The sequence below is a fragment of the Ahaetulla prasina genome, chromosome 14, assembly GCF_028640845.1.
Source record: "Ahaetulla prasina isolate Xishuangbanna chromosome 14, ASM2864084v1, whole genome shotgun sequence".
Lineage (NCBI taxonomy): Eukaryota > Metazoa > Chordata > Lepidosauria > Squamata > Colubridae > Ahaetulla > Ahaetulla prasina.
Window position 1 is genome coordinate 6012601 of NC_080552.1, and position 286758 is coordinate 6299358.

General features: G+C 43.8%; 8 protein-coding genes across 18 annotated transcripts; 4 read left to right on the forward strand and 4 right to left on the reverse strand.

The window, feature by feature from the left end:
• The first annotated feature begins 1321 nt into the window (after positions 1-1321).
• Positions 1322-44997, forward strand: MEIOB (meiosis specific with OB-fold). Its single transcript, XM_058157462.1, has 15 exons — positions 1322-1371; positions 1575-1665; positions 12336-12413; positions 17032-17089; positions 19805-19936; positions 21597-21669; positions 25632-25818; positions 36287-36387; positions 38242-38294; positions 38392-38487; positions 38890-38994; positions 41601-41754; positions 42119-42311; positions 43103-43189; positions 44479-44997. The coding sequence occupies exons 3-15, from the start codon at positions 12345-12347 to the stop codon at positions 44584-44586; spliced, it is 1416 nt and encodes a 471-aa protein (XP_058013445.1). The 5' UTR covers positions 1322-1371; positions 1575-1665; positions 12336-12344; the 3' UTR covers positions 44587-44997.
• Positions 44998-45136: 139 nt separating this feature from the next.
• Positions 45137-49891, reverse strand: FAHD1 (fumarylacetoacetate hydrolase domain containing 1). Of its 2 annotated transcripts, none has more exons than XM_058157465.1 (2): positions 49760-49891; positions 45137-46719 (listed from the first exon to the last, which is right to left on the reverse strand). In XM_058157465.1, exon 2 carries the CDS (start codon positions 46613-46615, stop codon positions 45944-45946), a length of 672 nt encoding a protein of 223 aa, XP_058013448.1. In that variant the 5' UTR covers positions 46616-46719; positions 49760-49891; the 3' UTR covers positions 45137-45943. The 2 variants fall into 2 exon arrangements, with proteins under 2 accessions (XP_058013448.1, XP_058013449.1); XM_058157466.1 differs by lacking the exon at positions 49760-49891 and adding an exon at positions 48887-49045.
• A 28-nt stretch (positions 49892-49919) lies between these two features.
• Positions 49920-79818, forward strand: HAGH (hydroxyacylglutathione hydrolase). Of its 2 annotated transcripts, none has more exons than XM_058157463.1 (9): positions 49920-50080; positions 66101-66282; positions 67224-67288; positions 70296-70413; positions 74008-74116; positions 74759-74862; positions 76148-76249; positions 77803-77882; positions 78655-79818. In XM_058157463.1, the coding sequence occupies exons 1-9, from the start codon at positions 50011-50013 to the stop codon at positions 78752-78754; spliced, it is 930 nt and encodes a 309-aa protein (XP_058013446.1). In that variant the 5' UTR covers positions 49920-50010; the 3' UTR covers positions 78755-79818. The 2 variants fall into 2 exon arrangements, with proteins under 2 accessions (XP_058013446.1, XP_058013447.1); XM_058157464.1 differs by lacking the exon at positions 49920-50080 and adding an exon at positions 50185-50337.
• Positions 79819-90383: 10565 nt separating this feature from the next.
• Positions 90384-112057, forward strand: LOC131185161 (hydroxyacylglutathione hydrolase-like protein). 5 transcript variants are annotated; one of them, XM_058157386.1, is made up of 10 exons: positions 90727-91140; positions 94015-94151; positions 95029-95093; positions 97336-97453; positions 100846-100954; positions 102635-102738; positions 105624-105725; positions 109505-109584; positions 110970-111162; positions 111659-112057. In XM_058157386.1, exons 2-9 carry the CDS (start codon positions 94047-94049, stop codon positions 111130-111132), a joined length of 846 nt encoding a protein of 281 aa, XP_058013369.1. In that variant the 5' UTR covers positions 90727-91140; positions 94015-94046; the 3' UTR covers positions 111133-111162; positions 111659-112057. The 5 variants fall into 5 exon arrangements, with proteins under 5 accessions (XP_058013366.1, XP_058013365.1, XP_058013369.1 ...); XM_058157383.1 differs by lacking the exons at positions 90727-91140; positions 105624-105725 and adding an exon at positions 90384-90477; XM_058157382.1 differs by lacking the exon at positions 105624-105725 and having other exon boundaries at positions 90726-91140.
• Positions 112058-113534: 1477 nt separating this feature from the next.
• CIAO3 (cytosolic iron-sulfur assembly component 3) lies at positions 113535-130138 on the reverse strand. 2 transcript variants are annotated; one of them, XR_009152097.1, is made up of 12 exons: positions 129979-130138; positions 127425-127517; positions 126655-126798; positions 125937-126066; positions 124158-124292; positions 122619-122737; positions 120751-120880; positions 119863-119935; positions 118518-118655; positions 116083-116240; positions 114272-114755; positions 113535-114155 (listed from the first exon to the last, which is right to left on the reverse strand). XR_009152097.1 is itself a non-coding variant. In XM_058157381.1 (11 exons), the coding sequence occupies exons 1-11, from the start codon at positions 130048-130050 to the stop codon at positions 114517-114519; spliced, it is 1431 nt and encodes a 476-aa protein (XP_058013364.1). In that variant the 5' UTR covers positions 130051-130138; the 3' UTR covers positions 113535-114516. The 2 variants fall into 2 exon arrangements, 1 of the variants encoding a protein (XP_058013364.1); XM_058157381.1 differs by having other exon boundaries at positions 113535-114755.
• A 4196-nt stretch (positions 130139-134334) lies between these two features.
• Positions 134335-216545, reverse strand: ABAT (4-aminobutyrate aminotransferase). 2 transcript variants are annotated; one of them, XM_058157293.1, is made up of 16 exons: positions 216422-216545; positions 183201-183334; positions 171631-171728; positions 169302-169331; positions 167807-167924; positions 164661-164710; positions 162328-162408; positions 161439-161531; positions 157707-157769; positions 152298-152361; positions 149843-149991; positions 146508-146645; positions 145301-145468; positions 141834-141980; positions 139582-139693; positions 134335-137251 (listed from the first exon to the last, which is right to left on the reverse strand). In XM_058157293.1, the coding sequence occupies exons 2-16, from the start codon at positions 183268-183270 to the stop codon at positions 137130-137132; spliced, it is 1503 nt and encodes a 500-aa protein (XP_058013276.1). In that variant the 5' UTR covers positions 183271-183334; positions 216422-216545; the 3' UTR covers positions 134335-137129. The 2 variants fall into 2 exon arrangements, with proteins under 2 accessions (XP_058013276.1, XP_058013275.1); XM_058157292.1 differs by lacking the exon at positions 216422-216545 and adding an exon at positions 205527-205735.
• Positions 216546-227502: 10957 nt separating this feature from the next.
• Positions 227503-251750, reverse strand: METTL22 (methyltransferase 22, Kin17 lysine). Of its 3 annotated transcripts, XM_058157294.1 has the most exons (12): positions 251663-251750; positions 248235-248292; positions 246882-247034; positions 245128-245490; positions 243334-243374; positions 243109-243253; positions 240880-240951; positions 238027-238080; positions 236339-236419; positions 235254-235356; positions 232805-232973; positions 227506-227816 (listed from the first exon to the last, which is right to left on the reverse strand). In XM_058157294.1, the coding sequence occupies exons 3-12, from the start codon at positions 246985-246987 to the stop codon at positions 227751-227753; spliced, it is 1200 nt and encodes a 399-aa protein (XP_058013277.1). In that variant the 5' UTR covers positions 246988-247034; positions 248235-248292; positions 251663-251750; the 3' UTR covers positions 227506-227750. The 3 variants fall into 3 exon arrangements, with proteins under 3 accessions (XP_058013278.1, XP_058013279.1, XP_058013277.1); XM_058157296.1 differs by lacking the exon at positions 245128-245490 and having other exon boundaries at positions 227504-227816; XM_058157295.1 differs by lacking the exons at positions 243109-243253; positions 243334-243374 and having other exon boundaries at positions 227503-227816.
• An 8665-nt stretch (positions 251751-260415) lies between these two features.
• Positions 260416-273413, forward strand: TMEM114 (transmembrane protein 114). Its single transcript, XM_058157297.1, has 4 exons — positions 260416-260599; positions 262042-262122; positions 270811-270948; positions 272680-273413. The coding sequence occupies exons 1-4, from the start codon at positions 260416-260418 to the stop codon at positions 272910-272912; spliced, it is 636 nt and encodes a 211-aa protein (XP_058013280.1). The 3' UTR covers positions 272913-273413.
• Positions 273414-286758: the final 13345 nt, after the last annotated feature.

The following is a 286758-nucleotide window of genomic DNA, read 5'->3' on the forward strand; positions in this document are numbered from 1 at the left end:
CTCTGGTTAACCCTTGCTACCTTGTAACAGCTAAGGCGAAGCGCCCATCGATGAGAGTGATGTTGAGTTGGCCATGCCCACATGGTCACATGTCCACTGAGCCACGCCTATCTAGCTGGTCATCAGGGCAGAAACTGGTTGTTAAATTATTTGAATCCCACCACTGGTAACAACCATTAAGCAGTGGAACAGTTTGTTTCCAAGATTCGATTGTGCTCCATTGTTGAGATTTTCAAGAAAAAATTGGGCAACCATCTGTCTGAGATGGTAGGAGGAGCCCTTCCTTGGGCAGGGAGTTGATCTAAAATCGCTTCCCGCCCTTGGATGTCATGATTCTCTCTGTGCTTTGTGACACAATTAAGGTGCTTCTCCGTTGTTCATGAACAGACAACTTCTCACCATGAAATGCAGAGGCCAAAAGGCCACCAAAGGAGCCAGCCACTGGCCACTCCTAGTCCCAAGTGAGCTGCCCTCCTTGTGTAGGTATAGAAAATGGCCATTGTTTACCTGGTTGCCGAGGGAACGAGGTTGTCATTTGCCCTGAAAAGCCACTAGCCAGTGCACAGCTGCCCATTCTCCCTTCGTGCAGTGAAAGTGCAAGCAACTCGTTGGTCATGGCTGTTAGAAGGCTTTTCAGAGTAAGTGTGGCCATCTCAGCCGCCAAGAAACTGGCAGTAGAGGGCAGGGATGAAATGTAAAATTTGTTACTACCGGTTCTGTGGGCGTGGCTTGGTGGTGGTGGGGTAATGTGACTTGATGGGTGTGGCCAACTTTTTTTTTTTTTTTTACTATTAAAAGCATTTTTTCAAAAAAAAAATGCTTTTAAAAGCCTGTGATGATCAGGCAACTCCGCTGGGATCGGCAGAGGAAAAAAAGTTTTTAAAAGGTTTGGACGATCCCAGCGGAGTTGCCTGATCGCCAGAACCCTTTAAAAACATTTTTTCTACAACCTCTTCCGCCGAAGAGCTTGTAGAAAACATACTTTTAAAGGGTTCTGATGATCAGGCAACTCAGCTGGGATCGCCAGAGGGAAAAAAATGTTTTTAAAGGGTTCTGACGATCCCAGTTGAGCCGCGCGATGATCAGAGGCTTTTTTTTTACTTTTAAAAGCAAGAAGAAAAATGCTTTTAAAAGTAAAAAAAAAAAAAACTCTGCTGGGTGGGGCAGGAATTTTTGCTACCAGTTCTCTGAACCACCAGATTGGGCGATCTGCTCCGAACCGGGAGCCTTTTACCCCTGGCAGAGAGGGAAATCATGCTTCTCAATTCTTCTGACTGACTCATGTCTATTTTTCTTCACAGAACATCTGGAAAAACACCTTTTCTGTTGTCTGAAAAGCAACATTGAAGACCTTCCTGTGCCTCCTGAAAGGTACCACCCACTTCTTCTTAAACCCCAGGCATGGTGGGACAACATTGTGGGACTGCAGAGTCTGTAAGAGCCTCTCCACAAAATGGCTTCCTGTCCAGAAGGGGCTTCGGGCAAAAAGATGGGCAGGCTGACTGGCCAGGCTGAGAAAGGAAAGGCTCAGCTAGATGGATGTTCTTTGAATGTCACCTTCTTCTTTTGGTCAGGACTGATGAGGCACAGGAACCGGATGACCAGCAGGGAGAATTGGAGAAACATCTTCATGTGTCTGATGGAGGCACATCTTCTATTCCAGGGGTAAGGATGCTTCTGCAACATGGGCAGTGGGTGTTCATGCTTCAAAACCGGGTGGGGGAAGGAAGGAATTCCCACTTGGGGGGAACCTGGCCAGCCTAGAAAACTGAAGAAGAGTTCCTTGGATTCATGGGAAACCCTTGATGGCTTGGAAGGGAAAATCCTGGGAAATACTAAGGAAGAGCCAGTTTGAGCCTCTTCCTCATTTCCCATGATTTGCTGTCTCTTTGCCCTTTGTAATGCAGCCCTTCCCTCATGGGGAAGATAAACTTTCCACCACATGGAGAGGACTTTGAATGAATGCCTTCATTGAACGATTGTCACTTGCAAGTTGTGATGGGTGCTCCTGCCACCGCCCGGAGTCCCAGGAAGGAAGATGTCCGGCCGCCTCTCATTTTAAGGAGGTTAGTGTTCTCAGATGAGGAATTCTGAAGCCCTAATGAGAAGGGCTAGAAGAAAGGTTTGCAGAGGGGAGTATTTACAAGAAAGGGAGTATTTACAAGAATACAACAAAATACCTTATGCCACCAGACTTGAAATCTTGAGTTTAGAAAACTTAGAACTCCGCCGCCTCCGACAGGACCTGTGTTTAACACACAGAATCATCTATTGCAATGTCCTTCCTGTTGAAGACTAATTCAGCTTCAATCGCAACAATACAAGAGCAAACAATAGATTTAAACTTAATATAAACCGCTCCAATCTTGCTTGCAGAAAATATGACTTCTGTAACAGAGTTATTAATACTTGGAACACACTACCTGACTCTGTGGTCTCTTCTCAAAATCCCCAAAGCTTTAACTAAAAACTGTCTACTATTGACCTCACCCCATTCCTAAGAGGTCCGTAAGGGGCGTGCATAAGAGCACCAGCGTGCCTACCGTTCCTGTCCTATTGTTTCCTTTCATTATATCCAATTAATATAGTTATTACATACTTATATATATGCTTCTATATTAATAATTACTTTCATGCTTATGCTTATATATACTGTTGTGACAAAATAAATAAATAAATAAATAAATAAATAAATAAATAAATAAATAAATAAATAAATAAAACCTTTGCCAGACCTATACCTGATTACTGCTCACCTGCCTGGAACCCTCACTGTATTTCAGACATTTAAGCAAAAGTGGTGCGGGGTGTATGTTTCCAGGTACCTTCCTTTAAGACCTGCTAAAAAGCTCTTTTCCCATTAAAACGTAGACGTTCCCTTGATCCCAATGTTCCTCCGTTTTGCTTTCTTTTTATAACTGGAAGACAGATAGAAATCTAAAGAAATCCATCCAAGAAAAGGAATTTCCCACCCGACTCTGCAGGCACTCTGCTTGGCCTGAGAGACGGGACGGATGGTTGCTGCCAATGATTAAATTCTCCATTTAATGCAGGCTGAAACAGGGTCTTCTCTTTCCCTACCCATCCTAGCCCCGTGCCCCCAAACGGTCTCCTGATCAAAGCCGCTGGACTGACTATTACACTCCCCCCCCCGCCCGATCCGCCCCCCCGCCCACCCTTCTGAAAGGGAGCCAGGAAATGAAGGGCCTTTTCAATCCCAAAAAGTTTCCCAGCTTGAAACTCCACTGCCTGTCAAATGCAATGATATGCCTGGTCTTCTTTTCCACTGTATTGAATTCCCTCCCCTCCCACCTTCTCGAAAGGGAAGATGGGGGAGGTGGGCAGGAAATCTATAGGAAAAAAAAAACCTAAAATGAAACTTTTAACACTGAGCATCATAAAGAAATGGATGGAAAGCCCTACCAGATGGAACAGCAAGAAGGTAAAAGGCATGCGGAAGGCCCACAGTACGAAGCAATCCAAGCAAAAAAACAAACACATATCAGCCAAACCCTCACCCTGTTCTCAAATTTCTGGAGCACTGATGAATTATCTTTATGAATAAATTCACAATTCCAGAAGCAACAGACCTGCATGCTGATCAGAGGGGGAAATGTCCTTTTTCCCCTGCACGCTGTGGAACAAAGCAATTTTTTTTTTAAAAAAAAGGTGCCAAAATGTATTTGAAAACCCATTTCTATTCCTTGCTCCTTCTTACCACCGGTCTCTTCCAATTCCGGAACTTCCAGCAAGCCGGGATTGATAACAGACTGGATTCAAAGATGAATGTGATCCACAAAAGTGATTAGAAAAGGAAATGTGTGAATTTAATGAAAGATGCTGACCAAATAATATGATAATAATATGAGCCAGCAGTGTGCGGCGACAGCCAAAAAAGCCGATGCAATCCTAAATTGCATTAACAGAGGGATACAATCAAGATCAAGTGAGGTACTAATACCTCTCTATAAAGCCTTAGTAAGACCACACCTAGAGTACTGCACCCAGTTTTGGTCACCACACTATAAAAAAGATGTTGAGACTCTACAAAGAGTGCAGAGAAGAGCAACCAGGATGATTAGGGGACTGGAAGCTAAAACATATGCATAACGGTTAACTGGGCCTGGCTAGTCTAGTGAAGAGAAGGACCAGGGGACAACAGGATAGCAGTCTCCCAATATTTGAGGGGCTGCCTCAGAGAGGAGGAAGGGGGTCAAGCTGTTTTCCAAAGCACCCGAAGGCCAGACAAGGAATAATGGATGGAAACTGACCAAGGAGAGATTCAACCTGGAAATAAGGAGAAATTTTCTGACAGTGAGAGCAATCAACCAATGGACCAGACATCGCCTTTGGAAGTTGTGGGAGCTTCATCACTGGAGGCTTTCAAGAAGAGATTGGACTGCCATCTGTCAGAAATGGTGTAGGGTCTCCTGTTTGAGCGGGGGGTTGGGCTAGATGACCTACAAGGTCCCTTACAACTCTGTTAATCTGTTAAACCGCAAGATAGTTATTTCCTTATTTTCCAGAACATAAAACCTTCCAGAGATTGCTGTCTTGCAATCTCCTCACGAGGAGCAACTATCTGGAGTAAGTTATCTCAGGTCTTCTCCTTTCCTTGTCTACTTGATGGTTCTTCATCCCACTGTAGTCCTTGGCTGCAATTTAGATGAAGCCATCTCCAATCCACCATTTTTTTCCCCCATGGGAAGGTGGAATTTAAATCAGACGGATAAATGAATTTAGGCAGTGATGCTCCATCACTCCTGGATTCCGATCGCTGCCTGATTTTTTTTTTTTATTTCTTTTTGTCACAACAGTATACACAAACAATTGTCATAGATAAAACAACATATCTTGAAGAAATATATATATATAAGTAAAAAAATATGCAATAACTATATTAATTTGATATAATGAAGAGAACAATAGGACAGGAACGGTAGGCACTTTTGTGCTCTTATGCACGCCCCTTATTTGGGTGTATAATCCCTGGCAAAGCATTCTGAAACTTGATCTAGACAAAAAAAAACCCATTTCTGTACTACTTGTAGATGAACACCAATCCAACAGATCTGTGCTTGATTTTTTTTTCCCCCAGAGGGAAAGAAAAAAGTTATTCAGATCAGGGGTCTTCAACCTTGGCAACTTTAAACCTGGTGGACTTCAACTCCCAGAATTCCCCAGCCAGCTTTGCTGGCTGGGGGATTCTGGGGGTTGAAGTCCACCAGGCTTAAAGTTGCCAAGGTTGGAGACCCCGATTCAGATAACCATATGATTCATCCTTTCTTTTTACCTCTGCCTCCTCTTTTTGAATAAGCTTTTTCATGATAATTCAATCCATGTTAGTGTCAGGAAACAAAAAAAAAACAAACCATGAAAACTATACACTAGATGCAGCCAAAACTAGGTAATAGACAGAAAAAGAAAAAAAAAACACATCCGGAAGAATGTCATATGCCAGTAATTTGATCCGTGCCTTTTCTTCTCTTCTGCTTCTTGTTTGAATGGAGGCGGTGAGTTGAAAACAAATGCAGGAAACTTGAATCTCCCTTGTATGGACTCTTCCGACAAAAGATGAAAATTTGCTCTAATTGGAAGAGATTTCCAAGGCCAGATAGCATCATCTTCCAGTCTGTTTTTGCTATCTGGTTGGAAGAGAACTCTAGAAGTAAATGGGCTTGTGTAGCTCTGCTACGGATGAGGGAAAACAGATTTTCAGAGTAAAGCAATATATAGAGTTGTTGGGTTTTTTTTTTTTTCAAACGAAGCACTAAAATGTTTCCGCATTACACAGTTTGGAGCCGTTGCGTTCTTTCTTCCTTTTTCCTTCTGCGCAGACCCAAAATTCAAAGCTTTTGGCATCGTTGCATACAGAACTTGAAGGAACAATGTAACTTAACAATTCTGCTTGCTTTTGACCACTGTGTGCTGTTTTTGGTCATTGCACTTTAGAAGAGTTTAGGTATCATCTTCTTCTTCTTCTTTTAATCACCCTTGCAGGGTGGAGTCTGGGCTACTGAATAGAGCAGAGCGTTTACTGGCCGGACGCCCTTCCTGTTGCCAATGCGAAATTTTATTCAGCAGATAAATTCTCATTGTGCCCAGAGAGAGAAATATCTGCCTCTACCTAGGATCAAACTCACAGCCTCCTGACTGGGGGGCATGAGCCCCACCTCTAGACCCCCACACCAGAGGTGAAATGCTCCCGGTTCGGACCGGATCGTGTGATCCGGTAGTGATTGTGGCCGCTGGTTCGGCGATCCAGTAGCGATGGCGGTGCGAAGCTCCGCCCACCCACCCAGGTGTCATTACTTCCTGGTTTTAACCAGGTGTTTTTTACCTTCTGCGCATGCGCAGAAGGTTTTGAGCGTGCATGTGACACATGGGCGCGAGCAAGCAAAGTGAGCAGGCACACGCAGCACGTGCACTTCCGAACCAGTAAGTAGATTTCACCCCTGTTCCACACCACTTAGGTATCTACATGTATAGCCACCTAAAATGATCAGAGGTTAAGGAACCCTCGTATGAGGAAGGGTTACAGTTGGGGGTATCTGCTTGGAATGAAGGAAGATGAAGACGATGATGATACACACTTCGATCGTTGCAAACTTTTTATCATGCCTTACTTTTACTCCATGGTTTTTTTTCTACTTCCCAGTATAACTTGTCTAACCTAGTGCAACTTATAAAGAACGGTTGCCGGAATTAGATATGTCTAGTTTAATGAAAAGAAGGACTAATGTCAGGCCTGGAAGCCATCTTTTGCGTTGATTCTTCAGGCCTGCCACATTTACTACTGTGGGAAACTGGGAGGGGGGATTGTACGGAGCCAGGGCAGGGTAATATGTAGTCAGAATAACATTCCTTTCTCAGAGAGTCAAGGCCATCTTGCCCTGCACCTGAAAGGATGTGACTGGGAGGCATCTCCAGTTGGGATGGTGCTTTGATTGGGCCATGTGATGGACTTGTGAGTGCAGGGGAAGGAACCTGGACTTTCCTTTGGGTGGGGGAAACCTGGAAGATTTCAGATTCGGGTTTCCCCAGATGTGCCAATATGACATCGCTCATAAAATGGAACGTTGAAGAACTTCAAGCCTCAGAGTCTTTTTTTGTTGGCGGTGTTACTTGGAACCCTGACAGGTGACATGATAGCAGTCTTCCAATATCTGAGGGGCTGTCACAGAGAGGAGGGGTTCAAGCTGTTCTCCAAAGCACCAGAAGGCAGGAAAAGAAGCAATGGATGGGAGCTAATCAAAGAGAGAAGCAATCTAGAACCAAGGAGAAATTTCCTGACAGTTAGAACCATTAATCAGTGGAACTGCTTGCCTCCAGAAGTTGTGAATGCTCTAACACTGGAAGTTTTTAAGAAGAGGTTGGATAACCATTTGTCTGAAATGGTATAGGGTATCTTGCTTGAGCAAGGGGTTGGACTAGAAGACCTCCAAGGTCCCTTCCAGCTCTGTTATTCTATTATTCTGTTAACCTCCAACAGTCCTAGGATTGCTTGGTAGTCTCTCAACCAAGCACTTAGCGGTTTTTATACAGAATTTTATTTTATTGTTAAGAAAAGTGCTTAATTATTCAACAGCTTTTCTTGTCCAGAGTACATGTTGTCTTAAAATAGTTTAATAGAACAAGTCTTCGAGTGCTTCTTTAGCTAAAAAGTATGCTGTTTTCAAAATCTTATTACTGCACTGTGTTTAAGTAGAAATCAATAAAAAAATTGTAAAAACTACATCCAAATCAAATCATTTCATTTTCTCCATCTCAGACCATACACAAGAAAAGGACTAGCAATATAATGAATAAAAAAAGAATAATAAAAATTATGAGAACACTCTAAAACAGTTAACAATTAGCAATTCATAATAAGGAGGAGGAATTGGATGGCCTCTAACAATTATAGCCATTGATAAAATTTTGCAACTTTCTTAGAGGTTTCGGAAGAGGGATTTCCCTCACAGTAATAACCTTGCTAAGCAATTTGAACCTGGTTCTCAACATTTTCCAATACACCTGTCACTAAATGTCCTACAAGAGATTTACTAAGGGGTAATAGCCATGGAACACAGCAGAACTTACAATAATGCTCAGAGAATGACTCCTGATGCAGCAATGAAAAATAATCCATTTAATGCACAACCAAGTAGTCTTTATTTTCTCGATTGTTGCTCCTGATTGTGTTTGCTTCAAATTTGTTAAGATTACACTGAATCATTTATAACGTTGTCTTCAGCTTGATCTGAAGGTGGGCAAAGTTTAAGGAGTCCCAACAACAAGGACCTCTTGCAGGGGTGAAATCTACTTACCTTCCTTACCACTTCGGAAGTGCACATGTCACTCTTGCGCACGCATCACATGTGCGCGCAGACCTGCGCATGCGCAAAACCTTCTGCGCATACGCAGAAGGTAAAAAACCACATTATTTCCTGGTTAAAACCAGGAAGTAATGACACCTGGGTGGGTGGGCAGAGCTTTGCTCCGCCATTGCTACCGGATCGCTGAACCACTGGCCACGATCGCTACCAGATCGCCAGATCCGGTCAGAACCGGGAGCATTTCACCCCTGACCTCTTGCTACTTTTCAATAAATTATATGAAAACATTAGACTTGGTGTACAATGGATAACAGAATTGGCAGGGACCTCGGAGGTCTTCTAGTCCAAGCCCTTGCTCAAGCATTAGAGACCCAATACCATTTCAGACAGGTAGCTGTCCAGTCTCTTCTTAAAAGCCTCCAGTGTTTGAGCACCCACAAATTCTGAAGGCAACTCATTCCACTGATTAATTGTTCTAACTCCCCCTATTCTAATCTAATTAAGGCAGTAAAACAAGCATTCGTTTTAGGCTACTTTTTCAATGTAATCAACAATGCTTATAGAACACACTTCATTTCCAATTTTTTTGGTTTTTTTTTTCCAGGTGTGGTTTGTCATTGCCTCTTTCCAAAGCTGGGTGGGGTGCATGCTGTGAGTTAAAGTCCACCCATCTTAAAGTGGCCAAAGTTGAGAAATACTGCACGAATCCAGGGGTGAAATCCAGCAGGTTCTGACAGGTTCTGGAGAACTGGTAGTGGACCCCCCTCCTCTTTGTGGCAGCCTCTAAAATATTGGCAAATACCACCTCTGGCTGGCCCCAGAGTGGGGTGGGAATGAAGATTTTGCAATATCATTCTCCCAGGAGTGAGGAGGGAATTGTGATTTTTGCAGTATCCTTCCCCTGGAATGGGGTGGGAATGGAGATTTTGCAGTATCCTTCCCCTGCCATGCCCAAGCCACGCCCACCAAGCCATACCACACTCACCAAGCCACGCCCACAGAATCGGTAGTAAAAAAATTCGAATTTCACCACTGCACTAAACTATGTACCAATCTGAGTGGAAAACCCCAGCCACTAAAAGCAGTTCAAAGGCAGAGGAAAAACTATGTTACCCCCATCTTGGTCACAACGTTTATGGACAGATTGAAAAGCCAGGAGCTTGGATGTATAAACAGAGGCATAGAATCAAAATCACGTAAAATATTTAGTACCGCTTTATAAAGCCTAGTAAGATCACACCTGGGATACAATTTTTGGTCACCACACTACAAAAAAGATGTTGAGACTTTGGGAGTTCAGAGAAGAGCGACTGATGATCAAAGGCCTGGAGACTAAAACATATGAAGAACGGCTGCAGAAATTGGGTTTGGCTAGTCTACAGAAAAGAAGAATCAGGGGGGACATGATATTGATATATTGATCATCAATTGTGTTGTAAATGTTGTACCTTGATGAACGTATCTTTTCTTTTATGTACACTGAGAGCATATGCACCAAGACAAATTCCTTGTGTGTCCAATCACACTTGGCCAATAAAATTCTATTCTATTCTATTCTATTCTATTAAAGTATTCCAATATTTTAGAGGCTGCCACAAAGAGGAGGGGAGTCGATTTATTTTCCAAAGGACCAGAAGGCAAGACAAGAAACAATGGATGTCAGACCAATTCTTGAATACAGTTCATCTGTCTGGAACCCACACTGGTAGTGTAGTGTATTCCAAGCATTAACAACTCTGTTACTGAAATCATATTTTCTGCAGTCAAGATTGGAGCGGTTTATATTAAGTTTAAATCTATTGTTTGCTCTTGTATTGTTGCGATTGAAGCTGAAGTAGTCTTCAACAGGAAGGACATTGTAATAGATGATTCTATGAGTTAAACTCAGGTCCTGTCAAAGGCGGCGGAGTTCTAAATTTTCTAAACCCAGGATTTCAAGTCTGGTGGCATAAGGTATTTTGCTGTATTCAAAGGAGTGAATTCATTCATTCTATTCTGTGCTGGGAAACCAAATTGCAATCTGAGCATCTCTTTTAAACCTGGACAGCCACTTGTTGTCTAAAATGGTAGAGGGTCTCCTGCTTGAGCAGAGGGATGGACTAGAAGACCTCCAAAGTCCCTTCCAGCTCTGCTCTGCTGAAGCCACGGCTGCTCTCAACGTTAGTTATTACCACTGTTATCTATCCAATTTTTTGCAACCCGAAGAGGGTCGCACTTGTACCCTTAGTGGGAGCACAATACGTTGTCCCACGTTTAGGGTTTGGCACGCTTGTGCGAACCCACCGAAATTCCTTCCACAAAAGTTCTGAATTCGAATCTCTCGAGAGCAAGCAACGACAAGGAATCGTATTCCAGCAAAGGCTGAGCCATTCTAAACACCGCAACCGGCAGGGGGCGTCGTCGCAACTGCCCGCGGGGCACTTAAAAAAAGTCCGGGAGCAAAAAGAAGGCGCGCCTGCGCGGTGCTTCGGCCTGCCGCGCCTGCGCACGGAGAGGCACGCCTGGTCTTTTTTTCCCGCCTTTTGCCGGTTGTGCTGAGGAGACTGGCGCTGTGAGGGCGGCTTGTCGGTTCGCGCGTTCCTTGGCTTTTTAAAGGAACTGTTTAAAAAAAAATAAAACAATGTCTTCTTTACGCACGTTATTCACACACCCCCATATTTCTCCATCAGCTGCGTTTGGACTGCAAAGATAAACAAGCCTTTTTCTGTTTTTCTAACTCTGGGAATTGGACAAATGCGTCCGTGTTTTGTGAGCGGGTATTGGCGTCACTCGCCCTCCTGCCCCCAAACCATGGCGGTTCTCAAGAACACCTGAGGCCAGTGGTGGCTTGTGGCCTCCTTTTCAGCCAAATGAAAATGGGGAGACAATTCTCCCCAAATTCCCAGCTCTCCTTCGGCATGCAGGCTGGGGATTCTGGGTCCTCTAGTCCTTACACTTTTGGGGGGGGCTGAATTAAAGAAAGTAAAATAAAATACAGAGCTGCCCCACACGCACTTGCCATACTGGCCATTTTACATTTACTCTATTTGAGCTAGGTTATACCATAACTCATACATAGTAATGGTAAAAATATTTACGGAGAGAATTATATAGAAATAGTTTCCTCATAAAGCCCCACAATTGTGCCTGACAAGGATGCCTCTTTTTTTTATTATGCTGGGGTGTTTTTTTCTATACTGATCAGTTTTTAAAAGGTTCTGAGTAGCCTACAAATAGAATTTAAAAACTTCCCAAACTGCAATAAACAAGCAACTTTCTGGCCATTGGCATACCCATATGTATATCCTGTTTATGCCAACCAAAACACAACAGTACGAAACTTCAAACTGTAAAGCGTGGCAATAAAACTTGCAACAAAAAATAAAATTAAATCAATATAATTGAAAGGGTTTTGTTCCTGTGTGGAATTTACCTCAATCCCCAAAAGATTTCTCCTTCGAAGCGCAAGCATAACGGCATTTAAAAATACGTTTCAAATGTACGCCACGCATTTTCCTATTTTTTGACAGCGACAGTTGTACTAAGTCATTTGCCCTTGGCACAATGTATTGTCTGAACTTCACATGAATGTGACGGGTAAACTATGGTTTGTGTGACGGATTTGGTTCAGATATATGTCAGACTAAGTCTTGTTTGATCCATGTAAATTAGTTTGCTTCAATTATTATGTAAAGCCATACATCACGTACAAATCACAACATATCATGTCAATATGCTAATTCCATATGAAGTAAGTCATGGACTAGATCACTACGTCTTCTTCAACAACCCATGGTTAAAACAATTCATGACTTTACAAGATGGATAAATAAAACTATAAATCCGTTTATTGGGAGCCTGAATTGTGTTTTTTTCCTCCGCCCATGCAGTTCCATATATCTAAATCTTAATATCTATCAGTGTCAAGAACTGTTCCTAAAAACAAGAGCTTTAGGAATACTTAAATACATTAAATAATATAAATAATTGACATCCGTTTTTAAAAGTACATTCTGACTTATCTTTCTCCAATTTCAGGTAAAAAGAATGGCGTATTCCGTTTCGTCACAAAATATTGTAGCCATTTCCGATCTGCATCCAAGCCTTGCTCATCCTGTAGGTCTAAGTACCATAACAATATTTTGTTCTCCGATGAAATTGTATATACGTGTATTCTGTTATAACATTATCTAATTGTTCATAGTATTGGCAGAATTATTAGAGACAAAATATTCCTATGTCTCAGAAAATGAAAACTGATATTTCTGGCAAAAGAGAATGGATATTACAATCAATTAGGATGATTGGACTAAGTTAAATTATGGAGTTTTATGTAGGATGGCTGGGTTTGCTCTCCATGTTTAACTCCCATCCTTGGTTAATAAAAGGGCAATTAATACATACTTGAAATAAATTATAAAATGGCTGAATGTGATAGCCTGAGTTTCCACAACATCAAAAAAATTTCTATGCCATTTTAGACTAGTGAATGTCAATAATGACCTTTCTCAAATCAGTCAGTTTAGCCACCTCAGCAAGTTTTGTCAATTTCACCAACCCTCCATAGTGGGTAATGTCAAATCTTTCCATATGTGTGCATACAATAGTCTTGTTGCAATAATCATAGACTGAAATAATTTTCCATGACTATTTCTAATTGCATCCACCAGCTTCATACTTGAAGTACATTCTAGATTTCTCTGGCATCATGTACCAACAATATATCATTTTATAAAAATTATCTTTAATATCAAAATGTAAATGACCACATTTTCCAATTGAGCCATCTGTATATTATAACCAAAATTCTTAGCCCATTTTGTCATACATTTTAACCTGTTGTTTCATTTTAAATTTCAATAAAAGTTCATATATTTTAGTAATCACATGTTCCTAATATGTATGAAATTGCACTTCAAATTCTGTCTTACTTTGCTTCATACCATAAGTCTTTTAATCCATTTTAAATCTTTCTAATAACTGTAAATGGAAAAACCATTGATAACTATATCCTGCCACTAGTTTCTATCTTGACTTAATTTTATAGTTCCCTTTGGTGATTCTGCAATGATTCTAGTGTGTTAACCATTTGTCTTTGTCTTTTGTTTCTCTTGCTGGTGGATGCAATTAGAAACAATAGAAATGTATTTTTGAGCATAGCCTGAATTTACATCTATTCCATATTTCTCAGTATGGCTTGTAAACCTCATAAAATGGTTTTTTTGTTTTGTTTTTTATTTGCATTTATATCCCGCCCTTCTCCGAAGACTCAGGGCAGCTTACACTATGTCAAGCAATAGTCTTCATCCATTTGTATATTATATACAAAGTCAACTTATTGCCCCCAACAATCTGGGTCCTCATTTTACCTACCTTATAAAGGATGGAAGGCTGAAAAAAAAGCTATTTAATAATGCCCAAATACTTTACTTTTTTCTCAATCTTAAAATCATTCTTCCAACAGTTCTATTTGATATTCTATTTTTATATTGTTAATATCTTCATCTTCCAATTATCAATCTTAAAATTTACTAACAAATCAAATCATTTAATTTTCCTGTTAATGTCTCTAATGGATCCTCCAAACACTATAGCTAGGTCATTGACAAATACAATTACAAATTTGTTCTGTTACCTGAATAACTAAAGTGCACAAGTGTGGAGACAGCAAACATCTTTGTCTTCTCCTTTTTTGAATCTCACATTTTTATTTTTATTTTTTGTTGATTCTCCATTAACAATTATTTGGGTTTTTTATGAGGTAAAAATCAATCTTATGTACTTAATAAAATTATCTTCAAAAAATACCTTCCAGAACTCTAATGAAGAAAATTCAGTTAAAACAATCAAAGATGTTAGTTGCACCTAAGAAAATCAGTGCAGTTTACTTTTCATTATGTTGATCCAAATATCCAATATATCCAATATTCAATATATTTCTAATATTATCTTGTAATTTTTCTTTAGATAAAAACTCACATTGATCTTCATGAATAAAGTCCTATAAAATTATTTTCGACCATTCATCCAAAATCATTTTAAACAACTTATAGTCCTGATTCAATAAAGATATTGGTTGATAATTTCTTGTTAAAGTCAGGTCCTGGGATTCTTTATATATGAACACTATATTTGCTTCTTTTCAAGTGTCAGGAATCTTTCTATTCTGTAAAATAAATATCCATTGTTTGTTGTTAAGTTTGTAAAATTTAATCCTTAAAACATAATAAGTCAGCAGACCATCTGGGCCAGATGCCTTTCTGATTTTAGTCTTTTTAATAATTTTACAAACTTCGCTTATTCTTAAAGGTACATTCAAAATTACTGATTCTCTATAATCTTTGGTAAATTATGTTTATATAAATAATCATAGAATAATAGTGGTGAAACACTTCCAGCGTATTTGCATTATCTGTTGTTACGAAGTTTCCTTCTTGTAACATTAGTATCACTTCCTTTTGTTTTTCTTTGTACAGCTCATATGCCAACCATTTCCCTGGTTTATTTGTAAACTCAAAATTTCATTGTTTTGCATAAATCATCTTTATTTTCGTCTCACTGTTAACATAGATAATTGCTTCTGTAGAAAGGAAGTAATTGTCCTGTCTGAGGACTATTTAAACTTTTCGCTTTTTATGGAACCCCAAATCACTTGTGTGGTATGCATACTATCAGCACAAACCCTTTGTTGATTTAACACAAAATCAGATTAGCAATTTCCTCCTAGCAGAAATTAAAGGATATTATTCAGCCATAGTTTTTATAAAGTTAATTTTTTATTTTTATCCCATCTTTACTGTGTTTATAAATAATTCAAGGTAGCGAGCATAACTAATACTCCTTCCTTTTTATATTTTTCCTACAACAACAACAACCCTGTGAAGTGGGTTGGGCTGAGAGAGAGTTATTGGCCCAAAGTTGCCTAGCTGACTTTCATGCCTAAGGCGGAACTAGAATTCACAGTTTCCTGGTTTCCAGCCTGGGTTGCTAGCAGATTGTAATCACAGAAACATTTCCAAAGTTTTAACTCATGGGTCAGCTATATTTGTTCAGAAGGGTTTATTTATTTTACAGCAATGAGAAGAGATTAAGTATTAGAAAAAGAACTGAGCCAGAACCTAGTTTTTTTGTCATTTGACTTGGTAAACAATTCTTGCTTTCGGTCTATAAAAAATTGATTTATTTAATGACAGGCATTAAGAGATTCATCTTTTAGGAAGTTAGTAGCAAATATTTAGATAGGGATATGTGTAAGTGTATGTGTTTCCTTAAAAGTAAACAACCAGCTCCAGAAAACTACATTGTAAAGGATTACTTCAAAGAAACAATATATAATTGGGTCACTAAGTCACTGTTTTAAATTATGCAAATATTGTATCCAATACTCTAAATAAAGTTACTTGAAGACAGAAAAGAAAAATAACAAAGAGTTGTTTGGCAAATGGACACATAAGTTTTTTCTTTTCCCCTTGATTAGCTGAACAGTGTGGCTACAATCCCAATTGTACACATTTGGGAATCATTCACTCAAAATTAAAGATATATACAAAAGATTTAGGAATAGATCTCATGCTTTTAATTTTGAATTATGGGATTTTTCTTGCTTAAAAGAGACTAAATAATTTTGTAAAGATAAAATTTAAGAAGTCTTTGAAGTAAATACTGTTGTAAGTCCTAAGGCATTAAATGACATTTTGGATTCCAGGAACCAGTTCTTTTATTATCAGTAGAATTATGCACAGGATATGTTGCCATCTAATTAAATTACTGTGAGTAGGAAACCAAAAATATTTTGAATGTAGATTAATAAAATATGTTTTAAAAAGCAAACTTTGGGATATTTTGAGGAAATTATATTTTATTACACAAATACTCTGAATGAACTCATCCAGATAAATGAAGGAATTGTTTTCTTGCCCCATCTAGTGACTAAAATGATCACAGAAATTTAAGAGACCGTTTTTCAGTACTTGTTAATTGTGTTTACCAGTGCTGGAAATTAAGTGAAATAAAATTATTGATTGTTTGAAATCTTTGAAACGTTTTATTTCCATGACATACTTGTAACATACTGCATATATTTACTTAAATGAATCCTTCTGCAGCTGGACAACAAAGTAAAAATTGATTAAATAACTGAAGCTCATAATAGCTTTAACTCTTAAATGAAAATAGGAATGTTGTTCCTGTAATTTGGATATTCATCTGTTCACACATGCATGCTTAGAAGCTGCTTTTACTTAGAAAGTTATGGGGTTTTTTGGTTGATTTACATATGCTTGAATATAATAGGAAGTTGGTCTTGAAATAATCCATTCTTGAGAGCTCATGGAGGCAAAATAAAACGTGAGTTATATTAAACATGTGAAGAATTAGGACCACCCACCATTACTTCCTGGAATGTACAAAAAACTACAAGCCTTTATTAAGTGGACACAGTTCCCCTCCTAATTAGTGCCATCATTTCTGTTATTCATTCACTACCATTAAAAGGGTTCCTTACATTACTATTTCTTATTATTCGTAATAATAATATCCCTTATTATTTCTCACACTTTTTGTATATTGCAAGAATGACTTCTGTTAATAAATTAATGTTTCTGTCAAGTATGTTAAAATAGTTAAAACATGTTTTTAATTAATGAAGGAATATAGAGAGTCTGTGAAAAGAAATCCATCCTGTACATCTGTATTTGATGTATATATTCTGCAATCTCTTTTTTTTCCCCCTTAGAGTATAATTGGTGTGGTGATTGGGAAAACAGATGCTAAAGGCTTTCCAGACAGAAAAAGTAAAGTGCTTTTTAAGTATCTTATTCTCAGTTTCCCAGGCTCTATCTCAATGTCTTGGCTAATTAAAAAAATATCTGGTGCAATCTTTTCTTACAAACTATGTTGAAATGACAATAGCTATTTCACAGGTACACTTTGCATGAGTTATATAAGATCATGAGAAGTGATAGTACCATTCTATAGCAATAGCACTTAGACTTCTATACCGCTTCACACATCTCAGTGCTTTACAGCCCTCTCTAAGCAGTTTACAAAGTCAGCCTATTGCCCGTAACAATCTGAGTCCTCATTTTAGTGACCTCAGAAGGATGGAAGGCTGAGTCAACCCTGAGCCGCTCAGGATTGAATTGCTGGCAATCAGAAGCCTGCAATACTGCATTCTAACAGGAAGGAAGGAAAGAAGGAAGGAAGGAAGGGTACTTAGACTTATATACCGCTCCACAGTAGATTACAGCCCTCTCTAAGCAGTTTAAAGAATCAGCATATTGCACCTAACTATCTGGGTACTCATTTTACCGATCTTGGAAGGATGGAAGGCTGAGTCAACCTTGAGCTAGTCAAGATTGAACTGCTGGCAGCTGGCAATCAGCAGAAGTAGCCTGAAGCAGTAGTGGGTTTCAATTTTCTTCACTACCGGTTCGCTAATGGGAGCGTGCAGGTGTGTGCATGGGCTTAGCAAGCGCATGGCACTTCTGCACATTCGCAGAGCATTTTTCATGATGTCCGGGCAGGTGGGTGGAGCCTCCCACCGCCGCCTCTACCTGTTCTCCCGATCCAGGGCAAACCAGTAGCAACCCACCACTGGCCTGAAGTACTGCATTCTAACCACTGTGCCACCACAGCTCTGCCTATACTATACTAATGAGGCCACACTTGGAATACTGCGTCCAATTCTGGTCACCAAGATTCAAAACAAGATGCTGAGGTCCTAGGAAGAATTCAGAGAAGAGCAGCAAAGATGATGAGTCTAAAGGCTAAACTATACAATGAAATGTGAAAGGAGTTAGATAGGTGTAGCCTAACAAAGAAGGATTAGGGATAACATGGTCACTGTCTTCTGGTACACGAGGGGCTGCTACAGAAAGGTAGGGGTCGACTTTTTTTTTTTGTCACAACAGTATACACAAACAATTGTCATAGATAAAACAACATGTATTGAAGAAAATATATAAGTAAAAATCTGCATCAATAATATTAATTTGATATAATGAAGGGAACAATAGGACCTCTTATGCACGCCCCTTATAGTCCTCTTAGGAATGGGGTGAGGTCAATAGTGGACAGTTTTTGGTTGAATAATTTTGAGTAGAGACTATGGAGTCAGGTAGTGAGTTCCAAGCATTAACAACTCTGTTACAGAAGTCATATTTTCTGCAATCAAGTTTGAAGCGGTTGACATTTAGCTTGAATCTATTTTTTGCTCTTGTAATATTATTCTCCGAAGCCCCTGAAAATAGGACAAGAATCAAGGGGTGGAAATCTGTCAGAAGCAGATCCAACCCAGAAATGGTGAGAAATTTCCTCGACAGTGAGAGCAATTAATCAGTGGAACGGCCTGTCTATCAGAGTTGTTGTGAGTGCTCCATTGCTGGAGGTTCTCAAGAAAAGATTGGACAATTTGTCTGAGATGGAATAATGTCTCCTGCCTTGGGCAAGGGGTTGGACTAGAAGATCTCCAAGGTCCTTTCCAACCCTATGGATTCTACTGTATTCAACTGGTGATAAGAAGTTAAGGGGAGCAAGTTTCCCCCATATCTGTCATTTTTGTTGATGTGCCTCTCAGTACTCTTAAGGATACGTACCTGTTCCTTAATAATAATAATAGTTATTAATGAATGAATAACTTAACTAAATAAATAGTTAAGTTCATTTTTGAAGCAATGAACCTAAAGCAAAACATTTTATTCATTATAAGATTCAATACTAACGTTCACACTAGTTTCTTTTCCTAAACTTTTTCTTGTCATTCCAGAGAAAGTTTAAAAATTATGGTGACCTCTAGTGGAATGAATGAGATTGCTCTGCAATATTTGCATTGTAATTCCTCGTCCATCAACATTTATAGTACAGGTAGTCCTCAGCTTATAACAGTTCGCTTAGTGACGGTTCAAAGTTACAACAGTACTGAAAAAAGTGACTTATGACCATTTTTCACTCTTATGACCATTGCAGCATTCCCATGGTCATGTGATTTACATTCAAACGTCTGGCAATTGACTCATATTTACTTTTGCAACCTTTTGACAAGCAAATTCAATAGGAAAACCAGATTCCCTTAACACGTGTGTTACTAATGTAACAGCGGCAGTGATTCACTTAACCAATGTGGCAAGAAAAGTCGTAAAATGGAGCAAAGCTCACTGAATAAATTTCTCATTTGGCAACATACATTTTGGGCTCAATTGTGGTTGTACATTGAGGACTACTTATGTAGCATTTCTTCTTTGCTGCTGCTACTTGTATCTTAATTTCCCTGTTTCCTGATATTCTATGTATTTATATATAGCAGAATGGGCCTCTGAAACTGAAGTGCTGACAGTTCACACAAACAACCAGTGTCTGCTACAGATGTCAGGCCCCAGAACCAAAACCATTATTCATAGCATGGTTTAAGTTTTGTAATAACAGACAAAAAATATTCTATATATTATATTATGTGTCTCACACCAAATTCAAATTTTAAATAGCGTTCTTAAATATACCCCTCTCTGCAGATATTGGATCAGAACGATATACTTTTTGTTTCACTGTTCGTGATTCCCCGTCATGGTTCATAAATGTAAATTCCTGGGGAAGAGAGGACTATATTAAATCACTTTCAGAAACCTTTAGACTTGGTGATTGTGGTAAGCTGGAATTTATTCTGAACATATTTCGATATGTTTTTCTCTTTCCTTAAATCAATATAATGTGGCTGAGATCTTAGGGTGTTTTTCTTCAAGAAATTACAGACCTATTTATCTGAAATCATATTTTTTTTCAGTTAGACTAATTGAAAGAAGTTATATTCACATATTCTGATTAGTGAAGTTGTCATGAAGACATATCAACTTAGAACTTAATTTCCCATATTCCTTCTTAGATCTTTGTACTATGTTTTTACTCTTCTAAAAGGTTTCATAAGTATAAACGTAATTGGAGTCATCCCCTACCGTGATTGTGGGAATAGTCTAGAAATTCCCATTGACACAATAAATACATGCATACATGGTATTGATTATATGTTGCACAGCCTTTCTTTCATTTAATTATTTTCACTAGAATAAATGAATCTTTAAAATATCCCCAGTGCTTCTCAATAAAATTTTATCATATAAGCCTGGAGACTTAAAATATAATTTAGTATTATTATTTTTTATTATTTCTGGTAATTATTTTATGTGTATTTTAAGTTCACTGCCAGCGCTTCCTAATTTTCTATACAGTCAAATAAAAGCTATTCCACACCTAGTTTACCTTCGCTGGTCACAAAAACCTAAACCAGGCTAGATCTAGTTAATACCTGAATTCTACAACAGAATCCCAGAGCTGTAGGCTAGACTGAAATAATTTTTTTTAAAAAAGAAAATGACAAATGAATCACATCCTTGTTGTGGCTAAGAAAACTGCATGGATGTGGTTCCTGTAGTCATCAGGAGTTAAGCCTGGTCCCAGAGCATCTTTATTATTTTTCTCTCTCTTCCATTTGAATAATTAAACCAGGAGAAATAAACTTAATGCAGAAAAAAAAAGCCATTTTCTCAAGTGTAGGCAGATATTTGAGGATGGGGTTGTTCGAAGATATCTCTCCTTACCAAATTATATTTGTGCTGGAATTAATAGAAGGGGAAATTAAAAATTATTACCCCAACCTGAATTATTTTAGCTGTTCAAGGATCAGACAGAGAGAACCTTTATTAATGTTGCTGTCCTAATACTAATAATATTTTTCAATATTGTTGACAGCTGATATGAGCCTAAGGAAAGCACGGGCAGGGCTGCCCCATATTGCAGAGGCTCCATATTGGGTGAAGAGTAGATAAAAGCCACAGATCACCCATTCCTGATTTAAATGGTATAATCTGTGCAAGGTTACTGGTGGACAGAAATTAGTAAAGTAAATCTAAATTTTAAGTATTTCTAAAAAAAACCATGTATAATTAAAAATCCTTTTTTGTATATTATTTTGTATTCCAAGGTAAAAAGATATTATGCAGCATGTATCTGCATATCATTAAAGGTATAGCATCTTTCCAGGATAAGACAGTGCCTTCTGCATGTGCAGTGAAATCTTGGAAAAAAGATATGTTTGATTTAAGGTTTTGGGGTGTTTCAGGGAGGGGATATATATGCCAGATGTTATGAGGTGGTGCACAGCCTACTTCTTTTATTTTCTTTTAGGAACAATTTTGTTTGGATTGAAAATAATTCACTCTGTAGATTCTGCTTATATGGCAAACCCTAGGACTGGTTTGTAGGTATATCGGTCCACTTGTAAACTGTCGTTTGATTTTTTTAAAATCACAGTCATAATTGAAAATCCTCTAGTACAGACAAAAGAGGTAGAAAAAGAAGAAAAGTTCAACCCTACCACAACAAGGTAAATAAAAAAATACAATCCATGTGGTTGGAATAGATAAATTATTGTGATCAGAAGATGCAGAGGATTATGAATGCACAATTATACAGTAGTCCTCGATTTACAACCGTTCGTTTAGTGACCATTCAAAATTACAATGGCACTGGAAAAAGTGACTTATGACCGTTTTTCACACTTATGTCCTTTGCAGCATTTCCCATGGTCTCATGATCAAAATGCAGAGGATTGGCAATCGATTCATATTTATGACAGTTGCAGTATCATGTGATCAGCTTTTGCGACTTTCTGACAAGCAAAGCCAATGGGGAAGCCAAATTCGCTTAACAACCATGTGACTAACTTAACAAATACAATGCTTTACTTAACAAATGAGGCAAGAAAAGTCGCAAAACTCACTTAACAAATATTTCACTTAGCAACATACGTTTTGGGCTCAGTTGAGGTCGTTACTCTAGGACTACCTGTATACAAGCTAGGGAAAATATTCTAGACAAATATTGCACATATCAAAACAGGCACAATGTACAGTATGATTATTTTGGCTTCTGGTTTATTGGAGTAATTTTTTATTTTTTTTTTCATATTTATATACCGCCCTATCTCCCGAAGGACTCGGGGCGGTTAACAGGAACTTAAAAAACATATAAATACATAAATACAACATAAAAACAATTAAAAAACTTATTCTAAAAGCCCAATAGTTAAAATTATGATTAAAAATATAAAACTAAAACCCAATTTAAAACCCATAAATTTAAAATCTAACTCAGTCCCGCACAAATAAATAAGTGTGTTTTAAGCTCGCGGCGGAAGGTCCGAAGGTCCAGAAGCTGACGAAGTCCTGTGGGCAGTTCGTTCCAGAGGGTGGGAGCCCCCACAGAGAAGGCCCTTCCCCTGGGCGTCGCCAGACGACATTGCCTCGCTGACGGCACCCTGAGGAGTCCCTCTCTATGAGAGCGCACGGGTCGGTGAGAGGTATTCGGTCGCAGTAGGCGGTCCCGTAAGTAACCCGGCCCTATGCCATGGAGCGCTTTAAAGGTGGTCACCAAAACCTTGAAGCGCACCCGGAAGGCCACAGGTAGCCAGTGCAGGCTGCGCAGGATAGGTGCGCGGGAGCCACGAGGGCTCTCTATCACCCGCAGCAGCCGCATTCTGACTAACTGCAGCCTCCGGATGCCCTTCAAGGGGAGCCCCATGTAGAGAGCATTGCAGTAATCCAGGCGAGACGTCACGAGTGCGTGAGTGACCGTGCATAGGCATCCCGTCCAGAAAGGCGCAACTGGCGCACCAGGCGAACCTGGTAGAACGCTTCCTGGAGACGGCCACAAATGATCTTCTAGAGACAGCCGCTCATCCAGGTTGCGACCCTTCCATCGGGCCAGTGACTCGCCACCGACGGTCAGCCGGACTTAGCTGACTGTACCGGGATGCCGCATCCACAGCCACTCTGTCTTGGAGGGATTGAGCTTGAGCCTGTTTCTCCCCATCCAGACCCGCACGGCCTCCAGACACCGGGACAGCACTTGATAGCTTCGCTGGGGTGGTCCGTGTAGAAAAGTACAGCTGGGTGTCATCCGCGACAGCTGGTACTTCACACCGAAACCACTGATGATCTCACCCAGCGCTTCATGTAGATGTTGAACAGAAGGCGAGGATCGACCCCGCGGCACCCCACAAGTGAGGCGCCCGGGCCGACCTCTGCCCTCCCGTCAACATCTGTCATGCCGGATCGTCGGAGAGATAGAGGAGAACCACCGATAAACGGTGCCTCCCACTCCCAATCCTCCAACCGCGCAGCAGGATACCATGGTCGATGGTATCGAAGCCGCTGAGAGGTCTAATAGGACCAGGGCAGAGGAACAACCTCATCCCTGGCCCTCCAGAGATCATCCACCAACGCGACCAAAGCCGTCTCCGTGCTGTAGCCGGGCCGGAAACCGGACTGGAACGGGTCTAGATAGACAGTTTCATCCAGGTGTAAGGGAAACTGATATGCCACCACACTCTCTACAACCTTCGCCACAAAGCGAAGGTTGGAGACCGGACGATAATTACCTAAAACAGCCGGGTCCAGGGAAGGCTTCTTGAGGAGGGGCCTCACCACCGCCTCTTTCAAGGCGGCCGGAAAGACACCCTCCACCAAAGAAGCATTCGTAATCACCTGGAGCCAGCCTCGTGTCACCTCCTGAGTGGCCAGCACCAGCCAGGAGGGGCACGGGTCCAGTAAACACGTGGTGGCATTCAACCTACCCAACAACCTGTCCATGTCCTCGGGAGCCACAGGGTCAAACTCATCCCACACAACATCACCAAGACCACCCTCGGACGTCTCACCTGAGTCGCTGCAATTTTGGTCCAACCCGTCCCGAAGCTGAACGATTTTATCGTATAGATAACCGTTAAACTCCTCAGCACGTCCCTGCAGCGGGTCATCCCGCTCCCCCTGGTGAAGGAGGGAACGAGTCACCCGAAACAGGGCGGCTGGGCGGTTATCTGCCGATGCAATGAGGGAGGAGGCGTAGCAACGCCTCGCTTCCCTCAATGCCACTAGGTAAGTCCTAGTATAGGACTTCACTAGTGTCTGATCAGCCTCAGAACGGCTGGACCTCCAGGAGCTCTCTAGGCGTCTTCTCCATTGATTTGGATATTAATGTAATTAATATCCAAATCAATGTACAGAGATCTTTTTCTTTATTGTGGAAACAAAATGTTGTAGAAGGATTTTTCCTGCAAAGCACTGTGAGCAAAACTTGCCATAGATAAGACAAAATCTTGAATAGTGCACTTACTCATATCTACTCATAGTGCACACCTACTCATAGTGCACTCATCTTTTATCCCTATCCAAAAATAGTATAGTAATAGTAATTTTATTTTCCATATCCAGAAAATAAACATAAAATATAGCCAAAGCAAAAGGAGGTCAACCCATTCTCCAAAACACTTGAGGGCAGGACACTGCAATAATGGGTGGAATGGGACCATTAAAGAGATATCCAACCTAAAATTAAGGAGAATTTTTTCTGACACTGAGAACAATTAATCACTGGAATGGCTTGCCTTCAGAAGTTGTGGGTGCTCCATCACTGGAGGTTTTCAAGATGAGATGGGGCAGTCATTTGTCCAAAATGACATAGGGTCTCCTACTTGAATGTTGGACTAGAAGACCTTGCTCCTCCCTTCCAACTGTTATTCTTTGCTTTATGTCCTTTACATGTTATGAATTCATGCCATATTTATGCAAGTACCTCAGTAAATTACCTTGATGTTAATAAATGTTAAAAAATATCGTAATTATCATCTACAATAGGATTGGAAGCATTGTTTTATTTTGTTTTGTTTTGCTTTGTTCTAAGATAATCAGTAGCTTATGTTACTTTCTTCACAGTGAATAGCCTGATAGACAATTCAGGAAGTTGAATACAGTAGTTCAGTGGCTCTCAACCTTGGGTCTTCAGACCCTGGAGTGGGGCATGATGTCATCACAGGGGGTCCCCAAAGGCTTAAAGAAATGTTTGGATTTAAATCTTGAGTTAAGTTTTGGGAGTCTGTGGCCAGGGTCCCTGCAGTAGTTCATTTCATTGGGTTTGCATCCAGGGTGCAGAACTGCAGCCTAAAGAATCATCAGTTAGTAACTATAACGGATAGCTATACTTCTAAAAGATGCATTCATAACATATATGAGCTGTAAAAATTATGATGAGATTTTTGCTCCTCATATAGGATAGGCTTATCTTGTTACAAAGCTTAACTAAGTGCAAAGGACAATCTGCTTCCAATATTTTTTTTAAAGTTTTGAATATGTCAAAATAAATTTAGATGTCAGAAAAAGTAATTGACAATTGCTATGCGTAATGGTTTAATCTGTCACTCATACAGTATTCAAATATAAAAAGTTTGATGCAACCAATACAGTACATGTGTATTTAAAAGTTGTAAAATATTTTGTGCCCACTTGTCAGCAGTTACAAACTATTGCTTAGTGAGAATCACTCTGTGGTCAGAATCTATGAAGCAGACACCAGACTGCTGTCTCTGTTACATCTACCTGTAAAGAACCCTCAAGATTTTTACTCATTGGGGGATATTGTGGCCAATGGACAAAGCCTGGATGGAAAAATAATCAATGTTCTTGCAGCTGTTAAATCAGTAAGTCATGCCAACTGTAACAAATCAAAGACTGCTCACATTATAGCCTGAAATAGTAATGGATTTCTGTAGAGATAAGAATTTAATGTGTCATAGAAGAGGTGGGAGGAGGACCTTATGTGTTGCTCAGCAGCCCCTTGGCTTGATTTAGCACTAAGAAAGGTTAATGAATAACATCAATCAAATATTTTATATTCTGCAAAACCATCATGGATTGAAGATGCAGCCTCAGTAAGGTATTATAGGTTTATTTAAAATTTCTGCATAGGTTAATTACTAATCGTGAGGTTAAGTATTAATGCTAAATGCAGTATTCAAATTAAGTTGAATCTTACCCTTTGTACCTTTTTCCTCCTGTTCTTGCATAAGCCATGTAAACTCTTTTGCACAAACCATACTGAAAAATACTTAAGCTCAGGGGTGGGCTTCAAAAATTTTAGCAAGGGGTTCTCTGCCTGGTTGCTGGGTGAGCGTCGCCATGGTGGGCGTGGCCTAGTCGGACTCCTGCGCCATGGTGGGGGGGGATTTTCGCCCTTCCCAGGCTCTGGAGGCTTTCCTCCAGCCTCCAGAGGGGAAAATGGCCTCCCCAGGCTCTGGAGGCTGAAAACGGGCCCATTTCCGACATTCCCGAACTTCCGGTAGGCCCATTTTTCACCCTCCCCAAGGCTCCGTGCACGCCCTGCACTTACCTGCATCCAAAATGGGCCGTGTGGGGATTTCTGATAGGGGCAGGGTGGGGTGGGTGGGGCCAGCCAGGAGTGGGTTTTGGAGGTTCTCTGAACTGCACAGAATCTTAGCTAGAGGTTCTCCTGAACCCCTGCAAACCCCCAGCAGCCCACCCCTGCATAAGCGCCTATAAAATGCTAACATTGGAGGGAGAAATGGTGGGTGAGTTTCTAAACCATCCCTGCCTTCATTTATTGATTTTAAACTTTCCTTCAACTGGACTTTGGTAGATGGAAAAAAGTAATATATATATTACTTATATATATATTACTTATATATATATATATGTGCCTATTGAAAGAGCGAGAGAAAGACAGTAGACGGGGCATTAACTATATGAACAAACCTTGTTTTACTTAAAATATGCAGTTCTTTGATTTCAAAGCTTTAACTGATTGCTAACCATTTAAAGTAATATTGTAGTTTTAACTATTCAGTCATGTCTTGGTGACTTGATAGATAAGTGCTCTCTATGCTATCCTGTCAAGCACAGCTTCTATCAGTTATTGAATGTTCATCTATGATAGTATCAAACCAGCAAGTTAAACATTAATACTTCTTAGTAATAAGAATTACTATTCAGTAATAAAAATTACTAACAAATTCTATAGGAATTCTTTTTTTCTATTCAAAAAGTTTTTATTAGTCAAAAAAGGTTTATACAAATACATATCAGGTATGGTAAATTTTCATTTTTATGAAATTAATTTTTAACATACAACAGCCATATAAGGCAAGCAGGTGACACAGTAGCAAAGTTTGCAAATTTTAAATACGTAATAAAGAGAGTCAAGAATAAACAGAATATCGTACAAAGAGAATAAGGAAAACCAACACAATCCCAAATATCTTTATCACTTCCTAGTTTTGGATCTCAGAACTCTGGGTTCAGCCTGACCAACTCCAGGGCCGCAACAGCTGCAGCCGCTTCAGCCCCATGATCTATAACCTCCCTTCTTCAATTCCTGGGTCATCTGATTCCAGGAAGGCTTTGTGTTCCTCCACATAGGCCGTAGCCTCCGCTTGTACTGATTTTTTTGTAATGCCCTCCCGGAAAATCATCAATCCCTCTGGCATCAGCCATCTGAAGCCCACTCCTTCTGGTACAATTTGCTTGACAAAAATAATATTTCTTTCTTTTTCACGTACCTGTCTGGGAATCTGCCTCAGAATGGCTATCTCCCTGCCCTATAAATCAGTGCCCCACTCCTATGTTTTCTAAGAATTTCATCTCTCGTCTCTCACAAATTTGACATGAACCTCTCTGGGAACTGCATATGCTATTGCATAGAATTAACTCTATAAACTCGATCCACATCCCAATTCATGAAATCAACACCTCTCCCAAGAAATTCTCCCAACAATTTAGTCACAACATCTCTCAAGTCTTCTTGGTCCACTTCTTCCAAATTTTGAAACCTAAGGAAATAAGACATTTTATCCTTCTGTAGTCCAAGCACAGCATTGCCTGTCGCCTCTCTTTCTGCACTGCCCGATCTCACCCTCCAGAAACCTTCCACTTTCTGCTTGTTTTCTGCTGAAACTTGTTGAGTATCCTTTAAATCCTTTTGGATAGTCACAATTTCTGCTCTTATTTCCATTTGGCCTCTTTGCAAATCATCCAGTTTCTTGTCCATATTAGATAACTTTTCCAAAATTCTCTCCATCTCTCCAGCAGTTGGTCTCTGACCTTTTGCCATTGAAAAAAAATACAAAATCCTCAGGCAGGCACAGTATCCTTGTAATTTCCTCCGGATCCACCAGGGGCACTCACAGGAACGAGTCCAGAGTACAGTTAGTCAACCAGGAAGCCGAAGGAAGTGATGTCATCAAAATTCTCATAGTGAAGGCGGAAGCTGGGCGCCACCACTGTTCCCCAGAAGGAGGGGCCTCAAACCTTCCCTCCTAAATTTCTCCATCACCTCTTCTCTCCAGAGCTCCACAAAACCGGTAATCTTCTTATTTTAAGTTCTCCTCTCTCCAGAATAACTCGTGCTCCTTCCAACCGCAGGGAGAAAAACCCCCGCACTCGGAGCAGTCCACTCACGTTTACCGATATTCCCTTCCTTCTCCTCCTCAATTCTTCTCCGTTCCTGTTCACCACCAGGCTGCTGCAGTTATAAATCAATGCCCGGTGTCACGGGCACAGCGGACGACCAAAATAATGGCCGCGGCCTGTGGCCTCCGAACCCCGCCGAGCCTAGGACGCGCCAGCATCGGTCCCCACAGTCCTGTATGTCGGCTGGGAGACCCCTGGCGAGCCGTCCGTGCGGCAGGTGTCCTTTTCGGAACACCTGGCCCCTGGGGGCCTCGGCGGCGGCCGGATTCGGGCGCTGGAGGCAGGAGAAGCCTTCCAGACGTCCGTTGCCGCTGGATACCGGAAGTCGTCTCCAATTCTATAGGAATTCTTATTGTTTTATAAGTGACAAAGTGAAACGACAACAGTTCATTTCCTGTGGCAATATTCCACAATTTGACAAGTTGTTCTCAGAAGGTTGTTGTTATGTATCTTTAAATATTTAGGCGGGAACAAATATAAAGGTTGTTTTCCCCAGCCTGGTTGCTGGGTTCACCATATATTAAAGAGCTGTTGTCACTACCCTGGTCTCCAGCCTCGTTACTTCGAACTTAACACTGGCGGCGAAGGTGGGATCGAGGCTAAGAGCACCAGAACCGAGCTGAAGCACGAAGAACCGAACCCAGCAAACACAGGGCAGAAAAGCGGAGATGGCCAGTTACACTCCGCCCGCACTGCTTGACCCAGCTAAGAGAAATGGGGAACGATGACCCGTTTGAAAGCTCTAGAAGCCAACGAACTGCAAGGAGTTCCAGACAACCGCAAAGGGCATACTTCTTGAGCCACTGCGGTCCGAGGTCATCGACATCGCGGAAGTCCTGGCAGAGCCAACCGCCATACAATCGGTATCGTGGCAAACTCTGCAAACCCTTCTAAAAACCATTTCGCCAACGCCCGTCCAAACGTCGTGCGTTTTGAATTTGGAGAGCGACAGTTAGAGGCGAATCCATCGGCGATTACATGGCCGCCCGGAAAGCCTCCAAAGACTGTGGGTACGAGACCTGGACGAGGCTGCTGGAGCAACTCATCAGGGGTCCGAGACATGCGTTTGCGGAGGCGGCTGCTATCAAAAGCAATCTGAGCGCTGGCAAACGCCCTGGGACGAAGCCAGAGCGCATGAAATGTCCACCCAAGCGGCGGAGACACTGCAAAAGCCTCTCACACCAAAGGCGAGCACAAAGTCAACCCGGTGCACCAAAAGAGATCCAAACCGAATCTGACGGTGAGGATGAGGAAGGGGTTTGCCGAACTGAGAAACGGGCCAAGAGAACGGGACGAATGCGGAAGTTGCGAGGTCAACACCAGCGCCAACGCTGCAAGTTCAAGGCGAACATGTCGGTGCGAGAAGAAAGGGCACCTAGCTCAAGTCTGTCGAGCTCCCCAACCTTCCCGAAAATTCAAATCGGCCAATCAGAGCGCTGGATCGGCAAGGCGACCAGCGATTGGCTCAAACAAAAAGCGCGATTCAAACCAAACAACTGTGGTCATAGGCGCGCCTCAACCCGGTGGAGAAGAAGATCTTCACCAAACCCAAAATAGAGAGCGGTGCCGACTCGAAGTGGACACCGGGTCAGCGATCACCATCATGTCCTGGGACACTTTGGCGAAGTCACTGCCATCAGTCGCGGCGCCACCTGCAAACACAACGGCTACGAGTCCACGACTACCAAGGGAATCGCATCCCTGTTAGAGGACCACCTCTGTCCGAGTCAGTCACGGACCACACAGAAGACCCTGCCCATCACGATCGTCGAAGGACCCTGCCTGGTTTGTTGGGACTAGACTGGTTTCGTGCACTGGGCATGGGAGTGACTGGCATCTACAAGTGACTGTAACCTGAAAGACATACTCATGAGCAGTTCGAAGATGTCTTCAAGGACTGCCTGGGCAAGTACAAGGGGACCCCTATTTCCTTCAACTTAGACCCCAGGTAGCTCCCATTAGGTTAAAGGCAAGGAGAGTCCTTTGCCCTTAAACCTAAAATTGACAAGGAGCTAGATAAGCTCATAAATCAGGGATTTTGGTGCCAGTCGATCACGCAAAGTGGGAGACGCCAATCGTCACCCCAGTAAAACCAGATGGGTCAATTAGAATCTGCGCTGACTACAAGGCGACGCTAAACAAAGCCTTACAGAAAAGCGCTTACCCAGTTCCGTGGTGCAACACTTGCTGCACTCTTTGGGGCAAGGGCAAGTCTTTGCAAAGTTAGACTTGGCTCAAGCCTACCAACAACTGCCCGTAGACGCCAACACAGCGAAGCCCAAACGATTGTAACTCACAGGGGCCTTCAAGTGTACCCGATTACAATTTGGGGTGAGTGTGGCACCGGGCTGTTCCAAAATTTGATGGAACGACTTCTGCAAGGGCTCCCAGGGTAGTTCCTACTGATGATGTATTGATATCAGCAGAAAACGAGGAATTGGGGAGCGTTTGAGAAAAGTTCTGGGCATTTTCGGTCAGCGGACTAAAGGTTAAAGTGAACAAATGCCAGATAGGGGTAGAATCCGTCAATTCTTGGGCTACCGAATAGACAAGAAGAATTCACCCACTGAGAGCAAGGTCAAGGCAATCAGAAAGGCTCCAGCGCCCAAAAACAAAACAGAGCTACAGGCATTCCTGGGGCTAGTGAATTTTCGGTTTTTAAAAACAAAGCGACCGTTGCTGAACCGCTGCATAAGCTTCTAGGAAAAATACTGTTTGGTCTTGGGGAAATCGGAAGTAGGGCTTTGAAGCAGTAAAAACCTGCTCTCGGCGATAGCCTGCTCATCCAGTACCATAGCTCATTGCCACTAGTGCTGGTTTGCGATGCCTCCCCTTACGGGTGGGGCTGTACTCAGCCACAGACTTCCAAAGCGGCACAGAAGCCCCTATAGCCTTCTACTCCAGAACGATGTCCTCCCAGAGAGGAACTATAGCCAGTTAGATAAGAAGCGCTAGCAATTGTGTCAGGGTGAAAAATTTCACGAATATGTTTTTGGGAGACTTTGAAATTGTGACTGACCACAGACCGCTGTTAGGAATACTGGCTGGCGACCGCCCAACGCCTGTGGCACTTTCGCCACGATTGACTCGATGGACTATTTTCTTAGCCGCTTACTCTTACAAGCTGCAGCATCGACCAGGAAAAGAAGTGGGGCATGCGGACGCATTAAGCAGGTGCCCACTACCAGGGCGATCAAGACCCACTCGGGGCGCCCATCCTGCTAATTGACTCTTTGGACTCTGGCCCAGTCACATCTAAGGAAGTGGCTCGGGCATCATACGGGACATTATGTTAAGGACTGTACTCGGTTGGGTACAAGAGGGTGGCCCGCTCGCGGGCGAGCAGTTTAAGGAATTTGTAAAGCGTGATGAGCTCTCGGCTCAAGGGGTGCCTGTTATGGGGCGATCGGTGGTGATCCGAGAAATTGAGGGGAAAGGTATTGGACCTCCTCCACGAGGGTCACCCAGGGATCGTAAGGATGAAGGGGCTAGCAAGAAGCTATGTGTGGTGGCCACTCATGGACTCAGAGATTGCTGAGAGGGTAGGGAAATGCCAGGCTTGCCAAGAGTCCAGACCTCTACCCCCAACGGCCCCAGTCAGGGAATGGGAAAAACCCCAAGGGCCCTGGTCAAGAATCCACATTGATTTTGCTGGCCCTTTCCACGGCCAAACCTTCCTAGTGGTTGTCGACGCATTCTCTAAATGGTTGGAGATCATACTCATGAAATCCACGACAGCCGAGGCAGTAATCGCAGCCCTGCGCCACCTATTCGCAACCCACGGGTTGCCTGACACTCTGGTGTCCGACAACGGCCCGCAATTCACGGCAGCCCAGTTTGAGGAATACTTGGCAGAGGAGGGCATCCGACATGCCCTCTCTGCGCCTTTCCACCCTGCGTCGAATGGCCTTGCAGAGCGTTCCGTCCGGAGCGCTAAGGAGGCATTGTCCAGGCTCAAGCCAGGTGACTGGCAAACAAAGATAGATTTCTTTCTGGCGTTCAGCATAGAACCCCAAGCACTGCTACAGGCAGAAGCCCAGCCAAATTATTGATGGGGCGGAAGCTCCGGTGCCCACTTGACCGTTTGAATCCCATTACACACCAGAGGGTTACAAGGGAACTAGAAAAACGAGAGAAATGGGCATGGCGACCGGTGTGGGCCCGCAACTATGGGGACGGCCCAAGTTGGCTAGCAGGGCAAATCATAAAAGCAACGGTCCAAAGTCATACTTGGTGAGTTACAAGACAACCGAGTATGGGCGCCACATAGATCAGATAAGAAGCGAATAGCTGAACAACCCGAGCTAAATGAGACAGATCATGACCACTCCTTATTTGAACCCACAGCTGACCATAACCGGGGGCGCAAGACTTAGCTGAGGTCCCGGAGGTCCAGCGCCCAAAACAAAACAGAGCTACAGGCATTCCTGGGCTAGTGAATTTTACGGTTTTTAAAAACAAAGCGACTGCTGAACCGCTGCATAAGCTTCTAGGAAAAATACTGTTTGGTCTTGGGGAAAGTCGGAAAGTAGGGCTAAGCAGTAAAAACCTGCTCTCGAGCGACAGCCTGCTCATCCAGTACCATAGCTCATTGCCACTAGTGCTGGTTTATGCCTCCCTTACGGGTGGGGCTGTACTCAGCCACAGACTACCAAACGGCACAGAAGCCCCTATAGCCTTCTACTCCAGAACGATGTCCTCCCCAGAGAGGAACTATAGCCAGTTAGATAAGGGAGCGCTAGCAAATGTGTCAGGGGTGAAAAAATTTCACGAATATGTTTTGGGCGAGACTTTGAAATTGTGACTGACCACAGACCGCTGTTAGGAATACTGGCTGGCGATCACCAACGCCTGTGGCACTTTCGCCACGATTGACTCGATGGCCTATTTTCTTAGCCGCTTATTCTTACAAGCTGCAGCATCGACCAGGAAAAGAAGTGGGGCATGCGGACGCGTTAAGCAGATGCCCACTACCAGGGGCGATCAAAGATCCCACTCCGGGGACGCCCATCCTGCTTATTGACTCTTTGGACTCTGGCCCAGTCACATCTAAGGAAGTGGCTCGGCATCATACCGGGACATTATGTTAAGGACTGTACTCGGTTGGGTACAAGAGGGTGCTGCGCCGGGCAACGGTTTAAGGAATTTGTAAAAACGTGATGAGCTCTCGGCTCAAGGGGTGCCTGTTATGGGGTGATCGTGGTAATCCCGATAAATTAAGGGGAAAGGTATTGGACCTCCTCCACGAGGGTCACCCAGGGATCGTAAGGATGAAGGGGCTAGCAAGAAGCTATGTGTGGTGGCCACTCATGGACTCAGAGATTGCTGAGAGGGTAGGGAAATGCCAGGCTTGCCAAGAGTCCAGACCTCTACCCCCAACGGCCCCAGTCAGGAATGGGAAAACCCCAAGGGCCCTGGTCAAGAATCCACATTGATTTTGCTGGCCCTTTCCACGGCCAAACCTTCCTAGTGGTTGTCGACGCATTCTCTAAATGGTTGGAGATCATACTCATGAAATCCACTACGGCCGAGGCAGTAATCGCAGCCCCGCGCCACCTATTCGCAACCCACGGGTTGCCTGACACTCTGGTGTCCGACAACGGCCCGCAATTCACGGCAGCCCAGTTTGAGGAATACTTGGCAGAGGAGGGCATCCGACATGCCCTCTCTGCGCCTTTCCACCCTGCGCCGAATGGCCTTGCAGAGCGTTCCGTCCGAGCGCTAAGGAGGCATTGTCCAGGCTCAAGCCAGGTGACTGGCAAACAAAGATAGATTTCTTTCTGGCCGTTCAGCATAGAACCCCAAGCACGGCTACAGGCAGAAGCCCAGCCAATTATTGATGGACGGAAACTCCGTGCCCACTTGACGTTTGAATCCCCATTACACACCAGAGGGTTACAAGGGGAACTAGAAAAACGAGAGAAATGGGCATAGGCGACAGTGGGCCCGCAACTATGGGGACGGCCCAAGTTGGCTCGCAGGGCAAATCATAAAAGCAACCGGTCCAAAGTCATATTTCGTCGAGTTACAAGACAACCGAGTATGGAGGCGCCACATAGATCAGATAAGGAAACGAATAGCTGAACAACCCGAGCTAAATGAGACAGATCATGACCTCCTTATTTGAACCCACAGCTGACCATAACCCGGGAGGCGCAAGACTTAGCTGAGGTCCCGGAGGTCCAGCGACGCCATCAGGTTCGATGGAAACAGCAGGAAAACTCAAAAAGTAATCCAAGGCCGGAGGCCAAGAAAAGAGACTGCCAGTAATCCAGGGCCCATGGCCTAGAGAAAGAGCTGGGAGGAGAAAAAGCCCCTCGGACCAGCTCAAAACACCACCCAGGACTGAACCGCGCAAGTCCGAAAGAATTAGGAGACGCCCAGGTTATTTGCGTGACTACGTCGAAAAATAACATGTAAATAGTGGTAAAGTGTTTTCTGGGAGGGGAGGAGTGTTATGTATCTTTAAATATTTAGGCGGGAAACAAGCACGTTGCTGATTGGTTGAAGCCGTTAAACAGTATATAAAGGGGTTGTTTTTCCCCAGCCTGGTTGCTGGGTTCACCATATATTAAAGAGCTGTTGTCACTACCCTGGTCTCCAGCCTCCAGAGGGGAAAATGGCCTCCCCAGGCTCTGGAGGCTGAAAACGGGCCCATTTCTTACATTTCCGAACTTCCGGTAGGCCCATTTTTCACCCTCCCCAAGGCTCCGTGCACGCCCTGCACTTACTTGCATCCAAAATGGGCCGTGTGGGGATTTCTGATAGGGGCGGGGTGGGGTGGATGGGGCCAGCCAGGAGTGGGTTTTGGAGGTTCTCTGAACTGCACAGAATCTTAGCTAGAGGTTCTCCTGAACCCCTGCAAACCCCCAGCAGCCCACCCCTGCATAAGCGCCTATAAAATGCTAACATTGGAGGGAGAAATGGTGGGTGAGTTTCTAAACCATTCCTGCCTTCATTTATTGATTTTAAACTTTCCTTCAACTGGACTTTGGTAGATGGAAAAAAGTAATATATATATTACTTATATATATATTACTTATATATATATATGTGCCTATTGAAAGAGCGAGAGAAAGACAGTAGACGGGGCATTAACTATATGAACAAACCTTGTTTTACTTAAAATATGCAGTTCTTTGATTTCAAAGCTTTAACTGATTGCTAACCATTTAAAGTAATATTGTAGTTTTAACTATTCAGTCATGTCTTGGTGACTTGATAGATAAGTGCTCTCTATGCTATCCTGTCAAGCACAGCTTCTATCAGTTATTGAATGTTCATCTATGATAGTATCAAACCAGCAAGTTAAACATTAATACTTCTTAGTAATAAGAATTACTATTCAGTAATAAAAATTACTAACAAATTCTATAGGAATTCTTATTGTTTTATAAGTGACAAAGTGAAACGACAACAGTTCATTTCCTGTGGCAATATTCCACAATTTGACAAGTTGTTCTCAGAAGGTTGTGACTTTCTGAGAAGAATAAACTATACATTTATCCACCCACATGCTGTTATTATAGTCAGTGCTTCTATAGCTTAATTTCTGCTGAAATGGGTTTAAGTTTAAATAGTGGTAACGTGAATATGAGAACAATTTCCATTTAACAAAACAGTTATAGATGGAATATTATGATCAAGATCAGGTTTTATTTTTCTTTTTTTCCCTTTACAAAGGTTGGTGAACCAAAATATTTTGCTACTTCAGACAGGCGTAAAGGCCACAGGTGTGAAGTAAGACTGTACGATGATAGCGAGTCTTCCTTTACAATGATATGGTAAGCACTGGTTGAAGCCATAATTCAGCTATATGTGAATGAATACAAAAATATGAAGCAAATATGAAGGTATAACTATAAATGCGTACAATGATCACTAACCGAACCCTGTTAGTTGTGTGATCTTTGTGAAATAGAGGATTCATTAAGGCATACATTTCTTAAGAGCTTTGAATATAGAATCACCTTTCATTTGTGTTAACACATCAGGAAAAGTTCTGCATCCAGAACTCTCTAAAGAGAAAGGGAGGTTGCTACATCTGTAGGCTTCTAAATGTGAAAAAAGGTTTTTCATTCTATAGTTCACATGCAAGTATTAAAAAGTAAGGAAACTTACCTCGGTGGAAATATGCAAGAAACGTTAGCAAGACAAAGGGGGTTGTGAAAAGAGATAACATTCAGAAGCAGCTCAGGTTTATGCCTCCCTGATTCACTGGAGAATTAAGAAGGGATGGGGGAGACCCAGCACAGACTTGCAAGATTCTGTTATAGGCCATCTCAATAAAAGTAGCTCTAGTCTGCAATTAGTCAGTCTTTCCATTTGCTCCGGAATTCATTTAATAGGATAGCTCCTGATTTGTGTAATTTGTAGAGTTTTCATATCAAATGATCTAAGTGCCAAAGCCCACTGCAACTACATAGCAAAAAAGGCTCCAAGAGTTGTAAACCTAATCTTGCGTAGCTTCTTTTCCAAAAACACTACACTACTAACCAGAGCATATAAAACATTTGCTAGACCAATTCTAAAATACAGCTCGCCTGTCTGGAACCCTCACCACATTTCTGACATCAATACAATTGAACGTGTCCAGAAATATTTTACAAGAAGAGTTCTTCACTCCTCTAAAAACAACAAAATACCTTATCTCACCAGACTTGAAATCCTAGGCTTAGAAAACTTAGAACTCCGTCGCCTTCGACAAGACCTAAGTTTAACTCATAGAATCATCTATTGTAATGTCCTTCCTGTTAAAGACTACTTCAGCTTTAATTGCAATAATACAAGAGCAACCAATAGATTTAAACTTAATTTTAACCGCTTTAATCTAGATTGCAGAAAATATGACTTCTGTAACAGAATCATCAGTGCTTGGAACACTTTACCTGACTCTGTGGTCTCTTCCCATAATCCCAAAAGCTTTAACCAAAAACTTTCTACTGTTGACCTCACCCCATTCCTAAGAGGACCATAAGGGGCATGCATAAGCGCACAAACGTGCCCGCCATTCCTGTCCTATTGTTTTTCTTTTTTTCTTCATATATATATATATATATATATATATATATATATATATATATATATATATATATATATATATATATATATATATATATATTTGTTTTCTGAGGTTCACGGATATATAGTCGTTGTTATTGGAGCGACGAAGTCTCGTCAGTCAGGCCTTCTGGGAGCAAAAGCACGGTTGAAGCCTGAAGATGACGAATGAGACTTCGTTGAAACGTCGCCAAGACACTTCCAATTTTACGCGGGAGAAAACCCGAATAACCAAAGACCTATATATATATATATGCGCTTATACTTCCTTATATTTCCTCATATATATGTTTATATACTATATAATCTTTTTGTGTGATGCTTATATATATTGTTGTGACAAATAAATAAATAAATAAATAAATAAATAAATAAATAAATAAATAAATAAATAAATTTTAGAAAGGGAGGTAGGAGAGAAACATCTGATCAAGTATTTGCTTTGTTTTTCTTTTTTATTTACTAGTTTTAAGTATGTATATGCTTACATGCTTTTAATATTTGAATACTTCTCTAATAATATACAATCATAAACATTTTAAATAAATATATTAACCTAATGCTATTGTTTTCTACAGCTGGGACAATGAATCTATCCAGTTTGCGCAGAGCTGGGTACCCCAAGAAACAGGTATCATTTTTTTCATTTTTCACAAACATTACCAGATTTTGTTAAAGTATCTAAAGTTTGCCTGGGATAACAAAACACATTGTATTTCTTTTCTCAGTAATATTTGCCTCTGATATAAGAATAAATTTTGACAAATTTAGAAACCGTATGATTGCAACTGTAATCTCAAAGACCATCATTACTATTAACCCTGGTAAGTAATTGTTCTTAAGTTCTGTTTAAAGTATCATAAATGCCTTATTCTAGTCCTTTTAATGAACAGAAGGTTGGGAATTTAAAGTCAGTGATTGGATCTGAAATAAAACTCTCTATAAGTATAAATCATGTATCATAAACAATTGTAGCTATGCATATACTTATTATACAAGGATTTGACCTCCAACTTTTTTTTAAAGGGCAAATTTAATAGAAATCCCTTGCTCAGTCTTATTTTTTCTTTATATGGCCATTTTATAAGTTTGAAGTTATAATGACTCTGTGCCCCAATCGTCAGTATGGCCCCATTTATAAAACTTTCATCTAAAATCCTTATGATATGTTGTGGCATTGCACTTATTTACTTGTATTAATATTATATTAAAAATATTTTTTCAAGATACAGCGGAAGCCAATATTTTATTCAACTTTATAAGACAAAGTCCAGAAATGTTAGACTTGGATGATGAAATGATAGATCAGTGGAGATCAGACTCCATAAATTGTGAGTGTTCTTTTAAATACCGGTAGTCTGTTTTTTACACGAAGATTGAGATTTATAGATTGTAAATTCTGTTCTTTAAAGAGTAGACATGCCCTATAACTGATTGGAACTTTTGCTTAAACAACTATTTTATCTATGAAAAAAAATCATAAATAAGATAAATAAGGATAAAGCACACAAATTGGAGAAATAAGAGGAGAATTGGAGAAGAGGGCCGTGAAAATATTTGCAGATCCCTCGCATCCTGGACATAAACTGTTTCAACTCCTACCCTCAAAACGACGCTATAGAGCACCGCACACCAGAACAACTAGACACAAGAACAGTTTTTCCCCGAAGGCCATCACTCTGCTAAACAAATAATTCCCTCAACACTGTCAGACTATTTACTGAATCTGCACTACTATTAATCGTCTCATAGTTCCCATCACCAATCTCTTTCCACTTATGACTGTATGACTGTAACTTGTTGCTGGCAATCCTTATGATTTATATTGATATATTGATCATCAATTGTGTTGTAAATGTTGTACCTTGATGAACGTATCTTTTCTTTTATGTACACTGAGAGCATATGCACCAAGACAAATTCCTTGTGTGTCCAATCACACTTGGCCAATAAAATTCTATTCTATTCTATTCTATTCTATTCTATTCTATTCTATTCTATTCTATTCTATTCTATTCTATTCTATTCTAATAGTTTTAAAATGAAGAATAATACAAAGATATATTCAGCCTCTATAGCAGTGATGGCGAACCTTTTGGGCACCAAGTGCCCAAACTGGAAAGCATATCCATGTATGTGCACCAAAGCAGCGGAAACCAAAAAGGGCTTGAAAATGGCCTATTCTGTGGCCATTTTCCAGGCCACTTTCAGGCCATTTTCTGGCGCTCCAGCACCTGCGAAGACCAGCTGGATGGCGCACCAGAAACCAGAAGAGCAGCTGGCGACAGTGTGTGCCCACAGAGAGGGCTCTGTGTGCCACCTCTGGCACGAGTGCCATAGATTCGCCATCATGGCCCTATAATTCTGCAACCCAACAAGACAGACACAGACTTCAGAGGATAATTAGAACTGCAGAAAAAGCTATTGCTACCAATTGCTGCCTTCCATTGAGGACCTGTATACTGCACGAGTCAAAAAGAGGGCTGTGAAAATATTTATAGCCCCTTTGCATCCTGGACATAAACTGTTTCAACTCCTACCCTAAAACGATGCTATAGAGCACTGCACACCAGAACAACTAGACACAAGAACAGTTTTTTCCCGAAGGCCATCACTCTGCTAAACAAATAATTCCCTCAACACTGTCAAACTATTTACTGAGACTGCACTACTATTAATCTTCTCATCGTTCCCATCACCAATTTCTTTCCACTTATAACTGTATGACTGTAACTTTGTTGCTTGTATCCTTACGATTTATATTGATATTGTTTTCTTATTTATAGCCTATGACTATCATTGTGTACCTTATGATTCTTGATGAACGTATCTTTTCTTTTATGTACACTGAGAGCATATGCACAAAGACAAATTCCTTGTGTGTCCAATCACACTTGGCCAATAAAAAATTCTATTCTATTCTATTCTATTCTATTCTATTCTATTCTATTCTATTCTATTCTATTCTATAATGAATACAAGGTTAGGCCTATCTGGGAAACAAGATTCATATAAAAAAATAACAATGCTGGTTATATCCACAAATGAGGAAACAATTGTAATATTCACTGAAATGTCACACAACATGCTAACCCACAATATAATTATTGCTTAGTACAGGTAGTCCTCAACTTATCACAGTTCATTTAGTGACCATTCAAAGTTACGAAGGCACTAAAAAAGCAACTTATGACCGTATTTCACAGTTAAAATCTTTGCAGCATCAACATTTGATCAAAATTCAGATGCTTGGCAAATGTTCATACTTACAACTGTGGTCATGTGATCCCCTTTTGTGACTTTCTGACAACCAAATCAAATGGGGAATCCAGATTCACTTAACAACCGAGTTACTAATTTTATCAACTGCAGTGATTCATTTAACAACTGAGGCAAGAAACATCGTAAAATAGGACAAAACTCGCATAACAAATGTCTCAACAACAGAAATTTTGGTCTCCATTGTGGTCATAAGTTGAGAACTGCCTGTATAATGTATGAATCTAGCCACTGTGGTTTATAAATCATGGTTAGTACATTATTTGCTTATTTTAGGAATTTGGGGGTCATTTAGAGAACCAATTTGGTGTACTGGTTAAAGTGGTAATTTAGAAACCAGGAGACTGAGTTCTATATGAAAGCCAGGTGATTTGGGGCCAGTCTCTCTCTCTCAACCCACCCCAGCCCATCTCACAGGGTGGTTGTTGTGGGGAAAATAGGAGGAGGAAGGTGTATTATATATATTCCCTGCCTTGAGTTACTTATAAGGTAATAAAGGCAGAATAAAAATCTAATAAATAAATAAATAATGTCACACTGCCCTTAAAGCCACCTGGTTTTGCAGAACAAACTATTCATATTTGAGTCTTAGACTTTAATCTAAGTTCTGTTGTTTTCAGATGTGCTTTCCCCCTCCCCCCATTTTTTTTATCTATAGTGCAGACAATAGTTGAAGTTTATACAGTGGAACAATTAAAGACGAAAACTTTGCAAAACGAAGGAAAACCAGAACCATTTTATGGCATCATTTTTGCCTACATTTCTACCTTGAATATTGATAATGAAGCAAGTAAAGTCATACGAAACAGATGGTAAGCACCTCGTTAAGGGAAACCAGGTAGCATTGTGGACATTTATTCTCTTCTCAGTTTCAAATTAGCCTGGAAAACCATTGAATTTGTACATTGAAATAAACTCTTTAGGCCCTGCAATCTAACCCCCTGCTCAGTGCAGGAAGCCTAATTAAAGCATGCCTGCCAGATGGTTACTTAGCTTCTGCTTTAATCTATTCAGTGAAGTCTACTATCTCCTTTGATTATGGATTCAACTGTCAAATGGCTTTCCATTCATCAGTCCGCTTAATTTGAAAAAAAAAAAGCTATAACACAGAAAAATCCATTTGAAAATCAGTTAACTGTATACCTATTAATATGTTTCCTTTTTTTTTCTTTGTAGTGTTAAATGCCACTATCTTATCAATGAAAAGACAAATACATGTTCTTTTTGTAGCAGCACTAACTCCTCAGATGCTGGTCCTGTGCCAATGTTTGCCAGCTTTGATTTACTAGTTGACCTAACTGACCATACAGGAACTCTTCACTTTTGCAGTCTCTCAGATACAATAGCAGAAGAAACTTTAGGTCACACGGTAAGAACATAGGAAATAGTTTTCTACTTCCCGAATTTATTCTTTTAGGTTTGTTATGCCAGTAAAAATCCTGGAATCTCTCATCAATGTTTGGGGCCAATTCAGATAATGGGAATTTGTGGATATCAAAAGGCTTGTAAATCTGCTGCATTTAATGAAGTGGGCATCATTCAATTAAAAAGCTATTGCAGTTTAAATTTACTATTCTCTTATGATATCAGAACGTACTACTATTAGTTATCACAAGTTAGCTATCAAAAGACTTCATTAGAGTCAGTTTAGCTTAGTGGTTAAGGCATCAGGCTAGAAAGCCTGGGAATTCCATTCTGGCCTTAGCCATGAAAACCAGCTGGGTAACTTTGGACTAGACACTCTGCCTCAGCCCAACCTACCTCACAGGGTTGTTGTTGGGGAACTAGGAGACAAAAGTGTGTTGGATATGTTCACAAATTATTTCTAAAAATAACAAAGGTAGGATATAAAGAAAGAGTTTTGCTTCGCATATATTATGACCATTTTATAGCAATCAATTAGATATACATAATTTATTCCTGAGGTAGTGTTTATATTGAAATGATAATTACAGATGTTTAATAATCTTGATTCATTTTAATGTATTTTCTTTCTAAACAAATTATGAAAATTGCATTTACTGCGTTATTTCCCCTGCAGAAAATTTAGCTTTCTGATCATTATACCACATTCTGGAGATGAACATTTTATTGTTGAATTATGCTTGATAGCAGACCTACGTGTAGTTTTAACAAACTGATCTGTGATCACTCTACTAGGTCCAAGAATTTCAAGCTCTGACAGAGTCACAAAAGACAACATTAAAATGGCAACTCCTTCTAGAAAGAAGCAAAATTTACTTTAAGGTAAGTATAATAAATAATAATAAAGCATGATAAAATATAGAAGAGCCAGTTAGGTGTAGTGATTAAGATGTTGATCTAGAAACTAGAAGATTGAATTCTAGGCCTTCTTTAGCTGTGAAAGTAAGCTGGGTGGGCCATTCACTCTCTCTCATCCCAATCCAACTTCATGCAGGTTATTATGGGGAAATATGAGGCAGGAATATTAAATTTGTTTGCTGCTTTGAGTTTATATATATCTAATAATACTTTAATCATCATCGTCATAATAAAATCATCAAAGTGCAGATTGTGCAAAGCAGAGGAAACAGCAGATCATATACTCAGTTCGTGCAAGAAGATTACACAAACTCATTATAAAAAAAAAACATCAGTCATCAAAATGATTCACTGGAACATCTGTAAAAATTAACATCTTCCAGCACAGGTAGTCCTCAACTTATGACAACTGAGCCCAAAATTTATGTTGCTAAGCAAGACAGTTAACTGAGTTTTTGCCCTGTTTTACGACCTTTCTTGCCATAATTGTTAAGTGAATCGCTACAATTATTGTTAATAACATGGTTATCTGGCTTCCTCGTTGACTCTGCTTGTCAGAAGGTCGTAAAAAGAGATCACGTGACCCCGGGACACGGCAACCATCATAAATATGAACCAGTTGCCAAGCGTCCAAATTCTGATCATGTGACCATGGGGATACTGCAACGGTCGTGTGAAAAATGGTCGTAAGTCACTTTTTTCAGTGGTGGTGTAACTTTGAACCATCACTAAACAAACATTTGCAAGTCAAAGACCTTCTGCATGACATCCTAAGTTCTTGGGAAGCATAGGAGAGCCAACATCAGCTGTGATTCCACATTGTTATGAATATAATTACACAGTGATACAGTACTAAAGATACTACTATTTCTCATAACTTGACCAGTCTACTAACATCTCAAAATCTACGATCAGTTCCTCCCACTGAAAAACTTTGATCTGCAAGAAAAAGACATTTCTACAATATTTGGGAACACAGTATCCAAAGGTTTTTCTAAACAGCACAGTAGTACAGAATGTTTACAAGTTACTAAATTCACGTGTGTCACTGCTCAAATATTTTGTCAAGATTCTCTAGCAGTATAGAATTTTAGGAGGTACAGAGGATGCTTCCATGCTTTTCTAATAAATACTATTTATGAAACAGTCTGCATAATGTAAAATGTTCAGCCTGTCAATCCAGAATTTGTAAAAACAGAAAATCTTTAAAAAATTGTTTGTAAAAATGGTGATTTGTACATTTACTTCCCTAGGTTATTTTTTCCACCACAGCACGAACTGGGCTAAGAGTGAAACTGCTTTCTTGCAAGCTAGCAGATCCAGTGGAGGCTTGTCAAAACTTGCCTGAAAAAGGAAAATAACTACATTATGCATCTTTAAAACAATTGGAAGGAATTCTTATTTTATCGTAGCACGGCAAAATGACATCTGTAGAGGAGAATGCAGACTCAATGCAAAGGCTTCTAAAATATACTTTATTAAGATGGCAAGATTTTATCTGGCTTTTGAGAGTTTGTTTCACTTTCCAGTTTAGTTTTCCATTATAATATGGAAAGAATATATGTTTTCAATATTTTTTACAAGCATGTTTAATTTCAAATGACCTCAAAAAGGAAGAACATTCAGGACTTTTTGTAGTGAGAGATGATTCAGTAACTTAGAGTTTCAGCTGGGACAGAAGCATCATCATCATGTGTTGCACAAGCCATGGACTTATTAAGAGTCATGAAGGAGTGTCCTATCTCAGCGCTTCCCCATTTTCCCCCCTTTAAGTGTTCAACAGGAAAATGTATCTATAACCTGTGTTGCAAAAATGCTAACTATATTTTGTATCATAGATAACTGGCAAGTAACATTATGAACTTACTGGAAACAAATAAGAAAGAAAGAAAGAAAAAGACAAGTTTTGGCTTCATTTCAAAGTGCTTTTAAGAATCTCATAATATAAAATACAATTTGCCTCAAAATTCCATCATTGCTTGGTTACGGTTTTAAGGAAGGTAGATTAGAACCATAGGATATAAAGTGTTTTGCAGTCTTAAAAATATATAGGCTTTTTATTTATAGTTACAGGCTGGCCTTTTCCAAACAAGCCAGAAATAGGAAATAGACAACCAATATAGCTCCTGAACTTGAGCTTGCCAAAGGGATACAGCCAGGATATCTTATCTGCAAATCATAACAAAAGGACTCCAGTATTAAGGTCTGTTTATCTGCTTTAAGTAGGCAACTGGTGTATGTTTGTCAGCATATTGCTATATTCTTGCAAATAAAGTCACTGTATCTGGTACACAAGAGATTGTGTGGTGGCACTCTGTGAGAGAGAAGGACGTATCGTTGAAAGCTCTTCTGAAAGATTACTACTTTCCATCTTGGAGGTGGGAGGGTAGGGAAGAAATCTGGCCTTTTGTGTGAGCAACAAACCCTCTTTTTTCTTCCCGAGAAAAGTCTCCAAAGGTGCTTTTTCATCTTCGGAGTGAAACACCTTCAAGGAAAAACCAAGGAAGTCCAGTTGCCTTTTGGAAAAGCACCTTTGGGACAAACCGTGACCGGGAGGACTGAGAATCTCCTTAGATCAGGGATCTCCAACCTTGGCAACTTTAAGACTTGTGGACTTCAACTCCCAGTATTCTGGGAGTTGAAGTCCACAAGTCTTAAAGTTGCCAAGGTTGGAGGCACCTGCCTTAGATGCTTCCAGAGAAAAGGAACTTCCACGCATCAGGGCCGGCTTTTCTGCCGCGCTACCTGAAAGCGTATGCTCAGCAGCCCCTCAATCCCGGCTTCTATTTCATCCTTCTCTTGCACGGCAGAGACTCCTTCGGGGGTTCCCGTTAAGATGATATCTCCTTCTTCCAAGGTGACGATTCCACTGATGTAGCTGATGATGTACGGAATGGTGAAAATCATGCCCGACGTGTTCCCTTCTTGCCGCAACTCTCCATTCACCTTTAGCCAGATCTTCAACCGATGTGGATCTGGGACTTTCTCCTTGGGCACAAAGTCACTCACTGGACAGGAGGTATTGAATCCTTTGGCCAGAGTCCAAGGAAGCCCTTTCTTCTTGCACTCCTCCTGAACATCCCTGGCTGTCATGTCCAGGCAGAGAGCGTAGCCTGCCACGTGACCCATGGCGGCTTCCTGAGGGACGGCCTGGGCTCTCTTCCCAATCACTACGCCCAGCTCCACCTCGTGGTGCAGCTTATCGCAATAGTAAGGCTGGATGATGGGATGGCCTTCCCTGACGTAGGCCGAGGAGGGCTTGAGGAAGAAGAGCGGCTCAGCGGGGAGAGCATTCTTCAGCTCCTTGGCATGGGCTGTGTAGTTCCTCCCCACGCAGAAGATGTTCTTGCCCCATTCCCAGAACTTGCCTATAGGCTTAGAGGAAGCCATGCTGCAGTTATCAGAGCTTCAAAACAGTCAACTCCGCAGGCAGCAGCGGTTGTGTAGCTTTGCAACAATTTCTCCACACAGCTATCTGGATCCTGATTTCCAGTCTGGGGGAAAAAAAAAATTCAATTAATATATAAGGTTTGGGCATTTTCCCTGTACAGCTTCATTTTTTTATTTTATTATTTTATTTCTGCTTAAAAATTCTACACCCAGGTCATATACAGGTAGTCCTCGACTTTCAACGTTCCGTTTGGTGCCCGTTCAAAGTGACACTGAAATTCGAAGTTACGATCGTTGCAGCTTCCCCATGATCACGTGATCAGAATTCAGAGGCTTGGCAACTGACTCACGTTTATGACGGCCGCAGTGTCCCGGGGGTCACGTGATCCCCTTTTGCGACCTTCTGACAAGCAAAGTCAAAGGGGGAAATCCGGATTCACTTAACAACCGGGTTATTAATTTATCAACTGCAGCAATTCACTTAACAATTGTGGCAAGAAAGGTCGTAAAATGAACAAATGTCTCACTTAACAACAGAAGTTTTGGGCTCAATTGTGGTCATAAGTCGAGGACCACCTATCTTTCCTCGTTAAGATTATATAGTGGACAAATTAGAAAAAAAAAGTCAAGCTGACCTACATTAAAAACGAAACAAAAGCAATCAGAATGCCAAAGAATGCACAAAATGAAACGATGCTCTGGGGCGGCACGCTGTGGGTGAAAGAGCACATGGTTTTGGATCCAGAAAGTGTGCTGTTTCTGTGCCAGCATCTGCTCTTTGGAACCCCAACCCCTCCCACTGCCCCAAGATTAAATTTGCCATGACCCTGATGATTCTTCGGGAGCTCTAACAGATTAACAGAACTGGAAGGGACCTTGTAGGTCATCTAGTCCAACACCCTCCCCTGCCCAAACAGGAGACTCTACTTGAAGACTTGGATGTCTTCCTGGCCAGAAGGGGTCAAATTCTTAGCTGGAGCCTGTGAGGTAGGAGGTCGTAGGGTTTTCAAATCTTTTTAGGCTGGGGAACCTGTCTTGGACCCCCGATCAAGAGACAAAGGTCTAATGACAGAAAATGTGCTGTATTCAAAGGTTGGGGTTTTTTGAGGGGGATGGGGGGTTTGATTGATTGTTGCTGTTTTGCCCTTAGCCCCTAATGAAACCCTATCTAGTCCTTGCAAAAGAACTCAGTGGGACACAGTTTAAAAACTCCTCTCCATTCCTTGTCTTTTTGAAACTTAAAGTAATCGCTAAGTCATCCGGAATATGGATGAAATCCAGGTTTCTGCTGATTCACGGTACATCTTATTCAGCAACTGCCTTCTCACATCTGGATTTGCAGAACCACCACCCTAACTGCTGCTTCTAGAAACGAACACTGCTAAAAAGGGGACGGATAATACAGTCATTAAGTGAATCATGGCAGTGGATAATACAATAATATTAACAAAATAATTATCTTTTCTTATTTTTAATTTTTCTGAAAAATAATATTTTGAAGCAAGAGAAAAGCCTCCTTATGCTGGGATTGAACTCTGCTCCTCAAGAGAGCCTGCCTGCATTTGGTCATTGATTAATTATTCTTATTAGTCCAATTTGGACTCAGATTCTCTGGAAAGCCTCCCTATTTCAACATCTATTGAAAACCTCAGCCTGATGTAAAATTGCAGAGGAAAACCTATCTGAAATTTGCAGAGCTTATTACTAAATAAAGGAGGAACTGGGGACTGAGTCCCTGCCCAGGCAAGAGAGCATCTGTGTGGGGATCAACCCCAGCAAGCCTGGCTCCCACACTCGCCTTCTGCTCAGCCAGAGGCTTCATTTCCAGAATAGAATAGAACAGAACAGAATATAGAATAGAATTAAATATAGAATAAAATGTAGAAAATAGAATAGAAAATAGCAAGAGCACTTAGACTTGTATATACCGCTTCACAGTGCTTTTACTGACCTCTCTAAATGGTTGACAGAGTCAGCCTATTGCCCCCCAAACAATCTGGGTCCTCATTTTACCCACCTTGGAAGGATGGAAGGCTGAGTCAACCTTCAGCCTGGTGAGATTTGAACTGCCAAATTGCAGGCAGCCGGCAGGCGGCAGAGGTAGAAATAGCCTGCAGTATTGCACTCTAACCACTGCACCAGTGCGGAAATTAATAGAATAGCAATAGGACTTAGACTTATAAACCGTTTCACAGTGCTTTTACTGCCCCCTCTAAGCGGTTTACAGAGTCAGCCTCTTGCCCCCAACAATCTGGTCCTCATTTTACCCACCTTGGAAGGACAGAAGACTGAGTCAACCTTGAGCCTGGTGGGACTTGAACTGCCGAACTGCAGCTAGAAGTCAGCTGAAGTAGCCTGCAGTAGTGCACTCTAACCACTGTGCCACCTTGGTGACTAGACTAGAACAGAACAGAACAGAACAGAACAGAATAGAATCAGGAATAGAATAGAATAAGAAGAATGAATAAGAATAAAAATAAAAATTAGAATAGAATAGTATAGAATAGAATAGAATAGACTAGACTAGAATAGAATAGAATAGAATAGAATAGAATAGAATAAAAATAAAATAAAATAAGAATAAGAATAGAATAGAATCAGGAATAGAATAGAATTAAGAATAAGAATCAAGAATAGAATAGAATAGAATAATAAGAATAGTCTAGAATAGACTAGAATAGAATAGAATAAGAATAGAATCAGAATAGAATAAAAATAAAATAAAAATAAGAATAAGGAATAGAATAGAATCAGGAATAGAATAGAATTAAGAATAAGAATCAAGAATAGAATAGAATAGAATAATAAGAATAGTCTAGAATAGACTAGACTAGAATAGAATCAGGAATAGAATAGAATAAGAATAGAATCGAATCAGGAATAGAATAGAATAAGAATAAGAATCAGGAATAGAATAGAATAGAATAGAATAGAATAGAATAGAATAGAATAGAATAGAATAGAATAGAATGAAAGAGCTGGACGGAACCTTAGAGGTCTTCTAGTCCAGCCCCTTGCTGAAGCAGGAGAACCTATACCATCTCAGACAAGAGACTGTCTAGTTTCTTCTTAAAAACCTCCAGATGAGGAAGAGGATAATAACAACAACAACAACAATAATAATAATAGTACAGCCCTACGTACCCGGATAAAGAAGGGAGCTGCGCCACCCGCCACTTAACCTTCCCTGCGCGGACCGTCCAGCCGCCCTCGGCTCCCGCACCGCCGCGCAGGCTCTCTTCCTGAGAGGGCGGGCCCCGCAGGCGGCGCGGCCATTGGACGGCGTCGGGGGGCGTGGCGGGGGCGTGGCGGTGCGCCTGCGCCAAGGGAGCGCCCGCCGGAGCGGCTGGGGTCGGGGCGCGCGGGCTTCGGTTGCGGCGCCTCCGCCTCGGACCATGGTCTGCGCGGGCGGCGGGAGGATCGGCCCCGCTCTGCTGCTGCTGCTGTCTGGCCCGCTTCGGAGGGGTACGTGCCGGAGGGCCCCGGGGCCGGGAAGGAGGCTCCTCTCGGGGAGGCCCCGCTGCCCTCCAAGCGGCGTCCCGAGGAGGCTCCGGGCGGAAGAAGGGAGGGAAGGAGCGAGCGGGCCGGGCGAGGGGCGCCTGGACTGGGAAGACGTTGCAGCGGCGGCGGCGGCGGCGCTGGGTCGAAGGTCCTGCGCTCCCCTCTCCGCCTCTCCAGCAGCCCTGGAAGCTCTTCCGCCGAGTTTTCCTGCCTTTTAACAGGTTAAAAGCAAAATAAAATAAAATAAAATAAAATTGGAGGTTAAATTATGAAAATCCCCATTGGGAACTTTCTCCCGGTCCCGCTGTCAGGTTGATGACGCTTCTTCCTTCCTCCATGTATATAGCAAAGGAAGCAGTGATGCCTATTGGGTAAAGCTTTCCTCGCCCCCTCCCCCTCCCCCCCCATAAATGCCCCCAGCTGGACAGCACCCGATTAGGAAAAAAATTTAGTCCGTGGGTGTCACACCAAGGTGGCATCCTTCTTCATGGATCAACTAACAGAATAACAAGAGTTGGAAGGGACCTTGGAGGTCTTCTAGCCCAACCCCGCTGCTCAGGCAGTAAACCCATGAAATGTGCTTGAATATTACTCGCTCTGGTTGGTTGGTTAGGCTGTGGGTTTGAGCTCCGAGCTTGGCAGTTTGGTTGCAAACAGTTTGTCACCATTCGAGGAGACATCATCAGTGCACTTTGAATTGGGCTCATCTGTCAGAACACAGGCCTTCAAATCCCTTTTTATGAGATGCAGAAGAGAAGAGAAAAGAAGAGAAGCTAGTATAGAATAGAGAGTATAGAATAGAATAGAAAATAGAATAGAATAGAGAAGAGAATATAGGAGAGACTACAGACTAGACAAGACAACTATAGTTGAGTTGAGTTGAGTTGAGTTGAATTCTTTATTGCCCAAATGATTGGACACACAAGGAATTTGTCTTGGTGCATATGCTCTCAGTGTACATAAAAGAAAAAATACCTTCATCAAGAATCATAAGGTACAACACTTAATGATAGTCATAGGGAATAAATAAGCAATCAAATCATATTAGGAAACAGTCAATATAAATCGTAAGGATACCAGCAACAAGGTTACAGTCATCCAGTCATAAGTGGGAAGAGATGGGTGATGAAAACGATGAAAAGATTAATAGTAGTGCAGATTTAGTAAATAGTTTGACAGTGTTGATGGAATTATTTGTTTAGCAGAATGATGGCCTTCGGGAAAAAACTGTTCTTGTGTCTAGTTGTTCTGGTGTGCAGTGCTCTATAGCGTCGTTTTGAGGGTAGGAGTTGAAACAGTTTATGTCCAGGATGCGAGGGATCTGTAAATATTTTCACGGCCCTCTTCTTGATTCGTGCAGTATACAGGTCCTCAATGGAAGGCAGGTTGGTAGCAATTATTTTTTCTGCAGTTCTAATTATCCTCTGAAGTCTGTGTCTTTCTTGTTGGGTTGCAGAACCGAACCAGACAATTATAGAGGTGCAAATGACAGACACAATAATTCCTCTGTAGAACTGAATCAGCAGCTCCTTGGGCAGTTTGAGCTTCCTGAGTTGGCACAGAAAGAACATTCTTTGTTGTGCTTTTTGATGACATTTTTGATGTTAGCTGTCCATTTTAGATCTTGCGATATGGTAGAACCTAGAAATTTGAAGGTCTCTACTGTTGATACTGTGTTGTCTAGTATTGTAAGAGATGGTAGTTTGGGAGGGTTTCTCCTGAAGTCCACCACCATTTCTACAGTTTTGAGTGTGTTCAGTTCCAGATTGTTCTGGTCACACCACGACATAATCTCTATGTTTTTTGTTCCCATATCCCTATGCCATGCCAGGCAAATGAAAAAAAGTCTCTTCTTCAAAGCCTCCAGTGATGGAGCACCCACAACTTCTGAAGGGAAACTATACCACGGGTTGGTTGCTCTCCCTTTTAGGAAGTTTCTCCTTAGTTCATTCAACTCACGGCCTGGTTTGTGATTTCTTTTAAAAACATGTTTGCTGCTGATTTTTAAACCTTTTTAGCTTACGTTACAATGAATACCTGGCAGTACAATATTAAAAACCAAATAGGTATTCCGTATTTTTCAGTCAAGAATATAATTTGATTCATTTTAGTCTACAGTCTTTAAACGTGCTGATTGCTCCTAATGCAAAAAAATAATAATAATCCCATTTTGATTGTGCAATAAGGAAGACAAATTTCAGTTTTGGGTTATAAAACTAAGTTCTCAGTCGCAGCTCAGTTTTTAGTCGGTTGCTTATGTGATTTGCAAAAACATGTCACCCTTTTGACGAGGTAAAGAGACATGCACACAAAGTTCAAAACCTTGAACCATTGACAGATTTTCACAAAATGCATTGGGTTCCCAGCCTGCATGTTAGTGATCTAAGTTTTGAAGATTTAAAGAGCATGATTTCAACTAAAGTTTGCCTATTTCTCGTAATTATTCTGCGCTGTTGGGTGCAATGACTTTCTTTTGATGCTAAAACCCAAAAGATGCTATTTGTGAGGAAAAAGCGGTTGCTTAGAAGGTGGTCAGGTTGCAAATGTTGATTTAAGTTTAGGTTCCAGTTCCATTTGATCACTTTTCCAGGCTATAGACCAAATTTACTGTACATGGGCTTAGATGGGAATATTAATCGCAGAATTCTCAGGAACAGTTCTGAGAGTTATGGTGCTAAAAACATCAGGAGACCATCGAGTTGACTTCAGCTCCTGATGACATAAAATAATAGAACATAGACAAACAGAGTTGGGAGGGAGCTTGGAGGTCTTCTAGTCCAACCCTCTGCTCAAATAGGAAGCCCTATGCCCTATAGCCATTTCATAAAATCATAGACTCAGAGGGCTGGAAGGGACCTTGGAGGTCTTCTAGTCCAATCTCCTGCTCAGGCAGGAAGCCCTATACTCTGTAGTCATTTCATAACATCATAGACTCATAGGGCTGGAAGGGACCTTGGAGGTCTTCTAGTCCAATCCCCTGCTCAGGCAGGAAGCCCTATACTCTGTAGTCATTTCATAACATCATAGACTCAGAGGGCTGGAAGGGACCTTGGAGGTCTTCTAGTCCAATCCCTGCTCAAGCAGGAAGTCCTATACTGTGTAGCCATTTCATAAAAGCATAGACTCATAGTTGGAAGGGACCTTGGAGGTCTTCTAGTCCAATCTCCTGCTCAAGTAGGAAGCCCTACCCCAGGGGTGTCCAAAGCAAAGCTGGCTGAGGAATTCTGGGAGTTGAAGTCCAGAAGTCTTAAAGTTGCCAAGTTTGGACATCCCTGCCCTACACCCTATAGCCATTTCATAACATCATAGTCTCATAGGACTGGAAGGGATCTTGGAGGTCTTCTAGTCCAACCCCCTGCCTAAGGCAGGTGTCCTTATTCTATCCTGGTCGAATGGCTGTCTAGTCTCCTCACTATTCTCACTGTCTCCTTAGTTCTAGGATGGATCTCAAATGATCTTCCCCCTGTTACTTCTTGTCTTGCCCTCTTCTCTGTGACAGCCCCTCAAGTACAGGAAGTACTTATCCTGTCATTCCTAGTCTTTCCCTTTGTTAGAGTAGTAGACACACCTAGGTCCCTCCATTGTTCATTGAATGGTTTAGCCTCCAGTCCCCTGGTCATCTTCGTTGCTCTTCTCTGCCTTTTGTACAGTCTCAATGTCTTTTCTGTCTGCATGGTGACCAGAGTATTCCAAGGGTGGTCTCACCAGTGAAATAAAAAGCTGAACAATCACTTCATGTGACCTTGGAGACTGTCCTTCTGTTGATGCAAGCGAGGACCGCATTAGCTTTTTTGGCAGCTGCAGAGCACTGCTGGCTCCTACTTAAGTGGTGATCTATAGCGATTGCCTCTCACTGTTGCATCGTCTATGTGTCTAACTGTGCATTTGGTTTTTCTGATCACTCCTCTGCTCACAAGAAAATACCTTATGCCACCAGACATGAAATTCTGGGTTTAGAAAATTTAGAACTACGCCGCCTTCTGTATGACCTAAGCATAGCTCATAAAATTATCTGCTACAATGTCCTTCCTGTTGAAGACTACTGTATCTATCATGGGTGATATGCAGAGTGTCTTTTGCCCTTAGCTAATTCATTTGATTGCTGGATCCCCAGCGTTAAATCTGTTGCCATCAGCCGTATGATCAACCTAACCAACAAGCCTTTTTTTCCCCTTCCTGTCGAAGACTACTTCAGCTTCAATTGCAACAATACACGAGCACACAATAGATTTAAGCTTAATATGAACCGCTCCAATCTTGATTGCAGAAAATATGACTTCAGAAACAGAGTTGTTAATACTTGGAATGCACTACCTGACTCTGTGGTCTCTTCTCAAAATCCCAAAAGCTTCAACTTACTGCAATGCTCTCTACATGGGGCTGCCCTTGAGGTGCACCCGGAGGCTACAGTTAGTCCAGAATGCGGCTGCGCGAGTGGTAATGGGAGCCACTCGTGGCTCCCACGTAACACCACTACTCCGTAGCCTGCACTGGCTTCCTGTGGTTTTTCGGGTGCACTTCAAGATTTTGGTTACCACCTTCAAAGCGCTCCATGGCTTAGGACCCGGGTACTTACGAGACCGCCTGCTGTTACCCTATGCCTCCCATCGACCCGTACGCTCTCACAGAGAGGGTCTCCTCAGGGTGCCGTCTGCCAAACAGTGTCGGCTGGCGGCCCCCAGGAGTAGGGCCTTCTCTGTGGGAACATCGATGCTCTGGAATGAACTTCCCCCTGGCCTACGTCAAGTGCCTGATCTTCGGACCTTCCGTCGTGAGCTAAAAACACACCTACTTATTCAAGCGGGACTGGCATAATAGTGTTAAATTTTAATTCGGGGTTTTATTAATATTTCTAAAATTTTAAAACTAAATTTTTAATTATCAGCCTTTTTGTAATTTGCTATGTTTTAAATGTTTTAATTGTATATATTTCGTGTTTTATCTTTGCCTGTACACCGCCCTGAGTCCTTTGGGAGAAGGGCGGTATAAAAATTTAATAAATAAAATAAAAATAAATAAAATAAACCAAAAACTATCTACTATTGACCTCACCCCATTCCTAAGAGGTCTGTAAGGGGTGTGCATAAGAGCACAAGCGTGCCTACCGTTCCTGTCCCAATGTTCCCTTTAATTGTATACAATTTGTATAGTTTTTTTTTTATACTTATGCTTATATATATGCTTATATATCGTATAGCTATTTCATGCTTATGCTTACATATACTGTTGTGACAAAATAAATAAATAAATAAATAAAAATAAATTAAGCCGGTGAGAAAAAAGGACCGGTTTCCAAGGACAATAGATTCTGCAGCCAAGGGCAGTAGAATAAACAGAATATTCTATTATTATTCTGTCCTTAGCTACAGAATCTATAGTCCTTGGAAACCGGTCCTTTTCTCACCATCCTGTTGGTTAGGTTGATGGCAGCAGATTTAACGCTGGGAATCCAGTAACCAAATGGATTAGCTGTTTTGCAGGAGAGGTGCCCAACATAGGTATGGGGTATTGAGGGGGGCTAGAACCAAATCGTTAGTTTCCTATCTGCTAATGGCATATTTTCTAATTCACTCCCGCCCTCTTTTTTTTCCCGAACAAGAGAAGGGTTTGACATCTGCAAGAGGGTATGGTGTGGCCATATGACAGACCAATATAGATAGTCCTCTCTTAACGACACTGAGTGGCACTCCATCACTAAAAGTTTTTAGAGATTCTCCATCATCCAGGTCACGGTTGTCCCAAAGGTGTTTGTTCAGAAGGCAACTTGATTTTCTTGTGTTTTTTTTCTTTTGAAGACATTTCGCTTCTTATCCAAGAAGCTTCTTCAGCTCTGACAGGCTGGTGGGGAATGGAAGGATTTCTATCCCTTGCAGACAGCTGGTCATTTGCATCCTTTTAGAGCAGGGGTCTCCAACCTTGATCCCTTTAAGACAGCGGTTCTCAACCTGTGGGTCGGGACCCCGTTGGGGGTCGAATGACGATTTGCCAGGGGTCGCCGAAAACCATCAGAAATATGGGAAGTTTACTTGCGAGTCGAAGAATCGCGCTCCAATGGTTGACCCCACAAGCCAGCTGCAGGCTCTTCAAATCACTAGCCGAATTCGGCTTCAGGCGCGATGAATTAAAAAAGAGAGAAATCTTTGCTCTGATGTCTCCCTCTCAAGCCAGCTGCAATCACTCCCAATCGCTAGCCTAATCTGGCTTCAGGCGCGATAAACTTAATAGGGGAGGAGTCTCTGCTTTAATGCCTCCGTCCTCAAGGCAATCGCAAGCAGTTCAGATCGCTAGCCAATACGGCTTCAGGCGCGATAAATTCAAAATGAAAATAATTTTACGGTCGGGGTCGCCACATCGTGGGGAATTGTATTAAAGGGGTTGCAGCACTATAAAGGTTGAGAACCACTGCTTTAAGACTTGTGGACTTCAACTCCCAGCAAAGCCGGCTGAGGAACTCTGGGAGTTGAAGTCCACAAGTTTTAAAGGGACCAAGGTTGCAGACCCCTATTTTAGAGGGTCCTTGAAGCACTTGGAGGTTTATCTGTGTCCTCAGGGTCACCTGAGTTAGTGCTCCTGGTTCCTGTAGTCTGCAATTTTTCCCCCTCTGGAAATCCATTCCTACTCCCATTCCAAGGGCATTCATCCCAAATTGTAAAGATAAAAGTCCATAGAGATTCTGAGTCATCCAGGTCATGGTTGTCCCAAAGGTGCTTTTTTCAGGAGGCAACTGGATTTCCTTGTTTTTTCTTTGGAAGACATCTCTCTTCTCATCCAAGAAGCTCCTTCAGTTCTGACAGGATAGCGTCAGGATAATCCTTCCATTCCCCACTATCCTGTCAGAACTGAAGAAGCTTCTTAGATTGGAACTGAAACGTCTTCCAAAGAAAAAAAACAAGAAAGTCCAGTTGCCTTCTGAAAAAGCACTTTTGGGACACTCCCATCACTAAGCAGTTCCAGCAATCCCAGTGTTGTTGCTGTTGTTATTAGAAGAATCCCATACAATTGTAGCATCCTGCTGTCAAATAGTGAAAAACACCATTTTTAACCTCCCACCGGCTTCCCCATTGTCAGAAGCTGGCTGTGAAGGTTGCAGACAGGTGATCTTGTGACTGAGGGCACTGGGGGCTACCTGTATAACAGAGCCATGGTGGTACAGTGGTTAGAAGGCAGTATAGCAGGTTAACTCACTGCTCACTCCAGGAGTTCGATCCTGACTGGCTCAAGGTCGACTCAGCCTTTCATCCTTCCGAGGTGGGTAAAATGAGGACCCAGATTGTTGGGGGCAACATGCTGATTCTGTAAACCGCTTAGAGACGGCTGTGAAGCCTTGTGAAGCGGTATATAAGTCTAAGTGCTATTTTCCTCCCTTCCTTCCTTCCTTCCTTCCTTCCTTCCTTTCTTCCTTCCTTCCTTCCTTCCTTCCTTCCTCAGTGGTTAAAATGCTATATTGCAGGCTAATGCTGTCGACTGCCAGGAATTTGAAACTGACCAGCTCAAGGTTGACTCAGCCTTCCATCCTTCCGAGGTCGGTAAAATGAGGACCCAGGTTGTTGGGGGCAATAGGCTGACTCTGTAAACCACTTAGAGGGGGCTGTGAAGCCTTGTGAAGCGGTATATAAGTGCTATTTTCCTTCCTTCCTTCCTTCCTTCCTTCCTTCCTTCCTTCCTTCCTTCCTTCCTTCCTTTTACAGTGGTTAAAATGCTATATTGTAGGCTAATGATGCCAGGAGTTTGATACTGACCAGCTCAGGGTCGACTCAGCCTTCCATTCCTCCAAGGTTCGTAAAAAGAGGACCCAGATTGTTGGGGGCAAGAGGCTGACTCTGTAAACCGCTTAGAGGGGTCTGTAAAAGCACTGTGAAGCGGTATACAAGTCTAAGAGCTATTGCTCTTTCTTAGGGAGCTTTGCCATTTAAGGACAGGTGAAAGGAATTTGCCCAAACCTCAAGAACAGAAAAGATTGACAGAGTTGGAAAGGAGGTCTTCTAGTCCAACCCCCTGCTGCAGCAAGAGACCCTATACCATTTCAGGAAAAGTGACTGTCCAACCTCTTCTTGAAAGCCTCCAATGATGGAGCATCCACAACTTCCAAAGGCAATTAAATTGTTCTCACCGTCAGGAAATTTCTCCTTATTTCTAGGTTGCTTCTCTCCTTGATTAGTGTCCATCCATGGCTTCTTATCTTGCCCTCTGGTGCTTTGGAGAATAGGTTGACCCTTTCTTCTTTGTGAGGGTCAACCTAGTCAACTTCAATAAACCTTCCTTTGAAGGTTTATTAAGACAGGCCTATGCTGTGATGACAAGAGTCTTCTTTGACCTTCACTCTCCCATCACCTGTCGAGGAGAATTGCACTTCCAGCCTTTCCAGTTTGATCACTAATTGTGTTGTAAATGTTGTACCTTGATGAAGGTATCTTTTCTTTTATGTACACTGAGAGCATATGCACCAAGACAAATTCCTTGTGTGTCCAATCACACTTGGCCAATAAAGAATTCTATTCTATTCTATTCTATTCTATTCTATTCTATTCTATTCTATTCTATTCTATTCTATTCTATTCTATAAGTGGTGACTCTTATGACTCAGGGAGCTTCTAATTTGCTTTCCTCCCCTTCTTCTTCTTCTTTTTTTTGTAATTTTTTTTTATTTTTTACAACAAACAAACATAAAAGCCTCTTCAATCCAGTTACAGTGTGTCGGTGGGGTGGTTACACATTTCTTGTACAATTTCAAGATAAGCAACTCTTTCATTCATCTATTCTTACATTGTCCAACTCTCTTACTCAGTCAGCTTTTAATTAAAACAATGGCTATAACATTTCATACTCTCATTTCATGTTAATTTCCCCGAATTAATATTTTGTCTAATAACATTGTTCATTTCATCCTCCCAGATTAATTGAGTTCAATTACTTCTCTTGATAACAACCTTTTTAAAAAAAAATTTCTAACATATCCTTCCTTCTAACCATTGATAAAATAAATCCCATATTTTATAATATTGCTTATCTTCTTGTTCCTCTAATTTCAAATGTCAATGTACTCATTTCTGCACATTCCATCATCTTCCTAATGATTTCATCTTGCAAAGGTAATTTCTCCACTTCTGTATTGCTACTATGCTGCATTGGTGATCTGGACATTGCCTAGGCCAGTGTTTCTCAACCTTGGCCCCTTCAAGACGTGTGAACTTCAAAATCCCAGAATTCTCGCTGGGGAATTCTGGGAGTTGAAATCCGCTCCTCTTAAAGGGGCCAAGGTTGAGAAACACTGGCCTAGGCACAGCTGTTCTTGGATTTTGATGCACAGAGCATTACCGTGTTTCCCTGAAAATAAGACCCTGTCTTAATATTTTTTTGAACCCTGAAATAAGCGCTTGGCCTTATTGCCTTGTGCTCAAAAGCCCGATTGGGCTTATTATCAGGGGATGTCTTATTTTGGGGGAAACCGGGTAGAAACTGAGCGATAATTTTTCTTTTGCTTATCCCTTTCTGTATTGGACAAATGACATTTGGCAAAATCCAAATTAATCATCTGACTTGAGCCACTTTCCTCTTCTTCCAAAAGGGAAGTGACATTAAAACATACATTAAAAACCAGTCCCTAACTTTGCTTGCTTTTTCTCTGTTGGCTATTGTTCTCTCTCTCTCCCTCCATCTCTCTCTCTCTCTCTCTCTCTCTCTCTCTCTCTCTCTCTCTTTTATTGTGGTTGCTACAGATTTTTTTGCAGGCAGATTTTTCTTAGAATCCTTAGAAAACTTTGGCGGCTCTCAGAGGTACTGGGTGAATCTCCTTCTCTTTGACAGCAATGCAGGACAGCAACCCCCTAACCCAGAGGCAAATCATTCACAGAGAATGCAATCTTGAAATAAAAAATAAATAAATAAAGCTGCAAAGCGAATTCAGGGAGCCTGTTTCGCTTCTAAGTTTCTTTCGAAAGGAATTTTTATTTTAAAATCACCCTAACTGTAATTTCTCAAACCACGGCACTTTTTCTATTTTCACGCAGAATGCCTATATGCGCCTGAAGATAGGTAGTCCTCGACTTACAAACCGCAATTGAGCCCAACATTTATGTTGTTAAGTAAGATGTTTGTTAAGGGAGTTCCCCCCCCCCCATTTTACAACCTTTCTTGCCACAGTTGTGAAGGTGTTAAGCTAGTAATACCGTTGTTAAAGAGAATCCAGCTGCCCCATTGACTTTGCTGGTCAAAAGGCAATGACCCTGGCGCTCTGCAACCATCATAAATATCTTTTAAACAAGTTTTATTGGTTTTTTTAAATTTCCCCTCCCTACACACATACATAATTTATATTGAGTATTGGCCATATCATATCTTATACAATTTAATATATTCAAATATATTTTACTTAGTTACCATTTTTTTCAGAATATTATTTTTTCAGAATTTTTATCCATATCCTAATATTTCCTTGCGCATTTCACTAAGTCACATCTTCGTTCGCCCTCAAGTTCTAATTTCTCCATTTTTATTAATATTCATTCTCTTTCATTCTTTTTTGAACTGTTTCCATTTTTATTCAAATATATTCGGGGTTGCTTTTCATCCATTTCATCTTTTCCTTTTTACAGCAATCGTTTCTTCTCCTTCTCACTCCTCTTCCTCCCTCCTTTCATCCTCCCTCCTTTCTTCTCTCCTCTCCTGCTCCTTCTCTACTTCCCCTTCCTTTCTCCCCCTTCTCCCTATCTGACCTTCTCTCCTACTCTTGTTTCCCCTACCTTTCCTCCTCTCCTCTCCTCTCCCCTTTCTTCTTTCTCTCTCCCTCCTTCTCCTGCAACTGTCATAAATATGAGTCAGTGTGCCCACTGTTGGTCACGTGGCCGTGGGGACGCTTGCAAAAATCGTTAAGTGTAAAAAACGGTCATAAGTCATACTTTTTTTCCAGTGATGTTGTAACTTTGAACAATCGCTCAATGAACTGTTGTAAGTCGAGAACTTCTTGCATTTCAAAAAAAAAAAAAAAAGGAAAGACTGCCAGAAAAGAGAGAAGCATAAGGGGTTCTTTCCTGACTTTTTTCCCCCTGCTTTTCGTTTTGTTTTTCTCAGCCGGGCTTGTTTTCCAAGCCTTGTGAAGTTTTGGGCTGGTGCCTCCAAACAACACCTGAGGAGGTGTCACCCAAAAACAACCACCAGAGTTGGGAATCTTGTCTCACCCCGCCCGTCTCCGTTCCCTTGGGAGCGCGAAGGAGACGGGCGGAGGCCAGCTGGCCATGCTAACCAGCCGGATTGTCAAGCATAGTGATGGAATCATTTTCCCCACCTGCTTGAACCCAGAACTGGCTGGAGAAAAAAAAAATATCGGAGACTTGCAAGCCAAGGAACAGCAGTGGGAGTTCGCGGGCTTTTAAGGCAATCCGTAAGTTCTCCCTCATCTTTTAATAGGCTGTGCCAGTTAAGCCTTTCCTCCAAATGACCAGCTTTAGAAAATACTTTCCTAAATTTCGGTTCCTGGTAGCTGGGACTGCGAATGCTTACTTGTTATTACTTACAAGGAACTTTGTTTTTCTACTGGTTTTTAATTGTGCTTTTGATAACGCCCGGTTCCCAGGCTCTGTTGCAGGACACTGGAGTCTTTGGCCCCTTGGAAAAGGAACTTACTTCCCGATTCTGTTGAGGAAGAGGAACTGGAGGTTGGAGCTCTGGAGAGAGCCAGGCAGAAGAAGAGAGACATTTTTTTTAAACTCTAGCATTTTGAGATAATGTTTGAAAGCAGATGCCTCCTTAATTCACCTGGAGCATAAAAAGAGGGAGGGGATGTTTACAGATTAACAGAGTTGGAAGGACCTTGTAGGTCATCTAGGGACTTGGACGAGTTGGAAGGGACCTTGTAGGTCATCTAGGACTTGGAAGACTTGGAAGGGACCTTGTAGGTCATCTAGGACTTGGAAGACTTGGAAGGGACCTTGTAGGTCATCTAGGACTTGGAAGACTTGGAAGGGACCTTGTAGGTCATCTAGGGACTTGGAAGAGTTGAAAGGGACCTTGTAGGTCATCTAGGACTTGGAAGACTTGGAAGGGACCTTGGTAGGTCATCTAGGGACTTGGAAGACTTGGAAGGGACCTTGTAGGTCATCTAGGACTTGGAAGAGTTGGAAGGGACCTTGTAGGTCATCTAGGACTTGGAAGACTTGGAAGGGACCTTGTAGGTCATCTAGGACTTGGAAGAGTTGAAAGGGACCTTGTAGGTCATCTAGGGACTTGGAAGAGTTGAAAGGGACCTTGTAGGTCATCTAGGACTTGGAAGACTTGGAAGGGACCTTGTAGGTCATCTAGGACTTGGAAGACTTGGAAGGGACCTTGTAGGTCATCTAGGACTTGGAAGACTTGGAAGGGACCTTGTAGGTCATCTAGGGACTTGGAAGAGTTGGAAGGGACCTTGGTAGGTCATCTAGGGACTTGGAAGAGTTGAAAGGGACCTTGTAGGTCATCTAGGACTTGGAAGACTTGGAAGGGACCTTGTAGGTCATCTAGGGACTTGGAAGAGTTGAAAGGGACCTGTAGGTCATCTAGGACTTGAAGACTTGGAAGGGACCTTGTAGGTCATCTAGGACTTGAAGACTTGGAAGGACCTTGTAGGTCATCTAGGACTTGAAGACTTGGAAGGGACCTGTAGGTCATCTAGGGACTGGGAAGAGTGGAAGGGGACCTTGGTAGGTCATCTAGGGACTTGGAAGAGTTGAAAGGGACCTTGTAGGTCATCTAGGACTTGGAAGACTTGGAAGGGACCTTGTAGGTCATCTAGGGACTTGGAAGAGTTGAAAGGGACCTTGTAGGTCATCTAGGACTTGGAAGACTTGGAAGGGACCTTGTAGGTCATCTAGGACTTGGAAGACTTGGAAGGGACCTTGTAGGTCATCTTGCCCAAGCAGGAGACCCTACACCCATGATGGCGAACTTATGGCACACATGCCAGAGGTAGCACTCAGAGTCCTCTCTGTGACCACACAGGCCATCGCCAGCTGCTTTTCTGGTGCGTCCTTTTCTGGTCAGGTGATCGTGCATGCCGGAGCCACAGAAACCTGAAGTCCAGCTGGGCAGTGCACATGTGCGTGCCGAACACCTGGTCTTTGGGTTTCCAGGGCTCCGGCATGCGCGAAGAAACCAGAAGACCAAGTGGCCATTGTGTGCATTCTCACCGACTAGCTGGTCTTCGGGTTTCCAAGGCTCCGGCGCGCACACACATTCCGGTTTGGGTACTCGGTGCCGGAAAGGTTCGCCATCACTGTCCTACACCATTCCTGACAGATGGCAGTCCAATCTCTTCTTGAAAGCCTCCAGTGATGAAGCTCCCACAGCTTCTGAAGAGGTTTAACCCTGATGACAGACCTGAAGAATCCTGTACTTTTAGCCAATCTATGAAGTCCGTTTTCTGGTCTGGTCTTTTAAGTGGGGCTAATCCAGTGGTGAAATGTAAAATTTGTTATTATCGGTTCTGTGGGCGTAGCTTGGTGGTGATGGGTAACGTGACTGGGTGGGCGTGGCCAACTTTTTTTTTTTAACTTTTAAAAGCATTTTTTCTACAACCTCTTCAGCCGAAGAGGTTGTAGAAAAATGCTTTTAAAAGCCTCTGACGATCCCAGCTGAACCGCACGTTCATCAGAGGCTTTTTTTTTTACTTTTAAAAGCATTTTTTCGGCGGAAGAAAAAATGCTTTTAAAAGTAAAAAAAAACCCTCTGATGATCGCGCGGCTCAGCTGGGCATGTGGGGCGGGCAGGAATTTTTGCTACTGGTTCTCTGAACCATCCACCGCCATCGCTACCGGATCGGGAAATCCGGTCTGAACCAGGAGCATTTCACCCCTGGGCGTAAGATCCCTTCCCTGTCTTAAGAGATCCTGTCCTGGAGATCCTACCTTCCCTGTTCTTCATCTCCAGGCATGACTGCTCCTATCTCAAGTCCACAGAGCAGCTGCTGGTCTGGCACGATAGGATACCGAGTGATTAATCATCTAGCCAGCAGAAGTTCTCCCTGAGTACTTATTAATCTCTTTTTTTTTCTTTTTTTTCTTATCCCGTTAAAAGTTTGCAGGTCAGGGGTGCGGTTCTGTGGGGTTTCTAGCGGCCCAACAAGGCTTTTGTAGAAGTCAGACACGCAGCCCCTAGGGAGGGTCTCTGTCTGGTTCTACATTACGCATCTATTGATCATCAATTGTGTTGTAAATGTTGTACCTTGATGAACGTATCTTTTCTTTTATGTACACTGAGAGCATATGCACCAAGACAAATTCCTTGTGTGTCCAATCACACTTGGCCAATAAAATTCTATTCTATTCTATTCTATTCTAAAAGATAGTATTTAGGGATAGTAGATGATGGCCCGATTTCTCTGAAGGAAAGAACTTGGCTTCCTAAAGCAGGGGTCTCCAACCTTGGCAACTTTAAGCCTGGGGGACTTCAACTCCCAGAATTCCCCAGCCAGCAAGCTGGCTGGGGAATTCTGGGAGTTGAAGTCCCCTAGGCTTAAAGTTGCCAAGGTTGGAGACCCCTGTCCTAAAAGACATCAGCCAATCCAGGTTCCCTTGGTTAGTACTGTTTTTCCCACCTCCCTTTGGCGCAAGGAGAGGGGTGGATCTGATACGTCTTTGAATCGCTTCCTTTTTGAATCTGTGCTCTTGATGTTTCCTGCCTCCCATCTCTTTATGTGCCTGTTCTTTAAAGGTGAAAATGCCCCCAAAAGAAGAGGAGTTAAATAGGGGAGAGAGAAAGGGTGAGGATTCTAGTTGTATGGTTATATGAATCATGTAACATACAGTAGTGTTCCAATATCTATGGGGCTGCCACAAAGAAGAGGGAGTCAAGCTATTCTCCAAAGCACCTAAGGGCAGGACAAGAAGCAATGGGTGGAAACTAATCAAGAAGAGAAGCAACCTGGAATTGAGGAGAAATTTCCTAACAGTCAGAACAATTAATCAGTGGAACAACTTGCCTGCAGAAGTTGTAAATGTTCCTACACTGGAAGTTTTTGTCTGAAGTGGTGTAGGGTTTCCTGCCTAAGCAGGGGGTTAGACTAGAAGACCTCCAAGGTCCCTTCCAACTCTGTTATTCTGTTAACAGTTGTAGGAATTGGGTATGTCTAGTTTAATGAAAAGAAGGACTAGGGGAGACATGATAGCAGTCTTCCAATATTTGAGGGGCTGCCCCAAAGAAGAGGGAGTCAAGCTATTCTCCAAAGCACCTAAGGGCAGGACAAGAAGCAATGGGTGGAAACTAATCAAGAAGAGAAGCAACCTACAACTAAGGAGAAATTTCCTAACAGTCAGAACAATTAATCAGTGGAACAACTTGCCTGCAGAAGTTGTAAATGTTCCTACACTGGAAGTTTTTGTCTGAAGTGGTGTAGGGTTTCCTGCCTAAGCTGGGGGTTAGACTAGAAGACCTCCAAGGTCCCTTCCAACTCTGTTATTCTGTTAACAGTTGTAGGAATTGGGTATGTCTAGTTTAATGAAAAGAAGGACTAGGGGAGACATGATAGCAGTCTTCCAATATTTGAGGGGCTGCCCCAAAGAAGAGGGAGTCAAGCTATTCTCCAAAGCACCTGAGGGCAGGACAAGAAGCAATGGGTGGAAACTAATCAAGGAGAGAAGGAACCAGTGGAACAACTTGCCTCCAGAAGTTGTAAATGCTCCAACACTGGAACTTTTTTAGAAGAGATTGGATGACCATTTGTCTGAAATGGCATAGGGTTTCCTGTCTGAGCAGCGGGTTGGACTAGAAGACCTCCAAAGTCCCTTCCAGTTCTGCTAAATGATAAAGGTGTTAGTAATAATAACAAGAGTTGGAAGGGACCTTGAAGGTCATCTAGCCCAACCGCCTGCTCACGCAGGAGACCTGTACTAGGGATTCGAACCGTCGAACTGCCGACCTTTCCGATCGACCAGCTCAGTGTCTTAGCCACTGAGCTACCTAGTAGGTGGCTTTCTTCTATCGTGGGGAGAGCTAACTTGGTTTTATTGTCTCCTAAAGGTTTTTCCTCGTTTCAAGTCAACTTCCTCCATTCAGAATTTGAGCAGCGGCCTCCTCAGATCGTCTCACAGGCCAACATGAAGGTGGAAATCCTTCCAGCCCTCACAGACAACTATATGTACCTCCTCGTGGATGAGGAGACCAAGGAAGCAGCCATAGTTGACCCCGTGCAGCCCCAGAAGGTATTTTCGTCTGGACCACCTCACTTTCCTCCGGGACTCATGGGCATCCGTTGGCAGAGACGATCATCCTATCTTTTGGAGGGAAAGATAGTTTGGACTATGTGTTTTCTAATGCCGTGTTTCCCTGAAAAATACGACTTACCCCGAAAACAAGCCCTAGCCCGATTTTCATGCCTGCCCCTAATATAAGCCCTGTCTCAAAAATAAGCCCTAGTTAAGCCCCATCCATTGTCTGATTATATGAGGTGGGGTGAGGCAGAGGCATAAAAGTCAAGCTCGGGCGGAAATGGGGGGGTGGAACTGCCCCACGGTCCCTGTACCCACTTACCTTACGACCGCCACAGCCAGGCCTCCAACGCCCCAACACCTATTGCGCCGCTGCCCGACTTCTTCTGCAGCTGCTTGCAGCTGTTCATGGCTGGACGACACATGGCGCACCACTCATTACACTATTGCTGCTCCTTGTGCCGGACGTGGTGAGATTTGTCGCGCTGTTGCAACCACTGGCATGCTTAATGGCACACGCGCAGCGTATGGCCACCAGCAGCCGCAGAAGTCAGGTAGCGGGGCGACAGGTGTCGGGCCATAGGAGGCGTGGCTGTGGTGTTGCTAAGGTAAGCAGGCAACGCATCCCTCAAAAATAAGACGTCGTGCTTATTTTGGGGCCAAAAAGAAAATAAGACCGGGTCACCACGTCCCTGATCTATATACTAGTCTCCCTTTATTTCTTTGTCGGTAAAACATAAATTCAACATGAAAATAGTTTGTCGTGGAAGCGACTGCCTGCGAAGACTCATGGATTGGGACTGAAAGGCGAAAGCGGAAGCAGTATGCTCCATCCGATATTTGGGTGGACCAGGTTGCCCTGATCCCACCGGAGGAAAAAAAAAACAGTAATAGTAATAACAACAATACTTCTGCTTTTCACTGTTTTTTACTAGGTTGTGGATGCAGCCAAGAAGCATGGAGTGAAACTGACCACTGTACTTACTACACATCACCACTGGTAATCCTTCTTTATTTCATGGCTTAAAAGGTTTTGGATCCGAGTAGCAAGGGGCAGCGAGGGGGCAGCCCTATTTTTTGGTGAACCAGGGTTTTCCCCATGCAAAGAATAAGGCCCAGCCTGTAAACACATTCTCCTGGGCTGCTGATTCAGGTTATATCAGGGCACTGGTGAAATTCAATTTTTTTTACTACCGGTTCTGTGGGTGTGGCTTGGTGGGCATGGCAGGGGAAGGATACTGCAAAATCCCCATTCTCACCCCACTCCTGGGGAAGGATACTGCAAAATCCCCATTCTCACCCCATTCCAGGAGAAGGATACTGCAAAATCCCCACTCCTGGGAGAAGGATATTGCAAAGTCCCCATTTCCACCCCACTCCTGGGGGAAGGATATTGCAAAATCCCCATTCCCACCCCACTCCTGGGGGAAGGATACTGCAAAATCCCCATTCTCACCCCATTCCGGGAGAAGGATACTGCAAAATCCCCACTCCTGGGAGAAGGATATTGCAAAGTCCCCATTTCCACCCCACTCCTGGGGGAAGGATATTGCAAAATCCCCATTCTCACCCCATTCCGGGAGAAGGATACTGCAAAATCCCCATTCTCACCCCATTCCGGGAGAAGGATACTGCAAAATCCCCACTCCTGGGAGAAGGATATTGCAAAGTCCCCATTTCCACCCCACTCCTGGGGGAAGGATATTGCAAAATCCCCATTCTCACCCCACTCCTGGGGGAAGGATATTGCAAAATCCTCTTTCCCACCCCACTCCAGGAGAAGGATACTGGAAAATCCCCATTCCCTCCCTACTCCTGGGGGAAGGATACTGCAAAATCTCCATTCCCACCCCACTCTGGGGCCAGTCAGAGGTGGTATTTGCTGGTTCTCACGTACGTGATGTACTGCAACTTCCCCCCCCCCTGCTAAACTAGGGGTGGGCGTGGCCAGAGCGTGACGCATCCTTCCCATGGGCCACGAGATTGACAACTCTAAATTAGATCTACAACTGCAGATGTCTTCCCACTTCAGTTATTGCTGTCAACATGAGATATTGCAGACAAGGAACTCGAGAAGTAGTAATTTTTCAAAGTTACTTGAAAGAAATACTGGCTTCTTTTCAAATTAACTATTCACCGAGCGTGCCTTCGTGGAACGGAATGGGACAACTCGCTGCAGGACAATTTGATGCGGGACACGTTAACAATTCAATTTAATTATTTAAAATCAATTTTTTAAAAAAATCCTTTTAATTTTTGCCATTCTCATTTCATTCGTCCCTCCTTTTTGCATCTTTTCTTCAATGATTCTGTTCCACCATTTCTTTGCTATTAGTGTAACTCTCGTCCCGCGACAAGGTGCCTGTGCCACGCCAGTTGTGGCAAGTTGGCCGTGACGAGTTGGTCACAGCAGATTGTTGTAGAACCTTCAGGGAAAGCTGCGGCCATCAGTGGGAGTTTTGGGTTTTACGACTTTTGAAATGAAATTTGGGGGAAATCTTTTACTGTATGACTGTAACTTTGTTGCTTGTGTCCTTACAGTTTATATATTGATATTGTTTCCTGATTGCTTATTTGTAACCTACAGTATGACTATCATTAAGTGTTGTACCTTATGATTCTTGATGAATGTATCTTTTCTTTTATGTACACTGAGAGCATATGGACCAAGACAAATGTTGTGACCCAGGCCCAAGTAGGTAGTAGGAAACTCAGTCAGTGTAAAAACAAACAAACTTTATTCGAACAGCTGAGAATTACTTCATTCCCAGCGTCGTTCAACTCAAATGAAAACAAATGCCTCCCAACACAAATTCCTCAGTCCTATTGCAAACCTTGGTCCAATTAGGCAAACTGCCAAAGGCCTTTCTTGGCAAACGTTCAGAAGTCACCAATACAGAAATAAATGCAAGACATAGACGAAGAAGAAGACGAAGCTACCAACATTGTTTTCCGGAAAAGCCCAAATGCCGTTGCTGGTCTGTTTTAAGCCTTATGAGAGGGGCCAATAATCTCTTGGCCTTACTCCCAAGTCATCCTCTTTGCTTGAGCTGCTCTTGCCTTTTGGCAGCTCTTCTCATGCGTGCATTAGGAACAGGCTCCTCCTGTTCCTCTGCCTCACTACTATCAGTCTCTGGAGGCTCTGGAGTCTGCACCTCACTTCCCGATGGCCCTAGTCTCACCTTAGCCTCATCACTGTCTGACTCCGTTGCCAGCTCTGCAGGCAGCTGGTGGACCACAACAACAAATTCCTTATGTGTCCAATCACACTTGGCCAATAAAAAATTCTATTCTATTAAGCCCGTGGTTCCCAAACTCTGCATTCCTGCACTTCAGGGCCTCGCAGCAAAGTCACAGGTGTGCTGCAAGAGATGGAGAGGACCATTGTTTTGAAAGAGGAGTAACACAGCACTTGTCATTTCCGTGGCCCAGTTCTGAATGCCTCATAGCCCAGTAGTGGGCCCAGGGGTTGGGGGGCCCTGTACTGACCCCTAGATCCTGTTTGCCTTGAGCTCAGTGTATTGCATAAAACCCATCAGTGGTGGCTCGACGGGTCACATTTTTATTAAGTTATAAAGTATTATAAAATACGAAATTCAAAAGTAAATAAGAAGGCAATGAGGGAAAAGTGGGGGGGGGAGTGAGGAAAGATAGGGAAAGAACAAGAAGCATTGACTTTCGATTCTCTCTGTTACGGCAGAATAAGGCATTAACGTCAAATCACAACTTTTTGCTTTTCCATAATAATATGTACCCGTCATTTGTATAAAGATCTGTTGATCTAATCTGTAAAAGCCAAAGTCAAAGTTTCATTCTTTTCCACCTCAAGCATGAAGTTCAGAAGCGGTTTCCAGTGGTGGCTTATTCAGCATAATACGGCTCCCCCCCCCCCGCCCCCGAGTGCTTGGGCCGAATGCCCATTTAGCTGAATTGGATGTGCTGAATTTTGGCAAATACTTCTTCCTGTGTTTGCCCAGCATCTGAAGCCTGACATTTTTACCTTCTAGGGACCATGCTGGTGGCAACGACAAACTTGTAAAGATGGAGCCTGGATTACGAGTCTACGGGGGAGATAGCAGGGTTGGAGCCCTCACCCAGAAAGTCTCTCATCTTACAACATTTCAGGTAAAAGAACAACAACGGGGGAGGGAGGGGAAGGATAGATTGGCCAGGCAGTTTCTGAAACATGGATCCTATTCAGGCTTGAAGGCATGTGCCTCTCCTGGGGCTGATGGTTACTCTGACCCTTCACAGGTTGTCCTCAAGTTATGACCACAATTGAGCCCAAAATTTATGTTGACTCTGGTGGGCCAGAGGAGCTCATACGAATAAAACAAGAAGGTGGGGGTTTGCAAACGCTGCGTTTGTTTTTCATGAGAAGAATTTTAAAATAACCAAGTTGGGTGGTCCAAGAAGGCCGGTAGGCATGAAAGGTGGTTATGGTTGCCCTTGGTTGCCTCCACCCAGGTCCTGGGGAGGAATGTGGTTGCCAAAGTTCTGACTGACAAACCCAAGCAAGCACCGTTGAGACTGTCCGATCTCTGAATGCAAAACTTTGAGTAAATCACATCGGCACAGATTGAAAGCAAAACCTGTTAAGGGTAATCTTGGTTCACAACCAAATGTTGTTTAATTTTTTTTATTTTAATTTGAATTTATATCCCGCCCTTCTCTGAAGACTCAGGGCGGCTTACACTGTGTTAAGCAATAGTCTTCATCCATTTGTATATTATATACAAAGTCAACTTGTATTGCCCCCCCAACAATCTGGGTCCTCATTTTACCTACCTTATAAAGGATGGAAGGCTGAGTCAACCTTGGGCCTGGTGGGATTCGAACCTGCAGTAATTGTAATTGCAGGGAGCTGAGTTAATAACAGACTGCATTAGCCTGTTGAGCCACAAGAGGCCCTTGTAGACTATTGAGCAGAGTACCCTTTGAGATTACACATGAAAGTGACTGAGAATGATTGTGGACAATAACAGTTACCATACAGACAAACTAGGTTTTGATAATATTTTACTTTTGGGAAAAAGAAAAATCATAGTCCAAAAACAATCCAGGTCATACACATATAAAGTCAGTCCAGGGATATTTCAAATATCAAGTCTTCTTACCAATTGTAGACTTGCACAACAAACCAGATCTTCTTTAATTTCATTCAAGAACACAGTTCACTACACAATAGTCAGTAAATATTAAAGGATCACTAAATAGCCATGATCAAGCAATGATCATGCATAGAGCTCAAACATAAGAGTTGCAGCATACCAGCAGGTAACAATGGTGTAGTGTTCCCACAAATCATAATTTAGCTTTTCTTAAGTACATTGGCTACAGAGCTCAACCAACCAGGATGCATGATGATGCAACACAGTCTTAAAGCAATATAATACCTTTCTTACTGCAAACATACATAGTTGGTTTATATATTGCCTGACCAACTAGTTAGACAAATAGCCATTCCCTAACAAAACCAACTCAAACTAATTCCCCACATTTTTCACATAATAAAAAAAAAAATAGAATCTCCCTCCCCCTTATTAGTGCAGGTCACATTGTCCGATTAGACGGCCAGGTTGTCGTGTCCCACTCCTCCGATGACGGCCGGGTCAGGGAAATCCGAATCAGGCTTGCCTCTGCAGCTCTGCCCAAAGTCCTAGCAAAGTCCTCAGAGCAGGCAGGAGACCAGAAGGTGACTTCAGCAAGATAAGTTCGACTTTGCCTGACTCAGAGACTGCCAGAAAGCAGATCCTTTATATAGGCCATGGGGTGTGGCTCCATGACTCAGCACTTATCCAGGCCTGCCCCTCCCTTCCTTCTGTTGCCTCCGCCTATCCAATCTTCTGATGCGAGGGTCACTCCAATCAGCAGCTGTTGGAAATAAACTTTCCTCAGGCTCACATGCTGTGGAGGAGGGGGAGGGGTCTAGCTGCTCCATTTGCCTGGGCATGGAGCCAGGGCTGGGGCCGGGGGATGCTCCCTCCTCTGCAGCCTGCTTGGGCATGGAGCCAGGGCTGGGACCGAGAGGTGCCCCCTCCTCTGCAGCTTGTCTGGGCATGGAGCCAGGACTGGGGCCGGGAGGCATACATTCCTCTGTGTTCGGGAGCAGATAAGAAGGCCCCGGCTGCTGTGAGAGCGGGCAAGACACAACACTGGTATTGTTATGGCAACTGTTCAACTGCCTTGGTTGGACATCTGGTGAGATGACCTTGGTTTCCAGGAGACGATTTCGTGCCGCAGCCTGGAACCAACCTTCCTCCCCGCTATTATTTTGGCAAGCTGAAAAGTGGCAATGGCTGCGAACAGCAAGTTTATGCTTTGAAGTTTGCAGTTGTAAACTTTTTCAAATCTAGGCGTGTCTAGGCATTCCTTAACAACACTTCGTTTAGTGACCGTTCAAAGTGACGACGGCACTGAAAAAAGTGACTTAGGACTGATTTTCACACTTATGACCTTTGCAGCCTCCCCATGGTCACGTGGTCAGAATTCAGACGCTTGGCAACTGACTCATATTTAAGACGGTCGCTGTGACCCAGGATCACACGATCCCCTTTTTTGCGACCTTCTGACAAGCAGAATCAAGGGAAAAGCCAGATTCACTTAACAACTGTGTCCCTAACTTAACAGCTGGGGTGATTCAGTCAACTGTGGCCGGAAAGGTCATAAAACGAGACAAATCTCACTTAACTGACGTCCCGCAGCATAAATTTTGCGCGCAGTTGGGATTGCAAATTGGTAAAAACTTGGCCTTGTTCTTTGCCCGGAGTTACCAAGGCCTCTGGCCAAATTTATTCTTCAGATAAAACAAAAACGGGGCCTAGAGCAGGGTTGTCAAGCTTGATTTCGTTGAGGGCTGCATCAGAGTTGTGTTTGATTGTGGGGGGCTGGGGTGGGTGTGGCCAGCTTGGGTGTGGCCAGCTTGATGTCACTCGTGTCAGGGGTGCCTGTGGCCTGAGCATTCTGCCAGCGAAAATGGGCTCTCGAGCTCAGTTTTTGGCCGTAACGGCCTCCTGCAGCCCTCTGCCAATGAAAATGGAGCCCCCCCCCCGAGCTCCATTTTTGCTGGCAGAGGGCTACAGGAGGCCGGCGCAGCTGAAAACGGAGCTTGAGAGGGTCATATGCAGTCCCCCCAAGCTCTGTTTTTGCTGGCAGAGGCACCGCGGGGCGGACCGTTGCTGTTTCCAGGGTGGCCCTGCAGGCCAGATCGATGCACCCCATGGGTCAGATCCGGCCTGCGGGCCTTGAGTTTGACACCCCTGGCCGAGAGAAAAGTTTTCTGCAACAGAAAATCTTCAGCGGAGGCCGGCAAATGTGCCTCCAGCTCAAGAAATGGGCCTGGTTGGAGCAACCAGATTCGTAGCACCTCCTGTTCGTTGCTCTGCTTCTTTCTACTTCTGCTGTGTCAGCCGAGCTATATCAGAGTCAGAAATGGTGTCAAAGCAGCAGTGAAGTCTGGCCGGATCTATCCAGCTCGCACAAACCGGTAGCGCTGGTGGCGGGAGGCTCCGCCCACCTTCAGGGACGTCATTACATCCCGTTTTTGACCCTCTGTGCATGTGCAGAAGGATCTGCGCATGTGCAGAAGAGGCGCGAGTGTAGCGCGTACGAGTGCGCTCTCTCTCGCTCACACTCTCGAACCGGTAGCGAAGGTAAGTGCATTTCACCACTGTGTCAAAGCATTCCTGCCAGTAACCAGGAGATTTCTTCCCTTCTCAGGTGGGCTCCCTCAATGTGAAATGCCTCTCAACTCCCTGCCACACCTCTGGACACATCTGCTATTTTGTGACAAAGCCAAACAGCTCGGAACCACCTGCGGTGTTTACAGGTAGGCTCCGGAACCAGAGCCTTCCAAACAGATTACTATTGTTGTTACAAGCAATATTTCCATAATAGCTTCCTTTCTTTTGTGACCCAGGCCCAAGTAGGTAGTAGGAAACTCAGTCAGTGTAAAAACAAACAAACTTAATTAGAACAGTTGAGAATTAACTCATTGTCAGCGTAGTCCAACTAAATTAAAACAAATTCTTCATAACACAATTCCTCAGTTCTATCACCAATCTTGGTCCAAAACTGCCAAAGGCCTTTCTTGGCAAAAGGTCAGAAGACACCAATACAACACAAATGCAACAAGACAAAGCTATCAACATTGTTTTCCGGCAAAGAGCCCAAACGCCATTGCTGGTCTTTTAAGCCTTATGGGAGGGGCCAATCATCTCTTAGCCCTACTATTTCCATAATAGCTTCCTTTCTTCCTGAAAGGAACCAGTACGCAGAACAAGCCCATGTTTCAAAAAAGCATCAACACCACCACCACCAGTAATGGAACCAAACATTAAAATACGCTTACTTAAAACAGAAAATCAAGTTGAAGGCAATCTAAAGACTGTCTTGCCTCAAAGAAATTGAAACTTGTTCTTGCCTAGCATCGTGGTCGTTTTTAATTTTTTGAACCTCGTCTTTCTTCTAGGCGACACCTTGTTTGTGGCTGGCTGTGGAAAGTTCTTTGAAGGAACGCCAGAAGAAATGTACAGAGCTTTGATTGAGGTCTTGGGGCGCCTCCCTCCTGAAACGGTATTTTTGTATAAATATTAAACTGTTGTGACCCAGGCCCAAGTAGTATTAGGAAACTCAGTCAGTGTAGAAACAAACAAACTTTATTAAAACAGCAGGGAATTACTTCATTCTCAGCGTAGTTCAACTAAATTAAATTCCTCCCAACACAAATTCCTCAGTCCTATCACCAACCTTGGTCCAATTAGGCAAACTGCCAAAGGCCTTTCTTGGCAAAAGTTCAGAAGACACCGATATGAAACAAATGTAACAAGACAAAGCTATCAATGTTGTTTTCCGACAAAGAGCCCAAGAGCCGTTGCTGGTCTTTTAAGCCTTATGGGAGGGACTAATCATCTCTTGGCCCTACTCCCGAGTCGTCCTCTCTGCTTGAGCTGCTCTTGCCTTCTGGCAGCTCTTCTCATGCGTGCATTAGGAACAGGCTCCTCCTGTTCCTCTGCCTCACTACTGTCAGCCTCTGGAGGCTCTGGAGTCCACACAACACTGCCCAATGGCCCTGGCCCCACCTCAGCCTCCAACGGAGAGCCCTCATCTGGGCCTTCCCCAGGTTCCAGGACTGGCCCATGTTCTTCCTCAGCCTCATCGCTAACCGACTCCGTTGCCAGCTTCGCAGGCTGCTGGCGGACCACAACATAAACCCCTTGTGTGGGGCGGGGGCGGGGGGCAGGGGGGGCTCAAACACAGAGCTTGATTTATCTTCTTCTTGTGCCCTATCCGTCATTAGGCGCTGGCGACCATCTTGGTGATCCTGTTTTTATCAACAGCTGCACAAAAATGTGCTGCTAAGTTTTGTCCAAACCAATCCGTTAGATTTTGAAGCCATTGTGGTTCTTCTTCTGCCTGGACCTCGTTTGCCTTCAATCTTTCCTTGGAGGATTAAGTGAAGGATGCTGTATTTTTCTGGGTGTCGCATCACATGCCCAAAATATGTTAACTTTCCCTTTTTTATGGCTTTGATGATTTCCCTTGGCTTTCCCAGGCGGCTTATTTCCTCCTCATTTCTGATTTTGTCAACCCAGCTGGATTTATACAGCTGTCTAAACCTGGGCTAGCAGAACAGAGTTTTCTACAAGTCCCAATCACAAAGGCCAAATGAATCCCTCCCTGGCCCCCTAAGACCTCCCACCCTGTTTTAAGCAAATGAGGCAAATAACATTGTCAAATATATACGGTTCTGTCATTAATTTGCAATTGTTAAAATAATGTTTTGGAAAGCGTCTGGCGAGGCTGACCTGCATTTTGGTGCCTTCTAATGTTCTCCTTTTCTGCTTCTTTTGCTGGCTAGAAAGTCTATTGTGGCCACGAATATACCATCAACAACTTAAAGTTTGCCCGGCATGTTGAACCAAATAATGCTGCCATCCAACGAAAGCTATCATGGGCAAAGGTAAGATAGTTTGCACTTTCCTTCCATGGGGAACAAAAAAAAAATTAAAAAAAATTAGGAGTGGTTCCTAAGAGGTTTCGGCTTGCTGTCTTTGGCTGTAGGAAAGTCCCTGTCGTGTCCCCCTCCCCCTCCGACGACCGGGTCTAGGAAGTCCGTATCAAGCGTGGCCACGAAGCCTCTGCAGCTTTGCCAAATTCCTTTCAGATTTCTCAGGGCAGGCAGGAATCCAAGTTGTGACTTTAGCAAACTAAATGAGACTTTGCTTGACTCAAAGTTGCTTGACTCAAGCAGGTCCTTTATATAGGCTGTGGGGTGTGGCTCCATGACTCAGCATTTATCCAGGCCTGCCCCTCCCTTCCTTCTGCTGGCGTCGCCTCTCAGATCTCCGGAAGTGAGGATCCTCCCACTTTGAATTGTTTTCTGCTGTTTGAGAAAGGGAGGGGTCAGAAGGCGTAGGCCCGAGCAATTCCAATCCGTGGCTGTCTTCCTCTGATGGCTGAGCCAAAGGAACACATGCCGCATCAGTGAGGTTTGTTTGTTCATTCCAGACATCCTGTCTGGGCATGGGACCAGGGCCGGGGGCTGGAGGCATGACAAGCCGTTCATCTTCATTATCAGACTCAGAGTCTGATAAAAGGCTCGGTTGGAGACGGGAGGGGCCCGGCTGAGGAGAAGAAGGAGGACGAGGCACAACAGTCCCATTTGAATTTCCCCAATGCATTAATGTAGCAGTTGAGAGTGGTGCGGTCAGTGGTGGGATTTAAATAATTTAACAACCGGTTCTCTGCCCTAATGACTAGCTGGGTGGGCGTGGCCATGATGGGTGTGGCCAGGGGGTGTGACAGGCAGCACTCAGCCTCCTGCAATCCCCCCCGGGAGCAAAAATGGGCCATGGGGGGGGGGGACATGGGACGCATCATCTCCCCCAGAAGCCTCCTGGGAGCGAAAACAGACCACAGGAGCTGGGGGCGCACAGCACCCACCCACCCCAACCTGTTTTGGGCCTAGTAGGCCTCCTGGCACTTACCTAGGAGCCAAACTGGGGCATGTGGGGACTCCTGGAAAGGGCGGGGCGGGGCGAGGCCAGTTCGCCAGAACCGGCTGAATCCCACCACTGGGTGCAGTGGCCTAGAGATGGAGCTTTCACCTCACCATCAGTTCTCTGAATATTACATTCTTCTGAATATAACTCCGCCTTGGCGACAGAGAGGGCCTCCGGCCAGTAAACGCTCAGCTCCATTCAGTTGCCCAGACTCCACCCTGCAAGAGATTATAGGGTCCTTAAAAGGAGCTGATGATGATGATGATTAATGTAGCAGTTGACCATCGCAGTCTTCTGACCGGCCCTCTTACCATGATTTTCCATGACTTGTTCAGAGCCCCGGCAAAAATGTCCGGTCCTTCTGCTGGGAAGGGGGGGAAAAATCGTTTATGCCCACAACTGGTGCAGCAGGTTATCTGCAATGCAGTCACACCACAATAGGTTTGTCCTTCAAGGATCCGTCTGTCCATTGGGAATTTTTCTCAAGCTCTTCCCTTCCTTTTTTGTGTAGGCCAAATACGATGGAGGGGAGGCAACCATCCCATCCACCATCGGCGAAGAATTTACATACAACCCGTTCATGAGAGTGAGGTAATTTCCCTGTGGCGGGATCGTGGTGGGGAGAGACCGCTGTTTGGGGAAAAAAGGAAGCTGCTCCCTAAACACTCAACAGAGGGTCTTGAACCCATGATCCCTAGCGCAGGAGTCTCCAACCTTGGCAAGTTTAAGCCTTGTTGTTGTTGTTGTTGTTGCGAAGTCGTGTCCGACCTATCGCGACCCCATGGACAACGTTCCTCCAGGCCTTCCCGTCCTCTACCACAGGGGTCTCCAACCTTGGCAACTTTAAGACTTGTGGACTTCAACTCCCAGAATTCTGGGAGTTGAAGTCCACAAGTCTTAAAAGTCCACAAGTTCTTTGGCCAAAAAAATGCTTTTAAAAGAAAATAAAAGCCTCTGACGATCAGGCAACTCAGCTGGGATCGTCAGAGCCTTTTAAAAGCATTTTTTTCAGCCGAAGAGGTTGTAGAAAAAATGCTTTTAAAAGTTTAAAAATAAAAAGTTGGCCACGCCCACCCAGTCACATTACCCCCACCACCAAGCCACGCTCACAGAACCGGTAGTAACAAATTTTACATTTCACCCCTGGACCCAACCCAGGAAGGAATAAGAGGCATCCCCTGGCTTATGAATTGCTGTAGCCTCTCCTGCCCACTGGCATTGGGAGATTCTGGGAATTAACCAGTCCAACTGACACGGAGGCTGCCAAGCTAGGGAAGAGTTCTTGAATCTGCTGAAAAACCTCTTTTTAACTCCCAAGTTTCCCCTAACGAGTCTTATTTTTTTTCTTCTTCTTTCTGGACAGAGAAGCGACAGTGCAGCATCACGTCCGGGAAACGGACCCTGTTCGGACCATGGGAGCCATCCGCAAAGAGAAAGACAGCTTCAAAGTGCCGAAAGATTAAATGAACCAGCTCCCCAGCTGCTTTTTTCTTTTCTTTTTTTTCTGTTATTCAGTTCAGGAAATTGGTGTTTTCATTGTTCCATTTTATTGAGTTCACTCGCATTAGGGAATTAATAGGGGGAGGGAGGGGGGGAAAAATCACCAAAGCACTTTGCTGTTTAAAAAATATATATTAATTATTCTTGTGCCCTTGGGACTCAGCTGATTATTATTATTATACGTATTATTATTATTATTATTATTATTTTTAGCTGGATGCCCGGAAGTGGTATGGACGTCTCTGCGGGGAGCAGAGGATTCCGTGGGTTTTTTTTTCATGGGGGGGTTCAATGCAGAGAGATCTTGCTTGCCCCATAGGCTTTCTAACCTGCCCAAGTGCGTTTTCTGCTCTTCGCTAAATGCCCTTTTCATCTAAACCAGGGGTCTCCAACCTTGGCAAATTTTAAGACTTGTGGACTTCAACTCCCAGAATTCAACTCTGGGAGTTGAAGTCCACAAGTCTTAAAGTTGCCAAAGTTGGAGAGCCCTGATCTAAACGTTTGCAATCCGCATGTGCTCCTCCGCACGTCAGCAACGCCCGTTTCCGCTGAGCGCATGCGCCCGTCTCTCTGGGAACGAAACAGCAGCACGGGAAACCCAGCCAAGGAGAGGCGACGTCGCAGGAAGGAAATAGAGGCGTTTGTATATCTTTAAACTAGGAAAACAGCAATTGTTTTAACAGCACTTTAAAAAGGAAAAAAACCCTTAAAATCTCATTTTAACCAGTCCGGTCGTGGCTTCAACTGGAAGTGATTAGCAACTTCATTAAAATATCCTCAGCGCTCTGGAAAAACTCTGAATTTTCAGAGAGGATCCTTGTGTGCTGGGGAAGTAGTGACAGTAGAAAACAGTGTGTCCTTTCTTTTTTCTTTTTTGCTTTATTTAAGCTGCCATGGCAGAATTGCACTTGCAAAGCCTTCGTTGTAGATCGCCTCCTTCTTCAGCTTGAATTGTCCTTCCCCGTTGATTCAGCTAATGTACATGTAAATAAATATTATATCTAATAAATATTACTTTAAGACAGTGGCGAAATGTAAGATTTGTTACTTCCGGTTCTGTGGGCGTGGCTTGGTGGGTGGGTGGAGTAATGTGACTAGGTGGGTGTGGCCAACTTTTTTTTTAAAAAAACGTTTAAAAGCATTTTTTCTGCTACCGCTTCGGCCGAAGAGCTTGTAGAAAAAAGGTTTTTAAAAGGCTCCTCTGACGATCCCGGCTGAGTTGCATGATCGTCAGAGGCTTTCATTTTCTTTTAAAAGCATTTTTTTTTTTTGCCTTTAAAAGAAAAAAAAAACCTCTGACGATCAGGCAACTCAGCTGGGATCGCCAGAGGAGCCTTTTAAAAGCATTTTTTTTTACCACCTCTTCAGCTGAAGTGGTTGTAGAAAAAATCCCTTTTTTTAGAACAAGTTTTTATTGATTATTTAGTTTCTCCCCCTACACATATACGTGATTTATGGGGGCGTGGCCATGACCGTGGTGGGGTAAGGACCTTTCCTTCACTTCACAGGGCTTATTAATGAAGATTTATGAGAATTTATGCCATTTGGAATGCACTGTTATAGATGAAAGTTAATAAATCATGAACTGAAAGTGTTAACAGCCCAGCAGATTGAATTTAAAACTGGTAGGTCATCTGAAACGGCTTGAATTAAGGAGTTTCTACAGCGTGGGTTGACCGAGCTGGCAGACAAGATAAGTTGGAATAAATTACTGTGTTCTGTTTTTCCAAAATTAACTATCTTGTTCTGTGTTAAAAAATTTTTTTCTATTGCTGAGGCTAAGGAGTGAATATTAAGGACTGAATATTAAGGACTGAATTTGATAATGAGAAGAATTTTTTTTTTTTGAGCCTTCCGGAAGTTCAGCCAAGAAGAATTTAATTGAAGAGAAGAGAAACTGACTTTTTATTGGATTGTTTGGCAGTAAGAGGATTTTACTGAGCTAATTTTTTCTTTATTTTTTTTTTTCTCTTGAGAGCAAATTAATAGCTTGTTTATATTACAAAAAAAAAAAAAAAGGATTTTGCTTCGTTTAAGTTGGTTTGTCTTCCTTTCTGCTTTGCTGATGTGGAGGAAAAATGGCGCTGATTAATGTTAGCTGTGAAGTTTTGTGTTTCTTTGTGGAGTATCCTTGAACTTGAGAGATAACAGTGCAAATAAGCCGCTTCGCTTCAATTAAAAGACAGTCGTCCTTTGATCTTCACTAAGACCCTCTGTAAAATTGGTTTGGAATCTTAGTTTGGGAAATTTTTTGGTTTTTTTCAAAATGACTCAACAACTTTCAGAAACGCAGCAACTTGCTGCAGCTTTAAATAAAATTGGGGAAAAAATAGCAGGACTATCAGAGCGTATAGATAATTTGACATTGAAACTGACATCTGAAATGCAGAATTTAAAGCAAGAGATGAATGAAAACTTTGCAAAACAAAAAGAGGAAATGATAATGATTAAAGATGAAATGGAGTAGATGCATGTGCATGAGGTAAAAGTAGATCGGCAAATTGGTAAAATATTTTATAAAATGAGCAGCAAGATAAGAGAATTTGTCTTTTGGAAGAAGAGATGAGGAAATATAATTTAGTTATCAGAGGAATCTCAGAAGAAAAGGAGGATAAATTGAAACAGCGGGTTCTGAAATGGATTAATGATTTGGATACGCAACTTACGCTCACAATAGCAGACCTGGCAAGTGTTTTAGAATTGGATATAGAAGGCAAAATGGTTCTAACAGGAATGTGCTTGTCAGGTTCGCAAATCTTGGTGATAAGTTGGAAGTTATGGCCAAGGTGAGAGAGTTGGGAGATGCTTTGAAGTTTGAAGGGAAGACTATTCAAGTCTTCCCGGATATATCAAGAGAAGAAAGGGCATGGAGATTTTTTAAAACCAATCACAAAAGTTTTGAGAGATAATGGAATTAAATACAATTGAGGCCACCACAACAATTGAAATTTTTTATAAAGGAAGGATGCGTACAATCACCCCAGATATAGATGCATTATTATATTTACGGAGCTTGGACTGATTGAGATGGAGGATTTAATGGAGATAAAAGATCAAATGCTTCAGATGGGTGGAACATACGTGGAAACATCAATCCCAGAAGAAGAAAAAGGGGCTATTGGAGGCAAGACTCAAAGGGTTAAAGAGGAAAGAAATATCACCTGTGTTGGTTGAACAGAAGAAGAGTCGTGAGGATACAGTAAGAGAAGAAGCAGATAAGAGTCTTGGAAAATATGAAGCTGAATGCGGTCATCGCTATCTTTTTTTTGAGTGATGAATTTAAATAGACAGCCCGAAAGAAGTGGCCGGGCATTGGCACGTCCCTCTCCCCATTCTCTTTATAGAGGCGAAATCGATGAGGATGTGGGGAAGAAGATTGTTTGTACTTTATTGTTTGTTTTGTTTTGTTTTTTTCTGTTTTCTTATTGTTGTTTATATGTTAAATATGGTAGTTTAATGTCGGGTGGTGGGCACAGAAAGGAAGATGCGGGATAGGATTAAAAATTTATATTTTAAATGGGAGTTATAAAAATAATGTCATGGAATGTGAAGGGTACAGGAATCAGATTAAAGAAGAAGATTGGAGCTTAAGATTAAAAGGATTTGCCAGACATTTTATTTTTACAAGAAACCCATCAGAAATCTGAAGATTCAAATAGAATGTATATAAAAGGTATGCAAATATATGAAAAGCATTTGGAACTTCAAAAGCTAGAGGAGTTGCAACACTGATATCAGATAGGGTGTACTTTGAAAACATAAGGTAATTTTGGATGAAGATGGAAGATATGTAATAATTGTTGGAAATCTTAATGAGGAAAAAGTGACACTTGTTAATTTATATTTACCGAATGAAAAACAAAGAGAATTTCTTGAAAAATAACAAAATTTTGGAGAATGAAAGTGTAGGAAAGTAATTGTGGCTGGGGATTTTAATTTAATCAGAGATAAAATAGATAGTACTAATCCCACCCGCTGTGGAGGAGCAAATAAAATGGGGATTTTAAATATGTGGATGCTTCAAACAGGCGTGGTCAATGTGTGGAGAGAGGTTAAAGGAATTGAGAGAGTATACACTTTTTCTAAGATATATAATACATATTCTAGAATTGATTATATTTTTCTTTCTAAAGATTTGTTGAATAATGTGGATAAGGTAGATGTGGAATTTTAAAGATTCTGATCATGCAGAAGTTATGGTGGACTTAGATTTTAATTTTGAGAAAAAAGAAGCTATTGGAGATATGACGAGAAATTGTATAAAATGAAAAGGATAAAAATGGATACTTAAAAATTGGAGGAAAGTTGGAGATTAAATGATAACGGGAGGTTAAATTTGAAATTGTTTGGGATGCGATGAAAGCGGTGTTTAGAGGAGAGTATTAAATTATCAAGTAGGAAATATAAAAATTATAAAATTAAAATGGAAAGAGATAAAAATCAGATTAAAGAATTGGAAAATCAATTTTGCTTACTAAAGAAAAAAATTCTTCAGGAGCTTAATATGTTAAGAAATAAAATGATAGAAGAAGATACAGAGTTAGTAAAAGAAATTTGAGATTTTAAATAGGAATTTTTGAATTTAGTAATAGAAATTCTAAATTATTGGCAAAGATGGCGAAAGATAAAAGAGAAGAGAGAAATTGGAGTTTTGATAGATGATAGAGGTATAAGATGTTATAAAAAATTAGAGAAATGTGAAGTGGTTAGAAAATTTTTTCAGAATCTATATTCAAAGAAACCAATTAATCGGGGAAAATTGCAAAGCTATTTAGAAAAGTATGTGGTGAAAATTGATCAAACATATAAGGAATTGATGGAAGAAGATATAACACAAGATGAGATTAATGGAATAATACAAAAATTAAAATTAGGGAAAGCTCCAGGTGAGGATGGATTACCTGTTGAGTTTTATAAAGAATTTAAAGAATTAATAATACCAAGATTGCAAAAATTATTTAATGGAATATTACATGGTGGGGAAGTATCTTCGACATGGAATAGAACGGTGATATCCCTAATTCCTAAACCAGATAAAGATTTAGAAAGGATTGAGTCCTATCGGCCCATTTCTTTAATTAATCAGGATGCAAAGATATTTACTGCTATTATAAGTAATAGATTAAATAGATTTATAGATAGATATATAAGTTATAATCAAGTAGGTTTTGTGAAGGGTAGATACATGAGTGATATTGTTAGAAGAGTATTAAATATTATAGATGTAGCTGAATATAATGGTGATAAAATCGGTATAGTATCATTGGATATTTTAAAGCTTTTGATTCTGTACAATGGGAAACAATTAAAGTAATTGTGGAGGCTTTAGGCTTTGGTAATAAGTTTATACATGTTATTTCAAAATTGTACCAAAAGAGCAGTGCAAGAGTGAAGGTGAATGGAATATTAACTGAAGAGATAAAATTAGAAGCTGGTACGAGACAAGGATGTCCCTGTCCCCAACATTATTTTTATTGGCTATGGAAATATTGACAAAATGATAGAAAAGATGAAGAATTAGAAGGATATAAGGGTATAAGATAAATTTGTATCGGATGATACTTTAATTATTTTGAAAAATGTAGAAAGATCTGTAAAAGATATATAAGCATTTGATAGAATTTGAGGAAATGACAGGATTGAAAGTAAATTGGTCAAAGTCAGAATTATTGATGGATAGTAATGGTAATGAGTCTGAGAATATGCAAGAGCAATTTGGGATAAGGATTAAAACACATTGAAATATTTGGGTATAGTGCTTTCACTTAAGGTTAAAGAATTGAAAAAACTTAATTATGATGTGGTGATTAACGAAATTGAGAAGAAGATAGATAAATATAAAATTTTAAAGTTGTCTTGGTTTGGTAGAATTGCAATGTGTAAGATGATGTTGCTGCCCAAGTTCAACTTTTTATTCGAGATGCTACCACTAAATTTGACAGAGAAAGATATTGAAGGATATCAGAAAAAACTGGATAAATTTTGCAACGGTGGCAAAAGACCTAGATTAGTGAAGAAAATGTGGTATCAAAATCAAAAGGAAGGTGGATTAGGAATCCCCAAATTATTTAATTATTACTGTGCGTATGGTATCCGGATAGTGGTAAAAATACTTAAAGGTGAAGATAACTATTGGAGAGATTTAGAGTTAAGGGATATAGAGAAATTTGGATCAAGGTGGTTTTTAGATAAAGCAAATTTAAAATGTGTAAGTAGAAGTTATTGGTTAAAGGGATTAAGTAAAAATGTGGAACAAATTTGTTAAAATTTTAATTCGGATATAATCTTTTGGGGAGACAACTGGAATTTGGCGATTAAAATAATATAAAACGTAATGAAGTGATTAAAGAGGAAAATATAGAAATTATTAGAGATTGGATAAAAGTTATGGAAATGAAAGGAGGAATAAAGAAATTATTGAAAAATTAGGGTTAAGTTGGTTTGAAAAAATACAGATAGAAAAATGGACAAAAAAACTAAGGGAAAATTATTCGATAAATAGATGTGAAACTGAATTTGAATATTTAGTATCTCGGATTATGAAAGATGAAATTGGGCTAAAGGGACTCGTTAGTAGGGTTTATAAGATTATAAATTCTGATGAAAAATTACAAAGAGTGATGAGGACAAATTGGGAAAAAGACCTTAATATTGAAATACCAGAGTCAGATTGGAATGTGAATTGGAAGAGTAGAATTATGAGAACTTTATCTATAAGGATTAAAGAGCACAATTATAAAGTTGTTTGGAAATGGTATTTGACTCCAGTAAGATTGTCACAAATGGATAAAAAATTAGTAAAAATGTTGGAGATGTGAGATGGAATTGGGGACTTATGAACATATGTGGTATAATTGTGATAAGGTTAAAAGTTTTGGCAACAATTGGAGAAAATGATATTTGAAATGATGGGGAAAGTAATAACATTGAGAGTGGAAACTATATTATTGTTGGTAATTAAGGAAATAGAATTAACAAAATATGAAAAAGAATTGATTAGAATTATGATTATAATAGGTAGAATTATAATAGCTAGATATTGGAAACTAGATGTGATTTTTAGAATAGAAGAGTGGAATTCTGAAATGTGGAAATTAGCTTTAAATGATAAAATGACATGTGATATTAAAATTAGAAGTGGTGTGTATAAAGAAGATATTTTCTGGAAGACTTGGAAACCATTTGTGGACTTTGCGCTTGGAACATTGGACGCTTCAGTACCTGTACCTCGAGAACGTGGATTTTGGCAATCATGAGGATATATCCGAAGACCCAAATCTTCCTTTTATGTATAGCACAAGGGTGTAATAATGTATTTTTTTTTTTTGTTTGTTGTAAAAAAAAGTAATTAAAAAAAAAATACGTGATTTATGAACAGAGTATTGGCCATATCATATCTTATACAATTCAATATATTGAAATATATTTTACTTAGTTACAATTTTTGCCAGAGTATTCTTTTTTCATGATTTTTATTCATTTCCTAATATTTCCTTGCTAATATTATTGCTAATGAAATATTTTTGCTAATGAAATATTTCCTAATATTTCATTAAATCACATCTTTTTTCACCCTCAAGTTCTAATTTCTTCATTTTTATTAGTGTTCATTCTTTTTCATTCTTTTTTTTTAACCATTTCAATTTATTCATGATTTTTATTCATTTCTAATATTTCCTTGCTAATATTATTGCTAATGAAATATTTTTGCTAATGAAATATTTCCTAATATTTCATTAAATCACATCTTTTTTCACCCTCAAGTTCTAATTTCTTCATTTTTATTAGTGTTCATTCTTTTTCATTCTTTTTTTTTAACCATTTCAATTTATTCATGATTTTTATTCATTTCCTAATATTTCCTTGCTAATATTATTGCTAATGAAATATTTTTGCTAATGAAATATTTCCTAATATTTCATTAAATCACATCTTTTTTCACCCTCAAGTTCTAATTTCTTCATTTTTATTAGTGTTCATTCTTTTTCATTCTTTTTTTTTAACCATTTCAATTTTTATCCTAAGATATTCAAATATGTTCGGGGTTGCCTTTCTTCCATTTCATCTTTTCCTTTTCACAGCAATCCTTTCTTCTCCTCATTCCTTCCCCTCCCTCCTTTCATCCTACCTACTTTCTTCTCTCCTCTCTCCTCTCCTACTCCTTCTCTACTTCTCCTTCCTTTCTCCCCCTCCTCCCTACTTCCTACCTATCTAACCTTCTCTCCTACTCTTATTTTCCCTACCTTTCTTCCTCTCCTCTTCTCTTTCTTCTTTCTCCCTCCTTCTCCCTTTTCATCTATCGCATTCTTATCTAAAAATGCTTTTAAAGGGTTCTGACGATCCCAGCTGAGCCGCGGGATCATCAGAAGCTTTTTTTTTTACTTATAAAAGCATTTTTTCGGCCGAAGAAAAAATGCTTTTAAAAGTAAAAAAAACAAACAAACCTCTGATGATTGCATGGCTCAGCCGGGCATTGTGGGGGGCAGGGATTTTTGCTACCGGTTCTCCAAACCACCTGCCGCCATTGCTACTGGATCGGGTGATCCAGTCCGAACCGGGAGCAGTTCACCCCTGCTTTAAGAGATTAAGACATTTGAAAACCATCATTACCAAAGGAGAAGTCTGTCCATGTCAAGTTCTCAAGATACCTTGTTTAAAAATGTCACTTCCTCTGTATTGAACATTAGAATGCGCTTTGCCTTGAGTTTGCACTGGCTGTGAACAAAAAGGTGATTTTGGTTGTTTCCCTCCAACTTTCTCCAAACTTCAAGATGTTTTTACAGGTGGAACAAATACTTTTTTTCCCCCTGAACTTTTTCTAACCTTTCCCGAAATTACCGGAGTGACTTGTATTTAATAACGACAAACTTTTGTGAAATGAAAGCAACCTTAAGGCATCGCTGGGAATTTTCAGAGTTAGTGTTGGTTTTGAAAGTTAAGCTGGGTTGAGAAGGTATATGATCCTATTCTATAATACTGTTGTGACCGAGGCCCAAGTAGTGATTACTACCCAATTCAGTCCTGAACAAACTTAGTTTATTAAAACAGCTGAGAATTAATCCATTCTCAGTTTAATCCAAAACAAATTCTTTCTAAACAGTCCCTCGGCCTTAACACCAACCTATGATGTCTTTGGCAACCTGCCAAAGGCTTTTCTTGGCAAAACCACCACAAAGTTCAAGAGACGCTGACAAGAATCAATGTTGCTTTTCCACAAAGAATCCAAAGGCTTGTTGCTGCTCTTTTAAGGCTTATGTGAGGGGCCAATCATCTCCTGGCCTTACTCCTGGGTCGTCCTTTTTGCTTCAGCTGCTCTTGCCTTCTGGCAGCTCTTCTCATGCGTGCACTAGGAACAGGCTCCTCCTGTTCCTCTGCCTCTCTGCTGTCCGCCTCTGGAGGCTCCAGAGTCTGCGCATTCCTCCCAGATGGCCCTGGCCCCATCTCTGCCTCCGACACAGAGCCCTCATCCGGGCCTTCCCCTGACTGCAGGACCGGTCCATCATCCTCCCAACCCTTCTCACTGTCCGACTCAGCTGCCAGCTCCACAGACTGCTGGCGGACCACCACAAATACACGGACAGAAGACTCACAAGAAAACCAAGCTTGAGAAGTAAAAAAAAAATACATCCCAGAAGAAAGCTGCAGTCAGCTATGTCCATGTGACTGCCAAAACTACCTGAAACAAGGACATGAATGGAGACTCTAGAAAAAGTGCAGAGAAAAGCAACAAAAAATAAAGGGTTTGCAGGATAAATCATACGAGGAACCGTTAAGCAAAGTATGACTAGCCTGAAGAGGCTAGTATGAAGAGAAGGATGAAGGATAACATATGATAGCTGTCTTCCAGTATTTGAGGGGCAATCACAGAGGTCAACCAGCATTTGAGGCTAAAGAAGTAAGAGAGATCCAGCTTAGGAGAAATTTAGAATAGAATAGAATTTTATTGGCCAAGTGTGATTGGACACACAAGGAATTTGTCTTGGTGCATATGCTCTCAGTGTTACATAAAAGAAAAGATACGTTCATCAAGGTACAACATTTACAACACAATTGATGATCAATATATCAATATAAATCATAAGGATTGCCTAAGAGGATTGCTCTAAGGATTGCTCTAATTTCCTAAGAGATTGAATAATTCGGTCAAATAATGTTGAGACTCTAGAAAGAGTGCAGAGAAGAGCAATCAAAATGATTAGGGGAGGCTAAAACATATGAAGAACAATTGGAGGAACTGGGCATGGCTAGTCTAGTGAAGAGAAGGATCAGGGGAGACAAGATAGCAGTCTTGGAAGAGACCTTGGAGAATAGAACAATAGAATATAATAATATATTATAATAATAGAATAGAATAGAATATAGTAATATGTAATATAATGTAATAATATAATATGAATATAATATAGAATAGAGTAGAACAGAACAGAATAGAACATTGGAATCAAGAAGAATAGAATATAATATATATTGTAATATGTAATATAATGTAATAATATATGAATATAATATAGAGTAGAATAGAATAGAAAAAGAGTAGAGTAGAGTAGAGTATAATAGAACATTGGAAGCAAGAAGAATAGAATATATATTGTAATATGTAATATAATGTAATAATATGTGAATATAATATAATATAGAGTAGAATAGAATAGAATATAGTAGAGTAGAGTAGAGTAGAGTAGAGTAGTAATAATAATAATAATAATAATAATAATAATAATAATAATAATAATAATAATAATAATAATAATAATAATTTAATTTGTATACCGCCCTTCTCCCGAAGGACTCAGGGCGGTGAACAGGCGAGTAAAATACAAACAAAAACATACACATTATAAAAACAACCCTTAAGAAACTTATTCAATTAGCCAGGAAATTTAAAATAACATTACACCCCATAAAATTGCAGAAATTTAAAACCCATCAAAATTCAACTAAAATTTAAGATTTAAAAATCAGGCCAGTCCAGCCATACGAAATAAATAGGTTTTAAGTTCGCGGCGAGAAGAGTAGAGTAGAGTAGAATATTGGAATCAAGAAGAATAGAATAGAATATATATTGTAATATGTAATATAATGTAATAATACCGTATATGAATATAATATAATACAGAGTAGAGTAGAGTATAGTAGAGTAGAATAGAACATTGGAATCAAGAAGAATAGAATAGAATATATATTGTAATATGTAATATAATGTAATAATATAATATGAATATAATATAGAATAGAATAGAATAGAATATATATTGTAATATGTAATATAATGCAATACCAGTATAATGTAATAATATAATATGAATATAATAGAATCAAATGAAATAGAATATATATTGTAATATATAATATAATGTAATAATATAATTTGAATATAAATACAATATAGAATAAAGTAGAAAAGAATAGAAGGCAGAATAAGAACAGAAGAGTTGGAAGGGTGTCTGGAGGTCCTCTAGCCCAACCCCCTGCTCAAGCAGGAAACCCCATAGCAGCCCTCCCCAACCTTTCCAGTTTGCCGTCCCCGCCCGCGGCTCTTTCGAGCCGGTGTCCCTCCTCCCCTTTCTGCGGAGAAGAGGCGCTCTGCGCATGCCCGGAGGCATGAGGGAGGGAGGGAGGGGGCGGCGGCGGTTTCGCCCCGCCCCCCGGAAGGCGAGGCTTTTCGTTGGCTGCGGCGGCTCGCCAGGCAAGGGGAGGGGGCGGGTGGCGGGGAGGGAGCGGGGCTCCGGGGAAGGGCTGCGGGCCGGGGGTCAAACAAAGCTTCCTGGTGGTGGGGTGGGGGGGGTAGGGGAAGGGCAGCTTCCTCTAGAGGAGGGGGTCTCCAACCTTGGTCCCTTTAAGACTTGTGGACTTCAACTCCCAGAGTTCCTCAGCCAGCAAGCAGGGGTCTCTAACCTTGGCAAAGCTGGCTGAGGAACTCTGGGAGTTGAAGTCCACAAGTCTTAAAGTGGCCATGGTTGGAAACCCGCCTGCTCTAGACTAGAGCTGTGCTTGGCCACTTTAAGGTGGGCGGACTTCAACTCCCAGGATGCCCCAGCCCCGTGCCTCGGCCGAGGAATTCTGGGACTTGAAGTCCGCCCATCTCAAAGTGGCCAAGATAAGAGAAACGCTGGACTGGGTGAAGCTAGGATGGAATCAAGAGGGTGACTGGCAGAGCCCCGATTTCAGCTTTTCGAGGTGGGGGTGGGGTGAAATCATCCCCCTTGCTGGCTTTCCTCCTGCCAAAGGTCCTTGGAGGGGCCCTCGGGCAGCCTTCCCCAGCTGGAATCAATTCAATTCAGCTGGAAGGGGCCTTGGAGGTCATCTAGCCCAACCCCCTGCTCGAGCAGGAGACCCTGTACAATCTCAGGCAAGTGGCTTGTCCAGTCTCTTCTTAAAAACCTCCCGGTGATGGAGCGCCCGTGATTTCTGGTGGCAAGCTGTTCCACTGGTTGATAGTCCTCACTGTTAGGAAGTTTCTCCTTAATTCCAGGTTGCTTCTCTTTATTTATTTTATTTTATTTATTTATTTTGTCACAACATCATATAAAAAAGGATTATATAGTATATAAACATATATATGAGTAAATATTAGGAGGAATAAGCATATATATATATATATATATATATATATAGGAAGAAGAAAAGAAAAACAATAGGACAGGAACGGTAGGCACGTTTGTGCGCTTATGCACGCCCCTTATGGTCCTCTTAGGAATGGGGTGAGGTTAATAATGGAAAGTTTTTGGTTAAAGCTTTTGGGATTATGGGAAGAGACCACAGAGTCAGGTAAAGTATTTCAAACACTGATAATTCTGTTACAGAAGTCGTATTTTCTGCAATCTAGATTAAAGCGGTTAACATTGAGTTTAAATCTATTGGTTGCTCTTGTATTATTGCAATTGAAGCTGAAGTAGTCTTTGACAGGAAGGCCATTACAGCAGATGATTCTATGAGTTAAACTTAGGTCTTGTCGAAGGTGACGGAGTTCCAAGTTTCTCTCCTTGAGTAGTTTCCATCCATTGTTTCTTGTCTGGCCTTTTAGTGCTTTGGAAAATAAGTTGAACCCGCCCCCCTCTTCTTTTTGGCAGCCCCCCCAATATTAGAAGACTGCTATCAAGTAACCCTCAGTCTTTCTTAGACTAGACAAACCCAATTCCTGCAAATGTTCTTCGTAGGTTTTAGCCTCCTCTATTCATATTTGTTGCTATTTTCTGCACTCTTTCCAGAGTCCCAAAATTGTTTTATAATACATTGATCAACACTGGATGAAGCATTCCAAGTGTGGTCTTACTACTAAGGTTTCATCTGAAATCCCTCCTAGTTCCAAGACTGAATAATTCCACTGGTTAATTGTTCTCACTGTTAGGAAGTTTCTCCTTAATTCCAGGTTGCTTCTCTCTGGTTAGTTTCCATCCATTTGTTTTTCTTTTCTTCCCTTCTGATGCTTTGGAGAATAAATTGACCCCCTCTTCTTTGTGGCAGCCCCTCCAATACTTGGGTACTGCTATCATGTCACCCCTAATCCTTTTCATTAAATTAGACATAACCAATTCCTGCAACCGTTCTTCTATGTTTTAGCCTCCAGGCCCCTAATCAACTTTGTTGCTCTTTATAAATTATCCTCTTATAAAAGCTTTTCTTGTGTTTCATTTTGTTCTTACGTGTACACTTTTATTTAGATTATTCTTTAAAAATTTCAGGTTTTTTTATAGTCTTCGATTACTGATTTTTTTTATAATAGAGTCCCATTTAACCTCCGCCTGCAAATTCTGCTTTCTCATATGTCAAAGACACTGGATTAAAGTGTGAGATTATGTTTGGTAGTATCTTTGTTTTTACTAACACTTACGGCTAATTTCTTAGAAATCCAAAATGTATCTATTCTCGAAAAGGATCTATGTCTTTCAGATAAGTATGTGTGTTCTTTAGCATTTCCATTTACATGTCTCCATATATCTTTGAGCTCCGTCATTTCAAAACATACTTTTGATGGTTTATTTTGCAGCTTATCCCTAGTCTTTTTCTCTAGACTGGCTGTATCCAAATCCTGCAACCGTTCTTCGAAGGTTTAGTCTCCAGGCCCGTAAGCATCTTAGTTGCTCTTCTCTGCACTTTTTCCAAAGTCTCAACATCTTTGATGACCGACACTGAATGCAGTATTCCAAGTGGGGTCTTACTAAAAGTTTTATATCTATTTGGATTGGTTCAGTGGTGGGTTGCTACCGGTTCGCCCCAGATCCGGCGAACTGGTAGTAGCGGCGGGAAGCTCCGCCCACCCGCCCAGACGCTTCTGCACATGCGCAGAAACGTCGTGCGCATGAGCGACAGGATTTCAAACCCACTATTGGACTGGTTTCCCAGAAACCCTGGTCAGCAGTGGATCTAACCAGTGGTGAAATCCAAATTCTTTTACTACCGGTTCTGTGGGCGTGGCTTGGTGGGCAGGGCAGGGGAAGGATCCTGCAAAATCCCCATTCCCTCCCCACTCCTGGGGGGAAGGATACTGCAAAATCTCCATTCCCACCCCACTCCAAGGGAAGGATATTGCAAAATCTCCATTCCCACCCAACTCTTGGGCTAGCTAGAGGTGGTATTTGCTGGTTCTCCGAACTACTCAAAATTTCCGCTACTGGTTCTCCAGAACCTGTTAGAACCTACTGAAATCCTTGCCTACATTGAATATTTAGACCAGTGGATCTAAAAGTATTCTATGTTTGAGTAGTGTGGTGGCCTAGAGATGGAGCTCTCGCCTCACAATCAGGAGGCTGTGAGTTCAATCCTAGGTAGAGGCAGATATTTCTCTCTGTGGGCATACTGAGAATATATCTGCTGAATAAAACTCTGCATTGGCAACAGGAAGGGCATCTGGCCAGTAAACATTCTGCTGACTCATAATCCCGTGCATCGGGGCGGAGTCGGGGCAACTGAATGACTCCATTCAGTTGCCCCGACTCCGCCTCGATGCACGGGATTATGGGGTCATTAAAAGACAGAAGAAAAATAAATAAATCTAAAAACATTCTATGTTTCTAGCCCTCGTGGCTGCATAATAAAGAATTTGAGAGGGATTTCCAAGATATTAAGAGCAACAAAGGAAAAGGTTTAGGGAAGAAAAACTCGGAATAAATTAGATCATGTTGCTGAAACTACAGAGTGTCTGGAAGTATACAAGACAAGATAATTGAAATAGACAAGGCAGTTTGGGATTGCTTTTTAATGATTGTGGTTTTCCTTTGGGCAGTTTTGCTTCCATGATCCTTGAATCCCTGGAGCATGAAGGTCAAAGTGATTTCAATTTTGGAAGATAATTACATGTACCTGATCATTGAAGAAACCACCCGAGAGGCCATTGCAGTGGATGCAGCTGTTTCCAAGCGGGTAAATGGGATCGTAAGAGGCTTGGGAGAAATGATAAAATAGAGGCAGGTGCAGTGGTGAAATCTGAACCGGTTTAATTACCGGTTCGCTGGCTGCGCATGCGCAGTGCGCACCATGCACCAAATGCAAGGTACGTGCACGCAGTGCACGCCAAAAGGAAGCATGGGATAAGTAGAACAGCGCGCAGGTATGTTGTGTGTGATCAGCTGTGGCGCACGATCTTTTTTTTACCTTTTAAAAGCATTTTTTTACAACCTATTCTGCCGAATAGGTTGTAAAAGTACAAAAGTAAAATAAAGTACTTTTTAAAACTTTTTAAAGTTAAAAAAAAGGCTCTGACGATCACACGGCTCAGCTGGGATTGTCAGAGCCTTTTTTTTACCTTTTAAAAGCATTTTTTAACAATTTATTCCTACCATTCGAGCGGGAAAAGCAAGTGAGCCGGAAAGAACCGGGCGACTAGGCGATTGGGTGGGCATGGGCAGGTGCGGGGGTGGGGGTGGGGGCAGGGATTTTTGCTACCAGTTCTCCGAACCATCTGCCGCCATCACTACCGGATTGGCTGATCCGGTCCGAACCGGGAGCATTTCACCCCTGGGCAGATGGTATAGGTTGGTTTCCTTTGGAGCAGCTTTCAAAACTCCTTAGGGCATTGGGGGTGGGGAGGAGGGGTAGAGAGTTGAAAAGGTTGGCAGGTCGTCGTAACTTTGAACAGTCACTAAACGAACATTGTCACTCCAAGACTACCTGTACCGCATTCTAACTGTTTTGCCACCATGGCTCATAAGTAACAAATTTAAGGACTTGATAAAAAATCTTTTGGAATAAATCTATGTTCATTATGCTCTTCGTGGGTGTTTTCTCCCCTTTTCCTTAGCTCCTAGAGATCATCCGAAGGGAAGACATTATTCTAAAAGCCATTCTGACTACCCATCACCATTGGTAAGTATTTGGCCTGGTTCTTGCGTTGAGAACAGCCTTTCCGCCCTCTTCAGGTTCAAGATGGGCTGAATTTGGGAGGCACCAACGAAACAACTGCAGCCTTCTTTCAAGTCCGTCGATGGCCTTCCCTGAGGATTCCCCCCCCCAGTAGAATAGAATAGAATAGAATAGAATAGAATAGAATAGAATAGAATAGAATAGAATAGAATAGAATAGAATAGAATAGAATAGAATAGAATAGAAGGGATCTTGGAGGTTTTCTAGTCCACTCCCCTGCTCAGGCAGGAGACCCTGTACCATTCCAGGCAAATGGTTGTCTAATCTCTTCTTAAAAACCTCCAGTGATGGAGCACCTATGATTTCTGGAGGCCAGCTGTCCCACTGGTTAATTGTCCTCACTGTTAGGAAGTTTCTCCTCAAGTCCAGGTTGCTTCTCTCTTTGATTAGTTTCCAACCATTGTTTCTTGTCCTGCCCTCTGGTGCTTTGGAGAATAAGTTGACCCCCTTTTCTTTGTGGCATTTCCTCAAATACAAATACTGCTATCATGTCACCCTTAATTCTTTTTTTCTCCAGACTAGCCAAACCCAAAACCTGCAGCCGTTCTTCCTATGTTTTAGTCTCCAGGCCTTTGATCATCTTAATTGCCCTTCTCTGAACTTTTTCCAAAGTCTCAACATCTTTTAAGTAGTATGGTGACCAAAACTGGTTGCAGCTGTGGCATTACTAAGGGTTTTATACAGCGGCCCTAATACTTCACATGACTTCAGAGGACCAAAAAACAATGGCTACCAACCTGCCTTCTATTGAGGAGCTGAATACTACATGAGTCAAAAAGAGGGCTGTGAAAATATCTACAGACCCCTCGCATCCTGGACATAAACTGTTTCAACTCCTACCCTCAAAACGACGCTTCAGAGCACTGCACACCAGAACAACTAGACACAAGGACAGTTTTTTCCCGAACTCCATCACTGCTAAACAAAAAATTCCCTCAACACAGTCAAACTATTTACTAAGTCTGCACTAATATTAATCTTCTCATCATTCCCATTACCCATCTCCTTCCACTTGTGACTGTAACTTTGTTGCTTATATCCTTATGATTTATATTGATATTGATTGTTTCCTGATTGCTTATTTGTACCCTATGACTATCATTAAGTGTGATAACTTATGATACCTGGTGAACGTGTCTTGTCTTTTATGTACGCTGAGAGCATATGCACCAAAATAAATTCCTTGTGTGTCCAATCACACTTGGCCAATAAAGAATTCTATTCTATTCTATTCTATTCTATTCTATTTTCTATTCTATTCTATTCTATTCTATTCTATTCTATTCTATTCTATTCTATTCTATTCTAATGATTCTTAACAAATGTATCTTTTCTTTTATGTACACTGAGAGCGTATGCACCAAAGACAAATTCCTTGTGTGTCCAATCACACTTGGCCAATAAAGAAATTCTCTTCTCTTCTCTTCTCTTCTCTTCTCTTCTCTTCTCTTCTCTTCTCTTCTCTTCTCTTCTCTTCTCTTCTCTTCTCTTCTCTTCTATTCTATTCTATTCTAATGATTCTTAACAAATGTATCTTTTCTTTTATGTACACTGAGAGCATATGCACCAAAGACAAATTCCTTGTGTGTCCAATCACACTTGGCCAATAAAGAATTCTATTCTGTTCTGTTCTGTTCTGTTCTGTTCTGTTCTGTTCTGTTCTATTCTATTCTAACCAGGATTGTAGCTTTTTTGCCTGCTGCTGCACATCGCTGGCTCATATTCAAGTGATCCTCTGCTAAGACTCCAAGGTCCCTCTCATAGTTCCTGTTTTTGAGCCAGGTCTCGCCTAATCTGTACTTATACCTTTGATTTTTCCTGCCTAAATGTAAAGTTTTGCTTTTCTTCACGTTAAAATTCATTTTGTTGCGTGGGGCCCATTCTGGAGAAATTACTGAAGGATATTTTTTTTTATTCTTTAAAATTGGGGGGAGGGTGGGAATCAAAGAACTATTCAGCCTGCGAATGGGGTGTGAAAATTTTGAAAGAAAAAAAAAAACTACCATAGAGCAGGGGTCTCCAGCCTTGTCAACTTTAAGACTTGTGGACTTTAACTCCCAGAGATCCTCAGCCAGCAAAGGTTGGAGACCCCTGCCATAGAGGAGTTCTGCTTTCTTTTCGACAGTCTCTTCTCTCTCCTCCAAATTGGAAAGAAACTTCCCTTTTCCTCCTCTTTTTTCCCAAGGGATCATGCAAGAGACAATGAAGAACTGGCCAAAATTTATCCCGGCCTGGAGATATATGGTGGGGATGAACGGGTGGGAGCTCTGACACACCGAGTGACTCATGAGGAGGAATTAAAGGTAAGCATGGACCGGATCACACCCTTGTTCAATATTATTGTGGTATCCTCACAATCAGGAGGCTGTGAGTTCGATCCTCGGTAGAGGCAGAAATTTCTGTCTCTGGTTACGCTGAGATTATATCTGCGGAACAAAACTCCGCATTGGCGACAGGAAGGGCATCCGGCCAGCAAAACACTTCGCTCCATTCAGTTGCTCAGACTCCACCCCAATGCAAGAGATTATGGAGTCATTAATAGAAGATGATGATAGTATGCAGTGGTGAAATGTAAAATTTGTTATTACGTTTCTGTGGGCGTGGCTTGGTGGGAAGGTAATGTGATTGGGTGGGCGTGGCCAACTTTTTTTTTTAACTTTTAAAAGCATTTTTTCTACAACCTCTTCGGCGGAAGAGGTTGTAAAAAAATGTTTTTTAAAAGGCTTCTCTGACGATCCCAGCTGAGCTGCCTGATCGTCAGAGACTTTTTTTTTCTTTTAAAAGCATTTTTTTTGCCTTTAAAAGAAAAAAAAAGCCTCTGATGATCAGGCAACTCAGCTGGGATCGTCAGAGGAGCCTTTTAAAAACATTTTTTTTACAACCTCTTTGGCCGAAGAGGTTGTAGAAAAAATGCTTTTAAAAGGCTCTGACAATCCCAGCTGAGCCACGTGATCATCAGAGGCTTTTTTTTTTACTTTTAAAAGTATTTTTTCAGCCGAAGAAAAAATGCTTTTTAAAGTAAAAAAAAAAACCAACCTCTGATGATCGCGCGGCTCAGTTGGGCATTGGGGGCGGGGAACCAGGGATTTTTGCTACCGGTTCTCCGAACCACTCGCCGCCATCGCTACTGGATCAGCCGATCTGGGCTGAGCATTTCACTCCTGCTAAGTGCCCAGTACCTTCTAGACATTTAGTAATGTAGTTGATTCTCATTAACATACTACCTTCCCTTCTGATGTCTAAATTAAGCACCTCGGAGGCGGGTGGGGGAATTCTGGGAGTTGAAGTCCACATGTTTTAAAAGTTTCTGAGGTTAAGAAATATTGGGCTATGTAATCGGGAAGCCAAGAAGCCTCATGGCTGAATCCGTTGCACACGGAATTCTTGGTGAAATCATGATCACACCCAAAAGCTGTTGTGTTGGTGTGTAGGCCAATGACCAGGAGATGGTGAGTTAGGCACGAAAGTTGAGTGGGTGACTTTATTAACTAACATCCAGAGCATCTCGGAATAATAGAATAACAGAGTTGGAAGGTCCGAACCGGGAGCATTTCACCCCTGGTAGTATGGCTTATTTACAGGGAAGTTTAAAACTACCCACAGTGATGGCGTCATTCACATTGTTTGCACTTTCCTTCGTGCGTTAGATTTAGAGTATCTCTTTTGGGTTAGTCTCTGTTGACTCTTTTGAGCAACCGGCAGTCGTAGGCATTTAGGGTGCAGTTGAAATTTGCAACCTCCTGGCCTGCCCTTTGTGACAGTGGGTCCATGCTCAGCCTGTTGTGCTGCTGACAACTGCTTGGCCTTCCTTGTGACTTGACTGCAGGGTGTTTTCCTCCAATTTGGAGGGGAATTGATGTTTGAGGGTGGAGATTCGTTACCCAACCTTGTGTAAGTTGGCTTCTAAACCTTTTGTTACCAGGCTAGGTAACATCTTCAGCGGAATTTAGGGGATGTCATTATCGGGGGGAAACTAAAAGGACACATACAGACTGGGTGAAACCAGTGTTAATAGCAGTAACTGTGAGAGGGATTTTGGCCTCTTAGTGGACAACCAGCTAAATATGAGCCAGCTGTGTGTAGCAGCAGCCAAAAAAGCCAATGCAATCCTAAATTGCATTAACGAAGGGATACAATCAAGATCAAATGAGGTACTAATACCATCCTATAAAGCCTTAGTAAGGCCACACCTAGAATCCTGCATCCAGTTTTGGTCACCACACTATAAAAAAGATGTTGAGACTCTAGAAAGAGTGCAGAGAAGAGCAACCAAGTTGATGAGGGGATTGGAGTCTAAAACATACGCAGAACGTTTGCAGGAACTGGGCCTGGCTAGTCTAGTGAAGAGAAGGACCAGGGGAAACATGATAGCAGTCTTCCAATATTTGAGGGGCTGCCACAGAGAGGAGGGGGAGAAGCTATTCTCCAAAGCACCCGAAGGCCAGACAAGGAATAATGGATGGAAACTGACCAAGGAGAGATTCAACCTGGAAATAAGGAGACATTTTCTGACAGTGAGAACAATCTACCGATGGATCAGAAGTTGCCTTCAAAAGTTGTGGGAGCTTCACTGGAAGCTTTCAAAAAGAGACCGGACTGCCATCTGTCAGAAATGGTGTAGGGTTTCTTGCTTGGGCGGGGGGTTGGACTAGATGACCTACAAGGTCCCTTCCAACTCTGTTATTCTATTTGCCGCTATTGAATTGATGTTTTCTTGGGATTGACTTGGTCATGGCCCTTGCAAACACAAAGACTGCCTTCCCATCACACACACACATATACAACAACGAACGAGCCAACTCTAGTTTGGCTTTGTCTAGAATGGTGGTCACCAATTGGTGGTCCATGAGAAAATTTTGGTGGTCCACAGAAACATTATTTGCATTTTTTATATTGCACTAAATCAGGGGTCCTCAAACTACGGCCCCTGGGCTGGATACATGCAATGAGCATTTGTGTTGTATAGAGAATCTCCCTTCAGGTTCTTTTTGTGTGGGTCAGAGGGGGGGGCAGAAATTCCGATATGGGGTCTGCTTCAGCCTCCTGGTGTGGGGCTTTGGGTGAAGGCTGGAGGGAAGTGCCGCTGGTGGCAAAGAGCCAGAGGGCCTCGTTCCAGTGGGACTGCCTCATGGCCTGGAACTCGCTGAACCTCCAGGCACCGGTTCCTGGCCTTGCACTCTCACAGGTCTTCCCTCTGCTTGGAAAGCCTATGCTCCTAGTCCTCAGTGAGGTGCTTCTGCTGAGCCTCCTTTTCGGTCAGATCCAATTTGAACTGAGCTGTTTTGCCAACTCTTTCTCATTGTGGCTGCTTAGCTTCAACAACTGCTTCCTGTTGGGGCACTAAGGAGACCGGGCAGGCAGGCGAGAAGGGCCTGGGAGGGGAGGAGCGAGTAGAGGCTGGCGAGGTGCACCTCTCAACATGAGTGACATCGAGTTGGCCACACCCACCCAGTCACATGACCACCTAGCCACGCCCACCCAGCCGGTCATTAGGCAGATCACATTAGTGGTCCATAGGATTTAAAATTATGAATTTAGTGGTCCCTGAGGTCTGAAAGGTTGGTGATCCCTGGTCTAGAATGTTGTGGGAACCCAACAAGTGGGCGCGAGTTGGAACCGTTTTCAAGCACGGGTGGATGGTTGGCCGCTGTCTTGGCCTTTGACACACAACCCATCCTTCTTCTCTTTTGGACAGTTTGGCAGCATCAATATACGGTGCCTTCTCACTCCGGGCCACACCTCGGGACACGTCTGCTACTTCGTGTGGGAAAACGATTCTCTGAACGCTCCTGCAGCTTTCACAGGTCGGCCCTGAGAAATGAACTGCAGTTATGGTCCTGTGGTAGAGGAGATCTTTGGAGCCAGCCTTAGGGAACGGAGAAATTATTCATTGCATGCAAAGCTGTTGAAACAGTTTTAGCTTAACTTGTTTTCTAGGTTCACAAAATAAGGCGGCTGCAACATGGCAAGACGCCCCGATTGAATAAAGTCTACAAGATTAGGTCACCAAGCCTAGCTCTGGATGTACAAGTGATTTAACCAGCAGGTTGTGTGAATAGTTGCAGCCCATTTGTGTTTCTTTATACTGGTTGAAGCGCAGTACTGCAGGCTACTTCTGCTGACTGCTGGCTGACTGCAGTTTGGCAGTTCGATTCTGACCAGGCTCAAGGGTCGAGTCTGCCTTCCATCCTTCTGAGGTCAGTAAAATGAGGACCCAGATTGTTGGGGGAAAGAGGCTGACTCTGTAAACAGCTTAGAGGGGACTGTAAAGCACTGTGAAGCAGTATATGTCTAAGTACTACTGTTAATCCTCCTTCCTTCCTTCCTTCCTTCCTTCCTTCCTTCCTTCCTTCCTTCCTTCCTTGCCAGTGGTTAGAATGCAGTATAGAAGGCTGACTCTGCCCATCGCCAGGAGTTTGAGCCTGACCGGCTCAAGGTTGACTCAGCCTTCCATCCTTCTGAGATCGGTAAAATGAGGAGCCAGATTGTTGGGGGCAAAAAGCTGATTCTGTAAACCGCTTAGAGAGGGCTGGAAAAGCACTGTGAAAGGGTATATATGTCTAAATGCTATTGCTATTTTCCTTCCTTCCTTCCTTCCTTCCTTCCTTCCTTCCTTCCTTCCTTCCTTCTTTGTTGATACAATGGTTAGAATGCATTATTGCAGGCTTTGTCCATAGCCAGCAGTTCAATCCTGACTGGCTCAAGAATGACTCAGCCTTCCAAGGTAGGTAAAATGAGGACCCAGATTGTGGGTCCCCAGGCTGATTCTGTAAACCGCTTAGAGAAGGCTTTAAAGCACTGTGGAGCAGTATATAAGTCTAAGGGCTATTGCTATTTATCTCTCTATCATCCCCATCTCTCTATCTATCAGTGCTGTTGTAAGTTCAAATGGTCACTAAGAGAACCTTTGAAAGTTGAGGTCTACCTGTCAGCAAATATCATAATGCAGTATGACACTAAAGGGTGGCTCAGTGACTAAGATGCTGTGCTTGTTGATCGAAAGGTCGGCAGTTCAGTGGTTCGAATCCCTAGGTCCATGTAACGGGGTGAGCTGCCATGGCTTGTCCCAGCTTCTGCCAACCTAGCAGTTCAAAAGCAGGTAAAAAATGCAAGTAGAAAAAATAGGGACCACCTTTGGTGGGAAGGGAACAGTGTTCCGTGCGCCTTTGGCATTGAGTCATGCCGGCCACATGACCACAGAGACGTCTTTGGACAGTGCTGGCTCTTCAGCTTTGAAACGGAGATGAGCACCGCCCCCTAGAGCCGGGAACGACTAGCACATATGTGCGAGGGGAACATTTACCTTTACCTTTTAGTATGACACTCGGTCGCTAGGAAGGTGTTTTAATTGCCCTACTGATGCTCCTTGAGTAACGGCCAGATCAAATGACCAAGTGGTTGGAGGGGAGGGGGGGAAATCAAGAGTGTGTGTGTGTGGGGGGGGGAAATTGTGGCTTGATTGTGCATCTTTCTTGTGTTCTTAGGTGACACCTTATTTGTCGGTGGCTGTGGGAGACTCCTGGAATGCCCAGCTGAACAGCTGTACAAGAGCCTGATGGAGGTCCTGGGTGGGCTGCCAAAGGAGACGGTAGGCTTGAGCGGCTTCTGCTGCCGCTGAGGTGCCAGGCTCTGGGCCCTCCTGCCCTGCGGAGGTTCCCATTTGAGGGCCAGTGTTGGGGATAGAGGAGCAGGGGTGAAATGTAAAATTTGTTACTACTGGTTCTGTGGGCATGGCTTGGTGGGAGGGGTAATGTGAGTTGGTGGGAGTGGCCAACTTTAAAAGAAAAATTTTTTAAAGCATTTTTTTCTACAACCTCTTCGGCCAAAGAGGTTGTAAAAAAAAGGCTTTTAAAAGCCTGTGATGATCAGGCAACTCCGCTGGGATCGCCAGAGGGAAAAAAAAGCTTTTAAAGGGTTCTGATGATCCCAGCTGAGTCGCGCGATCATCAAAGGCTTTTTTTTTACTTTTAAAAGCAATTTTTTCTACAACCTCTTTGGACGAAGAGGTTGTAAAAAAAGGCTTTTAAAAGCCTGTGATGATCAGGCAACTCCGCTGGGATCGCCAGAGGGAAAAAAAAGCTTTTAAAGGGTTCTGACGATCCCAGCTGAGCCGCACGATCATCAGAGGCTTTTTTTTACTTTTAAAAGCATTTTTTCTGCGGCTGAAAAAATGCTTTTAAAAGTTAAAAAAAAACTCTGATGATCGCGCGGCTCAGCCACAATCCTACCGTGGGAAGTTGGGAGGGGGGATTGCATGAGGGAAGTAGAATTTTTTTATTTTTATTTACATTTATATCCCGCCCTTCTCCGAAGACTCAGGGCGGCTTACAGTGTGTAAGGCAATAGTCTCATTCTATTTGTATATTTACAAAGTCAACTTATTGCCCCCCCAACAATCTGGGTCCTCATTTTACCTACCTTGTAAAGGATGGAAGGCTGAGTCAACCTCGGGCCGGGCTTGAACCTGCAGTAATTGCAGGCTGCTGTTTTCTAATAACAGACTTCTTTACAGCCTGAGCTACCACGGCCTCAAGAATTAGCCATAACAAAACTTTGTAGAGGAGTTAAAGATTATGGTGTCCAACAGCTGTGCCGAGAAGACCATGGAGGTTGTCTCCTCTATGTGAAGTAACTGACTGGAGCAGTGGTGGACGTGTGGGAGAAGTAGGCAAGGTCTTGAACTTTCTTTTGGGTGAGGAAAACCCAGAAGATTTCAGATTCGGGTTTTCCCAGATGGGCCAATATGACATCTCTCGTAAAAGTTAGTTTTGAGGAATTGAAAGCCTTGGAGTTTGATTTCGTTGGGGCTGTTACTTAGAACCCTGACACCCAGAAGCCTTTTCCAATTTTTTTGTGCTTTTTAAGTATTTATTTTAAGAGCCCTGTTGGGGCAGTGGTTAGAATGCAGTACTGCAGGCTAAATCACTGCTCACTGCCAGCAGTTCGATCCTGACCGGCTCAAGGTTGACTCTGCCTTCCATCCTTTGCGAGGACGGTAAAATGAGGACCTGAATAGTTGGGGGCAAGAGGCTGACTTTGTAAACCGCTTAGAGAAGAGGGCTGTAAAGCACTGTGAAGCGGTATATAAGCCTAAGTGCTATTTCTATTTCTATTATTTCCTGTTCTATTTCTTTCTATTCTATTTCTTTATATTCCTATTCTATTCCTGTAATGGCGCAGTGGTTAGAGCACAGTATTGCAGGTTGACTCATTGCTCACTGCCAGGAGTTCAATCCTTAGTGGCTCACGGTTGACTCAGCCTTCCATCCTTCCGAGGTGGGTAAAATGAGGACCCAGATTTTTGGGGGGCAAGATGCTGACTCTCTAAACTGCTTATTAGAGAGGGCTGTAAAGCATTATGAAGCGGTATATAAGGCAGTGGAAGTGCTATTGCTATTGTGTGGTGTTTGAATAGTCAAGCTCTCATTAGTTCTTGATAGCCTGAATTTTAATCTGGGATTGTAGAGGGAAGTGCTGTGATTCAATTTTATGTCATGAACTTGTTTCGATTGTGATTTTTATTTGATTATATAATAATAATAATAATAATAATAATAATAATAATAATAATAATAATAATAATAATAATAATAATAATAATAATTGACAAGATCACCATTGGTCAGCTGCAGAAGGCTACCTTCCTGGGATCTGCTTGCATAATTCGCCGATACAGCACGCAGTCCTAAACGCTTGGGAAGTGTTCGACTAGTGATCTGTGATACGAAATCCAGCAGAGTTATCTCGTTTGCTGTGTATACTGTCATTTTGTGTAAATAATAATAATAATAATAATAATAATAATAATAATAATAATAATAATAATAATAATAATAATAATAGCAGAGTTGGAAGGGACCTTGGAGGTCTTCTAGTCCAACCCCCTGCCCAGGCAAGAAACCCTACACCACTTCAGACAAATAGTTATCCAACATCTTCTTAAAAACTTCCAGTGTTGGAGCATTCACAATGTCTGGAGGCAAGTTGTTCCACTTAATTGTTCTAATTAAAAACATTTAATTAAAAACGTTTTAAGCTGACAGTGCCTGGGGAGCACTTTGGGAGAAGGCGAAGCTGATACTTGGCAAACAACCCTAGAGGACAAGAATATAAATTAAAACATCCCTGACAAAGAGTGGATAATATCACGTATGATTGGATTTTTTTTTTCTTTATGATTGCCCTCTCCAGATTGAGGGAGAATTTGGAAAAGGGTCCGTTCTTAATTTGAAAAAGCCAACCTCTATTTTATGAACCACGTTGTCTTTTTGCCACAATCCCTTGACAACCATTTTTGTGACAAACCCACAAAATTCGCTTCCTCAAAAACCTGAAAAGCCACATTTCCAGTTTTGGATAACCGTCAGTAGGGACTTTGGAGATCACAGAGAAGTTGTTTTGTGGACAGAAGGGGTTTCAAGGAGAATCACTCTGGACGTGGTAGCCTGAAATACAAAAAAATTTCCTTTACAGAAAATCTTCTGTGGACACGAGTACACAACCCAGAATTTGAAGTTTGCCTCAAAGGTGGAACCAGAGAATGAATTTGTGAAAGAAAAGCTCATTTGGGCTAAAGTGAGTGGTTCTATACTCTTCTCCCAATTCTTTATCTTTCCAGAAACTGGACTGTTTATAAAAGCCAGAATTATGACCAGTAACATCAGTCTCTCGTTAGCTTAGTGATTGCTTCAAAGGTCCTGCTAGACTTTGAGTTGTTTAAATCATGGCTTCTGGTATAAGCTAACATCAGTGGCAAAACACATCGTTCTAAACTAGCGGTCACCAACTGGTGGTCCATGGACCACTGGTGGTCCGTGAGAAAATTTTGGTTGTCTACAGAAACATTATTTGCATTTTTTATATTGCACTAAATCAGGGGTCCTGAAACTATGGCCCCTGGGATGGATACATGCAATGAATGTTTGTGTTGCTGCAGAGAGTCTCCCCCTTTGGGGTCTTTTTGTGTGGGTCAGAGGGGGGCAGAAATTCTGTCTTGGGGTCTGCTTCAGCCTCCTGGCGCAGGGCTTTGGGCAAAGACTGGAGGGAAGTGCTGCTGGTGGTGAAGACCCACTCGTTCCAGTGGGACTGCATCATGGCCTGGAACTGGCTGGCCATCTCAGCCCGCTGAGCCTCCAGGCACCGGTTCCTGGCCTTGCACTCCCGCAGGTCTTCTCTCTGCTTGGAAAGCCTATGCTCCTAGTCCTCAGTGAGGTGCTTCTGCTGAGCCTCCTTTTCGGTCAGATCCAATTTGAACTGAGCTGTTTTGCCAACTCTTTCTCATTGTGGCTGCTTAGCTCCAACAACTGCTTCCTGTTGGAGCACTAAGGAGGCTGGGCAGGCAGGCGAGAAGGGTCTGGGAGGGGAGGGCCGAGTAGAGGCCGGCGAGGTGCGCCCCTCAACATGAGTGACGTCGAGTTGGCCACAACCACCCAATCGCATGACCATGTAGCCACGCCCACCCAGCTGGTCATTAAGCAGATCATATTAGTGGTCCATAGGATTTAAAATTATGAATTTAGTGGTCCCTGAGGTCTGAAAGGTTGGTGACCCCTGTTCTAAACTACTGAACAATGGAGTACAAACCTTGATTGCTGGCAGTGACGTTAGGTGGCAAAACCAATTCCGGATGGCCATGTGATTGAAAGACCCCTTTTATGCTTCCATTGCTTGCTTGTTTGTTTGTTTTTTTAAAAATCCAAAGTATTTGAAAATACCCCCGTTTGCTGGATCGGAAGTTAGAGTAGGTCTACTCATCCCCTAAGCCTTTTGTAGTTCCTCAGGGTCAACCACCAGGACATCTGATACATTGGTAAAAGTCTGTCATCTGTCCCAATTAAGTTAGCTGGTTAGCAAAGAAACTAACTTAAGCAACTTAAGCTAGCTAGTTAGTTAGCAAAGAAAGAGTCCTGGCTCATTAATAATAATAATAATAATGTTTTAATTTGTATACCGCCCTTCTCCCGAAGGACTCAGGGCGGTGAACAGGCAAATAAAATACAAACAGAAACATACACAATAATTAAAACATTTAATTAAAAACGTTTTAAGCTGACAGTGCCTGGGGAGCACATTGGGAGAAGGCGAAGCTGATACTTGGCAAACAACCCTAGAGGACAAGAATATAAATTAAAACATCCCTGACAAAGAGTGGATAATATCACGTATGATTGGATTTTTTTTTTTCTTTATGATTGCCCTCTCCAGATTGAGGGAGAATTTGGAAAAGGGTCCGTTCTTAATTTGAAAAAGCCAACCTCTATTTTATGAACCACGTCGTCTTTTTGCCACAATCCCTTGACAACCATTTTTGTGACAAACCCACAAAATTCGCTTCCTCAAAAACCTGAGAAGCCACATTTCCAGTTTTGGATAACCGTCAGTAGGGACTTTGGAGATCACAGAGAAGTTGTTTTGTGGACAGAAGGGGTTTCAAGGAGAATCACTCTGGACGTGATAGCCTGAAATACAAAAAAATTTCCTTTACAGAAAATCTTCTGTGGACACGAGTACACAACCCAGAATTTGAAGTTTGCCTCAAAGGTGGAACCAGAGAATGAATTTGTGAAAGAAAAGCTCATTTGGGCTAAAGTGAGTGGTTCTATATTCTTCTCCCAATTCTTTATCTTTCCAGAAACTGGACCGTTTATAAAAGCCAGAATTATGACCAGTAACATCAGTCTCTCGTTAGCTTAGTGATTGCTTCAAAGGTCCTGCTAGACTTTGAGTTGTTTAAATCATGGCTTCTGGTATAAGCCAACATCAGTGGCAAAACACATCGTTCTAAACTAGCGGTCACCAACTGGTGGTCCATGGACCACTGGTGGTCCGTGAGAAAATTTTGGTTGTCTACAGAAACATTATTTGCATTTTTTATATTGCACTAAATCAGGGGTCCTGAAACTATGGCCCCTGGGATGGATACATGCAATGAATGTTTGTGTTGCTGCAGAGAGTCTCCCCCTTTGGGGTCTTTTTGTGTGGGTCAGAGGGGGGCAGAATTCTGTCTTGGGGTCTGCTTCAGCCTCCTGGCGCAGGGCTTTGGGCAAAGACTGGAGGGAAGTGCTGCTGGTGGTGAAGACCCGGAGGGCCTCGTTCCAGTGGGACTGCACCATGTCCTGGAACTGGCTGATCATCTCAGCCCGCTGAGCCTCCAGGCATCGGTTCCTGGCCTTGCACTCCCGCAGGTCTTCTCTCTGCTTGGAAAGCCTATGCTCCTAGTCCTCAGTGAGGTGCTTCTGCTGAGCCTCCTCAGGTCCAATTTGAATTGAGCTGTTTTGCCAACTCTTTCTCATTGTGGCTGCTTAGCTCCAACAACTGCTTCCTGTTGGAGCACTAAGGAGGCTGGGCAGGCAGGCGAGAAGGGTCTGGGAGGGGAGGGGCGAGTAGAGGCCGGCGAGGTGCGCCCCTCAACATGAGTGACGTCGAGTTGACCACAACCACCCAATCACATGACCATGTAGCCACGCCCACCCAGCTGGTCATTAGGCAGATCATATTAGTGGTCCATAGGATTTAAAATTATGAATTTAGTGGTCCCTGAGGTCTGAAAGGTTGATGACCCCTGTTCTAAACTACTGAACAATGGAGTACAAACCTTGATTGCTGGCAGTGACATTAGGTGGCAAAACCAATTCCGGATGGCCATGTGATTGAAAGACTCCTTTTATGCTTCCATTGCTTGCTTGTTTGTTTGTTTTTAAAAAAATCAAAAGTATTTGAAAATACCCCAGTTTGCTGGATCGGAAGTTAGAGTAGGTCTACTCATCCCCTAAGCCTTTTGTAGTTCCTCAGGGTCAACCACCAGGACATCTGATACATTGGTAAAAGTCTGTCATCTGTCCCAATTAAGTTAGCTGGTTAGCAAAGAAACTAACTTAAGCAACTTAAGCTAGCTAGTTAGTTAGCAAAGAAAGAGTCCTGGCTCATTGTTTCCAACAGTATATGTTACCGAAAGCAAAAGTAGTTATAGAAGTAGGGAAGCAGAATCTGCTGGTTTGGCACACAAAGGATGCAATTAACGTTCCCTTTTCTGCTGACCACTCCATCAACCCCTCCCCCCATGGATATCGATCAATATCCAATTAATTCTCTTGTTTAAGTGACGGACCCTCATTTTGCGCCTTCTCCGTTTCCTCAATTCTTTTGGTTGACTTGGACTGGATTGGTGTGTCTCTCTTTTCATGCCGACATTGATTAGTTCCCAATCTCTCACACACACACACCCGCCGTCCCCCCACATTCCAACCTCTCTCCCCCTCCATCTCCCCCGTTGCTAATGTCAGGCTGGCAGGATGTGATGCAAAGCTCGCAGAACGGCAGCCGTGACATGGTCTCACTGATTTATTCTTTCACAGCTCCGAGAAGATGAAGACCTTCCAACGGTGCCTTCTACTTTGGCCGAGGAGTTCCTCTACAACCCGTTCCTTCGCATCTTGTGAGCCCACGTTTCTTTAATGGGGGTGGGGGGTGGGGAGGAAGGGGCAGGGGTGAAATCTAGCAGGTTCTGATAGGTTCTGGAGAACCGGTAGCGGAAACTTTGAGTAGTTAGGAGAACCGGCAAATACCACCTCTGGTTGGTGCCAGAGTGGGGTGGGAATGGAGTTTTGCAATGTCCTTCCCCCAGGAGTGGGGAAGGAATGGGGATTTTGCAGTATCCTTCCCCTGCCATGCCCACCAAGCCACACCCACCAAGCCATGCCCACAGAACCAGTAGTAAAAAAAATTGGATTTCACCACTGAGAGGAGGGTCATTCTATCCTTCTGAGGTCAGTAAAATGAGCACCCAGATTTTTGGGGACAATAGCAGGGGTGAAATGCTCCCGGTTCGGACCGGATTGTGCGAACCGGTAGCGATCGTGGCCGGTGGTTCAGCGATCCGGTAGTGATGGTGGTGCGAAGCTCCGCCCGCCCACCTGGGTGTCATTACTTCCTGGTTTTAACCAGGAAGTAATGTTTTTTTTACCTTCTGAGAATGTGGTGGAGGTTTTGCACATGTGGACTTCCGAACTGATAAGGAAGGTAAGTAGATTTCACCCCTGGGCAATAGGCTGACTCTCTAAACTGCTTAGAGGGGTTGTAAAGCAGTGGTGAAATGTAAAATTTGTTACTACCGGTTCTGTGGGCGTGGCTTGGTGGCGGGGTAATGTGACTGGGTGGGCGTGGCCAACTTTTTTTTTTCACTTTTAAAAGCATTTTTTCTACAACTTCTTCAGCCGAAAAGGTTGTAAAAAATGCTTTTAAAAGCCTCTGAGGATCAGGCAACTCAGCTGGGAACACCAGAGCCTTTTAAAAGCATTTTTTACCACCTCTTCTGCCTGGCTCCACTCTGTGTCAGCTCCCAATTGGCTGACCTTGGTAACATGTTTGTCTAGTCATGAATATTCTTGACATGCTTCATTGTGCTTTATAGCGCTGTCTGACCGGTTTAGAATCAGCCTACTGCTTCCGACAATCTGGATCCTCATTTTACTGGCCTTGGAAGGGTGGAAGGTTGTGTCAACCTTGAGCCCATCAGGATCAAACTCCTGGCAGTGGGCAGAGTCAGCCTGCAGTACTGCATTCTAACCCGTGCCACCACGGCTACTGCAAACACCCCTGCTCTGCAGAACATACCATGAAACCAGTTATAATTCAAGACATGATGTTTGCTTTCGGATTCTAAGGACAATTCTGGCACCTCCTATCCCTGCTGGGCAACCAGTTGCTTTTTTGCAAAAGATCTAACGACGCCTTTCTCCCTCTTCTACATCTGCATAACGTGATAACATCTGAAGATCTGGCGATCTGGGTTTGATAGGTGGGTTTTATTTGCTTTTCCAGGGAAGAGCCGGTCCAGAAGTTCACGGGGAAATCCGCTCCTGTTGAGTCCTTTGCTGCTCTCTGTAAGGCCAAAGAGAGCTTCCGGAAACCCAAAGAGCGGCTGAACCCTCAGGCCATGCTGGCGTTCGAGTGGGGGCTCTTTGATCCACTCCTGCAGAAGTGAACCCCCATGCCTGCCATGATGAGAATACAGGTACTGTCCTTGAAGGGCTTGCTGCCTCCTCTCCCTACCCACCCCCACCCCGTGCTGTTAGAAAAAGGTTGAAACACCCATTGCAGAGGCCGTCAAAAACAGGGGTCTCCAACCTTGGCAACTTTAAGCCTGAAGAATTTCAACTCCCAGAATTCCACAAGTCTTAAAGTGGCCAAAGTTGGAGACCCCCGTTCTAAACAACAGCAGAGAGGGGCCCATTTAGATCTTGGGGAGGGGGAATCTTGTTCTGGAGGGCAGGCTGCGCATTTCCTGGATCCGGATTGATGACATTTGATTGCTGGCAGTAGCATTTGGGATGGGCAGGTGGTTAAAAAAACCTACCCAGCTTTGCTGGCTGGGGAATTCTGGGAGTTGAAGTCCGCCAGGCTTAAAAGTTGCCAAGGTTGGAGACCCCTGATCTAAAGCACTAGGAGGGTATCCATTTTAGAAGCTCTGAATCTTGTTAGTATTGTCCCCTTTTTTTTTTTTTTGACAGCTGCAGCAAATGCATCTGGATTGCACAGCCCCCTTTCCACCAGTGTCAAATGGCGCAGAAGCTTGTTGAGAAGTTGCCTTCCTCCACAAAGGCGTCCTTTTCCTCCCAATTCTTAACTATCTTGCTGTAAACATGGTGCCAAGCATCAAACGAACTCACTTCTGGGAAGGCAGGCGCTATGGAGTTATGCAACACGGAGGAGGAAAAGATATCATTGCCTTGCCTCCCAATTTACTATGAATTTAATGACAACTATTCGCTCACCTTTTAATTTTTTTAAAAAAAAAATATTGATTTTCTTGGGATTTAGTTTTGTCACTCCATGTGGTACAACGAAATTAAATGCCTTCTCCAGTGTACATTAGAACTATAAAAATAAAAACACACATACATCCTTTACATTCTATATAACTGAAATCGAAAACCCGGTATTGCACTATACCGTATTCAAATCCAACCTTTCCTTTGGGTGCTCAAAACAAGCATTGTTGTGTCTTGCCCGCTCTCACCGCAGCCGGGGTCTTCTTATCTGCTTCCGAACGCTGAGGAATGTCCTAGTATGCCTCCTGGCCCCAGCCCTGGCTCCATGCCCAGACAGGCTGAGGAAGAAGAAGCACCTCCAGCCCCCAGCTCTGGCTCCATGCCCAGGCAAACGGAGCAACTAGACCCCTCCCCCTCCCCCACAGCATGTGAGCCTGAGGGAGGTCAATTACCAACAGCTGCCCACTGGAGTGACCCTCGCTTCAGGAGAATTGATAGACGGAGGCAACAGAAGGAAGGGAGGGGCAGGCCTGGATAAGTGCTGAGTCATGGAGCCACACCCCATGGCCTATATAAAGGATCTGCTTTCTGGCAGTCTCTGAGTCAGGCAAAGTCGAACAGATCTTGCTGAAGTCACTTTCTGGTCTCCTGCCTGCCTTGAGGACTTTGCTAGGACTTTGGCAGAGCTGCAGAGGCACGCCTGATTCGGATTTCCCTGACCCGGCCGTCAGCGGAGGAGTGGGACACGACAAGCATACGTACAATTCACGCCTTCAAATGTTCCCTCCATAGCCCGGTGGTGTCTGGTGGTTTGAGATTGAATCATTGAGACAATTAGTCAGATTGAGCCCAAAATCCCTCACTCCTTTCCATGGCTGAGGTTAGCTTTGAGCAGGCGGCTCCTTTGGGCAAGCTGAAGCTACACCATCCTGGCCAGAAGCCTTCTCAAAATGAGCCAAATGGAGTGAAATCTTTTGAGTTAGAAAGAAAAACCCTGGTGTTATTAAAGGCAGATTTGTCATCTTCTGAACAATCTCCAACCCAAATCCCTCACTTGGCATCAGGTCAATGTTTTGTAGAAATGAAAAGAAAGTATTTTAATGCGTCTACTTATTTTCCTTAACAGATGAGAATGGGCTAATCAGATTTATCTCCAAAGGCAAATGCAAGCTATTTAAAATTGGGGAGGAAATTGGGAGCATGCAAATGCTCATAAAAATAAACCACATGGACTGCCAGGATAAGAGAATCCTGTAAGAACGGACTGCACAATGCATATCCAAACCAGCAAAACCTGAATTGCTTTCAGTTTCAGATCGAAGATCTTTTAGGTCTAAGTATAATGTTCTCCCTTTTATTCTTGCGGTGTCCAAAATTCCCCTTCGTTGAGCATGTCCGTTCTCCAGATACTGTTGGGCAGGCTGAAATAGCACAATTCAATTGCACTGCACCTCTCTCATTTGAGATATTTGGGGGGGGGGAGGGGAGGGATGTATAGTGTGCCTGCTAATCTAGCACCTAGACAGATGTGAAACTACACTTTCAGTTACTTACTCACACATGGTAGGCAAATTTTGGGCAGCCCTTATAGAAATGAGACAGCATGGAAAACTGATTTGATGTTCTGTGATCAATTTCTTATTTTATTGATAGTTGTTGGGGGTTCACATAAACAGCCTTTGTGTTATACCTCAACAGGGTGGGTGGAAGTGGGCATTTCTGTTCCCCCTTCTTATGTTGCATGTGGACTAGGACAAACGCTCCACTTTGTGCCACATGACCGGAGAGAGATCGAGAATGGTGCTGCTAACTCAACTGCCCCACCCATCCAGATTCATGGTGAGGAGAGTTTCAGGATTTTGATTTTTCTCCATCAACCCCATAGACCTCTAAACCATTTACATTTTTTACATTTTATTTTGGTCCCTCCTGTCCAAATTCAGCCTGGATCCATTTTACTCTCGTGCAATTATTCAGAAGACCTCCTTGCATAAATTCTAAAGAAGTGGTGGAGTTGTAAAAAGAGTAAACTAACAACGGTCCAATTTTCTGCCTCAACGATCCGATGAGATTAAGAAATCCAGTGGAGAGCACTGTCGTCTGCTATGAAGCCAATGCGTCCCCTTATAATTTTTTTTAAAAAAAATCAAATTTAAATCTTCGATACGACTATTTGTTTAAAAATGAATCTTTCAGCTTCATCTACAACAAGCGATCTAATACAGGGGTCTCCAACCTTGGCAACTTTAAGACTTGTGGACTTCAACTCCCAGCTTTGCTGGCTGAGGAGTTCTGGGAGTTGAAGTCCACAAGTCTTAAAGTTGCCAAGGTTGGAGACCCCTGATCTAGTACATCAAGCGGTTCCCCAACCTTTGCAACTTGGTGGCCCAGCTTGGGGGGGAGAAGAGTACTGGACTGCACAAGCGGGGGCCAGCGCGCGCATACAGCTTGATTGCAAACTGCACACACATGCACATGCATGCCAGCTGGACTGCCCCTCACCCAGCCCCGGTTGTGAATAGGCCATGACCCAGTTGTGGGCTACTGCCTGGTGGTTGGGGACCTGGTGTATTGTCCATTACACGAGCTGACCCAATTTACCACTTAATATTAAAGCTTGCACTGCCTTTCTCCACAGCGTGGTATATTGTATGGAGGTGATCTTGAGCCTGTTGAGAAGTGGGGCCACCAAGCCACTGGTCATAGAGGTCGCCGATGGTTTTGTTCATCTCGGGGTCTTCCGGCTGGGCCACTTCGTAGAGTGTCTCCACACGATGGAGCAGGTCCTTGCTGGATTCTCCTTCCGCTCGGATCTGCCCCCCTCCATTTAAGCACCCTGGAAATATAAGGATTTGCAGCTGAAGGCAAGGAAAAGGGAAGGAGCGTTTAGCTTAAACTGGGAGCTGCTAACTTGAGGGGGTGGGCGGGCCAGAGGATGTTGGGACTTTTGGCCGTGTTGCCGTTAAGTTGGAAGCAGAGGTAATCCTCGACTTGGGACCATAATTGAGCTCAAAATTTCTGTCGTTAAGTGAGACATTTGTTAAGTGAGTTTTGGCCCATTTCCTTTCGATAAGCGAATCACTTCAGTTGATAAGTTAGCAACACAGCTAAGTGAATCGGGCTTCCCCACTGACTTTGCCTGCCAGAAGGTCACACAAAAGGGGATGACGTGATCTTGGGACACGGCAACCGTCACACACGAGTTAGCTGTCAAGCATCTGAATTTTGATCACGTGATCTTGGGGATGCTGCAAAGGTCGCAACTGAAAAACGGTCATTACAAAGCGCCTTTGTAATTTAAAGGAACAGTTGTAACCCCAGAATTACCTGTATGGAGCTATTCTAGTTATACAATGGAAAAGGGAGGGGAGTGAACTACTCACAAAATACTGCCTATGACTCCTACTTATCTGGGTTGATGTGGGAGGAGCGGTAACCATCTAAACCATCTAGGGCCGTGGTGGCTCAGGCAGTAAGATAGCCTGTTATTAAAACACAGCTGCCTGCAATTACTGCAGGTTCAAGCCCCACCAGGCCCAAGTTTGACTCAGCCTTCCATCCTTTATAAGGTAGGTAAAATGAGGACCCAGATTGTTGGGGGGGCAATAAGTTGACTTTGTAAATATACAAATAGAATGAGACTATTGCCTTACACAATGTAAGCCGCCCTGAGTCTTCGGAGAAGGGCGGGATATAAATGTAAATAAATAAATAAATAAATAAATAAATAAATAAATAAATAAATAAATAAACCAGGGGTCTCCAACCTTGGTCCCTTTAAGACTTGTGGACTTCAACTCCCAGAGTCCCTTAGCCAGCACAGGGACCAAAGTTGGAGACCTCTGATCTAAACCAAGCCCTAAAATGCCCAAATGCCCATCAATTTCATTTTCTAAGAAAGTTTCCAAGACCTATTTGTTAACCAAAGGAATTCTTGGGAACAAAACATAGGCTGATAGCCTGCCTTTTGCTTTGCATTGTTCAGTGTCCTATTGGCGAGGGACACGTAGGAGGCCGCAGTGGTCCCTGTGCAGCCTTCACTAGGCCTACCTCTCTTCAAAGAATTCCTGAAATAGTTCCAGAGAGTTCCAGATCACCGTATCAGGCATTTGTGTTTTTTCCCTTCCGGCCATTTGCCACATCAAACCTGTAGCCATCCTCACCTGAAGGGCAAGCCATCACCTCGATGTAATGGTAGGGCAGCTTTCCACGTTTCAGTTTCTGCACGAAGTTTTGGATGTTCCGAAATCCATACGCCAGGGCAAAGTGCAGGACAGTCTGGCCATCCTTCTCCAGCGTCACCTCTTGAAAATCCTTGTTTCTGAGGGGATGAACGTTAGAGAGCATAGAGGGAATCGATGGCCAAATGGTTGCTTTTCCTCCAGGCCCGTGAGGAGAAGGCAAGCTGGGCTTCAGCAGCATCACGGATTGGGGAAAAATAAGAAATGTATCGTCCGAAGTCTACGGAGATTCTCAGTCATCCAGATCAGGGGTCTCCAACCTTGGTCCCTTTAAGACTTGTGGACTTCAACTCCCAGAGGAACTCTGGGAGTTGAAGTCCACAAGTCTTAAAGGGACCAAGGTTGGAGACCCCTGATCCAGATTATCCCAAAGTTGTTTTTTTTCCAAAAGGCAACTGGACTTTTTTTGTTTTTCCTTGAAGACGTTTCACTTCTCATCCAAGAAACTTCTTCAGTTCTCACTGAAGAACTGAAGAAGCTTCTTGGATGAGAAGTGAAATGTCTTCAAGGAAAAACAAAGCCCAGTTGCCTTTTGAAACAAAAAAGCACCTCTCGGGTATCCTCCAAAGGAAAATCTGGTTGGAGGAGAAAAGGCCCTTCTTGCTTGTAGAACTAAGCAATTCCTGCTATTTTTTGGGACTGACTGCACTAGCAAGATTCAAGCACTTACAGGCAGCAGCTATTCAATCTAAGGGTTTAAGGGTTTATTTACGGGACCGCCTGCTGCTACCGGTGGCCTCCCATCGACCAGTGCGCTCCCATAGGGAGGGTCTCCTCAGGGTGCCGTCGGCCAGACAATGTCGGCTGGCGACCCCCAGGGAGGGTCTCCTCAGGGTGCCGTCGGCCAGACAATGTCGGCTGGCGACCCCCAGGGGGAGGGCCTTCTCTGTAGGGGCTCCCGCCCTCTGGAACGAGCTACCTCCAGGGATACGCCAACTCCCTGACCTCCGGACCTTTCGTCGCGAGTTGAAGACATTTTTGTTCCATCGCGCAGGACTGGCCTAATAGTTTTTAATGGGGTTTTTTTATTGGATTTTTACAGTTCTCAGCCAAATTTGAATTAGTCTTTTAATATTTGTTTTTAATTTTTGTATCTGTTGTTTTATCTGGCTGTAAACCGCCCTGAGTCCTTTGGGAGAAGGGCAGTATAGAAATTAAAATAATAAATCAATAAATCAATAAAACAGCCTTTCTGTTGGGGTGGGGGGAAGGTACTTTATATAGAAGGGGTGAAGTGGGCCAGGCAGAGATGGAAAGAGCACTGGTAACACAGGTAAGGCCCGACTTTTTCCTCCTAGGCTTCAGGGAAGTAGTTCCTCTTTTTTTAAAAAAAACACCATGCAAAATCATCAGGTAGTTCCCCGTTGCAAGGTAGAAGGCGGCTGATCTTGACAAACTGCCCCTCGCATGTTATTTCACGAAGCTTCAAAAGAGTAGAAAAAAATCAATGTCCTAATACAGGGGTCTGCAAACTTGGCTCTTTTAAGACTTGTGGACTTCAACTCCCAAGCCAGCTTTGCTGGCTGAGCAAAGCTGGCTGAAGAACTCTGGGAGTTGAAGTCCACAAGTTTTAAAAGAGCCAAGTTTGCAGACCCCTGTACTAGGACAGCTTTACCCCTGAATTTCAGAACATGGATGATGGGCTGTCTGCTAAAATAAAGCCAGGCCATGATAAGACACCTGAAAGTAAATCAGGAAGCCTGTCATTGTGGAGCCTGTCTGACAAGAACAAAGAATGCTCATCTACAGGAAATATGCATGTGTAAATCTTGTAACAATTCTGGATAGTTAGAAAGCCAATAAAAGTAACAAGAGTTAGACAACTTGCAGGCTTCAGCTAAAAATTAGGAATACAAATGGCCTGCAGCCAATTAAATGTGTATTAGGTAACTCCTGGGGCATTCATTAGCCAAGGCTTAGGGATAGGGACAGCTAGAGACCAACAGAACGAATTGTAGAATTATTACTAAAATGTTTATTAGATGATGTTTCTTATTATCTCGCCTTCTCCCGCCTTCTCTTTTAGTGAAAATGTATAAAGCTTTATTAATCCTTTGTTCTTGGCGCTTGGCATTTTGGCCAGGAGCCCTTTTCCTTGGAGTACTCCAATAAAAAGCAATCAGAAAACCTGCACCTGGGGTCTGGCGTCCATCAGTGGTTTTGGTACCAGGCTCAGACCCGAATTAGGGGCAACATGGCCACAAGAAGATATGAAAGTTGGCTGTTTCCTATGATTGATCTGAGTGAACATCACTATTCTGTTCCCTTCTGGGAATGGAGAGACAGGAAAAGAGTGAAGGCAAGAGAAGTGGGGGGGGGAGGCAGAAAGGGCTAAGGACGGAAGTCGAACTCCTTACTTCAGGGTCTTGTAGTGAAGCTCCTTCACTGGAATGCCAAAGAGCTCCTTGGCTGCATATTTGAATACGTGCTCCAAGTATCCCCCAGAGCCACCTCCAGAATGGCTGAAGAGCTGTTCTTCCAAAAGATTGCCAAACCTACAGCGGGGGGAAAAAAATGCCACAAAGTCAAGTCCTCAACTCCTGGTGACTCAATGGATACATCCTAGCCAACTGTCAGGCTTCTGACGAATTCCCTAATTAAATTGTGAGCCTCGAGCCAAGCTTCAAAAGAAATCCAGTTATTTATTAGGAGCTTCATGTCAGCACGGTCCAAGTGAAGCCAACTCTGACCCCATGTAATTTACCACCCAGGCTTGAACCTGTTTCTCCCCTCCCTCCAAGGTGTGTCATCAGTTGCATTCGCAATGGAGCAATTTCGCGGGTTGTAGAGATCATTCCCCTCCAGCTGCTGTGTGTAACCCTGGGAGACAGCCTTGAGAGATATATGTCTGGAATGTGCTTTTGTTTTTTAGCTGCCGTGCTGCTTTGCCGTTTTCCCACCCCCCTTGCAGACCAGGGGTGCTTTGTGAGTTGACACCAACGATCGTGGGATTTTCCCAAGACCAGCTAAAATTGGCTCCACAGGGTCCAAGCGACTCTGTGTATTCCTGGAAATAATACAGGAATTCATTTCTGTTGCCTTCTTTCAGGAGATTTTTTTTTCACTTCTCCGTTTAGTCTCCAGCCCTTGGCCTTCCTGCAAGTCTCCCATGGAAGTGCTAACCAGGTCCAATCCTTTTCAAACTTTCCAACAGTATCACAAACTAGATGTTGCCATTAAATATTACGCCCAGCAGTGTTTTAGTAAAACCAAAGTCCAATGTAGGGACAGAGGAGAGGGGATCAGCACAGCATCCAAACCCAACCACTGGGAGCCACCCTCAGCCTCATCTGCAATGGCAGAAGCCGTGTTGAGGCGGTTATTGCTAGACAGATGGCAAACAGGGTCACTTTGAGATGTGGCTGATCTCTCACTCTAGCTTGGAGAGATGCTCTGGGTTGTAATTGGACTTTGGCCACACTCCTGAATTGAGCTGAACAACTTTTCTTAAGCCTAATTTGGCCTTTAAACAATGTGCAATTCTAAATCGAAGTGTATCCAGCCAGGACAAAATTAAAACCAGCTCATTTGGTTAGGTCTTCTGGATATATCTGTGAGTGAGCTGCAATGGCTAGGAGAAGGGAGAGCATCATGCCTTCTCCTGGGCACGGAGACCCTCCTTTAGCTGAATGTGTTGCAGAAGAACCTGGAGAAAACAGACAGCAACTTGGCAAGTAGATGAATTCTCAGGGAGGGTCTTACATGCTATCCAAAGGCCTAGGATTCACTTCAAGAAGGGATACTCCTTCCTGGTCCAGCAGCTTTAAGACTTCTCCTGAAATAGAGAGAGGTGACAATTAACTCAAGCAGATCCGAGAGACCAACTCCTGGCCCAGAACAAACACGAGAAGCTTCACAGGATTCCAAGGCAATCCTGGGTGAGTCTCACTGGCATGCAAGGGGAAACGTCAAGCAAGGAAGTTAAATGAAAGTACAAGGATCCAGTATTTGATTTATGCTCTTTTTCCTACTGGTCATAAATCCATTTTTGAAAAAAGAATTACATTTATGCTATATGGCCTCAAATGATACGAATTAGAATTTGAGGGGTCCTAGGGATGGAAAAAAAAATAAGTGTCAGGCATTTAACCAGTCGACTCCCTTGCCTTAAGTTTGCTGTAGCTACTGAGAGAATGTACTCCTCTCCTTCAGTCACCAGCCTCTTTCTATCTTGGAATTATGTTCAACCCATTAAGATTGCAAGCTTGCCAGAGGTAGAAATAATCATGTTTCTTGGATCTGCTTCAGGTCACTGGGATCAGATGATATAAAAAAAACAAACAACAACAGAACCAATTCCTTCTTATGGTAAATACTAGGATTGGTTCTAATTCAAAACAAAATGTTTCACGGGCTTTATGTTATTTGCACAACCTACTAAACGTATCAAGAGAGTAGTCTGAATTGTCTCTTTGTCCCCAATTGGGTGGCTTAAAGTGCTTATTTGGAGCTTCCCCCACTCCGTTTGTGACAAATGAGACCCTGGCCTCTATCGAGATTCCTATCCCGAGTAGGATTAATTCACGGAAGGGACTGACGAAGGAGAAGCAGGTCCTTCCCTCTTAAAGATCATTTAGACCTTTACTTTACCTGTTGTAATCACACAGTCAACCTCACGGGTCTGGTGCTCTTGAATGAAGAAATCTGGCCTGGAAGCTTCTAGCTTTTTGTCATAGCAAGGCATCACAGTTACATGGTAGATTTGGTCTGGTGTCAGGCACTGCAACAAAAGATATACCAAAGAAATAAAATACTTAATGTTACATATAATAATGGCCGCAAGAATATCGTATGCACAATATTGGAAAAAAGAAAATATACCAAGAGGAAGAACTGATAAAGAAAATTTGAGATTGTGCCGAGATGGACAAATTAACAAAGGAAATTAAAGAGAAGGAAGATACAGAATACTATGCAATATGGAACAAATGGTACAACTGGCTGGAGATTAGAAACAGTGAACAATAATGAAAGGGGAGAAATCATAAGCATAAAGTGTTTGTAAGATAATATACAAAATGTATAAAATCAATATTATGAGTGATAGAAATTATAGAGTAATAAGGGATAATGGGACAAGAAGGATATAAATATTATAAGGGGAAATGGGAGACAATGTAAATATTAGAAGACTACCGTTACGAAACAGTTGTAATAAGGGAATATATGCTATGTGCTTTGTGTTTGTTATTATTATTTTTTTTAAAAAGAGTTTTAAAATTGTATTGAAACTGGCAAAAAGAATACTTAGCCCTAAATTTCCAACAGCAGATACAACTGAACAGTGGAGCATAAAGGACAGAACCACATCCCAGTTTGGGGCCTGGGTTGTCGGACAATCAGAAATTGATGATTTAGTTTACCCTTCTCCTTTATATATCACTTCCCTCTCTTGCTCTCCAAATGTTGGCTAGTAACTATACATTTGAAGAGTAACATATACAGAATAGCTGACCTAAGTGATCCAGTTTTGGGGGGGCGGGAGGCAATCATATCATGGTAGATCTGATTGCATCACACTTATGACAGAAGCACTGAGGCGCATCCGGGTTGAAAGAATTAGCTGGTGACATCATCATTGCTGAGGGGATGCCCAGTTGGGAGGTCCTTTTATGTCCCTGGCAGGTGTTGGAGCGAAGGGAGCTCAGCTCACCCCACGGCAGCACTCGGGTCTTAAACACAGGCTTGCTAACCTCCAACCCAGCATCCTAACCACGCAATCAACCATATTCCTTAGCAATTGCAATAGCACTTCGACTCGTATACTGCTTCACAATGCTTTACAGCCCTCTCCTAAGCGGTTTATAGATCGCCCCCAACAATCTCGGAAGGATGGAAGTTTGAGTCAACCTTGAGCTGGCGAGATCTGAATTGCCAAATTGCAGTCAGCTGGCAGTCAGCAGAGGTAGACGTAGCCTGCATTCTAACCACTACGCCACCACTGCTCTATGGGTAGATCATTGAATAGGAAAGAAACAGCTAGCTGCCCATTTGAGAAAACATACACACACACCATGTTTTTACAGAGGGAGCAAAGGTTCTGAGCTACAACTACAGCAGATATTACTCTGATAAACAAATAATTCCCTCAACACTGTCAGACTATTTACTGAATCTGCACTACTATTAATCGTTTCATAGTTCCCATCACCAATCTCTTTCCATTTATGACTGTATGACTATAACTTGTTGCTGGCAATCCTTATGATTTATATTGATATATTGACCATCAATTGTGTTGTAAATGTTGTACCTTGATGAAGGTATCTTTTCTTTTATGTACACTGAGAGCATATGCACCAAGACAAATTCCTTGTGTGTCCAATCACACTTGGCCAATAAAATTCTATTCTATTCTATTCTATTAGTAGCACATTTGCCAGTTTGTCTTTTGTCTTCAGTGGCTTCCAAACCTCCTATTACATCTGCTGTCTTGTGAAAAAAGTTTGAGCAACCACCTGTTGTTTGGCAAAGTGGTCCTTAATCAGGGAGCCCATGATCTGCTGGGGTGATCTGGTAGTGCTGATGTATGGGATGATAAAATTCCCGTGAGTTTTTTCAGCATAACAGATCCAACCTGTAAGAGAAACATTTTAAAAAATTAAATCAATTCTGCTGTCTATCTCCGGGTCAATGAAAGCTACGTAGCAAAGATGGACCATGGACCATGGCCCTATTTAAGAAGGGTTGTGCAAGGAATTCTTTTTCCCATCCATTAAACTGAATATAACCAGACAACTAAATATGTATCAAGCCCCAAACATTTGGGCAAGACAACAAAAGCAATTACTCAGATTATGGTAAGGTATATCAAATGCTACTTTTGAGATAAAGAAATGTTGTAATTGCAAAAGGAATTTCTGAATCTCCTTTACAGCGAGTTCACAAAGGCACAATCTGTTTGCATGATTTGAAACACTTCTTGGTTATCCCCACCTCCCACCCCCAGGTTGAATTGCCATTTGTGACAAAAGCTGCCAACAGATTGTCCTGTCTCTTGATCTACTATGCCAGCTTCCATACCGTCACTCACAGTATGGAAATCAGACAGGACATATATAAGTTGCAAAATTGCCTGCTTGGTTCTGAAAATGCAAATACAGGTAGTCCTCTAAAGAATTGTAGTTCCCTGATCATCCTGTTTGCCCTTCTGTACAGGTTGAAAACAGAATAACACAGCTGGAAAGGAGCTGTCTTCTAGCCCAACCCCCTGCTCAAGCAGGAAACTCTATGTCATTTCAGACAAATGGTTGTCCAATCTCTTCTTAAAAGCCTCCAGTGATGGAGCACTCAGAACTTCTGAACGCAAGCCATTCCACTGGTTAATTGTCCTCACTGTTAGGAAATTTCTCCTTAATTCCAAGTTGCTTCTCTCCTTCATTAGTTTCCATCCATTGCTTCTTGTCCTGCCTTCAGGGGCTTTGGAGAATAGGTTAATTCCCTTACAACCCCAATTGGCCCTAGAATTTCAGGAGTAGGTCATTGTGGTCATAGCACCCAGGTGACTGGACCTGATTTTTTTTTTTTTACTATTTTTACAGTGTTTGTTAGCGAACCACATGGTTGTAAGTCCAAATCATGCAGTTGTTAAGCGAATCCATTCTCCCAAATGGGCATTTTTTTTTTTTTTTGCAAACTGGCAAAATACACCAGAAACGGTTAGGAAACTATGCAAATCAGTCAAATGACCACAGGACGCTGCAATCGGTTGTAAATGTGCTTGAAATCCAGTCCTGTGATGGGGGGTGGGGGGTGAGCAGCCAGAAATGCTTTCTTGGGCCACAAAGAATTTTTCCAAGGCTGTCATACCTTCAAACTTACTAGTTGTAAATCGAGCACTACCTGTTATTTACCTTTTGAATTTCTTTAAAAAAAATTCCTGAAATTTTGTACAACTTGGTGCCCAGATTTAGAGCCAGTTATGGTGGTCAGATCTAGGGCACATTACATCAAGGAGAATCTTCATTCCCGTCTGGTGCCATGTGACATTTACTTACCAGGACAAGCAGCAGCTAACATGGGTAAAGCTTTCTTATCTTCTACTCGTCTCTGGAAACGCTGAACAAATTCCCGCTGGCTCTCCAGCAAACTGAAGTTCCTGGTGAAAGTTGTATCAAAGACAAAATGCACCCCTGATAAAGGAGAAGGAAGAGAAGAAGTGCTGAATAGGTACTACGAGGAAGTGCAAGTCAGGATGGCATTTGGTCAACTCAGCTGCAGCAAAGAAGAGGCTGCAACCATCGATGATCAGCAGCAATATTTCACAGGATGTACGATTGGTCTTTCATTAGCTCATGTACCTGGCCAAGATTACAGAAAGGACTGTACAGATTTCTGTATGACATCTTTAATGCTAAAGTAAAGGTTCCCCCACACATGCGTGCTAGTCGTTCCCGACTCTAGGGGGTGGTGCTCATCTCTGTTTCAAAGCCGAAGAGCATCTTCGTCAGTGGTGGGTTGGCCCTGATTCGCAAGAACTGGTAGGAAAACCGGCGGAAGGCTCCGCCCACCAACCCGGACGTTGTCAGGAAGCTTCTGCGTATACGCAGAAGCGCGAGTGCGTGCGAAGCAAATGCACGCACGCAGTCCCGTTGTGAACTGGTAGTAAAGGTAAGTAGAACCCACTCTTGGTCTCCGTGGTCATGTGGCCGGCATGACTCAACGCCAAAGGCGCACGAACACTGTTACCTTCCCACCAAAGGTGGTCCCTATTTTTCTACTTGCATTTTTTAGGTGCTTTTGAACTGTTAGGTTGGCAGAAACTGGGACAAGTATAATGTTTGAACCCTGAAATAAGCACTTGGCCTTATTGCCATGCACTCAAAAGCCTGATTGGGCTTATTATCAGGGGATGTCTTATTTTGGGAGAAACAGGGTAACAGGAGCTCATTCTGTTACGTGGCGCTAGGGATTCAAACTGCTGAACTGCCGACTTTCTGATTGACAAGCTCGGTGTCTTAACCACTGAGCCACCGTGTCTTTAATGCTAGCCTGAAGCTAATGGATAATCTTTGATATTATAATAATTTCCAGCCTTATTTACAGCGAGTTCTTTACATACTTTGAATGCTGCTTTTTTCCTTCTACATAGGCTCAGTTGCTATTTATAAGCTGCCATCAGATTCACCTTGTATTGCTTGAATTTTTATATCTGATCTCTCTTCCATTTTTTCCCAGCCTCCCCACAATTTTGAATGCAAATTAGAAGTATTACATTTGCAAAGCATTGGGAAATCACAATAACTGAAAACAGGAGCAGAGACTGGACAAGATTACTTTCTCATTTACATCACATGCTTGATGATTTCCACGTAAGTGTGGGAAGGAGTTTATTCTTATAGCCGCCATGTTCAATTTCTCTGCAAGTGTTTTAGAACAGCATAATCCAGAATTCTTCACAACTTCCCAGAAATATGATTAAATTATTTTATATCTATTTTTGTAGGCTAATTTCCATGCTTGTGGATAATAATGATTGAATTATTATAATTAGTATAAGATGAGAAAAAACATTTTACCACCTTTTAAGTATGTCAGCTTATATAAATGTCAACATGTATATTTCAAATTTGTTTTATTTTCTCACATTTCCCATATTTCTGTCTATAATACTGCTTAGGTGTGACATACAAATGACTTTGATTTGGATTAATTTCCTTGGATTAGCACAGCATCCCCTTTGAGAATTTTAAGGGGCATCTCTCTAGCTGAGAGATGCCACTGCAGACTTTACATGCAAATCTCTTAGCACCCTTTTCAAATCAAATACTACTCACCTAAATTCTTCAAGAAGGCTGTCAGTTTCTTAGCTGTGTCTAAAGGAGTCATTCCGAATCTTGCAGCTAAAGAAGCTCTGGACTGGGGAGATACGGATACCACCACCAATTTCTTGGGAGAATTGGGTGCCTTTTAGTTAAAAAAGGAAGGAAGGAAAAAACTGTAACTCTCCATTGACCTAACACACTGATATTTGCATAATGTAAGGCAGGTGAACTATTTTCAGGTGTTTATTATCTAATACATGAAACATCCTTCTTCATCAGAAGAGCTAAAATTAATATTAATGGCTGACTCCTGGGGAACACATCCCTTCTTTCTTTCTCCCTTCCCCCCAATATCCAAGGTAGATAATGATTAAAATGGTAATAGAAAAAGAGAAAGTTGGAGGCCATTAAAGTATAATTCCATTTAGTGCAAGAATCAAAATTTTGACTCAGCCAAGGTTGACTCAGCCTTCCATCCTTTATAAGGTAGGTAAAATGAGGACCCAGATTGTTGGGGGGGCAATAAGTTGACTTTGTAAATATACAAATAGAATGAGACTATTGCCTTACACACTGTAAGCCGCCCTGAGTCTTCGGAGAAGGGCAGGATATAAATGTAAATAAAAAAATTAAAAAAAATTAAACATGAACATATCATTATCGGTCCTCGGTTCCAATTTGTTCCCTCTGCCCTATTTAACCCACATTGCTAAAATGCTAAATCACTTACCTTATTGGCATTTAACACTTTGCAGAGCTCTTCGTGGCTCTGCTGAGTGATTAGGACGCTCTCCGCTGATGTAATGCAACCACTGCAGGCCAAGCAGTCATTGAGCGTAATCTTGGCCTTTTCCAGTTTTTGTGACCCTCCGTCCTAGGAAGGAAGCCATCGAATGGACTGCGGTCAGCATCCTGAAAAAAGTAATTGCGATGGGCATCCACAGGGAAGGTCAAAAAGCCAGGATGCAAGATGCAGCCACACAAGCGAAGCCCCATTGTTTTCTTACATGCCGCATGTAAGATCCCAGGTAGTCCTGGACTTATAAGTTCATTTAGTGACCGTTCAACGTACAACAGCACTGAAAAAAGTGACATATGACCGTTTTTCACACAGCCGTTGCAGCATCCTTATGTGGCCACGAATTCAGGTATTTGGCAACCGATTTATATTTATGACGCTTGCAGTGTCCCAGGATCACGTGATCCTTTTTTGTGACCTTCTGAAAAGTACAGTCAACGGGGAAGTCAGATTCGTGTTACTAACACTAATCTGTTGTCAAAGGTTTGAGTTTCACAGCAAAAGCTACAGTACGTTTCTGATTATGACAAAAACAAATCACATCAATTGCTCGTCCTCAAATCTAGAGCGCCTCCCTTCTAGCCCAACAAAAAATTCTCCTGAAGATGATTTGTGTTGCAGTTATCAACCAAAACATGTTGAAAACATGCCTGTTCTATAGTCCCTAAAACGCACTCAGACAGGGGAAAGAAAAACTTTACCTGGCCAACTTGGAAATAAGTTCCATCATCTTCAATACGGATCTTAGCTGCTACTCTCCCAGACTTGTCAACTTTGATTGGTTTGATGCATTCCTGAAAGGGAAATCAAACAATCAAATTAACCAACAAGCCAACAAACATCTGTAATAAAAACAAAACATAAAAACATGGAATTAAACATTTAAAGAATAACTTAAACCAAGCTTCCTAGGTGAATCACAAATATTGCTAACTATGATCTGGCTGAGCATTATTTATATCCATCCCCTCTAAAGTTTTCTGTGAGTCTATTAAATTGGGTTCCACAGGCATCAATTTTTCGAAGCTTAAAATGTAGATGTCTAACATGGAAAACAAATGAAGCCAATGCTCCGCAAAAGAGAAAATGAAACAAGATGTAATAAATCTGTATAAGAAAAAAAGTTTTAAAATATTTGATTTACAAAAATTTTGGGCAAGAATTTATATCCTCAGGATCAATAACGAAAAAGTTAGTTGTTTTGTATATTATATATTATATATATTTTAGTTATTATAAACAAATATAGTTGAAAATGATGATCTTGATATGTAGGCATCGAAATCAAATAAGAGTAAAATTATAATGTACATATCTAGTGAAAACAAAACTATATTCTTTAAAGGACTTATGGAAAAATTAATAGATTTAACATGAAAATTGGTTTCTCTTGAGAAATGGAATGATTTTTCCAGAACGAGTTAAAAAATTGTTTTCTGCATCAAATTAATGCAAGATAAACCGCAAAATAAACCATCAGAAGTATGTTTTGAAATGACGGAGACCTTTGAGCTCATAGATATAGGGAGACACATAAATAGAACTTTTCTGAATGACACTGATCCTTTTCAAGATTAGATAAGTTTTGGATTTTTGAGAAATTAGCTGTATGTATTAGTAAAAACAAAGGTACTACCAAAAATGATCTCACGTTATAATCCAGTGACTTTGACATATAAGGGACAAAGCAGAATTTACAGATGGAGGCTAAATGAGATTATTACAAAAAGAACCAGTAATCGAGGACTATAAAAAAGAACTGAAATTTTAAAAGAATAATCTAAATAAAAGCAGACTAAGAACAAAATGTAACACAAGTAAAACTTTCATAAGAGGACTATTTATAAAAAGCAACACAGTTGATTAGGGAACTGGAGGCTAAAACATACGATGAACTATTACAGGAACTGGGCCTGGCTAGTCTAGTGAAGAGAAGGACCAGGGGAGACATGATAGCATCTTCCAATATTTGAGGAGCTTCCACAGAGAGGAAGAAGGGGGTCAAGCTATTCTCCAGAGCACCTGAAGGCCAGATAAAGAATCATGGACAGAAACTGAACAAAGAGATTCAACCTGGAAAATAAAGAGGAATTTCCTAATTGTGTGAACAATCAATCAGTGGAATGATTTAGTCTTGATCTAGGAGGGATTGATGAAAACTGAGTAAGGCCATATCTGGAATATTGCATCCAGATTTGATCGCCACGATGTAAAAAAGATGTGGAGACTCTAGAAAGAGTGCAGAGAAGAGCAACCAAGATGATTAGGGGACTGGAGGCTAAAACATATGAAGAATGGTTGCAGGAACTGGGCCTGGCTAGTCTAGTGAAGAGAAGGACCAGGGGAGACATGATAGCAGCCTTCCAATATCTCAGGGGTTGCCACAAAAAAGAGGGAGTCAAGCTATTCTCCAAAGCATCTGAGGGTAGAACAAGAGGCCACTGGTAGAAACTAACCAAGGAGAGAAGCAATCTAGAATTGAGGGGAAATATTCTAACAGTGAGGACAATTAACCAGTGGAACAGCTTGCCTCCAGAAATCGTGGGCGCTCCATCACTGGAGGTTTCTAAGAAGAAACTAGACAAGTCATTTGTCCCGAATGCTTAACCCGGAGGACAGGTTGGACTAGAAGACCTCCAAGGTCCCTTCCAACTCTGTCATTCTACCAGAGCACTGCCCGTTCCCTGCTGCTTGCGGGGAGGGAAGCGCCCAAGGCCGGAGGGGAAGGGCGAGAGCAGCCTCCTGGGCCCGATCCAAGTGGCCCAGAGGGCAGTCAACAGCCATTGTTATTCCGCCCAGATCTTCCCCCCCCCCAAAGCACGCCAACTGACTACCGCTTTCACAACTGGCAGGGAACGGAGCCCTTTTAAGTGAGGCCGCTTCCTCTCTTCCTAGAGAGGGAAACCCGAACCCCAACCGCAGTGAGGGTGTGAGAAAGCCCGGCCTCCCAGCTGCCCTTGTGGCACAACGACGACGCTTAGCTTTAGGCCAGGGGCTCTCCAATCTGGGCCACTTTAAGACTTGTGGACTTCAACTCCCAGAATTCCTCAGCCAGCTTTGCTGGCTGAGGAATTCTGGGAGTTGAAGTCCACAAGTCTTAAAGTGGCCCAGATTGGAGAGCCCTGCCTTAGGCCAACGGAGACAGCAGCTCCAGATAAGCTCGTCCCCTTCGGCCTAGCCCATGTGACAGGGCTACCGATAAGGCCTGCGAGCGTCGCTTCGGTCAAGGGAAGCGGAGCCCGGCCTGGCGCCCACCTGCGAGGGCCCAATGAAATCGTCCAGGTCGGTCAGCTGCAGAGCGCCGCTGAAGGGCGACGCCACCGCCATCTTGCTCCCGCCGTAAAGCGTCGAAAAGGCGCCGTAAAGCGCGAGCTTTCCGCCGAAGACGGCGACGAGGCAACCAGGCCCTTCTGTCGTAAAAGCCGCCGCAAAGGGCAGGCTCCGCCCATTCTCCTCGCGGGGAGGGGGAGGGCGGTTTGAGGGACCGCGAGGCAAACAAACGAGGCTCCGCCCATTCTCCTCGAGGGAGCGGTTTGAGGGAACGATAGGCGGACAAAACGAGGCTCCGCCCATTCTTCTCGGGGGAGCGGTTTGAGGGAACGATAGGCAGAGAAACGAGTCTCCGCCCATTCTCCTCGAGGGAGCGGTTTGATGGAACGATAGGCTCCGCCCCTTCTCCGGATGGCCTTTTGCGGGATCGCGAGGGAGGTGCACGAGGCTCCGCCCATTCTCCTGTGGGGGGGGCTGTTTGAGGTACCATGAGGCAGACATGAGGCTCCGCCCATTCTTGGGGTTGGCGGTTTGAGGGACCGCTGCTAGACAGACAAAGGTTCCGCCCATTCTCCTCCTTGGGGTTGGCTGCTGTTTGAGGGACCGCGAGGCTCCGCCCATTCTCTTCCTGGGGGTGTGTGGCGATTTGAGGGACTACGAGGCTCCGCCCATTCTCCTTGGGGTTGGCGGTTTGCGAGACCGGCAGACGAGGCTCCGCCCATTCTCGGGGTGTTGGGGGGTAGAAGGTGGCGGTTGTGGGAATAAGAGCACCCCGCGAGCCTTTGGCCGTGAGGGAGAAACTGACCGGGGCTTTCAGAGGCTGCCCACCGGGTCTGGGCTCCGAGACCTCGGCCTGGGGATCGCCCAAGACCAGCTCAGCCGTCGCTGAGTAAATGGAGACACCCCCCCCCCATTTACTGTCCTTTGGGCTGCTCCAAAAAACGCACCAGGGATTAAACTAACCGAATTTATTCGCCTCCTACCAGCCTTGCGAGGTAGTCCACCCAAGAAGCGCACCCAGAAGGACTAGCTCTAATTTTAATTGTAAGGTTATATTCGCTTTTTGAAGACGGCAAAAGTCCACCTTTTGGATAAAGGGGACCCTTGCTTTGAAAAGAAGGGTAAAAGAGGCCGTTTATGCCAGGGGTCTCCAACCTCGGTCCCTTTAAGACTTGTGGACTTCAACTCCCAGAGTTCCTCAGCCAGCTTTGCTGGCTGAGGGATTCTGGGAGTTGAAGTCCACAAGTCTTAAAGGGACCGAGGTTGGAGACCCCTGGTTTATGCTGTTATTGAGCAGCCCCCTCTCAAAGTGTGGGGGGGGAATAAGACATCACCTGTCCCCAAATTTACAATTTGGTCCTTTTGGCTGCTCCAAAAAAAAGCATCAGGGACTAGATTAACCACACTATTAAGTCTCCCACCAGCCTTGCGAGGTAGTCCAGATAAGAAGCACACCCAAGAAGGACTAGCTCTTAACTTTATTGTAAGGTTATATTCACTTTTTGAAGACCGCAAAAGTCCACTTTTTGGATCAAGGGGACCATTGGTTTGAAAGTGGGTGTGGGAAGACAAATCCATCTGGTTCGGTTCCAAGATGGTGAGAAAGACGCTGGAGACGAAACGCAGGCCGATTGGAAAGGAAGTTTATCGACGAGAAGAACCAGCAACCAACAGTCTGTGGTTCTGGGGCAGCTGACCAATTAGCTTGATGAGCGCAAGGATTTTTTTTTAATACCGCTTACACTGCATTTTGTAATTTTGAGGTTTGTTTTGTGTGCTTTTATTATTTGATTTGGTTTTACTAGTTTTGCAAAGGTTTTTTTTTTTTATTTGCATTTATATCCCGCCCTTCTCCGAAGACTCAGGGCGGTTTACACTATGTTAGCAATAGTCTTCATTCTATTTGTATATTTATATACAAAGTCAACTTATTGCCCCCAACAATCTGGGTCCTCATTTTACGTACCTTATAAAGGATGGAAGGCTGAGTCAACCTTGGGCCTGGTGGGACTAGAACCTGCAGTAATTGCAGGCTACTGCTGTTAATAACAGACTGTCTTACCAGCCTGAGCCACAGAGGCCCTGAACCAGAGGTTCGTGATGGGTCTTAATTTCCTTGGGTCCTAAACCTGTCAGGCATGTGTAACTTGATTTTATCCTGCTATCCATGGCCTTTCTTAATGGACCGGTATGGTTTTCACTTTTCTCAATGGATGGGGTTAAGGTCATCTCCTGTCCTTAATCCCATCACCTGGAGGTGAAGGTGTTTGGTTTGTGAATAGGCTTCACCAAGGATTTCTTAATGGGCACCTGCTGTAGGCTATTAAGAAAGACTGGGGCAGTGTCGGCGAACCTATGGCACGTGTGCCAGAAGTGGCACATGAAACCATCCCGCAAAGAATGTGTGGCCTCGCTGGCTCCTATTCTGCGTTCCTGCGATCACACTCGTGCCGGACAGCTGGCCGTTGCAGGAGCGGCGGAACCCGGAAGAGCGGGGTTCTGGCACACATGTGCAGGCCGGCACCTGACCTTAGGGGTTGACATTGCACGTGTGCGCGATGGCCAGCTGTTTGTCGGGCACGCTTTCGGTATCTGGGTGTTTGGGTGCTGGCTCGCGCATGTAAAATGGACCGCCACTCTTCAGGTATCAGCGCTCCCGCGCACGTAAAGGCCAGCAGCATACTGGGATTTGAATTTACTGGGATAAATTCAAATTATAAAATATTATACCTCACAGGATGGTTTTATGTGCCACTTCCGGCACGCAGGCTGGCACGCGGGCATGTCAAAGGTTCACCATCACTTGACTGGGCCTGTTCTTTGCCTCTCAGAACATATTTCTGCCATTTCTCCTTTGGGGAAATATAATATTCTACCCTCTTTTAATACTCCCCAAAATATTTCATTCTCTAGGAGGAGGAGGGGTGGGGTTCTCACAAAGGGTAAAAGATGCCATTTATGTTAACATTGAGCAGCCCACTCTCAAAGAGAGGATAAGACACCTATCCCCGATTTACAATGGAGTCCTTTTGGCTGCTCCAAGAAGATTCCACACCTCTGGTTCAGGTGACCCTGAGGTCCCAGGTAAAACCACAAGGAACCACAATGGCTCTCCAGAGTGTTAAGACCAGTTGACTGCATAGAAAACACAATCTTTCCATCCCACCCCCACAATCCTGTCAGAACCCATCTTTCTCCCCTCCCACCAACTAATCTCAACTGTCAACAACTGTCTTTCCATCTCTCGTATAGCATCCAATACAAACTGATGAAGCTTCCTGGATAGGAATCAGTCCAGTTGCCTTTTCAAACCAAATACCACTTTTGATGCTCCCAGAATCATGGAATATCATCAGAACTACCATCGCTGAATCAAGAAGGCATGTCAAGATATCCTTCATTGCCCAACAGCGTGTTTGAATTAATTTGGTTTGCTTGTTTTTTTCTTAAGCTTTTCTTCCTTGACTTGCCATAAATTGTTATTTAAATATTAGATGGATTCCAAAGGTGGTGCAGAAGAACCCAGATGGAGGAAGGCTGTGTTTGGATTCTTGGCCTTGGAGGCTGCAATAAGCCAGCAGATCAAGGACTTGTGCAAAGGAAAACCAGGACCTGGATGAAGGGAGAGAACTATAGGGTGCTCATTAGATAACCTGGATACTATTTCTACTCCTCTTGCCCTCTTTTCCTTTTATGGATTTCTGGGTGAGGCCATGGAGGCTATAAAAGCTTGAATAAATCAACACTGTTGAGGGGCAGAGAGATTTGTTGATACAAGAAGAGAGTGAGAAGAACATTTTTGTGGTTTAGCAGGACTTGGTTTTCTTCTTTTGGGTTTGACCTTGGAATGGTTGGTTGGCCTTGGAAGGGAATCACTGACCACTAAAACCAGAAATCTTCTCTCCCCCCCCCCTCTTTTCTCAGAAATGGAATACTGTCCCAAGAATTTGTACTGCCAATCAGTGCCAACTTAAAAGAATTTCTTGGGCACCCAGGGATTACCACCTTGGTAATCTTCGGGGTCTATGTGCTGGTTGGCCTTTGCGTTTTTCTCCACCAATGCAAGTAAGTTGTTCCTGCTCATCCCGAGAGAGTAGCATCACTACGACCTGGGAAATCCCAGGGCACTGAAAGCACTATTGAAGCAAAAGGGATAACCTCGGTGATTACCAGTGTGATCTGTAGTGTGATCTGCAACATTTAATATTGGTGTTAAAACTGTAGACTCCGGGAATGCTGGGAATACGAGTAGATAAATTTTGCAATCTTTCACACCCAACCGAGACTTCTAAGCACTTCACTTGATATTCATAACATCGCTCACAGCAGAAGCTCAAGAGATTTGACACAGCTAAATTAGTTATTTTATTTTTCTGTATCCCTTACATGGTTTAAATTCTAGGCCCTTTCTGAGACACTCTGGAAATTTGGTTATTTTCTTTTCGTCCTTGAGAATGGGACATATCTGCTCTAGGTTTGCAAAATGGTTCTATATTCAGATTAACAAAGTTGGAAGGGACCTCTTGTAGGTCATCTGATCCAATCCAAGCAGGAGACCCTACGCCATTTCTGACAGATGGCAGTTCTGTCCAGCCTGAGAATCACTGGTTTCCTTCTCACTAGATCCAATTCTTGCAAGAATGGAACCCAAGTGGCCCCTTGCCGTTTTTTGTGCTCTTTTTTGGCACCCTCCATCACTACAAACTGGCGACAGCCCCCCTGGCCTTCCAAGTTGGTGGGATGGAGGGAAAATGAGGGATTGGAGAGGTTTTTAATATTGTTAGCTTCTGGTCTTTTGTCCTCATCTTCTGTAATCTCAAAGGTCATCAGATTCCCCATCCCATAACTTCTGAACTTGTCCAGGGATGACAGAAGCACGGTAGGGGGAAATATTTTGCTCCAGTGACATTTGCAGGGGGTTGTGGGTACATACAGGAAGTCCTCGACTTACAACAGCTGATTTAAGTGACTGTTCAAAGTTACAACAGCCCTGAAAAAAAGTGACTTATGACCATTTTTTCACACTTAACGACCACTGCAGCATCCCCGTTGGTCACAGGATCAAAATTCAGACATTTGGCAACTGGCTCACATTTATGACGGTCGCAGTGTCACGTGATTCCCCCTTTGCGACCTGACAAGCAAAGTCAATGGGGAAGCCGGATTCACTTAAACAACCGTGTTCCTAACTTAACAACTGCAGTAGTTCACTTAACAACTGTGGCAAGAAAAGTCGTAAAATGGGGCACAACTCACTCAGCAACTGTCTTGCTTAGCAACAGCAACAGAAATTTGGGACCATAAGTTGTGGTCATAAATCGAGGACTATCTGTAACCAGGTCACTTTCTATCCATGCACTCGCCTCTTCATAAACTAGCTTGCAGGTTGGGATTCTGGTTAAAAAGCACAGGAGAACGTTTCAAATATTCCTGTTTTCATGAGGGCCTCATTTGGAACAGGAAGACTTACATACCGCTTCACTGTGCTTTACAGTCCCCTCTAGTGGTTTGCAGAGTCAGCCTCTTGCCCCCAACAATCTGGGTCCTCATTTTACCCACCAAGAATGGAAGGTTGAGTCGACCTTTAGCCTGGTGAGATTTGAACTGCTAAGTTTCAGGCAGCCGGCAGGCAGCAAAAGTAGCCTGCAGTACTGCAGTCTAACCACCGTGCCACCACGGCTCTTACGTACAGTCTGATTCATTTCCAATCCCTTCAAGAGGCAGCTTTCCTGTTGGAAAGGCTTCAGAATCTATTCTCATAAACTTCTTCCTCATAAACCGAGATGGACAAAGCTGACCTCAATGCATGAAGGGGAGGGCTGCAGAAATACCAAACACAGGGGCCAAATCACAGGTTGCCAAGGCTTATAAATGCTCTCGTTTTGCGATCTGATTGGGATCATTCTTCCAAAGACTCCACGGAAGGAGGTATCACTGGTCACAAAGACCACATGTGAGCTTTGGATTCCACTTCAAAGGACAAAGCTACAACAGAATTGAGTTAAGCTTACATTAGAATTCATACAATCATCCCCCAAATGCACATTTCCCTTCTGCTGTATTAAAAAAAAAATGCAGTAAGACGACGTCTTTTGGAGGGTTCTAGAGGCTGCAGCCATGGATGGGGAGGGCTGGGTGCCGTTATGAAGCCCCAGACAATGCACCACAGCTGTAGAAGGTGATGGCTTTTCTCATTTTCTTGGCTCCATTTGACACATTGCCCCCCTCCACAATTGCAAATATTCTACCCTGTTTCTGCCAAAGAGTCCTTCCAAACACCTGGGGGGTTGTCCTTCTGATTTTTTTTTTAAAAAACCCTGTTTTGTCACCAAAGGAAGTGCCATCGGCATGTCCAAGTGAAGATGCCCCAAAAATGTAAAATAAAAGCAATGACGGCAATCGGTTTGCAAGCAACAAAGCAGGGAAGGAAGTTGGCACCTGCAAAGTCCCAAATCCACATCAGCAACTCTTCTGTAAAAGAGATGAGGAGGATCACGGCTTGGAACAGCTGCTGTGAGTCTTCCAGGATCCCTAACCTCCTTTGCAGAGGCCTGTAGCCCCTCAGAGGCGCTGCAAATAACAGTCGGATGTTAGCAGACGCGCGACGTGGAGGGATTTTGAGTTTCCATGTGTGCTTCAGAAGAGACCGCACTCTGCAAAGGTATTCCGGAGACAGACATGGGTGTATCCAACAGCTGCTTTCTCCTTGGAAGTCCACCATCATTCTCTATCTTTCAACAGTGCTCTGGATCCATGGCAGTAGAAGTACATTTTCCAGGCTCGAGCGCTAGAAACCCGTTGCAAGAAAACATACCCAGGAATTCAAATCCCAGGCCAAGCTTTGAAACCCGAAAACCAATCACTTAGCCTTTGCTAGGTCAAAGGAGACGGCCGTGGACATCAAAAGCGTGTCCAGATATTATTATTTTTTTAAGCCAGAAGCAGTTTGTGCTGGAGGTGAGCATGATCAAACCAATCTTTAAAAAAAAAAAAAAAAAGCACTTTATGAATTCCATCTTTCCTATTAGTGAAAATATATATTATATGTATATACATATATATTTATGATCTTAAATAAACTATTCTCCGATTCTGAGAAGATATTTGGCCTCTCTTGGTGCAAGGCGAGATCCTGGCTACTTGAAATCTGCCAGGATATCGCTGAAGATGTTCAGGAAAATATGTGCGTGGTGGTCTCGGAAGACCAAAGTGGGTCGGAAACGGATCGATCGGTCCCCACTGCCGCCTAATACCACACCTGAGGGAAGAGGGGAAAAAAGAAGGAAGTTGCAGATTCAGTTCTCACACAAAGAGAGTTTTCCATCACAAAATCCACTGGATACTGGCAGGGGTATCATCATGTTTAAGTAACTAATCAAATAAGCTATCAGTCAATCAGAATAGAGCTGAAAGGGACCTTGGAAGCCTTCTAGTCCAATCCCTGTTCTAGCAGGAGACCCTATACCAGTCCAGACAAGTAGCTGTCCAGTCTCTTCTTCTTTATTTTTATTTTTTTATATATTAATTTTTTTTATTTTCCATAATAATTCCCACAATTTGACCAGTGTACAGTACAATCACTTCTCCAACAATCGACCCTATACTCAGATTATGCTCAATCAGGGCTACTCGAGCGCCACTCCCTCCCTTAATCCTTTCTACCCTTCTCATCCTTCTTCGACTTTCCCCACCATCCTTCTCCTCGCTTTCCTACTTCCCCTCCTCCTTTCCACTTCTCACTTCCATCCTTTCTAACCCTCTATCTTCCCCTCCTTCTTCTCCTCCTATCCTTTCTTCCCCCTCCCTTCTTTCCTACCTACCTACCTGCCTACCTACTTTCTTCCTTCTTTACTCCTCTTTCCTTACCCTTTCCCTTCCGGAGTGGTTACCGAGCAGCCTCGACTTTACACCATTCCAACTTGTTTAATTCTACCATTATTCCTGTACAATGGCAATCAATCAATTTATAATCTTCCCCTTCCCCCCCCCCCATTGTCCAGTCTCTTCTTGAAAACCTCCAGTGATGGAGCGACCACAACCTCTGAAGGTCACTGGTTAATTGTTCGCACTGTTAGGAATGTATAATATATAGCTGGACGCCTGTGCTTCCCTACGAAACTGTGATTAGGCGTGATAAATTGACACTTAAAGCCTGAAACTTAATGTAGAATGTGTAACTCTGTAGCCTCAGTGCATGTGAATATAAGGCAACTAGCAGTTGGGACAGAGTTCCTTTCAGGTTGGGAGGGGGAGTACAATGTCTAGCTTCTTAGCATCAGAGCATGTGAATATAATACTGTATATAAAATACTAATCATCTGATGGTCATTTCTAAAAATCCTTTTTTAGTGGCCACCTAGAAGCCAAGAGGAACGTATGTGCCAAATTTCAAGTTTGTGTACCATTCTGGAGATTTCGTGATGAGTGAGTGGTATTTGTTTTTTATATAGATAGAAGATAGTTTGGTAGGGATTATTGACTTTGCTTGTTGCAAACTGCCCGGGATCACATGACCCTGGGATATGCAACAGTCGTAAGTACATGCCAGTTGCCAAACATTCAAATTTTGGTCATGCGATTGTGAGGATGCTGCAATGGTCGTTAAGTGTGAAAAACAGAAGTCACTTTTTTCAGTGACATAACTACCCGTATGTGGAATTCATTGGATGGGGGATTTGGAGGTGTAATGGAGAAAGGGCGGGAGTTAGAAGGTCAAAGGTCAGCCTGTGGCTAAAATGGCAGGCAACACTTAGCTTCTGAATTTGACCCACGTGAAATATCCAACTGAATTGTGAGAATCTCAGATAAGCAGAACAAACGTGGAAAAAAACCCGAGAAGACTCCCCCGCCCAACGTCTCAACTTTCACTAGATGCCCCTCATAAGATTTTTAATGAAAGCTGGAAATAGAATAGGCAGGTCTATTTTTTCAGCTGGGAGGATCAAAAAGCTTGCTTCTTTGTCCCTACGATTTAGACATTTCGTTGCCCATCTAGGGCTTGATGATATTATCAAGCTTGGAAATGAAACATCTGCAAGACAACAACCAAGCTCAGAGAGAACCAATCATCTTCAGTTCAATCTTGGGCTACAGATCTCTTCTGTTTGAATCCATGAAAGCATGGGGTTTTTTTTTCTTGTTTTCCTCCCTCCTTCATTCAAAACTGAATGTATATATTGCCATTTTATTATTAAAATTATATATTTATCATTATCCTTATACAAGCATTTGTACATTTATGCATAATTTAGTCTGATTAAAAAGTCTCAGTAGGTGGCGCTGTGTGGTTGATCTTATTTGCTAAGCAATCTTATAATATTTGGAAGCCTGTTTAGCATGTGGAAGGGGATCGGAGACCACGAGGAGATTTTAGGACTGCAGACTACACTGTGAAGTTAAAAAAAAATCTCTAAAGAAAGCACTAGCAAATTGTTACCCCATTTTTGCCCAACTTGAGATTAGACTCAACTTGGAGGTAGTTTTATTTTTTAAAAACATTAAATATGATTTATCAGGTACTTCCCAGGCTTTGAGATCCAGGTGTAGGGCACAAAAATCCAAGCATTGGTTCAAAACACCACATCTTACCTTTGTTTCTTGCTATTTCAATGAGCTTGTTCCGAATTGTGTCATTTGGAGTGTCAAAAGAGCAGAACGTCCCTCGTCCCCGGGCTCGGCTGATCAGATGGGGATAGCGACTCTACAAAAAACGGAAAAGTAAATCAGAGTTTGTCATCTTCTTGGAAAACCAGCCAAGGCAAGCTGGAAAAAAAAAGAAAAACAGGGAAAGGAAATATAAGAGCTGTAGGTGGCGCAGTGGTTAGAATGCAGTATCGCAGGCTACTTCTGCTGCCTGCCAGCAGTTCGATTCTCACTGGCTCAGGTTGACTCAGCCTTCCATCCTTCCGAGGTTGGTAAAGTGAGGACCCAGATTGTTGGAGGCAACAGGCTGACTCTGTAAACCATTTAGAGAGGGCTGTAAAGCACTGTGAAACGGTATATAAGTTTTATTGCTATTGTTATAATTCTCAGACACTGGACTTTTTTTAAAAAAAAGCACCTAGTTTTCTCAGCTGGCAGAGAACATCAAAAAAAAAAATAACAATTGTGACTGTGGCAGATTGTGGCAGTGCTGTAATGACCACAAATTTGCAAATACTATTTGCAAAGGGAGGAAGGAAGGGGAGAAGAGAAGGAAGGAAGGAAGGAAGGAAGGAAGGAAGGAAGGAAGGAAGGAAGGAAGGAAGGAAGGAAGGAAGGAAGGAAGGAAGGGGAGAAGGGAAGGAAGGAAAGAAGGAAGGAAGGAGGGAAGGAGGGAAGGAGGGAAGGAGGGAAGGAAGGAAGGGGAGAAGGGAAGGAAGGGAGGGAAGGAGGGAGGGGAGAAGGGAAGGAAGGAAAGAAGGAAGGAAGGAAGGGGAGAAAAGAAGGAAGGAGGGAAGGAAGGAAGGAACGGGAGAAGGGAAGGGAGGGAGGAAGGGAGGGAGGGGAGAAGGGAAGGAAGGAAAGAAGAAAGGAAGGAAGGGGAGAAAGGAAGGAAGGAGGGAAGGAAGGAAGGGGAGAAGGGAAGGAAGGGAGGGAGGGAGGGAGGGGAGAAGGGAAGGAAGGAAAGAAGGAAGGAAGGAAGGGGAGAAAGGAAGGAAGGAGGGAAGGAAGGAAGGAAGGAAGGAAGGAAGGAAGGAAGGAAGGAAGGAAGGAAGGAAGGAAGGAAGGAAGGAAGGAGGTCTGAGGATCCTTGACATTTAAATTCCTTGAGAATAACAGGACTCGGATTTTGTACACATTCTTTAAGCAATCAGATTATAAAATATCACGATTCAAAAATGTTTGCACTGTTTCAGTCAACCAAACAGGAGTAGAACGGTTGGAAGAGACCTTGGAGGTCTTCTAATCTAGAAGGAGCCCCTATACCATTTCAGGCAAATGATTGTTCAATCCCTTCTTAAAAGCCTCCAGTGATGGAGCACCCACAACTTTTGAAGGCAAGCCATTGTTCCACTGGTTAATTGTTTTAACTGTCAGGAAATGTCTCCTTATTTCTAGTTTTGTTCTGTCCTTGACTGGCTTTATAGAGTTTTAGGAGCACACAGATGGCTTCTTAATATTCTCAGCTTGCAGCCATTCCTGAATCCATTGACTCCGCTTATTGTGGGTTTCAACTGTAACAGTAGGTATGCGTGAAACAGAGAAAGGCTACAGAGTCTGGTTCTTCTAGCCAGAGATGCCCAGCAATAGTAACATCATTGTTGGGCATCGGAGACCCACCCCCCGAAGAGATCTTGCCCACTTACTTTAATATTTAAGTATAAAACCAAGGGTGGGATGGAAAAAATTTAGCAACCGGTTTTCTGCCTGATTGCTGGGTGGGCGTGGCCATGGGGGCGTGGCCTACTCGGCCTCCTGCACCACGGCGAAGGGGGGTTTCCCTCTCCAGAGTCTGGAGGCTTTCCTTGAGTTTCTGGGAGGGCGAAAATGGCATCCTCCAGGTTCCGGAGGTGAGAAATAGGCAAGGGGGATAGGAAACCGACAAAGCAGCACCTCAGCCAAAAAGAGAAGCACATTCCAGACATATCTCTCTCAAGGCTGTCTCCCAGGGGTACCCACAGCAGCTAGAAGGGAGTGATCTCTACAACCCGTGAAATTGCTCCATTGGCAAAAGTGATTGATGACACACCCTGGGGGGAGTAAGGAAACAGGGTCATGATTGGTGCGTAAATTATGTGGGGTCAGAGTAGGCTTTACTTGGAACATGCGACATGAAGCTCCTAACAAATAACAGGATTTCTTGTAAGCTTGGCTCGAGGCTCATGATTTAATTAGGGCATTTAAACCCTGACACTTACCTGTAATTCTAGCAGCCCCATCAACAGGACCTTCCCGGCATGGGTGACGTTGCTCAGAAGATCTTCCCTTTTTATGACATTAATGACCTCCGCTAGCAGAAGATTCTTGGAAGGATCCCCAAGCCACGTGTTAAAAATCCTATATGGCTGCAGGGTAGACAATCCAAAAGAGAGAAAAGAAGAAGAAAAAAAGGAACAATTAGCCCCTTTCTTTTGCTTTGACATACAGGTAGTCCTTGAGTTACAACCATTCATATTGTGACTGTTACAGTGGCAATGAAAAAGCGACTTATGACCAGTGCTTGCACTTATGACTTCACAGCACCTTCGCTGTCACAGGATCAAAATTTTGGGCGCCTAGCAACCAGCATGTATTTATCATGGTTGCAGCATCGTGATTGCCATGTGCGACGTTTGCAGGGGAATTAATAATAATACTAACAACAAGAACAACTGCACTACTTGGAACATCGTACATCTTAAGAAGGTCCTTGGTTGATTCCTAGGACTCTGGCAGCAACCCGTATCAACCATTAGCACCAGTCAGTGGTATTTGTGATGCCTTTTTGAATGTTCAGTTGACTGAGTTTCATGTTTAATGAATAAAGTTGTTAATAATAATAATAATAATAATAATAATAATAATAATAATAATGATGATGATGATGATGATGATGATGATAATAACCATCAAAACTACATGGCTATGGATGAAACATGTCACAATGATACCCATTGTCATCGGGGCACTTGGTACCATGTCCAATAATTTTATAAGATACATCAACAAATTGCAGCTTCCTGCAATAACACCAGCAGAACTGCAAAAAACAGCTCGACTTGGAACATCGTACATCTTTAAGAAGGTCCTTGGTTGATTCCTAGGACTCTGGCAGCAACCCATATCAACCATTAGCACCAGTCAGTGGTATTTGTGGTATAAATATACCACAAATTTATACCAGTCATTGGTATAAATCCTTATGATTTATATTGATATATTGACCATCAATTGTGTTGTAAATGTTGTACCTTGATGAACGTATCTTTTCTTTTATGTACACTGAGAGCATATGCACCAAGACAAATTCCTTGTGTGTCCAATCACACTTGGCCAATAAAAATCCTATCTATCCTATCCTATCCTATCCTATTCTATTCTATTCTATTCTATTCTATTCTATTCTATTCTATTCTATTCTATTCTATTCTATTCTATTCTATTCTATTCTAATGATTCTTAATGAATTTATCTTGTCTTTTATGTACACTGAGAGCATCTGCACCAAGACAAATTCCTTGTGTGTCCAATCACACTTGGCCAATAAAATTCTATTCTATTCCATTCTATTCTATTTGTGATGCCTTTTTGAATGTTCAGTTGACTGAGTTTCATGTTTAATGAATAAAGTAAATAACAGTAACAGAGTTGGAAGGGACCTTGGAGGTCATCTAGTCCAACCCCCTTGTTCATGCAGGAAACCTATACTAGGGATTCGAACCGTCGAACTGCCTACCTTTCTGATTAACAAGCTCAGCGTCTTAGCCACTGAGCCACCTAGCCAGGTTTCTGACATCCGAAGGCAATGGAGGAAGCTGGGTTTGCTAAATGTCTGTGTGGTTTGTTTAATGATCACAGCAAAAAAAAAAAAAAAAAAAGGTCTTCCGACTCTCTTAGCAACCCCATTGCTTAGCAATGGAAGTTCTGGCTCTAGTTATGGTCCTAAGTCGAGGACTACCGAAATGGCATCACGGTAGCAGTGCAGACTGTACGGGAGTTTACGACAACTTGCCGTGGGACAATTCAATGCTGTATTAATCGTTTCATTCAGGTACTTTTATCATCGGGTGTCCACGTTTCTGGTGAAATTATTGTTAACTCTTGTATTTCTGGATTGGCTTTCTTCATTTTATTATTATTGGCCATGGTTCTGTTGAAATTTAACAGATTTAACAGATTAACTTTTATAATATCACATTCAAAGCTGGAGGGGTTCAAAGGAATTTAACAGATTAACAGAGTTGGAAGGGACCTTGTAGGTCATTTAGTCCAACCCGCCACCAGGAGGAGACCCTACACCCATTTCTGACAGAGGGCAGTCCAGTCTCTTCTTGAAAGCTTCCAGTGATGAAGCTCCCCCAACTTCCGAAGGCAACTTCTGTTCCATTGGTTGATTGTTCTCACTGTAAGAAAATTCCTCCTCATTCCAGCGCCGCCGCCGCCGCTGCTGGAAAAGCCGGGCCGCTGCCGCCCAGCCACGCCCTTGTGACGTCTCGTCTGGACTACTGCAATGCTCTCTACATGGGGCTCCCCTTGAAGGGCATCCGGAGGCTGCAGTTAGTCCAGAATGCGGCTGCGCGGGTGATAGAGGGAGCCCCTCGTGGCTCCCGAGTGACACCTATCCTGCGCAGGCTGCACTGGCTACCTGTGGCCTTCCGGGTGCGCTTCAAGGTGTTGGTGAACGTCTTTAAAGCGCTCCATGGCATAGGGCCGGGTTACTTACGGGACCGCCTGCTGCTACCGAATACCTCTCATCGACCCGTGCGCTCTCACAGAGAGGGACTCCTCAGGGTGCCGTCGGCGCAACAGTGTCGTCTGGCGACACCCAGGGGAAGGGCCTTCTCTGTGGGGGCTCCCGCCCTCTGGAACGAACTCCCCCCAGGACTTCGTCAACTTCCGGACCTCCGAACCTTTCGCCGCGAGCTTAAAACTTACTTATTTATCTGCGCTGGACTGGGTTAGTTTTTTAAGTTATGGGTTTTTAATGGGTTTTATCTCCAAATTTTAATTGTGGCCAATTTAATAAGTTTTTTAAATTGTATTTTAATTGTATTTATAGTGTATTGTGTGTTTTTACTTGGCTGTGAACCGCCCTGAGTCCTTCGGGAGAAGGGCGGTATACAAATTTAAATAATAAATAAATAAATAAATAAATTTCCAGGTTGAATCTCTCCTTGATCAGTTTCCATCCATGATTCCTTGTCTGGCTTTCAGGTGCCTTGGAAAATAGCTTGACCCCCTCCTCTCTGGGGCAGCCCCTCAAATATTGAAAGACTGCTATCCTGTCTCCCCTGGTCCTTCTCTTCACTAGACTAGCCAGGCCCAGTTCCTGCAACCGTTCTGCGTATGTTTTATCCTCCAGTCCCCTAATCACCCTGGTTGCTCTTCTCTGCACTTTTTCTAGAGTCTCAACTTCTTTTTTAATAGTGTGGTGACCAAAACTAGATGCGCTACTCTAGGTGTGGTCTTAATTTCATCTTTCTATTTGTTGAACTTTCCCGCAATGAGTTGTTTTGCAGCAGGAGGGCCTGCAACGAGTTGAGCGATGATAGTTGTCCCATTTGGCTTACAATTCCCAGAATTCCTCAGCCAGCATTTGGGAGTTGGAAGTCCACAGGTCTTAAAGTGACCAAGATTTGAGAAACAGTGGCTTAAAAGTTTCTTCAAAAAAAAAAAAAGAACTTACTGCATTGGCCCGAAATTCTTCTTTATGGAAAAACCCTCCGGTCATCATCTTCTTGCTGAATGTCAGGACGTCTGCTGGATCTTCAAGCCCCCAATGTTCGTGGGCCCAGAATTTGCCGGTACAGCCACCTCCCGTTTGTACCTCGTCTATCAAGAAACCACAGCCGTGCTGTTGAGAAAGCACACCTGGATTTTAGTCCCTTCAAGAAAGGAGTTGGGAACAATTTAAGAAGAAGACGAAATTAGCTTTGCTTGCTTTCTTTAAGGTAGGGGGTCTCCAAATTTGGCAACTTTTAAGACTTGTGGACTTCAACTCCTAGAATTCCCTAACCAGCATGGCTGGCTGAAGAATCCTGGGAGTTGAAGTCTATCAGAGTTTGTTGCAAAAATCAAATCCAGAAAGCACACACAGATAACTGATTCAGCAGGATTCATTAACTTCTCTTTATATACATAATAACACATACAATATCTACAGCAGATTCTTCCAATGTGGTAGAGAGTACAAGCAAAACACAAGCAGAGGAGAGAACAGTTTCAGTTCAGAGCAGACTAGTTTCAGTTCTCAGCACAGCACTCAGAGCTGCAGAGCCACGCCCTGGCTCCTTCCTGTCTCAGCTCCTATTGGCTGACTTTGTCACTAAGCCCTATTCATTGGCTGACCTTGTTTACCATGCCTCTATTCCAGTTCATGAATATTCTGACAAACTCTACAAGTCTTAAAAGTTGCCAAGTTTGGAGACCCCTGCTGTAAGGAATACACAAGCAGATAATTATCAGAAGTAGAGAGTCAAGGATCTGAAGGGACCAGTTGACCTACTGGTCTCAGTGTGCAACCTTAGGACAGTTGCCCCACACCTTTGCTAATCCTTGCCCGCACGTTCCCAAGTGAAGCCAGCTCTGACCCTACGTAACTTACCCTCCATTATGACTCTGTTACCCCATCCCCCCAGGATGTGTCATCAATCACATTCGCCAACAGAGCAATTTCCTGGGTTGTAGAGGTCACTCCCCTTCTGCTGCTGTAGTTAACCCTGGGATACAGCCTTGCGAGAAATAAGCATGGAATGTGCATCCGTCATTGGCTGCTGTGCCATTTCGCCTGTTTCCCATCCTCTCGGCCTATGCCAACTCGAGAGCAAGCCAGGGATGCTTTGCGTGTTGACATCTTATGCTTAGAAAACGTTCTGTTTTATGTCAAAGCTCACCTTTCTTGCGATGTTTCTCAATTTCCTAAAAAAGTCATCTGATGCGTGATTGTCCCCCCCTTCGGACTGAATGGGCTCCACAATGATGCCTGCAACCACTTTATTCTTTTTCCTGTATTTAACGATCAAATCTTCCACCTGCAAGTTAGAAGACAGCAAGATTTCGTTTTTAAAGAAACGAATCCCTAGTGTGCATTTTATCTTGTTCCGGTTCATTGCGACAATTTATGAAACCCCAGGAAGCAATCAAGAAGGATTGGTGATGTTTCTGCACCATTGAAAAACCTTCTCCCAAAGAAGAAACCTCGGGATGAATGCATTTTTTTTTTCCTATCCGAGTTGGCAATTATGAAAGTTGAGATCCCACAAATCTGGACAGGATCCAAGGTTGGAGAAAGATTGAGCCATGAGCCAATTTGTTCGTAAAATCTGCTATAATATGGTGTTAAATGGAAGAACCTCATTGAAGGCATAACCAGCTGGTTCAAGTTAATGATATAACATGAAATAAATGGAGAAGAAATGTGACGGATATTAATAGGAGGGAAACACATGATTATGAGTAATGTTTTACCCAAAGCAACTGCTCCAAAAACAGAAAGCAAACCAGACCTAATTGAGGAATGCCCATTTCTTGGTGGATCTCCCCCAAATTTTAATCTGACAGACTCATTCCTCCTTTGGCCTTCTTTAAAGGAGTATGAAACCAGGGTGCATTTTGAAGAGATTATCTTCAGCTTGAGTTTCAGCTTCCAATCCAATGGAAGCATTTGCTCAGTCTCCACAGAGCTCTGAGAAACCACGTCCTACCCCGAGAAGGACTCTCAACTCCTTCAAAACCAGCTTGGAGAATTAGGACATCACATCAACGTGGTCTTTCGGCAGCTGCAAACATGTTTATGGTCTTTCTTCAACTTTGATTTTCATTCTCTGATGAGAATTTTCTATGCTACTTTCTATGCTACTCCGCCGGGTTGTGCCCTAAACTCAAACCACATCATTATCAAGAAGGTCCATAATCTGGTTTCTCTAATTTAGCCTCTGCAAGAAGGTGGCTTCTTTCAATTATTTACCTAGCCTCATTGTGATGTGTTCTGTCTCCTTCCCCACTTCAGACCCACGAGCTGGCCTTCAGCCAGTGGATTCACGGCTCTTATCAGTCCTGGCAAAGAAATGGCAGCTGCCTACCAAAGTTCAAACAAATGACTCCGGTAGCAAGACTTTCAGCTCTTTTTGAAACGGATCAGCTAAACTTTGCTTCCTGTTGAGTGAGAGCAGTCCCAAAGCTCCTTATATATATATCCTGTGGGGTGGGGCTTCTGCCTCACCCTTCCTTTTGATGACGCCGCCTCTCTAATCGTCTGAAGCTTGATTATTATTATTATCAGCTGGGTCTGAAGGTGTAGCCTGAGGAAGGGAGGAATCAGGGGATGACGGCCTCATTACGTCCTCCGACTGGTCTGGTTCTGGCTCCTGGAGCCGAGCCAAAGGAATCGGTGCTCCTGAGGTAAGCCTTACCGGCCCTTCCCCCTCACTTCCTGAGTCACTTTCGGGTATGGGGCCAGGTTTGGGGGCTGGAGTCACAACATGATGTCAATTCAAAACTAAACCTATCTTAGCGTTGCTGGAGAGCCCAATCACTGCCTCCAATTGGCGGGACCTGTAGCGCTTTGCATCTGAAATCCTGAAGGGTTTGGAGCAGATGTCCATCCATGATGCATCTAGAATTCAGAAGACTAAACCTCTGGTCCCAGTGTCCAATTCAGATTGAATCTTGCAACATTATCCTGGGACACGTAGATTTGCTTTCATTCGTAAGGCTGATTAAACCCAAATTTATTTATTTTTTCTAGGCAACTGGACTTTCTGGTTTTTCTTTGAAGACGTTTAGCTTCTCATCCAAAAAGCTTCTTCAGCTCTGACTGGATGGTGGGGAATGGAAGGATTTATATTCCTTGCAGACAGCTGATCATTTGCATCCTTTTAGCGTGTTGTTAAGGACACCTGGAAGTTTATCTGTGTCCTCAGGGTCACCTGAGTGGTGCAAATGGGTGTGGAGCCTTCTTGGAACTGCTGAAAGGAACTGTGTTGTAGACTGGAGATAGATGATATCATATCCCTCCCCCTCTGTTGAAAGAGGGCTGTTCAATTTTGACATAAATGGCCTCTTTGACCCCTCATTCAAACCAGAGATCCACTCTGTCCAAAATATGGACTTTGTTGTCTTCAAAAGACTGGCCTGTGTCTTTTAAATGCAGACGGACGGCTGAATCTAGTCCTGATGTGTTTGTTCTCCAATCTCCAACACAGTCTTTTCAACAGTTCCATGAAGGCTCCACACCAGGGGTGAAATGTAAAATTTGTAACTACCGGTTCTGTGGGCGTGGCTTGGTGGTGGTGGTGGGTAATGTGACTGGATGGGCGTGGCCAACTTTTTTTTTTTTTTTTACTTTTAAAAGCATTTTAAATGTTTTAACAAAGCATTTGTAAAAAAATGCTTTTAAAAAGTTCTGGCGATCAGGCAAGTCAGCTGGGATCGCCAGAGGAGCCTTTTAAAAGCTTTTTTTTTTTTACAACCTCTTCGGCCAAAGAGGTTGTAGAAAAAATGCTTTTAAAGGGTTCTGACGATCCCAGCTGAGCCGCGCGATCATCAGAGAGTTTTTTTTTTAACTTTTAAAAGCATTTTTTTCGGCCAAAGAAAAAATGCTTTTAAAAGTAAAAAAAACAAACTCTGTTGATCGCGCAGCTCTGCTGGGCATGGGGGGGGGGCAGGGATTTTTGCTACTGGTTCTCCGAACCACCTGCCACCATCGCTACGAGATCGGGTGATGCGGTCCGAACCGGGAGCATTTCACCCCCGCTCCACATCCATTTGCACCACTCAGGTGATCCTGAGGACACAGATAAACCTCCAGGTGATCTTAAAGACCTGCTAAAAGGATGCAAATGACCAGCTGTCTGCAAGGAGTATAAATCCTCCCATCCCCCCTCATCCCGTCAGAGCTGAAGAAGCGTCTTGGATGAGAAGCGAAACGCCTTCAAAGAGAAACAAGAAAGTCCAGTTGCCTCCTGAAAAAGCAACCTCAGGAAGGACCTAGATGACTGAGAACCTCCTGATTAAAGTTCACTTGGTTTGCTCAGGGCTGAACTAACTCAGGATGAAGATGTTTTGCGAGCGTCTTCTCTCTTCCAGGAAAGACAAAGGCTGGATGTCCCTTGAGGTCCTTCTCCTCCATCTTATGTTTGATTGTTCTGTGATGGGTTAATTGAGCAAAACAAACTCGCTTTCTGTTGCCCGAGGCACCTTCTGCACTCTGAAGATGGGTTGTCCTCACCTCCTCTAAGCAGCGCGCTTCCTCCTGCTCGTTTTCTCGCACAAAGTCCTCCAACGGGTACTGCAGCCTTGGGAAGGGAGCGATGGGCCAGTCAAAGGACGGGATGTCCAGCTTGTGAATGGCCTTGGAGTGCGTAGTGGCCAAACAGCCTTAAAACAAAGAAAAAACAAAACCATGAAAACCAGAGGAAGCCCTCAAAGATAAGCACTTTGTCCTGGCCAGGTAACATCCTCCAGAAAGATGCTTGCTCCACTGGATAGGCAGTTCCTGTCAGGTGTGCCTCCTTTCAAGAAAGAAAAACCCCGACTCCATTTTCATAGAGAAAGGTACTTTTACTGAGTATGAACTGAATGCAACCAAAGAAAAGCAAGGTCTGAGGTAATAGGTGTGAAAATCACATATAGGAAACATCCCCAAAACCCTGCCCCCAAGGCAGGGGTGAAATGCTCCTGGTTCGGACCAGATTGTGCGATCTGGGAGCGGTGGGGGAGGGTAGTTTGGAGAACCGGTAGCAAAAATCCCTGCCCCCACTGCCCGCGCCTCACTGTACCTCTTCTCTATCCCTGAAGCTCTCAGTGGTCATATAGCTGCAAACGGCCTTAAATGACTGCCGCAGCGCTTCAAAGGGCCGCAATATAGCTGATCAGCGCTGCAGGCGGATAGTAGACCGGTGCCTCTATTTCTAAAGAAGGTAGACTGGTGCCACCAAAAAAAAGGCAATTAGTAGACCAGTGCCTCTATTTTTAAAGAAGGTAGACCGGTGCCTCCCAAAAAAAGGCAATTAGTAGACCAATGCCTCTATTTTTAAAGAAGGTAGACCGGTGCCTCCCAAGTTTTGCATACTTTATTATTTTTATTATTTATTATTATTGGCCATGCCCATTCAGTCACCTGACCACCAAGCCATGCCCACTGGGTCACCTGACCACCAAGCCACGCCCACCAATTAAGCCATGACCACAGACCCAGTAGGGAAATTTTTTAGATTTCACCCCTGCCCCAAGGGTCCAGTCAGGATTGTCCAATCCACATTCCCTCAGGGGGTCATGTGGGGTGCAGCTTCAGATGGCCCCATCCTTGTGGTATGCCCAGACGGTTGGCCTTGACTGGTTATCAGCACACCTCCCAGCTGCAGAGAAAATGCTGAGGGAAAATTCTTCCAATCGTCTCCCTGTTTGAAGACATCTCCACCAGCTCGCTTCCCCCCTTCCTCCATAACCAAGGCAGCTCCCTCCTCCTTCCCCCAGTTACAATGACAGCCGTAGCAGCAGAGCAATAAGTTAATAAATCAGTAGAAAGCGGAGGCTGACAGTTCCTTTCACTCAACTCAAACCTTACTTTCTGAAGTTGGATGAAAGAAGCTACAGAACTATCTCCTTTCTGTGCAAAATTTCTCTAGCAGGCTTCTCTGTCTGTATGTTGATTATCCCTGATGCTTGCACTCAGCATCCATGGATCTGTCAAGTTCAAAGCGTGATTTTTTGCTGTCGCAGCCATTGCCGCTTTTCAGCTTGCCGCAAACTCCCGGGAGGCGGGGGGGGGAGGGGAGGGGAAGCCACCTTTGGAATGCCAGTTCCAGGCAGCGACAAAGAAACTATCCCGTGAAAACCAAGGTCATCTAAGTCAGGGGTGTCAAACTCAATCTCGTTGAAGGCCGCATCAGGGCTGTGTTTGAGCTCGGGGGTGGGGGGTGAGGAGTGGTCGTGGCCAGGTTGACATCCTGCAGCCCTCTGCCAGCGTGCGGCCTTCCTGGGCTCCGTTTTCAGCTGGGACAACCTCCTGCAGCCCTCTGCCAGTGTGCGGACTTCCTGGGCTCCTTTTTCAGCTGGGACAACCTCCTGCAGCCCTCTGCCAGCGTATGGACTTCCTGGGCTCCGTTTTCAGCTGGGACAACCTCCTGCAACCCTCTGACAGAGAAAACGGAGCCTCTGAGGGCCGCATGTGGCCTTCCTGAGCTCTGTTTTCGCTGGCAGAGACAGCACAGGCCGGTCCTTCGCTGTTTCCACGGCGGCCCCATGAGCCAGATCTAAGCACCCTGCAGGCTAGATCCAGCCCACGGGCCTTGCGTTTGACACCCCTGATCTAACCAGATGTTCAGTAAAGTCTCGGACAGTTTCCGTAACAGTATTTAGCCACCCGATTGGATAATGTGACCTGCCCAAATGTGTGTGTGTGGGAGGGAGATCCAATTCTTTAATTCTGTGAAAACCCGCGGGAATTAAAGAGAGTTGGTTTTGCTTTCAATCAGTGCCAAAATGATGTACTCAATAAAGGTTTGCATTAAGAGATCGGATTGTCTCATCAATGCTGGCTCAGTTGGGATGAAAGCCCTTGAAATATTGGGCGCTATCTGACCTCCCCTTGATGGCCTACAATCAATCAAGCCACCTCACTGATCATCTAAGCTTGTATTTAATACTACTTCCAACAACAATAAACAATAACTCTTTCTTACCCATGGTTCTCCCGTGAAATGCACCCATAAAGGAAAGCATGCTGTATTCCGGGCAACCTGGGGGCTAAAATGCAAAAGAGGAAAATTAATGCTTATTCATTAAGTTAATTAAAATTTCAAATTGGGCCACAAGGGGGCAGCCTCTTACCCACAGCAACACTACCTGGAATGACCAGCTGAATGTTAAAACCCATTCAGGTGGAGGATAACTTATGATATTCTTCCAATTCTGCTGTGTTATTAGGGGAAAGCTTTCCTCTATTACAGGGGTCTCCAACCTTGTCAACTAAGACTTGTGGACTTCAACTCCCAGAATTCCTCAGCCAGCAAAACAAAGCTGGCTGAGAAATTCTGGGAGTTGAAGTCCACAAGTCTTGAAGTTGACAAGGTTGGAGACCCCAAATCTATTATAAATATTAATACAGAGGGCTGGCATTCAAACCCAAGCAAAGCAGGTTTTAAAAACCAAGAAAAAAGTTATCCCTCAAGATGCAGTCTTCTTTCAACTCTTGTTCAAGCGTTACCTTCGCAGATACCATCTAGGATTAGGCGAGGAGTGATTAGCCCAAAGTCAACCAGAGGACTTTATGACTGAGCAAAAGATGAGAGGTAGACCTCCTAGTCCTAGGTTGACCTTGATCATTAGCCCCTTTGATGCCACCAATCACTTAGGTAAGAAAAAAAAACGTACAGGTACTGATGGCTACAATCAAGATCAAGGGAGGTACTAATACCACTCTATAAAGCCTTAGTACTGCATCTAGTTTTGGTCACCACACTATAAAAAAGATGTTGAGATTCTAGAAAGAGTGCAGCGAAGAGCAACCAGGATGATGAAGGGACTGGAGGCTAAAACATATGAAGAACAGTTGCAGGAACTGGGCCTGGCTAGTCTAGTGAAGAGAAGGACCAGGGGAGACAGGATAGCAGTCTTCCAATATTTGAGGGGCTGCCACAGAGAGGAGGGGGACAAGGTATTTTCCAAAGCACCGGAAGGCCAGATAAGGAATCATGGATGGAAACTGAATACTGCATCCAGTTTTGGTCACCACACTATAAAAAAAGATGTTGGGACTCTAGAAAAAGTGCAGAAAAGAGCAATAAAAATGATTAGGGGATTGCAGGACAAAACACATGAAGAAGAGTTGCAGAATTTTGGGTCTAGTCTAGTGAAAAGAAGGACTACGGCAGAGGTGGGTTTCAGCAGGTTCTGACCAGTTCTGGAGAACCTAGTGGAAATTTTGAGCAGTTTGGAGAACGGGTAGTAAAAATTCTGACTGGCTCCACCCCCCTCTATTCTCTGCCTCCAGAGTCCCAGCTGGTCGGGAGGAAATGGGGATTTTGCAGTATCCTTCCCCTGGAGTGGGGAGGGAATGGAGATTTTACAGTATCCTTCCCCTGCCACGCCCACCAAGCCATGCCCACCAAGCCACACCCACAGAACCGGTAGTAAAAAAATTTGAAACCCACCACTGGACTATGGGGTGACACAATAGCAGCATTCCAATATTTGAGAAGCTGCTACAAAGAAGATGAGGACAACCTATTCTCCAAAGCACCTGAGGGCAGGACAATAAGCAATGGATGGGAATTAAACAAGGAGAGAAGCCACCAAGAAGTAAGGAGAAATTTCCTGACAGTGGGAGTTGCCTTCAGAAGTTATGGGTGTTCCATCACTGGAGGTTTTTAAAGAGACTTGGGCAGCCATTTGTCTGGAATGGTATAGGGTCTCTAATGCTTGAACAGGGGATTGGATCAGTGGTGGGTTTCAAATAGTTTTACTACTGGTTCTGTGGGTGTGGCTTGGTGGGCATGGCATGGCTTGGTGGGCATGGCAAGGGATACTGTAAAATCTCCATTCCCTACCCAATCCAGGGGAAGGTTACTGCAAAATCCCCATTTCCTCCCAATCAGCTGGGACTCGGGAGGCAGAGAATAGATGGGGGCGGGGCCAGTCAGAATTTTTACTACCGGTTCTCCCAACTACTCAAAATTTCCGCTACCGGTTCTCCAGAACTGGTCAGAACCCGCTGAAACCCACCTCTGGGTTGGACTAGAAGACCTCCAAGGTCCCTTCCAACTCTTGCTATTCTAGTTTCAGATATTTAGAATGCTTTCTGTTAAAAGCAGTTGCTGTCTCTGTGGGAAGTGACTGAGCTGCCCTCTGGCCTTCATATCTGGGTCACCGCATCACATCCCAATTTGGAGACAGCATCCCTGCCTGCCCGGAGTGCTTGACTCTTGCTGAAAACATCTTTGATTTTCAATTCTAAAAGAAACAATTGACAACACTCATCCACTCTCTTGTTTTCTAGCAGTCCAAACCTTATTGTGGACATTGTCCAGCTTTTAAGAACATACAGTATGGAAATAAAACGAGAAAACCAACATGAGATAAAATGAAACAAAAAGTCAATAATAGTAGACAAGCCAACACATTGCAACTTTCTTCGTTTAGATAAGCCACTATCCTTTAAAGCAGGGGTCTCCAACCTTGGCAACTTTAAGACTTGTGGACTTCAACTCCCGGAATTCCTCAGCCAGCTATCCAACCTTGGCAACTTGAAGACTTGTAGACTTCAATTCCCAGAATTCCTCAGCCAGCTATCCAGCCTTGGCAACTTTAAGATTGGTGGACTTCAACTCCCAGAATTCCTCAGCCAACTATCCAACTTTGGCAACTTTAAGATTTGTCGACTTCAACTCTCAGAATTTCTGGGAGTTGAAGTCTACAAGTCTTAAAGTTGCCAAGGTTGGAGACCCCTGCTCTAAAGTGTGGCTTATCTAAAGGAGTGTAACAGCTTCAGTGGACGGAGCACCAGACATAAAGCTAGAAATAAACAAACCGGGGAACCATTTTTATGAGAAAAGACTGGTTTGATAATGTATTTTGATTAGGTGATGTTTTTAAAGACCTTTGTAGTTGTGGCCCGGCCAGATCCAAATAATCTGCTTTAAACTGTTTGCTTGGAAAATTGATCTTGTTCCTACCTTTCAAGCAAAATTTGAGCTGGTTGGGAGAATTCAGCCACTCAGAAAACTTGTCTGAATTGGTCTCAAAGGGACTGATTCAGGGGTATTCAGTTTCATTTCAGCAGCTGAATTGAAGCTTCATTTGAGTTCAGAAAAGGCTTCATTGATGAGAATGGAATGGAATGGAATGAGCCGAAAGGGACCTTGGAGGTCTTGTAGTCCAACCCCTTGCTCAAGCAGGAGAACCTATACCATTTCAGACAAGTGTCTGTCTAGACTCTTCTTAAAAACTTCCAGTGATGGATGTCCCTAAGGTATTTTTTCAAGTGGCAACTGGACTTTCTTGTTTGTCCTTGAAGATATTTTGCTTCTTATCCAAGAAGCTTCTTCGGTTTGGTTCAGTTCAACTGAAGAAGCTTCTTGGATGATAACACCTTCAAAGAAAAACAAGGTAATCCAGTTGCCACTTGAAAAAGCACCTTTGGGACAAACATGACCTGGATGACTAAGAATCTCCGCGGACAGATATACTGAAATGACAAATTTGCTCCAGATACAGGATAGAATGAATTTGATTTAGTAATAATGAGGGAAAGAGAACTAAGAATATCAAAATGATCTCTCATTCTATCTCATCTGTTTTGGCTAAATAGCTAACACTCCAACTCGTGGCTAACTGAACCGTGGTGTACAGAATTAAGTCAGGAATATAGGAATGGAATGAAATGGAATGGAATGGAATGGAATAGAATAGAATAGAATAGAATAGAATAGAATAGAATAGAATAGAATAGAATAGAATAGAATAGGAATGGGATGGGATGGGATGGGATGGGATGGGATGGGATGGGATGGGATGGAATAGAATAGAATAGAATAGAATAGAATAGAATAGAATAGAATAGAATAGAATAGGAATGGAATTGGAATAGAATGGAATGGAATGGAATGGAATGGAATAGAATAGAATAGAATAGAATAGAATGGAATTGGAATAGAATAGAATAGAATAGAATAGAATAGAATAGAATAGAATAGAATAGGAATGGAATTGGAATAGAATGGAATGGAATGGAATGGAATGGAATAGAATAGAAATAGAAATAGAATGGAACAGAATGGAACAGAACAGAACAGAATAGAACAGAATAGAATAGAATTCACATTACTTGCAAAAAACACAGAAAAAGGGAGCAGTGGTATTTACTATCAGTTTGCAAAACTGATTTAAAGGATTATGAAATGGACTACATCAGATGCTATGAGGAAACTGAGTTGTGAAAGTGATTAAAGAACGGGCAAAGTCCCAAGAGAATGACGTAAGGAAAGGGTTGGTTGGGTTAAAAAAAAAACGGTTGATTTTTTTTTTTAAGGGCTATCCAATCCAAAGGAAAGTAGGAATGAGGGTTGGAATACAGACATGTCTGAAGTTCAGAAAATGAGAATAAAAACACAAAAGGTGGCAAGTGTTGTGCTGCCTACCGCTCAGTACACGTGGTCCTTTTAGTTGCCCGTCCTCTGATGTTGCAAAGTGTGTGGCCTGTGCTCGCATTCTATTTTCAGTGCAGATAGTTCTCAACTTACGACCACAACTGAGTCCACAATTTATGTTGCTAAATGAGAAATTTGTTTAAGTGAGCTTTGGCCCATTTTACGACTTTTTTTGGCGCATTTGAGTCACTGCAGCTGTTCAGTCAGGAACGCGTTTGTTAAGCAAATCTGGCTTCCCCATTGATGTGGCTTGTCAGGAGGTCGCAAATGGGGATCACATGACCCCCGGGACACTGCAACCGTCATAAATGTGAGTCAGTTGTCTTTCCCCTTTTCCTTTCCCCTTCACTGTCCTCTTATTTGCTTCTGTATTTTGTAGTTTATAACAGGGGTCTCCAACCTTGGCAACTTTAAGACTTGTGGACTTCAACTCCCAGAGTTCCTCAGCCAGCACAGCTGGCTGAGGAACTCTGGGAGTTGAAGTCCACAAGTCTTAAAGTTGCCAAGGTTGGAGATCTCTGCTTTATAATACTTTATCACTTAATAAAAAACGTTTTTACTAAATTGTCAAGCATCCGAATGTAAATCACATGACCCTGGAGATGCTGCAACGGTCATAAGTGTGAAAAACGGTCATAAGCTGTGGTGGGATTCTAATAACTTAACAACCGGTTCTCTGCCTTCATGATTTCTTCCAACAACCAGTTCAGCAAACTGCTCAGAAAGTTAACAACCGGTTCTCCCGGAGTGGTGCGAACTGGCTTAATCCCACCACTGGTCATAAGTCATTTTTTTGGGTGTCGTCGTAACTTCAAACGGTCCCTAAGCGAACTGTTCTTTCAGTTGAGGACTATCTCTAGGACTTATGCTGTCTTGCTGGGCAGGTGAACCCTGAAGCAAAGATCCAGAATGTAGATTTCTGCCGAATGAAGGAATGCACCTTACCTGGTTAATCATGCAGGTCTCCAACTCTTCTTTGGTAACTCTGTTGTCTCCTCTTTCTTTGTTCTAGAAAAGAAGAGTTTCCCATCATCTTCCCAGTCAAGAGTTGCCCTCCAACGCATCTGCATGGATGTCAATGGCTGCGGCATTCAAGAGTTCCCCAATGGTAATGCTCTCAGGAGAAGAGGAACTAGAGGAGGGGTGTCAAACACAAGGCCTGCGGTGTTGTGGCCCGCAAGCGGCCAGTGGATCTGGCAGCAGAGTTGGGCAGTGAGGAGATTGGGGAGGAACATGGGCCAGTCCTGGAGTCTGGGGAAGGCTTGGACGAGAGCTCTGCATCGGAGGCAGAGATGGGGCCAGGGCCGTCTGACAGTTATCAGCTGCCTTTGGAGTCAGACATCAGTGAGGCAGATGAACAGCTGGAGCCTGTTCCCAGTGTGCGCATGCGCAGAGTTGCCAGATGAACGGAACAGCTAAGGAACATGGGTCAACTTGGGAGTAAGGCCACAGGTGGACGATGAATGGCCCCTCCCAGAGGGAATAAAAGAGGAAGTGGAGTTTGCAGGAGACAATTAGTTCATTCCTGCATTCTTGCCAAGTATTGCAGAGTCTGAAGGATATCGGCCTGGCCACTCTCCAAGCCTGATAAAGGTCGGTAATTGTGAACTATCTTGAAAGACTGTGGGAGAGGAAAGACTTTGCTGGAGAGGAATTCACTGTAAATTAAATAAAAGGGGTTTATTGGGACGAGGACTCAGCTTCGTGCTGCTGGGAAAGCCTAGGTCAGAACACACGGGCTGGATCCGGCCCACGATGTGGTAGGATCCAGCCTGTGGGGCTGGCCTGGAAAATGTAAGGGGTTGGCCATGTCGCTTCAGGCCCGGTCTACCCAATGCGAAGAGGAAACATGCCAGCAGTTTGGGGAGTGGCATTGAGCTGGCTACACCCACCCAGTTGGCCACGCCCAGTGAACTGGCCATGCCCACCCCATTGGCCACACCCATCCAGCCCCCCACTAAGGCCAACCGCAGGCCTGATGCGGCCCTAAATGAAATTGAGTTTGACACCTTTGAACTAGAGAGAAAGTACATCACAGTTGATTGATAGCTTTAAGTAGCTTAAATACTTCATGCATCTGAGTAGACCTAGACTGGGTTCTTCTCTTTGATCTACTTCTAGGAGGCACTCATTCTCCAGGATTACTGGAGATGGGAAGCATAACTAGAAAAGATCTTCCAAGACTGAAAAATCCAGATCATCTCAACCCTCCTCACATGGGGATTTATGCAGTGGTGAGATTCAAATAATTTAACAACCGGTTCTCTGCTCTAATGACCAGCTGGGTAGGCATGGGCTCGGTGGTCATGTGACCATGTGGGTGTGGCCAACTCAACATCGTTCATCTTGATGGGCGCTTCTTTTTAGATGTTACAATGTAATAAGGGTTAACCAGAGAGGCAGTTTCTGAAAGCAGGGCAATAAAGATTAGGCTAGAAACACCAGCAGAATGTTTCCTTCCTGCCTTCCTTACAGGATTAGCCCTGTAAAGTGGGAAAAAAAACTAAAATAAGATTTCTTCCAACAACCGGTTCTCCGAACTGCTTAGAAAGTTAACAACCGGTTCTCCCGAAGTGGTGCGAACCGGCTGAATCCCACCACTGGTTTTATGATTATTCTCTGCTTGGCATCAGTTTTGAGGGCTTCTTCTACTGGCTTTCTTCGGAACCTTCTTTGAAATGAGATCCTTTTAATTCTGGAATGGAGACATTTCTTTTCCTTTGGGGCCCTCACCCCACAGAATCTACCGAGGTTCCATGGCTGAGAATGGGCAAGATCTGATCTTAAAGTGACGGAACCCTAAATGAGGATTAGCAGGGCTCCAATTCAGATATGGGGAGGGGGAGAAGAATTCTTCCCATATTTCTGCATCTTCTTTTCCCTGTTCAGCAGATCAGTCAAACCAGACCAAGTCAACAAACTGATCGCTGATGAAAGGTTTAATGTGCTGACTCACTGTCAGGCACAAAAAATCAGGAGCATACATGGCGTTGAAGCACAGAAGATTTAGTCAAGCCTATACATAAGACTCTAGTCAACTAAATTGATGCTACGCATATTTCCCAGAAAATACCCTGTTTCCCCCAAAATAAGACCTCCCTGGATAATAAGCCCAATCGGGCTTTTGAGTACATGCGCTAAAATAAGCCCCAACCCCCCAAAATAAGCCCTCTGTTCTGTCCCCCCCACCTCAGTCTGGGAGTCACGAGAAATGACTCAATTAGCCAGCAATTGAGTCCACGGCAGCTATCAGCTCTGGCAGCAACCCAGCGAGCGTCTGCCAAGGTTTTTCTGTTATCTTTCTTTCTTGCGTGTCAACCAGGAAGTCAGGAATAAACAGCACTTCAGCTCAAGATCTCTCTAGGCAGTTTGATTTGTTTGTCACGAAGCAGTATAGCAGCCCCTCCTGCTTTTATACCCTGTGGGGTGTGGCTCCCTGACTCAGCACTTTCTAGGCCTGCCCTACCCCTGCTTCTGTTGTTCCTGCCTCTCTTGTCTACGAAACCTGGGATCTAACCAGGACTGATTGTCCTCAGCTGGGTCTGGAAGCGTTTCCTGGCGAGGGGAGATACAGGAGACAGAGGCCTCGTCATCTCTTCTACCTGGCCTGCCTCTGGCTCCTGGAGCTGAGCCAGGAAAGCCGGCCCTGCAGAAGTGAGCCTTGACGGCCCTTCCCCCTCACTCTCTGAGTCACTCTCTGGTAGGGGGGCCTTTCCTAAAGGCCTCTGCAGCCAATAAATGGATAGATCCGGAACTCTGTTATTGGCTATAAAGGCCTTCAGGGAAGCTTTGCCGGCTGCAGAAGAAATGGGCCAACAAGGCAAGTGTCGGGGTTTGCGAGGCCTGGCTGCAACTGTCCGAAGGTAAGTAGTAGGTCAGCTCCACTCCCCCACCCCCCATCCCAACCCTAGCTTAATTTTTACCTGTGCACCCTGGAGTGGGAAGGATCTTAATTAGGGCTTATTTTTTTGGGGGGGTAGGGGCAGTGGCGGGATTCAAATAATTTAACAACCAGTTCTCTGCCATAATGACCAGCTGGGTAGGCATGGCTCAGTGGTCATGTGACCCTGTGGGTGTGGCCAACTCAATGTCACTCACGTCAATGGGCGCTTTGCCTTAGCTGTTACAAAGCAACAAGGGTTAACCAGAGAGGCAGTTTCTGTAAGCAGGGCAATAAAGATTAGGCTAGAAACACCAGCAGAATGTTTCCTTCCTGCCTTCCTTACAGGATTAGCCCTGCAAAGTGGGGAAAAAAAAGTAAGATTTCTTCCAACAATCGATTCTCTGAACTGCTCAGAAAGTTAATATCCGGTTCTCCCGAATAGGTGCGAACTGGCTGAATCCCACCACTGGGTAGGGGTATATTGGGAGCACGTGTAACAATGAAGCTAGGACTTACTTTCGGGGTAGGTTGTATTTTCGGGGAAAACACGGTAGATAAAGGTAAAAAAAATTATAGATGGGGCAGACTGTGGCAACTCAAGGACACTACGCTGATGACATGTTTAACTCCACCTTCCAGCTGTGCCTGTTTCTCTCCTACATCGACACAAAGACTTGGAAATTAAAACGAGGCCCCCTCGCTCCCTCCTATCCCGCTTTGAGTAAAGACCACCCTCCCTGTTTTCCTCAGCATCTGGAGATGCAAGGAAGAGCATCCACACAGCTTTTACTCACCCTGTACCACATAAATATGGTTTTAAAGGCGTTTTCATTGGAGCAAGATCCACAGGACATGGTTATTACTTGAGAGAGACCTTTAGGAGCGACCTGGCAGTGGAGAAGAGACACGTATCTTTCAATTCAAAGAGTCTGTAAGGAACGCTTCCATCATAACTGAGCATCGCAGCAAAATGGTGCTCATTTTAAACTCCCTCCCCCCAATTTTTTAAAATTAGTCTCTACTGCCTAAGGATAAAAATATGGAATCTTTAGGGTTGGAGCTACCATTTAGTCTATGGCAGTGATGGAATTCAAGTTTTTTTTACTACCGGTTCTTGGTGGGTGTGGCAGGGGAAGGGTACTTCAAAATCTCCATTCCCACCCCACTCTGGGGTCAGACAGAGGTGGCATTCGCCGGTTCTCTGAACTGCTCAAAATTTCCGCTACCATTTCTCCAGAACCTGTCACAACCTGCTAAATAGCATCCCTGGTCCATGGACTCCAACTAGCTACCCGGCAAGAATTCAAAATAAAGACCCTTTAATTGATGTCAATCCAACTTCTCTGATCCTGAGAACAACAGCCCATCATCTCAAAGGTCATTGCTAAAAATCCTCTCATTCTTAAGAAACTTTTCTCAATGTAACCTAATCCATTAGCCCATATCCTGCAATCTGAAATAATAGAGAACTCATAATGGTCTTGTTCCAGGTGGCATCTTTTCAGGTTTTTAAAAGAGAGCTATCATCCCCTTATCTCCGTTGTCCTTTTAAAATGCTAGACTTAAATCCAGTTTTTTCAGCCGCTCCTTGTATTTGCCAGCCCTGGAATTCTTGGCAAGGTGGAGACCTTGTCAATGTGGATGTCAGTTTCATTGCTCCTTCCGTGGTAAAGTAAAACTTACCGAAAGCAAAGATTCCTTTAGCTTTTCAGCAAAATTTTCTGGAGGCAAAATTCCCAGGGCAGGTCTGTTGACAAAAGTGCTCTGAGTAAAGAAAAAAAGAGAAGAGAAGAGAAAAAAAGAGAAGAGAAAAGAAAGAGAAAAATGAAAGAGAACATAGAACAGAGAAAAGAACGGAAGAAGAAAACAGAAGAGAAGAGAAGAAAAACGGAAGGAGAAAGAAAAGAGAAGAGGAAAGGAAAGGAAAGGAAGAACAAAATAGAACAGAGAAAAGAAAAATGAGAGAAGAGACGAGAAGAGAAGAAAAACGGAAGGAGAAAGAAAAGAGAAGAGGAAAGGAAAGGAAGAACAAAAGAGAAAGGAGAAAAGAAAAATGAGAGAATACAAGATGACTTTATCATAAATAGAATACAAACTTATCAAAGGGTCAACCCAAAACAATGCATGAGTTGACCTTGATTGCCTTAAACAAAGAGCACCCCCAATTTTGATTCTTACAACCACCCTTCCCCCAAAACCTGTAAGCCAGGGGTGTCCAAACTTGGTCCCTTTAAGACTTGTGGACTTCAATTCCCAGAGTTCCTCAGCCAGCTTTGCTGGCTGAGGGACTCTGGGAGTTGAAGTCCACAAGTCTTAAAGGGACCAAGTTTGGACACCCCTGCTGTAAGCCAACCAAGTTGTTTCTGGTATCAGAATTTAGCTGGAGAGGAAACTATTTGGGAGAATCTGCAGATGGGAAATGCTACTTATGACTGAAACGCTTTGGTGTCCTCTAGATTTTGAACAGTTTTATTTTTTCTTTTGTGCCCTCTAGTTCAGTCTTCCTCGACCCTGGCAGCTTTGAAATATGCGAACTTCAACTCCCAGAATTCCTCAGCCAATCAAAGTTGAGAAACACTGTTCTAAAACATTGCTTGGGTTTAAGTTATGTCTAAATATATATATATATATATATAAAAATAACCAGGTTTTGCTGGGCCTTCAAAACTATTCCTTTTGTGACCCATCCTTGCCTTATTGAGAAAGATCCATCTTGCCATGGATATCCAGATAAAAAACTTATCAGTCCAAAACCTTCTTCCATACATGTATGAGGAGTTCACATAACATGCTAAAACCATTCATGGTAAGGTAATAAATATCACAGTAGTCTATAGCAGGGGTCTCCAACCTTGGCAACTTTAAGACTTGTGGACTTCAACTCCCAGAATTCCTCAGCCAATTTTGCTTGCTGAGGAATTCTGGGAGTTGAAGTCCACAAGTCTTAAAGTTGCCAAGATTGGAGACCCCTGCTCTAATTGACCCTAAACGGCTAAACTGGGCAATGCAACCCTGGGTGATATTATCTCACCGTTCTGGCTGGGGAATTCTGGAAGTTGCAGTTGCCATTAGGCATGTCACCTTCAGGACTAGGAGATGGTGCAGAGCTCTATACGGAGACTCTCTAATTCAGGGGTCTCCAACCTCGGCAGCTTTAAGACTTGTGGACTTCAACTCCCAGAATTCCTCAGCCAGCTTTGCTCTGCCAAGGTTGGAGACCTCTGGTCTAGAGGGCATGTGGTTTGGTTTGGTTCACTTTACATACCAGTCCAGCACTTGGGGTTCCCCAAACACAGAATTACAGTTTAGTACAGTTCCCCAAACACAGAATTAATTAGTCTAGTACAGTGGTTGGTTGCTACCGGTTCTACCCGGATCGGTGAACCGGTAGCGGTGGCGGGGGAGCCTCCACCCACTCGCACTGGACCCTTCCGCACATGCGAACTGGTAGCAGCGGGTTTTGCAACCCACTACTGGTCTAGTATGCTGTGAGTATCCTCCTTCCATTTCTGATGCCTTGTTGGGAGGCTTTGTCCTACACACACATTAGCTTTGCGGTGAAGAGCAGTTAAGATTACACAGAGAATTTAAACTATGATGGAGATTAGCAGCTCCAGGGCAGCACAACCCCAGCAAACCGTGGGGTAGCTCTTCAGACTTGCTCTTCTTTCTCTCTCCTTTGGCTGACGACTATAAGATGATTGATACGAGAACCAACCCAGAACCAATCAGGAAATGGCCTCTCCTTGCTCAAGAGCAAAACAAAACCAGTTCATGCCAACTCCTCTTAATTCTCAGCCATTCTGCTGGAAATGGCTTATTTTGGAGACTCACCCCCAAGCAGGTGGGGAGGGCTCCTGGTTCCAGCCTCAGAGGCCCTGAGCAGTGGGTGAACGGCCCTGGGAAAGGACAGGAAGACACTCTGGGATCTTGGGGAGAAGAAGGGAAGCTTCACAAACAGGCAATTTATGCACTGTTTTGGCAAATTTGGTGCCTTCCCGCAAAAGGTCACTTACCAGATTCTGGGGCTGTTGCAAAAGTTTGATCAGAGATGGGTGGCTATAGCCTAGAAGGAAACACAGGGGCCTTTATCATCTGCTTTCAAGAAATTTCAGCAACTTTCAGCCAAGAGAGGAATTTGGGAGGCAGGTTAAAAAAAGCATAGCAACTAGAGTGTTAAAGCGGGCAAGAGATGATGGATAGATGAGTCTTTTTTGGGGGGGGTCGTTGTTCTGATTAGTCTCTCCCTTTCTTTCTCTCTCTCTCTCTCTCTCTCTTTAAAGCATAGCAATTAAAGTACTGAAGTGGGCAAGATACAATGGATAGATGATTTTTCCTTTTTGTTCTGATTTGAAGGTGAATGACATGCTTAGAAATTAGAAAAGTTTTAATACAGGGTAACAGGATTAAAAGCTAGAATAAGTGATAGAAATAAGAGAAGGGGGAATATTAGTGTATACATTTTTATATAATAAAATAAAAGTAACAAGGGGAAAGATGGAACACAATTGAATAACCACAGATTGCCACATAATATAAATGTGCATTATTATTAGAAAAATGTAAGTTGGCTGAATGTAATAATTACGATTAATTTTATTAGTTTTGCTTGTAATATGCACTGTTCATGCATTGATTTGATTTATTTGTAAAAAAAAACGTGGAGGGGGAAAGAAACAAATTTCAGCAACTTTCACATTCAATTGTGTGAAGGAATCGGGAGAAGGGCAGTATAAAAATCTAATAAATAATAATAATAATAATTGTCCCAAAGATGCTCCCCTCCCCTCCACAAACGCAACTGGATTTTGTTTTTCCTTGAAAATGTTTCGCTGCTCATCCAACAAGTTTCTTCAGTGCTGTCTGAATGGTGGAGGATGGAAGGATTTATATTCTTTGCAGTCATCTGGTCATTAATACTCTCTCTGAGAGTCGTTGAGGCCACTTGGAGGTTTATCTGTGCCCATGGGGATCACCTGAATAGTGCAAATGGGTGTGGAACCTTCTTAGAACTACTGAAAGGAGTTGCATTTTAAACAGGAGATGGCTGGTGTCCTATCCTCCCTCCCCCTTTAAAAGAGGGAGGGCTGTTCAATTTTAATGTAGATGGCCTCTTTGACTCCTTTCAAACCAATCTTCTCTCTCTCTCTATTCACCGTCTTCAAATCCTTTGTCTTTCACAAATGCATATTTCAACCTTTTTACAGGGCAGGACTGTACTTCCAATCGGTCCTGAAAAGGGCCTCTGGTGGCTCAGCAGACTAAGTCTGTCTGTTATTAACACAGCTGCTTGCAATTACTGCAAGTTCAAGTCCCACCAGGCCCCAGGTTGACTCAGCCTTCCATCCTTTATAAGGTAGGTAAAATGAGGACCCAGATTGTTGGGGGCAATAAAAGTTGACTTTGTATACAATATACAAATGGATGAAGACTATTGCTTAACACAATGTAAGCCGCCCTGAGTCTTCGGAGAAGGGCGGGATATAAATTCAAATAAAAAAAAAATTTGCAGCAGGACTGATAGTATGATGTGCTCTAAAATTTTTCTTGAGTGGCAGGTGAATGGTGGCTGAACAAAAAAAGGGACAGCTGGCATCCTTCCAGAACTATCCTATCCTTAGAAGAGATTTAAAAATAAAGCTGTTGTGGCCCGTCGGCTGCCAGCAGAGCCTGACGAGGAGGAGGTTGAGGTTGAGGTCGAGCCAGGGCCAGCTTTGGAGCCTTTGGAAAGCTCTGATAAGGAAACAGCATCAACAGGCACAGAGGCAGAGTCGGGGCCTTCCGTCCGCCCCCAGGTAGAGAGGCAGCTGTCTTCATGGCCTGAGCTGAGTGAGGGGGAGGAATAAATGGGGCCAATCCCAGATACAACATATGCGCAGAGAGGAGAGGAGAGGAGAGCAAAGGAAATCAATAAGACGGCTCTCAGGGAAAGGCAGACGTGGATGCTAGCCAGCCCCTCCCTGGCTGGGAAATAAATAGTAGCAGTTTGGAAGTGGCCGGTTGACGCAGACGACTGTTCACTTTTAGGATACAGCAAGCAATTCGGATTTCTCGGCCAGGTCTGTTGGGACTAATTACGTTTGGTTTTTTGATTATCCAAGTAAAAAGTCTGTTCCTGCCCTGTTTGAAAAGGAGTTTGTTTGTACTCGCGTGCAAGCAGTTTATCATTACTTGGTAAGGCTGGGTCAGGACAAAAGCTACCTAAAATTGAAGACTTACTGATAAAAATCTGGTAGATTCAACACCCCCCTTTTAGTTTCATCTGAATTGCCTCCTTTTTTTCAGGAGTTTAGGTGAAGCGTTTCCCCTTGGAACAAGGCTTTCCACACCTGGTGACTCTTTCAGTGCCGTTGTTAATTTTGAACGGTCACTAAACGAATGTCAAGGACTACCTGTACCCTTTTCCTGCCTGCACTCCCTATTTGACACACGAATCTTTGGTGTGGCTCTTGATCCCAAAAAGGAGAGTTTTCAGGCTTATGGTTGCCCACCTGTTGTGACCCAGACCCAAGTAGGTAGCAGGAAACTCAGTCAGTGTAAAAACAAACAAACCTAATTAGAACAGCTGAGAATTACTTCATTCTCAGCGTAGTTCAACTAAATTAAAGCAAATTACTCCCAATTCAATTCCTAAATCCTATCACCAACCTTGGTCCAAGTAGGCAAACTGCCAAAGGCCTTTCTTGGCAAACGTTCAGAAGACACCGATACAAAACAAATGGAACAAGACAAAGCTATCAATGTTGTTTTCTGGCAGAGTCCAAACGCCATCGCTGGTCTTTTAAGCCTTATGGGAGGGGCCAATCATCTCCTGACCCTACTCCCGAGTCATCCTTTTTGCTTGAGCTGCTCTTGCCTTCTGGCAGCTCTTCACATGCATGCATTAGGAACAGGCTCCTCCTGTTCCTCTGCCTCACTACTGTCAGCCTCTGGAGGCTCTGGAGTCCGCACCTCACTCCCGGATGGCCCTGGCCCCACCTCTGCCTCCGACACAGAGCCCTCATCCAGGCCTTCCCCAGCCTCCAGGACTGGCCCAAGTTCTTCCTCAGCCTCATCGCTGTCTGACTCCATTGCCAGCTCCGCAGGTTGCTGGCAGACCACAACACTACCATTGCTGCAACTGAAATCCGAAACCTTGCAAAGATTCCAAAAAAATTCTTACCAATCGGGATGGATGAAATCTGAGAGTAGAGATCCAACATCCGGTTTCCATCAACATCCACCAGATAATTTCCTCGGCTTTCTTCGTAGTTGCAGAAAAAGTGGACTGCCTCGGCATTCTGAGGGAAACGGATGAAACAAGCTGAGATTTCCTGGCGCAATGCCGAAGTTGAGAATCAAGAAAAATAAGCCATGATTTAGGCTGGAAAATAGGAAACTCTGGATGGGTTTCCCATTTCTGCAAAGCGTTTTTTCTATAGACATTCTTGTCTTGGAAAGACAAGGGAATTCTGATGGTTTGGGCATTTGGGGATTAAAAAGGAAGAAATAGTCTGGGGAATGGAGTCACTGAAGCAGTCGAAGTGAGCTTAAATGGACTCCAGAGGATGGTAGAGAACAGGAAGGCCTGGAGGAATGTTGTCCATGGGGTTGCGATGGGTCGGACATGATTTAGCAACTAACAAGAAGTCTGGGGAAAACTTTAAGAGGACAACTACAGTTGTATGTTTCTGCTTTTCTTTTTTCCCCCCAAGTTCTCTTGGTTTTTTAATTGCTTAGTTTCTATCTTTGTTTTTGTTTGTTTTTGTATATTTTATTATAGTGAAAAACTATATAGTAAAGTTAAGGGGATTCTAGGATCGACTTATTGTTATGCGAGCCCCATTTGCAGAATTTTTAAAGGAAATGAATTTGAAAAGATCAGGAATGCAGTAGCGTGTCCATTTTATAGAAGACGCTAGCTGAAGCTAAATGCAATTAGCAATTCATGCAAGACCATCCATTCCATTTTTCACTGCAGTCGCTGAGCCAAGGAATACACTTGGCATGTGTGTTTCTGTCCCCTGTCCTTTGTCTTGCATTTGTGTGTGTTGGGGCGCACTGGGAAACAAGGGAAGGCTGCATTCATCCATTTTCTGGGCCATGTGACCAAGGAGGAGGGGCACTTGGACTAGAACGGTGGCCAATATTCCAAATCTATGCCCAAGTGCCCTTCCCATCAGGATGCATTGGAGAATTTTTGCAGGATTATTTATTAATTTTTTAATGTATTTATTTATTTAATTTCACCCCAGCTGACTCTAGGGAACGATGCTCATCTCCGTTTCAAAGCCGAAGAGCCAGCGCTGTCCGAAGATATCTCCATGGTCATGTGGCCGGCATGACTCAATGCCAAAGGCACACGGAATGCTATGACCTTCCCACCAAAGGTGGTCCCTATTTTTCTACTTGCATTTTTTACATGCTTTCGAACTGCTAGGTTGGCAGAAGCTGGGACAAGTCACGGGAGCTCACCGTTGCACGGCAGCACTAGGGATTCGAACCGCTGAACTGCCGACCTTTCGATCGATAAGCTCAGCATCTTAGCCACTGAGCCACCGCGTCCCTATAGTATGTCGCTTAGCAGCCTGCAATTCATACAATTTTGTGACTCGGCAGCCAGTATTTGAAGGGTAGAAGACCTGGGATGTTTTTCAAGTGGAATCTGGAGAAATTACCTGAATTCCATTCAACTGTTTCATTAGTTCCTGAAAGAAGAAGAAAGAATACTATTATACAGATTGACTAATGGAAAAATCAGGAGATGAAACGTTCCTGCACAACCTATTCAACCTTTTTGGTTTCTATTTTTTTATTTTACTTTGTTCAATCCTAGGAAGTACAAAGGGTATTTAAATGTCACGATTTAACCAGAGAGCCGGTTTGGACCAATGGTTAAGTCCAAAGGGCAAGGAAAGGCTTGAAAGAAGCAGATGGATTTCCCTAAATAATTTGGTGTAGCTGTGATGGTGAACCTATGGCATGCATGCCACAGATGGTATGCAGAACTCTCTCTGCGGGCATGTGAGCCGTTGCCCAGCTCAGCTTCACCACGCATGCATGCATGTGCCTCCTGCAGCCAGCTGATTTTTGGAATGTGCAGGAGGTGGGGCGCCAAGACACTTCCAATTTTACGCGGGAGAAAACCCGAATAACCAAAGACCTACATATATATACATACATATATTTCGACGAAGTCTCATTCGTCATCTTCAGGCTTCAGCTTCGTGCTTCTGGGAGCAATGTGTGATTGCAGCTGTTTCTTCCTATTTAACTGCTAGTGGGGGTTTGAACTGATTGGGTGGGAGCTTGGCTGTGCTCTGATTGGATGGGGTTTTTTTTGTGCTCTGATTGGCTGGGGGTGTGTCCTGTTTGGGTGGGGGCTTGGTTGTGCTCAGATTAGTCTGAGTTGCAGGGGGATTTGAGCTGGTGAGCTGCACTGCTGCTGTTTGGCTTCGTGTTTGTGGTCGTGCTACATCTTCATAGTGGGTGTCTGTCTGCTGCATGTATGGATTGGAGGGGTTTGAAATGGTTAATGTTGCAGCTGCGGTCTGGCTTCTGGTCCTTGGTCGTGCTTCCTGATCAGTGTGGGTTTGGGTCTGCTTTCTGGGTGGATGTGTGGTGGTGACATCCTGTGTGGACCTCGTGAGTGTGGGTCTGGTGTCATTCCTCATGTTAGGGACTTGTTTGTCAATAAGGGCGGGTTTCCAAATGGCTGGTAGGCAGGAGGTATCATCTCATTTGTTCATGCTGTGTGGGCGTTTTTCTATCTCAATGGCTTCTCTGATTATTCTGTTGTTAAAGTGTTCAGTTTTGGCGATAGTTCTGGTCTTTTTAAAGTCAATATCGTGTCCTGTGGCTTTAAGGTGTTGGACCAGGGAAGAAGTTGGTTCCTCTTTTTTGACTGAGTTCTTGTGTTCTTCAATGCGTGCACTTATTCTTCTGTTGGTTTGTCCAATGTATGTGGTGGGGCAGGCGGTGCATGGGATTTCATATACTCCTTGATTTTCTAACTCAATTTTGTCTTTGGGGTTTCTTAGGATGGTGGATATTTTTCGGTTTGTGCAGAATGCTGTCTTGATGTGTTTGTGGAGGATCTTGCTGATTCTGTCTGTGGTGCCTTTTATATCCATACATGCAGCAGACAGACACCACTATGAAGATGTAGCACGACCACAAACACGAAGCCAAACAACAGCAATGCAGCTCACCAGCTCAAATCCCCCTGCAACTCAGACTAATCTGAGCACAACCAAGCCCCCACCCAAACAGGACACACCCCCAGCCAATCAGAGCACAAAAAAAACCCCATCCAATCAGAGCACAGCCAAGCTCCCACCCAATCAGTTCAAACCCCCACTAGCAGTTAAAAAGGAAGAAACAGCTGCAATCACACATTGCTCCCAGAAGCACGAAGCTGAAGGCTGAAAATGACGAATGAGACTTCGTCGAAATGTCGCCAAGACACTTCCAATTTTACGTGGCAGAAAACATACAAACACCCGCGAAAACCTCAGAAAACAAATATATATATATATATAGATAGATAGATAGACTAGTATAGATCTATTTCAAGCTATTTAGCTCTCATCAGCTAGCCATACCCTTCTGGGATTCGAACCTGGGCTTGCTTGCATATTAGGCAGAAGTATTAACCACTAAGCCACAGGTTCTCCTTTGTCAGCTGCACCAGGGGAAAGATCAAGTGGGTGTTTTTTCCTGTCGAAGCAACCTGGTCTACCCAAATATGGGAGGGAGCATACTGCTACAATTAACACGAAATAGTTAGTCGTGAAAGCGACTGCCTGGAGGGCTCTTGGATCGGGGCTGAAAGGCAAAAGGGAAGCAGTATACTCCCTCCCATATTTGGATAGACCAGGTTGCTTCGATAGGAAAAAAAAACCCATATATGTGTGTGTGTGTGTGTGTGTGTGTGTGTGTGTGTGTATTTGGAGATATCGATAGTGGAGTAGATGAGTATAGATAGACATCCTCATCTTGACTTACCCTGGATCTCGGTCCAGGGACTTCGGTCTTCATCAGTGGCCCATCATAGTCAAATTCCATGTCAATTTTAGCTGCCACTTGGCTGATTCCTCGGAGCCCTGCAAACAAACAAACAAGCGAAAAAGAATTTAAAAAGTGACTCTAGAAAGTACATCCAAGAAGGGACTTCGGTATGTACCTGGAGAGTGTAACACTGCAAGATATATATTTGATGAATGGTGTAACTTAGGATATTAACAAATCCCCTCACACTAGCTGTCCTTAAATGCTCCTGATTGAAACCCAATTTGTTCCCTTTTTTCCAGATAATTGTATTAAGAATTATACATGAAAATAAAAGCTAATACAGGCTACAAAAATCTAAAGAGAAAAATACAAAAGAGAAAAAAGAGAAAAATAAAAAAGAACTGATTTTTCCCTTCATCTCAGAAAGTATAAACCATTTTAATACTTTATCACCCTTTCTAAATACAACATAGACTCTCTTCTCCGCATAGCTTATCTCTTGACTAAAAAAAAAACCCATCCAAATGTTTTATCAATCATTTTTGTTAGCAAAAGTATGGTAAGGGCAACCAGAGAGAACTTTGCTTTTGCTTAGTCTTAATCAAATAAGCCAACCTTGTATTCCTTCCCTGAGTTTTAAACATATTCTTTAATCCTCCCAAATAGACTCCCAAAACTAATTTTCTGTGCATCTGTTTCAAGGTAATGATATTTCAAAGCTTTATGAGATTTATTTAAATCCAGTAAGTTTGTGACTTGTGACTTCTAATAAAGTCCTTCGAAACCTTCAAAAGAAAAAAACAGTTTCTTGGTTCAGTATCTGTACAACTTCTCAAATCATCCATAAGTTCCATTTGTGTTACATTTCAGAGTGATTTCCTAAACATGCATTTGCCCCTTGTTCTTGCTTTATAACTTCATTGCAACATGGTGTGTCCGTCTTGTCAAGAGGTTATTTCATCCTACCAAGAAGTGTGGTTAAAAAAAAAATGGGTATATTCAAAAACTTATATTATAAATTTCTGCTACACTTATTTATTTATTTATTTATTATTTATTTTATTCGATTTTTATACCGCCCTTCTCCCGAAGGACTCAGGGCGGTGTACAGCCAAATAAAAATCCACAATATACACTTTAAAACAAGACTAAAACAAAACATCCAAATGTTTTATCAATCATTTTTGTTAGCAAAAGTATGGTAAGGGCAACCAGAGAGAACTATTTTCTTTGCTTAGTCTTAATCAAATAAGCCAACCTTGTATTCCTTCCCTGAGTTTTAAACATATTCTTTAATAGACCAAATAGACTCCCAAAACTAATTTTCTGTGCATCTGTTTCAAGGTAATGATCTTTCAAAGCTTTATGAGATTTATTTAAATCCAGTAAGTTTGTGACTTGTGACTTCTAATAAAGTCCTTCGAAACCTTCAAAAGAAAAAAACAGTTTCTTGGTTCAGTATCTGTACAACTTCTCAAATCATCCATAAGTTCCATTTGTGTTACATTTCAGAGTGATTTCCTAAACATGCATTTGCCCCTTGTTCTTGCTTTATAACTTCATTGCAACATGGTGTGTCCATCTTGTCAAGAGGTTATTTCATCCTACCAAGAAGTGTGGTAAAAAAAATATATTGGTATATTCAAAAACTTATATTATAAATTTCTGCTGCACTTACTTTATCCTTCTTCTTCATCCAAGGTCTTTTTATCGTAAAAGTATCAAAACAATTGCCATTTTCCCATCAGAAAATTTCTTCTAATTAAGTCAAAGATGTAATTTTAAATCTTGCTGGTCCCTTAGTCCATTAATTTTCCATATATAAAGTCCATATATATATATATCGAGCACCTATTTGTTTCAGTTCCCCCCCAAAAAATCATACATTTTCAAAACTTGTAAGGTCAAATTCATCACATCATCCTCTAAGGAGATCCACCTGATTAATACAATAAGACTGTCACTAGTCAAAAGAGTTTTAATCTTGCCAAAATGCCACCATAAAAAAATTATAAAAAAGTGTTTAAGAAATGAGCCATGGTTGAGCTTAAAATCTATAAAAGGATGCTTTGGAAGTGCAAACTTGATGAAATCCCAATTCCCAGTCATCCCACTCCTAAGCTCACTGCCAAATGACGATTTCTGTGGTCTACTCATGAGGAGCAGGTGTCCAGAGTCACATGGACAATCACAACAAACTCTCCAGATCCAGCATCCAATTACAAACTGTTAGCAATTCTGTTTATATATATACAGCACCACAAAGCAAGCAAAGAGTACAGTCACCATGTGCTTTACTGCTCAATTATTTAAAACTGTAACAGCAAACTCTACTTAGAACAAAAGATCTGTTGTGACCCAGGCCCAAATAGGTAGTAGGAAACTCAAGTCAGTGAAAAAACAAACAAACTTTATTCGAACAGCTGAGAATTACTTCATTTCCAGCGTAGTTCAACTAAATTAAAGCAAATTCCTCCCAACACAAATTCCTCAGTCCTTTCGCAAACCTTGGTCCAATTAGGCAAACTGCCAAAGGCCTTTCTTGGCAAAAGTTCAGAAGACACCCATACAAAATAAATACAAGAAGACGAAGCTACCAATGTTGTTTTCCGGCAAAGCCCAAACGTTGTTGCTGGTCTGTTTTAAGCCTTATGGGAGGAGCCAATCATCTCTTGGCCCTACTCCTGAGCCGTCCTCTTTGCTTGAACTGCTCTTGCCTTCTGGCAGCTCTTCTCATGCGTGCATTAGGAACAGGCTCCTCCTGTTCTTCTGCCTCACTACTACCAGTCTCTGGAGGCTCTGGAGTCCGCACCTCACTCTCCGATGGCCCTGGCCCCACCTCAGCCACATTGCTGTCCGACTTCGTTGCCAGCTCCGCAGGCTGCTGGAGGACCACAACAAGATCATTGAGTATATACCATAGAACCAAACTTGTAAATACTGCCATCTGCTTGCTGAATACCATTGTAGTTGTTGCATAGAAATACATTCCAACCGTGAATTCCAATACAAACTCCTCACAAACACTGTTCTGCTAGCCAGCAGGATGTAAGCTTGCCATGGCGCTCGCAGGAAGTCCTCAAATCCATTTTGTTCCCAAAGTAAAATAGTGGTGAACAAGACTGGCACTGCAACAAGAGTTTCCCCCTTTGATCAATCAGTGCCACTTCAATTAATTCATCTTGGATTAAAGCCTGTAAACACTAACTGTTTTCTCTGTCGGCATTGAACACCGTAAATTGGAACGAGATATTTGCAAACATTGCAATTATTTGGGGAACAAGGAGTGGTCACAGCTCAATTTATAACCAACCCTACCCCCAAAAAGGAAAAAAAGTGAGGTCCTTTGCCTCCAAGGAATATTTTTATGTGTTTATCAATGAAGCACACTGGTAGAACGATGCGGTGGCCTAGAGGCGGAGCTCTCACCTCACAATCAGGAGGCTGTGAGTTCGATCCTAGGTAGAGGCAGATATTTCTCTCTCTCTGGGCACACTGAGAATATATCTGCTGAACAAAAATCTACATTGGTGACAGGAAAGGCATCTGGCCAGTAAAACACTCTGCTAGCTCTATTCAGTTGCCCAGACTCCACCCCACAAGGGATTATGGGGTCATTAAATGAAGATGAATGAAGCACACTGGTGGGGTTTGAATTAGATGTCTCAGCATTAGCCTTATAGTGAGATCAAAGAAGACATTCTATGGTGCCACTCAAAGTTCTTGAACAAAGGATAATATAATTTAATTATATATAAAGGTAAAGGTTCCCCTCACACATACTGTTCTGTCCCCCCCACCTCAGTCCGGGAGACACATGAACTGACTCAATTAGCCAGCAATTTAGTCCACAGCAGCTATCAGCTCTGGCAGCAGACCAGCGAACGTCTGGCCAAGGTTTTCTTTATCTTCCTGATGCCGGCGTCACAGAAGCTCGTTACCGGAGCAACCAGGAAGTCAAGAACAAACAGCAATCCAGGCCAAATGCTCAGTCAAATAGTTCAGCTCAAGTTTTCTCCAGTCAGTTTGTTTTGTCCGTCACGAAATAGTAGAGCAGCCCCTCCTGCTTTTATACCCTGTGGGGTGTGGCTCCGTGACTCAGCACTCTCTAGGCCTGCCCCACCCCTTCTTTTGTTGTTCCCGTCTCTCTTGCCTACGAAACCTGGGATCTAACCAGGACTGATTGTCCACAGCTGGGTCTGGAAGCGTTGCCTGGGCAGGGGAAGATACAGGAGACAGAGGCCTCATCACCTCCTCCACCTGACCTGCCTCTGGCTCCTGGAGCTGAGCCAGAGAAGCCGGCCCTGCGGAGGAGAGCCCCAACGGCCCTTCCCCCTCACTCTCCGAGTCACTTTCTGGCAGGGGGCCAGGCCCGGGGTGGGGGGGCTGGAGCCACAACACATACGTGCTAGTCATTGCCGACTCTAGGGGGCAGTGCTCATCTCCATTTCAAAGCCGAAGAGCCAGCGCTGTCCGAAGACGTCTCTGTGGCCATGTGGCCGGCATGACTCAACGCCAAAGGCGCATGGAACGCTGTTACCTTCCCACCAAAGGTGGTCCCTATGTTGTGACTCGTCCTCCCTCCTCTCCTCAGCCGGGCCCCTCCCATCTCCAACCGGGCCTTTTATCAGACTCCAAGTCTGATAATGAAGATGAACGGCCTGTCATGACTCCAGCCCCCGGTCCTGGCCCCATGCCCAGAGAGGATTCAAGGAGTGAAAGGAGAAGCCCAATAAACCTCACTCATACAGCGTGTGTTTCTTTGGCTCAGCCTTCAGAGCAGGAAGCCAGCCAGGTGGTGGAATTACCCGGGCCTACTCCCTCTGACCCCTCCCTTTCCCAGACGCTGACAGCAGATCCAGCTGAAGACAATTCAGATTAGGAGGACCCTCGCTTCCGGAGATCCGAGAGGCGACGCCAGCAGAAGGAAGGGTGGGGCAGGCCTGGATAAATGCCGAGTCATGGAGCCACACTGCACAGCCTATATAAAGGACCTGCTTTTGGCATTCCAACCTTGAGTCAAGCAAAGTCTTATCTAGTTTGCTGATATTGGACCCTATCGCTGAAGTCACAACTTGGACTCCTGCCTGCCTTGAGAAGCCTCGAAGGAACTTGGCAAGCTGCATAGGCTTCGTTGCCAAGTTTGTTACGGACTTCCTTGACTCGTTCGTCGGAGTGGGGGTGGGACACAACACCCTATTTTTTCTACTTGCATTTTTATGTGCTTTCGAAACTGCTAGGTTGGCAGAAGCTGGGACAAGTAATGGGAGCTCACTCCGTTACATGGCAGCACTAGGGATTCGAAGTGCCGAGCTGCCAACCTTTCCATCGACAAGCTCAATGTCCTAGCCCCTAAGCCACCATGTCCCTCCTATTCTCTACAATGATGTGTAAATATTATATTTACATATACAGGCAGTCCTCGACTTATAACACTTTGTTTAGTGACCGTTCAAAGTTACAAGGAGCACTGAAAAAGTGATTTATGACCACTTTTCATACATGACCATTGCAGCATCCCCATGGTCACATGATCAAAATTTGGATGCTTTGGCACGGAACTCATATTTATGACAGTTGCAGTATCCTGTCGGTCATGTGATCACAAACAAGTATTACCAACTTAACAATTGCAGCGATTCACTTAGCAACGGTCGTAAAATGGGGCAAAACTCACTTAACAAATGTTTCACTTAGCAACAGAAAGCTTGGGCTCAATTGTGGTCGTAAGTCGACTACCTATAGCAGGGGTCGGCAACCTGCGGCTCTGGAGCCGCATGTGGCTCTTTCATCCCTCTGCTGCGGCTCCCTGTCACCAGTCAGTTCCACAATTGACAGGGCTTTGATTTAGAATAAAGTAGAGAAAAGGATGTCGCGCTAGGAGGAGACACTATGGTGGGTGGAACCGGACTTCCGGCTGACTCCAGAATTGAACTGGGGGGGGGGGCGGGGGGGAAGGCTTCCGGTTAGGATCTTTGTGGCTCTTTGAGTGTTTAAGGTTGCCGATATCTGACCTATAGGTAAGGTTGTTTTTATATTACGTACACCATTTTTTTGGATACATTTTATGGCGATCAAATTGAATGCCCTTAAAGTAAAAGAAGACGATGACCAAATGCCCCCTTTGCCCCACCCCCCAGGAAAATAAGGAACAGGAGAAAATTTGTGGACTTTTCCAGGAAATTGCATCATCCATCAGCCAAATGTGCTGGGGTCATTTGAACAGCTAGAAGAGCAACCACCGGTCAGCAAGTAAACAGCTCTTAACACGCAGCCTGGGAAAATGAGCTATATTTATAAAATGCTTCCAGGATAATGTCAGATGTGACTGGGGGCAAAGAAGTTGCAGGAGGCTGGAGAGCCCACTCAGAGTAATGCTTTTCCTAGAATGGGCATCCTCACACCAAAATAATCATAATGATTATCTAAACTGTGCAATGAACCATAACCGTCCCATAGGAACTGAAGCGGGGCTGCTTACATAATGCTGCACAAATTCTTTGCCCACCCCCCACCCCCCCGTCAGAAGCTATCAAATCATTCAGATGTGCAATGAAGGCTGGCAGCCAAGGGGAAGAGGAAATTGAGTTTGGGTCTCTCCTTGAAGGATTCTGAAACGCGAAGCATCTGGGGCAGGCAAAGTCATGCTTCGAGACGACCGTTTTGGGGAGTCACCTAAACGTGTTTGGAAATAACGCCATGACTGTTACGTCTTCTGTAGCTTCTGTTAAAATGACCAGAACAGCGCTCAGAAAGCTTGGCCGAACGCCCCTAAAAGAGGGAGAAAGAGGATGTACAGAAGGTATATTTCATAATCTACAATTTCTTAAATTTTAAGCAGCCCAGAGTCGTTGATTGAGATGGGCAGCTATAGAAACTGAAGGTAGGTAGGCAGGCAGACAGACAGACAGACAGACAGACAGATAGATCATAAACAAATGATAGATTAGATAGATTAGATAGGTAGACAGACAGACAGATGATAGATAGACAGATAGATTAGATACATAGATTAGATGGATGGATGGATGGATGGATGGATGGATGGATGGATGGATGGATAGATAGATAGATTGGGGTTTTTAGATTTCTAACCATTTTAATTTTCGGCCACACTGTATAATAAGTTTTTTAATTTACTTTTAATTGTACATTGTTTCTTTTTACCTTGGCTGTACACCGCCCTGAGTCCTTCGGGAGAAGGGCGGTCTATAAATCTAATAAAATAAATAAATAATAGATAGATAGATAGATAGATAGATAGATAGATAGATAGATAGATAGATAGATAGATAGGCAGGCAGACAGACAGACAGACAGACAGACAAACAGGCAATCTTCCCAATGCATCAGAAGGCAAGACAAGAAGCAATGGATGAAAACTAATCCAGGAGAGAAGCAACCTGGAATTAAGGAGAAATTTCCTAACAGTGAGAACAATTATCTAGTGGAATAGGTTGCCTTCAGAAGTCGTGGTGGCTCCATCACTGGAGGCTTTTAATAAGAGACTGGACAGCCATTTGTCTGGAATGGTATAGGACCTCCTGCCTGAGCAGAGGGCTGGACTCCAAGGTCTTACCCAAATCTGTTATTTTGGGGTTTTTTTATTTATCTCACTTGGAAACTCCCAAAATGTTATTGGTGCATAATATAGTTAAATTTATTCCTGAATTTGAATCATGCTGATGCCAGATGGTTTCATTGCCGATTGTGTCAACTAACTGTTCTTACGGAAAATTTTTGTCCAGGGCTACCTTGAGTGGTACAAAAACAAATTATGTTGATTTATTTTCATTTTGTTCTGGGGATTTGAAGGCATAGGGCAGTGGTTCTCAACCTTTATAGTGCTGCGACCCCTTTAATACAATTCCCCACGATGTGGCGACCCCAACCGTAAAGTTATTTTCATTTTGAATTTATCGCGCCTGAAGCCGTATTGGCTAGCGATCTGAACTGCTTGTGATTGCCTTGAGGACGGAGGCATTTAAGCGGAGACTCCTCCCCTATTAAGTTTATCGTGCCTGAAGCCAGATTAGGCTAGCGATTGGGAGGGATTGCAGCTGGCTTGAGAGGGAGACATCAGAGCAAAGATTTCTCTCTTTTTTAATTCATCGCGCCTGAAGCCGAATTCGGCTAGCGATTTGAAGAGCCTGCAGCTGGCTTGTGGGGTCAACCATGGGAGCGCGATTCTTCGACTCGCAAGTATACTTCCCATATTTCTGATGGTCTTAGGCGACCCCTGGCAAATTGTCATTCGACCCCCAGGTTGAGAACCGCTGGCATAGGAGGTGTTCCATTGACCCCCGTATTTATAGCTACTGCTAGACTCTTTTTAGGACCACATGTGCTATTTTCTCTTGATGGCCCACGGATTGCAACATCAAAGGGTTTTTATTTCATGTTGACCTCAACCATCTGCCAAAATAGCTACTCATATATTCAGAGAGCAGAAGTCTGGCTGAATGGGGCCAGGTGTCCTACTGTGATTTAGAGTCTAAGGCAGGGTTTCTCAAGCTTTAAGATGTGTGAACTTCAACTCCTAGAATTCCCTAGCCAGCGTTTGTTGAAGTTCACACATTTCAAAGTTGCTAAGGTTGAGAAACACTAGCCTGTAACAGGGGTCTCCAACCTTGGCAACTTGAAGACTTGTGGACTTCAACTCCCAGAATTCCTCAGCCAGTTTTGCTGGCTGAGGGATTCTGGGAGTTGAAGTCCACAAGTCTTCAAGTTGCCAAGGTTGGAGACCCCTGCTCTATAATAACTCCGTTATTATACAGGTCTAAATCAACCTCTGATGCTCTCTTCTTTGGAGCTGAAGAAGCTTCTTGGATGAGAAGCGAAACTTCTTCAAGGAAAAAAACAAAAACAAAGTCCAATTGCCTTTTGCAGAAAGCACCTTTGGGTCATCAAACAGAAAAAAATAATCATCTGATTCTTTCATTCGTGCAATGTTAAGCTTTCTTCTTAAAAAAAACCCAAGGCCTTTCCCACAGTACAGTTGAGAAAATAAGTGTGCTAAGCTATGAAAACTTTAAAAAGATATATATATAGGTATATATGTAATATATATATTAAAGTTAAAGGTTCCCCTTGCACATATGTGCTAGTCATTTCCGACTCTAGGGGGTGGTGCTCATCTCTGTTTCAAAGCCGAAGAGCCAGCGCTGTCCGAAGTTGTCTCCGTGGTCACGTGGCCGGCATGACTCAATGCCAAAGGAGAACGGAACGCTGTTACTTTCCCAAAGTAACAAAGGTGGTCCCTATTTTTCTACTTGCATTTTTACGTGCTCTCGAACTGCTAGGTTGGCAGAAGCTGGGACAAGTCACGGGAGCTCACCCCGTTACGCGGCACTAGGGATTCGAACTGCTGAACTGCTAACCTTTCGATCGACAAGCTTAGCATCTTAGTCCCTGAGCCAGAGACTGGATAGTCACTTATCTGAAATGGTATAGATCTCCTGCTTGAGCAGAGGGGTGGACTAGAAGACCTCCAAGGTCCTTTCCAGCTCTATTTCGATTGAATATGTTTCTGTGTCCTTTTTTTTTTAATGCACATTTTAAAACATCTTGTCTGAATTTATTTTGTCAGAGTGCGCACAGTGTGACTATTTTGAGACAACCCAGGAGCAAAATACAGTAAACAGGTTTGTCTTTCAAATAGTGGTTTATATACAAGGAATATATACCTATACACGTACTATACACGCAAAGTCTGGCAATCAATCTTCAACTATAGCATGGAAGCACACACGGAGAAAGAGAAGGCCCCAACAAACCTCTCTTCTAATACAGTCTCTTAAAGTGGTAAAGAGTCAAATAACCCTGCTGACTCATTACTAACACTGCATCATCGTTACACCATTACAGCAGCTGATCAGCTATTAAATCATCATTACCCTGACATATTTTACTTTTGTAAAAATGTTTTGTTTCTGTTGTGTCTCGTCCGATCTCACCCCAGCCGGGGTCTTCTTATCTGCTTCCGAACACGGAGGAATGTCCTAGTATGCCTCTCGGCCCCAGCCCTGGCTCCATGCCCAGACAGGCTGAAGAGGAAGAAATACCTCCAGCCCCCAACTCTGGCTCCATGCCCAGGCAAACGGAGCAACTAGACCCCTCCCCCTCCTCCACAGCATGTGAGCCTGAGGGAGGTCAATTGCCAACAGCTGCCGACTGGAGTGACCCTCGCGTCAGAAGACTTGATAGGCGGAGACAACAGAAGGAAGGGAGGGGCAGGCCTGGATAAGTGCTGAGTCATGGAGCCACACCCCATGGCCTATATAAAGGATCTGCTTTCTGGCATTCTCTGAGTCAGGCAAAGTCGAACATATCTTGCTGAAGTCACTTTCTGGTCTCCTGCCTGCCCTGAGGACTTTGCTAGAACTTTGGCAGAGCTGCAGAGGCACGCCTGATTCGGATTTCCCTGACCCGGCTGTCAGCGGAGGAGTGGGACACGACAGTTTCTGGAGTTTTCTATTTTAACCTTTTTTGAATAAAAACCAAGCATCTACCTTTTTATCATTTATCGATATAGGTATAGATATATGGATATACAAGTAATTCTTTACTTACAACAATTCCTTTAGTGACTGCTTAAAGTGACGATGGCACTGAAAATGTGACTTATGACTAATTTTCACACTTATGACCGTTGCAGCATCCCCACGGTGACATGATCAAAATTCAGGCGCCTAGCAACTGAGTCATGTTTATGACGGCTACAGCGTCCTGGGGTCATGTGATTCCCATTTGCAATCTTTTGCAATGAGCACAGCCAATAGGGAAGCCAGATTCACTTAACGACCGTGTTACTAACTTAACAACTGCAGTGATTCACTTAACAACTGTGGCACGTAAGGTGTTGTGGCCCGCCAGCAGCCAGCGGATCTGGCAGCAGATTCGGACAGTGAGGAGGCTGGGGAGGAACATGGGCCAGTCCTGGAGTCTGGGGAAGGCTCTGATGAGGGCTCTGCGTCGGAGGCAGAGATGGGGCCAGGGCCATCTGACAGTTATCAGCTTCCTTTGGAGTCAGACGTTAGTGAGGCAGATGAACAGCTGGAGCCTGTTCCCAGTGTTCGCATGCACAGAGTTGCCAGATGAAGGGAACAGCTAAGGAACAAGGGTCGACTTGGGAGTAAGGCCACAGGTGAACGAAGAAGGGTTCCTCCCAGAGGGAATAAAAGAGGAGCGAAAGGGGAGTGGAGTTTGCAGGAGACAGTTCATTCCTGCATTCTTGCCAAGTATTGCTGCGTCTGAAAGGTATCGGCCTGGCCAAGCCTGATAAAGGTTGGTAATTTTGAATTATCTTGAAAGACTGTGGGAGAGGAAAGACTTTGCTGGAGAGGAATTCACCGTAAATTAAATAAAAGGGTTTTATCGGGACGAGGACTCAGCTTCGTGCTGCTGGGGAAGCCCAGGTCAGAACATAAGATCGTAAAATGGGGCAAAACACAGTCAATAACTGTCTCACTTAACAGCAGAAATTTTGGGCTTGTAAGTCGAGGACAAATTGTATAATACTGTATATACATAGATATTTAAACTTTTTTTCCCGTCCCACTCACCTCCTGCGAACATCCTGGAACTCTGTTGCAGTGACCATGTTGCGTGCCGACTGAGTAGCATCAGGGCCATTGTATTCAATAGGATTTTTCTTCAGTCACAAAATGAACTTCTCTTCTCACTTCCAGCTAATGACCTGGAAAGAGAAATAGGCAAAATTACCTCCCTGGAAACCTGCTCAATAATTTTACCACGGAAGACCAGCAAAACAGGACTCTTCTCTTAAAAAAACACATCAGGAAGCCTCTAGAGTCTGGTTTGCAAAACCAACGAATCAGTAAATGGTGCATTTGTGGCCAAATATCTCTCAGGTTGCAATTTTCTAAGCTTCAGCTGGTTACTGAAATGTTTCTGAAATGTTTCTGTCTTTGGCCAAAACCTGAACTACAAATGAACCAAACCAGACCACATCTAGAGTCCTGCATCCAGTTTTCGTCACCACAGTATAAAAAAGATGTTGAGACTCTAGAAGTGCAGAGAAGGGCAACCAGGATGATCAGAGGAACAGGAGACTAAAACATATGCAGAACGGTTGACTGGGCCTGGCTAGTCTAGTGAAGAGAAGGACCAGGGGAGACATGATAGCAGTCTTCCAATATTTGAGGGGCTGCTACAGAGAGGAGGAAGGGGGTCAAGCTATTTTCCAAAGCACCTGAAGGCCAGACAAGGAGTCATGGATGGAAACTGAACACGGAGAGATCCAACCTGGAAATAAGGAGAAGTTTTCTGACAGCGAGAACCATCAACCAATGGAACAGAAGTTGCCTTCGGAAGTTGTGGGAACTTCATCACTGGAGGCTTTCCAGAAGAGACTGGACTGCCATCTGTCAGAAATGGTGTAAGGTCTCCTGCTTGGGTGGGGGGTTGGACTAGATGACCTACAAGGTCCCTTCCAACTCTGTTAATCTGTTAAATTGTCGGACCTGCCCACAGCTTGTATCACTAAGTAAAAACAATTCTTGGCTCATTGAGAAAGGCATCAGTGGTGGGTTGCTACCGGTTCGCCCCAGATCGGACGAACTAGTAGCGGCAGCAAAAGGCTCTGCCCACCTGCTTCTGAGCATGCGCAGAAGCATCATGCGCACAGGCGAGCGCCCACGAGTGAACCGGTAGCAACGGGTTTTGAAACCCGACCCTGAAAGGCATAGCTTTATTAGAGAACACGGGTGTTGCAGCATTGCAAAGCTAGAACTCGGAATCGCGTGCCAAAATCCCTAAGTTCTACTTTTCCCTCCCTTCACTCTCTCTCATTGCCCACCCCAATATCATCAATCAGTTTCAAGTAAGATGTTTTCATAATGGTCAATCCAAATACAGTTTGGTACCCAACTCCCTTTCTTTCTTTCTGCTGGGTAACCTTGAGGCATCGCCTCAGGAAATGCAGCATTTACTTTCGTTTCCCCAAGCCTTCCGCCCTTCCTTCCTTCCCACAGTTCATGCCAGGCTGTCACTGCATAGCGGCAAAGCCACAAGCAAGCAGCTGACACAAATGGTTCTTCTTGAAAACCTCCAGTGATGGGAGCACCCAGAAATTTCCTTGGTTCGTGATTGGATCTTTCTTTAATGATCTTATTATTCTGTTATCTTCCACCCGCAGTTTCTCATCCAGGGCCTCTGTGATTTGGAGAACGTCAAAAGGAGATAAATGGCCCTGAATATGCTGAATATTTTCCATTGATTCTGTTCATGCTCATTCAGCTGGATGAGCTAGTTTTGAAAATATATTTCCATGTTTAACATTAGGTTATAAGGTAAAATACAAAAGTAAATAGGAAGACACAGTGGGGGGGGGGTACAGGTAGGGGGAGAGAAAAGTGAGGAGAAATGTCGACTTCTGACTCCCTCTGTTGCAATAAAAAAAAAGAAGCATTAACATCAACCTATAACTTTTCCTTTTTCCATAATAATATAAACTAGCCATGTCAATCTTATCTGTATACCAATGACTGCATCTCTAACGATCCATCTGTTAAACTATTGAAGTTTGCAGATGACACAACAAGTGATCGGTCTCATTCGAGACAATGATGAATCCGCATACAGACAGGAGGTTGAACAACTAGCCTCATGGTGTGACTGGAACGATCTGGAACTGAACACACTCAAAACTGTAGAAATGGTGGTAAAATTTAGGAGAAACCCTTCCATACTTCCACCTCTCACAACAATAGACAACACAGTATCAACAGTAGAGACCTTCAAATTTCTAGGTTCTACCATATCGCAAGATCTAAAATGGACAGCTAACATCAAAAATGTCATCAAAAAAGGACAACAAAGAATGTTTGTTTCTGTGTCAACTCAGAAAGCTCAAACTGCCCAAGGAGCTGCAGATCCAGTTCTACAGAGGAATTATTGGGTCTGTCATTTGCACCTCTATAACTGTCTGGTTCGGTTCTGCAACCCAACAAGACAGACACAGACTTCAGAGGAGGCAGAAAAAACAATGGCTACCAACCTGCCTTCCATTGAGGACCTATATACTGCACGAGTCAAAAAGAGGGCTGTGAAAATATCTACAGACCCCTCGCATCCTGGACATAAATTGTTTCAACTCCTACCCTGAAAACAACACTACAAAGCACTGCACACCAGAACAACTAGACACAAGAACAGTTTTTCCCCGAATGCCATCACTCAACAAATAATTCCCTCAACACTGTCAAACTATTTACTAAATCTGCACTACTATTAATCTTCTCATCGTTCCCATCACTCATCTCCTTCCACTTATGACTGTATGACCGTAACTTTGTTGCTTGTATCCTTACAATTTATATTGATATTGTTTTCTGATTGCTTATTTGTACCCCATGGTTATCATTAAGTGTTGTACCTTATGATTCTTGATGAACGTATCTTTTCTTTTATGTACACTGAGGGCATATGCACTAAGACAAATTCCTTGTGCGTCCAATCACACTTGGCCAATAAAAAATTCCATTCCATTCCATTCCACCCCAAATCAAAGTTTCATTTTGAAGCTGTCTCCATGTGGAAACAAAGGTACTTATAATTCTTTCCTTTAACCCAAACGGACAATTTAGCAATTTATAGAGTGGTATTAGTACCTCACTTGATCTTGATTGTTTTCCTCTGTTAATGCGACTTAGGACTGTATTGGCTTTTTTTTGGCTGCCACTATTGGCTCATATTTAGCTGGTTGTCCACTAAGTGTGGACAAATGTGACATCCCACCTTTGAGTGGGATGACATAAGGTCTCTTGCCTCGAGCAGGGGGTTGGACTAGAAGACCTCTAAGGTTCCTTCTATCCCTAGGATTCTATGTGCTATGCTGAAAACAACCATCCCCAAGGATTCTTGGCAGAAAATGCAACAAAAATAAATACGGAACATAAATAACCTGAACTGGTTGGCCAGGAATCTCCAGGACCAGAAATGCAGAAGGAATTTCAAACCCAGCTTTCCAGTAAGGAACTTCCGGTGTTTTTCCGTGTTGTTTTTATGATTCTACGTTGCTAGAATTTCATCCAGAGTTTAGACGGCAGGCAATTCCAACTTTCAGGCTGCAAGATTACCTCATGTTCTCAAAAAGCCTGAATTTAAATCCGTTGCTCAGCTACAGGCAATTTTCATCATTTCTAAATCCTTTGGCGGCTGCTGTTTAAAACCACTCAGCCTTGGATTAACATCAATACAAGGCAGTGAATTTAAAACACTTAATTAAAATGCTAGAAACATCCCCTTGTGCTCCTCTCTACCCTGTTCCCTTTAAAAAAAAAAAAGCAACCACAAGCGAAATTCAGTCAACAAGTCCAGATTCAAATTCAGAAAAACGCTCCCACGGACTCCGATGACAGATAAGCAAATACAAAACTTCCTCCTTAAATTAAAAAACTAGATTTTATTTTATTTTTTTGCAGCTGCTCAGGTTGATTTGACAAACGGAGCAGATCAATTTAAAGGCTGGTTTGGGTTGTTTCTTTGCTTTTTATCTTCTAAGAAAATGCAGCTTGCTTCAAATGCTACAGTCATATTGGAGACCCCACATTTCAAAGCACATATTCTGGTGAAAGAACTGCAGCAGCATCGTAAGCCGCACTATGCACCAACCACAGTTCCGTGCAGAAGGCATTCCTGCCCGCCTGAACAAACCTTGAAAAACTACATAGACTTCTGCAAAGCTTTTGACTCAGTAGTACACGATAAACTTCTCCTTAAACTAACATACTATGGCATCTCAGGACCCCTCCACAAATGGATATCTGCTTTTCTGTCTAACAGACAACAAGTGGTCAAAATTGGCAATGCTTTATCAAATCCTGTTCCTGTCAAGAGTGGCGTTCCTCAAGGCAGCGTCCTTGGACCAACACTCTTTATTCTATACATTAATGATCTTTGTGACCATATCTCAAGTAATTGTGTTCTCTTTGCTGACGATGTCAAACTATTTAACACCACAGACAACACTTCTATCATTCAAAACGACCTTGACCATCTAACCGCTTGGTCTAAAAATTGCAGCTCCAAATTTCAACCAGCAAATGCTCAGTCTTACATATAGGAAAAAAGAACTCTAAAACTAAGTACATACTAGATGGACATTACCTTACAGACGACCCCCATCCCGTTAAAGACCTTGGAGTTTTCATGTCAAATGATCTAAGTGCCAAAGCCCACTGCAACTACATAGCAAAAAAAGCTCTAAGAGTTGTAAACCTAATTTTGCGTAGCTTCTTTTCCAAAAACACCACACTTCTAACCAGAGCATATAAAACATTTGCTAGACCAATTCTAGAATACAGCTCACCTGTTTGGAACCCTCACCACATCTCTGACATCAATACAATTGAACGTGTCCAGAAATATTTTACAAGAAGAGTTCTCCATTCCTCTGAAAACAACAAAATACCTTATCCCACCAGACTTGAAATCCTAGGCTTAGAAAACTTGGAACTCCGTCGCCTTCGACAACACCTAAGTTTAACTCACAGAATCATCTATTGTAATGTCCTTCCTGTCAAAGACTACTTCAGCTTTAATTGCAATAATACAAGGGCAACCAATAGATTTAAACTTAATGTAAACCGCTTTAATCTAGATTGCAGAAAATATGACTTCTGCAACAGAATCATCAATGCTTGGAATACTTTACCTGACTCTGTGGTCTCTTCCCATAATCCTAAAAGCTTTAACCAAAAACTTTTTACTATTGACCTCACCCCATTCCTAAGAGGACCATAAGGGGCGTGCATAAGCGCACAAACGTGCCTACCGTTCCTGTCCTATTGTTTTTCTTTTCTTCTTCCTATATATGTTTATATGTGTATATACTATATAATCTTTTTGTATGATGTTGTGACAAAATAAATAAATAAATAAATAAATAAATAAAATCTTGCATTTATTTTTACCGTAGCCGTTTCCTGCCTAACTAAATCTTAGTGTGGGTCAGAGGTGGTTCAATTGCTGGCAGTCGGAATTTCATCTACTACGCTGACCCACAGACTCAACTGGTTGGTGCTACTACATCTTACGATTCTTCCTCGAGGTTCATTCCAACGGGGTTACCCAATACATTTAGTCCTCGAGGTAGGATCATAACCAGTGGTGAGATTCAAATAATTTAACAACCGGTTCTCTGCCCTAATGACCAGCTGGGTGGGCGTGGCCAGGGAGTGTGACAGGCAGCACTCAGCCTCCTGGACTCCCCGGGAGCAAAAACGGGCTGCGGAGGGGATGCACCGCCCCCCCCGTGCCCCGTTTAGAAGCCTCCTGGGAGCAAAAACGGGCTGCGGAGGGGATGCACCGCCCCCCCCCGTGCCCCGTTTAGGGCCTAGTAGGCCTCCCAGAAGCCTCCTGGGAGCAAAAACGGGCTGCGGGGGGCTGCACCGCACCCCTTGTACCCCATTTTGGGCCTTGGAGGCCTTTTTGCACTTATCTGGGAGCCAAAATGGGGCGTGTGGGGACTCCTGGAAGGGGAGGGGAGGGGCCAGTCAGCAATTTAACTACCGGTTTGTCCGAACCGCCCCAAACCGGCTGAATCCCACCTCTGATCACAAAGGTAAAGGTAAAAGTTCCCCTCGCACATACGTGCTAGTCGTTGCCGACTCTAGGGGGCGGTGCTCATCTCCGTTTCAAAGCCAAAGAGCCAGCGCTGTCCGAAGACGTCTCCATGGTTATGTGGCCGGCATGACTCAATGCCAAAGGCGCATGAAATGCTGTTACCTTCCCACCAAAGGTGGTCCCTATTTTTTCTACTTGCATTTTTACGTGCTTTCGAACTGCTAGGTTGGCAGAAGCTGGGACAAGGAACGGGAGCTCACCCCGTTATACGGCAGCACTAGGGATTCGAACCGCCGAACTGCTGACCTTTCGATCGACAAGCTCAACGTCCTAGCCCCTGAGCCACCGCATCCCTGATCATAAATGACCCCAAAATTTATACTGTGAAGTTAAACATTTGTTAAATGCCCCATTTTACGATGTTTCTCTCCACAGTTCTTATCATTGCATTGGTTAAGTTAGTAACATGGTTGTTCAGGGAATCTGAATTCAACATGGACTTTGCCGGTCAGACGGTCGGAAAATCAGATCATGTGACCACCCCTCCCAGGACACTGCAACCGTCATAAATATTAAACATCTGAATTTTGACCAGGTGACCATGGAGATGGTGCAACGGTCGTAAGTGTGAAAAACAGTCCTAAGTCACTTTTTTTCAGTGCCGTCATAACTTTGAATGGTCACTAAATGAACTGTTGTAAGTGGAGGACTTCCAATGTCTGGTTTCTCAGCTCAGAAAAATCAGGACTTTGGATAACAACCTTTGAGTCAGATTTCACTGTCTCCAAGCATTGAAGACGATTGCATAATTTTACTCAGGTCAACAAATACATTAGCCTTTTCCCCCCTTCTGTTCAATCATCTCCAATTCTTAGAAACCAACTGGACAAGTCCCCTGCAGTCTCTTTGGCAAGATTTTCAGAAGTGTTTTTCTGACAGTGAGAACAATCAACCAGTGGAACAGAAGTTGCCTTCGGAAGTTGTGGGAGCTTCATCACTGGAAGCTTTCAAGAAGAGACTGTCAGGCATGGTGTAGGGCAGTGATGGCTAAATGGACCCAGTGCCCAAAGCATGTGTGCGTGCCCGATCCCCCAAAATGCAATGCGTGCATGGCCCCCTGCATGCGCCCCGCCCTCCCAAGCGCCCGGCCTCCTGCATGCGCCCTTCCCCCTGCCCATGTGCAGCAGAGACCCAATGACCAGCTGGTCGGTGTGAGGCAGGCGTGCATGCGCAGTGGAGCTGAACTGGGGCGACGGCTCATGTGCCCACAGAGAGGGTGCTGTGTGCCCCCTCTGGCACGTGTGCCATAGGGTGACCATCATGGGTGTAGGGTGTTGTGTCTCGTCCGATCTCACCACAGCCGGGGCCTTCTTATCTGCTTCCGAACACGGAGGAATGTCCTAGTATGCCTCCCGGCCCCAGCCCTGGCTCCATGCCCAGACAGGCTGAAGAGGAGGAAGTATTTCCAGCCCCCAGCTCTGGCTCCATGCCCAGGCAAACGGAGCAACTAGACCCCTCCCCCTCCTCCACAGCATGTGAGCCTGAGGGAGGTCAATTGCCAACAGCTGCAGACTGGAGTGACCCTCGCGTCAGAAGACTTGATAGACGGACGCAACAGAAGGAAGGGAGGGGGAGGCCTCGATAAGTGCTGAGTCATGGAGCCACACCCCATGGCCTATATAAAGGACCTGCTTTCTGGCATTCTCTGAGTCAGGCAAAGTCTAAACATATCTTGCTGAAGTCACTTTCTGGTCTCCTGCCTGCCCTGAGGACTTTGCTAGGACTTTGGCAGAGCTGCAGAGGCACACCTGATTCGGATTTCCCTGACCCGGCCGTCAGCGGAGGAGTGGGACACGACATCGGGTCTCCTGCTTGGGCAGGGGGTTGGACTAGATGATTTACAAGGTCCCTTCCAACTCTGTCGATCTGTTAAAGTGTCTAGTCCTTCTCTTATCCACCGTTTCTCCAGTCTCCTTCTGAGGCTTTTCTTTAAAAATTTCTAAATGAACTGACAGGAAAGGGGCCAAGCCACGGATGTCCTGTCACATCTGGTTTGACTCTCCGCAGAAATCTGGGTTTGCACACAGTTGGATCCTGATTTAACCCCAAATCTCAGCCATTCGGAGATGAAGCTGGCCGCTGAAGAGATCACCCTTTATTTGTGCCATAGCTGAAGGGGGAGAGAGCAGCCTTCTCCAACCAGATGCCCTCCAAGTGAATTGCACCCATCATTCCTTGTTAGCTAAGCGGCCTGCTTCAACAGAGCAAAGTAGATTGGTTTTTTGTAGGCTACATTTTGGCAATCACGTGAAACGTTTTCCAGATTGAATGGGTACAGCCCTGTGGAAAGCCCACTGCCTGCCTGCAGAAGAACGAAAGATTTTGAGGGAACATTAAAAAGGCAGGATATTATATTTCCCTAAAGGAGAAATGGAGAAACATGTTTTTAGAGGCAGGACGCAGCCCCCAAGTCTTTCTTAACAGCCCACAGCAGATGCCAGCACTTAAGAGATTAAAGAGCTTATTGAAAGAGGAAGACGAGTATCTAGATGGTTCTATTCATAAGCAAAGCGAACACTGCAGGCAGAAATCCATTCAAGGCAGGACATTTCAAAACTCCTTGCGGCAGAGCTAACAAAGGCAGAATGGTAGGATTAGAAAGCAGCTCCCTCACCCAATATCCAACACAGGACGGAAGCCATTAAGCCACAATAGGAATTGGCCAACACTCTTTTAGAACACAAGTCCCTTCATTGCACCACCCCAAGAAGAGTTAAAACTTCAAAGCCACAGCAACCTATAAAGATCCATCCACTCCTTCAACCATTTGTTCGGCTGACGCAGAACTGCACCACTGTTTTTGTGGTTCTCTTCAATCAACCCATCTTTCCAATCAAGTCTCCATGTTGTTTCCAGTGCCTTGCTCCCAGCTTGGAACTGGGCCTAGATATTTCTTCCAACAGCCTTTTGAAAAAGCTCCATCGAATAACATAAGAATTGGTTGGTGAAATTTAATGAGAGATAAAATAATGAAGCATTGTCCCATTTCTGAGCTGGGATGGAGGAACATCCTGGAAGTGCTAATCCATTACATTATATTTTAAGAAACCCCTTTAAAATATCCATTAGAGGAAAAGGCCCATTTTCTTCCTTCTTCTTTGTAAAGATTTCTTAGTTGGCTATTGAAGGAAGTTAGCACCCACTCCTCTTAGAAGAATGAAATATTTTAGGAAATAATATTAAAAACGCAGAATATTGTATTTCCCTGGATGAGAAAAGGAGAAACACGTTTTTGAAGACAAAGAGCAGCTCCCTGCCCCCAGCAGATATTCAGTGCACATTAAGAAAGACTGGGCCAGCCTATCTACAAGACAAAAGGCCTCCAGCTGTAGGATGATGGGATTAAGACATGATCCTCCAGGACATAATAGGATTATCTATCTATCAGCAGAGCTCACCACATGGCACAACCAAGCCCCTACATTACATCAGCCCAAGGTTCAACTAAACTTGACATGACCCCACATGGCCCCGTGGGAGTCTGACAGCAACCAATAGAATACATGCTCTTGGCATAGGAACAGGAAGCTCAAGTTCAAAGCCCAAGAGAGGGTATAAATACCCCTCACTCTCCACTCCATGTGATCAGCTACCCAGAATCACACGTGCTTGATGGTTCTGCTTCACCATTAAACTATCCTTCCAAGCAGCCTCCATGTTTCCAGTGTCTTTCTCCCCGCTTGGAACTGAACCCAGATGGATATTTCTTCCAGCACTATGGTTTTCTTCTACCCTATCCATTTTTTTTCCTCCATCCTTTTAAATATCTCTCCAATTACATCATTATTGTCTCCATCAAAGTCCATGGCAGGGTGCTTTCTAAACCAGGGGTCACCAACCTTTTGGACCTCAGGGATCACTAAATTCATAATTTTAAATCCCACGGACCACTAAAATGATCTGCCTAATGACCCGCTGGATAGGCGTGGCTAGGTGGTCATGTGACTGGGTGGGCAGGGCCAACTCGATGTCACTCACATTGAGGGGCACCTTGCCAGCTTCTACTCACCCCTCCCCTCCCAGCCACTCCTCGCTTCCCCGCCCAGGCTCCTTAGGGCCCCAACAGGAAGCAGTTGTTGGAGCTAAGCAGCCACCATGAGAAAGAGTTGGCAAAACAGCTGGCTCAGGTCAAATTGGATCTGACCGAGAAGGAGGCTCAGTAGAAGCACCTCACTGAGGACTAAGAGCACAGGCTTTCCAAGCAGAGGGAAAATTTTCTCACGGACCACTAGTGGTCACCAACTGGTGACCACTGTTCTAAACAATTGTTTCCTTGCTGGACTAGATCCTTGCACAGCCTCACAGCCAACCCTCTGGATGCATCAGTGCTCACGAAAATTGAAAAAAAAAAAATCCAACAACCCCAATCAGAGCTACCAACAGATTTAAACTTAATGTCAACCGCTCCAGTTTAGATTGCAGAAAACACGATTTCTGTAACAGAATTATCTATGCTTGGAATGCATTACCTGACGTTGTGGTCTCTTCTCATAACCCCAAAAGCTTTATTCAAAATCTATCCACTGTTGACCTCACCCCATTCCTAAGAGGACTTTAAGAGGCGTGCATAAGAGCGCAAACGTGCCTACCGTTCCTGTCCTATTGTTTCTTCCCCTATATATATATATATGCTTATACTACCTTGTTTCTCCTCATATATATGTTTATATATTATATAATCTTTTGTGTTATGCTTGTGTATATTGTTATGACAAAATTAAATAAATAAATTAAAAAAAATCATTTGCGGAAAACTGTTCAGTACGGGAGAGGAATTTGGCCACATTTTACAGACGGATCATTTTCATATTGATGATAGCAAACCGAGAGGGAGGATAAATGCACTGTAAAAGGTTGCCTTGTGCTTTCCCCCCCCCCCCATCCTCCCCGGTGCTAAGGTTGTTGCTGCACGCGGGCGTTGCATTGTGCAAACACACTTCAACGTAGCTGAATATAGCTAAGCAACATGGTTGAAGCTGTGCCCGGCTAAACGCGCGTGGGTGAACCGACCCTCAGAGCTGGCTTCCTTGGACATATTTCCTTTTTCCCCAAACAAGAGAAATGACTCTGAGATTGTTACTGTGTTCCAGTGCTGCCCAAAGCGCCAAAGGAGATGTGACGTGCCAGCACCATGGTCAATACGGGGGGTGGGGGAGAGAGAATGAAATCCGGTTAGAAAACCTCTTTTCTTTGCACAAAGGCTCAGCACACACAGCCACTGTTGGGTGCCAACCTTTGCACACAATGCGAGTCCCTGCAGCGCCTCTCACTCCCCCCACCTTCCTTCCTTCCATACCCGGGGAGGCCTGGCTTATTCCAAGTGGGTTGCCATAGCACCCATAATGGGACAGGAATGGGAGCAAGGGATGGGGGGGGGGGGAAGGCTGGAAGCAATGAAGGGGAAGGGAAGGGGAGCTGTGTACCATCAATCTCCTGGCAACTGCTTCATCTCAGCAATTACCAGGTTGCTGTAGTAACCACCCAGAAAAAAAGTCAGGCAGGAAATTTGCAATTCTTCCTTCTATCTAAGATAATGGTGGAAAGAAATGAATGGGGCAAAATAGAATTTGGAGATGGTTAAAATTAGATCTTCTCCGGCTCTGCACGGAACTATTTCTGAAAGGAAGAAACGCTTCTGTCCAGCTAAAAGTTTGCTAAATAAAAAGAGAAAGAAGCCCTCCTTTTATTATGGCTATTAACTGCTGATATTACAGCAACATTTTGCTTTCCAAATTTTTCACTGCCACTTCTCCAACTTCCCACATCCTACAGGTAATCCTCAACTTACGACCGCACCCGAGCCCAAAATTTATGTTGCTAAGTGAGACAGTTGTTCAGAGATTTCTGTCCCTATTTTACAACTTTCGTTGACACAGTCGTTAAGCAAATCATTGCAGTTGCTAACTTAGTAACTAGCAGGGGTGAAATGCTCCCGGTTCGGACTGGATCACTTGATCCGGTAGTGATGGCAGCAGGTGGTTTGGAGAATCGGTAGCAAAAATCCCTTCCCCTCCCAATGCCCAGCTGAACCACACAATCATCAGAGGATTTTTTTTTTTACTTTTAAAAGCATTTTTTTCTCCGGCCGAAAAAATGCTTTTAAAAGTAAAAAAAAAAGCCTCTGACGATCAGGCAACTCAGCTGGGATCGCCAGAGCCTTTTAAAAGCATTTTTTCTACCTCTTTGGAGGTTGTAGAAAAAATGCTTTTAAAAGGCTCTGACGATCCCAGCTGAGTTGCCTGATCATCAGAGGCTTTTTTTTTCTTTTAAAGGCAAAATGCTTTTAACAGAAAAGAAAAGCCTCCCACCAGCTGGGATCGCCAGAGCTTTTTAAAAGCATTTTTTCTACAATCTCTTCGGCCAAAGATTGTAGAAAAAATGCTTTTAAAAGTAAAAAAAAAAGTTGGCCACCCCCCATCCCGTCACATTACCCCACCACCAAGTCAACCGCAGAACCGGTAGTAACAAATTTCACCACTAGCCCAAAGTCATCCAGCAGGCTTTCATGCCTAAAGCAGAACTTGAACTCGTGCTCTCCTACTTTCTAGCCTGGTGCCTTTACTATTTTTCCCAGGGGAACTTCGCCTGCTTCTCTCTGGTTTCCTGTGGCAGCTTTTTGAGTGACCAGAGTAGCTTCTGCTACTAGATTGAGAACTGAACCTGGATCTCACCTTTTTAACTCTTCCTAATTGTTGTGCCCGGCTATTTTTCAATCTTTTTCAACATTCAAGAAATGCATGTATTCCATCTTTCAAGTTTGATCAGTTATTGCAACTCTAGAATAGACGCAATAGCCCACCACAGTATTCAACCATTCAAACTTAAATGGTTTTTAAATTAAGTTGTTGCAGTTGTTTGTTGCAGTTTGTTGCAGTAAAGTCCTCTGTTAGCACCAGTAAAGTCCTCTATTAGCACCAATTCTTAGACCTGCCTGTCAAGCAAGGGGCCTGCGTTGTTTGCTTTCCTTTGGAAAATGACTCATCAAATTATGTTGTTTGTATGATATTTGCTTTGTTTATAGTTGCCGGAGAAAACTGTCAAACCAGGAATCTGTACAGCCGAGGCTCTAACTGCGTTCTCAAAATAGGTATAGAGACTCAATGACTTGGTAAATTTTTAAAAAGCCCAACTCAACTTTAGTTGTTTCAGTTTTTATTTTATTCTAAATGATGCTAATCCTTGATTTACAACTATTTCTTTAGTGACCATTGAAAGTTATCACAGCACTGAAGAAAGTTCTTGTTAATTAGATTAACAGAGTTGGAAGGGACCTTGTAGGTAATCTAGTCCAACCCCCCACCCCAGCAGACCCTACACCATTTCTGACAGATGGCAGTCCAGTCTCTCATTGAAAGCTTCCAGGGATGAAGCTCCCGCAACTTCTGAAGGCAACTTCTGTTCCATTGGTTGGTTGCTCTCACTGCCAGAAAATTCCTCCTTATTTCTAGGTTGTTATTATTATTATTATTATTATTATTATTATTATTATTATTATTATTATTATTATTATTATTATTTATTATTATTATATTTGTATACCGCCCATCTCCCGAAAGACTCAGGGCGGTTCACAGCCAAAAAAACAACAACAGAAAACATATAATACATATAAACAGCTAAAAGAATAGACAGTTAAATTCAATTGATGCCCTAAAACTTTTAAATACAAATTTAAAACCTCATTTAAACCCCTTTTTTAAAAATCCCAATTTAAAAACTACGTTCAAGCTAGTCCTGCTCTTCGAAACAGCAATGTCTTCAGCTCGCGGCGGAAGGACCTGAGATCGGGGAGTTGACGAAGCCCCAGAGGGAGCTCGTTCCAGAGGGTAGGGCCCCCTTAGAGGTTGAATCTCTCCTTGATCAGTTTCCATCCATTGTTCCTTGTCTGGCCTTCAGGTGCTTTGGAAAATAGCTTGACCCCTTTCCTCCTCTCTGTGGCAGCCCCTCAAATATTGGAAGACTGCTATCCTGTCTCCCCTGGTCCTTCTCTTCACTAGACTAGCCAGGCCCAGCTCCTGCAACCGTTCTTCATATATATTTAGCCTCCAGCCCCTTAATCATCTTTGTTGCTCTTCTCTGCACTCTTTCTAGCGTCTCAACATCTTTTTTATAGTGTGGGGACCAATACTGGATGCAGTATTCTAGGTGTGGTCTTACTAAGGCTTTATAGCGTGGTATTAGTACCTCCCTTGATCTTGATTGTATCCCTCTGTTAATGCAGCTTAGGATAGTGCTATCGGATAGTGAACCAATTAGAGGCTGAAGCACTATGGGACGCTGACAGACCCTGATTCCCCAGTCCACGGATTCAGCCGAATAATTGAATTGAGAAAGATCAGGGACTTTCATCCAGACTTAAATCAGACACTATTTCCCTGCTTTTATTACAAGAAATGCAGTCCTAGGTTTGCAATAACAGAGAGAGTTGAAGTCCACAAGTCTTGAAGTTGTCAAGGTTGGAGACCCCAACCTTACTAGACTATAGTATTTATAGTATAAGACCACATTTGGAATAATGCATCCAGCTTTGGGTGCCGCAATATAAAAACAGATGTTTTGACTCTGGAACAAATGCAGAGAAGAAGAACAAGAATGATGAGGAGGCTGGAGGATGAAACATAGGAAGAATGGTTGAAGGAACTGGGTATGTCTAGTCTAGTGGAAAGAAGGACTAGGGGAGGTAAGATAGCAGTGTCCGAGTATTTGAGGGGCTGCCACAAAGATGAGGGGGGCAAACTATATTCCAAAGTGCCTGAGAGCAGGACAAGAAGCAATGGGTGGAATTTGATCAAGGAGAGAAGCAACCTAGAACAAACCAGCAATTTCTTATCAGTGAGAACAAGAAACCGGTGGAAAGACTTGCGTTCGGAAGCTGTGGGTGCTCCCTCACTTTAAGAGGAGATCAGAAAGCCATTTGTCCAGAATGATAGAGAGCAGTGGTGGCTAACCTTTTTCTCGTTGTGTGCCGAAAGTATGTGCGTGCGCCTCCTGTACATGTATGCATGACCCCCCCGCATGCTCCCCCCATGCATGTGCACATGACCCCCATCCCCATTTTTGGCCTAGCAGGCCTCCCTGCAGCCTCCTGGGCCCAAAAACGGGTTGTGGGGGGCTCGCCGCATGTCCCGTGCTCCACTCCCGCCCCCCACGCATGCACGCACTATCTCTGCCCCCCACGCATGCGCACATATCTCCCGCATATGCCCTGCCCCCGTGCATCCCAAAAATCAGCTGGCCTGCGGGAGGCGCGTGCACAGTGGAGCTGAGCTGGGCAAAGGTTCGCGTGCCCGCAGGGGGCTCTGCATGCCAGCTGTGGCACAGGTGCCATAGGATTGCCATCATGTCTCCTGCCTTGGGGTTTGGGAGAATAGTAGCCCAACAGGGAGGTTGTTCTGTCCTCCTTCGCCTCCGTCCGAGTGATGGCTTAATTAGCCGGCACTATCAGCTCTGGCAGCAGAATAGCGAGCGTCTGCCAAGAGCCTCCGTTATCTTCCGCAACGCTGGTGAGTCACCCAGGAACAAACTTCAGCTCCTAGTCAATCAGTGGATTTGCCTGTTACAAAGAGACACAGCAGCTCTCGCTGCCTTTTATATCCTGTGGGGTGTGGCTCCATGACTCAGCACTTCCTAGGCCTGCCCCACCCCTGCTTCTGTTGTTCCGTCCTCTCCTGCCTACGAAACCTAGGGTCCAACCATGCCTGATTGCTATCAGCTGGGTCTGAAGGCGTGGCCTGGGGGGGGAAGAGTCAGGGGACGGAGGCCTCGTTATCTCTTCCACCTGGCATACTTCTGGCTCCTGGAGCTGAGCCAGGGAAGCCGGTGCTCCCGAGGTAAGTCTTGACGGCCCTTCCCCCTCACTGTCCAAGTCACTTTCTGGCAGGAGGGCCGGCTCAGGGGCGCAGACACAACAGAGGTAGAACAAGAAGCAACGGATGGAAACTGACGAAGGAGAGAAGCAACCTAGAACTAAGGAGAAATTTCCTAACAGTGAGAACAATTAATCAGTGGAACAACTTGCCTCCAGAAGTTGTAAATGCTCCAACACTGGCTTTAATAAGAGACTGAACAGCCATTTGGATGAAATGGGTTTCCTGCTTGAGCAGGGGGTTGGACTAGAAGATTTCCAAGATCCCTTCCAACACTGTTAGTCCATTAAATAATGAAAGACCAAAGCAAACCACAATTTGACCAAGAAAGATCAGGTCTCCTACTATCGCTGGACCAGGATTTCTCTTGCTCTGTTTTAAAAACGTCCTTTCTCTTGGTGAAAGCAACACTGCGATTCTTCCCTAATCTAAGAAGGCTTGAGAATGTCTCTTGAATCTCTCCTGGCAGCATGTGCAAATTTTGTGCATTGCTTGGAGCCAGGAGAGATGTTTCTGTCACTCTTCTGCTTTTCACCGGGTAATTTTTCCTGCTGCACAAACTGAAAAATTCCTCTCAATGGTTCCCCCTAAGATTTCCTGGCAGGCTGCTGAAGCTACTGAGAGACAGCTGATCCAACCGAAGATTGCGCAACGAAGGACATTTGCATTCACCAAGAAATTACAGGCAGAGACATCAAACTCCTTCTGCAAGTACCTCATCCAACCCTCTTCCCCTCCAGACCGATTTTCAATGCTACAGTAACTCTCTTTCATTAAAAGAAATGAAAAGAACCAGGGGGAAAAAATATGCAGGGTTATTTTTCTGCACCGGACAAGTTCAAGCTGCAGTGGACAATTATGGATAAAAGGATTTTCCCCCCTTCCATTTTGCAAGATGCTTAAATTTCAGGACGTTCATGGGAATTGACAGCCAGAAAACAAAAAAGGAGCTATTTCTGCCTCATTTGGTACTTTCATTTGGTACCAGGATTCAGGAGGGAACAAATGCATATTATTCAGATTGTGGTTTCTGTATTTCTTTCATTCAAAGCTAATTTAGATAACTGCCTTCACTGTATTTATGAAACGGTATAAGATATGTAGTGCAAGAAAAGTAAAGTAAATGGCTAAATAAAGGGAGTAAGGAAAATGATCTTGTGGGAGAAATGCAGGAACCATGACGAGGGCAAAAAGGAGCTGAAGCGTTTTTAGTCCAGAAACAACAATTGCAGGATCTGGGTTTGGCTAGTCTAAAGAAGAATTAGGGGTGACATGATAGCAGTATTCCAGTAGTTGAGGGGCTGCTACAAAGAAGAGGGTGTTAAATTATTCTCCAAAGCAGCAAAAGACAGGAAAGAATGGTTGGAAACTAATCAAAGAGAGAAGCAACCTGGAATTAGAATAGAATAGAATAGAATAGAATAGAATAGAATAGAATAGAATAGAATAGAATAGAATAGAATAGAATAGAATAGAATTGAATTTATTGGCCAAGTGTGATTGAACACACAAGGAATTTGTCTTGGTGCATATGCTCTCAGTGTACATAAAAGAAAAGATACCTTCATCAAGGTACAACATTTACAACACAGATGATGGTCAATATATCAATATAAATCATAAGGATTACCAGCAAGAAAGTTACAGTCATACAGTCATAAGTGGAAAGAGATTGGTGATGGGAACTATGAGAAGATTAATAGTAATGCAGATTTAGTAAATAGTTTGATAGTGTTGAGGGAATTATTTGTTTAGCAGAGTGATGGCCTTCGGGGAAAAAACTGTTCTTGTGTCTAGTTCTGGTGTGCAATGCTCTATAGCGTCGTTTTGAGGGTAGGAGTTGAAACAATTTATGTCCAGGATGTGAGGGGTCTGTAAATATTTTCACGGCCCTCTTCTTGATTCGTGCAGTATACAGGTCCTCAATGGAAGGCAGATTGATAGTAATTGTTTTTTCTGCAGTTCTAATTATCCTCTGAAGTCTCTGTTTGTCTTGTTGGGTTGCTGAACCAAACCAGACAGTTATAGAGGTGCAAATGACAGACTCAATAATTCCTCTGTAGAACTGGATCAGCAGCTCCTTGGGCAGTTTGAGCTTACTGAGTTGGCGCAGAAAGAACAGCCTTTGTTGTCCTTTTTTGATGATGTTTTTGATGATGTTTTTGAATAGAATAGAATAGAATAGAATAGAATAGAATAGAATAGAATAGAATAGAATAGAATAGAATAGAATTCTTTATTGGCCAAGTGTGATTGGACACACAAGGAATTTGTCTTTGGTGCATATGCTCTCAGTATACATAAAAAGATAAGATACATTCATCAAGAATCATAAGGTATAACACTTAATGATAGCCATAGGGTACAAATAAGCAATCAAATCCTACTAGGAAACAATCAATATCAATATAAATGGTAAAGATACAAGCAACAAAGTTACAGTCATGCAGTCATAAGTGGGAGGAGATGGGTGATAGGAACGATGAGAAGACTAATAGTAATAGTAATAGAGACTTAGTGAATAGTTTGACAGTGTTGAAGGAATTATTTGTTTAGGAGAGTGATGGAGAAACTTCCTAACAGTGATGACAATTAACCAGCGGAACAGCTTGCCTCCAGAAATTGTGGACTCTCCATCACTTTTAAAAAGACACTGGACAGTCACTTATCTGAAATTGTATAGGTTCTCCTGCTTGAGCAGGAAGCTGGACTAGAAGACCTCCAAGGTCCCTTCCAGCTCATTCATTCATTCATTCAACTAGATAAATTCGGGGAAGTGACTCTCTAATTTACTAAATCATAAGAACAGGGAGGAGATGCAGCACAATCAGATTTGCAGGTTTCTGTCATTATAGCCAGTCTCAAAAAAAAAAAAAAAGTAGTTTAAGAATTCCCTAGCCCAGGGGTCTGCAAACTTGGCTCTTTTAAGACTTGTGGACTTCAACTCCCAGAATTCCTCAGCAAGCATGCTTTAAGATGGATGGACCTGTAACTCCCAGAATTCCTTAGCAAGCATCCATCTTAAAGCATGCTTGCTGAGGAATTCTGGGAGTTGAAGTTCACAGTTCTTAAACTGGCTAAAGTTTAAAAGACGCTGTCTAAGGCAGAGGTCTTCAAACTTTGCAGCTTTAAGACTTGTGGGGAACCCCCCCCCCAAAGAAAGTCCAGTTGCCTCCTGAAAAAGCACCTTTGGGACAACCATGACCTGGATGACTGAGAATCTCTAGCCTTTTTTTAGCTATACAATTTGGGATGAATGGTGTGGGAGTAGGAATGGATTTCCAGAGGGAAAATTGCAGACTATAGGCACCAGGAGCATCGCTCAGGTGACCTCGAGGACACAGGTAAACCTCCAAATGCTTCAACCACCTGAAAGCATGCAAACGGCCAGCTGTCTGCAAGGAATATAAAATCTTCCATTCCCCACCATCCTGTCAGAGCTGAAGAGTTGTGACTCATCCTCCCTCCTCTCCTCAGCCGGGCCCCTCCCGTCTCCAACCGGGCCTGTTATCAGACTCTGAGTCTGATAATGAAGATGAACGGCCTGTCATGCCTCGCCTGGAGAGGATTCCAGGAGTGAACAAATAAGCCCGAGAAACCTCACTCATAAGGTGTGTGTTCCTTTGGCTCAGCCGTCAGAGGAAGCCAGCCAGGGATTGGAATTGCTCGAGCCGACTCCTTCTGACCCCTCCCTTTCCCAAACAGCAGAAGACAATTCAAAGTGGGAGGATCCTCGCTTCCGGAGATCTGAGAGGCGACGCCAGCAGAAGGAAGGGAGGGGCAGGCCTGGATAAATGCTGAGTCATGGAGCTACACCCCACAGCCTATATAAAGGACCTGCTTGTGGCATTCCAACCTTGAGTCAAGCAAAGTCTCATCTAGTTTGCTGATATCTGACCCTATTGCTGAAGTCACAACTTGGACTCCTGCCTGCCCTGATAAACCTCGAAGGAATTTGGCAAGCCGCAGAAGCTTCGTTGCCATGTTTGATACGGACTTCCTTGACCCGGTCGTCGGAGGGGGAGGGGGAGTGGGACACGACAAAGCTTCTTGGATGAGAAGCGAAACGTCTTCAAAAGAAAAAAACCAAGAAATTCCAATTGCTTCCTGAAAATAAGCACCCTTGGGACAAAAGAGAACCACAGCTGCATTCTATTCTACTCTGTTCCATTCCATCAGCTGTGGCCCAAAACTGAGAAGGTCTCCTCTGTGTTTCTGCAGCTTCTGACTGAACCCTGCAGTCACAGCTGTGAAAGGCAGAACCTGTGTGTGTGGTTGTCAAGAATCCCGAGATTTTAATTGTTGGCATTTCTGCTTAAAAGGCTGGGATTAAAAAGGCCAACAGTCCTCAGGGTAGCACCTGTCAATCAAGAGAGGCTGGCTGGCTTTTCCCCAGTTCACACTCATCGACTCTCTCGCTGATAACATCTCAGGTGATCCAACACAGTGAAGGGCCACGTTCAAGGCAACAGCAGTCCTCCCTTCTTCCATTCCCATGACAAAAGGGCAATTCTCTATTTTATGATTTCAGGCATTTTTTTTTCATCCTTTTGATGTCTTAAATTTCCTCAGTTTCCTCCTGTCTCCAATTAACATTTGCCCAGCTGAGGTTGCTGCCTTCCTGGTCCTTTCAATCAATCAATGTCATTGATCAGGATCCAGGAAATATGCAGCCTGCCCTCCGGAACAAGATTTCCCCTCCCCAAGATCTAAATGGCCCCCTCTCTGCTGTTGTTTAGAACAGGGGTCTCCAATCTTGGCCACTTTAATACTTGTGGACTTCAACTCCCAGAATTCCTCAGCCAGGAAAGCTGAGAGCTAGGAGTTGAAGTCCACAAGTCTTCAAGTTGCCAAGGTTTCTAGACCGGGATGCCCTATGCACGGTCACTCATGCTCTCGTGACATCTCGTCTAGATTACTGCAATGCTCTCTACATGGGGCTTCCCTTGAGGAGCACCCGGAGGCTCCAGTTAGTCCAGAATGCGGCTGCGCGGGTGATAGAGGGAGCCCCTCATGGCTCCCATGTGACACCACTCCTGCGCAGACTGCACTGGCTACCGGTGGCCTTCCGGGTGCGCTTCAAGGTTTTGGTAACCATCTTCAAAGCGCTCCATGGCTTAGGGCCAGGTTACTTATGGGACCGTCTGCTGCCACCGATTGCCTCCCACTGACCCGTGCGCTCTCACAGGGAGGGACTCCTCAGGGTGCCGTCCGCCAGGCAGTGCCGACTGGCGACACCCAGGGGAAGGGCCTTTTCAGTGGGGGCTCCCACCCTCTGGAACGAACTTCCCCCAGGACTTCGCCAACTTCCTGACCTTCGAACCTTTCGCCGCGAGCTTAAGACACATCTATTTATTTGCGCAGGATTGGACTAGAATTTTAAATTTTAAATTTGGTTTTAATGGGGTTTTATTATTTTATCGTAATTTTTTAATATTCGGCCTTATTTAATAAGTTTTTTAATCGGTGTTTTATTTTGTATTTATATGTATGTTTTTATTAGGCTGTAAACTGCCCTGAGTCCCCCGGGAGATAGGGCGGTATAAAAATGCGATTAAATAAATAAATAAATAAATAAAGGTTGGATAGCTGGCTGCGTGCTGGAAGTGGCATGCGAAACCATCCTGTGAGGTATGTGCAGCCCCACTGGTCTTCATGCGCGCAGGAGCGGCGATACTCAGAAGAGTGGGGGTCCATTGCGCATGCGTGAGCCGGCACCCAAACACCCGGCTACTGGTATAGAAGCGCGCCCAATGAATAGCTGGCATCACGCATGCGCGCAATGTCAATCCGGAAGGTCGGGTGCCGTCCTGCACGTGTGCCGGAACGCCGCTCTTCCGGGTTCTGCCACTCCCGTGTGCGCAATAGCCCGCTGACTGGTGTGCATTTGATCACAGGAATACGGAATAGGAGCCGGCGAGGCCGCACATTCTTCACGGGACGTTTTCGTGTCCTGTTTCCGGCACGCGTGCCATAGGTTCGCCGACACTGGTGTAGGGTCTCCTGCTAGAGCGGGGGGTTGGACTAGATGACCTACCATCAGCCAGATCTCCAGCATCGTTTTCCTCTGAGGCATGCTTGCTATAGGCCGCCATAGTAACGCGGGGGGGGGGAGGAGGGCATGGCATTTGGGTTGGGGTAGTGAGCTGGGATGGTGAAAGACCCATGTGAACGAAAAGGGAGGTTTGCTCTCATGAATTACTGCGCTGCTGGGTTGTTCACACTCGGTCAAGGCCAACCGTCCCAGAACTCCAGATGGATGAAATACCTGAGGATGAGCTGCACATGACATTGTGTGGGACGTGGATTGGATGCTCAGCCTGGGACCCTGGGGTGGGGGGGAGAGAGATTTGGGGAAACTTCCAACTTTCCTACCTTTTGAATCAGATCTTGCCTTGCTTTCACTGTTATCATTTCAAACTCAGTTGAAAAGGACCTCTTCTCTATAACAATGGAGTCGAGGGTTTTCCTTCTTGGGTTTTGAACGGAGGCAGGCCTGACACCTACAAGGTCCCTTCCAACTCTGTTAATCTGTATCTCCCAAGCTGCAGGCAATCCTCGCCTCTCATATCTTCCCCGACAAAAGACCCTCGGCAGCCCCTCTGCTCCAAAGGCCACAGCGAAAGCCTCCGTTATCCTCGCATAACTGACCAGCACATCAGGCTGGAGCCATCGACAAGAGTCGTGCAGGAATTTATGAGCCCCGTCACATGGTCCCTTACGAACTGTGGGATCATGCCAACAACAGCTGACATGGCTGGGGAAGCCACGGTTGCCAAAAAACATCTTTCTTGTTCTTTTTCAGACTCCAGAAGAACTCAGCAGCTGTTGGCAACGTAACACCTGTTTGGTGGAAATAATATTTGAGGGCTGTTAGCGTGGAGCACAAAGCACCGAAGAGACTTCCTGGCTGTCACAGAGCAGCAGCTGAAGCTTTGGGGAACGGCTTGGTTGAGCACCAGGGAAAGGTTTGAATGAATGAATAGTATAGAGCTGGAAGGGACCTTGGAGGTCATCCAGTCCAACCCTCCGCCCAAGTAGGAGACCCTACACCAGTGGTGGCTAACCTTTTTGCCATCGTGTGCCAAAAGCGGGGGAGAAAGGGGGGGTTTGCGCGCTTGCGTGCCCACACGCATAATTCAATGCGCCCCATCCCCGCGCATGCGCATGTGACCCCCCTACACGCTGCTTCCGCTTTTGGCTCGCAATGGCACAGTGGGCCCAGCAGACGCGTTTTTTGCCCTTCTCAGGCTCCAGAGGCTTTCTTGGAGCCTGGGGAGGGCGAAAACAGCCTTTCCCACCCGCTCAGAGGTCCTGCGGAGGCCAGAAACAGTCCATTTCCTAATTCCTGGTGGGCCCAGAAGGCCCGAAAATCAACTCACCGGTGCATACATGCGTACTGCAGCTGAGCTAGGGCAACGCTTGCGTGCCCACAGATATGGCTCCACGTGCCACCTGTGGCACGTGGGCCATAGGTTTGCCATCACCGCCCTACACCGTTATCTGACAAATGGCAGTCCAATCTCTTCTTGAAAGCCTCCAGTGATGAAGCTCCCTTAGATGCCTTATTACAGAACTTATTTTCTAATTCCTGGCCATTTTCAAGGTCTTCTTGTTAGCAGCAACAGATAGTATTTCCTCGACTGACAACTTACATTCATCTAGCGACTGTTCAAAATGACTACAGCGCTGACAAAAGTGACTTTATGTTATGGCTGTTTTTCACACTTACGACCGTTGCGGCATCCCTATGGTCAAAATCCAGACGCTTGGCAATTGACTCATATTTAGGACGGTTGCCCTGTCTTTTTTTTTGTTTTGTTTACATTTATACCCCGCCCTTCTCCGAAGACTCAGGGCGGCTTACAATGTATAAGGCAATAGTCTCATTCTATTTGTATATTTTTTACAAAGTCAACTTATTGCCCCCCCAACAATCTGGGTCCTCATTTTACCTACCTTATAAAGGATGGAAGGCTGAGTCAACCTTGGGCCGGGCTTGAACCTGCAGTAATTGCAGGCTACTGTGTTCTAATAACAGGCTTCTTAACAGCCTGAGCTATCCCGGCTCCTGAGGGGTGGCGGTTATGTATTAATCCCCTTTTGCGACCATCTGACGAGCAAAGTCAATGAGGAAGCTGAATTTACTTCACAACCATGTTACCAACTGAACAACTGCAGGGATTCACTTAACGACGGGGCCAAGGAAAGTGAATCTTGCTCCATTTTTACGACCTGTCTCGCTTAGCAACAGAAATTTTGGGCTCAGTTGTGGTCGTAAGTCGAGGAGTACAGGTATTCAAACTCTCCTGTACAGAGGCAAGAAACACACAGCGGGAATAGCTAAGTTCAGGGCAGGGTGGATAAAAATAGATTTTTTTTAAAAATCAAATCAAATCAGATTTTTAAAAATGTAAATTGATTTTTATGAAATTAACTTTAATAAAATGCTTTGGGAGTAAAAAAATCTATCTAAAGACAGTGTTCTATCTAAGGTACATTCATAATTCAGTTCATTCAGCATGAAATGGAGCTTAGTTATGTAGCATGAGGCTGTATATTCTGCAATTTTTAGAGTTTCGGTAAACTCATTCAATGAATCCAAGCTCTGCAAGCTAAATAGAAAACCTTAATTTCGTTGGCAAATAATAATATTAAAGATTACCAAGTGTGGTGTAGATGGTATGAATGGTTGGAAAACAGGAAAGATGAGAAAGAGGAAAAAAGGAGAGAGGAAAAATAATGTTCAAGATCAAGGTAAAATGTAGACGGAATAAAGGAAGATAGATAATAAAAGTGGATTAAGACAAAGTTAAAATAGGTGTAAATAGTAAGAAAGGATCACTTCGAATGAGCTGATAAAAAAAAGTGATATGTATATAAATGTTGTATGTTTGTGTCTTGTTTTAATGTGTTAAAGAAGAGGCTCCAGTTAGTCCAGAATGCGGCCGCGCGGGTGATAGAGGGAGCACCGCGTTGCTCCCATGTAACACCTATCCTGCGCGGCCTGCACTGGCTACCGGTAGTCTTTCGGGTGCAATTCAAGGTTTTGGTTACCACCTTTAAAGCGCTCCATGGCTTAGGACCGGGATACCTTCGAGACCGCCTTCTGCCGCCGATTGCCTCCCAACGACCTGTGCGCTCCCACAGAGTGGGTCTCCTCAGGGTGCCGTCGACCAAACAATGTAGGTTGGCGGCCCCCAGGGGGAGGGCCTTCTCTGTGGCGGCACCGGCCCTGTGGAATGAGCTTCCTCCAGGATTACGACAACTACCCGACCTCCGGACCTTCAGACGTGAACTGAAGACTCTATTGTTTCAGCGTGCAGGACTAGCCTAAGATAAAAGGTTTTAGCATATTTTAATGGGGTTTTTATTGGTTTTTACTGTTTTAGTGACCAGGCCATGATAATATTTAGTTTTAACTGGGTTTTAATGTTTATTTATTATATTGTTTTAATATGCCTGTGAACCGCCCTGAGTCCTACGGGAGATGGTGCGGTATATAAGTTTGATTAATAAATAAATAAAAATAAATAAATAAAATAAAAAAACTTTTTAAAAAAAATAATAATATTAAAGAGTCTAACTACCAGCAAGAAGGAGTCCTTACATTTAAAGAGCCACCTGTCGTTTCAGATCCATCATGGCAGCACCTGTTAGTGGGCATCCACTCACCTGCCACGTCCCTCACTTTGTTGTATCCCTTTTGCATCACCAGCCGTCCCATTAAAGTGAATGAGACTGTCGGTGAGTCAAAAATGGATCAGAGGAGGAGCCGCTGCGGGACTGAGATGACAGCTGCTGTTTTAAAATTACGATTTAAATTGACTTAATGTTGTTGATTTAAATCAAGCCTTTTTACCAGTGGTTTAAATCACATTGATTTAAACCATATCCACCCTGGTTCAGGGCAGTGGGTTTTAGTTGCTCTTCTCTACATTTTTGCACTGAGATTGCAACCTCCGTCGGCTCCTTTTCCTTCTCAGCCTCGGTGTGTTCCTTGACACCTGCCGCAACCGGTTGTGACTCCTGGCTGTGCTCGTCCAGGGAGATTAGACAGGGTTGAATCCGGCTTCTCTCTCCCGGATTGCACCTGGTGCAATCAATACCGTCCTTGGCCCACGCCCCAGAATCGGCTCAGGCGGCGGCAGTCGTACAATCTTGACATCTTCAACTTAGTCATGACTAAGCAAAGTTCTCTCTGGCTGTTGCTACACATCATGATTACCTCATGGTACAGAGAGATCTGAGGGAAGACACATTGCTTACGGGGCAAAACTCCCTCCCCTGCATTGATCGTAGGCCAAGCTATCCCGCCTCCCTCTAACTAACAAAAAGGGGAGAGGAGAAGAATAGGAACTGGTTTGGTTCAAACCCGATAAAGGTGATTTAGCTTAACAGCACTACTGTCTATCTTAGGGGTAGTCAACCTTTTTATACCTACCACCCACTTTTGTATCTCTGTTAGTAGTAAAATTTTCTAACCACCCACTGGTTCCACAGTAATGCACCATGTATCGTCATCTGCGCATGCCTCTCGTACATCATGGATTGGGTTTGGCGGGGGAGCGCCGGCTACCAGCTCTGCTTGTCTGTTACAGCTGCGTGGTGCGGGGGGAGATGCGCGAGCTATTCTGGGACGAGGCTCTTTTATTTGCGGTCGCACTAGAGCGCCATTTAGTTTCACTTACAAAACATGAATTAAACTTATGCGCGGGCGATACAAATAGTATATTTTCAGAAATTTAAATTGTCACGGGGAATTTTATGAAAACCTAATGAAATTTTTTTTAAATAATGCTATGAAATTTTTTTAAAAAGTCAATTAAATTTAAAAAAACGGAAAGTGCTTCAGTATCAGACAAAACCCCTACCGCCCACCATGAAAGCTGGAACGCCCACTAGTGGGCAGTAGGGACCAGGTTGACTACCATTGGTCTACATAGAGGGAAGCAAGCAGTGGGGTAACGCAAGGTACCATGTCTTAGGCCCAGTACTCTTCAATGTCTTCATAAACGACTTAGATAGAAGGGGAATTTACCAAATTTGCAGATGAGGCTAAACTGGCAGGAATAGCCAAGACCCTAGAACAGGGGTCTGCAACCTTAAACACTCAAAGACCCATTTGGACCTGTTTCCCACAGAAAAGAAAACACAGGGAGCCACAAAGCCCTCCCTGTGCATGCTCTTCTAGTTTCTGGCACTCCTGTGCATATGAAGTCCAGCTGACCGGCGCACCGGAACTGGGAGGAGCAAGGGCTTGCCTGGAGAGATGGCTCTGCGTGCTACTTCTGGCATGCCTGCCATAGGTTTGCCATCACAGCTCTAGATAATTGCAGGAGGGAGACGTCTAAAGAACATGGGGGAGCCGTTATCAAATGGAAATTTTGGCGGATGGACCTTAGAGAAAAAAGGCGATGGGATGGTAGGTGTAGAGGCAGACAAAATACTTAGATTAAATACGAGTGATGTAAGGAGATAAAAGATCCTAAGGGAAGAACATGAGAGATTGTCCAAAAAGTCAACAAGAGTTGAAATGCTAAAAAAAGCAAAAGATGACGGATAGATATAGAATACGTCTAAATATAGGATTTGCTCGATTAAGAATATAGAGGTAGAAATTAGAGATGGGGAAAATATTATGATGTAATATTTTACGATATAAAATATTTTACGATATAAAATATTATAATTATCACATAGACATAAATGTTAGAAATTGAAAGTATTACTATTGTTATTCATATTATGTATAAAGTAAATTGAACCAGACAATACACTGTTCACGAAACACTTTTGTATGTTAAAGAAAAAAAAATCTATATATATGTAGGTCTTGGCCTATTCGGGTCTTTTCCTGTGTATGGTTGAAAGTATCTAGGCGACGTTTCGACGAGGTCCCACTCTTCATCTTCAGGCTGGTGGTTTCGGCTTCGTGCTTGTGTGAGCAACAAGCACGAAGCTTTGCTCGCACAAGCACGAAGCCGAAAGCACCTTGCCTGAAAATGACGAGTGGGACCTCGTCAAAACATCGCCTAGGTACTTTCAACCTTATACGGGAAAAGATGCAAATATGCCAAGACCTACATACCTATACCTGTGAAAAGCTACGAACACACACACACACACACACACACACACACACACACACACACACACAAACACACACACACACACACACACACACACACACACACACACACAAACACACACACACATGTAGGTCTTGGCATATTTGGGTCATATACATATACATCTATCTATCTATCAGCAGGGAGCTGCTGATCCAATTCTACAGAGGAATTATTGAGTCTGTCATTTGCACCTCTATAACTGTCTGGTTCGGTTCTGCAACCCAACAAGAAAAACACAGACTTCAGAGGATAATTAGAATTGCAGAAAAAATTGTTGCTACCAACCTGCCTTCCATTGAGGACCTGTATACTGCACAAATCAAGAAAAGGGCCGTGAAAATATTTGCAGATCCCTCGCATCCTGGACATAAACTGTTTCAATTCCTACCCTCAAAACGATGCTGTAGAGCACTGCACACCAGAACAACTAGACACAAGAACAGTTTTTTCCCGAAGGCCATCACTCTGCTAAACAAATAATTCCATCAACACTGTCAGACTATTTACTGAATCTGCACTACTATTAATCGTCTCATAGTTCCCATCACCAATCTCTTTCCACTTATGACTGTATGACTATAACTTGTTGCTGGCAATCCTTATGATTTATATTGATATATTGACCATCAATTGTGTTGTAAATGTTGTCCCTTGATGAACGTATCTTTTCTTTTATGTACACTGAGAGCATATGCACCAAGACAAATTCCTTATGTGTCCAATCACACTTGGCCAATAAAATTCTATTCTATTCTATCTATCTATCTATCAGGAAAAGCGGAAAAAGGAAATTCTCTTTACCATGAGATTTGTGGTAAAGGAAACACACTGGATGTGGTGTGTGTGTGTGTGTGTGTGTGAGAGGGAGGAGAGAAACCAAGGCTGGAAAAAGCAGAGCCCAAGGAGGTGGGGACTGCTGCATGGCCAGAGAGAGCCAAATCTGATAGCATCTTGACACCAAGATATTTACGACGATATTGACGATATTTAGGACAAGAGCAACTGGAATTTCAAAATGAATCTCTTCTCATGGAAATGAGGTTTGGGGATTCAGCTAGGAAGCGCAGCTTCCTCGCTTCCCATGCTGGTCATCTTCCTGCCAAACAGAACTGTACACATCTAGTCCAGAAATGATAAAAGGAATAAGAGGATGTTGGGTTGAAATTGGACTGATCCGGTTGTGTAACACTTCCGCAAAAGGAGGAAAAACTCAGGGGTGGAGGGATGTTTATGTCTCAGCAATAGAATTCAGCATCTCTCCCCTCCAGCAAGTTAGGTCTGAGAGAACACAGAACACGCTTTAGGATCGTAAGGCTTGGAAGGGACCTTGGGAGGTCTTCTAGTCCAACCCCCGGCTCGTATAACGGCAGATCAAATGGGGAAGTACCAAACGTTGAGCAGGAGCTGCACTTTTCTGGTCTTCTTGAAACACATTATTTCTGTAAGCTTTTGAAACCATCTGGCTGACATGGTATGAGCCAGCAGAATTATACAGCTGTATCGTGCACACATCGTTCTAGATCAAAAAGGTGAACCTAAGGTTCACCTTTGGCCTTTTGGCACTTGAGCTTGGCCTTTCGGGACATGGAGAGATCTTTCTTGACCCCACCCCCTCTTTTTCCCCCTGGGAGTACAGTCAATTTTCCAGTCATGCCAACTGCCCCAGATTTCTTAGTAATGCCTCATCCAAGCACCAACCAAGCTAAGCCATGCTTAGCTTTAAGCTCAGAGAAGACTGGCTGATGACAGAGAGAACAATTAATCAGAGAAAAACTTGCCTCCAGAAGTTGTGAATGGTCCATCAATGGAGGTTTTCAAAAAGAGGTTGGACATCCATTTGGCCAGGATGGTATAAGGCTCTTGCCTTGAGCAAGGGGGTGGGTGGGGTTAGACTAATAGAGAGATTAACAGAATTGGAAGGGACCTTGTAGGTCATCTAGTCCATCCCGGCACCCAAGCAGGAGACCCTACACCATTTCTGACAGATGGCAGTCCAGTCTCTTCTTGAAAGCCTCCAGTGATGAAGCTCCCACAACTTCTGAAGGCAACTTCTGTTCCATGGGTTGATAGTTCCCACTGTCCGAAAATTTCTCCTTATTTCCAGGTTGAATCACTCCTTGGTCAGTTTCCATCCATTATTCCTTGTCTGGCCTTCAGATGCCTTGGAAAACAGGTTGACCCCCTCCCTCTTCTCTGTGGCAGCCCCTCAAACATTGGAAGACTGCTATCATGTCTCCTCTGGTCCTCCTCTTCACTAGAATAGCCATGCCCAGGAACTGCAGACCTCCAAGGTTCCCTTCCAATCTTCCCTCACCTTCCCTTCTGCTATTCTGCTATGGTACAAAAATCTGCCCAGCTGGTGCACAATGAATTTTGGAATCAAATGCTGGACTGTTACAGCTTGGGGCAGAAAGATATGACTTGGCCTTTCAACTCTCTGAAGCTCCAATCCATTCTTATCTCTAATTTGATAAGAAGAGCGTTCAGGACTTTTCAAATCATTGCCTTAATGATGCCTAGGTTTGCACAAGAGATTTTATGATCTATTAACAGAACTGCGAAAGTCCTGTTATTCTGCTAGTGAGTTGTTAATTATTGTTGGGTGGAAAAATCATCTTAGGTAGGATGATTAAGAAAAGGAAATGGATAAGCCTTTAACTTTAAGCCCCAATTATTAAAACGAAGGGCTTTTAAACATTTGTCTTCTCAAATTCATTCCCCCACCCTCCTCTAGGATTAAAAACTAAGTACGCTTCTCGTCTTACCTGCTTTTAATTTTGGGGGTGTGTGGTGGTTGGTTGGCTTTTAGGACAATTTATGCACAGGGTGCATAAACAATATGTCTGTTTTTGGAGAAGCAAGTAGCTTCTATTAGTTAATCAGAACAATGTAATTCCCCATGAAGCTAAAGTATTAGTACCGCTTTATGAAGCCTTCGTGGGACCACATTTAGAATACTGCATCCAATTTTAGTGACCATGTTATAAAAAAACTCTAGAAAGAGTGCGGAGAAGAGCAGCAAAGATGATTAGTGGACTGGAGGCTAAAACATATGAATTACAGATTCGTTACAGAAATTGGGTATGTCTAGTCTAGTGAAAAGAAGGACCAGGGGACACATGATAGCAGCGTTCCAATATGTGAGGGGCTGCCCCAAAGAAGAGGGAGTCAATGTAATTTTTCAAAGCACCAGAAGGCAGGACAAGAAACAATGGATGGAAACTAAGCAAGGAGAAAAGCAACCTAGAAATAAGGAGAAATTTCCTAACAGTGAGAACAATAAGCAGTGGAATGGCTCGCCTTCAGAAGTTGTGGGTGCTCCATCACCTGAGGCTTTTAAGAAAATTGCATCCAGTTTTGGTCGCCACGATGTAAAAAAGATGTTGAGACTCTAGAAAGAGTGCAGAGAAGAGCAACAAAGATGATTAGGGGACTGGAGGATAAAACATATGAAGAACGGTTGCAGGAACTGGGTATGTCTAGTTTAATGAAAAGAAGGACTAGGGGAGACATGATAGCAGTCTTCCAATATCTCAGGGGTTGCCACAAAGAAGAGGGAGTCGGGCTGTTCTCCAAAGCACCTGAGGGTAAAAGAAGAAGCAACGGGTGGAAACTGATCAAGGAGAGAAGCAACTTAGAACTAAGGAGAAATTTCCTGACAGTTAGAACAATCAATAAGTGGAATGACTTGCCTGCAGAAGCTGTGAATGCTCCAACACTGGAAATTTTTAAGAAAATGTTGGATAGCCATTTGTCTGAAATGGTGTAGGGTTTCCTGCCTAAGCAGGGGGTTGGACTAGAAGACCTCCAAGGTCCCTTCCAACACTGTTATTATGTTATATAAAAGACTGGACAGTCCCTTGTCTGGAATGGTATAGGGCCTCCTGGTTGGGCAGGGGATGGACTAGATGACCTTCAAAGTCCCTCCCAACTCTCTTATTCTGGTCAAAGCTAAGAAGCCCAGTTTCAGTATTTGTGGGATGTACGGTACTTGGATTGCAAAAGATATGAACATCTAATTCAGCTAGAGAGCTCTGAGCAATGCTTGAGAAGCCCCTTCCAGTGGCCAGCGGAAATCGCACACAGAGCTGGAGAGGCTCAGAACGACCCAAAATATGGGAAAGAAGCCACCTGGCAGAGCAGGAGAAGATAATGGCCATGTCCGGAGTTGGAAGACATCCCTCAAATAAGCCACTGGGCTGGAAAAAAGCTTAAGTTTGTCCAGAATGGTATATGGTATCCTGCTCGAGTGGGAGGGTTGGACTATAAGACCTCCAAGTTCCTTCCAGCCCTAGGATTCTAGGCTCTGCATTTCTTTCTTTTTTTAAAAAAAATCAGAGAAATAGGAGAGCAGGGGAATGGGAATCTCCCAGAGGGATCGGTGAGCCAGAATAGCTCAGATCCATCCAAAGCTCAGATCCATCCAAAGGATAACATGGATGGTACCAATCTACAAAACAACCCTGCAAGGCGGAGCAAGCGGAAATGATGGCGATCCACGCAGAGGTTCTGGAGAGAGGTTTTGGGGGACATTTTCCCCAAATGGACGGATATTAAAGCGAATGGGGGGGGGGGGAAGGTTGAAGTAGGCAGAGGGGATGGCGGGAAACCAGGAGGGGCGTTGGAAGGGATGGAGCAAGAATGCCTCCCCTACCTAGAAGAAGAGCAGGTGGGCGAGGGGGCTTGGCAATCTCCCACCTCCCCAAAAGGTGGGAAAGGGGAAGGGAAACCACCCTGTTGGAATGGATGGAGGAGGGGGATGGAAGGGGGCTTACAAGAGAGCCAGTGGGGAGAGAAGGAAGCAACTATGGATGGAGGAGAAGGATGGAAGGGGCTTCCCAGAAAACAAGGGGAGAAGGGAGGGAGGAGAAGCAACTATGGAGGAGGGGATGGAAGGAAGGGGCTTCCCAGAAAGCCAGTGGGGGGTGAGAAAAGAGGAGGGGGAAGCAACAATGGAGGGAGGGGAGGGGGCTTCCCACTGCAGGAAGAAAGAGGCGGGGGAAGAAGCAGCTCCCCACTTCGCGTCCATTGATGGGTGGTCCAAGGAAAGGCGGACGGAGGGGCAGCCGCGGCCCCTCGCCCGTGCCTTGATTCCGCCGGGTGCAATACCAGCCTCACCTCCCTCCCTCCACTCACCGCCACTCCAGGCAACCGGCGTCCTCGGCTTGCGATCGCTTTCGCTCCGGCGTCTCCCGGCGCCGCCACAGCCCCCCTTGCAGCAACTGGCGCGGCCGAGAGAGCGAAGCCAGCAGCTGGCTCGGCTCGCCGAACGCGCCGCAGCCAATCCCAGGGCAGAGCTCGCCGCCTTTGCTACGGCCTGGCCAATGGCAGGGGCCGGCCCGGACACACCCCTCCTCGAAGGGAGGAGCGGGGGGGGGGAGTGCAGCGGTTTGGAAGGAGACTGACGTCTTCGGCTTTCTCCGCCAATGTGGGACTTCAGCTCCCATGGTTCCCAGCCGGGCAGCCAGAGGTCCGGCGTTTTTGCGGAGAGGCGTGGAAGGCGGGCTGAGGTGGTGGGAGGGGAGCTGCCTTTGGAATTCGTTTCTGCTGCTGATCAGGGAGAATAGAGCCGCAGGGGCTGATCAGGGTCCTCCTTGAAGCAATGCACTCCTGACATGCTCAGAGGTACCTTGGCCATGCTCCTGCAAGCGAGGTGTTAATGGGTTGATGAGAGGAACCGCGCTTAAAAACCCAATCTCAAAATAATCCCGTTACCACCAACATGCATCCAAGTCGGACCATTTGGCATTTTCCAATAACCCGAAACACGACCCCCCCCCCAACCCATCCCAATTGATCGGTGTGTGAATTTAATTGCAGCCCTTATTTATCCTTAAAGGATGCTTCCGAACAGATAGGATGTCACATCTGGATATGGAAGTGCGATGGAGCCATGGAACGACACAAGAGTGGCTTTCCGTTCAGTAAATAGGGTGTTACAAGCAAGCCTCAAATAATCAGAATTTGCAGAGAGATTTTTTTTCCTGCATTCACGCCTCTTTCCGGCCACCCAGCATTCAAGGGTCAAGATTCTGCTTGCTCTGTTTTGATTTGGGAAACAAAGCAGTTCTTAGGAAGGTCTCTTTTTTAAAAAAAAATAAGAATCACCACTTACCATCTAAGAGCTTGTTGTTTCCTGAACTCCCCAAAGTTTTTCTCTGCTTTGTCAGATGATTTAGAAGGTGTAACTTCAAGCCTCCACAGTTTGGGGTTGCAGGTGAGGCGGAAATGGAAACAGCTCACCTTAATGGTTACATTTATATGCCACCTGTATTTTAGTGTACGTACTGTTCCCACCTCTTATTTTTTTCCCAACAGCGGCCCATACTGATTACAGGTGGAAGTTCCTGTCCTAACTGTGGACTTAAGTCAAGGACTACCTGTTCTTTCTTCTTTTGTTAACTCATCTTGAAATTATTAGTTTTTTATCTTGCCTTTTATTTAAAACACACACGCACACGCATCAAAAAGTGACAATCATAGGAGAAAGAGACTGGCCCAAAACCATTCATAGGGCTTTCATTTCCCAAAGCAATAGCAATAAGACTTATATACTGCTCCATGGTGCTTTAGAGCACGCTCTAAGCAGTTTACAAAGTCAGCCTATTGCCCCCAACGATCTGGGTCCTCATGTTACCGACCTCGGAAGGTTAGAAGGCTGAGTCAACCTTGAGCTAGTCAGGACTGAACTACTGGCAGTGGGCAGAATTAGCCTGTAATACTGCATTCTAACCACTGGGAAGGGAAGGGAAGGGGGAAAGAAGGGAGGGAGGGAGGGAGGGGAAGGGAGAGAGGGAAGGGAAGGGAAAGGAAAGGAAAGGAAAGGAAAGGAAAGGAAAGGAAAGGAAAGGAAAGGAAAGGAAAGGAAAGGAAAGGAAAGGAAAGGAAAGGAAAGGAAAAGGATTAGCAGTAGTAGACTTATATACTGCTTCACAGCACTTTACAATCCTCTCTAAGCGGTTTACAGTATATTGCCGGCAACAATCTACATCTTCATTTTACTGACCTCGGAAGGATAAAAGGCTGAGTCAACCTTGAGCTGGTCAGGATCGAACTGCTGGTAGTGGGCAGAATTAGCCTGTAATACTGCATTCTTACCACTGGGAAGGAAGGAAGGGGGAAAGGAAGAGCATTAGCAGTAGTATTTAGATTTATATACTGCTTCACAGTGCTTTACAGCCCTCTCTAAGCGGTTTAGAGTCAGCCAATTGCCCCCAACAATCTGGGTCCTCATTTTATCCACCTCAGAAGGATGGGAGGCTGAGTCAACCTTGAGCAAGTCAGGATCGAACTCCTGGCAGTGAGGAGTGAATTAGCCAGCAATACTGCATTTGTAAGCACTTAACCACCAAGGAAGGAAGACTAGAACTCAGGATCACCTGGTTTATAATTCATTGCTTTAATCCCACCCATCAAACTGAGTCTTGGGCAGCATCAATATTTTTCCCCCGAATATCAATATTTTGATACTGGGAAGAAACCTCCAAATCCACCCGTTTGACCTGGCTCAACCGTAGGGCTTTCCTCACCCTAGTCACAGCTCCCACTGAACTGCTTACTCTCACCCTAAGTGTGATGCTCAGTTCACCAACAAGCTTAATTTTAAGGATAAACTCAGCCAATGGGATTGCCTTTCAGAGAAAAAACATTGTGGGATTATTTTTAGCATTCAAAGCCATTCGTGAGCCAAGAGGCTGTCGAGACATCTTACAATCGCAAGACGGGAAGTAGAATAGAGGCTCCATATCTGGTCATTTTCACTAGGACCGTTTGACGTAACAGATTCCTGCAGGATCTGGTAGTTGCCTTGAAGGAAACAAGGAAGCCCGGGGCAGCTGATCTACCCTCTTTCGTAGCCCTTCAAGTACAGGTAGTCCTTGACTTACAACCATAATTGAATCCAAATTTCTGTTTTATTAAGCAAGGTTGCTGCTAAATGACTTGTGCCCAATTTTAACACCTTTGTTTGCCATGGTTAGAATAGAATAGAATAGAATAGAATAGAATAGAATAGAATAGAATTTTTATTGGCTAAGTGTGATTGGACACACAAGGAATTTGTCCTGGTGCATATGCTCTCGGTGTACATAAAAGAAAAGATACCTTCATCAAGGTACAACATTTACAACACAAATGATGGTCATAGGGTACAATTTAACACTTAGTGATACAACACTTAATGATAAGCATAGGGTACAAATAAGCAATCAGGAACAATCAATATCAATATAAATCATAGGATTACCAGCAACAAAGTTACAGTCATACAGTCGTAAGTGGAAAGAGATTGGTGATGGGAAGGATGAGAAGATTAATAGTAGTGCAGATTTAGTCAATAGTTTGACAGTGTTGAGGGAATTATTTGTTTAGCAGAGTGATGGCCTTTGGGGAAAAAACTTAAAAGAAATCACTGCAGTTGTTTAGTGAAGCACATGGTTAAGCAAAGCCACCTTCTTCCATCTTCCAGTTTTGGTCACCACACCATAAAAAACGGTATTGAGACTCTGGAAAGAGTGCAGAGAAGAGCAACCAGGATGATTAGGGGACCGGAGGCTAAAACATACAATGAACAGTTGCAGGAACTGGGCCTGGCTAGTCTAGTGAAGAGAAGGACCAGGGGAGACAGGATAGCAGTTTTCCAATATTTGAGTGACTGCCACAGAGAGGAGGAAGGGGGACAAGCTATTTTCCAAAGCACCTGAAGGCCAGACAAGGAACAATGGATGGAAACTGACCAAGGAGAGATTCAACCTGGAAATAAGGAGAAATTTTCTGACAGTGAGAGCAATCAACCCATGGAACAGAAGTTGCCTTCAGAAGCTGTGGGAGCTTCATCACTGGAGGCTTTCAAGAAAAGACTGGACTGCCATCTGTCAGAAATGGTGTAGGGTCCCCTGCTTGGGCGGGGGGTGGACTAGATGACCTATAAAGTCCCTTCCAACTCTGTTAATCTGAATCTGTTAATCCGTTAATTGACTTTGCTTGTCAGGAACCACAAGATCACCAATGGCTCTCACTTGAGTCCAGGATGCTGCAGTTGTCATAAATGCAAGCCAGTTGCCCACTGCCCAAATTTTGAACATGTGATTATTGGGGGTGGGGGTGGGGTGGGTAGGTACTGCCATGGTCATAAGTGTGAAGACTGGCCATAAGTCACTTTTTTCCAGTGTTCTTGCAACTTTGAACGGTTGCTAAATGAATAGCTGGAAGTCAAGTGTTTTGTACAGGTAATCCTTGATGTATGACCGTAACTGAGCCCAGAAGTGAGAAAGAGGAAAAGTGAGTTTTGGTCCTGCTTTACCACTTTTCTCGCCACATTTGTTGTTGTTTTTTATTTATTTTATTTACATTTATATCCCGCCCTTCTCCGAAGACTCAGGGCGGCTTACAGTGTGTAAGGCAATAGTCTCATCCTATTTGTATATTTACAAAGTCAACTTATTGCCCCCCCAACAATCTGGGTCCTCATTTTACCTACCTTATAAAGGATGGGAGGCTGAGTCAACCTTGGGCCTGGTGGGACTTGAACCTGCAGTAATTGCAGGCGGCTGCTGTTAATAACAGACTGTCTTAGCAGTCTGAGCTATTACAGCCCTTTGTTAAGTGAATCACTGCAGTTACTAAATGAGGTACACGGTTGTTCAGTGAATCCGATTTCCCCATTGACTTTCCTTGTCGGAAATTCACAAAAACATGGTCACATGACCCCAGGACACTGCAACCGTCATAAGTGGGAACCAGTTGTCAAGCATTTGAATGTATAACCTGAGATCATGGAGATGCTGCACTGATAGCAAGTGTGAAAAATGATCCTAAGTCACTTTTTTTAAAAGCAATTTTTATTGATTCCCACCCCCCCCACCCCCCACATATTTTATGAACAGAGTATTGGGCATATCATATCTTATACAACTTAGTAAAGGTAAAAGTTCATCTCGCACATATCTGCTAGTCGTTGCTGACTCTAGGGGGCGGTATTCATCTCCGTTTCAAAGCCGAAGAGCCAGTGCTGTCCGAAGACGTCTCTGTGATCATGTGGCTGTCATGACTCAACGCCAAAGGCGCACGGAGCGCTGTTTCCTTCCCACCAAAGGTGGTCCCTATTTTTTCTACTGGCATTTTTTACGTGCTTTCGAACTGCTAGGTTGGCAGAAGATGGGACAAGTAATGGGAGCTCACCCCGTTACGCGGCACTAGGGATTCGAACCACTGAACTGCCGACCTTCCGATCGACAAGCTCAGCGTCTTAGCCAATGAGCCACCTGCATCTCCTTATACAACTGATCATATCCAAATACATTCTCTCTCCACTCCTGGGAAAAGGATACTGCAAAATCCCCATTCCCAGCCCACTCCTGGGAAAAGGATACTGCAAAATCCCCATTCCCAGCCCACTCCTGGGGGAAGGATATTGCAAAATCTCCATTCCCTCCCCACTCTGGGGCCAGCCAGAGGTGGTATTTGCCAGTTCTCCAAACTGCTCAAAATTTCTGCTACCGGTTCTGCAGAACCTGTCAGAACCTGCTGGATTTCACCCCTGGTTTGTAGGCTGAAATATTGAGAGCAGTTCGAAGACTGGATTCATTGAAGAGAATTCTGAAGACATTTCTTGAAGCAAGTCTGAGTTTGTTCTAAGCATACACTGGCGGTGCCTCAAAGGTACTTTTTCAAGAGGCAGCTTGAAAAAGCACCTGAAGGCCAGACAAGGAATCATGGGTGGAAACTGAACTGGGAGAGATTCAACCCTGGAAATAAGGAGGAATTTCCTGACAGTGAGAACCATCAACCCATGGAACAGACGTTGCCTTCAGAAGTTGTGGGAGCTTCATCCCTGGAAGCTTTCAAGAAGAGACTGGACTGCCATGTGTCAAAAAAGGTATAGGGTCCCCTGCTTGGGTGGGGGTGGACTAGATGACCTACAAGGTCCCTCCCAAGTCTGTTAATCTGTTAACAGTTTAATAACCTGCAGAAATTCCGGTTGATCACTCCTGTAACTCTCTGGTCACGATGACCTTTCCTTCTTAGCAGGCCAAGTCCTCTCCTGCAAAATTTTATCTAGAAATTTTTCTGCTTAAGTAAGCGCACTCCAACATCTGTCCTCACATGCAGTACCGAAGAGAAAGCAAGCGAGGGACATTAGAGTTCGTTTGCTGCCAACAGCAGATGTTTGCGATGCCAAAGACTTTATCAAGCTTACGGATAATCCTCGAGTTACAACGGTTCATTTAGTGACCGTTCAAAGTTACAACTGCACTGAAAAAAAGTGACTTTGGGAGGGAGAGGAAAGAGAAAGAGAAGAAAGATTTCTTGTAAAACAAAAAAGATGAAATGGAAGAAAGGCAACCCCAAACAGGTTTGAACATTTCAGGATAAAGACTGAATTATTTAAAAAATAATAAAAGAAAATATATATGCTTATAAATAAATATAAATATACTTATAAATATATATAAGTAAAAATGGAGAAATTAGAACCTGAGGGTGAAAGGAGATGTGATTTATATAAACAAGCATAGAAATATTAAGATATGATTAAAAATATGGAAAAAGAATACTCTGGCAGAAATTGTAACTAAGTAAAATGGGTATTTTGCAGTATCCTTCCCCCAGGAGTGGGGAGGGAATGGGTATTTTGCAGTATCCTTCTCCCAGAAGTGGGGAGGGAATGGGTATTTTGCAGTATCCTTCCCCCAGGAGTGGGGAGGAAATGGGGATTTTGCAGTATCCTTCTTCCAGGAGCGGGGAGAGAATGGGGATTTTGCAGTATCCTTTTCCCAGGAGTGGGAAGGGAATGGAGATTTTGAAGTATCCTTCCCCCAGGAGTGGGGATTTTGCAGCATCCTTCCACCAGGAGTGGGGATTTTGCAGCATCCTTCCCCTGCCACGCCCACCAAATTTGAATTTCACCACTGCTACGAATATTCCCCAAGGGCTCTTTGGCATCTCTGTGAATAGCGAGCATCTCATCATTTGACCCGTGCAAATGTTTAACTATCGTCATTCAATTGGTGACCATAGGAGATTGTCTATTAGCCTGCCAAAGCAAATGTGAACATTTGGAGATAAAATTTTGTATATAAATCTCAAAGGGAGGTGTGTGTGTGAGGGGGTGGGTAGTAACAAGGAAATTTTTTTTGCAATAACTGCAAAGCAGGCTGTTGCTTTCAAGTGCCGAATGGATTTCATTTCTCCAATTCTGGAGTTGAAAACGTGGTGATGCAATTCTGGAATTGCTCGGCTCCCCCCTTGTTCCCATTTTAATATTGAGTAACAGCTTGCCTTTGCTCTTTTTTGACTGAGCAATTTTCCCGTCTCTAATTCCCTTCTCCTCCCTCTTATTATCTTTATTGTTCTAAAATCGTCCTTCCAATCTCTCTGCTGAGTCATGAATGCTCAAGGGAGTTGGCATTTTAATTACAGTGCACCAAGGCAATGGGAGGCCGACTGACAGGGGAGCCAACGGGCCTTTTTCTGCCGAGGTTTTCATGGGTAAAATTTGAGAGGTACACACAGCAAACAGGGAGAAACCTCTGGCCAGGAGCTGGAGAAAAAGCCGGAGCATTTCTTGACAAGAGCACACTGATAAGAAGAATTAAGTGCAGGAATTGGGTATGTCTGAGTCTGGTGAAAAGGACTAGGCGTGACATGATAGCAGTGTTCCAATATTTGAGGGGCTGCCACAAAAAAGAGTGGGGGTCAATCTATTCCTCAAAGCACCCGAAGGCAGGACAAGAAGCAATGGATGGAGAATCTATGTTTACCGACAAAGAAATAAAGGGAGAATAGTATAGATCAGCGGTCACCGTGTGAAATAATTTCAATTTGCTTTCTGGAGGGAAATTTGTGCTGCCCCGTCCCAGGCACGAGAAATCTAGGGAAAGGTGGAATAAAGTCCTGTATTTTGGAAAGTTTGCGCAAATGCAGAGAAAGTTTTGTCTTATTGAAAGTTCCAACTCATTATTTTTTGATGAAAATCTGCAACAAAATGGAGCAGCGAGTCTATAACGTAAGGGAAAGGCTTAGCTCTTCAGTCCAGCTGGCTGCTCTCTTGAACACAATGGGACGTTTCAAGGGGAAGATGATGTCCTGGACTTTAAAGATTTGCAACTGGTTGGAGCCACAGTAGTTCTTGAACAAAGATCTTCCCCCTAAGGCAGGGGTCTCCAACCTTGGCCACTTTATGACTTGTGGACTTCAATTCCCAGAATTCCTCAGCCATCCACGCTGGCTGAGGAATTCTGGGAATTGAAGTCCACAAGTCATAAAGTCATAAAGGTTGGAGACCCCTGCCCTAAGGATCCTTAAGTCTCTTGCTTGGGCGGGGTGGGTGGGTTGGACTAGATGATATACACGGTCCCTTCCAACTCTGTTAATCTGTATCTGAACCACGGAATGATGAGAATTGGAGGGGATCTTAGAGGACATCCAGTCCAACCTCCTCATCATTGCTGGATCAAGGGGGAGAGAGAGAGAGAAAACCAGAGACGGCCTTTTATTTGGTGGGCAAGGCTTTACAAGACTTTTCTAAACTTAACCAAGCCTCATTTGTACAGCTGCGTTGGCAATTTTATTGAAATTGGATGTCATGTTCCTTGTTCTCTGAAAAATCAATACCTGGCATGAGAAAGGAGGAATGATTACAAGTTCCAGGTCAAGGGTGCAACATTAGGAGCAAACTAATAAACTGAACTTTTACTGACGAAGGGAAAAATAAACGTAGAAATTTTAAGATACTGAGAGAAAGGTAGGGGTGAATTGTCATCCAGGGTTTATCCAGGTGGAAGCTACCTGGTTACTCAATAAAGCTCAGCCATCACCAGTTCATAGCGACACCTAGTGGCAAGACCTGTTCATTTCTCCGAATAGTGTTTTGCAGCTTCTTTACCAACCTTTTCCGGAATCAGTGCCCAAAGTGTACACACATGTGCGCAAACCCCCCAAATGCAATGCACATGCTCCCCCATGCATGTGCATGCCCCCTGCATGCCCCCTGCCCCCTCGCATGAGCCCCGCTCCTGTGCCCCCCCACCTCACACGTGCCCCATGCATGCGCCCTGCCCTTGTGCGCTGCTGCATGCGCCCCACCCCTGCACAAGCGCAGCAGAGACCTGATGACCAGCTGGCTGGCAGGAGGCATGCGCGGCGGAGCTGAACTGGAGCGACGGCTCGTGTGCCCACAGAGAGGGTGCTGCATGCCACCTGTGGCATGCGCGCCATAGGTTCGCCATCATGGTTCTTATACTGTTGTGAAGAAATATTGTAAGTGTAGAGAAATAGGGCTGTAAGGGTATTGTAGAAAATTTAACCCTCATAAAAATCCCTGGCAGTATTTACTGTACAGATATATTCAGTATGAAAAAGTTTGAGAGAGATGATTACATATTGTAAGAGGATCTCACTGCCAACTTTTTCAAGCACCAGTAGAAATGCCGGTGCTTCTATGGATGTCCCAAGAAGCTTCTTTTTTTTCTTCTGTGTTTTTTTTCCCTTTATTTCTTTCTTTCTCTTTCCTTTTCTTTCTCTCTCTCTCCTTCCTTCCTACCTTCCTTCTGTTGTGACTTGTCCTCCCTCCTCTCCTCAGCAGGGCCCCTCCCGTCTCCAACCAGGCCTTTTATCAGATTCCGATAATGAAGATGAACGGCCTGTCATGCCTCCAGCTCCCGGCCCTGGCCCCATGCCCAGAGAGGATTCCAGGAGTGAAAGGACAAGCCCGATAAACCTCACTCATACTGCGTGTGTTCCTTTGGCTCAGTCTTCAGAGCTGGAAGTCAGCCAGGTGCTGGAATTACTTGGCCCTACTCCCTCTGACCCCTCCCTTTCCCAGAAGCTGACAGCAGATCCAGCTGAAGATAATTCAAAGTGGGAGGATCCTCGCTTCCGGAGATCTGAGAGGCGACACCAGCAGAAGGAGGGGTGCGGCAGGCCTGGATAAACGCTGAGTCATGGAGCCACACCCCACAGCCTATATAAAGGACCTGCTTGTGGCATTCCAACCTTGAGTCAAGCAAAGTCTTATCTAGTTTGCTGATATCGGATTCTATCGCTGAAGTCACAACTTGGACTCCTGCCTGCCCTGATAAACCTCGAAGGAACTTGGCAAGCTGCAGAGGCTTCGTTGCCAAGTTTGCTACGGACTTCCTTGACTCGTTCGTCGGAGTGGGACATGACACCTACCTTCCTTCCTTCCTTCCTTCCTTTCCCTCCCTCCCTCGTTTCTATGGATTTGTTTCTATGGATGTTCTGCCTTAACACTGGAACTGATGGAGGCTTGGTGATCTGACAGCAGAGAGATTGTGGTGAAGAGCCCAGCAAGGAATTATTCTAGGACTTGCCAGTAAGAACGAAGGGAAAAAAGGTCTGAGAATCTGATCTGAGAAACTTAGGAAATGCATCTAGGGAAGACCTGGTTCAATCTACAGCAAGACTGCCATAGTCCAAGGATCTGAATTCTCTTGATGCTGAGAAGACATTTCAGTACAGGAGAGAAACTCAAATCAATCATTTTCAAGGAGGCGCCAGCAGCATAAACTGAATGGCTGAGGTGTCTTCACTCAGCACTTAAGACTTATATACACTTCATGATGCTTTACAGCCCAGTCTAAGCAGTTTACAGAGTCAGTTTCTTGCCCCCGACAATCTGGGTCCTCATTTTACCCACCTCAGAAGGAAGGCTAAGTCAACCTTGAGCCAGTCAGGATCGAACTGTTGACAGAGGGTAGAGTTAGCCTGCAATACTGGATAGATGGACGGATAGAAGGAAGGAAAATAGCAATAGCACTTAGACTTATATACAGCTTCACAGTGCTTTACAGCCCTCTCTAAGCTGTTTACAGAGTCAGCCTCTTTCCCCCAACAATCTGGGTCCTCATTTTACTGACCTCAGAAGGATGGAAGGCTGAGACAACCTTGAGCCAGTCAGGATCGAACTCCTGGCAGTGAGCAATGAGTCAGCCTGCAATACTGTGCTCTAACCACTGCGCCACCAGGGCTCTTAAGGACAATACAGATTTATTTGGCCCCAAAAGCCTTCGGAGACTAAATCCGCTTGACCAGAAATGTGCCAAAGTGATCCCTCCTGCCTCTGCTGGAGTCACATCTGGAACAGCCAAAACACCCTCTAAAAATACCTTACCTGACCTGCCGATCTTTTGCATTCCCACAACAAACACCGTTCTGTAGCAATCCCATAACGGCCGATACCATTTGCAAATCACAACCAACGTACTACAGTCATGGGCATGTATATGTTTAATCTGTTTTTGACATGGGCCTGAATTCTATCCGCTTCCTTTTTTCCATTTAGAGACTCCTTTTAGATCAGGAGTCTCCAACCTTGGCAACTTTAAGCCTGGCGGACTTCAATTCCCAGAATTCCCCAGCTGGCTTAAAGTTGCCAAGGTTGGAGACCCCTGTTTTAGATCATAAAATCAGCTGATATTAAGAGAAGCAGCCACTGCATCTTCTTTTAGTCTCTTGGAGGCTGAGGACGGGATCCACCGGGTATCTTCTGAGCTCTAAGCTTCCACAGCTCCTACCAAAGGAAAGATATTCAACATCCTTTAGGCTTCTCATACAATCCAGGACTTGTACCGTTATTTATGACGATGGGAAAGCAGGAAGGAATTTCCTCCTACTCTGCCATTTGCTTGGGGGCTGAAGAACAACCGTTTCTGCAGGGAACAACAAATGGTAGACCAGGTTTTGGTGCTTGTGGATGCTAATGGCCCCTGGGGCACTTCCTGGTGTAGCAATAGCAATAGCACTCAGATTTATATGCCGCTTCATAGTGCTTCTACAGCCCTCTCTAAGCAGTTTACAGAGCCAAGAATCTGGGTCCTCATTTTACCCACCTCAGAAGGATGAATCAACCTTGAGCTGGTCAGAATCGAACTGCTGGCAGTCAGCAGATTTAGCCTGCAATACTCCATTCTAACCACTGGGAAGGAAGGAAGGAAGAAAGGAAGGAAGGAAGGAAGGAAGGAAGGAGGGAAGGAAGGGCAATAGCACTTCGACTTATATGCCGCTTCACAGTGCTTTCACAGCCCTCTCTAAGCAGTTTACAGAGTCAGCCTATTGCCCCCAAAAATCTGGGTCCTCATTTTACCGACCTTGGAAGGATGGAAGGCTGAGTCAATCTTGAACCTGGTGAGATTCGATCTGCCAAATTGGAGGCAGCCAGCAGTCAGCTGCAGTAGCCTGCAGTGCTGCACTCTAACCACTGCGCCACTGCAACTCAGTGGCTCTGACCACTGCACCAATTCGGCTCTGTACCTGCAGAGTATCCACTTTCTTTTCAAATTAAAAAATAAAGGATTTAGGACACAAAAAAGAAAAGGGAAACCAAGGGAATTATGATGATGATGATGATGATGGTAGGGCAGATGATGGATGATTAGCTAAGAGAAAGCTGAGGCGAACTCGGAAACAGTAACAAGCGTTGGAAGGGACCTCAAAGGTCATCTAGTCTAACCCCAGAGTTGAGACTCTAGAAAAAAAGTCCAGAGAAGAGCCACCAGGATGATGAAGGGACTGAAGGCTAAAACATATGAAGAACGGTTGCAGGAACTGGGCCTGGCTAGACTAATGAAGAGAAGGACCAGGGGAGACAGGATAGCAGTCTTCCAATGTTTGAGGCGCTGCCACAGAGAGGAGGAAGGGGGTCAAGCTATTTTCCAAACCATCCGAAGGCCATACAAGGAATAATGAATAGAAACTGAACAAGGAGAGATTCAACCTGGAAATAAGGAGAAATTTCCTGACAGTGAGAGCAATCAACCCATGGAACAGAAGTTGCCTTCAGAAGTTGTGGGAGCTTCATCACTGGAGGCTTTCAAGAAGAGACTGGACTGCCATCTGTCAGAAATGGTGTGGGTCTTCTGCTTGGGCGGAGAGGGGGTTGGACTAGATGACCTACAAGGTCCCTTCCAACTCTGTTAATCTGTATCTATTTTCAATGTTTCCACTCTAATATTAATGCAAAAAAAAAGGGAAAAAAAGAAAAAGACACTTCATGGTTCATCTGTAACAAAACAGCTATAAATCTAGCAGCAAGAGAACAGATCCAGTTCCTTCCACAGGGTTTCCCCGGCCACTTTCAAAATTCACCGTTTTCTCTTTCTCTGAATTACATTTCAACAGCCATAAACAAGATGCATGGAAAAAACCAGCCAAAGAATAACAGGACAAATACTATTTCTGATAAAAGGTTGTCCAGTCTCTTTTTGAAAGCCTCTAGCGATGGGGCACCCACAACTTCCAAAGGCAATTTGTTCCCCTGGTTAATTGTTCTCTGTTAGGAATTTTCTCCTTAATTCCAGGTAACTTCTCTCCTTGGTCAGTTTCCATCTATTGTTTCTTGTCCTGCCTACAGATGCTTTGGTGAGTAAGCTGGACTCCTCTTCCTTGTGGCAGCCCCTGAGAGACTGGAAGACTTCTATTATGTCACCCCTGGTCCTTCTTTTCACTAGACTATATACCCAGTTCCTGCAATCGTTCTTCCTATGTTTTAGCTTCTAGGCAAAAAAAAAAAACACGAGAGGGTATCAGCAAACAGGACATGGGAGATATTGCAACCAAACAGGAAATCCTGAGGTTGGCATTTGACTTCAGTCTGCCAAGCGGTGATCTTGAAAGGCAGCTGGGTTGATTTAGTTGCTGGCTGTGGGGATTTGGGAGATAATGTGGTGGGATATCTTTGAATAACGAATAGGGAGTCCAAAGTGCAAGGAAAGGGTTGAAAGAAGCAGATGTGTTCTGGAATTCGCTAAATTATTTGGCGTAGCTCTGCGATGGCGAACCTATGGCATGCATGCCACAGGAGGCACGCAGAAACCTATCTGTGGGCACGTGAGCTGTCGCCCCAGTTAAGCTCTGCCACACATGCGCGCGTGCCTCCTGCCAGCCAGCTGGTTGTCAGATCTCTGCCACGCATGCGTGGTGGGGGGGCATGTGCGCATGTGCGGGGAGTGGGCTGGCGCACGCATACAGTGGGCGTGGCCAGGAGGTGGGTTGCGAGAGTAGTACACATGCGTGGGGGGTAGGACGCATGCATGGGGGCGGTGTGCATGCACAGATGGTGCATGCTCATTGCATTTGGGGGGTTTGCGCTTGCACGTGTGCACCAGTGGTGGGAGGCTCCGCTCACTGACCCAGATGTCGTCATAGGCGATTTGCGCATGCGCAGAAGCTCAACACGTGCAGGCGATCCCATTACGAAGCGGTAGTAAAGGTATGTAGAACCCACTCCTGGCGCACACACACACTTCGGACACTCAGTCTGGAAAAGGGTAGCCATCGCTGGTGTAGCTTCTGTTCGTCCGTTTACTTTTCTAGATTTTCTGAAGCTGGCTGTGCCCAAAAACAGCCCTTTTCATCAAAGGTGCTTTGTGTGATCTCCGCTTCTGTCCCAGAATGGCACAGAAGGTGGAAACCTTCCAAAACTTTGGGTCCGTCCAACTGTTGGCTGGAGAGACAATCGTCCCTTTGGTTTCTTATAATTTCAGCCCATTCCCGAGGATGGCGGAGGACAGGAAGGCCTGGAGGGACGTTGTCCATGGGGGTCGCGATGGGTTGGACACGACTTCGCAACTAACAACAACATTTCAGCTCCCCACCTCCCACCCCAAGTTTTACATTATATTGCAGACATTGAAACAGGGTCTGACGGTCTGACCTCTGATTAAAAGTAATCTAGATATGTTTAAATTTGTGCAATTTAAGAAGCTAATAGCAGAATTATTAATGAGTCTTTAGGGGATTTAAACATGGGGACTAGACTTCATTTAAATTTTAACGGCATGGAACACAATATTTACTAGAGATGTGTAAAAATTATTAACTTGAACGAAGAAGAAGGAAATACATTGTATAGAATACGAGGGATGAAATTTGAAATGGGTTTAAGCATGTACCTGACTGACAATCTGTTCACAATGACGTTTTTTATTATGTCTATAAAAAATAAAATAAAAATTGCAAAAAAGAAAAAAAGAAACAGGGTCTTGGTTCAGCTTGTTTCCTTCTGCATCCTTGTTCGAGATGCAATAGCAGCCAAGCTGCTATAACCGATCAACACCCCCCCAACTCCTCACTCCGGAAATTAAAGCAGGAATGGGCTGCAGCACTTCACACACCACTCTCTGTGCAATGAGTTCCAGTTTTACAATAGGCCAGCATGAAAACAATTTATAAGGCTTATTCAATATTTGTCTTCCTTTGTACAGCTCAGAACTTCAAATATAGGCTTCCAGCAGGGGAACATTTTGTAAATGTTCTTGCCCAAGCCAGGTGTTTTTAAGACTGCTCTTACATCAAACAGGCACAACAGCTCGCAAACCTCTGGTGGCTCAACAGACTAATGTAGTCTGTTATTAACACAGCTGCTTGCAATTACTGCAGGTTCGAGTCCCACCAGGCCCAAGGTTGACTCAGCCTTCCATCCTTTATAAGGTAGGTAAAATGAGGACCCAGATTGTTAGGGGCAATAAAACTTGACTTTATATATAATATACAAATGGATGAAGACTATTGCTTAACATAGTGTAAGCCGCCCTGAGTCTTCGGAGAAGGGCGGGATATAAATGCAAATAAAAAAAACAAAAACAAAAAACAAAAAAACAGAAAAGTAAAATCTAATGAGTATGCCCTGTGTGTGTGTATCAGAAACCATGGGTCTGGGGCACATTGTACAAGCTGTTTTATCAATTCAACCAGGCAACGGATACTAAAACAATGTGTTGGAACAGAGTTGGAAGGGAAAGTGAAGGTCTTCTAGTCCAACCCCCTACTCAAGAAGGGGATCTTATACCATTTCAGGAAATGATTAGATGATTCAAAGATGATTAGTTGACTGGAGGCTAAAACTTATGAAGAATGGTTGCAGGAACTGGGTATGTCTAGTTTAATGAAAAGAAGGACTAGGGGAGACATGATAGCTGTGTTCCAATATCTCAGGGGCTGCCACAAAGAAGAGGGAGTCAAACTATTCTCCAAAGCACCTGAGAGCAGGACAAGAAGCAACAGGTGGAAACTAATCAAGGAGAGAAGCAACTTAGAACTAAGGAGAAATTTCCTGACAGTTGGAACAATTAATCAGTGGAGCAACTTGCCTCCAGAAGTTGTGAATGCTCCAACACTGGAAGTTTTTCAGAAGATGTTGGAAAACCATTTCTCTGAAGTGGTGTAGGGTTTCCTGCCTAAGCAGGGGGTTGGTCTAGAAGACCTCCAAGGTCCCTTCCAACTCTGCTATTCTATTCTATTCTGTTCTGTTCTGTTCTGTTCTGTTGTCCAATACCTTCTTAAAAACCTCCAGTGTTGGGAGCACCCACAACTTCTGAAGGCAAAGTCCTTCCACTGGTTAATTGTCCTCACTGTTAGGAAATTTCTCCTTGGTTCTAGGTTGCTTCTCTCCTTGATTGGTTTCCATCCACTGTTTCTTGTCTTGTGCTTGTTCTACCATCCTGACTTTCTATCACTTGTACGATTACACCAGATAAGCAGTTTGCCAACATCGATACCCACCAGTTGCGGAATTCGCTCGTAAACAATATGCTGCGGAAAAGACAGCTCGACAGGCTGAAGGTGGTATCTCATCTCGCTGTTGCTGGTTTTCAGCAGCTCCTCCAAAGTACTCCGGAAGTGATTGTAGGCTTCGCACACAACGTCCATTTGTCTTAAAGTGAAGTTGAACCTGGTCAAACACATCCCACAAAGTATCTCAGATGAGTTTCAAGAAAATCTTGTGTCAGATCCCTAACGTGATTCTGCCATTCGAATCGAGGGGAGGGGGGAGCATGGGGATAAGCTGTATTTTTATAACCTTCTTCCTGGTGCTGAAGCACCCTGCAGCATTCTCACCTTTTTTTGGAATGTAATAAGGAAGGAGGGCCTGGGAACGGCTCCTTACATCTTCTCGCCTGTGGATTGGCTGAATCCACATTCAGACTGGAGGGAGGGATTCTAGAGCCCTATTTCTAACTGTATAGTTTGGGAGGGAATTTAGAGTCTGCATCGCCTGTCCTGCTATCGCTTCTTCTCAATAAAAGGTTTCTTTTGAAATTCCACATTTCAAGAGTCTATTGTGGTGGTCCGCCAGCAGCCTGCAGAGCTGGCAACGCAGTCAGACAGCGATGAGGCTGAGGAAGAACATGGGCCAGTCCTGGAGGCTGGGGAAGGTGCGTATGAGGGCTCTGCGTCGGAGGCAGAGATGGGGCCAGGGCCATCTGGGAGCGATGTGCGGACTCCAGAGCCTCCAGAGACTGATAGTAGTGAGGCAGAGGAACAGGAGGAGCCTGTTCCTAATGCATGCATGAGAAGAGCTGCCAGAAGGCAAGACAAGCTCAAGCAAAGAGGATGACTTGGGAGTAGGGCCAAGAGATGATTGGTCCCTCCCATAAGGCTTAAAAGACCAGCAATGGCATTTGCGCTTTGCCGGAAAACAACGTTGATAGCTTTGTCTTCTTGCATTTATTTTGTATCAGTGTCTTCTGTACTTTTGCCAAGAAAGGCCTTTGGCAGTTTTCCTAATTGGACCAAGGTTGGTGATAGGACTGAGAAATTTGTGTTGGGAGGAATTTGCTTTAATTTAATTGAACTACACTGAGAATGAAGTAATTCTCAGCTGTTCAAATAAAGTTTGTTTGTTTTTACACTGGCTGAGTTTCCAGTACCTACTGGGGCCTGGGTCACAACATCTATACTTTCTTGGGAAAGGAGGAGAGGCAGGGCTGACATCTTTTTTCTAAATGTGGCTGCATCTTCCCCGCCCCCAAATGACAGCAAAAGGCTTCAGAAGATGAAATCAACCTGACAGCAGAGGCTGGAGTTACAAAGAACCAGCAAATTACTTGTACTTGGATAACACCGCCAAAGGTGAAAATCCTGCGTTGTTAGTGCCTATTTGCTGTACGGAACTTTTTCATGTCAAACCTCTGGGAAAGAGAACGTTTACACGTCCCTTTTGTTCAGCTTCAAAACTTGGAACCTGGAGTTACAAGTCAAGACGGTGAAGTCAAAGGGAGGAAGGAGAAAAAAAAGCTCACTCTTTTTATTGTCGAATTTATAACATGCTCAACGTACAGGAGTCATGCAGACCGTTGTTCTCAGCTGACAACCATCCACTTAGTGAGCATTCAAAGTTACAACACTGAAAGTAGTGACTTATGACCGGTCCTTGCACTTACAACCATCAAGAGTCACATTATCAATAGTTTGGTTTTTGGGCAATCAGCATATGCATTTACAATAGTTTACAGCATTCTGGGGTCAGGTGATCATCATTTGTGGGGAAGTCAGAAGCTTTCAAGCCAGCTTCTGTTAAGTGAAGTAAATGGGTAAAAGGGATTCGCTTAATGACGACTCTGATTCACTTAGCAACTGTGGCAAAATATTGAAACATTGGGTGGGACTCACTTAACAAGCATCTTGTTTAGCAATGGAGATTCTGGTCCATGGAGAATCAGAATAGAGCTGGAAGGGACCTTGGAGGTCATCTAGTCCAGGGGTCTCCAACCTTGGCAACTTTTAAGACTTGTGGACTTCAACTCCCAGAGTTCCTCAGTTTTGCTGGCTGAGGAACTCTGGGAGTTGAAGTCCACAAGTCTTAAAGTTGCCAAGGTTGGAGACCCCTGATCTAGTCCAGCCCCCTGCTCAAGCAGGAGACCCTATCCCATTTCCGACAAGTGACTGTCCAGTCTCTACTTAAAAATTTCCAGTGATGAAGCACCCACAACGTCTGAAGGTTGTGATTTTAAATTGAGGACTATCTGTGAACTAAAGACCCTTTTCTAAACCGGTCCAGAAATAAAAATTATCTAAAATCATTCATTCGTATTTTTCTACGTTGATTGTGCTGGAAACTCGGAGAAGCCAATATAGCCTTAAATTGCAAGCTATGTTTTTGCTTGGTTTGTAACAAACAAGACGTCCTATTTACGTTATGGTGCATTTTCCACTTAAATGCATCACCAACCTCTTTTCCATAGAGAAGTAGACGGTGCAAGAATTCCTCAGGTTGCTAGTGATTCGAGACAGCGTTTTGAAAAAAGCATCTGTTAGGTCATCATCGTAAAATACTGCAAAATAAAAGACGGAATGGTGAAGGTTTTCAAGGCTACCCAGAAGCATTAACCTCCCTCCTTAAAGCTGATTTATACAATCGATTATTATTCAGGATGCACTGTATTATAATGCAAGCGGTTAAGGTCACATTTTACTTAACTAGAACTCCAGGTGAATTGCGGTCATAGAAAAAAGAGAAAGGACTTTTTGTAACTGCAAGAGATAGGCATGGCAACACACACACACACACACACACACACACACAGAGAGAGAGAGAGAGAGAGAGAGAGAGAGATCTGTCACATAGCTACACATTTGGTTTTTAATTTCACTGAGAGGCTTTTATGCAATAATAGGAGAAGGAAGATGTGGTGGCTATAAGTTCACTGTCTTGATGTCTATGGAGTTTCTCAATCATCAATGACATCATCCTCATTTTCTATTAATGACCCCATAATCCCTTCCAGGATGGAGTCTGGGCAACTGAATGGAGCTGGGTGTTTACTGGCCGGATGCCCTTCTTGTTGCCAATGTGGAGTTATATTCAGCAGATATATTCTCATTGTGCCCAGAAAGAGAGAAATATCTGCCTCTACCTAGGATCGAACTCACAGCCTCCTGATGGTGAGGCGAGAGCTCCACCTCTCGGCCACCCGCACCACTCCTCTCAATCATCCATATCATGGCTGTCCCAAAAGTGCCTTTCTAAAAGGCAATTTTTTTCTTTGAAAATGTTTTGTTTCTCATCCAAGAAGTTTCCTCAGTTTTGAACTTCAGTTTGTTGAGGACTGAATTGTGTTTAGTAATCACTACTTGGGCCTCGGTCACAACAGGTTTTGTCCAAGAACCGAAAGGTCTGGGCACAAACCTTACCTGAAGCAACTGTCACCTTAAATCACCTTTCCCTGAACCAACCCGATTCTGACACTCCAATCTCGTTAAGGCCGATTAGCATGTTTTGATAGCCTCAATCCATTCCCAAATGGATTTTCATACCATCAGCAGCCAGGATCACAGTGGTGAGGTCATGCAGCTCAGCAATCTCTTTTTCGGACCAGCTGAAGCAATCCTCAGGATCTACAGCAAAAAGGGGGAAAAAATGTATAAATATTTATTTACTGCAAATCCCAAACTGTCTGAAGCAGGGTTGTCAAAACTCGAGGCCCGAGATGTGTGGCCAGCGTCGCGGGTGAGACGGTCGCAAACCCCGGTGTCTCCGGAGTATGCACCGAAATCCCCCCCCCCAATATGGGGGTCCGTCCATTTCTAGGATCGGACCATAGCTGCCTCGTAGGGGCAGCAAAGAATGGGGGAGCTGCTGGAACAAACAGGGAGACTGTAAACTCCCCACAGCTCCGGATCTCTTTCCCCCGACCCAGCAGGGAGGAATGCAGCCACCATCAGCTGCAACAAAGCCGCGGCGGCCACAAGATTGGGCAGGAGGATGAAGCACCAAAGAAACAGATTGTTGAAAACTTGAGGCCCGCAAGCCAGATCTGGCTCACGAGGTGCTTAGATTTGGCTTGCTTGGCTAGCCTGGAAACAGAAAAGGACCAGCCTGCAGTGCTTCTGCCAGCAAAAATGGAGCTCAGGGTTAGTCTGTGTTGCCTCTCCCCACCCCCGGTGCCCTGTTTTAAGCCACAATGGCCTCCTGAGCCCTCTGGCAGCAAAAAACTGCAGGCTAACAGATCCGGCCAGCCAAGAGATGAATAGTTGTCTGCCACATCTATTCACCTCCACCCCCCTGCCTTTTATCTCCAGAGCTAGGATGGGGCCTCACTAGCAGCAGTGGCTCTTCCATCCCAAGGATCAGCCCATAGATTTCCACTGCTCTCCTCTCCTCTGCCTTTTGTGCATCCGTGCGTCAGGCACTGGACCCAGCTGTTCCTCCTTTTCCTCATCAGCCACCTCCAGACCTGAGTGCTGATGGACGGCCAAGACTCCACCTCTGTCTCTCTCTCTCTCTGCCAGCTCCATTCCCTCTTCCCCCTTGGGGCTCTCAGGTTGCCCTGATGCTGACCTTGACTCCCACACCACATCCTCCTCTGGTTTGGCTGTTGGGAGGGGCCGGCGGCCGATAGGCCACAACATACACTGCTCAAAAAAATAAAGGGAACACCCACACAACACAATGTACTGTATTTAATAAGAATATTTCATTCCTTCAGATCTAGGATGTCTTACAGTATTTCTGTGTTCCCTTTACTGTATACCGTAAGACAGCCTAGATCTGAAGGAATGAAATATTCTTATTAAATACAGTACATTGTGTTGTGTAGGTGTTCCCTTTATTTTTTTGAACAGTATATTTTCCACCTCATTTATTCTAAGAGCCCGGGGCCCTTCATGGCATGAAGTAATATAAGCAAATATTAGATTTTAAAAAGAGGCCTCTTTTGTCCATCTCAATAAAAAGAAACAATTGGGATAGTCATTCTCTGCTTTACATGAAGCTTCAGGTTTGTCTGTGACAACCTTAATTTCACATTCTGTCCTTCAGGATTTTGACCTCCCAATTAAACCAAGCAACACTACGGTTTACTCAATGAAGGGCAAAAAATGCATTTTGCACATGCTCAGAGGCAAAGCCTTTAGTGTCATCATCTCAGATAAATCCTGAGTTTTAAATGAGGGATTGGAAAGAAAACCTCAAAACCAGCTGTAGAGAAGGCTTACGTACATACCAGTGCAGAAATCGTCTTGCTGCCAATCCAGCTTTTTAACTCTAATTTCACTCCCTAAAAATCAGCAAAACAATTAGCGGCAAGAAAAGAAAACTATTAGTATACAAAGAATACATAAAATAAACAAGAATGTAGAGGCAATGCTGTTATGATGTGCTTCTTATACAGGTGGTCCTTAATTTACAACCGCGATCGGGACTGGCATAACTGTTGCTGAGCTGGTCACCACATGCCTGGACTTGGTTTTACAACCATTTTTACTGTGGTCCTTAAGCGAATCACCACGGTCATTAAGTGAATCACATGGCTATTAAATGAATCTGGCTTTCCCTATGAACTTTGCTTGTTGGAAGCTGGCTGTGAAAGTTGCCAACTGTGATCACGCGACCCTGGGAGATTGTGTTGTGAATGTGCGTTGGCTGCCAAGAGCCCAAATTGCAATCAAGTGACTAACATATTTCCCAGAAAATAAGACTGGGTTTTATATTAATTTTTGCTCCAAAAGATGCATTAGAGCTTATTTTCCAGTTAGGTCTTATTTTGAGGAAAATATGGACTAAATGTGTCTATCTGGCCGACGAGCTTAATTGGGTCTTATTTTGGAGGTAGGACTTATATTACGAGCATCCTGAAAAATCATGCTAGGGCTTATTTCCCAGTTAGAAATACTAGGGATAGGGCTTATTCTCAGGAAAATATGGTAGTTATGGCCGGAGGGTGGATGATAAATCTCATTTTTCAGCACCATTATAACTTGTTAAACAAATGGTCGTAAGTTGAGGGTTACCCATGCTATGATCTATGGAGACATAGTACACATTCTGTATCTTCTCTTCTTTCCTTATATATCTTCCATGCATTTTAGCTCAAGAACTTTTTAGATTTTCCCCTTTTTATAACTATTTTTAGAACTTTTATATTTCTGTTCCTCTTTTTAATGACTGTATCCTACCCCCTTATTGATGATCTATGACCATAATAAATACCGAAAAAAGAAAGTAAATTATAGGTAGTCCTCGAATTATGCTCAAAATTGAGCCCAAAATTTCTGTTGCTAAGCGAAACGTGTTGAATTTTGCCCTTTTTTACTACACTGGACCGCTATGTCAACTCGCAAAGCATCCCTGGTCTGCTCTTAAGTTGCCATAGGCAAGGGGGATGGAAAAATGAATTTGCAAGGTAGCATGTCAATCAAAAACAAAAGTACATTCCAGCCATATCTCTGTCAAGGCCATCTCCCAGGGTTATCCACAGTGACCGGAGGGGAGTGATCTCTAAAACTTGGGAAATTGCTTCGTTGGAGAATGTGACTGATGACACACCTTGAGGGGAAGGTGGAAAAAGGGTCAGAACTGGGCCGTAAATTATGTGGGGTCAGAATTGGCTTCACTTGGAATGTGCCGGCATGAAGCTCCTCATAAATAACTGGATTTCTTTTGAAGCGTGGCTCAATGCTCATGATTTAATTAGGGCATCGGTTGGAACCCTGACAGTTGTTAAGTTAGTGACACAGTTGTTAAAAGTGAATTATGGCTTCCCCACTGATTTTGCTCATTAGAAAGTTGCAAAGTGACGCCGGGACACTGCAACCATCATAAATCCATGCCAGGTGCCAAGCATCTGAATTTGGATCACGTGACCATGGGGATGCTGCAGTGGTTATAATGTGAAAAGCAGTCATAAGTCACTTTTTTCAGTGCCGTCGTAACTTTGAACGGTCACCAAATGAATAGTTGCAAGTTGAGGACTACCTGTAGTATCATGTACTAGTTAGAGCAGGTTTGTCAAACTTGCGGCCCACTGGCTGGATGTGTCACGTGCTGGCCCCGCCTCCCGCCCGGTTTAGCAAAGGGGAAAAAAAGTCCCGATACGTCATGTGATGTCATAGTGACGCCGGAAATTTGACATCCCTGAGTTAGAGGAATGCAGTGTATTTTTCTTCAATCAAGAGGAGAAGAAAGTGTAGTATGCAAATACTCTTTCAGATATGCATTGGAACCATGAGGACTGAAGGGGATTAATATTTTTTTTTGTTCATAATTTGTTCTTCTATAGAACTTCCAAGACTAAAATTATAAAACAATATTAGCCATTTAGAATTTAGAATAACAAGAGTTGGAAGGGACCTTGGAGATCTTCTAGTCCAACCCCCTGCTTAGGCAGGAAACCCTACACCACTTCAGAAAAATGGTTATCTGATCTTTTCTTAAAAACTTCCAGTGTTGGAGCATTCACGACTTCTGGAGGCAAGTTGTTCCACTGATTAATTATTGTAACTGTCAGGAAATTTCTCCTTAGTTCTAGATTGCTTCTCTCCTTGATTAATTTCCACTCATTGCTTCTTGTCCTACCCTCAGGTGCTTTGGAGAATAGTTTGACTCCCTCTTCTTTGGGGCAGCCCCTCAAATATTGAAACAGTGCCATCATGTCTCCCCTAATCCTTCTTTTCATTAAACTAGACATACCCGGTTCCTGTAACCGTTCTTCATATGTTTTAGCCTCCAGTCCCCTAATCATCTTTGTTGCTCTTCTCTGCACTCTTTCTAGAGTCTCCACATCCTTTTTACATTGTGGCAACCAAAACTGAATGCAATTATTCCAAGTGTGGCCTTACCAAGGCTTTATAAAGTGGTCCAGAAGCAACACTCAAGATCATACATTTTAAAATATACTGTAAGTAACTGCATGAGCTACCTACCACCAAATAATACACCTCAGATTTGGTGCTTGTTTTAGTTTGCTGGATGTGAAAAAAACTGAACAATCTTGAAAGCACATTGCAACATAATCTCATGTAGGGCTTGTTCAGCATCAGACCTCCTTATAGTCAGTGCAACGCACTTATCTTTTTACCTGTTGGCTCAGTGATGTGCTTGTTTAAGGCTACATTTCGTTCACACATGCTCAGTAGGTCTTCACCAACATCTTTAAAAACAAAAAAGATGACAGATATCAAAATCCCAAAGAGACAGTTTGGGGAAGTTTTAGTCCCACCTAAGGCATGAAAACAGCTGAATGACTTTGGGCCAGTCACCAGGAGACCATAAATTCTAGTCCAGCCTTAGGCATGAAAGCCAGCTGGGTGACTTGGGCCAATCACCAGGAGACCGTGAATTCTAGTCCTGCCTTAGGCATGAAAGCCAGCTGGATGACTTTGGGCCAATCACCAGGAACCGTGAATTCTAGTCCAGCCTTAGGCATGAAAGCCAGCTGAGACTTTGGGCCAGTCCCGCTCTCTCTCAGCCCAACATAACTCACAGGGTTGTTGTTTTTATGAAACTAAAGAGACAGGGGTATTACGTATGTTTGTCATCTTGAGCTGACCAATGTATGTGTCCTTCAATAAATAAGAGGCAGGATAAATATCTAATAATAATTTCATGCTGAGTTAACCAAGGGAAAAAAGATACCAGGTAGTCCTCAGTTTATGACAACTGGTGCCGGAATTTCCACAGCTAAGCAATGTGGTCATTTAGTGAGTCAGGTCTGATTTTACGACTTTCTTCTTATTGGGGTCATTAAGCAAATCCGGTTTCCCCCATTGACTTTACTTATGGAAAGCTGGCTGGGAAGCCTGCAAATGTGGCTCTAGGATGCTTCAACCATCATAAATAGATGCTGGTTGCCCAGTATTCAAATAGTGACCCTGTGACAGCGCAGATGCTGTGACAGTCATAAAGTCATTTTCTTTAGCCCTGCTGTGCTCACTAAACAAATGGTTATAAATCGAGGACTATTGTAGGCATTTTAAAACCATGGGACCCCTTTTTGAAACGCTTTTTGTTTTGAATAGAATGGAATGGAATAGAATAGAATAGAGAATAGAATGGAATAAAATATGGAATGGAATGGAATGGAATGGAATAGAAGAGAATCTAGAATAGAATAGAATAGAATAGAATAGAATAGAATAGAATAGAATAGAATAGAATAGAATAGAATAGAATAGAATAGAATAGAATAGAATAGAATAGGAGAATGGAATGGAATAAAATATGGAATGGAAGAGAAGAGAAGAGAAACTAGAATAGAATAGAATAGAATGGAATGGAATGGAATGGGAATAGGAAAGAATAGGAATAGGAATGGAATAGGAATAGAATAGAAATAGACTAGACTACTTTATTGGCCAAGTGTGATTAGACACACAAGGAATTTGTCTCTGGTGCGTAAGCTCTCAGTGTGCATACAACAATAGCGATAGATCATTATCATAGTCATTGTAAAAATTCATTCATCATAAAAGTTTAGATAAAACAATTAGTCATAGTCATGGATACTAAATAAGCAATCACCATAAATCATACTAGGATACTAATTAAACAATTTAAATCGTTAAGATATAAGCAACAAAGTTATAGTCATAAAAAGATAAGGAGGTAGGAAATAGGGAAGATGAGAATAATGATGGTAATACCGCCTTTCTAGATACCGTATTTTTCGGATTATAAGCCACACTCCCCCCCCCAAAAGAAGGTGAAAATTTGGGTGCATCTTATACACCAAATGTAGCCCCCCACCCACCCACTGGCTCTCACCCTTTGGCCTCTGCCTCCCAGCAATTTGCCTTCTTGCAGCAAACAACAAGTTTCAGTTTCAGCTTCAGCACAGCCTGATTAGCACAAACAGCTGATTGTTGGTTGCAACAACCATCAGCTGTTTCAGGCTGCAGGGATTGCCATTGCCTATTGCCATCTTTGCGTGCTTCATTTTTGGCCTCCGCTGTTTGCTGCAAGGAGGCAAACTGCTGGGAGGCAGAGGCAGATTTTTCTTTTTCTTGTGCTAATCATGCTGTGCTGAAAATGAAAATGAAACCGAAACAGGCTGTTTGCTGTAAGGAGGCAAATTGCTGGGAGGCAGAGACAGATTTTGTTTTCCTCCCCAAAAAAGGTAGGTGCGTCTTATACTCCGAAAAATACGGTAGTTTGACAGTGTTGTGGGAATTAATTGTTTAGCAGAGTGATGGCATGGGGGAAAAAACTGTCCTTGTGTCTAGTTGTTCTGTAGTGTTGTTTTGAGGGTAGAAGTATATCCCAATATTATGATTTCCGAACCATCCAAAGAGTTGAATTCAAGAGATACCTGTGCAATAAACGGTCTTGGCAGCTTTTGCCATAATGATGCTGACAAACCCGATTCCTCCCCCAAGCTCCAGCACTGTGCAACCCTTGAAAACATCTTGCTTTGAGAGGATGTAATCAGCAAGCAGGAATGCTCCTCGCCAGACCTGCAAAACCAGGGAGAAAGATGGTACGTGGGGCGGACTTAAAAAACAGAGGGGAAATGGACGGCAAACAGGCTTCCTACCTGTTTCCCAACATCTTCTAAAGGTGTCGCCATGGTGTGCTCTGGAACAGCAAAACAGATGAAGAATCTTTTCCATTAGGCCAAATTCATTATCCCTCCCCCCAAAAAAAGTATTCTCCTCAAACCGGCTTTTAAAATAAAGCTCAGGAACCAGGAAACACGAAACGGCAAGAGTGGAAAGTCCTCCTCTTGAGACATTGCTTGAAAAACGTATAATTCACATTTTAATCAAGAGTAGGAAGGGAAAAATCCGAAACGGAGAGGATTAAAGTATGAGCTGTTCACCATTGTAATAAAAATAGAGAGATCTTCTTCTGCCCAAAAGTGAAAAAACGAATCCTGGACAGCCAGTGTTTTGTCAACTGTGCAACTTCAAGAGGCGTGGACTTCAACTCCCAGAATTCCCCAGCCAGCCAATATTGTAAATGATGTAAATTGGGGGAGTCATGTGACTGTGGGACGCGGCAATGACTGTAAATATTGATATTGTTTCCTGATTGCTTATTTGTACCCTATGACTATCATTAAGTGTTGTAAGTGTTGTACCTTGATGAAGGTATCTTTTATGTACACTGAGAATGTATGCACCAAGACAAATTCCTTGTGTCTCCAATCACACTTGGCCAATAAAAAATTCTATTCTATTCTATTCTATTCTATTCTATTCTATTCTATTCTATTCTATTCTATTCTATTCTTCAGTCCAATATTCTATTCTATTCTATTCTATTCTATTCTATTCTATTCTATTCTATTCTATTCTATTCTATTCTATTCCATATTTCTTTATTCTATTCTATTCTGTTCTGTTCTGTTCTGTTCTGTTCTGTTCTATTCTATTCTATTCTATTCTAAATGCAGGCCAGCTGCTGAGTGTACAAAGGTGATCGGGTGGCTACCCTCCCTCCACTGTCAGCGCCAGCTCTGCCCTCTGCAATTAATTCTTCCTCATTTCTGGTCTGGTAGCCCTGGGAGATCCATTGTAACTGTCAGGACCCATAGATTCCTAGAGGGAGGCTGTCAGTCTGCTGGGCGGGGGGAGGATTGGGGGTTTGTGTGTCTATTTCTTGCTTTGTTTTGCTGTAACTTTCGGGATCGTGGGAGGGGGAATGGAATGTGCCTCAAGCCGCTTGCCTTATCTCGTTTCTGAAGAAGTGCCTGGGAGATTGGCATTTATCATCTACTTGGCCAGAGTTTCTCATAACATCTTCATACACCAGGTTTAGCTCGATGATGTATTGGGACTTTGGGAGGGGCTCTGTCTGCAATGGTTTAATCTAATGCAGGGGTCTCCAACCTCGGCAACTTTAAGCCCGGAGGACTTCAACTCCCAGAATGACCCAGCCAGCAAAGCTGGAGTTGAAGTCCTCCGGGTTTAAAGTTGCCGAGGTTGGAGACCCCTGTTCTAATGTTTCAGATGGGAAAAAAATCACTTCCTGCCTACATCTCTTGCTGTCACAATCTTCCAGGAAAAGTTTCCTTTTGAAATGGATTTTCAAGAGTTCTGCTTTCCTTTGAGAAGACTGGCGAGGCAGGATCTTACAGTAACTTTGTCAAGCAATCGGTTCAGAGGCGGTATTCGCTCACCTTCGCTACCGGTTCGCAAATGGGAGCGCACGCGCGCATGCGCAGCAAAAACAGGACATAATGACGTCCAGGCGAATGGGTGGAGCCTTCTGCAGCCGCCGCTACTGGTTCGCCTGAACCAGATAGAACTGGCTGAATACCCACCATTGAATTGATGGTACATTCAGCACTATTTGCATGAGAGTTAAATATTGTGGTGTCACTGACCTATTTTAATAATATTGCAACCGTTGCTCTCGTGTTCTTGTTCTTCCAAGACATCTCCATTCTTAGTCAAAATGATGGGGCAGGCCTTAGTCCTTCTCTGTTTCTCATCTCCTGCAGAAGGGAGGGGAGCTTTCCGGGCCACCTGCAGGTCCCCATCTTCATCCAACAAGGCCTCAAATCCTCTGCAGGAGTCACCTTTGTTTTCGGGACTGTCTGGGGAATCGTCAGCACCAGCTCTGCCCTCTGCAATTAATTCTTCTTCACTTCTGCTCTGGCAATCCAGGGGGTTTTTTTGGCCTCCCTCTTCTTTCTCGGGGTCCCCCTGGCTATCGTCCAAAAGGAGTCTGAACTGCGAGAGAAAGACTGAGAGGCAACAATTTCAATGGATAGATTTACCTTGGCAAACAGATGACCTGCACATTTAAAGAAACTTAAAAAAGGAGAGTTAAACTTTCTAAAATTCTGCTTTCCCTAGATCTTTATTGTACAGTTATTTGACACACCTCATCCACCAATTTGACTGGGCATTTCATGTTTTGGAAACTACATGAAACTGAACTCTTAATTATATATGTAGAGGTTTAAAATTCCTATATTTAACTAATTCCCACAACAGTGTCAAATTAACTATTAAGACTGTATTCTTCTTCTTCTTCTCATCCTTAGTTGTACCTATCTCTTCCTATTTATGGCTATATCCATTTTTATTGTTTCCTAATATGATTTGATTGCTTATTAGTATCCTATGATTATCACTAGGTGTTGTATCTTATGATTCTTGACAAATATATTTTATTTTTTCTTTATGTACACTGAGAACATATGCACCAAAGACAAATTCCTTGTGCCACACTTGGCCAATAAAGAATTCTATTCTCTATTCTAATGATTCAGTTCTCTTCACTTCTATCATCTACTGATCTTGTTCTTGTCTTCTTATATTCTGCAATAATTCCAAACAAGAGACATTCTGAGGATTTCAAACCGGATATAGGGAAATATCTTCTGTCTTGGGCTTCACAGATTTGTTCCATTTCTGTTCCCATCAAGCCCAGCCATGTGCTGTCCTTCTTCTGAAGTCCCTTTCTTTGTATTTAAATGTTCTGTCAGCCCCTTCATGGTCTCTTTCTTACTTGCATGCATTTTGCCAGTCTCTTCCCCTCCCACTCTTCAGCTTCTCTTACCTCATGCTTGTTTCTCCTCTTCATCAAACCTAGATTCCTCTTTCTCCTTATTGCATCCTCTCTTAAGCATATGCATTAAACCATAAACCAAGGCTGAGAACTGTAGCTGGTTCGGTTTGCACAATAGGTAAAGGTTCCCCTCGCACCTTCCCAATTCTAGGGGGCGGTGCTCATCTCCATTTCAAAGCCGAAGAGCCAGCGCTGTTCGAAAACATCTCCATGGTTATGTGGCCAGCATGACTGAATGCCAAAGGTGCGCGGAACTCTGTTACCTTCCCACCGAAGCGGTCCCTATTTTTCTACTTGCATTCTTTACATGCTTTTGAACTGCTAGGTTGGCAGAAGCTGGGACAAGGAACGGGAGCTCACCCCATAACGCGGCACTAGGGATTCGAACCGCTGAACTGCCGACCTTTCGATCCACAAGCTCAGCATCTTAGCCAATATGAGTAGGCAAAAAACCAAATAACTACACAAGAGCCCTGGAAGCTCTGTGAGTTCAGCCACTCTTCCTCTCTCTCAATCAACAGCATCCACTCCTGATGGGGATGGCATTAACTGTTATATTACCTGGCTGGCCAACAGCGTTCAACCTCACCATGAAGTGCCTTCTGTTTGCAGTGTGGAGGTGAATATCAGAAAGTACTGTATCACTTCGAAATACTGTTTCATCCATAGCCTCTCTCACCTTCTCCAGCTAAGATGCGCTGGGGACCAGATCATCTATAATTACAAAAAAAAGCAACATCCTAATTGACACAGAAACTATTGTAATATTTCACATCTGCCTATAAAATCCAACATAGGTACTGTTGTGGTCCGTCAGCAGCCTACAGAGCTGGCAACGGAGTCGGACAGCGATGAGGCTGAAGTGAGGCCAGGGCCATCGGGAAGTGAGGTGCGGACTCCAGAGCCTCCAGAGCCTCATAGTAGGGAGGCAGAGGTACAGGAGGAGCCTGTTCCTAATGCATGCATGAGAAGAGCTGCCAAAAGGCAAGAGCAGCTCAAGCAGAGAGGACAACTCGGGAGTAGGGCCAAGAGATGATTGGCCCCTCCCATAAGGCTTAAAACAGACCAGCACCGGTGTTTCAGCTTGTTGTAGCTGCGTCCTCTCCTTTGTGTATGTCTTTGTTTTTGTGGCTTCTGGACATTTGCCAGGAAGGGCCTTTGGCAATTTGTCTAATTGAACTAAGGTTTGTGAGATAACTGAGGAATTTGTGTTGGTAGGAATGTTTTACTTTTGAGTTGAATGACGCTGGGAATGAAGTAATTCCCAGCTGTTCGAATGAAGTTTGTTTTTTACACGGACTAAGTTTATTATTACCTACTTGGGCCTGGGTCACAACAGGTACCATACTTTTTGGAATATAAGATGCACTTCTCCTCCCTCAAAAGAAGGTGGAAATGTTGGTGTGTCTTATACACCGAATACAGGCATTTTTGGCCTCCCAAAACCCCATACCGCACGTCCCGTTTTCTCCAAAAACGGGCCCATTTTTTTGCAAAAATGGGATGCATAGAGGGTTTGGGAGCCTTGCAGAGTGCTCCTGGGGGCCAGGGAGGGCAAAAACTGGATGCGCAGAGGCCAAAAACTATTTTTTTTCTTGTTTTCCTCTTCAAAATCTTGATGTGTATTATACTCCGGTGGGTCTTATAGTCCAAAAAATACGGTACATCCCATCAGCTTGATGCTGCAATGGTTTCAAGCGTGAAAAACAGTCTTAATTCACTTTTTTTCAGTGCCATTATAACTTTCGAATGGTGACTAAAGAAATGGCTTTAATTCGAGGCCTATCCATACTTCACACGTCTTTGTATTAACCCATTTTAAAAATGCGGCACTCTTGTGCATTCATTTCACAAAGAAATACAGCCTTGTGTGCAAAACACAAAAGTTCAGAGTGCAACTCTCTACTTATTTACCTGGGAGTAGGCTCCAAAGAGTTTAGCAGAACTTGCTTAACAGCAAATAGGATTGAGCCTGCATGGTTAAAAAAAAGAAAGAAAGAGAATAAAACTGATTGCTTGCTATTTTATGCATGCTATTAATAAAATCTGTATACCATATTTCAAAGTGAGCCTTACTGTAGAAGAAATAGTACTGTGTATGAAGAAAACATGTAGTCTCTAGATAAATTAGGAATGGGCACAGTGCAGAAACAAATCCTTTAAAATCATTTTTGAAGTCTACTGAATTTGTATGGATAACCAAATTCATTGTATACATGATGTATAGACAATGTCAGCTGGCGGCCCCCAGGGGAAGATCCTTCTCTGTGGGGGCCCGTACTCTTTGGAACGAACTTCCCCCTGGTTTACGACAAAAACCTGACCTTCGGACTTTTCGCCGCGAACTGAAAACATACTTGTTTGTTCGTGCGGGGCTTTCTTAATTGTTTAGTTTATAATTTTAAATTTTTAGTTTTAACTGGGGTTTTTAGATGTTAATTATTTTAATTTCGGCCACACTGTGTAATAAGTTTTTTAATTTATTTTTTAATTGTATATTGTCTCTTTTTATCTTGGCTGTACACCGCCCTGAGTCCTTCGGGAGAAGGGCGGTTTATAAATCTAATAAAATAAATAAATAAATAAATAAATGTACAATGACAATAAAGGCTATACTATACTATTCATACTATACAAAAGTGCATATAGTTAGTCAAGGCGATGGTTTTCCCAGCTGCAATGTCTGGCTGTGAAAGTTGGACCATAAGGAAGGCTGAGCGCCAAGGAATTGAGGCCTTTGAACTCTGGTGCTGGAGAAGACTTCCTGCGAGTCCCTTGGACTGCAAGGCGATCCAACTGGTCAGTCCTAGAGGAGATCAACCCTGACTGCTCTTTAGAAGGCCAGATCCTGAAGAGGAAACTCAAATACTTTGGCCACCTAATGAGAAGGAAGGACTCACTGGAGAAGAGCCTCATGCTGGGAACGATGGAGGGCGAAAGAAGAAGGGGACGGCAGAGAAGGAGGTGGCTGGATGGAGTCACTGAAGCAGTTGGCGTGAGCTTAAATGGACTCTAGAGGATGGTAGAGGGCAGGAAGGCCTTGAGGAATGTTGTCCATGGGGTCGCGATGGGTCAGACACGACTTCGCAACTAACAACAACAAATACTATTCATAAATGGGTAGTATTATCTCTCCACTCTAAAAAGTCTCTTTTTCCTTGAAAATATGTATCCATGTAAGATGCGGAGCTAGAGGTAATCTGCTTATGGGCAGAGGCATTCTTTTTCAGAACGCTGAACCAAAGAGGGCAGATCTTCCTGCTGGTGGAGGGGAAACGGGACAACGATGATACAAGGAGGGGAGGAAAGCCAGCAAGCTCACAGAGCTACACAGATGAAAACTTATCAAGGGGAAATCCAGCTCAGAACTAATGAGAAATTTCCTGACAATGAGAACAATCAGCCGGCTGGCCTTCCGAGGTTTTGTATGCTCCATCACTGGAGGCTTTTAAGTGGCCTGGACAGCCACTGGTCTGAAGTAGTTCTCCTGCTTGAGCAGCGGGTTGGACTAGAAGACCTCAAAGGTCCTTTCCAGCTCTGCTATTGTTACTGCTTTGGGGGACAGTTAAACCAATGTGGCTTATGACTTACAAATTCATCCTTACTTTGTGTCTCTTAAGAATTCTCCCAGACCTAGCCATCAATCCTGCTTGGCCTTTTTGTCCCTCTTTCCACCTTCCTTCCTTTCAATCCCTCCTTCCACCTTTCTCTTCCCCTCTTTTTACCTTCCACCTTTCTTTCCACTTTTCTTTCTCCATCTTTCCACCTTCCTTCCTTCCAATCCCTCCTCCCACCTCTTTCCCCGTCTTTCCCTCTTCCTTCCATTCAGTCCCTCCTTCCACCAATCCCTCCTTCTACCTTCCCCCCACCCCCGTCTTTCCAACTTCATTCAGTCCCTCCTTCTACCTTTCTTTCCCTTTCGCCTGGACTACTGCAATGCTCTCTACATGGGGCTCCCCTTGAGGAGCACCCGGAGGCTTCAGCTAGTCCAGAATGCAGCTGCGCGGGTGATAGAGGGAGCTGGTCGGAGCTCCCATATAACACCAATCCTGCGCAGACTGCACTGGCTGCCTGTGGTCTTCCGGGTGCACTTCAAGGTGTTGGTTACCACCTTTAAAGCGCTCCATGGCTTAGGACCGGGTTACTTACGGGACCGCCTACTGCCACCGTTTGCCTCCCACCGACCCGTGCGCTCTCACAGAGAGGGACTCCTTAGGGTGCCGTCAGCCAAGCAATGTCGGCTGGCAGCCCCCAGGGGAGGGGCCTTCTCTGTGGGGGCTCCTACCCTATGGAACGAGCTTCCCTCTGGACTTCACCAACTTCTGGACCTTCGGACCTTTCGCCGCGAGCTTAAGACCTATTTATTTACCCGTGCAGGACTGGCATAAAACTTTTTAGTTGTTTTTAGGGTTTTAAATTTTTAAATTAGGTTTTTGGATTTTAAAGGTATTTAAATTCAGGCTAAATTTAATAAGTTTTTTAATTGATATTTTTACTGTATGTATTTGATTGCTGTTTTTATTCTGCCTGTTCACCGCCCTGAGTCCTTCGGGAGAAGGGCGGTATACAAATTAAATTATTATTATTATTATTATTATTATTATTATTATTATTATTATTATTATTATTATTATTATTATTATTATTTCTTACTTTCAATCCCTCCTTCCACTTTTCCTTCCCTTCCTTCCAATCCCTCCTTCACCTCTTTCCCTGTCTTTCCCTCTTTCTTACTTTCAATCCCTCCTTCCACCTTTCTTTCCCATCTTTCCACCTTCCTTCCAATCCCTCCCTCCTTCTACCCTTTTCCTGTCTTTCCACCTTCATTCAGTCCCTCCTTCCACCTTTCTTTCCACCTTCCTTCCTTCCTTCCAGTCGCTCCTTCCACCTTTCTTTCCCTTTCTTTCCACCTTCCTTCCTTCCAATCCGTCCTTCCACTTCTTTCTGTCTTTCCCTCTTTCTTACTTTCAGTCCCTCCTTCCACCAATCCCTCCTTCTACCTTTTTTCCTCGTCTTTCCATCTTCATTCAGTCCCTCCTTCTACCTTTCTTTCCCTCTTTCTTACTTTCAATCCCTCCTTCCACCTCTTTCCCTGTCTTTCCAACTTTCTTCCTCAGTCCCTCCATCTTTCTTTCCCATCTTTCCACCTTCCTTCCTTCCTTCCTTCCTCCCAGTCCCTCCTTCCAAGGGGACGAGGGCAACTGGCGCTCTGCAAGCGCGCAGAGGAACCTTGTTTCCCACTATTCCTCTTCCCCGGTTGCTTCCTGCAGGCCCAGCGCAGCACTTTTGCGCCCCGAGAGGCGAACAGCTCGCGAACTGCTTTTCGCTCCGTCTGAACTCACCTCCCGACGCGCCTCAGAGACGCGACGCAAACGCCCGCCATTATTCTTTCGCTCTCTTTCCCCCGCCCACCAGCTGCTTCCTGTTTCCGACTTCCGGCTCATGCCTCCTGTAGCGCCCCGCCTCTAGCGCTAACTGACCAATCATGGACGAGGGTACCTTACTGGGCGGGGCTGATCATCTGCACTCTGAAAGGATCATCCTCCTCCCGCGTTTCGGGGTTGCCATGGCAACCTGCGCCCTAGGCGTGATGGGTATGTTAGTCCACTTTGAAAAAAAATGGCGGCAGTTAAGCTCCCTCTCTCCTTTGAATAGAATAGAATAGAATAAATTTAAATTGCTGCGGCAGTTTCCATTACCTGCAATTAAAAGTCCAATGTATCAGAAGTTGTGATGCTCCACCACTGGAAGATTTTTTAAGACGAGACTAGGAAGGCTAGCTGTTCCATTCGTCATTTGTCCAGAATGTTATAAGGTCTCCTGTTGGAGCAGAGGAGAAGGGAAGGGAAGGGAAGGAAATAGGAATATTGGAATGAAGAATAGAATAAAATATTGGAATGGAGAATAGAATAGAATTGAAATATTGTAATGAAGAATAGAATAGAATAGAATAGGAATATTGTAATGAAGAATAGAATAGAATGGTGGAATGAAGAATAGAATAGAATAGGAATATTGGAATGAAGAATAGAATATTGGAATGGAGAATAGAATAGAATAGAAATATTGTAATGAAGAATAGAATAGAATAGGAATATTGGAATGAAGAATAGAATATTGGAATGGCGAATAGAATAGAATGTTGTAATGAAGAATAGAATAGAATAGAATAGAATAGGAATATTGGAATGGAGAATAGAATAGAATAGAATAGGACTATTGGAATGGAGAATAGAATAGAATAGTGGAATGGAGAATAGAATAGAATAGAATAGAATAGGAATATTGGAATGAAGAACAGAATAGTGGAATGAAGAATAGAATAGAATAGAATAGGAATATTGTAATGAAGAATAGAATAGAATGGTGGAATGAAGAATAGAATAGAATAGAATAGGAATATTGGAATGAAGAATAGAATATTGGAATGGAGAATAGAATAGAATAGAAATATTGTAATGAAGAATAGAATAGAATAGGAATATTGGAATGAAGAATAGAATATTGGAATGGCGAATAGAATAGAATGTTGTAATGAAGAATAGAATAGAATAGAATAGAATAGGAATATTGGAATGGAGAGTAGAATAGAATAGAATAGGACTATTGGAATGGAGAATAGAATAGAATAGTGGAATGTAGAATAGAATAGAATAGAATAGGAATATTGGAATGAAGAACAGAATAGTGGAATGAAGAATAGAATAGAATAGAATAGAATAGAATAGAATAGAATAGAATAGAATAGAATAGAATAGAATAGGACTATTGGAATGGAGAATAGAATAGAATGGTGGAATGAAGAATAGAATAGAATAGGATTATTGGAATGAAGAACAGAATAGTGGAATGAAGAATAGAATAGATAGAATAGAATAGAATAGAGTAGAATAGAATAGAATAGAATAGAATAGAATAGTAGAGTTGGAAGGGACCTTGGAGGTCTTCTAGTCCAACCTCCCTGCTTAAACAGGAAACCCTACACTACTTCAGACAAAGATTATCCAATCTCTTCTTTAAAACTTCCAGTGTAGGAGCATATACAACTTCTGGAGGCAAGTTGTTCCACTGATTAATTGTTCTGTCAGGAAATTTGAAGGGGCTCCTACAAAAATGAGGGAGTCAATCTATTTTCCAAAGCACCAAAAGGCACAACAAGAAACAATGGATGGAAATTAACCAAAGAGAGGAGCAACCTAGGAATAAGGAGAAATTTCCTACGGGTGAGACCAATCAACCAATGGAATAGTTTGCCATCACTAGAGGCTTTGAAAAAGAGTGAGGGAAGTACACCCCAAAACGACAGTGCCAGGAACCACTAAAACAATGCAGAAAACTTAAAACAGCCATTCTTTTAAAAAAAAAGTCAACCCCAAAGCAAACACAGCAGCTGAGAGGGAAACTAAGAGCAGCTGCTCAGGCTAATTGAAAGCCTGGGTTTGCTACCAAAAGCCATTAACCCTTCCAACTCTATTATTCTATCTTCTCTATGTTCTAAATTGGGTGCTTCACAGCAGAAGCAATATTGCTGGAGCACACATGCATTAAATTCACGGCCTGTATGATCAAGCTGCATCATTGTCCCCTCCTGTATCTTTCCCCCCAGGAAGAAACAAGAAGTAGCCAACACTGCAGCAGCTATAAAAGGTCTTGGGAAACTTCAGGGAGTATCAGCTAATCACAGAAGTGTTACTTAATACTCTTTATAATAAAAATGTTTGTAATCTTGTCCTTCCTGAAGGGAAGAGGTTAATCCCACCCAGAGGTGGGTTGCTACCAGTTCTCCCCGGTTCAGGAGAGCCGGTAGTGGAGATGGTGATGTGAGAGTGAACTGTTTCGTTCCGACTATCAGATGGGCCCTCCCGTCTGCCCCTGTGCTATATCTACCTATATTTGTTTGTTTTTAGCGTAGCTGAAAGGCGTGGCAGAGCGGATTGCCATGCCTCAGCTGTTCTGGAATTCAATGCGCTTGTGCAAAGTGCAAGTTTGGCATGCAAAGCGCGTGCACGAAGTGAACCGGTGATAACACCGGTTGAAACCCATCACTGATCCCATCCCTAGATGGGCGATTGATGGGTTTCCCTACCCTAACCCTGTCAGTTTCTGTTGTTTATTGACTTGATTCGGCGTATATCTGTTGTATCGGCGTGTATCTGCTGCATTCCAGCTGCAACTGTTAAGTGGAGCTATTAACTGAAGAGAGAGAGGGAGAGAGGGAGAGGGAGAGGGAGGTAGGGAGAGAGAGAGAGAGAGAGAGAGAGACCCTCTCTTGCGCTTTATTTTTAACCGGTTCTCTGAACTGCCTAAGCAATTTACTAATGGTTCGGGCAAACCGGTAGAACCGGCTGAATTTCACCTGTGGGTGACACGTATTAGATATTAGAAAAAAATATTAAAGTTTCATATCTAGGTAATGTTTTATGCCTAAAAGAGGCATCCCTTATGATTTGATTTAGTCTGGCTGCGGGGAGAGGGGGAGATGATAACTGTCCTCCAGTACTTGAGGGGCTATCACAGAGAAGAGGAGACTGATTTATTCTCCAAAGCACCAGAAAGCAGAACAAAAAAATAACTAGGTGGAACATCATTGAAGTGAGATCAAATCTAGCAGTAAGGAGGACTTTCCTGATAGTGAGAATAATTAATCAGCGGAATAGCTCGCCTCCTGGAATTGTGGGTGCTCCTTCACTGGAGGTTTTCAAAAATAGACTGGATATCCATTTGACTGGGCTGGTGTAAGTCTCCTGCCTTGAGTAGGGAGTTGGACTAGAAAAGGGGTCTCCAACCTTGGCCGCTTTAAGACTTGTGGACTTCAACTCCCAGAATTCCCCAGCCAGCAAAGCTTTGTCAAAAACAGATTAAACATATACGTGGCCCAGGGGTGAAATCTAATTTTTTTTCCTACTGGTTCTGTGGGCGTGGCTTAATTGGTGGGCATGGCTTGGTGGTCAGGTGACTGAATGGGCGTGGCCAATAATCATAAATAATAAAAATAATAAAGTATACAAAACTTGGGAGTGCACCGGTCTGCCTTCTTTAAAAATAGAGGCACTGGTCTACTACTTGCCTTTTTTTTGGAGGCACCGGTCTACCTTCTTTAAAAATAGAGGCACTGGTCTACTAATTGCCTTTTTTTGGGAGGCACCGGTCTGCCTTCTTTAAAAATAGAGGCACTGGTCTACTACTTGCCTTTTTTTGGGAGGCACCGGTCTACCTTCTTTAAAAATAGAGGCACTGGTCTACTAGCTGCCTACAGCGCTGATCAGCTGTAGTGCGGCTCTTTAAAGCGCCTCGGCAGTCATTCAAGGCCATTTGCAGCTATATCACCACCGAGTGCTTCAGGGATAGAGGAGAGGAACAGCGAGGCGTGGGCGGTGGAGGGGGGGAGGGATTTTTGCTACCGGTTCTCCGAACTATTGGCTCCCATCGCTACCGGATCATATGATCCGGTCCGAACTGGGAGCATTTCAACCCTGGACCTGGGCATTCTATGGCCTGTGGGCCACATCTCACCCTTTGCCTATCCTTGTCTGGCTTGTGGTGACAGCGGCCCTATTGATTCCGCCCACAACAGTTCCAGTTTTGCATGTGGCCTCTTGGAAATTAACTGCCTACCCCCGTGTTCTATTTTCTATGATAATAGAAAATATATGTAGTCCAGATCAGAGAGGAAAACAAGACGACGCAGTCAATTTCTAGCACACTGCAGACAGAATTGTTATCTTCTGTGAAACCAAGAGATTGGATAAAAACAGGCCTTGGTCTGATCCTGCCCTGCGCTCATATGTTCTCATCTCTTTTGTAAACCTATCGTTCTGATCTTCTCATTTTCCAATCTTTTATTAAGCTGCATCTCTATTTCCCCCACCTTCCTACAAATAGAATTTTCTATTTGTTTGGCGTGCTAGAATATTGCACTGACTGATTATATTTAATTTGCTCCTTATCTTGAGATAAATGGTACTTGTGCTGGCTGTTTTGTCTTTTTTTTAATTGCTTTTATGTAATGTCTTCTTTACGTAATCCTTCGATATTGCAAAACCATTTGACAAAGCATTCAAATTCAGACTGATTTGGTATTTGAATTTAAAAAAAACTCTGATTTTTCTGCAAGGCCTTTGATAATTAACTTATTTGTTGCTTGCAATATTCATTTTTATTATACTCTCCTTTATACTCTGTTGTGTTACTATAGTATCTAGAGCCTCTAGAGTCAGCTAGTTTCAGGGGTGGGCTTCAAAAATTTCATCAACGGGTTCTCTTTCTGGATGCTGGGTGGGCGTGGCCATGGTGGGCGTGGCCATGGTGGGCGTGGCCTAGTCGGCCTCCTGCACAGGGTGGGGGGGCATTTTCGCCTTCCCCAGGCTCCGGAGGCTTTCCTCCAGCCTCTGAGAGGGCAAAAAGTGCCTCCCCCAGGCTCTGGAAGCCCTTCCAGAACTTCTGGTAGGCTCATTTTTTCCCCCTCCCCGAGCCTCCAAATGGGCCCTGTACTTACCTCGCATCCAAAATGGGCCGCGTGGAGATTCCTGGGAGGGGAGGGGCAGGGTGCATATAACCAGAGCATATAAAACATTTGCTAGACCAATTGTTGAATACAACTCACCTGTCTGGAACCATACCTCATTTCGGACATTAATACAATTGAGCGTGTCGAGAAATATTTTACAAGAAGAGTTCTCCACTCCTCTGATTACAACAAAATACCTTATGCCACCAGACTTGAAATCCTGGTTTAGAAAATTTAGAACTCCGCCCCCTTCGACACGACCTGAGTTTAATTCAAAAATCATCTGTTACAATGTCCTTCCTGTTGAAGACTACTTCAGCTTCAATTGCAACAATACACGAGCACACAATAGATTTAAGCTTAATGTGAACCGTTCCAATCTTGATTGCAGAAAATATGACTTCAGTAACAGAGTTGTTAATGCCTGGAATGCACTACCTGATTCTGTGGTCTCTTCCCAAAATCCCCAAAGCTTTAACCAAAAACTGTCTACTATTGACCTCACCCCATTCCTAAGAGGTCTGTGAGGGGCATGCATAAGAGCATCAGCGTGCCTACCGTTCCTGTCCTAATGTTCCCTTTGATTGTATCCAATTCAAATAGTTATTTCATGCTTACGCTTATATATATGCTTATATATCATATAGTTATTTCATGCTTATGTTTATATATACTATTGTGACAAATAAGTAAATAAAAATAAATAAAAAATAAATAAAAGGGTGGGCAGCACCAGCCAGGAGTGGGATTTGGAGGTTCTCTGAACCGGCCATAACGTTAGCTACGGGTTCTCCTGAACGCGGGTGAATCCGTAGCAGCCCATCCCTGGCTAGTTTACAGTTAATCCTCAACTTTGGACTCTTAAGTGGGTCACCATATAGCTGGACCCATGAAAATATGTAGCGTCATCACAATCACACCTCCAACATTTCGCTTGGATATTAGGATACATACATGATAATTTTTTGGGATCTAAGTGCCATCTATAAAACATCTTATAAAAATTTTCCCTTAAATTCTGTGCTTGTGTAAACTTAACATTTCTAACCCAGATTTTCTCCCATGTTTCCAACATTATTGGTTCCTGAATATTCTGTGCCCATTTTATCATACAGTCCTTTACCAAATCCTTTTCCGAATCTATTTCAAGCAACACATTATACAATCTCTTTATATGCTCCTGGGTCTGATTTCTAATTTGCTTTATTAAATTTTCCTCCCTTTGCATTATACCAATTTTTTGATCTTCTTTCCATCTAGCACTTATTTGCCCATATTGAAACCAAGTATAATTCCTCCCTTCTTCATTTAATACCTGTAATGATTTTAATTGCAATCTACCTCCTTCAGCATACAAAAGTTCTTTATAAGTAATCATTTCCTGTTTCTGTTCTATATTTATATTCTCTATTGCATGTCTGGGGCTCGCCCATATAGGAATCTTGTAATCTAATTTATAAGAATATTTTTTCCAGACCCGCAAAAGAGCACTTCTCAACACATGATTCTTAAAAGCCCTATCCACTTTTTTCATAAAATAAATACGCATGCCATCCATATAACAAGTCATAACCTTCTATATTCAAAATTCTTTCCTCCGTTAAATTAAACCAGTCACTTATTACTGAAAGGGCTACTGCTTCATAATATAGTTTAAAATTAGGCATTTTTAAGCCACCTCTTTCCCGTGAGTCCTGTATTATTTTCATTTTAACCCTCGCCTTTTTACCCTGCCATATAAATTTATTGATCCCAATCTGCCAATCCTCCAAATTTTTATCTTTCTTAATTATTGGTATCATCTGGAACAGAAACAAAAATCTAGGTAACACATTCATTTTAATAGCCGCAATCCTTCCCAATAGCGACAACTGCAATTTTTTCCAGACACTCATATCATTCTGAACATAATTCATTTTTTTTAAAATACCAGTTCTGTGGGCATGGCTTGGTGGGTTTGGTGTGGCTTGGTGGGCATGGCTTGGTTGGAGTGGCAGGGGAAGGATGCTGCAAAATCTCCATTCCCACCCCACTCCAGGGGAAGGATATTGCAAAATCTCCATTCCCACCCCACTCTGAGACCAGCCAGAGGTGGTATTTGCTAGTTCTCCAAACTACACAAAATATCTGCTACCAGTTCTCCAGAACCTGTCAGAACCTGCTGGATTTCACCCCTGTCTTAGATGGGTACTCAACTGTCAATACTCTACTTCTTCCTTCCTTCCTTCCTTCCTTCCTTCCTTCCTTCCTTCCTTCCTTCCTTTCTTTCTTTCTTTCTTTCTTTCTTTCTTTCTTGTTGTTTTCCTTTTCTGCATAGTAGAGATTTCTTGTTGTTGGGGTATTTTTCAAAAGTAGCTCCTTTTTCCTTAAAGTGACTTGTTACTATCATTATTGCAAATTCAGTGCTTGTCTCTTAAAACCCTTGTTAATAGGGCTGCATGGATGAAATTTCAGTTGCTGTTTTTGCACATTGCATCCAGTGCTGGTCACCAAGATTCAAATAAAGATGTGGAGATAGTCTAGAAAGAGTGCAGAGAACAGCAGCAAAGATGATAAGGGGGGTGGGTGGCTAACCATATGATGAATGACTAAGGAAACCAGGTATATCTAGTCTAAAGAAGAGCATTATTGAAATATTTATGTTTGTTGTACTTATTATTTTATGATTCTATTGTGAACCATCTAGAGATGTGTAGCTGGGGTGCTATAGAAATAGTGAATATAAATAAACAGCTGCCAATTTGTCAGAATCCAAAATGGAGTTGTAGGGCTTACATACTTTCTGAGTACTGCATTTTTTTACGTGCTTTCGAACTGCTAGGTTGGCAGAAGCTGGGACAAGTCACGGGAGCTCACCCCATTACGCAGCACTCGGGATTCGAACCGCCGAACTGCCGAACTTTCGATCGACAAGCTCAGCGTCTTAGCCACTGAGCCACAGTGTCCCTGAAGATTGTATGAAGGAGAACAATTGCAGGGTTCTCTAAATGCCTAATAGAGTTTTTAAAAACCCAGGATTTTCTGGGGGGAAACCCACTCCTTTACCATCCAAAGACCCAAGCGATTCACACCTAAGGAGCTGTCCATGGTGCTGAGAGTTGCTGGCCTCCTCTGGGTTTCCTTCAATGTCACCGTGTCTGGGGGAAATAGAAGACTCGAGGTCTACTAGAGAGCTGTTTGGCATTTCAACAAAGTAAGAGGAAATGTTAGCGCTTGAGTATCTTACGTATTTACTTAATCACATGACAACTGGATGAAATGTGAGGGACGCTGCTAGTCAACACCTCCCCTTTTCCCAAAGTAACTGGGCATCAGCTACCAACAAGAGAAGAGTAAATAAAGAAAAGGGGCAGAATTCAATTTACACCCACGACTATACCTTCCAGCAGATGATCAATCTATCAGTAGGATTACACATCGGTAAAATTTAAGGAGTAGGACATCCAGATAGGAACATTGGACATCCAAAGGAGCTACCAGAAGACGGTCTTGCAAGAGATGTCCACAGTAGTCCTGTTCATTTACTCTTAAGGAGCAGTGGAGAACGTCATCGAGTCTCAAGGGTCAACGCGGACAGCAGCCATCACCATGAAAGTTACACTGAACAGCGTTTCTGTGTTTGCAGTCTTGGCGAGTGTTTTAAGTCTCACCTTCCTGGTGGCTGCCCTGGCCACAGACTTTTGGTACCAAATCGATGCATCAGGATTGGAGGTGTTCGCCAACCATACAGGTAGCTTGAAGTCCCATAGAGGTCTCTGGAGGACTTGCCAATGTAAGTACATCCTGGGTTTTTTTTTTGGCAAGTAATCGGTATATTTAATCGGCGTAACTGAATGACCCTTTTCCCATGGCTGGACTCCCAAGCGGTCCAACAATGTGGCTGATGGAGACTTTTAATGCCAAAGGATAAGAGTTGTGTATTTTGATAAGGAGAAAGCTTGAAAAACTTTCGGTGTCATTTTGTCACAGGGATACACAAACGTATGAATTCTCCTGGATTTGCATAAGCTTCTCACCCCCTATTTTGTTCCCTTATCCTAACGATTGCCAGGTTCCATGACTACAGTTTCATTTCAAACAAGATTCATCTGAACCCGTGGCCTTTCTAATATTGCCAAGGCTTAGAAGAACAAAAATAGCGCTGTACTGGCCACCCCACTATAGTTTAGTCTGATGAAGGAGAACTTAGCATGGAAGTTGTTGGGAAGGAGAAGAGAATTTTGGACAATTTGTCCTAGGTGGGTAATGGTGAATGCGTGCCTCTTTAATGACAAGGTGGCCAGGAAATGTGTGTATACGTCTTGCCTTTCATTGTGTAACTCTCTCTGCAAATCCCCAGAGGAGATTCCAGGTAGAAATTTGTTCCAAGCATCTATTCTCAGCTGTCACTACCTCAAGCAGGGGTCTCCAACCTTGGTCCCTTTAAGACTTGTGGACTTCAACTCCCAGAGTCCCTCAGCCAGCAAAGCTGGCTGAGGAACTCTGGGAGTTGAAGTCCACAAGTCTTAAAGGGACCAAGATTGGAGATCCCTGACCTAAAGAGGATTGTGTAATTTCCCTGCAAGGAATTTTCCTCACATATTCCGTGGAGTATTTTGAAAGACCGTATTTTTTTTAAAAACTGGGACACTTTGAAAAACTATGAATGAGAAAAGCAGAAACCTATACTTTATAGCCAGTGGTGGGATTCAGCCAGTTTGCACCATTTCGGGAGAACTGGTTGTTAGCTTTCTGAGCAGTTTGGCAAGCTGGTTGTTGGAAGAAATCATTAGGCCAGAGAACCGGTTGTTAAATTACTTGAATCCCACCACTGCTTATAGCCCATATGTATGGGTTATATAACAGCCCCGAGTCTCTGGGTTGGGCAGTATATCTATTTTATGAATTGTTTTTAATCATTATTATACAGAGTACATAGTTGTAGATCAGTAGGATTTCAGTTATGCTGTTTCTCAAAATATTACAGCTAGGTTCTTATATAATTGCCCTGACCGAATGCAAGAACTTTGGACAATGCGTATCCCCACAACATGCTAACAACGTTCTAATAATGCGGCAGAGAACATCTGGATGGCTAGGGTTGCATTTCCTGTCTTCTGTTTTAATTGCCAGGTTAAGCAACTCAAAGCTTAAGTCGATTAAGCCGGGGTGCCAAACAGTTGACCCAAAACTGTTGCTTGAGCAGGTATCTGACGGTTCCCCCTTTTCTTGCAGTTAATAGGACATGCTTCCCTATGGTAAACCCGTTCAAGTCTAAGACCGCAAACATGACAACTTCGCGGAAGAACATCCTGTGTAAGTCGCTTTCTAAGTTGTATTTCCCGACAGCAGTTGCCGTACAAGGAAGTCAGCATTGTCTACCAACCCTGCCCTCCAACTCCAGTGATTCCAGTATTTCCAGTATTCACTGGGAAGAATTATTATTTTTTTTACAATGCTAGGGTTTTGTAGTTCTCCAAAAACTTCTTTAAATGAATGAACTGAAAGGGCGGCGCATATCTGTAATATGGAGGAAGTCCAGCGGTGGGATTCAGCCAGTTTGCACCATTTTGGGAGAAACCGGTTGTTAACTTTCTGAGCCATTTGGCAAACTGGTTGTTGGAAGAAATCATTAGGGCAGAGAACCAGTTGTTAAATTACTTGAATCCCGCCACTGGATAGATAGATAGATAGGTAGGTAGGTAGATAGACAGACAGAGAGATACATATATACATATATACATATATGTATATATGGACATGGACAGGTTGCTGGGGAGGTTACATGCAACTACATGTTTACTGGACCCGTGCCCTTCCTGGTTAGTGCTGGCTGCTCAGGAAGTGACACGAGGCTGGCTCCAGGGAATTATAAATGCTTCTTTGATGGAAGGGGTTTTCCCCGCTGCCTTGAAGGAGGCGGTGGTGAGACCTCTCCTCAAGAAGCCTTCCCTGGACCCAGCTATTTTGATACAGTCCAGTCTCCAACCTTCGCTTTGTGGCGAAGGTTGTAGAGAGAGTGTGGTTGCATGGCAGCTCCCCCGGCACCTGGAGGAAACTGTCTATCTAGACCCGTTCCAGTCCGGCTTCCGACCCGGTTATAGCACGGAGACGGCTTTGGTCGCGTTGGTGGATGACCTCTGGAGGGCCAGGGACAGGGTTGTTCCTCTGCCTTGGTCCTATTAGATCTCTCAGCGGCCTTCGATACCATCGACCATGGTATCCTGCTGCGCCGGTTGGAGGGATTGGGAGTGGGGGCACCGCATCGGTGGTTCTCCTCCTATCTCTCTGACCGGTCGCAGACGGTGTTGACAGGGGGGCAGAGGTCGTCCTCGAGGCGCCTCACTTGTGGGGTGCCTCAGGGGTCGATTCTCTCGCCTACCCTGTTCAACATCTATATGAAGCCGCTGGGTGAGGTCATTAGTGGTTTCGGGGTGAGTTATCATCTGTACGCTGATGATACTCAGCTGTACTTTTCCACCCCGGACCACCCCAACGAAGCGGTCGAAGTGCTGTCCCGGTGCCTGGAAGCTGTACGGGTCTGGATGGGGAGAAACAGACTCAAGCTCAATCCCTCCAAGACGGAGTGGCTGTGGATGCCGGCATCCCGGTACAGTCAGCTGCATCCGCAGCTGACTGTTGGGGGCGAGTTAGTGGCCCCAAAGGAGGTGGTTCGCAACTTGGGTGTCCTCCTGGATGGACGGCTGTCTTTTTTTTTTTTTTTTGAATAATTTTTATTTCCATTTTCCAACATCATATTTATGTACAAACTATTATCCATCATTAATCATTATTTTTTATTTATAACTGATTCAGGCCTGCCCGACTGCCACTTCCTTTCTACACAACCTCCCTCTCTACCCTCTACTACTTTCCCATCCTTCATCTCCTTCACTTTACTACTTCCTCTCCTCCTTCTCCACTCCTCCCTTCTTCCACCTTCTTCCACCCTATCTAACCTTCTTATTCCCCTCCTCCTTCTCTACTCATTCCTACCTACTTTCTTCCCTCCTTCTACTCCTCTCTCCTTTTCTTCCTGAAATGGCAGTCGAGCATCCCCAATATCATTTTAATTTTTTTAATTTCATATCTTCAAAATTACTGTACATTAATAATCAATCCATGTATCATTTCCCTTCCCCCTCCTCCCCTTCCCCCAGACTTCCCAGAGCAAATACCGGGTATTATAACCAACAATCACAAGCTAAAATATGCAAAATATACATAACCTCCCACCTTTAAAAATTTAAAACTTTAGATCCCCTCACATTAAGAATAAAAAGATAGGAAAGAATAATAAAAAAGAAAAAAAAAGAAGCAATACCAACTTCACATATTACTTCTTCTTACAGTCCATTTTTAAAATTAATCCATCTTCTCAAATTCAATTTTTTTTTCCACTTGTATATTCCTTCAAATTTCATAAGTCCATTTCTCAAATTACAGTCCATCTTCTTGAACTCAAATTTTTATCACTTATATATTTCTTCAGTTGCCATAACATTTAATGTCCGTTCTTCTTACAGTCCATTTTAAAAATTAGTCCATCTTCTAAAGTTCAATTTTTTTTTCCACCCACTTATATATTCCTTCAAATTTCATAAGTCCATTTCTTAAATTACAATCCAGCTTCTCAAATTCAAATTTTCATCACTTATATATTTCTTCAATTGTCGTAAGATTTAATATCCAATCTTCCAATACTACTCCATCAATCAAATATCATTTCAAATAAAATCTCTCAAATATAATATTTCCAGCTTAACTTCATAACTTTTACTATCTATAAACGTATCAATTAAAATAAATAATCATTTAAACTACATCCACAATATAACAGTAAGCAGTTAAAATCATTACATCCACATTATCTAAAATTCATAAATTTCACTTTCCATCCTTCACAATTGAATAATATCATCCCATAGATTTATACCATACAAATAGCAAATAACAAAATCCTATAATTTATATCCTAAACAAATCAATTCCAAAAATTAACCATAATCATCATATTCACATCTTAAACCTTCCTCCCCTCTCCCATTCTATTTTGCATCATTTCCAAACCAGTTAACTTAGCATCTAACAACAAAGGATTCCCACTCTTTAAAACATTAATATAAAATGTCTCGCTTTCATAACTGAATTAAGAAAATACTTTCTACCTCTAAAATTCAGTGACAAACCCATTGGGACTTCCATCTAAAATATATCTGATATTTCTTAAGCTCATCCACCAAAAAGCAAATTCTCTTCTGTTTCTTAACATTTTAGGAGGAATTTCCTTCATCATTTTATATCTTGTCCCAATATCTGAAATTTATTTTTATAAAAGGCTTGCAAGATTTCATGCCTAACCTTTTAGTTGTAAAATAAATAACCACATCCCTAGGTACTCTATTTTGTCTTGCCCACCAAGAATTAACACGATAAATTCTTTCAATATTAATCTCAAAATCTTCTGGCTTCACACCTTTATCTGTGCAAAGGCTTGCGTAAAATCTCCTTTAAATTTTCCTTCCTATTTTGTTTCAACCCCCTCACCCTTATAGCATATTCCATTAATCTATATTGTAATATTACTCTTTCTTCATCTGCCCTATCTACCTTTGCCTTTATATCTTCCATCTTATTATCTAAGTTCCAATTGTTTTGATTTTTTTGAATATCTTCTATTTTCCTTTGCAGCTCTAAATTAGTTTTATTAAATTCTGCAAGATCGTCCTGCATCTGAATACAAGAACTTAATATTTGCGCAATTGCATCCTTTACCATTTTCATTTCCCTCTTCTGCTCTTCCACCATTTCCTTAAAATCCAACATCTCTTTCTCTATTTCATCAAATTTTTGATCTATTTCTAAAAAATGACTCTCCAAAAACTCCTGTAAAAAATTTCTTACTTCCTTTTTGATTTCTTCTTTTAATTTTTGAATCTGAGCTGAAGAAATTTCAGCTGAAATTTCAAAGTTTTTAATAACTTTTGGCACTATTTGCTTAAAGGCCATTTAAAAAAAAAAGGATAGCTTAATAATAAACCAAAAAAGAGAAAGAAGAAAAATTTTTAAAAGAAAATTTCAAAAAAACCCTATCTTTTAAGTCTATAATCCCAAGGAAGATGAAAAAATATAAATCATAAGATTCTCATTTCTTCCAGTTAGTCAGTATCTTCCTATATATCTTCTTTTTCAACACACTTTTGGCACTATTTGCTTAAAAGCCATTTAAAATATATATAACAAGTCAAGCCCAAAAAGAGAAAAATATAAATCATAAGATTCTCATTTCTTCCAGTTAGTCAGTATGTTTCTATGTATCTTCTTTCTTCTACTTCAACACTAGCTGTTAGTAAGCATTTCTACTTTCGTTTCAGAGCACACATTCCACAAAACCGCCATTTGCTTTCTTCTCTCCTATCTTCGCAGCCAATAAATCCTCAGGGTTTCACAATCTTCTTACAAGCAGATGTTAGAACTCCAGTTTTTGCTCCGTCCACGTTTAAATCCGTCATTAAATCAATTCTTGTCGTGGCGGTTGGATGCTTCGTTTGTTTGCCATGACGGCAAATGCCTCTTCTAGCCCGGAGCTTATCAGATTATAGAAGGAGAACTTCCCACCAGATAAGGGCATCTCAACCTCAAATCTAATTGCTCAGCTTTCCTCCTTCGCCCGGAGGAAAGAATACAAGCTGTTGGACTGATTTACGATGTCCTAACAGCTTTTACAGACTAGGGAGTCAGCAGCTAAATCATAGCTGCTTTCTGCACGAAGCAGAGCCAAACCGGAAGTTGATGGACGGCTGTCTTTTGATGAACACCTGGCGGCCGTCGCCAGGAGGGCCTTTTACCAAGTTCGCTTGGTTCGCCAGTTGCGTCCCTTCCTTGACTGGGATGCCTTATGCACGGTCACTCACGCTCTGGTTACGTCTAGGCTGGATTATTGCAATGCTCTCTACATGGGGCTGCCCTTGAGGTGCACCCGGAGGCTGCAGTTAGTCCAGAATGCGGCTGCGCGAGTAGTAACGGGAGCCGCTCGTGGCTCCCACGTGACATCGCTGCTCCGTAGCTTGCACTGGCTTCCTGTGGTCTTTTGGGTGCGCTTCAAGATTTTGGTAACTATCTTTAAAGCGCTCCATGGCTTAGGACCCGGGTACTTACGAGACCGCCTGCTGTTACCCTTTGCCTCCCACCGACCAGACGCTCACAGATAGGGTCTCCTCAGGGTGCCGTCCGCCAAACAGTGTCGGCTGGCGGCCCCCAGGAGTAGGGCCTTCTCTGTGGGGGCAGTGACGCTCTGGAACGAACTTCCCCCTGGCCTGCGTCAAGTGCCTGATCTTCGGACCTTCCGTCATGAGCTCAAAACATATTTATTTATTAAAGTGGGACTGGCATAATTAGTGTTGAATTTTAATTGGGTATTCTTAATATTTTCAAATTTTTAAATCTAAATTTTAATAATCAGCCTTTAAAATTTGCTCTTTTTAAATGTTGTTTTAAATTGTATATATTTTGTTTTTATTTTGGCTGTACACCGCCCTGAGTCCTTCGGGAGAAGGGCGGTATAAAAAATTTAATAAATAAATAAATAAATAAATAAATATATACATACATACATACAGTGGTGGGATTCGGCCAGTTCGCAGCACTTCGTGAGAACCAGTTGTTAACTTTCTGAGCCGTTTGGCAAACTGGTTGTTGGAAGAAATCATTAGGGCAGAGAACCGGTTGTTAAATTACTTGAATCCCACCACTGAAGAAGTCTGTGATGCCTTCCATTTTATTAAAATGAACTCCATGACCAGGGCTTTACAAAATGAGATATTTGAGCTGACCGTTTATTACCGTGTTTCTCTATAAAGAAGGCAAGTTCTTATTTTCCTTTGACCCCTGAAAAAATGGCTAGGCCTTCTTTTTGGAGGGTTCTAATTTTTGACTCGCCTTGCGTCGGTGGCACTGACAGCCCCACCCAGCTCAGGAGCCCGCTGCTGGCCCACTTCTTCTGCAGCCGCTTGCTGCTACTTGCACGCATCGCCCCGGCCTCCTCTTTGCCTTCAGATGCCTTCCGGAAAGCCCTCTGCAACCAATAATATCTTATCGGCTGCAGATACCTTCCGGCAGAGATCTGAAGGAGAAACGGAGGCCAGGGTGAAGCGTGCGAGTGGCGGCAAGCGGCCGCAGAAGAACGCAACCAGGCTCTGGGGGGAAGTCTCTTCCATATAACAGCACGTTCAATTTTCCCTATGTTGCGACATTCATTCTGGTAGATACCCTGTTTACCCCCAAATAAGACCTCCCCTGATAATAAGCCCAATTGGGCTTTTGAGTACCTGGCAATAAGGCCAAGCGCTTATTTCAGGGTTCAAAAAAATATAAGACAGGGTCTTATTTTTGGGGAAACATGGTAGTCTTTTGGAGGGGCCTCTGGTGGCTCAACCGACTAAGTCTGTCTGTTATTAACACAGCTGCTTGCAATTACTGCAAGTTCAAGTCCCAAGGTTGACTCAGCCCAAGGTTGACTCAGCCTTCCATCCTTTATAAGGTAGGTAAAATGAGGACCCAGATTGTTGGGGGCAATAAAAGTTGACTTTGTATACAATATACAAATGGATGAAGACTATTGCTTAACACATTGTAAGCCGCCCTGAGTCTTCGGAGAAGGGCGGGATATAAATTCAAATAAAAAAAAAAATCAGAAAGCAGGTGATAGATATTCTCCCCAAACAGCTACAGAGCAGGTTATATATAGTCTCGAGATGACTATGTTGGTAGGGCAGCCACTCCTCAATTGGTAAAATTCTTTTCTTCATAGCCGGACAACTTCCATTTGTTATATTGTGAGCACTTAAAATTTCCGTACTTCTGATGGGCCCAAAAGGCCCGAAAAATCAGCTGGCTGGCGCGCCGGAGCTGAACTCACGTGCCCACTGATATGGCTGCGGGTGCCACCTGTGGCATGCGTGCCATAGGTTCACCATCATGGCTTTAGAGTTTCCTGCTTGAGCAGAGGGTTGAACTAGAAGACTTCCAAAGTCCCTTCCAACTGTTATTCTATTATTCTGAACATATCAGCTGCCTTTCATTCCTCTTCGGAGGTAGTAGGAACTGCCGTAGGTTCCCCTACCTGGGTTTGGGATGGTGCAGAAGAAAATAAAGCAACTGGAAGCATAAATCCTGACCACTTTTAGAAGACCACATTTGGAGAAGCCCAAAGCCATGAGAGAGGCACCTAGCAACCTTCTGTTTGGGCAGCTGGTAGGACAATAGTCCTGGGGTGATGGGTCAGAGAAAGAGAAATGGAAAAGCAATTGCATGGGAACAAAGCCAGCGATAAAAGAGCCATCAGGTGGAAGGCTCCTGGGACACAGGAGAAAGCTTCAAAGAATGCCATTAGTGGTTAATGATTATCTCGGTGCAGCAAGGAGAACTTGCAAACAAAAACAGCTGCTCCACGAGGTGCTTGGCGAAATGCAACCCGGGCGTTTACTCAGATGGAAAGGAAAAGGCCCAGCTGGAGGATTTAGCACCATCGTAGTTTGCTTTTTATTTATTTATGCGGATAAGTAATCTCCCAGCATCTTGAAGTTAAACAGTATTTGAGGCCAAGAGACCTGCACTCCTGAGATCTGGACTGCAATTGCGGAATAAGTTCTTCCTGCCATCAGTCCATTGGATGGTTGTTGAAGTCCTGTTCTGAGAAGCGTGGATGAGTTTTGCTGTTGTCCACAAACACTGCTGGATCATATCTAAATGGTTGTCCACTAGGACTCCAAGTTCCCTCTCACAGTTACTACTATTGAGTCAGGTATCACATATAATGCACAGGTATCTCGCCAACACAGTGGCTCCAGATGGAGAGAGTTTTCAATATGGACCCCTTTGACTCTGTTTGTGTCCTTTTTAACTCTTGTTACCCTCCTTGGGGTCAGCATCTACATCGTGTCAACTCACAAAGCATCCCTGGCCTGCTCTCGAGTTGCCATAGGCCAGGGGGGGATGGGAAACTGGCGAAATGGCACGGCAGCCAAAGATTCCATGCTTATCTTTCTCAAAACTGTATCCCAGGGTTACACATAGCAGCCGAAGGGGAGTGATCTCTACAATCCGCGAAATTGCTCCGTTGGCGAATGTGATTGATAATACATCCTGAGGGGAGGGGGAAAACAGGGTCATAATTGGAGAGTAAATTACGTAGGGTCAGAGCTGGCTTCACTTGGGAATGTGCCGACATGAAGCTCCTAATAAATAACTGGATTTATTTTTGAAGCTTGGCTCGAGGCTCATGATTTAATTAGGGCATCCGTTGGAACCCTGACACATTGCTTATTCCGCTGCCCTCTTCAAGGGAAGGAAAAATCTTTTGGAAAATCTCCACATCCCGTTTGGCTGGACTTTGGCCTTCGCCTGGGTCTCCATCGGCACTGAGCTTCTCACCACCAATTGGCATTCGTTCTCATGGACAGGATGGTGGGCCAGAAACAACGACGGGACAATTTCATTTGAGGGTGTCAGAGATGGTCCTTGTCAGGCCTGGAAGCCATCTTTGCATTGGATCTTCAGACCTGACACATTTAGTGCTGTGGGAAACTGGGAGGGGGGATTGTATGGAGCCAGGGTGATATAAAGTCATAATAACATTCCTTTCTCTGAGAGTCAAGGACATCTTGCCCTGCACTTGGACGGCTGGAACTGGGAGGCATCTCCAGGTGGGATGGTGTTTTGATTGGGCCATGTGATGGACATGCGGGTGCTGGGACAGGAACTTGGACTTTCCTTTGGGTGGGGAAAACCTGCAAGCTTTCAGATTCGGGTTTCCCCAGATGTGCCAATATGACATCTCTCATAAAATGGAACTTTGAGGAAACTCAAGTTTTCTTTCGTTGGGGGTCTTACTTGGAACCCTGACAGTCCTCTTCCCTGCTGTGCCCGTCCCTGGCCTCCGTCTCTTCCCATCACCGCTTTGAGCTAAACTGAAGTGATTGCCTCTCTCCCTCTCTCTCCTTCCAGACCTTCACGGGGCATTTGTGGTCCTGCTGCCTCTAAGCCTCATCATCGTGGTCTTTGGAGGAATGGCGGGTGTCCTTAGCGTCTTCACCCAAGGCTTCTGCCTTCTGCTGTTCACCGGGGTGCTCTTTCTTCTAGGAGGTATGTGGTCAAAGGGGTCCTTGAGATGAAGTGATATCATGTGAAGTGTACCCCCAAATAAGACATCCCCTGATAATAAGCCCAATTGGGCTTTTGAGCGCATGGCAGTAAGGCCAAGCTCTTATTTCAGGGTTCAAAAAAGTATAAGACAGGGTCTTATTTTCGGAGAAACGCGGTAGGTACCACTATATACTGCATGGTGAGACCGCACTGCATCCAGTTCTGGTCACTGTAATACAAAAAAGATGTTGAGACCCTAGAAAGAGTGCAGAGAGCAGCAACTAAAATGATAAGGGGTCTGAAGGCTAAACCATATGATGAACGATTGAGGGAGTCTAAGTGCTATTGCTATTGCTAATCTAATGAAGAAAAGAATTAGGGGTGACATCAGTTGTGAAATCCACTTTTTTTAACTACTGGTTCTGTGGGCGTGGTTTAGTGGGCATGGCAGGGGAAGGATACTGCAAAATTTATTTATTTATTTATTTATTTATTTGATTTTTATACCGCCCTTCTCCCGAAGGACTCCCGAAAATATTGCAAAATCTCCATTCCCACCCCACTCTGGGGCCAGCCAGAAGTGGTATTTGCCGGTTTTCCAAACTGCTCAAAATTTCTGCTACCGGTTCTCCAGAACCTGTCAGAACCTGCTGGATTTCACCCCTGAGTGACATGATAACAATCTTATGATACTTGAGTAGCTGCCACAGAGAAGAGGGGGGTTGTCTTATTTTCCAAAACAGCTGAGTATTACAAGAAGTAATGGGTGGAAGATCATTCAAGAGAGAGACAATCTAGAATTAAGGAGAAATCCCTGACAATCAAAATAATTGATCACTGGAATAGCTTCCCTTCAGAAGTTGGGGTGCTGCTCCATCAATGGAGGCTTTTAAGAAGAGTCTGGACAGCCATTTGTTCAGAATGAAATAGGGTCTCCTGCTCGAGCAGCGGGTTGGACTAGAAGATCTCCAAGTTTCCTTCCAACCCTGCTGTTTTATGTTTCTATGTTCTATGATTTGAGAGTCCAAAAAAGTAACTTTTGGAGTTGACTTGGGGTCCAGCTGCCTATTCAGATGGCTCTTCAAACTTCTCCCATCAAGTCTGTGGGCAGAAAAGCGGGATGGATTTTTCCAGGGGAAGGAATCTGGAATCTGATAGGACCTTTTCTTGGCCGAATGCGTTTGATTAAAAGGCAGAAGCTTCGGTTGATTTCCTGAAAACCTCTGCCTTTTTAATCTCTAGTGATTTTAGAGCCCTCTCGGCAGGCACCTAAGTCGTCACCCCAGCTCAGCTCCACTGTGTATGCGCGCACATCTCCTGCCGGCCAGCTGGTTTTCGGGTCTCTGTCAGACATGTGCGAGGGGCAGGGCACATGAGGGAGATTAGCTTGCATAAGTGGGGGGCACATGCATGCATGTGTGGGGGTGGGGCCATGTGGGGAGTTTCATGCACATATGCGGGAGGAGCATGGGAGATCATGCATGTATGTGTGGAAGGGCGGGGGGGCATGCGAGGTTGCGCACGCATGCATGGTGGGCAGGGCACACGCAGGGGGTCATGTGTGCATGCGAAAGGGGTCAGGGCATGGGGGGGAGTCACACGCACATTGCATTATGGGTGTGCATGCGCGCTTTCGGCACGTGACGACAAAAAGGTTAGCCATTCCTGTTCTAGACCCTGATGGAGAGAGTTTTCCATATGGACTCCTGACTCTGTTTGCGTCCTTTTTAGCTCTTGTTACCCTCCTCGGGGTGAGCATCTACATCGCTTATTCCGCTGCCCTCTTCAAGCACGTGGCGTCTTTCCAGGGAAGGAAGAACCTCATGGAAAATCTCAACATCCAGTTCGGCTGGTCTTTGGCTTTCGCCTGGGTCTCCATCGGCGCAGAGCTTCTCACCGGCTTGGCATATGTTCTCCTGGCCAAGATGGTGGTCCAGAAGCGACGGTGGGATAATTTCATCTGAGGGTGTCGGAGATGGTGCTCTTCACGGCTCTTACCATCCCTGGCCTCTTCTTGTCTCTTTCTCATCACTGCCTTGAGCTAAGTTGAAGTCACGCTCCAAGGTTTTTTTGCCACTGCTTCTAGTAGCTGGGAATTTTCAGCCAAAACTTTAGATCAGAAGTCCAAAGGGACTTGTGCAGAGCTGTGAGTCCATGTAAAACAAGCAAATAAAAAGTATCTTCAATTACTGCATTCCACAAAAAACCCACCAAAGTTTGCTTGAACAAGTTAACACAATGTCTTTATTTCGTCTAATTTATCCTTCCCCGCCTTTAAAATTATTCACTGTAACTTTGGTGCTGCCGGTTAGATTGGCTAAATCAGCCTTTCACCCTTCAATTTCTGGAAAACTTGCCCGTTCACCATTCTGACTCCTGAAGTTTCAGTCGTTCATCTTTCTAAGGGCTACCTAGAAATTTCCTTCTTTTCTTCCTTCCTTCAATTTTAAAGGAGAGAAAATCTGAGATTATCAGGAGTTTAGATTCTGGACAAATTCTGTAGTTGTTTCTGCTCTAGCAGAAGGAAATATTGGCAGTATTCACTCCACTCCACAACACAACACACACACACACACACACACACACATATGGTAGTCCTATATGTGTGTGTGTGTGTGTGTGTTTGTTTGTTTGTATGTATATGTGTATATAGTATCTTGGCGACATTTCGACGAAGTCTCACTCATCATCTTCAGGCTGGTGCTTTCAGCTTCGTGCTTGTGCCAGCAAGCTTCGTGCTTTTTTGCTCGCACAAGCATGAAGCCCAAAGCACCAACCTGAAGATGATGAGTGAGACCTCGTCGAAACGTCGCCAAGATACTCTCAACCTTACATGGGAAAAGACCCGAATATGCCAAGACCTACACACACACACACACACACACACACGTATGCGCATACACACACACACACGGTTCTCCTTGACTTAGGACCACAATTAATTTCCATTGCTAGGCAAGACATTTGTTAACTGAGTTGCATCCCATTTTACAAACCTTTTTGTCGGTTATTAAGTGAACCACTGCAGTTATTGTTAAGTGAATCATGCCGTCGTTGGCAAATCTGGCTTTCCCCATTGAGTTTGCTTGCCGGAAGCCAGCTGGGGAAGGTTACAAATGGTGATCACATCACCCCAGGACCCGTGGTGGGATTCAAATAATTTAACAACCGTTTCTCTGCCCTAATGATTTCTTTCAACAACCAGTTCACCAAACTGCTCAGAAAATTAACAACTGGTTCTCCCGAAGTGGTGCGAACTGGCTGAATCCCACCACTGCCCAGGACATTGCAACCATCATAAATACATGCCAGTTGCCAAGTGCCCATTTTTATTTTTATTTTGGAATATATGTTGTATTGGTACATTTTTTTTTCTTTAAAAACATAAAAAAATCCATGTCTATCTGTACAGCGTGTTGTCTGGGCTTAATTAATTTTGAGTAAATGTACAACAATAACCATAATTATACTAGTAATCTTAATAAAATATTAATAATATTGATATTAATATATCAATATTAATCATAAAATAATAAAACAATTAGTTTGTCCATCTTGCAATATTTTCAGTACAAATGTTTATTATCTCTTCGAATTCTTTTTAAATTCTAACCTCTGTTTTTGTTAGTTAACCATTGGTAAAATATATCCCATGTTAAAAAGTATTCTGTTTCTTTCCTTTTCTTTTATCTTAAGTGTCAATCCATCTATCTCTGCACATTCTAATCTTTTTTTTTATTACACTGTCATCTGTCGGGAAAGAAGGGAAAGGTAAGGAGCACTGGTAGGTTTCACATTATCTTACTACTGGTTTTCCGCATGTGAACATGCTCATGCACGCCTGCCTTCCATGCTTGCACCCAGCCTCAAAAACGTGGCTAAATAGGATGGCATGGAGCCAGGGCAGTTGGGCAGGCCCAGCCACGATTTCCACTACCTGTTCAGGCAAATCGGTTCAAACTGACTCTGGTAAGGTGGAAGGGAAAAAAGCAGTGACTTCCAACTTCTTTCAGTGAATAGAATAGAATTGAATTTTTATTGGCCAAGTGTGATTGGACACATAAGGAATTTGTCTTGGTGCATACGCTCTCAGAGTACATAAAAGAAAAGATACGTTCATCAAGGTACAACATTTACAACACAAATGATGGTCAGTATATCAATATAAATCATAAGGATTGCCAGCAACAAGTTACAGTCATACAGTCATAAGTGGAAAGAGATTGGTGATGGGAACTATGAGACGATTAATAGTAGTGCAGATTCAGTAAATAGTTTGACAGTGTTGAGGGAATTATTTGTTTAGCAGAGTGATGGCCTTCGGGAAAAAACTGTTCTTGTGTCTAGTTGTTCTGGTGTGCAGTGCTCTATAGCGTCGTTTTGAGGGTAGGAGTTGAAACAGTTTATGTCCAGGATGCGAGGGATCTGTAAATATTTTCACGGCCCTCTTCTTGATTCGTGCAGTATACAGGTCCTCAATGGAAGGCAGGTTGGTAGCAATTATTTTTTCTGCAGTTCTAATTATCCTCTGAAGTCTGTGTTTTTCTTGTTGGGTTGCAGAACCGAACCAGACAGTTATAGAGGTGCAAATGACAGACTCAATAATTCCTCTGTAGAACAGAACAAAACAATACAAAATACAAACAAAATACAGTTGCAACCTTAAACTTTTTGCTGTACATTTGCTGTACATTTTTGCTTCACAACCCCCCCTCCACCCCCGACTTCTTGGAACAAACACAAGGTATAGTTAAAAATAAAACAAACCTATGCTAAAAAAATTTCCCTCCTAACTCAATTATACTCCTACAATTCTCATCAATTCCTAACCTCCCTCAAAACAATCAGAAATAATACATCCTAATCATTCAAAGGCAGTCTGATAACTCTTAGTCTGATATCTGTTTTGAATATAGTCGATCCATTTTTTCCATTCATTTAAATATCTTTCTTGCGTATTGTTTTTCAAAAAGGCTGAGATTTTTGCCATCTCAGCCAGATTGGCAACTTTCAATATCCATTCTTCTATTGTAGGTACTTCTTTTTTCTTCCAATACTGTCCTATCAGTAATCTTGCCGCTGTTATTAGATTTAAAATCAGTTTAGTCTCGATTACTGTACAGTCTGTGATAATTCCCAACAGGAAAAAATTGCGGCAGGAACTTTATCTTCTTTTGATAAGTTTTTTTCTTTTCTTTTCTTTCTTTTTTTATTCGCTGCTGAATAATTTTTTTTAATTGAAAAAGTTTTACAAAACTTTCCCCCTCTTTCCTCTCTCCCCTCTCCCTCCCCCACCCTTCACAACCCCTCCACCCCCGACTTCCCGGAACAAACACAAGGTATAAAACAAACATATGCTAAAAAATTTTCCCTCCTAACTCAATTATACTCCTACAATTCTCATCAATTCCTAACCTCCCTCAAAACAATCAGAAATAATACATCCTAATCGTTGCGAAGGTTGTAGAGAGTGCTGTGGCACGACAGCTACCCCAATACCTGGATGAAGCCATCTATCTAGACCCGTTCCAGTCCGGCTTCCGACCTGGATACAGCACGGAGATAGCTTTGGTCGCATTGGTGGATGATCTCTGGAGGGCCAGGGACAGGGGTTGTTCCTCTGCCCTGGTCCTATTAGACCTCTCAGCGGCTTTTGATACCATCGACCATGGTATCTTGCTGCGCCGGTTGGGGGGATTGGGAGTGGGAGGCACCGTATCGGTGGTTCTCTCCCATCTCCCCGACCGGTCGCAGACGGTGTTGACAGGGGCGCAGAGGTCGACCGCAAGGTGCCTCACTTGTGGGGTGCCGCAGGGGTCGATTCTCTCGCCCCTTCTGTTCAACATCTATATGAAGCCGTTGGGTGAGATCACTCAGAGTTTTCTTGTTGGGTTGCAGAACCGAACCAGACAGTTATAGAGGTGCAAATGACAGACTCAATAATTCCTCTGTAGAACAGAACAAAACAATACAAAATACAAACAAAATACAGTTGCAACCTTAAACTTTTTGCTGTACATGTTTAGTAAGCCCTAGCCGTTTCTGTAGCAATAATCTAATCATCATAACCTAAAGTTGAAGTTTTATTTTATTTTTCCCTTTTGAGCGTAAATCCCAGAAGCAGTTTCCAAGCGGAAACAAAACGGGATAAGTTTTTTCTTTAATTACTTTAATTCAGGTTCATGTTGCCACCTGCAGTTTTTGCAAATTCGATTCGTTAGTTTGTCACAACCTCACCTCAAAGGAGTATGTGGATGTGTGAGAAGGTTTGGGTTTTTTCCTTCCAGGAAAGAAAGAGAGAGAGAGAGAGAGAGAGAGAGAGAGAGAGAGAGAGAGAAAAGAAAGAAAGAAAGAAAGAAAGAAAGAAAAAGAAAGAAAGAAAGAAAGAAAGAAAGAAAGAAAGAAAAAGAAAGCGAGCCTTAAGTGATGGAAGGAAGAGAAAACTGCCAATGGGGTTTTGGCTTAGTTTCAGAGGAAATAAAAGATTGCATGGGGAAAAAAATCCGGTCTTTGCTGGCATCTAGTGGCAAGAATGAGAACTGATTAGCTGAGAAATGAAAGCCTGTGAAAGAGAAAAGATTACAAAATCTGGTGTTAATTTAAAGTCTGTAGAGGTTCTCAGTCATCAAGGTCATGGTTGTCCCGAAGGATGCTTTTTGGATGAGAAGCAAAACATCTTCAAAAGAAAAAACATGAAAGTCCAGTTGCTTCCTTTGGGACAACTTTGGTACAACCATGACCTGGATGACTCAGAATCTCTACAGACTTTTAGCTCTACAATTTGGGATGAAGACCCTTTGAGTGGTGTGGAAGTAGGAACGGATTTCTAGAGTGGGTGGGAATTGCAGACTACAGAAACCAGGAGCACTAACTCAAGTGACCCTGAGGACACAGACAAACCTCCAAGTGGCCTCAACAACCCTCTAAAAAAGGATGCAAATGACCGGCTGTCTGCAAGGAGTATAAATCCTTCCATTCCCCACCATCCAGTCAGAGCTGAAGCTGAAGCTCAAAAGAGAAAAACAAGAAAGTCCAGTTGCTTCCTAGCTTTAGCTTCTTGAACTTGATGTCCCCACTGGAAAAAATAGGCCAAAGTAGAATTGAAATTGAAATGAAATTTATTTATCCGTCATAACAATATAACAATATATATATACAAGCGTTGCATAAAGGGTTATATAATATATGAACGTATATACAAGGAGAAACGAGGTACTAAAAACATATATATACATAGGGGAAGAAACAGTAGGACAGGAACGGTAGGCACGTATGTGCTCTTATGCACGCCCCTTAGAGTCCTCTTAGGAAAGTGGTGAGGTCAACCGTGGACAGTTTTTGAATAAAGCCTTTGGGGTTATGAGAAGAAACCACAGAGTCAGGTAATGCATTCCAAGCATATACAATTCTGTTACAGAAATTGTGTTTTCTGCAATCTAAACTGGAGCGGTTGACATTGAGTTTAAATCTATTGGTAGCTCTTGTGATATTGTTATTGAAACTAAAAAAGTCATTGACAGGAAGGACATTACAACGGATGATTTTATATGCTAAACCCAGATCTTGTCGAAGGCGACGAAGTTCCAAGTTTTCTAGACCCAAGATATCAAGTCTGGTGGAATAAGGTATTTTATTAGTTTCGGAGGAGTGGAGAATTCTTCTCGTAAAATACCTTTGGACACGCTCAACTGTGTTGATGTCAGATATATGGTATGGGTTCCAGACAGGAGAGCAGTAATCGAGAATTGGCCTAACAAATGTTTTATATGCTCTGGTCAGTAGCGTGGTGTTTTTTGAAAAGAAGCTACGTAAAATTAAGTTAACAACTCTTAGAGCCTTCTTAGCTATATAGTTGCAGTGGGCTTTGGAACTTAAATCATTAGATATAAAAACTCCAAGGTCTTTGACAGGGTGGGGGTCATCTGCGAGGCAATGTCCATCAAGCATGTACTTTGTGATTGGGTTCTTTCTTCCAATATGCAAGACTGAGCATTTACTGGTTGAGATTTGTAGTTGCCAAATTTTAGACCAAGCAGTTAGATGATCAAGGTCCTTTTGAATTGTGGATGTATTATCAGTGGTATTGAAAAGTTTGACATCATCAGCAAAGAGAACACAGTTACTTGATGTAATGTATCTTTAAATGTTTTGGCGGGAAACAAGCACATTGCTGATTGGTTGAAGCCGCCGGTTAAACTGTATATAAGGAGAGGTTTTTCCCCAGCCCAGTTGCTGGGTTCACCATATAGTAAAGAGCTGTTGTCACTACCCTGGTCTCCTGCCTCGTTATTGCCCGAATCTAACACTGGCGACGAGGATGGGATCTCGAGGCTAAGAGCACCGGGGAGCAGGCTGAGCGAAGAACCGAACCCAGCAAACTCAGGGCAGAAGCAGCGATGGCAAGCTACACTCCGCCCGCACCGTTTGACCCATCCAGGAGAAATGGGAACGACATGACCCGTTTGAGAGCTTCCTCGAGGCAAGCGACTGCAAGGAGTTCCAGACAACCGCAAAGGCGTATTTCCTGAGCCACTGCGGTCCCGAGGTCATCGACATCGCGGAAGCCCTGGCAGAGCCAACGCCGGTACAATCGGTATCGTGGCAAACTCTGCAAAATCTATTGAAGAACCATTTCGCGCCAACACCGTCCAAATATGTACGGCGTTTTGAATTTGGAGAGCGCAGACAGCAAGAGGGCGAATCCATCAGCGATTACATGGCAGCCCTGAGAAAAGCCTCCAAAGATTGTGGGTACCGAGATTTGGATGAGGAGCTGTTAGAGCAACTCATCCGTGGGGTCAGAGACATTCGTTTGCGGAGGCGGCTGCTATCAAAAAGCAATCTAACGCTGGCAAACGCTCTGGACGAAGCCAGAGCTCATGAAATGTCCACCCAAGCGGCGGAAACCCTACAAAAGCCACTCACGCCAACGGCGAGCACGAAAGCAACCCCGGTCCACAACGAAGAAATCCAGGCATGGGAGTGACTGGCATCTACAGAAATGACTTTAACCTAAAGGACACACTCATGGACGAATTCGAAGATGTGTTCAAGGACTGCCTGGGCAAGTACAAGGGGACCCCTATTTCCTTCAATCTAGACCCCCAGGTAGCCCCCATACGGTTAAAAGCAAGGAGGGTCCCTTTTGCCCTTAAACCCAAGATTGACAAGGAGATAGCTCATCAGTCAGGGGATACTAGTGCCAGTCGATCATGCAAAGTGGGAGACGCCAATCGTCACCCCAGTAAAATCAGATGGGTCAGTTAGAATCTGCGCTGACTACAAGGCAACGTTAAACAAAGCCTTGCAAAAAAGCGCTTACCCGGTCCAGCAACACTTGCTGCACTCACTGGGGCAAGGGCACATTTTCGCCAAATTAGATTTGGCCAAAGCCTACCAACATCTGCCTGTAGACGCCAACACAGCCGAAGCCCAGACAATTGTGACTCACAGAGGTGCTTTCAAGTGTACCCGGTTACAGTTTGGGGTGAGTGTGGCACCTGGTCTATTTCAAAATTTAATGGGCGACTTCTGCAAGGGCTCCGGGGTAGTCCCTATTTTGATGATGTATTGGTATCAGCAAAATTTAGAAGAATTGGGGGAGCGTTTGAGAAAAGTTCTGGGCATTTTCCGGTCAGCCGGTCTAAAGGTTAAAGTGAACAAATGCCAAATTGGGGTAGAATCCGTAGAGTTCTTGGGCTACAGAATAGACAAGGAGGGAATTCACCCCACTGAGAGCAAGGTCAAGGCAATAAGAAAGGCTCCAGCGCCAAAAAACAAAACAGAGCTACAGGCATTCCTGGGTCTAGTGAACTTTTACGCGGTCTTTTTGAAAAATAAGGCAACCGTTGCCGAACCGCTACATAAGTTACTGGGAAAGAATACTGCTTGGTCTTGGGGAAAGTCGGAAGCTAGGGCTTTCGAAGCAGTAAAGAACCTACTCTCGAGCGATAGCCTACTGATCCAGTATCATAACACAATGCCATTGGTATTAGTTTGCGATGCTTCCCCTTACGGGGTGGGGGCTGTGCTCAGCCACAGGCTTCCAAATGGCACAGAAGCCCCAATAGCCTTCTACTCCAGAACGATGTCCTCGACAGAGAGGAACTATAGTGTTCTGTTTCCCTTCCCCCAATACTCCCAGCAAAGAGTCCGTCAGAGGCCTTCCTTTTTTTTCCCCTTTTATTTACATAGATACATGTCCTGGCCACGTCTACCCACGGGCCTGCCAAGTTTCTGGAGATAACGAGGAAATTATAGATAAGGCCAGAATTACTCACGAATATATTCTTCCCTCCATTGAAATAGTTAGCTCGCGCCAATTCATTAGCTCGCGCCAACTCATTACTTTGTCCAAGACAAAAAACCAGGAAGTCCCGCCTCCTATTTATAGTCTCTGCAGATGTCACTGCATGACAATTATGACTTGGCTTTGTCCCAACTCTTCCGCTGCTGCGCACGGCGATTACGTCTCGTGACCTTGCATCGCTCAAAACTGTTCTTGGGGCGTTGCCAAATCAGAAGGAGGCTCCATGGAATCAGGCTGTGCCGGCCCTCCCATCCCTTTGAGTGGGTGCCAGGGAGGAAGGGCTCAAGAGAAGCAGGGCTGGCCAGGTCTTCTCCCTCACTTTCTGAATCATCCGAGTCCAGGAGTCCGGGTCCAGGAACCTGGGTCACAACACTATCCTCACCGCAGGGCCCTTCCCCGGGCTGACGATCGGGATGCGGTCGGGCTGGGTTCTGCTCATGGAAGGCCTGCACCAGGTCAGGGGCATGAACGCCGGAGGCATCTACCCAGGAGAAATCAGTCCCGTATCCCTTCCACGCGATCAAATATTGGAAACGACCCTTCAGCCAGCGGGAGTCTCAGACGCTGTGGACTTCAGATTCCTCCGATCCGTCCTCGGCGACAGTGACGGGTGCTGTTGGGCACCGGGGGGACTCGTGTGGCCTCAGGAACCAGAAGGGACCGTGAAAACGGGTGGATCCGCATGGATCGTGGCAGGGTCAGTCGGTAGGCTACCGGGTTGATGACTGCCTCGACAGGAACGGGCCGATGAATCGGTGGTCCAACTTTACCGGGCGGTCGGACGGGAGGTGTTTGGTGGAGAGCCACACCGGTCTCCAACTGCCAGCGGGGCGTTGCCCGTCGGGAGCGGTCGGCGGACCGTTTGTAATCCTCCTTTGCCCGATTCAGCTGCTGACGTACCAGCTGTTGGACCGCATGCAATTCCGTCAGGAAGGTCTGCGTTTCGGGAACAGGAGAGTCCGGTGGTGCCAGGGGGAAGAGCCGGATGGTACCCACATTGGCAAAGAACGGGGTCATCTGAGTAGAGGTGTGCTGAGAGTTGTTAAAAGCAAACTCCGCCAGGGACAGGTAGTCGGCCCAGTTGTCCTGTTGCTGGTTGATGAAGCAACGGAGATACTGTTCCAATATACCGATGACCTTCTCTGTACCCCCGTCGGTCTCCGGATGGTGCGATGACGACAGGCACACCTGCACCTCCAACGCGGCCATCAGGCTCTTCCAGAAGCGGGCTGTGAACTGAACTCCAGCGGTCTGAAACCACCCTGTCCGGTAGACCATGGGCGGAAGATGTGCTGCAGAAAGAGGCGGGCGTTTTGCGGCTGTGGGCAGTCCAGCGGCATGGGATGAAGTGTGCCATCTTGGTGAGCATGTCCACCACCACCAGCACAGTGGTGAACCCAGAGGACGGCGGCAGGTCTGTCAGGAAGTCCATAGAGATCGCCCCCCAGGGTCTGTCGGGTGTCGGCAAGGGCTGGAGGAGCCAGGAGGGGCCCCGTGGCGGCCTTGGCTTGCCGGCACGGTACGCAGGATGTCACATAGGCATGTATATCATGCCGCACTCGGGGCCACCAAAAGGTCCGTGTCACCAGGTGGAGGGTCTTGAAGAACCCAAAATGTCCTGCTGCAGGGTTGTCGTGGCACTGGGTCATGACGAGGGCTCGGAGTGGTCCTGTGGGCACATATAATCGCCCCCGAAACTTGAGTAAGTCCTCCTCCAAGGTCCAAGGAGACGCGGGGCCCACCTCCGCTCTCCTTTGCTGCGACCAGGCGTCCTGGCGCTGCGCCTCTCGCACCTGGGCCCGCAAGTCCACTGGCTCTCGTGTTGCGGCCAAGGCTTCTGCCGGCAGCACTGTCCGTGGAGGAAGGGGGTCCTTGGCGCAGAGGTACTCTGGCTTGCGGGACAGGGCATCCGCCCTCCGGTTGTGACCGCTGGGAATGTACGTCACGCGGAAGTTGAACCGGGCAAAAAACAACGACCACCGGATCTGCCGCTGGTTCAACTTCCGAGCTGTGGTGAGGTGCTCGAGATTCCGATGGTCCGTTCGGACCTCCACCTGATGTCGGGCCCCCTCCAGATGATGTCGCCAAGCCTCGAATGCAGCCTTGATAGCCAGCAACTCTTTTTCCCAGATAGTGTAGTTGCGCTCGGAAGGATTGAGTTTCCGGGAGTAGTAAGCGCAGGGAAAAAGTGTGCCACCATTCGTCGGAGCCTGTAGCAGCACCGCTCCCAGAGCCACATTGGACGCGTCTGTTTCCACCACAAAAGGCCGGAGCGGGTCGGGATGCCTCAGGACGGGTTCTGTGACGAAGGCTTTCTTGAGGGCTGTGAATGCTTCTTGCTGCGGGGGACCCCACCAGAATGCAATCTTCTTCCTGAGGAGCTGGGTAAGTGGAGCTGTCAGTGTGAAGCCGGGATGAAGGTCCGGTAGTAGTTGGCGAAGCCCAGCAAGCGCTGAACATCCTTCACCCGACGAGGGGCTTCCCAGCTACACAAAGCTTCTACTTTACATGGGTCCATGGCTATGCCCTCGGGCGAGATGATATGCCCGAGGAATTCTATGGAAGTCCGGAAGAAGACGCATTTCTCCAGCTTCGCATTGAGTTGTTGCTCCATAGCGTTGCAGAACCAGACCGGCGTGTCGAAGGTGGCTTTCCTGGACCGGGAGTAAATCAGGATGTCGTCAGGTAGATAACCACGAACCGATCCAACATGTCTCGGAACACGTCGTTCATGAAGTGCTGAAAAACGGCGGGAGCATTGGTCAACCCAAATGGCATGACAGTGTATTCGTAGTGTCCGTGTCGGGTGCGAATGCCGTCTTCCATTCGCCTCCTTCTCGCATCCGCACCAGGTTGTAGGCCCCGGAGATCGAGCTTGGTGAAGATCGTGGCCTCCGCAACCTCTCCAGTAGCTCCGGGATGAGCGGCAGGGGTAGCGATTCCGCACCGTAATGGCGTTTAGCGGCGGTAATCACAGCATAGCGCAAGTCCCTGTCTTCTTCTTCACGAAGAGGACCGGGGCCGAGAGAGGGACTTTGAAGGCGGATGAACCCTCGGGCCAGGTTTTTGTCCAGGAAGTCCCTGAGGCGGCCAACTCGGGCTCCGACATGGAATACAGGCGTCCCACAGGCAGTGGTGCGTTGGGCAGAAGGTCCACGGGCAATCGTGGGGCCGATGCGGGGTAGTCGGTCCGCCTCCTTCTCGCTGAACACGTCGGCGAAGTCCGTCAGCTCAGGAGGCAAGGTGATGGCAGCGGTGGGGCGTTCTGGCCGGCACAGGTGTGGCGGATGTGATCGACGCACTGCAGACTCGGGAAAGAGATGGTGTTCGCGACCAGGCCACCTGAGGATCGTGGGTCCGCCAGGCCATCCCAAGGACCACAGGAAAATGAAGGTCCGCCGTGACATAAAACTGGATCGCCTCCTCATGGTCCCCAATAGCCAGGCGCAAAGGCTGGGTGGCAAATTTAATGGGGCCGGACACCAGTTCTCGCCCATCAATTGTCTCTACCGCATGGGAGGGTCCACCGGAACCACGGGGACCGCAAGCTGGGTCACAAAGGCCTGGTCCATAAAGTTTGTTGTGGCCCCTGAGTCCACCAGCGCATGCGCCTGGAGCCCGTCCGACTGGTTCCCCAACCATATCCGTGTGTCCAGAATCAGATGCCGAGGGGCCCAGAGTCTACTTCCATAGCGTCCAGTGGGGGCTTAATGCGTGCCCGACCTAGGGTTTCCCAGGTCGGGCCTGCCCGCTTCCGATTGGTCACGCTGTGATTCGGGACCGGCGTGCGTGCCCGCCGCTTTCTGGGGCAAGAAGCGGCAGTGGCGGGCTCCCCACAGTACAGGCACAATCCCCCTTGGCGCCTCCGGTTCCGCTCCTGGGCTGTCAGGCGAGATCTGGCCGCTCCCAACTCCATGGGCTCTTCCGCAGCGGTTACAAAACGTGGGGCGACCCTGGGTGCTGGTGGTGCAGGAAGTGGGGGTGCAGATGTCGACGGAGGGTCCCGGGGGGTGCGACGGGACGGTCGCCGTTGCAGACGGGCATCGAGGCGGAGACAAAGGGGCACCAAGTTGTCAAGGGTCCGCGGCGCCTCCACGCGGGCCAGCTCGTCTTGCAATTCCTCTGAGAGTCCCTCCTGGAACGCGTCCACCAGCGCTGCATCATTCCAGTCAGAGTCCTGGCACAAAAGACGAAATTCGGCGATGTACTCCTGCAGGCGTTTCCTTGACTGAGTCCCTTAAGGCGCCTGGTTGCCGTCAGCATTCGAACGGGGTCCTCATACATGGTGCGCAGGTGCTGCCAAAAACGCTGTTGGTCCGCCAGCAGGGGGCTGTCCTGGAGCAAGAGGGGCGTGGCCCATCGAGCAGCCGAGCCGGAAAGAAGGTTAATCACGAAGGCCACCTTAGCCCGGTCGTCTGGGAAATCCTCTGGCCTCATAGCCATGTAGTGCTGGCACTGTCCCAACAAGGTCGGGAACATCTCAGGCTGACCAGAAAACTTATCCGATGCGGTTATCGGGCACTTGCGGCGAGGAGGAGGTGGGAGGATGGGGGGCTGCAGGCACATTCCTGGCAGCAAGTTGGCCTGCCAAGTGAGCCACTTGCTGCTGGAGCTTTTGATTAGCTGCTTGTAGCTGCTCTAACTGCTGCTGTACCTGCTGCTGGTCCATCTTTGGTGGAAGATGTTTTAGTCAGGTCTTGGACAAAATGTTCTGTTTCCTTCCCCAATACTCCCACCAAAGAGTCCGACAGAGGCCTTCCTTTTTTCCTTTTATTTACATAGATACATGTCCTGGCCACGTCTACCCACGGGCCTGCCAAGTTTCTGGAGATAACGAGGAAATTATAGATAAGGCCAGAATTACTCACGAATATATTCTTCCTCCATTGAAATAGTTAGCTCGCCAATTCATTAGCTCGCCAACTCATTACTTTGTCCAAGACAAAAACCAGGAAGTCCGCCTCCTATTTATAGTCTCTGCAGATGTCACTGCATGACAATTATGACTTGGCTTTGTCCCAACTCTTCCGCTGCTGCGCCGATCAAGCCTTCGTGACCTTGCATCGCTCAAAACTGTTCTTGGGGCGTTGCCAAATCAGAAGGAGGCTCCATGGAATCAGGCTGTGCCGGCCCCTCCCCATCCCTTTGAGTGGGTGCCAGGGAGGGAAAGGGCTCAAGAGAAGCAGGGCTGGCCAGGTCTTCTCCCTCACTTTCTGAATCATCCGAGTCCAGGAGTCCGGGTCCAGGAACCTGGGTCACAACATATAGTCAGTTGGATAAGGAAGCTCTAGCTATAGTGTCAGGGGTAAAAAAGTTTCACGAATACGTTTTCGGTAGAGACTTTGAAATTGTTACAGACCATAGACCACTGTTAGGGTTACTGGCTGGTGACCGCCCAACGCCTGTGGCACTTTCGCCACGATTGACCCGATGGACTATCTTTTTAGCCGCCTACTCCTACAAACTGCGGCATCGACCAGGAAAAGAGTTGGGGCATGCGG

Bases quoted from the DNA above. Each gene is read 5' to 3' on its own strand.
- MEIOB (XM_058157462.1), top strand. From the start codon at position 12,345: ATGGCGTATTCCGTTTCGTCACAAAATATTGTAGCCATTTCCGATCTG. The intron at 41,755-42,118 runs GTAAGCACCTCG...TTTTCTTTGTAG, and splicing joins AAAGTCATACGAAACAGATG to TGTTAAATGCCACTATCTTA. The intron at 43,190-44,478 runs GTAAGTATAATA...TTACTTCCCTAG, and splicing joins GAAGCAAAATTTACTTTAAG to GTTATTTTTTCCACCACAGC.
- CIAO3 (XM_058157381.1), bottom strand. From the start codon at position 130,050: ATGGCGGTGGCGTCGCCCTTCAGCGGCGCTCTGCAGCTGACCGACCTG. The intron at 126,799-127,424 runs GTAAAGTTTTTC...CTTCCTTCCTAG, and splicing joins CTTATTTCCAAGTTGGCCAG to GACGGAGGGTCACAAAAACT. The intron at 118,656-119,862 runs GTAAGACCCTCC...CCCCCGCTGTAG, and splicing joins CCTAGGCCTTTGGATAGCAT to GTTTGGCAATCTTTTGGAAG.
- HAGH (XM_058157463.1), top strand. From the start codon at position 50,011: ATGGTCTGCGCGGGCGGCGGGAGGATCGGCCCCGCTCTGCTGCTGCTG. The intron at 66,283-67,223 runs GTATTTTCGTCT...GTTTTTTACTAG, and splicing joins ACCCCGTGCAGCCCCAGAAG to GTTGTGGATGCAGCCAAGAA. The intron at 74,863-76,147 runs GTATTTTTGTAT...TTTGCTGGCTAG, and splicing joins GGCGCCTCCCTCCTGAAACG to AAAGTCTATTGTGGCCACGA.
- ABAT (XM_058157293.1), bottom strand. From the start codon at position 183,270: ATGGCCCTGATGCTACTCAGTCGGCACGCAACATGGTCACTGCAACAG. The intron at 169,332-171,630 runs GTAAGTCAAGAT...TTCTTCTTTCAG, and splicing joins TCCCTGGACCGAGATCCAGG to GAACTAATGAAACAGTTGAA. The intron at 164,711-167,806 runs GTAAGAATTTTT...GTTTCCTTCTAG, and splicing joins GATTTCATCCATCCCGATTG to GCTATAGCCACCCATCTCTG.
- TMEM114 (XM_058157297.1), top strand. From the start codon at position 260,416: ATGAAAGTTACACTGAACAGCGTTTCTGTGTTTGCAGTCTTGGCGAGT. The intron at 262,123-270,810 runs GTAAGTCGCTTT...CTCTCCTTCCAG, and splicing joins TTCGCGGAAGAACATCCTGT to ACCTTCACGGGGCATTTGTG. The intron at 270,949-272,679 runs GTATGTGGTCAA...CGTCCTTTTTAG, and splicing joins GGTGCTCTTTCTTCTAGGAG to CTCTTGTTACCCTCCTCGGG.
- METTL22 (XM_058157294.1), bottom strand. From the start codon at position 246,987: ATGGATGAAACAGTATTTCGAAGTGATACAGTACTTTCTGATATTCAC. The intron at 243,375-245,127 runs GTCAGTGACACC...TTGCTGTTCCAG, and splicing joins TTGCAATATTATTAAAATAG to AGCACACCATGGCGACACCT. The intron at 227,817-232,804 runs GTGGGTATCGAT...TTCCTTTGGTAG, and splicing joins ACGAGCGAATTCCGCAACTG to GAGCTGTGGAAGCTTAGAGC.
- FAHD1 (XM_058157465.1), bottom strand. From the start codon at position 46,615: ATGGCTTCCTCTAAGCCTATAGGCAAGTTCTGGGAATGGGGCAAGAAC.
- LOC131185161 (XM_058157386.1), top strand. From the start codon at position 94,047: ATGAAGGTCAAAGTGATTTCAATTTTGGAAGATAATTACATGTACCTG. The intron at 94,152-95,028 runs GTAAATGGGATC...CCTTTTCCTTAG, and splicing joins ATGCAGCTGTTTCCAAGCGG to CTCCTAGAGATCATCCGAAG. The intron at 109,585-110,969 runs GTGAGCCCACGT...TTGCTTTTCCAG, and splicing joins AACCCGTTCCTTCGCATCTT to GGAAGAGCCGGTCCAGAAGT.